The following is a 288,358-nucleotide window of genomic DNA, read 5'->3' as shown; positions in this document are numbered from 1 at the left end:
TGTACCATCACCTGTGCCATGCCTATACCATCACCTGTGCCATGCCTATACCATTACCTGTGCCATGCCTATACCATTACCTGTGCCATGCCTGTACCATTACCTGTGCCATGCCTGTACCATTACCTGTGCCATGCCTGTACCATTACCTGTGCCATGCCTGTACCCTCACCTGTGCCATGCCTGTACCCTCACCTGTGCCATGCCTATACCCTCACCTGTGCCATGCCTATACCCTCACCTGTGCCATGCCTATACCCTCACCTGTGCCATGCCTATACCATCACCTGTGCCATGCCTATACCATCACCTGTGCCATGCCTGTACCATGACCTCAAAGTCACGCAATTTTTTTACCGCGTGTTTTTGCCGCGAAGCAATACCTATTACATTTTTCTTTTTGCGCCCCCCCCAAAAATTTTGATCACCAGCCGCCACTGCTCAGGAGTGATTTTGTCCCACTCCTCTTTGCAGATCCTCTCCTGGTCATTAAGGTTTCGAGGCTGATGTTTAGTAACTTGAACCTTCAGCTCCCTCCAGATATTTTCTATGGGATTAAGGTCTGGAGACTGGCTAGGCCACTCCAGGACCTTAATGTGCTTCTTCTTTAGCCACTCCTTTGTTGCCTTGGCCGTGTGTTTTGGGTCATTGTCATGCTGGAATACCTATCCACAACTTATTTTCAATGCCCTGGCTGAGGGAAGGAAGTTCTCACCCAAGATTTGACGGTACATGGCCCCCTCCATTGCCTCTTTGATGCGGTTTAGTTTTCTTGTCCCCTTAGCAGAAAAACACCCCTAAATATATATAATATTTTTTCAACCTCCATGTTTGACGGTGGGATGGTGTTCTTGGGGTCATAGGCAGCATATTCCTCCTCCTCCTCCAAACACAGCAAGTTGAGTTGATGCCAAAGAGCTTGATTTTGATCTCATATGTCCACAATACTTTCACCCAGTTCTCCTCTGAATCATTCAGATGCTCGTAAGCAAACTTCAGGTGGGCCTGTAAATCTGCTTTCTTGAGCAGGGGGACCTTGCGGGCGCGACAAGATTTCAGACCTTCACGGCATAGTGTTACCAATTGTTTTCTTGGTGACTATGGTCCCAGCTGCCTTGAGATCATTTACAAGATTCTCCCGTGTTGTTCCGGGCTGATTCCTCAATATTCTCATGATCATCCAGGAGCATGGAGCCCCAGACCGAGGGAGATTAACAGCTATTTTGGGTTTCTTCCATTTGCGAATAATCGCACCAACCATTGTCACCCTCTCAGCAAGCAGCTTGGTGATGGTCTTGTAGCCCGTTACAGCCTTGTGTAGGTCTACAATCTTGTCCCTGACATCCTTGGACAGCTCTTTGGTTTTGCCCATGGTGGAGAGATTGAAATCTGATTGATTGCTTCTGTGTACAGGTGTCTTTTAAACAGGTAACAAGCTGAGATTAGGAGCATTCCCTTTAAGAGAGTGCTCCTAATTTTAGCTCATTACCTGTATAGAAGACACCTGAGAGCCAGAAATCTTGCTGATTGATAGGCGATCAAATACTTATTTCACTCATTAAAATGCAAATCAATTTAGAACTTTTTTAAAATGTGTTTTTCTGGATATTTTTGTTATTTTTTCTCTCACTGTTAAAAATAAACCTACCATTAAAGCTATAGACTGATTCTTTCTTTGTCAGTGGGCAAACGTACGAAATTAGCAGGGGATCAAATACTTTTTTCCCCTCACTGTAGTTGTCTATATTATAATTGTGCAGTGAAAGTATGGTTCAGTTCTAATTGTAATTGGTGAGCTGTTGCTATGGTCAGGATTGCAAGTGTGACATGGGCTTAACACTGGCTCTTCAAGTAATTTTAATACTGTCTATCTGTAACTTTCCCATTAATCCATTTTGTAATTCTAGCATTAGCCCTCCCTGTAACCCTCACACTAACACTCCCTGTAACCCTAATACTGATCTTCCCTGTAACCCTTTCACTGACCCTCCCTTCAGAGCTGGTGTACTAGTTGGAAGCAAAGTGGGCAGTGGCCTAAAGCCCTTACATTCTTAAGGTTCCCCAGAAGCTTCCAACCTGTTCTCAAATTCCCCTGCACATGAAGAGCTGAACTAGTACAATAGTAGTAGTATATCATCCAGCCTGACCAAATCCATAGCATAAAAATATGGTATGCAGATACCGCCGCACACTGTATTAAACTCCAATGTAAGGTGAATGAAAAACTCTTTACATTGGAGTTGAATATAGTGTGTGACAGTATCTGCATACCATATTACATTTTGGAGTGAGATGTGCTCTGTATTTAGGTGCTGGGATAAACAGATTGTAAAACTGGAAGACTGACACTGCAGGCTTGGAGTGGCGCCGATCTGTTATGTTGTTTATAAAAATATGGTGCTTTAACTTTTTGGAAAAGTAGGGTAGAAAGATGCATGGGGAGTATGGCATTCTGTGCCTTATAAACTGGCCCTGTTGGATGGCCTGCAGTATTGCAGCCAAGTAAACCCCAGTTTTTTTACTCTTACCCAGAGCGCCAATTTTTTTAAAAAACCACCCTGCCTTCCTGTAATTCTAACATTTTCCATCCCTGTAAAGCCTAGTACACATGGGCCGAATGTTGGGCGACATCGGCCTGTTCAATAGAAATCGACCCGTGTGTATGGTAGTCGATCCAACAGAAGCTGGCTTTTTGGCCGGCTTGTGTCGGACTAGCATGCTGGAAAACCAGTAGCCGACCAGCTCTCGACTATAACTTTCAACCACTATAGTGTTCTGGCGAGGGGCCAGCCCCCTGTCAGAACAAAATAGAACAGCATTGGAGATTGGAGTACTAACATTGGATTGTTAGTACAGCGGCTCCAACTGGAGGTCTCAGGTTTTTTTTTTTTTTTCATTTAACCCGTTGGGTTGAACGAAAAAAAAGCTAGTGGCGCGTACCAGGCTTAACTCTCACACCAGCCCTCTCTTATCCAATTATAGCTCTTTGTTTCCAGATTTACCTCCCAATCCAGTACCCTCTATGATGAAGGCCAGCCAGCCTGCGCCCAAGGATACTAGATAGTCCCATTTATATTATTAGTATTTAAATACGGTCTTCCTCCTGTGTATAATTGTGTAGGCAGAACATTGTAAACTCTCGCTTAATACTTTACCTGCTAATGTATGTGTGTCCCTTGTTTTTTTTGTCCATCACACAATTACTCATACATAAATTGAACACATTGCTATAGCTGTATAAATAACAGAGCTTTTATTGATAACATGGATTTTGTATTTTAAAAGGGTTATGTAAAATAATTTCTTATCAGATATCCCTGGCACAGAGCAACAGCACTTATAAACTTCCTTATCTTGGTTGGAGGCCGGAGGTTTTATATGCAGCAGGCATTTTTTGAAGTGGATAAAAACACAGTGCATTTCTTGGCCACTATAGCTAAATCCCAACGCCCTCTGGCTTATATAAGCCCATAAGGGAGGCTCCCGGCCATAAAGTAGCATCTCCCCCGAGATATAGCCTCTGTTTTTTTGCTCCTTCTATCAGGATCTTGTACAGCAGTAAGGTATCTTATGGGGAAGATGCCCTATGATCCATTCTAGACTCCGTTAAACTGCCCGCTCTTTCTCCAAAACACATAATAAGCTGGATTCCTTTAATACCCCGGAGGACCTACTAACAGTTCTGTCCGGTACAATTAACCACAAAGCAGGGACTTATGGGCTAACGGGAGAAATATATAAAACCTATGGGGACATTCTTTTCCTGGAACTCTTGGCTGTGTTTAATGAGGCTTACGAATTTGGGACTCTCCCCTCTTCTATGAACAAAGCAATCATAGTTATTTTTTTGAAACTTAAAGAAAACCCCCTAAAGCCCTAATCCTATTGCCTGATCTCCCTGTTCACTCCTGAAGTTAAACTTCTGGCAAAAGTACATGGTAACCTTTTATCTAAATTTATCAGTGACATCATTCATCCTGGTCAAACGGGCTTCATACCAGCTAGATCTGCGGTTTAAAATATTAGAAAACTGTTCCTCAATTTACAAGTTCTAACTAACAATACAGTCAAAAGGGCTGTTCTCAATAGACGCAGCCAAGGACTTTGATAGCATAGAGTGAAACTTTGTGTGGCATACATGACATAAGTTTGACTTTGGTCCACGTTTCATTCAGTGGTTAAAGATCCTCTATTCAGCCCCCAATGCCTGCATACAAGTTAATGAGTGTACTATCAGATCCCTTTCCCATTTTCCAGGGCTCTAGACAGGGGTGCCCGTCACCCTTTCTCTTTGCCTTGGCATCAGAACCACTTGCTGCTGCTATTCGGCAATCTTCTGATATTGTGGACTTTTGTCAATCCACTGGAGAGGACAAGATCAAGATTTATGCAGACAATACTTAACTGTTCCTAAGGGACATGTTAAGACCCCTGCTGTCTGTCATGTCCCTAATCTTCACTCATGTTTTTTTTTACATTCTATTATTTGGGACAAGTCAGTTATTATGCCTCCCAATCCCATTTTGGATCCATTCCCCCATAAAGTTAGCCAGATAGTTTTGGTTTCATCTTTTATGTACCTGGGGGTTTTTGTTACGCCTACAATTTCTACTCTGAATGTCGATCTGCTCTTAACCAGATGGAAGAAGAATTGTACAGCCTGATGTAAACTACCCCTCAATATTGTAGGAAGGATCATTCTTATTAAAATGGTGTGGATTTTATAATTTTTGTATATCCTCCATGACACCCTCATTTGGATATCCCAAAAGGTATTCAGAAAAATAGAATCCTCATTTAGGAATCCTATTTGGAAGGGAAGAAAGCCCAGAATGAGGATGGAGGTACCCCAGCTTTATAAGGACTGAAGAGAACTGGCGGTTCCTAATCCTAAACTGTACTTCCTGGCTTCCCAAATTCAACAGATTACTGAATGGGGGATGTTAAATTTACAAGACATTGTTCAGAGGATATGCTCATTCTAAATGCCCCCAGATCCTCTAATCTCTTCATTGGAGGCTGGGCACTTCCAATCTAAGCAGCTGTATCCCACCTTCTTGTTGATTCACAAAACTTGGAAGGGCATCCAGATGATAGTTAACCAGTCCAGTTATTCTCAATATAGGCCCATTTGGGACAACCCTGGCTATCCGGAACTAGCAAAATCAGAGGGTTTTGATCATTGGAGGAGGGTGGGTGCAGACTATTTCTATCAACTGTTTGACAACAACATTCTGTTACCTTTTCAATCCCTTGTCAATCGATACCAACTCTCACACAAATCATTGTTTTAATACCTACAACTTTGTCACGCCTTTTATAAGCAGTCACGCTTGTCCCAGGTAGTTCATAACCCTCTAAAAATCCCGAGCATGGTGGCCCCTTTGAGTATTACTTAAAGGGGTCTGATAGGGATATATACTCTACTCTCTTGGTGGCCTTGACCTCTAGGGTATTTCTGCGATGTTGGGAGGGATGGAAGTAAGACATCGGTGACCTAAATGAGGACTAATGGACATTCACACTGGACGCAATATCCGCTGTATCTACCTCCCCTTCACAGACACAGACACGGCTATTCATTCTACATGGGGACTATTATCCCCCCCCCCCCCCCGCCATTTTCTATGTTTTATTTTGAATGTTGATTTTTTTTTTTTTTTTTGTTCTGTGAACTATGTTGAAAATTCAATAAATACTACCTGGTTACAAAAAGATATCCCTGGCACAGCAGCTAGGTAGACCAACCTTTTAACGCCTGCCTCTCTGTCTCACCAGCGGCAATGCAGAAAATGCTGGCGGAAAGTTACAAGAACAAGCTCCTGCAAATGGCTTATGAAGCAAGACGTCAGGAGATGGTTTACCAGACATGCTCCAGGTGAGGTGGAAAAACCCCAGATTGCAAGTAGTAAGACTTGTTGCTGTCAATGATTGTGTGCTGCTTTATGACAAGTCACAGAATAACAGGTGAGAGGTTTCTTCTAGCTAATTATTGCATCTGTGCAAGGCCAGAGTTAATCATTAAATGACTTGTCTTTTATTAGTGACATTGTCAGATCTTGGTCAACTTTTCTTTTTAGATATCTTTTATTGTCTGCTGTATTTTAAAGGGTTGATGGGTCAGGAGGAAGTGCTCAAATCAAAAAAGGGATCCCAAGGGCATAGAATAAGCATATATACATTAGCCCAAGCTGGATCAATGCAAATATGCAATAAAATCCATACTTGGAATTCAGCTTCATAAAATGCATTATGCAGGATCAAACATTTTGCATCCTGGATCTCACAAGGCGTATAAACGATAAATGCATGTAAGCGAACTAAATGTGCAAAATGTGAATATTGCTTTGAGAGTTAGGCTATGTTTATACCTCTGCATTTTTTTTACGGTTTGTTGATGACTAAATGTTATCTGGTTAGGTTTTACATGTACGTTAAGCTGTATTTCACTAGAGCTTCTTCTAGATGCGACACATTTAATAGGTTATTGTAATATTAATTTAATACTTTGATCTTTTCATTGACAGCCTGGCAGGAATGGATCGCAAGCTCCAGGAAATCCTGTCATGGCAGCAGGTGGATCAGAGTAAGGCCATCAGCCAGATCCTGCAGGAGGTATGCGTAGAATGTCCTTTAGAGTGTACCGGTCTCCTCTATAGGCCTAAACCTAAACTCAACATGGAAATGTCCTTGGTGCTAGTGAAAACAAACTAAAATATACATTTTGCCTGGGCTTTAGGCTATACTTGTCCATGTATATAATAAAGAGATCCATTTTAGAATGTAGCAATATTTATGAAACTTCTACCTATCAGTTTACTGGTAACATCACCACAGCATGAGGCATTGTGTCTTGATGATTCACTGGCAAACTGTTAGGATGAAACTTTGTAGGTATAAATAAATCCCCCAAGATGGTTCTATTCATTTATTTTGTGGACAAGTGCTGTTTAAAGTGTCTTTCCACTCAAAATTGATGTTTGGGTTATGGGTATATGCTGCCAGGCTTAGTTACCTACTGCATTCTTGTATCCTTTGGAAACTACATCAGTAAAATCTCCCTCACTTATTTTTTGCAGTGTAACCTAAATAAAAATGCAGCAGTGAGCATGGTAGTACATCATAGGTGGGTGGAACTGGTAACTGAGATCTTATTGCCAAACTTTCTGATTGTTTGAAAAAGACAGTGGGTTAACATGCCCCATTTCCCCAATAGCTAAAATATCATATCTTAATTGTACAGTACAGGGCACAGTTAGGGCCCTTTCACATTTTTTTGATGTGCTTATTTATACACCGTGAGTTATGTGTGTGTGTTCCTTCAGGTGATTGGACACTGGCAACACCTTAAAGGACACACCCATTGGGTGCCTTCCCTATAACCATGCCCCACTCTGAGTCCTCAGTTTTGTGCTAGTGTCTGAAGATACTGGATCTTCTTTACAGAGAAAATCACACTTCGCTTACCTAGTATATTATTTTCCCCTATCATTTTATCTTTGAATTTTTCAATCAACCCCTCACTGTCTTCTAATGCCAACCAGAAGCAGTGTATCCAGACTGGCACCACTTCAGTAAAACCTTGGAAGCTGTACCCGGCCCCCTCACTATAGGGATGGCCTATAATATTGCTTTAGACACTGGATCCTGCATGGGCGCATACATATGCATTCGGTGCTGTGCATTGAGTTAGCCGCAGGGTTCTATACAGGTCCAGGGTTGTGGACAGGTACGACAGATGAATGTATTCACCTTGTAGTGTAAACTTTTCAAACTAGGCTCTTAAACTAAACCACCCAGAGCTTAGTCTCAAGCGGATGACCAGGTGTTATATCACGACACTACTAACACATTTTACTGCCGCTTCTGCCTAGAGCCCTTATAATTTACTTAGGTGCTTCCTTCTGCCCTTTCACCACAAGAATCTGTTACAGGATGGTCCACACCTGGGTTAAAGCATACTCCTTATGCACACGTTTACCCTATACTCCCCACATTCAGGAGAATACCCTCACTTATAGCTGTGAAGAAGTCCAGGTGAGTTAGAGTAATTGCAAAATCGAAAGCTAACATTTACTGCCAAAGGTCTGCACAACACTCAACCTCAGAATGACTCTGTGTCTCTTTCCCTGAAGCAAGAGTTGGCTCTTTCACCAATTTCAGAATCCAATTTCAGGTACGCATCTATGTTACATTTCCACTAAGAGATTACAACCTTAATACAGCCATCTTCGTCCAGGGCCAAAAATATCACACCTCTTCTACTCCCATTTGTCAACCTGAGTAAGATCCTAATATGCTTGTCCCAGAGGATGCACACACAGAAAATAATGCAGATGATATTGAGGCAGTATTGGAGGAAGTTGTGGAAGATTTTTTTCCCCTTTAGGTTGTCACTACTTTGAAGAGGGAGCTTCACGCAACATGCTTGCTAACATTGAAAAGCTCATTGCCTCTCTCTGCAAAAGCCTTGGCATTGTGCCTAACTCTCCTCCATCTTGCCATGCCCCTTTGGGTACAAATAGACCTGTAAAATCCTGCACACCATTCCCTGTTCATGAACAGAAAGAATGTGCAGTCTTTGATGACTGGATCACTCCAGTTTTCTCACTCCCCCCCAAATCTTAGCTGAACTTGGCTCCAATGGAATTTTTTTTGCAAGGAATGAGCTCTTCATGTGGTTGATCCTGTCATCTCTGTCCTAAAGAAACATCTCAATGTTTGATATGTCAAACATTGTGAGACAAATTTCCAGAGTTGCCCCAGAAGTTTATCTAGCCTTTCCCAAAGCCCTCTTCACAGTGAAAGGGCACTCTCACTCCTGAGATTTGGTGGGACATCTGTTACAATTTGCCTCTCACTGAGTCCCAGACATCTTAGAACCTGTGGGTTTTATTGGTGGTTTCAAAGGGATTTCAAAATGTAGATAAAATGCTACCCCCTCACTGCTTTATTCTTTCAGATCAACCAAAAACTTCCCAAGGAAGTTAGATTTGCACAATTCTCTAAACCTTCTATTGTCCCAGGGGGTTGTTGTGTCAGTACCACCACAACACCGGTTCATAGGATTCTATTCAAACCGGTTTATGGTATCAATGCCCAACAAAGGAATTCATCCTATTCTGGACTTAAAATCCCTTAACAAATTATTTTAATTTCCAGAACTTTGCATGGAATCTGCATGGTCAATAATTGCCTCTCTGAGGGAGAATGCTTGGCTTTCATGTACATCCAAGATGCCTTTATGCATCTTCCCATTTACCCATCTCATCAGCACTTTCTGCATTTCACAGTGGCAGACAATCACTTCTAGTTTGTCACACTGCCCTTTGGCCTATCCTCTATACCGGGGGTCAGCAACCCGTTGATCGTGACCTAACAGTAGATCGTAAGCAGGTGACTGCTAGAGCGCGCCCTTGGCTTGTTGACCCGCCCTCTGCAGAACCTCAAACACAGTGGAGCCCTTATATGAAGCAGTGGGACTATTTTTTTACTTGGAGCGAGGCCGACTGTAGATAGAGCAGGCAGCTGCATCAGCTGAAACAGCTTCTGTAGTTTCAGCTGCTGTCCCCAGCGAAGTGATATCAACTGCTCTCCGCCTCTCTCTCTGCCTTAGTAGGACTAGAGTAGCACCAGGAGCAACTGCTGCAAGACACATTGAGCTGCAATTTGTGCCAATTGACCGTGTACTCTTCTCCTGTATTATCTTGTTCACGTGTGAAGCCTACAAACCATACTAAACTGGTGTCATCACCGAGCAAGCAACTATTATAGGGGGTTTAGGACAGTAAGGGCTTATTTACACTTGCTGTTTGGAGGGTTGTAAAACCCCACATTTGAGCCACGTTTTTACCCATTCCACCACCTCACCCCCTTTAGCTACAGCACCCAGGGGTGTACATACGCCCTTTCATGTTTGGCAAATGTAGCGTCAAGCATGACCCATTTAACAGAACAGGGCAGCTCTGCAAAGGACCTGCAACTTTGTGCTGTACAGCGACCAAGGAGTTAAAGCAGGCGGTGAGGAGGCTTTGCATTACCTCCACACCACCTGCTCCAACTCCCTGGACCTTGCACTAGCATGCTTGCAGAGTGGACCCATTCACTTAAATAGGCTGCGATCAGCGGGGGGTAGTGCCTGCCCAAATTGACTGGGTATAATTCCTGCTGCTTCCTTGGCTGCTGCCTCTGCAGCTAAAGGGGATAGAGACTTGGGGAGGTAACACCACAGTTCAACCACAGGGTTTTAACACCATCCCAGCCTCACGTGTGAACAAGCCCTAAGGGTGCCACTGCTGAATGCAACTAAGGGCTCATTCACAAGTGCAGCAGGCACTGCTTATGAGCATGTTTGAGGCATTGTTTGAGGTTTGAGGCAATATGTAAAAATGCCGTGCAATGCACGCAATTGTGGCATGGTAGTCCGGCGATTGTAGGTTTAAAACAGGCGATGAGGAGGCGACGTTGAACAACACTATGCCCCGGTGATCTTTTAATCCTTCCATGGTGATCAGGTATAGGGTTGCCACCTCATCCCTTTAAAACAGAACACATATTAATTACACAGGTTCTGTGGCTGATTAAGGTGGTAATTAAACTCACTTGGAGCCTTCTCTGCATTAAATTAGCCTCAGAACCTGTGTAATTAATTTGTGTTCTGTTTTAAAGGGATGAGGTGGCAACTCTAATCAGGTAGCTCTCCACCTCTCTAAGGTTGCCTACCCCTGCTCTATACCCAGAATATTCACAAAGGTTTTAGCACCACCTTTGCTTGCCCTTTCTAAGAACGCAGGGCATCCAAATTACCAGTTATCTACACCCTTCTTCTGAAGTACTCCTCTTCCTTCTAGCTATCAGAAAAGTCAGATGCCTCCAGGGTTTTTGCTGTGTAATCAACTTCTAAAACTCTGCACTTCAGCCAACCCTTCACTTGGAATACTTGGATCTGGTCCTGGACACATCCCAAGCAAAAGTATCTATCCCAGAAAAGAAAGTTCTTTCTCTGCACATGCTCAAGAATTGAGAATCAAGAGACATCCCACAATGAGATTCCTCAGGAGAATTCTAGCCCTAATGGTAGCCTCCTTCAAGGCAGTACCATTCAACCAAGGTCCCCATCAACATCTTGTAGCTCAGAGCAATCCGGGTGACTCTGCAGCACTGGACCTTGCTTCTGAACGAACACTTAATCAGGATGAGGACTCATGGAGTGGGGAAGGTCATAGGGGAGATGCCCAGAGGCTATGTCCTCTAAAGCCTTGCCAGTGTCCAGTTACCTGAAGGCACATGTCTATAACCCATGGTGTATGAATACCTCTGCCTGTGCCCTGTACTGTTCTCTAAGATATGGAATTTAGAGGCAAGTCCTTTTTTTGGGTTAACCACATTTTTTTTTAATCCCTAGCTTACATTTAATGCCTAGGCAACCTTTAATGGTGAATATTGCTCTGACTAACTGCTTTTTTTCCAGTCAGAAATACAGAAAGTTGCGTTTGAGGCCTTGCAGCTGAAGAAAGATTTAATGCATCGGCAGATACGGGAACAGGTGGGTGTGATCTGAGAGGGACTAATCAAGAAGGAATGGAAATTGTTCAGGAGATACTAAGAGAGGAATAAAGTGTACCTGCCTCCTAGCAGTGGGTGCTGCAGCTATTTTGTGTGGCAAACCAGTCAGCACGGATAGGCAGGGTGAGATCCAATGTCATGCACTGAGCGGCTTTAACCTTAGTTCCAAACCCAAAGTAGATCCCCAACATCCCTCCAATTTAATTTTCTGTGTGATGGGTATGCTTTAATCACTTCACTGCTGCTTGTTGCCATATATTATGGCAGAGCAAAGAATGATAACCCATGGCAGCTACATCTCCCCTTTAATCAGATTAGAGTAGCTGGAAAATCATGGCTCATTGGTTGCTACAAGACATCACCCATTACCTTTTTAACAAGCTTGATAATGGGGCTTCTGCATAAAAGTGGATTTATCTTTTTGAAGAAAACCAGCATTAAGAGAAACATAGAGTATGCCATTGAGGGTCACCTACTGAAAATGCTAGTTCCCTCTGGTCTTCATACTATCTTATTTGCTGACCTGGAATAAGCATGCATCAAGTGAAGTCAGTATTACTGTTCCAGATTAGTAAGTTAGACCGTACTGAAGGTAATGTCTCAGCATAATAGAACTAGTATGTTCACAAGTAGAGGTCAGTGATTGAAGTTTCCATACTTCCTTACTTTGGATTTCCTTATCGAGTATTGTTTTTGCTTGGTGCAATTTAAACTCTGCTGTAATATGCATTGTTTCTAAATAGGAAGCTCTTCCATGCTCACCTTTGCCAACATCTCAGCATGTTATTCAGCCTCTTCCTTGCCCTGCCTGGCTGTTGCTTTTTAATTTTCTTTATCATTGCTCTTTGCTTCCACATTTCTCTAGAAGACACTTCATATGTAGCATAGAGAACATCAAGAGTGAAAAACAGTTGTGTAGGCATTTAGCCAATTTAAAGTGTTACTAAACCCAGGACCCTGCATTCACTATATCTGATCTCCCACAGTACACAGAACATGGAAATGCAATTATTTTAGTAAATATAAACTGCTAAATATTACCTTTTCTCATCAGAAGTATATAGCAGTCTTGTGACTTCTATCAAGTAGAAGGCCAAGCACTGGTAAAGCTTGTAGGAGGAGTTTTCATTCTGCTATGACTGTCCTATGATGCTGCATGACCCCTGACTTTCTGTCTGGATAGTGCTAATCGCATGCACCCCCCCCCAAAAAAAAAACTCTCTAGTAATAAACCTCAAACTGAGCATGTGCAGAGTGCCTTCAAGGCTCTGTTTTATCAGCAGATGGATTGGGGACAGTAAAAGTAGGAGAGGATCAAACAGCTTTTTTACATAATGCAGAGGATTATTCCCTTAGATTCCACAGTAAGTATAACAAGCATGCTTTATTGCTAGTGATGCACCGAAATTTTCGGCCGAAAATGGGCTTATTCCATTTCGGCCGAAAATGGGTTAAATATGCCGATACTAAAGATGGCCGCTGCGGGCGCAGCGCAGGTTTTAAAAAACCCGCTTCTGGCCGGCGGCCCGCCTCCCGGTGATGTCACTACTACTACTGCGATCTGTGCATGAATGAATTAACACGGCGGGCGGGCGAGCGGCTGCTTATAGCTGTAACTATGTGAGCGCTTCACTTCCCTGTCAGGCATGTATCTCTGCTGACAGGGAAGTGAAGCGCTCACATAGTTATAGCTATTAGCGGCCGCTCGCTCGCCCGCCCGGTGTGTTAGTTCATTCGTGCACAGATCGTGCCGCCGGCCAGAGGTGGGTCTTTTGAAAGGAAGGACACAGGAGGAGCCGAGTGAAAGTAAGGAGATTGCATTGGGATGGTGAGGGACGCTGAGGCAGGGGGGGCGGACGCTGAGGCGGGGGGGGGGGCGCTGAGATGAGCTTACCAATGGTATTTGTATTATGCAGCATGAGGGGGTTAATGTATTGCCACTGCTGGTCACTGATGAATTAGTGACTGACCAGTGGCAGTTAATTAACCCCTTTGTGCTGCATTAATGCAACCAGTAGCAGTGCAACCAGTGTTAATTAAAAGGGGTTAATTAACTGCCACTGGTCGGTCACTAATTCATCAGTGACCAGCAGTGGCAATACATTAACCCCCTCATGCTGCATAATACAAATACCATTGGTAATTAAATTAACCACTATACTGGTGCAGGGTGGCAGCTACAAGTGTACGCCTGCCTGTTTTTGGTGTATGCCCCTGTTCTATCTATTTTAAAATTATTTGGGGGAAAAAAAGTCATTTTCGGTTTCTGTTTTCGGCCAAGGGCATCCTGCATTTTCGGTTTCCGCTCAGAATTTTCATTTCGGTGCATCCCTATTTCTTGCATATAGAGATATTACTGTTGTTGGTTTAGTAACACTTTAAGTCATAGCCTCTCCTCCGGGCTTGATTTATCCAGTACTTTTAGCAACTCCTCGATCCAGAACATTACAATTTTTGTAGTTATCTTCCTCCAATAAAGCGGCCTCTTCACAATAAAAATTATTTACTGAAAGTTTTTTTAGACCTTGAACACACCTCATTGGAAAATATTCTTGTTTTAAAAAAAAAAAAAAAGCATATAAAAGCTATTCAAAATTCTACCTCCATCAATAACCTCAGTCTTGGTATGATTTAAATGTTGGTAAACAAAAGGAGAGACAAAGTTGTGTTATCTTACTGGGATAGTTTAATAAACTTCGATGTAAGGAATGGAATACTTACCTTTTTGGGGAAAATGCTGCTCAAAGTCCACCTTTTGCCCAAAAAATAATTGCACCCACATTTGCAGAAAAAAGTGTGTTTGTTTTTTTTTTTATTTTTTGCAAATGACCCTACAAAGCATTGCAACTGCAATCCCTGGATTGTGTGTGTAATGCCAGGCTCCTACAGACGACTCCTCAAGCTGAAGGAAGTGTCAATCAATTATAAGTGTGGCGAGCACTGTACTTTTGTTATTTGATGACTGCAACTCTGCCTGCTGCGATGCCAGATGTAATTTGTGGTTTATTCATTCACAGATCTCTGTGATTGTACAACATGGCTATGAGCGAGAGCTGCATGATTATTTGGTAAAAAATCACAATCTCGATTCACCCCCCTCACGATCTTAAAACTGCATTTCCTCGATTCATACAGAGCAGAGTTGTTCTCTGCTCACTCACAGCTGTCAAATAAAAAAAAGAGCCTCCAAAATGTTTATCAACATTGTTAAGGCTGCGAGATAACTATAAACACAATGTTTTACAAGGTATCATTTCGCTCTTTGAGCAGATCAAAGAAATGAACTTCTGTCAAGGAGGGCAGTTTAACCTCTTAACCACTTGCCGACCGCCACCCGACTATATACGGCGGCGGTCAGCCCCTCTTGGGCAAAGCGCCCCCGCGAGTGAGACCAACGCGAGTGACCGGCGGCTCGGATGTCCGCCGGTCACTCGCGATCGTCCGCTGCAGAGGGAGAAAGGCAGACGGCTAATGTAAACAAAGCCGCCTGTCATTTTCCCTGGTGTAACTGCAGAGATCATACGATCCTGCTATTTAGGATCGTATGTCTCTGTGGTTACATCAAAAGACATGCCCCTTTACAGTAAGAAACACGCCCCTAGGGACACATTTAACCCCTACCTCTCCAATAAAGTTAACCCCTTCCCTGCCAGTGTCATTTTTACAGTAACCGTGCATATGTATAGCACTGATTACTGTAGTAATGTCACTGGTACCCCCAAAAGTGTCAAAAATGTCAGTCAAGGGTCCGATCTGTCCGACCGCAATGTCGCAATCCCGCAAAAAAATCGCAGATCGCCGCCATTACTCGTTAAAGAAAAAAAAAAACACCAAAACTGACAGAAATCTTTCCCTTAGTAAACGCAATAACTTTTGCGCAAACCAATCAAAATACGCGTTTTGCAATTTTTTTTTTTTTTTTTACCAAACATATGTAGCAGAAAACAAATTGGCCAAAAATGTTAAAAAATTTTGATTTTTACATTTTTTGGGGGGGGGGGGGGGGGATTTCATATAAAATGTTGCTCTTTTTTTGTTCATAGCGCATGATGAAAAAATCGCACAGGTGATCAAATACCTCCAAAAGAAAGCTCTTTTTGTGGGAAAAAAAGGACATCAATTTCATTTGGGTACAGCGTCGCATGACCACGCAATTGTCCGTTAAAGTCACGCGGTGCCGAATCGCAAAATAGGCCCTGGTCAGGAAGGGGTAAAATCTTCCGGGGCTTAAGTGGTTAAAGACTAAGCCTTTTTCTGACACTTGTTGATTACAAGTTAAAAATCAGTATTTTTTGCTAGAAAATTACTTAGAACCCCCAAACATTATATATATATATATATATATATATATATATATATATATATATATATATATATATATATTTTCGGCAGAGACCCTAGAGAATAAAAATGGCAATTGTTACAATATTTTATGTCACACTGTATTTGCGCTGAAGTCTTTCAAATGCAGTTTTTTGAGAAAAATACACTTTAATGAATTAAAAAAAAAAACTAAACAGTTAAGTTAGCCCAATTTTTTTGTATAATGTAAAAGATGATGTTACACCGAGAATCGTGAGTGGATTGTGATCTTTATTTTATCCAGAATCGTGCAGCTCTACTATGAGCCCTGCACAGCACAATAAATTCAGAGAAGAGAAGAACATGCTGACAGTTCAATGCCTAAGACCTCACCGCTCTTCAGTCCTTATTTTAAACAAGTTGCCTGACTCGTATGACACGTGCACCTCTGTGGTTTCATGGAATTTAAATGCATGTTATTTTTTACTGGTGGATTCTTACGTTTTAAGTGCAATCATGTGATTCTATTCCATTCTTAAAGTAGAACTCTACTCCAAACTGCTGCTTTACATATTGAGTAGAGAAGGGTTAGAACCAATGTCATGTTTTTAAAGCTGCGTGTGTGGGAAGATTTATTCTCACTTCCTATCCTGGTAACTCTCAGGGACTTACTGTCAGTTGAACTTACTGTTCTCCCTCTCTGAAATGCGTTGTACTAATATTTCTATTAAAAAATTATTTTGGGGCTGATCAGTACCAGTGGCCTCCCTAGGGAACACTTATTAGAATGCAGTGTGGAGTATGCACTGTAGAGAAGGAGGTGGTAAATTCAACTTGCAGCAGTACGTGTGGTCACCAGGACAAGAAGAACGTGCATTTCTCCCAAATTGGACACAGGCTGTAATAAACACCTGACAGAGAATCAAACCCACCCTCAGTCTTTTCAGAATTTATTTTTTTTTGTTTTGTTTGGGGTTCCTTTTCCACTTCGAACTTATAATTTTGAATCTCTTGTAAATTACAGTAACATAATAACTTCACATTTGGCAGTTTATTGGTAGCCTGCCTTAATAATATATGTGATTTGTTTTCTGCGTACAATGTAGATCCAATGCATGTACTGCACTTCCTTTTAATACAGCAAAAAAACTAACCTTTTGGCTGCCGCAGATGTCTCTCCCTTGATGTCCCCCTGGCTTTGCTACGGCAGCTCAGATAGCTTATAAAAGTGAGATTTTATTTATCCAATCCCTCCTATTTCATCTTCTGTCTAGATATTATTAATAGAAGCTGAGTTAATGCATCTGACTCAGCTGGAGGTAAAGAGGCAAGATCTGGACACAGAGGCACTTCAGGTATGTGGTTACCTCCCCGCGTCCTTCCGAAATGGAAAACCTGCAGGTTTCCTGTTTGTCTTGTTAAGCCATTTGTTGATTGGTAGGTGGGATTTTTTGATGACCCACATATTCCACTTGTCCGTTAACTGGGCCATAATGTCAGCAATTTGTGTGCCCATAACCTTTTGAGCACCGTAAATCTTTGAGCAGACAGTGGGATGATAGGCAGGCTTCCCAAGTGATTATATCTGTAGAGAATGTTATAGGTTTTGAAGATGCATTTTTATCAGAGACTATTTCCAGGAAGTCTCATTAACATCTGCTGGGGAGCTGTTTGAAGTCTGAGCCCTTATCTGACACCAGCCTTGCTAACATGAGCTATTTGTTAAGCAGCCCATACATGAATATTTTTTTTTTTTTTCATTAAACCAGCGGGTTAAACAAAATAAACTGACTCGACTCCCCCATCAATACACTTGATGTGGGAATCCTCCCCAGTGAACTATTTTAGCCTGACAATGACTTCCCCACCATCAGAATACAAAGATTAGCATTACCCGCTATAGTTGGATGCACTGATTGAGAGGCAAAAATCAGACAGGGCGGTTGTATAGAATCTACCGATCGACTTCTGTACAACCACCCTGCCCATACATGGATCAAAATCCGACTGGTCCCTGCCATAGACAGGGCGGTCGTATAGAATCTACCGATCGACTTCTGTACAACCACCCTGCCCATACATGGATCAAAATCCGACTGGTCCCTGCCATAGACAGGGCGGTCGTATAGAATCTACCGATCGACTTCTGTACAACCACCCTGCCTATACATGGATCAAAATCCGACTGGTCCCTGCCATAGTTCAGTTTCGTATCAATAGCAGCATCTCCTCTCTTCTCTCTTAGCATAGTTGGTTTCAGAGTTGGGCATTGACACCATAAAGACATGGGCTCTCCAGTTTAGGTTAATCAGCTAAGAGTTGTAAGTCGAAGAAAAGACCACCTTTAGGAATCAGAAGACCGAAATTGCGGTTGTTCTAGAGAACTACTTTAATCACCAGTCAGTTACGAATGGACTGTTCTTTGGATGTTATTTTTTTTAGTCAAAATTAGGAGAGGTTTTATCAGTGATGTAAACAAGTCATCAAAAGATTTTCAGGGAAGAGGGAAGTCTTCTATTTTGTTTTTGAACCAGTATTTATTTTTGAACCATCATGGAACTGCTGCTACAGTTAGTTCATAGGTAAAGTACTGGTTCAGAGCACAGATTGGCTGCCTTGCCTGTACATGTGACAGTGAAATACTTTTTTGTTTGGATGAATGAGGAACCAGTGGAATCATTGTATACAAGTAACCATCATAGCTCAAATCTCTTATAAATATGCATGTTTGCACAAACCATCTGTTCAGGAATATTCATTTTTCTTGTTTTTCTTCGTCAACAGTCTGTCCACAAGTTTTGTCTTGAGTGTCTGTCTTTATTTGTGTTTTATGTATGCTCCTGTTCTGGAGAGTGATGTGTGAATTCTGTGCTACCTAGGAGCTTTGGGTTCTGTCTGTGATTGTTTTTGGGGATTTGTAACCAAGATTATTTAATTTAGTGGTGTTGGGGTCATTCTTTAATTACAGTTTTTTTTTTTAAATCTGGTGTGAGAATGCAGCCTATCATTTGTTATGGACCAGTGATCTCACTGAGAATGCAGCCTATTTATTCCCTATAGGCATCACTGAGAAAGCATATTATACATTCAATAGAGACTGATGACATTCAGTCATTTTCTTTTCTAAGAAGGCAGCCTATCGATTCAATATAGACTAATGACATCACTGAGAATGTAGCCTACACATTTGCTAAGGCCCGTTGATATCCCTGAGAATGCAGCCTATCCATTCACTAGAGATTGTTGATATTGCTTAGAAGTAACCTCTGCATTTAATAGAGACTGGCAACATCACTGAAAATGCACCCTATTCATTCACTAGAGACTGGTGACATCACAGATAATGCAATCTATCTATTGATTAGAGACCAATGACATCACTGAGAACACAACCTATCCATTCATTAGAAACCATTGACATCACTGATACTACAACCTATTCATTCATTGGAAATCAGTGATATCACTGATAAAATAACCTATCCATTCATTAGAGACCAGTGACATCACTGATAATTCGACTTATCCATTCAGTAGAGACAAGTGACATCACTGATGATACAACATTTCCATTCATTAGAGACCAGTGACATTACTGATAATACAACCTATCTATTCATTGGAGACCAGTGACATCACTGAGAATGCAACCTATCCACTTATTAGAAACCAGTGACATCACTCATATATGACCTATCCATTCATTAGAGACCAGTGACAACACTGAGAATGCAACCTATCCATTCATTAGAGACCAGTAACATCACTAATTATTTAACCTATTCATTCATTCAAGACCAATGACAACACTTAGAATGCAACCTATCCATTCATTATAGATTATTGACATCACAGATAATACAACATATCCATTCATTAGAGACCAGTGACATCACTGACAATACAACCTATTAATTCATTAGAGACCAGTGACATCACTGACAATACAACCTATTAATTCATTAGAGACCAGTGACATCACTGATAATACAACCTATCTGTTCATTAGGGATCAGGGACAACACTGATAATACAACCTTTCCATTCATTGGAGACCATTGATATCATTAATAAAAATAATACAACCTATCCATTCATTAGAGACCAGTGACATCATTGATCATACAATCTATCCATTCATTAGAGACCAGTGACATCATTGATGATACAACTTTTCCATTCATTAGAGACCAGTGACATCACTGAGAATGCAACCTATAAATAATGTTATGTGTTTTCCCCTAAAATGTTGGTTTTCTTCTATCTAGCAAATTTGTTTTGCTGAATTTTTATGTCTTGATCTTTAAACCCTAGAAATGTCTCGTGTCTGTGTTTAATGTTCTGTCTCTCTGGATTTAGTAGTTCTGGCATGTTTTGTTAAAATTCTCCTTCTAAAGCCGTAACAGAAGGTTTGTGAAATGTATTAAAATTCTGCATCCTCTGGTGGTCTCATCCATTCCCATGGCCTATGTTCAATTATGTTTAAAACAAATCTCAAATACTTATAAGGAGTATTTGATTTAAGGGATGTTCCATTTAAGATTACAATATAAAATAAGATTAGTATTTTTTTATTTTTTTTTGTGAAGGAACACAGAGGGGTTGATTTACTAAAGGCAAACAGACTGCGCACTTGGGGAAGCTCTGGGGAAATTAGTTCAACTGCAGTCTATTTGCCTTTAGTAAATGAACCCCAGAGCGTTTTTTTAATCCTCACACCTTTATCTGTACCTAAAATACAGACTGTTATTTTTTAAATTATGGGCTGTAGTATGAGGATTTACCCACAGGTGGCACTCTAGGTAAAATCAGAATTCATCTTCTATTCACTGGGGGGAAAAAAGCCTTTAATGAAGACCTCTGGTTGACTGCAAAGTTTCTGAAGGGTATTTTTAAGCCCAATCTCATTTCTTCCTTTTTATACTATAAAGAGTTTAATCATTTTATATGTCTTTATGCCTGTTATAAGCCACAAAAACCAAGGATAGCCTCTTGTATCCACCTTTAGACCAGCTCTGTTCATATTCCACACATACAATAATATACATTGTTAGGGTTGAAGAAAAGTAAAGGATTATTTCATTGCTATTTTGTTTATTTTTTGCACCATTTTTTCCAGTCCAGCAAGAAATATCCAGGCTTTGCTTATCCCTTTCCATAGATCATACTCTTCCATCACCACCCTTGTATTTGTTGTTGGCAGGTTAGAAGCATTTTGAAATTGGAGCTTTTGTATATAAGGTTTAGTAAAGGAAAGTGTTCTGGCTATCTCAGTTGCTAGAGGAAACATGAACACTTGCTTATTTAAAACTCTTTTCATACACAAGGGTCGTTATCTGTGTAGTAATTGCTGTGTCTGGAGCCCATTTGTCATATACCCCTTAAAGAAACCAATTCACCCCCTTTAGATTACCCTCACCTTGGACATCTATCATTATTGTTTTCTATCAGCTGACAATATTCTCATTAACTCAGGAGGTCATCTCGGAGCAGCGGAGAGCCTTAAGTGAACTCCTGCAGCAGTTGCTGAAGGACAAGAAACAGAGGGAAGAAGAATTGTTGTCCGTGCTGGTGAGTGCAAAGAGTATCTACTTCACAATTCAGATTGGGGATTTTTGGGAATTACAGGTGCATCACATAAAATTTGAATATCATCAAAATGTAAATTTATTTCAGTAATTCAATTCAAAAAGTTAAACTCCTATTATTTACATAGATGCGTTACACACAGAGTGATATATTTCAAGCATTTATTTCTTTTAATTTTAAAGATTATGGTTTACAGCTAGTGAAAACCCAAAATTCAGTATCTCCGAAAACTAGAATATTACATAAGACCGAAAAAAAATAAAAAAAAGTTTTCAATACAGAAATGTTGGCTTACTGAAAAGTATGTTCATGTACAGTATAGTATGCATCAATACTTGGTCAGGGCTTCTTTTGCATAAATTACTGCATCAATGCTGCGTGGCATGGAGGTGATCAGCCTGTGGCTCTGCTGAGGTGTTATGGAAGCCCAGGTTCTAAAGTGGCTTTCAGCTCGACTGCATTGTTGGGTCTGGTGTCTCTCATCTTCCTCTTGGCAATACCCCACAGATTCTCTATGGGGTTTAGGTCAAACAGGTTTTCTGGCCAATCAAGCACAGTGATACCATGATCATTAAACCAGGTATTGGTACTTTTGCAGTGTGGGCAGGTGCCAGGTCCTGCTGAAAAATGAAATCAGCATCTCCATAAAGCTGGTCAGCAGAGGGAAGCATGAAGTGTTTAAGAATTTCTTGGTAGAGGGCTGCGCTGACTTTGGACTTGATAAAACTCAGTGGACCAACACCAGTAGGTGACATGGCTCCCCAAATCATCACTGACTGTGGAAACTTCACACTGGATCTCATGCATCTTGGAGTCCGTGCCTCTCCACTCTTCCTCCAGACTCTGGGACCTTGATTTCCAAATGAAATGCAAAATATTCCACAGTCCGTGATGATTTGGGGATCAATGTCATCTGCTGGTGTTGGTCCACTGTGTTTTATTTGGTCCAAAATGATCGCAGCCCTCTACCAGGAAATTCTAGAGCACCTTATGCTTCACTCTGCTGACCAGCTTTATGGAGATGCTGAACTTGTTTTCCAGTAGGACTTGGCACCTGCCCACACTGATCAACTTCTGTACAGTCACCCTGTCAGGTTTTAACTGATCGATCAGTGCTGCTGGCTGTAGCCAGCAGTCAGAAAACAATACGTCAACAGGAAGGATTCCCCTATCTACCTGTGTGGATGGAGGAATCGCGTCATTTTGTTTCATTCAACCAGGGGGTTGACTAATGAATAGGCTGCTTAACTTTAGCTCCCTCTCAGGGATGCAACAGATGGTCTGAATAAGGCAGATTTTACTACAACTATGTCTGATTTCTTTGGGAAACTCTCTGCCCTTCTAGAGCCTTTGCTCTCCTTGGCCCAAAAGCCCTCTTCTGCCTCTACACCACTTTATGCAGGGCTATGACCCTAGTCCTCCTAACCTCTTCGAGGAAGATATTGAAGAAGTTGAGATGGATGCAGAAGAAGATCCTGCAGAGGAGAGGATCCTGCAGAGGCTATTTCACCTTCTGCATGTTATGAAGCACAAGCTAAAGCTTCAGGTCATGTTATGTAAGCTCACTTATTAATGCGGTGCATACTTGCCTTTGTCTAAAGCACTGTAATCTCCTCAGCTAAAACATACTCCTATGGGTACTAAACCACTAGCAAAGTCTAGAAAGACTTTTCCTCTGCACACACAGGTCATTTCCAGGGGATACAAAATAGAATTTCTATCCCTATATCTCCTCAGTTCCTGCTCTCCAATCTGCCAGCTTTACCCCAAATGCAGGCAGACCTGGAATGTTGGATTTCCTGTTCAGTCCTAGAATCTAAGAAATTGTTCCTCCCTTTTTCATTGTAAGGTGGTAACAACAGACTCTAGCCTGTTTGGCTGGGGCGAGATCTACAATTCCCTACCTGTTCAGGGTACCTGGTCCCCACAGGAGCCCATGCTTCCCATCAGTATTCTAGACCTGGGAGTGAAAAGACTGACTCTCCTACACTGGATACCTCTCCTACATGTCATCCAGTAATGGTGAAGTTGGACAACGCTAAGGCTATGGCCTACATAAACTATCACGAGGAAACCAAAAGTCAGGCTTAAATCTTTCCTATGCGGACGAGCAATGTTCCAACTTTTTAAGCCATCTACATACTGGGAGTGGAAATTATCAAGTAGACTTCCTGAGTTGCCAACACCTGGACTCAAGGGAATGGTTCGCCACCCCCAAGATTGTCTTAATGCTCTGTCAAAGGTGGGGAACACCGGATGTGGTGTACGGTACCGGACACAGGCTTCTCCTCTCCGTCTTGATTTCTCCTTATTGTTTGTTAAAAAAAAAAAAACGGAATTCTTTCAGAGTGGGTGGAGTTTTTGTGTGCACTAGGGACAGCCCTAGTAGGTTTTTTTGTCCACTCACCTAAAGGTAGCCTGCATATAATCCATGGTCTATGAATACAAGTCCTGTGTCCTGTTCTGTACTCCAAGATATGGAATTTAAAGGGAAGTCAAAATTCCTAATTTGACTCTATTTAACCCTATTTTCCAGCATCCAATTTTTTTTATTTTTCTAAGACTTTATTAGGATCCACCTAGCTTTTATTTTATGGTGTGTCATGGGCCATGGTGCACGTGCCTTTTTTTTTTACTCTGGAAAAAATTCCCATTTGCTTCAAGTCTGTAACTACCCAAAGTGCATGGGCCCAGTGACCGGTCAAGAAGCAATGCTTTACTTGAGAAGGGATAGATGGGTAATAAAGGTGTGGTGGTCACATGGTTTACACACCCCAGAGGAATAAACATTACTGAAAAACCTACTTGTGGGTTATTTACAAAATATAAAGCCTTCCTACAAAAAATAAATGTAAATAAAAGGCAGAAGGGGAACGTGGGGAAAATCTATCACTTAGAAAAGAAAAGTATGTATAGATTGCAGATCTACATAGTATACATTTTTAATATAATTTAAAGGGAGGCTGTCAGGATAGTAATGTGGAGGATGCTTTTGTGGATTTGTGGCACACAGACGCTACTGCCTTGTATAAAAAGATCACAGAGTTGAATGACTCTTTACACCTTCATTTTTTGTTGAGCATAGCGCCACGTAGACCACAGCATCTCCTAAGGTGCCCTGTCATTTGACTGTATGCATGATTTTTCTAGGTCCGTGAATAGGGAGTAAATAATGGATAAAGATGACAACTCAAAAGCTTGCACCTCAAAAACTCCACAATACTAACATTTCTTGCTCTGTTCCTACTTGGTTGTGTTTAATGTAAAGCAGTATTAAACCCTAAAGCAATTGATGCAGAAAAAAAAATGCTTTGCTAATTCTTAGATGAAGTGGCTAAGGTTTCTTTTTTAGGCTTTCTTTCCAAAAAAAAACAAACAAACATGATACTGCAGATGTAGCAGTTATATGGATTAGACAAACCATTTGAAACTGACAGGGCCGCAAAAAAAAGATAAGCTTTTATTTATGTAAAACTTTTATCACCCCCCCCCCAAAAAAAAACACTGCAGTAACTGCTTATGAAGTATTAGCTGGAGTTTGGCTTCAGTTTATTAGTGTATTTAAATCTGTTAATCACGTAAGAACCAGGCCTATTTCTGGCATGTTGGTTACAAGTTAAAATCAGTATTTTTTGCTAGAAAATCACTTAGAACCCACAAACATTATATATAATTTTTTTTTTTTTTTAAGCAAAGACTCTGGAGAATAAAATGGCGGTCGTTGCAGTATTTTTTGTCACCCGGTATTTACGCAGCGGCCTTTCAAACGCAATTTTTTGGAAAAAATACATTTCACCGAATATCAAAAAAAAAAACTAAACCGTAAAGTTTGCCCAATTTTTTTTTTGTATATTGTGAAAAATGTCGTCACGCCGAGTAAATAGATACTAACAAGTTATGTTTTAAAATTGCGCAAACTCATGGAATGGCAACAAACTACGGTACTTAAAAATCTCCATAGGCAACGCTTTAAAACCTTTTAACGATTACCAGTTTAGAGTTACAGAACGCGACTTGCGTATGCATTTGCTTTCGTGCACGAGGACAGGGGGCGCTTTAAAAATAATTTTTTACTATTTTTTTTATTTTATTTTTTATTTTTAACACTGTTTTTTTAAAAAAATAAATCTGAACACTTTTATTGCTGTCACAAGGAATGTAAACATAACTCGTGGCAGTAATAGGCAGTGACAGGTCCTCTTTATGGAGGGATCTGGGGTCTAAAAGACCCCAGACCCCTTCACTGCAATTCAAAGTATTCAAAACGCCGAAATCTGCATTTTTAAATACTTGCACTTTTTTGAAATTGGCGCCATAAACATCTGTTTGCGCGAAGTGGTTCATACACTCCCTTCAGATTGGCTTCAATTTGTTAGTGTATTTAAATCTGTTAATAAATTGTACACTCCCTTCGGACTGACAGTGCTGCTGTCCAGTGTTGCCGAGTGTGTCCCTTTCATCCAGAGTGGAGGCACACTAATACAGGAGGTGTGTTACTTGCTAGATCAGCAGGAGAAAACTGAGGGAAAAAACGCACCTAAAAAACTAAAGGAAACTAATGCAGCCACCACATCTGATTGTTAAGCTGCAATATATTACATTTTTGATTTAGGGTTTAATACCAATTTAAAGAGGTCCCATAAAATGTACTGACCTTTTTGTATAGGTGAGACTGTATCTCAATCTATAATCCTACACATGAGTGTCTTGAAATTTTCTCCAGCATTATTATTAGTGTTGAACTTGTGCAAGTTTGAATAATCCCCAGCACATTATAATTCATTGTGAAAATGTGATGTTTCCTAGAATCTTTTTCTGTTTATGTATTTTTTGTATTCTGATCATAGCGTTTTTTGTATAACTGCATAACTGCAGCCCTTTATAGTATTATTATGCTATATCATGCAGCCCAGCTTGTTGAAGTGGTTCTAAAGGTAAAAGTTTTTTTTTTTTTTTTACCTTAATGCATTCTCTGCATTAGGGTAAAATACCTTTTAATAGTGCCCCCCAGCCCAGCTAAATTCACACCTGAATGTGATCTCGGTCCAGCGCTGTGAACATCTGCAGCAGCTCCTCTCCCCTCTCCCAACTCTGACAGGTTTGGCTGAGAGCAGTGGGAGCCATTGACCATCAAAAACCTGTCAGCAGGGTCAAGGCCGAGCAGGGCTGTCTGTCTGAATAGATGCAAACAGCGTAATTGGGGATCAAGAATGCACAAGTGGCAGCTTCCGAAAGGGGCACTGGGTTGGGGGGGGGGGGGAGCCAGAACTACCAGCAGGGGACAGGAGAAGAGGAGGATCCAAACTGCTCTGTGGTGCAAAACACAGAGCAGGTAATTATGACATGTTTGCTGTTTTTCTAAATTCAAGCTTTACAAACACTTTAAGTTGTGAACTACAGTTAAAAAGAAATAAACAAATAATTTGCCAATTAAAAAAAAATAAAGAAAAGAAAAAAAGCTTTTGCTGCAATATGTACATTCTATCTGGAGCTGATCTCTGCAGCACTTCTTTTCCACCACTCAATTTCCTCAGCCTTCCAGGTTGAATGAATGGCCAGCGTCATGCAACCTACTTCTTCTCAGCCCATGCTATCCTGTACCCACCCTATGGGGTGGTATTAGAAAAGCAACATGGGGTGAACTGTACTACATAAATGGCTCTTACACGTTATTACTTAAGCACATTTCAATGCAGCAGTAAGGATTTCCACTGCAGTATACGAGGAATGACCTGTAATGCCATCAGACTGGCCAGAGGACCCTTGGAAACCACTTTTTTTTTAAGTGGAGGAGGGAGGGCTGGGGTAGGAGGACATAGGAAAGCTAGACTTTTGCTTTTTAATGTTTCATGTGACTTTCCAATTTTGAAATCTGTTTATGCCTTCACTTAGTTGGAGTTGGATGCAAAGAGTGAAGCCAAGCAAGAGAACTACTGGTTGATTCAATATCAACGGTTATTGAACCAGAAGCCTCTGTCCCTCCGGCTCCAGGTAGGTTGTCTTTTTATACTGATTGCATATTTTTCAGTAAGCTTTGAAACTAAAGCTGAGTATACATGTACAGAAAATCGTCCAGTTTAGAGTGAACCAGACGACGTTTGATATGTGTGTACCCTGGTCTGTTCAGCAGAAGCCAGTTTAACCACTTGCCGTCCGCCGCACGACTATATACTGCGGCGGTCAGCCCCTCACAGGCAGAGTGACGTATCGGTACGTCACTAGCCCGGGAGGGTCTGGGGAGCGAGCGCGCGCCCCCCCCCCCACGCGTGTGACCAGCGGACCCGATGTCCGCCGGTCACTCTGCGATCGTCGGGGGAGAGGGAGAAAGGCAGGCAGCTTGTGTAAACAAGCTGCCTGTCATTCTCCCCTGTGTATGAGAGATGATCATACGGTTCTACTATGTAGAACCGTTGATCACCGTTCATACAGCTGAAGCCACAGCCAATCACAGTTAGAATCACGCCCCTAGGGACACACACAGCCCCTCCCTCTCAAATAAAGTTAACCCCTTCACTGCCAGTGTATTTTTACAGTAACAGTGCATATATATATAGCACTGATTACTGTAGAAATGTCACTGGTAACCCCAAAAGTGTCAAAAATATCAGTCAAGGGTCCGATCTGTCCGCCGCAATGTCGCAGTACCGCAAAAAAAATCGCAGATCGCCGCCATTACGCGTTAAAAAAAAAAAACAACAAAAATGACAAAAATCTTTCCCTTTGTTAGTAAACGCGATAACTTTTGCGCAAACCAATCAAAATACGCTTTTTGCGAATTATTTTTTTTTTTACCAAACATATGTAGCATAAAACAAATTGGCCGAAAATGTTAAAAAATTTTGATTTTTACTTTTTTTTTTTTTTTTGGGAATTTCATATAAAAAATGTGAAAAATATTGTTATTTTTGCAAAATTGACGCTCTTTTTTTGTTTATAGCGCGTGATCAAAAAATCGCACAGGTGATCAAATACCACCAAAAGAAAGCTCTGTTTGTGGGAAAAAAAGGACGTCAAATTCGTTTAGGTACAGCGTCGCACGACCGCGCAATTGTCCGTTAAAGTCACGCAGTGCCGAATCGCAAAATACCCCCTGGTCAGGAAGGGGGTAAAATCTTCCGGGGCTTAAGTGGTTAATGACCGGTCATGCTGGAAAACTTGCATTCGATCAGTGCATGCAGCCAATGGTTGCAGTGTTTATCTGTATATTATGGTTGAAGGGGGGGGGGGGTCCCCACTGTCAGAAATGCATCCCTGCATCAATATGGCTTGGGTTGACGTAGGGATATCTGAGGGTATTTTTTTTTTTGTTCAACCCAATGGTTGAACAGAAAAAAAACAAACAAGAAAAACACTGCTCTAGATGCTTGTGGTTGTTTTACAGGAGGAAGGACTTGAAGAGGAACTGGTGAATCTTCTGAGAGACCTTTCTGCAGAGAAGTATCTTCCTATATTTGCTCATCATCGTTTCTCCTTGGAAATGTTGGAGAAGATGGTTCCTTCTGACCTTAAGAAGGTAAAGGACATTTAAGAGCACAGATTCTATCTGACATCTCTATTGATAATGAAGTTAAACTCTAGCTAGACTTTTTTTTCCTTTTTTTGGATTGATGTTGAGCAGTGGTCTCCAAACTGTGAGGCTGCCTCGGGCCCAGGGGCCAGAGGCAGCCCTTTACCTGTATTTATCCAGCCCCTGGGACAGTTTCCCTCCACCTGACATCAATGATGGGGCACCATTCCTCCCACTCATACCAACAATAAGCTACTATTCCTCCAACTAAAACTAATGATTGGGCATTGTTTACTCCCACTGACACCAATGATGGGTAGTATTTCTTCCACTGACGCCAATGATGGGGCTTTTTTTCTCCCACTTCTATCAACAATGAACCACTATTTCTCCCACTGACACAATACCATTTTCTACTCCTACTGGCCGGCTCCCCTAAAGTCTGAAGGACAGTAAACTGACCCTTTGTTTAGAAGGTTTGGAGAGCCCTGGTGTAGAGTATAGAAAGTTTAGAACCTCCATCTTTTTTTATTGCTGTGACTTAATGTTCTATTCTGGTGACCAATCTCTTCAGGACAGAAAGCGAAGGGAAATCTTCCCAAAGAAGTTCTGGCCACAGTACCTCTGTTCTTGCCACTTAAAAGATCTCTTTGTACTTGAATTGGATTGGGTGGTTAAATCGAAATTTGATGTAAAAATTAACACTGGAGCACAGGGAGCAGATTTGGACAGCAACATTGTCAGTCTGGGTGGAGGGGAGCGTTAAGTGTACTAACAGATTTAACCACTTCCAGCCTAAGCCAATTCTGGCACTCCTCTCCTATATGTAAAAATCATAACTTTTTTTTTCTAGAAAATTACTCAGAACCCCTAAACATTATATATGTTTTTTTTAGCAGAGACCCTAGGGAATAAAATGGAGATTGTTGCAACTTTTTATGTCACATGGTATTTGCGCAGCAATTTTTGAAACGTGATTTTGTAAAAAAAAAAAAAAAAACTTTCATGAATTAAAAAAAAAAAATAAACAAAGTTAGCACAATTGTTTTGTATATTGTGAAAGATAATGTTACGCCAAGTAAATAGATACCTAACATGTCACGCTTTAAAATTGCGCACACTCGTGGAATGGCGCCAAACTTCAGTGCTTAAAAATCCCCTTAGTCTATGCTTTACAAATCTTTACAGGCTACTTTTTTAGAGTTAGAGGCGGTCTTATGCTAGAATTATTGCTCTTGCTCTAACGATTGCAGCGATAACTCACATGTGTGGTTTGAACGCTGTTTACATATACAGACAAGATGTACGTATGTGTTTGCTTCTGCGAGCGAGCACGCGGGGGTGGGGCAGCTTTAAATTTTGTTTTTCTTCAGTGTTTGTTTTATTTTTATTTTTTACACTTTATCTTTAAATTTTTTACTTGATCACTTTTATTCCTATTACAAGGAATGTAAACATCTCTTGTAATAGGAATAGGGCATGACAGGTCCTCTTTACAGAGAGGTCTGGGGTCTATCAGACCCCACATCTCACTTCTAGGCTGGAAAGCCTGAAATAAAAAAATAAAAAAAGGACCTCAGGCTTTCCAGCCGAACACACGGCAGTGTTTACATCTGACGGTGCCGGAAATGATGCCCTAACGTCGCGCCTGGCCTCCGAGAGTCATAGAGCTGGTTGGGGTTCATCTGGTTCTCGGTCAGCTCTATGGTAAACTCCCGGTGGCGGCGGATTCATTCTTTGGCTCACCGATCACACGGGCGAGCTGATAGAAGCACTTGCCCCCCTCCCCTCAACTGTGTAAACAATCAAGTGGCTGAACAGCCGCTATGATTGTTTTTACTGTACAGGGAAGCAGAGAAGCTATCACCACTCAAAGTCCAGGATGTCCAATGGGCGGTGAGTGGTTAATGCACTAACAAATTGAAGTCAAACTCCAGATAATAATGCTTTAAAATTTACATGTGATTAATTTTAGTAGTTTAGCAGCCTCATAAAGGAAAGAAATGCTAAAAGTCTGAAAAGCTTACAGTATGTGGAGGAAATGGGGATCTAGGATTCTGTCAGTGGGAGAATGCCTCCTGTGTCTGCTGAAACTGTATAGGTTTTTAGGGTTCTCTAAATGCCTTAATTATGTGTTTTGCCAACATCCCTGGTAGGTTAATAAAGAGAGTTTCTGGTGCCTCAAGCCAGGAAGGAGTTTGGGATTTTTTATGCAAAGATTTGAAGTAGTTTTATATTGAATAAAACAATTTATTGTACATTTAAAACAGTACACATCTGTGTGTAGGGCTATAGGCCCTGTAGTGTGAAGAGGTGGTAAAGAGTTGAATTTTACAGTGAAAATAGTGACTTTGGTGATTTGTATGAATGTATTTCTCTGTTCACCGGACTTGATTACAAGTTATTGGGACAGAGAGAACATCCGCAATATCCGACGCATTTCGGCTTGGCAGCCTTTGTCAAGGATATCACCGTATCTGTAGTTGTAACAAAGAAGAATTATTTTAATACACCTACTCTTCCAAGGAAAGCAATATTTCCGTTGGGGTGGTGTTTACATAGAAAAACTTACATTTTCTTATTTGCCTTTCCGCGCATGGAGACCTTTTTCCTCCTATCCTGTTTCCTGCGACAGGAACTAGAGTGGCTGCTTCTAAGAGTAATATAGTGGTTAAAAATTGAGGTTCAAAATGGTATCTATTTTTCTTTGTATTTATATAGTTTTTACAAACTGAAAGGAAGCAGTTTGGAGTGCTTCTATGAGTTTTCGTATTTCTGGTCAAAAGTTTTTTTCAAACACTGTCATTGATACCATAAAGTGTATACTATAGAGAGAAAAAATATTTTATATATGTGGAAACCATTCAATCAGAAGTAAATGTTCCTTTAAAAGTGTATTAAGGAATTCTGTTTGTGGTGTTCAAATCAAAGGGAGAAAGACTTACATAGACAGCTTGGTTTGGTTACTGGTTACAGCAGCGCATCTGCAGGTCTGCACGTCTCCTTCTCCTGGAAGGGACTGGCGTACTGCTTCGTTTCCCGGCATTATATACCCTCCGCGCATGCGCAGTACTGCGCATCGGGATCTTTGTTGTTGCGGCCGTCACGTATCTCTTACCTCACTACGCATGCGCGATGTGTGTTGCGCGCGCATCTAGGCAGAGATTGACGGCCGTGAGTGTATGTAGCGCCGCCGACACAGTTTAAGGAGCTGGATGCCTAAAAGGGACCCAGGGGGAGGAAAAAAGATGGAGAGTGTCCTCCTTTACTCCAAAATGCCCCAGTTTGGTTGCTGCTGGGGCTTTGTGTTCCGGGTGCAGGAATACAAGGATATGTCTGAGGGAGGCTTATTTTCCATGCAGAGGGATTGGCATTTGTACAGAGATATAAGATATATAAACACAAACAAACTTTCTTGAAAAAACAAAATAAATGTTTTTGCATTTAAAATAAGTTTTTACAGCAGTAATATTTGCAAAGTCAGAAATGACAAAGAGACACAAAATCTGTCATGGGAGCATGCAGACAGGGGTAGAGTGGGGTTACATCACATTGTGGTATATTGATGTTTTTAGTTCTTTGGGGGGGACTTGGTTTGTGCGATGGACATTTATTGGAATTGGGTTAGCATCTCATTATAGAATATTGCTACCCAAATGGGGTTTTTTTATTTGTGCAGAGGAATTGGAGGTTTTTCAAATTTGTAGGGGTGTTGGATTAAAGGGGGTGGGTGCCATGATTTCTAGAAAGGTATATTCTCTTTTTTCGGTGAGGATAGTAGTTTGGATCTTGAAGTCCCATGAGTTTTTTATATAGTAATGGGGTAGATAATTGGTGTTTTCGTCTAATCCGTTTTCCCGGAAGTGAATCCTTGCAGAAAGGGATGAAAACTTTCTGTTTCGTTTAAACCTGGAAAAGTGGTGGCTTTTAAATGTTTTATCCATCTCATTTCAAGTTGGAGCAGCATCTTGTTCTAATCGCCACCTCTTTTTGGGACATGAATCCTGTCTAGGGCCATGAAAGTAACTCTTGGCATTTTGTATTTGTGAATGGATGCTACATGTCTTCCCAAGGGGAGGTAGTAGTTGCCAATTTCCATGCTGTTCATATGTTTATTGATTCTTGTTCCAAACTCTTGTTTTAGTTTTTCCTACATAGAAGGATCCACACTCACACTGCATGAGATAAACTACACCCCTCGTCTTGCAATTTGCAAAATGTTTCGGTTTAAAGAGTTCACCGTTAGGTAGTATTTTTGAAGTGCATCTTACGATTACCCGACATTGTGCACAGCTTCCACAAGGGAAGGTTCCCTTGTCCTTGCACGGGTCCTTTCTTGCACCTTCTTTATACTTGCTATGTACGAGTTTTTTTCTTTTATAGAGCCTGACTTCCTGAATGTTATTGGAGGGTTTTCTGGAACTAGGTTTTTTAGATTTGGATCTTCGGTTAAGATGGACCAGTGTTTCTTCAAGATGTTTTGTATCCTGTGATGTTCATTGGTATATCGCATTATGATTCTGGTTGTTGGCTGTTTTTGTTCTTTTTGGGTTTTTGTATTTTTGTTCTTTTTTTAAAAAGGACTTCATGCCTATTTTTTGTTCAAATGTTTTTGTTTTGTTTTGTTCAAATGTTTTGGCTCAAATGTTGGTCTGCGGACAAGATCTCTAAAAAAAAAAAAAAAAAAAAAAAAAAAAGCCTTAACTGATCTTCCTTTTCAAGGAGATTGCCTGTTTGGAGCTACCCCGGATGACATCATTAAGAGTCTCACGGGGGAAGAGCACCTTTCTAGGAAGGCTAGTAAGGGTAAGGAACCTCGTCGCACATGTGGCCCGTCCTTCTTGGCTCACAGGAAGTTTTTTCCATCCCTCAGGGTCGGCTGAACTCGGTCTGGCAAGTCAAAAGCGGGTTTCTCCAAACACGCAGACAAGGTTCCCTTTGCATGAAAGTGTGCCCTTACTTTTGCCTGGGGTGGGGGACGTCTTCGCTGGTTTCCAGACCCGTGGACCTCCTTGGTGCAAGACAAGTACGGTCCGGCTACAAGATCGAGTTACGTTCTTGCCCTCCGGAGAGGTGCTTTCCTTCCAATGTGCGTCTGTCCCTGGGCCGACTGCAAGCCCTCTTCGGGGTGGTGCAAGATCTCAAGGCCCTGAACTGCTTTGTGTGGGTACAGAAGTTCAGAATGGAGTCTGTTTGCATGGTGGTGGCATCCTTGCATCAGGGGGATTTCCTTGCCTTTATCGAAATCAAGGACGCTTACTTACACATTCCAATATGTGTCTGTCACCAACGCTTCCTCCTCTTTGCCATGGGAGAGGAGCATTATCAGTTTGTGGCGTTCCCCTTTGGTCTCACCTCTGCGAATCGGGTCTTCACAAAGGTGTTGGTTCTGGTGCTGCCATTATGTCAGTGAGGAATCACAGTGCTGGTCTACCTGGATGACCTTCTTTTACGAGCAGAGTCTCCTACTGCTCTGATGGACAATGTGGAAATCACTATACGGACTCTGAGGGAGTTTGGCTGGCTTCTGGATTTTCAGAAGTCTGCTCTGGTTCCTTCCACAAAACTGGACTATCTGGGTCTGACTCTTGACTCTGCTTTAGCCTCTGGACAAACTCCAGAAGTTGCATGCTGCGATTCCTCTCTTGCTGTCCAGCAGGTGGTTGTCCCTCCGGACTTGCATGAGCGTGCTGGGCCTGATGATTTCTACCTTTGTGGCAGTTGCATTTGCACAGTTCCATACGAGGTCCCTGCAAAGGGAGATCTTGGCCAAATGGGACAAGTGTCTGAAGTCTCTGGACAATCAAATCCGGCTGAGCCGAAAAACAAAAGGGTCTCTGATCTGGTGGCTTGGCTCTCCAGTTCTTCGCCAGGGAAAATCTTTTCTCCCCCTGTATTGGACAGTGGTCACCAAGGATGCCAGTCTGTCCGGGTGGGGAGGTGTCCTGGGTCGGAACTCTGCCCAGAGAGTTTAGACACTGGAAGAGTCCAGACTCCCAATCAGTGTCCTAGAACTCCCAGCAATCAGGCTGTGTCTGAATCACTGGACGGATCACCTTCAGGGGTATACGGTGCGAATCCAATCAGACAGTGCCACGGCCGTGGCTTATGTCAATCACCAGGATGGAACAAGGAGTGTATTGACAGCTCTGGAGGTAGCCAGCATTCTTCGGTGGGCAGAACGTTTAGTTCTGACCCTCTCCGCCATACACATCCCAGGAGTGGAAAAATTGGCAGGCAGATTATCTCAGTCAGCAGGCGTTGGACCAAGGGAAGTGGTCCCTTTATCCTGAGGTGTTTCATCAGCTGTGCCTCAGGTGGGGCACCCCGAGGTGAATCTGTTGGCGTCTCAGCTCAACAGGAAGGTGCACAAGTTTGTGGGCCGGTCACAGGATCCGCTAGCGGATACCAAAGACATGCTGGTGGCCCCCTGGGACCAGTATCGTCTGATTTATGCCTTCCCTCCTTTCAAACTTCTGCCGAGACTCTTGTGCAGGATCGAGGCAGAAAGAATTCCGGTCATTCTAGTGGCCCTGGATTGGCCTCGCTGGTCTTGGTACGCCGACCTGGTGCGGCTGGTCGCTGACGCCCCTTGGAGAGTACCTCTCAGGGAGGATCTGCTGTCCCATCCTACTTTATAGTCCCTGGCTTTGATGGCTTGGCTGTTGAAAGCCAGGTGCTGAGTCGGTGATTTCCACATTACTGAAGGCTAGGAAGATCTACCATTGTAGAAAGCGGTACATTTCGTGGTGTGAGTCGCTTGGTGTTCACCCTCACTCTTTTTCGGTGGCTCGGGTCTTGACCTTCCTTCAATGGGGGGGGGGGGGGTTGAGCCGAAATTGGCCTTGAGTACAATTAAGGGTCAGGTGTCGCCTTGGTTGTCTTCTTTCAACGACCCTTGGCCACGCACCCCCTGGTGCGTACTTTCATTGAGGGTTTTGACATTTGACTCCACCAGTGTGGTCCCTACTACTGCCTTGGGATCTCAGCTTGGTGCTTTCAGCTCTACAGAAGACTCCCTTTGAAAATATTCGGGAGATTCCCCTGCTTACGCTATCCCAGAAGGTGGCTTTTTTGGTGGCTTTCACCTCTGCATGCAGGGTGTCGGAGTTGGCGGTGTTGTCTTGTCACTCTTCTTATTTGGTGTTCCACAAAGATAAGGTGGTTCTGCGCCCCTGTTCGTTGTTTCTTCCAAAGGTGGTCTCTGATTTCCATCTAAAAGAGGACATTGTGTTTCCTTCCCTGTGTCCCATGCCAAAACATCCTAAGGAAATTGCGTTGCATTCCCTGGATTTGGTTCGGGCTATTCGGGTGTACCTGGCAGCTACAGAGTCTTTTTGAAAGTCAAACTCACTATTTGTGCTAACAGATGAGCCTCAAAAAGGACAATCTGCTTCTTCTGCGACCATATTTAGATGGATCACACAAACGGTGACTCAGGCCTATTCGATTAAGGGTCAGGTTCCTCCTTTCCCTGTGAAGGCGCACTGTACGCGGGCGCTCAGTGCTTTTTTGGCCTTTCGTAATTGGGTGTCAATAACGCAGGTGTGCAAGGTGGCTACTTGGTTGTTGGTGCACACTTTCACAAAATTTTATAAAGTAGATCTGTTGGCATCTACGGATGTCTCTTTTGGCCGCAAGGTTTTACAGGCTGCTGTTTAGGGGGCTTGTTCCCTCTTTGGGGGTGTATTGTTTTTCAGGTGTGCTCCAATTGTTTTAGTTGAGCTCCTGTTACCTGGTTGGCTACAGTTTGGCCTTGGAATTTTTTTCTTTCTGTTCCCACCCCTCACGTTTGAAACTGCTTTGGGACGTCCCAATGACCAAGAAGATCAGAAGCTGTGTCCGTCAATGAACGAAAGAGAAAATGGGATTTTTGAATTTCCCTAAAATCAATTTTCTCTGATGTTCATTGACAGACACAGCACCCACCCCTCTGTGGGGTTGTATTACTTCTGACACTGCTTGTAACAAAACTGAGTACCCATAGCAGAGAGAGGGAGTATACCTCCTGGCATAGGCGTAGTCAAATTTTTTTCTCTGCCTACAGTCCTACTCCTGTAGGGGGCAGTATAATCCAATGGTCAAAAAGACCAGGAGCTGTGTCCGTTAATGAACATCAGAGAAATTGATTTTACGGTAAGTCAAAAATCCCACTTTTTCCTACCGCTGTATATAAATATAAATCTTTCAAATATTAAAGATAACATGTAAATAAATACACCATACTTTCTCTGTTATTGTAGATCGGAGTGGAGGAAGTTGGCCTGCAGATATCCATCATTGAACGAGCCAAGGAGATTCACAGACACAGAAAGGGTAATGCCTTTTTTCCAGTAAACATAAAACAATGTAATTATGGGGCAAAACTGAGCCTGTATTGCAAGTCTTTGCTGAATATGGTTAAAGCAGTTTACCAGAGACAATTTATATACAGTATATAAAATATAGCTGTCATCTGGCAGGCTCACATCATAGATTTGTCTCTTATTTAGTCGATCACTTTTATAGCTGATCGTTGTTCAGACCATTGTATATTCTCCAGTGGATCACTTTTATAGCTGGTCGTTGTTCAGATCTTTGTGTGTTCTCAGGTGGATCGCTTTTATAGCTGAAAAAGATGTGAAAGGGAGGGTTTGAGTCACCTGCTTACTCATAGTAATATATGCTGGGAATTTCACTTCTGGCAGCTGAATGGAGTGGCAGGGGACCAAAGGAAAGCTACGTGTGTGCTAAAGGAACCTTTTACTTTGCACTGCAAAGGTTCTCTTCAAAGTAAATCCACATTTTATGTTTAACTGTCTGACTTTGTTCTGATATACCCATATTTGTGGTTACTTTCTTTAGACAAACTGACACCTAGTCAGCCAGAGCCCAGCAGTCCAGCTGCTAGCGATCTGAGCCCAACAGCGCCCCCTGACCTCTTACCTGATGTGGCAAACAGCAACTCGGAGTGTGTGGTCTGCATGGAGCGAGAGGTAGGTCCTGAATATACAGAACAGCATTTAGAAATGATATTACTGCAGCAGAAGAACCATAAAGTTTTTGTTTGTGAAAACGTCCCTGTGATAGGTCCTCTTGAAACCTGCCTCCCACTCACTGATACTGACCTTACTGATACTGCAGATAATGCAGTGATGGCAAACTTTGGCACTCCAGTTGTTTTGGAACTACGTTTCCTATGATGCTCATACACTCTGCAGTGTAGTTGAGCATCATGGGAAATGTAGTTCCAACACATCTGGGGTGCCAAGGTTCGCCATCACTGCGATAGTGCATGTCAATGTAAAGTACAAGCCACATACAACAATTGTATCAGTACATAAGTGGGAAAAAAAAGAATACAGGTAAGTCTGTCTGAGCCCTTCTGTGAAACAATCTCACCGTCTACTGTTCTCACTCTCCTCCTGTACAGCAATTTGTTTGTTAGAGTACATGTGCTTTCTAGGAAGACCCCCACTGTTTACTATTTGTATCTGGGACATGACATGCCTCTAACTCTCTACAGAGAGCAAACTTCAACCATGGAGAAAAAACCCTTTACAATATTCCCATGGCTCTAGTTTCTAGGTACATGTACACAAATTTGAAACCCCAAAAACTTAGCTCCCAGAATAAATTGTCTGCCCTCTCTGCTCTGCTTTTCATGAGCCATTCTGCAAGCTATAGAGCAGAGGTATTGAATTAAATTTTCGTGGAGGTCCGATTAGTAAAATGTTTTACCAGTTGAATCTCGGGTTTGTGCTGTGACTCATAATCCTGTGAAGGGACAGACACAGGCAGCATTTAAAATGTGACTAAGGTTTAACCTTTCTCTAGCTTATGCACAATATTAAAAAAATGCTTTAAATAGAATTGGGTTTTAAATAAGCCTAAAAGAATCAATAAACTGTACAAGGACCACATCCACAAAATTTTTCCCTAAAGTGTTACTAAACCCACCTGTAAAATTTGTCTGTATATGCAGTAAAGCATGCTTGTTGTACTCACTGTGGAACCTAAGTGGTTAATCCTCTGCATTGTGTAAAAAGGCTGTTTGATCCTGTATGCACAGATTCACCCCCCCCCCCCCCCCTTCGTGCAAAGTCCCCAAAACATCTCTGGATAAGGCAGAGTTAGTGGAGCCACTCTGCACATGCTCAGCTTGGTGTGTGTTGCTAGAGTATTTTTTTTTTTTTCTTGGGAGGGTGCATGTGATCAGCACAGGGCCAATCAGCACTGTCCAAACAGAGGGTTGGGGGACACTGATAGAAGTCACAAGACTGCTATAAAAAGTATGAGAAAAAGTATTTAGCAGTTTATATTTACTGAAATTATTGCATTTCCATGTTCTGTGTACTGTGGGAGACCAGATATAGTAAATGCAGGCTCCTGGGTTTAGTAAAACTTTAAATGCTAATGCATCTGTTGTAACCATGAGTGATGTTCCTGTTTCAGGCCCAGTCAATATTCATTCCCTGCGGTCATGTTTGTTGCTGCACCAACTGTGGAGATGCCCTCCATGCCTGCCCACTGTGCCGAAGCGATATTGCCCAGCGCATCAGGATCTACCACAGCACCTAAAAGAAGCCTTGGAAGGGTGAGGAAGCCACGGCTGCTGGATATGAAAGCCATGAAGGAGCAAGACTTGGAAAAATTAAAGCTGCTGAGTATTTGTCTGTGATATTTCCTGCTTACTCTGTGAATTATATACGCTATAGACCAGTACTGCGTACAACCATCAGTCCATTCATAATATGTCCGTTAATTTTTACTCTATGCTTACCCCCGTGGAGGTCTGCTGTATCACAACACTGTGTGTGTCCACTTTGATTGCACTTATGCTGTGCTGAGTCTCTTGTGTGTCAAGACTCGTGAATGTGATATTTTCGTTTCTGGTGGAGCTTGATGGACTGAGTTAGATCCCTGGCTTTTTTTTATGGTCTTGGACACTCCATCAGTGAGATCCCCCCAGCAAAATTCCCAACTCTCTTCCTGTCTACCTGGGAGTTTTGTGTATTCTTGCCCATCATTGTGCTCCAGAGCCTCCTGTTACATTCTCCTTAATTTAATATAAATAAAAACCCAGCAGGGATGGTGGGAGCCCCTTAGAATGGGTATATAATCTGTGGACCTGGGAACTCAGCATGGCCATCTCACTAATAGCAGCAGATGCCAGAAATTGTCAGGCGGTTTAACACCCCAGCTAGCTCCTAAATTGTTAAAGGAAACCTTATGTATTTATGTCTTTGGTAAAGGAATCCGTAGGTATTTATGTCTATTTTCATTTTGTGTGGATGGAACCTTTAACGATATTCCCCCTAAGGGTTCTATGTTCCATTGTCAAAATCAAATGGAAGCTGTTTAAGAGCAATATGAATAATCTGGTTGCTGGCCAATAGCAAAGTTACCCAGTGCAGTAATTTACCTATATCCCTGTTTATTTGTATGCAGGAATATTTAGTGGGATGTGAGAAAGTTATTTTGCTTGATAATGTTATTTTTATGTTGGTGTACATAAATGTAGTTTTATTTATTCAGTGTATGATGATGCAGAGTGACCCACAGCTGCTGCAGGCTGTCATTCTAGGCCTCTGCCTGTGTATGTAGTAGAGCTTCCAGAGCAGCCATTTTGTCCACTGAGCCAATTTTCCCGAACAAGTCACCCACCACACCACACCACAAGGAAGCAGCAGCAAGTCCATTCCAGTTAACATTTTTCCAGTGCTGGTTTGAAAATGAAAAGTTTTTCCCTGGTTTTGTAAAATTGCAGCCTGGGAGGTGACAGGTATAGGATTTACAGTTTTTTGGGAACGCCCTTTAACAGATTTTCTCCACTTCTCTCCTTGAAAACTCTTTTTATTTAGAATGGGGTAGGACCAAGAAAAGGTCTCTTCCCACTGCCAGCACAGCTGTAATAGGCTGAGATTGAATTTTTCCAAGGTTTGGGAAAGTAATTCTATAGAGCACCCGCTCCAGGGGGTGAGACACAAATGCTGCATTACATACAGTATGGTGGACAGTCTATAGGAATTTATGGGGGTTTACAAGGGGGTGAATGACCTTACACAATCTGCCTCTGGAAGTGTCTGGATGGTGGAAGGTTGCCCTGCCAGTAGCGTTATGGATACCCAGTGGGGGAGCAGCAGGTTTGCCTGTTTTCGCCCCAGCTGGTCCCTGAGCTGTGTTTTTCCTATGATCTATTTCAGCTTTTTTTTTAACAAGGCAGAAAAGTGCAGTTCAGCATTGCTCTGTCTCTTCCCGGACTCCAGGAAAATTATTGACAGGCTGGTTATTTGTACAGGAATGGATGATGGGAACAGTTACATGCTAAAAGTTGAAAGTTAACAAGAGAATCTCTGTGGGAGGCCTCCACTACGTGCTTGTGGTATGTAAAATGGATATAATCCTGTTGCCATGAAATCAACCTTTCATGGCGTCTACAAAGTTGATTACATTTGGAAAATGCTGACTGTTAGCCAGGGACGCCGATAGGGGGGATCAGTGCGGTGGGACAAGGGGACAATTACAGAATGATGCACTGTGTTTGTGTCTCTCCCTTCAGCAGCTGAAAGCAAGTTTCTTCCCCTCTCCCTCCCGCCGGCTTTCAGAGGAAGGAGAGATACAAACACAGTGCCTCATTCTGTAATTATCCTCTTGTCCCACCCCACAGATCCCACTCCTTGTGCTGTTCATATCGAAATCCCCCCCTCACAGCGCTGCCGGCTTTCCTCTCCCGTGGATGGAGAGTGGGGGAAAGGGCCAGTAAATATGTAATTTACAGACCTCTTCCTTCTCTGAATTGGACACCCTGAGTGATTAATATGGATCACCCCTGTGTCTATTGATAACTGAGCATAGTAAATGGTTTATACTATGGGGTTTATTTACTAAAGCTGGAGCGTGCAAAATCGGGCTCACTTCTGCAGATAAACCAATCAACTTCCAGGTTATATTGCCAAAACTTAATTGACCAAGCTGAGGTTAGTAGCTGATTGGTTTCTATACAGAAATGAGACTAATTTTGCACTCTCTATCTTTAGTAAAAAAAAACCTTATAAGATATAGATCGTTTAGTCCCCTGAATTTTCATCCAAGACCCCCCCACCCAACATTATTGTAAATAAAAATGTAAAAAAGAATTTTAAAAAGTTTTTAAATCTGTAAAATGAAAAGTGTTTTTAAAAATTGGAAAAATACCGTAATAAGGTGGGGGGGCGTCCCTGTCAGGTAGGCTATACGGAGCCTTGTGATTTCCAACAGCAGTCCTGCTGTTAGCCTCCAGATGTCAAAGCTGAGCTGTCTGAACCAAGAATAAAAAATGGTTGGTTATCCTTGCCTATCATACATCAGTAGTCACAAAATAAGTAGAAGTTCCTCTTGTGGATGGACCCAAAGCCCCACCAATCAAATGCTATGGGGCTGTCAATAGTGCCTATCCAGTCTTGGAGCTGCACGTTTGTCTTAGAATTGTACGGGTTTAGGAAACCTGTGATGAGAGACATTTTTTTTGGGGCAACCACTGCTGAACTTCTGAAAATGCTGATCCTCTGGCTGCCATGGTGACCCTCTGTTCAGCACGAAGAGTCACTGACCTGGAGCAGGGATGCAGGACAGGAGTTCCAGTCTCAATCTTATTTCAAATCAGAGAGTAGAAAGTTTTGCAGAGAGATGTCAGCATTGTCAATCACAGTAACCCTTTTACTGCCAAATCCTTTATTATACCAGTGGGGGGGCAGTAAGGAGTTTGTAAAGAAGCTCACACCTGCAGAATTTCCAGATGACTTTTCATGTTTTAGTCCAAGTTCTTTAGAAAGGCTTTACAGAGACCCAGTCACTGCCACATGCTGGCATAACTCCCCATGCAGTTTTGAGGCTACAGATATTTTGTTATTTAACAGTCTCATCTTTTACAGATTTTATTGTATTTGAACATTCTCACCATATTTATTTTAGAGGCTCTGATGATTTGTTTTCCTTCTACAATTCAAAGATATTTCAGTAGGTTTATTGGTAACCTACTCCAGTTGGAGGGACTGATGTGGGCTGCAAAGTGCTCCCTAAAATGTTGCCTTTAATCCTGGACTTTGATAAAATAATGATATATTGCAACAAATGTAAAAATGAACAACCCACATGCAGCACCCAGTTTAACTTCAGCCTTAATATAGACCCATCCTGCCTTAGGCTGCTTTCACACCCAGGGCCATCTTACCGAATGGACACGCTGGGCAGTTGTCCAGGGACCCCACCTGCCCAGCCCCCAGCCAGGCATTAGTCCCGATTTCTGTGTGCATCCCACCACTGAACTTAGCAGGTGGCAAGCGCCTGTCGATCCTGCGCTGCTGTCAGGCCACTTGGGCCGTGGAGGGGGAGTTCACATCTGCAGGATTGCCTGTCCACCTCCATGGGAACAGGCACACACAGGACAGTCGAGCCTGACTCCCGTTCGTGTGTGTGTTCACCGGACCCAGCCGCCCAACTTGGAAGCTGTCATTAGCCTGGCACTGCTGTACCAATAAATATCACCTTATCGATAATTTGCATTTTTATCGTCATGGGTAATTGTGTAGGCAGGGCCCCAGTGCACTTCCATTGCCCGAGGGCCTATAATGCTCTTAAGATGCCACTATTCACACCGAGGAGTTTTTGAAGCGATTTTGCGTTGAAAAAATCTAGTGATATCCTCACTTCTTGTCCAGGTGATATTCTCACTTCCTGTCACCCTCACTTCCTGTCCAGGTGAGATCCTCACTTCCTGTCACCCTCACTTCCTGTCACCCTCACTTCCTGTCCAAGTGATAAATGTCAGACAAAAGAGGAAGTGTGGGGAAATTAGGAACAGGTGCACAGACAGCATTTAAAATCTCAACAGGACCCAGGAAGCATGACCTGGCCCAGGGTTTAACCCTTCCCTATTGGACAGAGATTTACCTTCTGCATTTGTCCTGGGGTCCATTGTCAGAGCAAGAGAAAGTGATTAAAAATCCCCAAATTTTGAGCTGTCATTAGAGCAAGTTAGGAAAAATCCTTTAGGCTAGATTCACATCTGTACGGGTGGCTCCCACAGCCACCCACACAGAAAAACGCACCCACACTGGGAACCACACTACACTTGCAGTTCCTAAGCAGCCTGCGATTTCTAAAATGCTGCAGGGACCTGTTCCCTGCATTTCAGGAGGCATGACATCCCCAATTCAAATGAATGGGCTGCTACGGCCACGCAAAACTTAGCTCGCAGAGCTGCACGTGTGAACCTAGCCTTATTGGGAAGTTTCCACTGGTTTCCTTTTGCCACTCAGGACTGAAAGTGAAGGGAAATCTCCCCAGTGGGACACAGACAACAAAAATAAATTTACAGTGGACTTAACCTTCTCTAGGTATTAAGGGGGAACTGGTCATGACTGATGATGTTTGTGACATCCCAGGCTGTCATCCAGGATAAGGAGCCCCCATTGGCATATTTTGGTGTTAGATTCAGGGAAGATCACACATGGCCCTGGTACTGCTTCCTTGAGCAGGACAACAGAAGCCACAGCACTGGACAGGAGTCTTTACTGTTGGAGGTTTCTCAAACATGTTGTAATGATGAACAAGAGGGTGAATTGCATTATGGGTGACTTACCATAACTACACTGCTGTTCCAAGAACAAAATTAGTTGAGAAATACCTTTTTGGGCAAAACTGCTTTTAATGTGTCCATTTCAAATGCACTTATTTTTTTAACTCTTACATTGTGTCTGTGACCCACAGGTTTTGAGTGCAGCACGGTGCTGTATACTTCATGCAGCTTCCTGAAATTTGTATATTGTGTGTGCTGTACCACTGATCCATTGCATGGGGACACTCCCTCCCTACTTCATCCTGTTCTTGTAATAAAATAAAGTGCCTTTGCATGGATGACTGAAGTTCTTTGAATTGTTTTTGTGCAGAGTTAATGTCGTGTCCTGTTGGACAATTGTAGTTGAGCACTAGGCAGGAGTCTTCATGCTTCCCCGGTCTCAGTGCTACAGTTATTATCTCCAAGGAGGAGTGAAAGTGCAATCTGCTAGTGTCCAGATAAGTGATTGTGAACTTAGGCAGGTGTTCTGCTGAGATCTCCAACGACGTTATTTCCGGTGAGTGTACACCAGGAATAATTGGAGATTTTGACCACTTGGTGTTTTTACAGAACAGGGGCAACCTTTACACTCTGGTAGATGCTATAATTAGTGGAGATTGTTAGTAAGCAAAAACATGGCTGACGTCTAGCGGGCGGACTAACAATCTCCACTAATTATAGCATCTACCAGAGTGTAAAGGTTGCCCCTGTTCTGCGAAAACACCAAATGGTCAAAATTTCCATTTTTCATTGTGTACACTCACCAGAAATAAAGTTGTTGGAGTTTTCGGCAGAACACCAGCTATACACAGAGCAAATTTCTTTACTGCAACCACGGATTGCAGGAAAGAAATTTGCTAGATTCCCCCATTAACACACAGTCTTGATATGGGAATCCCTCATGCCGGGCCATTGTCTGCCTCTGGGAGCATACAGTGATTATCGCTAGTGGCTATAGTAGCCGCTAGCCATAATTGCTAGAGAATCCAGCCGGCTGGTTGTACCTAAGTTGATCAATCGATCAACTTGGTACATTCAGCCTGCCCATTAACTGTTTGAATCTTGGCCGGTTCCTGTTGAACCAGCCCAGATTTGAAACTTTGTATGGCCAGGCTTAGGCAGGCCATACACTGAGTGAATTTCTTTCACAGAACCAGACAGTGTTGACAGGGGAACCCCTCCACCAAGCCACTGACTGTAATTATTGCTAGCGGCTATACCAGACACTAGCGATAATTGTTAGTAAAATCCGGCAGGCTGGTTGTACCCAAGTTGATTGATCGATCAACTTGGTACAGTCAGCCTGCCCATACATGGTTTGAAAAGTCTATGGCTGGCCTTACTAAATAAAAGGGGGTGTCCATTTACATTCACCTGCCCATAAGCTCACTTGAAGCTTTCGATCAGGTCAGTCTGAAAAACTGACAGGTGGAGCCGATTACCACCCATGTAAAAGGGGCCTAAAAGATGTATGTCCACCCAAGTCCAGAAAGAAAAAGGTCTGTATCCTTTTCCATTTTTCTGGACCTAAACATGATGCATCTGAGGTAGTCGAATGTAAAAAGACCCAAGTCTGTTTTTATCTGGCTGCCCATATATCTAACATGGGTCTGAAAAGCTTGGTATGTAAAGGCTAGAAAAAAATTAAAAAAAAAACAAACAGGCACATATGTCATAATAAAAAAAAAAAAGTGCATCCATCCCATTCTGCTCCAATACAGCAGGGGAATTGGTTTATGGATTCTCTGCTGATCGAACTGGACAGCCCCTGAATAAAAAGAGGCTTTAAGAAAATACTCTTTATTTTGTGTCTTATGCTAAGCTCCTTCTGTTGTCAGAAATGTTTCAATCAGACATGAAGTACCGCTGTGTATATATATGTATATATATATATAATATGTATATGTGTGTGTGTAAATCCAGGAAGTGAACAGTCAACAGCTTCAGCCGCCCACAGTTAAAATGGCTGCAGCCAGACTTAGTGGAGGGAGATTGCTGCAGCATATTTGGCATGTACAGAATCACAGTGTGTGTAAATATAAAATAATATGCAATGTGGTTGGAGGGAAGCTTCAGAATGGCAAAGATGTTTTTAATACAAATTATGTGAGCAGACTGCAGTTCCTTTTTCAAATAAATATGCAAATGATCAAAAGTAAAATAGAAAAAAAAAAAAACAGAAAGTTATACACAGCATTTATCAAATGAGCTGTACAATGCATAGTTACAAAAGTGTCTCTTCTTCTGCAGTGAGGTTTCTTCAGTTTTCTGGAATAAGGCATGAAACAGCACTGTCCCTTTCACAGCTGGATTCCAATCTATTCTCAGTGCCTAGCCTATACAGGGAAGAGCCCCCATATTTTCCCTGACTCTGCCTACTTTCAGAAGGGTTGGTTGCTTACACCAAAGCGAAGAAAGCCTAAAAGCGGGGTCTGCACCAGTTTGGCCATTCTTCATTATAAACTAGCTCAGTACAGTCATCTCCCATATTCTGTAGTGACACACATACCTCCTTTTAAATGTATATAAAGCTGGAAATAAAAAGTATTATAAATGGGCACTTACACACAGAAGCAGAAGTTGCACTTTAAATGAGTCTGAAGGTGGAAGACCCCTTTAGGGCAAAGGATTTCTCTGCTCCATAGAGTATAAACAATATTAACCTAACAGGCTTGAACTTGTGCTCCCAGCTAACTCCAGGACAACATCAGGCGACAGGAGTTTGAACAAAGTCCGACATCAGGCACCACTCCCTTTAACATTGCTATGGCCCTAAAGCATAAACATGTTAGTTAGTGATAAATCCACTGACCATGTTCTAACCATGGACTCGAAGTCCACAATACGCTGGACATAAGGATCCCTGCAATGCTGTCAAGCTTCCTTTCAGCTGAACCCCTTGCAGCCTGATGGTCAGAGGTGCTGACGGTATTGCCAGGTCTTCTGTGTGTGTTACTCCATAGCAGTTGACTCTTCTAAAGAAAGAACTACTCAGAGCTGCAACACATCAAGAAGAAACTGCAGATAACAGAAAGAGATCCAACATTTGAAAATCTGTACCCTTCTCCAAATTTCTTGCATGGAGTTCTGGACATTGATCATTTGGCGTGGAGAAAAGTTTTGTTAATGCTTTGTATCCGCCTGCAGATTCCACAGACTGTGTAATAATTAATTTCCTACGCATTTCTAGGAAAAGTGCTGAAAAAAGTGGATGTGCAAAATGTCCAGAGGTTGACTTTCAGCCTGAAATTTTTTTGAGACTCAGCCTGTATCAACAATTTAAGAACTTGTGCTGTCCTGTCCCTTTTTGGTTTGGGACAAAGTTATTCTCTACGTCAACTAGTCAATATTAACATACCAAGCTTAAAATAATTGCTGCACTTTGCCAGGATTTGCTAAATAATAGGAAAAAGGGACCAAGGTTTTTGGGACAGCCAGATAACCAATACATTCAGTACTGTTGTTCCCCCCCATAAGCAAATCTTACAAGTGATGGTAGTGGATGCACAGGGGTCAACAAGTACAAGCAACAATTGGGACGTCCATTAAATGTACTGGCATCTATATTCTGGTCAATAAGATTTCTGAGGGCTCCCTGGCATCATGGACATGCCATCTGTAGAAGCCGAGATTGGAGTCAGCCCGGGAGAATGTCCTATATGTTATGAAGCTTATAAGACCACTTTACAGTCACGAGCACCCAAAACTTTGCAGTGTGGCCACACGCTGTGTCTGCACTGTCTAATGAAGCTGGTTTGCCACAGCTTGCTGATGACCTTCATAGTGTGCCCATTCTGCCGCAGTGCCACCATGATAACTGAAGAAGGGGTCCAAGGCTTAAAGACTGATGAGGAGACCTCACGCAGATCCCCTGTGGCCACTATATTCAGTACCACCTCTGAAGATGCCTTATCAGAAAATTCTGCATTTTCCAGCCCAAGTGTGTCTGAAGGCAATACTTCATCCCCTCGACTGTCAATCTTTACAGTCAGTGACCTCCTGGTCCCTGACCAGGGCCAGATATGGGGAGGAAGGTACATGCATGAAATTCGGAGCACTTATCTCCTAGGGATAAGCCGTCGAATAGCATTGTCTGAAGCCCATCCATCTCCAACATCAAATTCCTTCTCTGCACACAGCTTGAGACTTTGCTTAGCTTTGGGACTGATCATAGGTCTTGGTTGTATCTTCTTCATTCTCATATTTTTCAAATAAGCAGAAAGTCTACACAAACAAGACCTCACAGAGGAAGTCTTGCCTTCTTGTCAAGCAAGTACCAATGATAAAAACTGTGAAAAGCTTTTTAAACTTCTCTGAACTAAAGACTGTTCTAACCATGCCACATCAGGTAACACGAGCACACGCCACTAGCCAAAGAGCTGCTGTTTGTCCCAATTCAGTTTTAGTTCTTCATTCTTTTAATAGGTTGTTTAAACCTGCTTGAATTACACATTTCATTCAAAGCTGTTGTGTATGGGGGTCTGTTTGCTGTGCTATGGAGGCACCTTCATGACAATGATGGCTGCAAATCTAACTTTCACACCAGGATACATGGTCGGATACACCAAACAAGGTCTATGACTGGCAAGGACTTGTTTGATGTATTTACACCATGCAGACTTGATATATACAGCTCTGTGCAATTATTTACACTCCCCAATTTGCACAGGAGTGCGCATCTTTTATGTTGAACACTCCACGTTTTTTTTTTTTTTTGTCACCTCAAAGTTCATTGAGTTTGGATGAGACAAACTGCATTAATTTAAGAGTAAAAAAAATCCCTCTTTATTATTTACCTATTGTATTGTTTTATTCTCCCCCTTCTCCGCCCGAGTGGTTACTTGGCATTTCAAATTCTATGTTTGTTATTCTTCCACAATTTTTCTTGAGAGCTTGCCAAGTAATCTTGCTGTAAAGCATGTGCACTAGACTTCGAGACAGTCACTTCTAAAAGCTCAACTCTAGCCAGTGTTTTTTTTTTATTTGCATTGTGGGTGGAAAGGTGTCGCTGTCCATGTTTCTGGATGAAAATCTGGAGAGGAAAAAAAACCTTGAAGGTTCTGTACCTTCAAAATGCTTTGAATAAATTACAGTACATAAACCACCATGATAGGCAGAAGCATACTATTTTCTTATCCAACCTGAGTTCTAACATTTCTGACAGGCCCAGACCTGGGTGCAAAGTATGCAGTATCTTCCAGATTCCAAAATGAAACTTGGAAAAGAGATAGCATATTCCTCAGTGACTGGCTGAGAGACTGAGGCTGGTCATACATTACACAATTTTTCTTTAGCTATACCCAAACCATATAAATATGAGGTCAAACCTAAACACTTTCAATTTGTATGCAGTCAGGCAGGTCCTTGCACTACATAAAGTCAATCCAAAGGCAATTCGATAAGAATATTGTAAAATGTATGACCAGCTTTAAGCCAGCCATAGATGGTTCGATTAAACCCATATATAGGCAGGCTGAATGTAACCAAGTTGATCAATCAATTTAGGTACACCAGCCTGCTGGGTTTTACATGCAGTTATTGCAAGTGGCTGATATAGCCACTTGCAATAATAAATGTCTTCTCCCGGTGTGAATGGCTCCCCTGGCCTGTAGAACAGAATTGCTCGGTGGGAGGGTTCCGATAACACTTACTGTGGTTGCAGGAAGGAAATTCTCTCTTGTGTATGGGCAGCCTTGCACCTTGAAAGGGAAAAGGGCATTCCTGTTTTGAAAAGGGTCAAAGTTAATCGTTACATACTGTGTGCACACCAGCCTTTGGGGCTCTCAGACAATACTAGAGCCACATTTACCAAAACATTACCATACTGTATTTCATTCAGACTGATTTAAAAAAAAAAAAAATGGGTATGACCTAATACAGTAGCCTCCATTTACAAAGCTTTAACACAAGGATAAAGCTCTCTGATTTAGCCATATGACTCACTGGAGGAATCTGAAAATCACTGTCCCCATTTTAGAAATAAGTCTCGTTATCCTGGTGTGTTAGTTTTGTGAACTGAGCTATATGTATGTTTATTGGTGGCTGTAATCTTTAGCAGACTTCTAGTCTAAATAGATGTATGCTGAGCCAAGCCACCAATTCAATTCCAGCTTGGCTTTTTCATATGCAGGCTAAATAATTAAAAGTATGTGATTGCTATAGACGACGCATATGCTTTTCTTTCAGACATTCTAGATCCATGTGCTATTCACGGTCTGTCGTGTAACTATGATAGCCTGTTGGGCTAAAATAATAATCAGGTACCATTTCCTGTTTTGCGGTGTCACTGCCTAAATTGTGATATTACACTCTCTACTGATATAATTCATTTAGCAAATGATCTATCCTTATTTAAAAAGCAGAGAAGTCAGAAAAACTAAATAAAAAAAGTCATGTTTCATTGTTCTGACTTGATAAATCCTATTCATACTGTATTTTAATTGTACTGTTCCCCTATATATTGTAAAGAGCTTTGCAAACTCTTGGCGCTAAATAAATCCTGTATAATAATAAATGTTTGGCTGCTGTAGCTTAATTCACATCATATTTATTAGAACAGAACAATGGCATAGGTGTGGCTGCTCTTCTTATAAGTATTATGAGATTAGTTCCTATGGCTTGAAAGAAGTTATGGTACTGTGCATTGCTAGGGATTATATAAAATTTCTAAGATTACTAAAAAAAATGTATATAAACTGATGAATCACTCACACCTTCCGCACGCGTATATTTATGTGATCCAACCTATAAATAAAATATTAGTGCAACGCTTCACCTTAAAACTCACAGTGTATACACCGTGTTCAAAAATATATAGGTGTAGATCCCTGCCACTGTATTGCCTAAACACCCTATAACAGTTCTCTATGAGTGTATATATCACAAATTAAATTTCCACCAAAATAAAGTCCATGAATAAGGCGTGTCCATAAGTGTTGCCTTATACTTATAGGTCATACACTGTGATACATGTTTATGATCAGTGCTCTTCAGGTGACAAATTCACTGTATGACCCAAGTATAAGGCAACGCATATGGACACACCTTTTTAGTGGACGTTATTTTGGTGGAAATTTAATTTGTGATATATACACACTCAGAGAACTGCTATAGGGTGTTTAAACAATACCGTGGCAGGATCTGCATCTACATATTTTTGGACACGGTATATATATACACAGTGTGTTTGGTTTTTAAAGGTGAAGTGCGGCACTAATATTTCTTTTCATACATCACGGAACACAGAGCCATAAATCATAACATATGGGTTATATAGCCACCTATAGGTGAAGGACACTGGCAAACAATCAGAATTGATGGCCCCCTATATAACCCCTCCCACACAGGAAGTACCTCAGTTTTTTCGCCAGTGTCTAAAAGGTGAAGGTCGCTGTGGAGAGGTGCTAACATACCTCAAACAAAGATCACTGGATCTAAGGGGTTAGCTATCAGATCAATATCAGATCCATTTAAAACAGTCAATGGACTAAAAGGATGGTACCAGAGTCTCGGTAAGCAGATACGAGGTTTTGCCTGTAACGCTGTCCTTTTTAGGTGCTTGACCCAGGGATCCGGACCCTTGGAAAACCAAACCCCAAAGGCGCCTCGAACAGGGTGCTCTACAGGTCCAAGGCCGTGGCCCCTCTTATATAGGGGACCCAGTCCTTAAAGGTCTTCAAGACAATGCTCACCACAATGTTTCCTGCAGCGGGACTGGTGAGTCCATTTTATATATTTACACAGCAAACAAACCTTAAAGGGTTAAAATTGCAAAATTGTAAATATTTTATGCACTGTTCCTTTTAATAAGATTACAGAGAATAGTGCCAAGTGTATTTCTGCTTGTAATTACTTGGTAGCAGGTTTATGCAAAGTATGTTTAAAGCATATTGTTACACGGTTTCTTACCCTGAGCTGGTCACCTGAAAGGTATCAGCTGTGACAAACAAGATTCAGCCTAAACTGCTTTCTCCCCCATTTGTCTGTTGTGTTCGCCCTAGCGCATAAGCATTTGCATGCCTCTGCTGGATCACGTGTCTATGGCGTAGGCCTATTTGCGTGTGGGAATCTTCGCATTTAAGTACAGGCGTACGCCGCGTGGTGGGCGTGTTCTAACGCTATTTAGCGTGTATGTGGATACCACGTACTACACCGCACATGCATAAAAGGGCACGTTCTGCTAGGAACTGTTTCCAACACACTAGCCTCTGTCACAGGCTGAAAGGGACACAGAGCAGCAGCAGCTGGGTTGCGTGAGTCACTGTGGGTGTATGTTACTGGCACTAATAGGTCCTGTATCTTAGGTAATCAGTGTTGTGTGTATTAGGCTGTATAAGCTTGGCACAGACCTTGAGTATACTTTAAAGGTAGTACCTCAAGTTTGTCTTACTATAAAGCAATGTTGGCCCGAAAAAGGGCTGGAGGGAGCACAGTTGGAAAGGGCAGTGTGATGCCACCATCAGGCCTTGAAGGTCCTAGTAATGCTTCCACTGTGTCTACTCCTCCGGGTAAGCCAGAGGCATCTAGCCAATCTGAGCCATTACGGTTGTCAGGCATAGTAGCTACTCCGTGTACTTCTACCACAGCCTATGTTACCAAGGACGATTTGGCATTAGGCAGCCTAGAGAGTAGGATTGCTGACATGATTGCAGCACCACATGGAGGAAAGAAGTAGGTTAGATCCCCCTCTCCTGAGCAGCCCCCTGAATCAGTTCAGGATTGGGCAGAGCATGTGGAAGATGTAGCTGAAGGTGACCCAATAGGTCAAGTTGAAATTTCCACTTCTGGGGAGTCAGAGAAATCTTTATCAGCCTCTCAATCCCAGAGATTGTTTATCCAGTCTCTTGCTGAGATGGTCCAGGCTGAGTATAAACTTCTGCCCCTAGAGACAACTGAAACCTCTTGTTCCTCCCTGTGATCATTGCACCCTCCTCAGAGTCCTCGGTCATTTCCCTAAATCCACTCTTTGAGCAAGAAGTGTATAATGATTGGGGTCATGCTGATAGGATGTTTGTTCCACCTAAAAGGTTGTCATCGTTATATCCTATGGAGGATACGTTTTCTAAGAAATGGAAAATTCCCACTGTGGATGCAGCCATTTCTTCAGTTAACAGAATTTAGAAAAAGGATAACACTAGGAGTGAATGGTATCCCCCCGCGCCTAGGTGAGATATATGTGCTCAAAACTTAAAAAAATGCAGCAGCAGCTATGGGACAAGATATATGTAAAAAAAATAGTCGATATTGAGACTAACTACAGCGCTTGCCAATTTCCTTAGTGCAATATATAAATAAATAGGTGTGATAAATTAATACATATAAAATTTATATTAATAAAATTCTTGTGCAATCAATGAGATGAGTAAATCATTAAATTAGTATAATATAAACTGTATAAATTATATAATGCAAGTGAATAACTTATATTGGTTACAGATCAAAATTATGCAATAGTGCAGATTAATGTGCAAAAAAGTCCATATGAGTGACAATAGAAAAAGTCCAAAAAATCTTCAGGATCTAAATCAGGCATGTCCAACCTGCGGCCCAGAACCGCAGGCAATGCGGCCCACTGCCCCCTGACAATTTTTTTTCTTAGCTGGGGAGGAAGGAAGTCAAGTCGGGGGCACAGCCAGAGCGGCTTCCAACTAACTGTAGGCAGAGGCTGCCTCGGAGAGGATCATCCACTAGTTGTGTTAAATTAGTGCTGGTGGGGGAGCGCAGCAGCGCGGGAAGGGCGCGGCGGCGTTTTATTACTTATATACCTTAACTATAGTATATATTTTATATGCGGCCCGAGAACATTTCTCTACACTCAATGTGGCCCAAAGAAGCCAAAAGGTTGGACACCCATGATCTAAATCAAGGTGCAGGTGCTTTTGTGCTCAATTATCTATTAAGTTCATGACTTTTGGTGGCATGGGTTCCTTTTCCAGTAAGTTTGGTAAAAATGGATCACTTGCCAGAGGTAGTGGGTCTTATGTGCTGTATAGCACTAAGACCAATCACGCTTGTAGGCCTTCCAGGCCAGAAACTGGGTTCCCCTGTGCAGCTCCTAATGTGGGGTGAAGGCTTAGTTCCTCCTCACCTTGTTCCACTCCTCAGGGTTATGGGCCAGGGTATGTAAGAAAGGAAATGCTCCGATAGTGTAGCAGGTTTAAAAAAGGTTTATTTCCCACATAGGGGTAAAATCACATCACAATGGCTCAAAATGACAGGCAACCGCTGACATGCAGAGTGGTGAGCGGAGTGTTCCGGCTTGCGTTCCAAGTGCACGGTTGCATCACGCCGTGCGCTCCAGAACTGACGCGTTTCGTCACTTCCTGTGACGTTATCAAAAGGTATGGGTGGAGTTGATTCAAGACAACTGGGTTGTCTCCACTTTTACAGGGATACAAGCTGGAAGTTCGGGTGTTTCCGCATCCTCGGTTTGTGAGGTCAAGTATACCAACAGATCCCCTAAAAGAAAGATCTCTCTTTCAGGCATTGGACTAGCTGAGAGCTCAGAAGGTAATAACTGAGGTTCCAGTAAACAAAAGGTTCAAGGTTTTGTGGATGTTAGACCAATTTTGGATCTCAAGGAGCTGAATCAGTTTCTGAACGTTCGTTCTTTCAGCATGGAATCAATTCGTTCAGTCATAGCCTCCCTGCAGGGAGAGGAATTTCTAGCATCCATAGACATCAAGGATGCATATCTGCATGTGCCTATATTTCAAACCCATCAAAGGTTCCTTCATTTTGCGATTGGAAACCATCATTTGTTGCCCTGCCCTTTGGGTTGGCCAGAGCACCAAGAGTGTTCACAAAGATCCTAGCTCCAGTATTGGCTGTTCTAAGGTCCCGAGGGATATCGATAATAGGATATTTGGACAATCTAGCAAATCAGCAAGAAGGGCCTCAGACCTGAAGGGTCAGGTTCGGTCTACAGTAAGGCTGAGATATCTGTCTATAATAGTCTTTGCATGATGTTACTGGGGAAGATGGTGTCCACATTCAAGGCAATTCCCTATGCTCAATTCCATCCCAGACCCTTGCAGAACAACATTCTGTCTGTGTGGAACGGAAACATTTTGTCCTTCAACTGATCCTTATCTCAACTACCAAGAGTACAAGAGTCTGAATTGGTGGTCGTTGACCAAAAATCTGGAGAAGGGGAAATCCTTTCTTCCAGTGACCTGGAAGATAGTGACTACAGATGCCAGTCTCTCGGGCTGGGGAGCAGTTCTGGGGGAAGCTACTGTCCAGTGGAAATGGTCTTGGGTAGAGAATCTTCTCCCCATCAACATTTTGGAAATTTGTGCAGTCAGTCGGGCTTGGAAATTCTGGACGCCCAGACTTCGGGGGTCACCCTGTCAGGTGCAATCAGACAATGCCACAGCCGTGGCTTATGTCAACCATGAAGGAGGCACAAGGAGTCGATCAGCCCAGAAAGGTGGATATTATCCTGTCCTGGGCAGAGAAGTTTGTGCCATGCCTGACAGCAGTGTTCATTCCAGGAATAGGAGGACTGGCAGGCATGTTTCCTGGGGAATGGTCATTACATCCCGAAATCTTTCAATTGTTCTCCCTATGCTGGGGGGTCCCAGACGTAGATCTGTTGGCATCCAGGTTCAACAACAAGTCGGAGAGATTTGTGTCCAGGACCAGGGGTCTACTCGCAGTCGGAGTGGATGCTTTGGTGACTCCTTGGGAGGAGTATTCCTGATCTATGCCTTTCCTCCGGTACAGCTGATATCGCGTTTGTTGCACAGGATCCAGCTGGAGGGGAAACCAGTAATTCTGGAAGCTCCGGCTTGGAGGCCTTGGGTTCTTACACTGCCTCCGGACTTGCTCTCTCAAGGTCTGATATTCCACCCTGCTGTACAGTCTCTAAATTTGACGGCTTGGCTATTGAAGCCTCAATCTTGGAAGAGCAGGGTGTATCTGGCCCCGCACTGATAAACGTTAGGAAGCCAGCCTCTAGAAATATTTTATTACAGGGTCTGGAAATCCTACATTGCCTGCTGTGAAGCCAGGAAATGGCATCCCCGCACATATATTATCGGGAGAGTTCTATCATTCCTGCAAGCAGGGGTAGATATGAAATTAGCCCTAGGCACGATTTAAAGGGCAGATTTCAGCTATCGTTTTTTTTTTCCAGGAACCAATCAAATCTTGGTCAAGGGAACATTGCATTTGTTTCCACCAATGAAGCCACCATTGTGTCCTTGGGACCTAAATGTGGTGTTGGCCTTTTGAACCTCTGGGGCAGGTTCCCCTGGTTCTTTTGAGCAGAAAGCTGGTCTTTTTGATTGGGATCACTTTGGCTAGAAGGGTATTGGAACTAGCAGCTCTTTCTTGTAAAGAGCCATTCTAGATATTTTATCAAGATAGGGTGATTTTTCCATCCTCACCCAGATTTTTTGCCCAAGGTAGTGTCCACCTTTCAATTGAATCAGGACATTATACTACCTTCTTTTTTTCCAGATCCTCAATCAGAGGAGGAAAAGCTATTGCATTCTCTTGATGTAATGCGTGCACTTAAATTTTATTTACAGGAAACAGCTCAGATTCGTAAGACCGAGAGCTTGTTTGTGCTGCCAGAAGGGCCCAGGAAGGGTTGGCAGCATCTAAATCTACAATTTCTTGTTGGATTTGCCAGGTTATTACCCAGGCGTATGGTTCAGTGGGAAAGGTTCCACCTTTTCCGGTAAAGGCACATTCTACCTAGTAGTTGCCTCTTGGGCACAATCGCCATCAAGCGTCTATGGCTCAGATTTGCAAGGCCGCAACCTGGTTGTCGAGGCATACATTCACTCGTTTCTATAGAGTGGATGTTGGCACCCAGGAGGAGTCTGCTTTTGGCTGCAGTGTCTGGCAGGCGGCGGTTTAATCCCTATGTTAAGGGTCAAATGGCGGTATTTTTTGGTGTCTCCCTCCCCTCAGATGCATTGCTTTGGGACGTCCCATATGTTACGATTTATGGCTCCCATGATGTACGAAAAGAAAAATTGATTTTTAATTCATACTTGCCTGTAAAAATACATTTCTTGAAGTACATCAGGGGACACACAAGTCCTTCCCCCTCTTCTGTGGGGTCTTTTATTGCTCCCGTGATGTATTTCAAGACATGAATTTTACAGGTAAGTATGAATTAAAAATCAATTTTTTATAGTTCCTATGGCTTACTGAGCAGCACTTGCATTGTGGCATACTCGGGGGAGAGAAAAAAAAAAAACCCAGCATGTTCGCTTAGGAACTTTTGATTGCACACTACTGATGCAAAAAACAAAATGATTAGCTGACTGACACAAATTTTGTTCGTTTTTCAACTCGACTATGGCTGGGTTTACTCTGTTTTCCCCAATAATCTTCCAGGATAGCACACGTGACGACAAGCAAGAAATAACCTTTTGGGGTGGGGACTGCTGCATACAGGACCTATTCCACAAGGCTTAGTCCTGACAGGAGGAGTAGGGCAAATCCAGATGTGTCGCTGGACTCCTTTTGCCAATAACCCAGGGAGGAAGAGCATGGACCTACTTAAGCTGTGCACCCCTCCCCCAAACTGGCAGTATACATCAGGGGCTCAGCTGGCTCTCCGCTACCCCAAACCTACTGTGGCAACACAAGGGAAGACTCAGAGCCTGAGCACCTGTGAATAAGAAGGTGATGGGGATAAACACAAGAGTTATGCCCCATACACACGTGCAGATTATCTGCAGACTTTTGTCTGCAGACTTACCAAAACCATATAATATGAGGTCAAACCTAAACACTTTCAATTTGTATGCAATCCGGCAGGCCCTTGCACTACATAGAAAAGGAAAGTCTGCAGATAATCTGCACGTGTGTACGGGGCATTAGTCCTAACCAAGAAAAGCCTAGATACGCATACCCTCCAAGTGCACAGTCCCTGACATCATGGGGCAGCATATAGCAGAAGGTCCCTGGAACTAGCAAGAGGGGCGGGGAGGTGACAAAACCATTTAGATGTTCCTGTTAGGGCAGAGGAATCAAATTGTGGAGGAGACTAGATGACTATGCTCTTCTCATGGATTCTGCATGATGCTTTTCCTGCTTTAGGCCTCTCTCATGTGCTGTCCTGGAAGAGGATTAGGGAAAGCGGTGTTCTAGGAATAAACTTTATGGGGAATTATAAAGCAGAGAATCTGACGTTCACTACAAGTGAAACCTCCTGGTACATGTGTTTTAAATGAGCCACTAATCTACCACCAATGAATGTATGGTGTAAGGGCTATTTATTTGGTTCCACAATAGAATATAGAAATGTTTCATTATCTCTTTTTTTTTTTTTCTCCTCATGCATTGATTTCTCCATACCTCATGTCAAAACTGAAAAATAGTAAAAGTTTTGTCTGAAGTAATTTACCACTTTCAGTGCAGCAAGTCAAAACCATTAGAAGGGGGCCTCCACCATTCTTGGTTGAGTTTTCTTGTATTTCTTTATAAAATTGAGAATGTTAATAGGAGAAGTTGGAAAACATAAAAGTGGGTGGGAACACATACAACTCCCAAGAGGACAGGAACAGAATCAGGAATTATGGCAGGAAGAACTCACAATTGGCGTATCTAAGACAGCAGCGGCACCCTGGAGCAAGTTCGCACGTGTGCCCCCATGGAAAGCGGCTTTCCGTAGGAACACCCCATAAGGAGGAGGAGCCTGGAGCGCCAGATGGGGACCTCCAGAAGAGGAGGATTGGGGCTGCTCTGTACAAAACCATTGGTAAACAGGACAAATAGGGTGGACTCTAAGGGGAACACAGTAATAAAAACCTAACAGGTGTTCTAATCCTTCTGCACTCTATCCAAATGAAAAGAAAGTTTTGCCTTTCGGTATACCTTAGGCTTTGGGGTGCAGGAACTGAAACCACTTGCAAAAAAAAAACTGGATTTTTGTCTTACCGTAAAATCCTTTTCTCTGATGTTCATTGACGGTCACGGCTCCATATCTTCTTTGACTCTTGGTTATGCTGCCCCCCTACAAGAGTAGGACAGTAGGCCGAAAAAAAATTGGCTACACCTATAGGGCAGTCCTAGGGGGTATACTTCCACTTCCTGCTATAGGACTTTAGTTTTGTAACAAGCAGTGTCAGAAGAATACATAACCCAACTCAACAGAGGGGTTGGTGCTGTGACTCAGAGAAAAGGATTTTACGCTAAGACAAAAATCCAGTTTTCTCTTTCGTTCATTGATGAACACAGCTCCATATCTTCTTTGACTCTTGGGACGTCCCAAAGCAGTGTCAACATGAGGGGTGGGAAAAACACAGCAATAAACATATTTCCCAAAAAAAAGGTAAACGTAGCCAACCAGGAACAATTGGAGCTCACCTACCAAAAAAAAAATACACCCTCAAGAGACTCAAGCCTCTGCAACAGGAAAACTTTGTGGCCAAAAGCAGCATCTGCAGATGCGAATACATCCAACTTGTAAAATTTTGTGAAGGTGTGCACAGACGACCAGGTGGCCACCTTGCAAACCTGAACCACCAACACCTGATGACGGCAGGCCCAGGAGGCATTAAGCGCCCTCATAGAATGTGCCCCAACAGGGAAAAAGGAACCTGACCCTTAATGCAAAAGGCCTGCCCAACCTTCTGCGTGATCGATGTGTAAATGGTCGCAGCAGATGCGGCCTGCCCCTTACAAGATCCATCCATAAGGATAAACAAGGAATCCGACTTCCGAATCGAAGTCGCCGCCAGGTACACCCTGATTGCCCGGACCACATCCAGGGAATGTAAGGCAAGCGCTCTAGGATGCTTAAGCTTAGGACACAAGGAATACAACACAATGTCTTCTTTTAAATGAAAACCAGAGACGACCTTAGGGAGGAACGACTGGCAAGGACATATCACCAGTTGGTCACCTTACCTGGTGGTTCACAGGGACAGACAGGACAACGCAGCCAACTCTGCAGTAGTAATAGCCACCAGGAAGGCCACCTTCTGTGACAACGTAAGCAAAGGAAGTTTGCGAATATTTGCAAACAGTGGTTTTTGAAGAACCGACAGTACCAGATTGAGGTCTCACGGAGGCACCGGAGACCGTACAGGAGGAGCCAGGTGGCGTACCCCCTGAACGAAAGTGTGAACCAAGTAATTGGTGGCCAACGTGCATTGAAAAAAAATTGCCAAAGCCTAAATCTGGCCCATGATGGTGCCCAGGGCCAAACGCTGATCTACACCTTTTTGAAGAAACTCCAAAAGACGAGACACCAGAAAGGAAGGGGGGGAAGAAACCCCTGGAGACTCACACCAAGTAATGTACGTCTCCAAAGTCGATGGTAAATCTTCCTAGAAGTAGATTTTCTAGCTTTCATTAGTGTAGGAATTACCAAAATCAGACAACCCTATGTCCTTCAGTACCTGGCTTTCAACAGCCAGGCTGTTAAAGCCAGCGACCGTAAAGCAAGATGGAAGATCAGTCCTTGAGCGAAAAGATCCTCTCTGGAGGGGGAGTTTCCAAGGCAAGTTGTCTACTGGTCTTACCAGGTCTGCATACCAAGATCGGCCAGGCCAGTCTGGGGCCACAAAAATGACTTGAATCCCTTCTTCCTCGATTCTGCGCAGAAGTCTTGGCAAAAGTTTTAGTGGAGGAAAAGCATACATTAGACGATACTGGCCTCAAGGGGCCACCAGAGTGTCTGTGGCATTGGCCAGAGGATCCAGAGACTGTGCCACAAACCTCTGAACCTTCTTGGTTGAGATGAGAGGCCAACAGGTCCACATCGGGAGTCCCCCACCAGAGACACAGTTGTTGAAACACGTCTGGGTGAAGAGACCATTCTCCCTGATCCAACGCCTTCTGAATGAGGTAGTGAGCCTGCCAATTTTCCAGCCCTGGAATGTGCACCGCAGAGAGGGCTGGAACAAAACATTTTGCCCACCTTAGAATGCCAGCCACTTCTCTGGCCGCTAAGGCCCTTTTGGTGCCCCCTAGATGATTGACATATGCCAAAAAACCTTACTGGGCGCCCTTGCAGATGGTCTGTCCACAAGGACAGGCAAAGCCCGATTGCCGGAATCTCCAGGACATTGATGGGCAGACTGGACTCCTCCCGAGTCCAAACTCCCTGAGCCAGATCTGTGCCCAAGACACCTTCCCACCCGGAGAGGCTGGCATCCGTAGCCACCATCATCCAGTACAGGGAGAGAGAGGATTTTACATGTTGAAGCGGAGCCACAATATCAAGGACCCCTTCGTACCCCAGCTTAACAGGATCAGATTGTCTAGGGACCATGGATTCTTGTCCCATTTGGCAAGAATCTCCTTTTGCAGAGGTCTGGTATGGAATTGAGCAAACTGAACCGCCTCGAAAGTGGAGACCATCAATGCCAGCACTTGCATGCAAGTTCTGAGAGACGACCGCCATTTGGATAACAGGAGCCGAATTGCATGCTGCAACTCCAGGAGTTTTGTCTCCAGGAGAAACACTCAGGCTGAGGCTGAATCCAGAGTCAGGCCCAGTTAGTTGGACGGCATCAGAGCAGATTTTTGAAAATTCAATTTCCAGCCAAACTCTTGCAAGGGTTGCACAGTGATTTTCAAATCTTTTAAGACAGTCCGAGAGTCTGCTCGCAGAAGAAGGTTGTTGAGGTACCCCAGTACCACCATCTCCCCTCTGCCTGAGCAAGGCTAACACCAGGGCCAAAACTTTTGTGAACATCCAGGAAGCTGAGGCGAGACCAAAAGGGAACGACACAAATTGATAGCGCTCCTCGACTGCGACAAAGCAAGGAAAACGCTGATGCCCAACATATATTGGGATATGAAGGCAAGCGTCCTTGATATCAATCGAGGCCAGAAAATCCCCTGATGAAAGGATGCCACTACCGTGCGAATGGACCCCATCCGAAATTTCTGAACCCACACAAAGCGGTTCAAGGCCTTGAGATCCAGGATTGGACAGACCTTGCCTTCCTTCCTGGGAACAGTAAATAGGTTTGAATAAAATCCCTGAAAATGTTCAGACTCTGGAACTGGTACAATGACTCCTTGGGAGAGCAGATCCTGTACCGCCCCGAAAAGGCCTCGCAGACGATCCGGGGACAGACGCAAGTTGGAAGGGAAGAACTTTGCCAGAGGCAAGGACCGGAACTCGATCTTGTAACCGGACCGAATCAACATTTGTCGTGAACCAAGATTCACGGGTCTGGAAAAAAGCAAAGACGTCCCCCCACTCCAAGTACCGGTCAGGGCGCCCCTTCAGGCAGAAGTGGATTTGTCCACGGGACTGACAGAACCCGCTTTTGACTTTCCAGGCCAGGGTCTCTTGGAACCTCTCGCAAAGTTACGGGTGGATTTTGATCCCTTATCGTGCGATCCTGTGGGACGAAAGTGTCGTTTATGGACCGAGAAGAAAAGACCACGCTTGCGACACAGCTCTTTGCTTTTGGAAACCTGTGGAAGCAGAGTACTCTTACCTCCCGTAAGACCTTTAATGATCTCTTCCATGGAGGATCCAAACAGGCGATCTCCTACAAAGGGGAGATCAGTCAATACCCTTTTGGAAGCCTAGTCCGCAGACCAGCATTTCAGCCAAATCATTCAGCTGTCACAGAACCCTGCAGGCTAAAGGGGCCGCGTCCAGAAAGGCATCACAGATATACTGTAATCCCTGCACTAACTGATCCGCCAGCTCCGTCAGCTCGGGAGGGTGCTGACTCCCTTCCAAAACTTGGCGCAGCAGCTTTGCCCATTCTGTTAAGGTTTGGGAGACCAAGGGTATGGCAAATACCGGCCTCAAAATTGAACCAGTCACGGTAAAAAGGTATCGGACCAGAGACTCAACTCTCTTGTCAACTGGGTCCTTAAAGAACGGATAGTCCTCCACCGGTAACAATGTGGCTTTATTTAACCTGGAAACCTGAGAATCCACCACCGGCGGAGCTGTCGGCTTCTTTAAAGTGGAGTTCCACCCTAATTTTATACTTACCTCCATCTTCTCGCTCCGGGTCACCTGAAAAAGAAATGGATAATCGCATATTTTTTTTTTTTTTTACTTACCTCGTAGCGAAGAAAATATACTTACCTTACTTCCTTCTTCCTCCTTCCTCGGCCGCGGCCCGTCGTCACTTCCTGGCTCTGCAATGATTCCTGGGAGCTGGACGTCATAGCTCCCAGGAATCATTGCGCCTGCACCGGCCCCGACGTCAGTTCCGGGTCGCGCGCGTCATCCCCTTCTAAACAGCTTCTGGGCATGCCCAGAAGCTGTGGAGGGGTGACGCGCGCGACCCGGAAGTGACGTCGGGGCCGGCGCAGAGCATCGTGGGACCACAGAAGGCGGAAGAAGACGCCGAAGAGGACGCGCTGGCTTCAAGCTGCCCACATCTGAGATGGCAGCGCTGGACAAGACGTTTGCAAGGTAAGTATTTCGTCTTGCAGGTAAGTGCAACCCGGGACAGATCAGAGGCTAGCCATTGTGGAATGCACTAGCCCTGACTGTCCCGGGGGTATTAAAAAAACAAAAAACAAAGCCAGGGTGGAACTCCGCTTTAAAAGAGACTCCTCTAAAGGATACCTTCTAGGGAAACGCTTAGGTATCTCGACCATGCGTTTGGGGAACCCCACGGACTTGCGACAATATTGTTAAAACAGGCAGGAAAGGGGAATACCTTAGTCGCCTTGGATGGTCTGCGGGTACAAAACTGTACTGGCTCAACCGAGGCAGCATTAGTTGAGTCCTCTAATTTTAAAGTTTCCCGCACTGATACAATCAGTGCCTCCACAAGTGCCTTTTCATGCGCGGCTGTAGTGGAAGAGGATTCATCCTCACTGTCAGAGCACTCCGGGTGCGTGGACGCAGACCCAGTGGGGTGACTCGCGTCCGCAGTGGCCAAATGAACCTTAGAATCTGAGCAGGCAGAGGATGCAGGTTAGGGCGGGGAACGCTTTTTGCTAGGCCTATTTTGAAGGACCATATCAACTTTGGACACCAGTGACTGCAGGACCACTGTCATTGCAGCCAGGGAAGACTGAGACCCAGAGAGTCCCGCAGCTTCTGAGAGTGAGTCAGGTGGTGACATGTGCTCCAGGTATTCCATGGTTAACCCGGAGACCGCCAGCAAAATCTGGAAAAAAATCACTGTGAAAATCCCCCAACCGCTGTACCAGTGGTACCACAGGTCCCAGCACATCAAACAATGCTGCTATAGCAGACTCACCACCACCGACTCAGGAGGGACACAGAACGCCAAGCTGCATGCCATGCGGCAATCAGAGAGGAAGAGGAAATGCATGCACTGCCACTAGAGGCCCACTGCTGAATCACCGCTCCACAAGCTACAAGAAAATGGCCACCACATTGAAATCAATGGGAAAAACTACCAAAACATGGCCACCGATACCAATAGAAGCCATCCACGGCAAAATGTGACTCACGGGACCCCCAGGTACATGCAGCCAGCAAGGGGAACCTGGCAGGGACCCCCACCAGAACCATTTTGCCCAGAATTCTCTAAACTAAGCAGCCGGCAGCACGCCCCCTCCCCATCACTGCATACCACCCCAACATATGTAGAGAGCATGGCCACCCCGGGGAGGGGGCTGAGAGGGGGGAGCTAGATGAGTATGTGCAGCAGGGGGACCCTATTAGTGAGGGGGGAGCACCACTTGGGAAGGAAGGACACATGAGTTGCCTACCAACCCGGGGAGGGGTCCGCGTCCACCCATAGAATTCACCAGAGGGAGGGGGGGGGCACTACTCACCACACCTTGGAACCGGGCGGGCACCACTTCAGACAGACCACCACACTATCTTGGAATGGGGGTGCTGTGGGCCAAAGGTACGCTGTGACTCAGGTTGTGACCAGGGCTATGCATCCTCGCGAGATGTTTAACTCACCGGCATGCCCCTGTCCAGTAGGGCTAGGTCGCAGCCGACCTAGCGCAGAGCTGCGATTGGGTCACGCTCGCTGGCCGAACTGGGAGGACAATAAGGATCTAGGATATCCATTGTGCCACACAGTCCGGCAGTTGATTGTAGTTCTCACTGGAACAGACTTGATTGTAGTTCAGAAAATAATAACAGAAAAACATTACGTTTAAATAGGAAACAATGCTAGGACCAGAGTACCAGACCAAATCTTATAGCAGGAAGTGAGAGTATACCCCCTAGGACTGCCCTATAGGCATAGCCACATCTTTTCTGCCTAGTGTCCAACTCCTGTAGGAGGCAGCTTAACCAAGGGTCAAAGAAGATATAGAGCTGTGTCCGTCAAACAATAGACACAGCTCTCGATATTTAGAACCATAGAGTTATATTGCCCCCTACAGCAGTAGGACACTAAGCAGAAAAAAAGACTTGGCTAAGCCTATGGGCAGCCCAGGGTGGTATACATTCCCCCCTCTGCTATAGGCCTTCAGTTCAGTAACAAGCAGTGTCAGAAGTATCAAAACTCCATAGAGGGGTGGGTGCTGTAAATGGATTTTACAGTAAGTACAAGAATTATATTTTCTCTTTCGTGCATTGACAGACACAGCTCTTCATATTTAGAATCACAGAGACGGTCCCAAGCCAAACATGAGGAGTGGGACAACAAAAAAACCCAAGGCTAAACACAATGGCCAAACAGGAGCTCAACAAAAAAAACAACTGGAGCCATACCTTAACAATACACCCCCAAAGAGGGAACAGACCCTTTAAACTGCAGCCAGCAAAACTTTGCGGACAAAGGAAGCATCCGCAGATGCCAACACATTCACTTTGTAGAATTTAGTGAATGTGTGCACATGCGATCAAGTGGACGCCTTGCAAACCTGCGCCACTGACGCCTAAATGCCCAAGAAGCACTAAGCGCCTGAGTAGAGTGCGCTGTTACAGGGAAAGGAGGAACCTGATCCCTGATAGAATAGGCCTGAGTCACCGTCCATCTGATCCATCTGGAAATGGTTGCAGAAGAAGCAGACAGCCTTTTATGTGGCCGTGCACGATCACAAACAGCGAGTCTGACCTCGGAAAAGACTTTGTGGCTGCCAGATACACCCAAATTGACCGAACAACATCAAGGGCATGCAGTGCAAATTACTTAGGATGTTTGGGCCTGGGACATAGGGACGACAACACAATTTCTTAATTCAAATGGAAGTCGGAGACCACCTTAGGAAGGAATGACGGATGTGGGCGAAGAACCACCTTATCTTTGTGGACCACCAGATAGGGGGTACGACAAGATCACACCGTCAGCTCCGACATCCTGTGAGAAAAGGTGATAGCCACCAAAAAACCCACCTTTTGGGACAGTGTAAGCAGGGGAATTTCCCGAATATTTTCAAAGCGAGGCTTTTGGAGAACTGAAAGCACCAAGTTCAAATCCCACGATGGTAGAGGAGACCGCACCAGTGCAGTCAGATGTTGAACTCCTTGAATAAAAGTACGCACCAAGGAGTGCGTGGCCAGGAGTAGCTGAAAAAAGACTGCCAAGGCCAACACCTGGCCCTTGATGGTACTCAAGGCCAATTTCTGCTCAACACTTTGTTGAAGAAAAAATCCGAGCCATCAAAAAAGAACGAACGAACGAACGAACGAACGAAGGTGAACAACTATCGACATACAGCACAAAATGTATGTTTTCTACGTACAATGGTCAATCTTCCCAGGGGGTAGACTTCCTAGGCTTCAGCAGTGTCGGAATCACCAACCCAGGCAAACCTCTATCCTTCAGCAACGTCAAAGCCAGTGACTAAAGTAGGATTGAAAATCAGCCCTTGGGACAGCAGATCCTCCCTAAGAGGCAGTCTCCAAGGGACGTCAGCGAGAAATCGCACCAGGTCGGCGTACCAAGACTGGCGAGGCCAGTACAGAGCCACTAGAATGACTGGAATTTCTCTCGGCCTTGATCCTGCGCAAAAGCTGCGTCAAAAGCTTGAGAGGAGGGAAGGTGCAGATCAGGCAATAACATGGGGCCACCAGCGGGCCGTTTGTGGCGTCTGCCAGATGGACCGTGACCTTGCCACAAACCTCTGTACCTTTCTGTTGAGCCGAGACGCCAACAGATTCACCTCGGGGGTGCCCCACCGGAGACCTATCTGATGAAACACCGTCCCCTTGGTCCAACACCTGCAGGCTGAGAAAGCCAGCCACAGGCCCGCAGCCAGCAAGCCACAGCCTACTAGCCAGCAAGCCTGCCAGTGCCAGCCACAGGCCCACAGCCAGCAAGCCACAGTCTGCCAGCCACAGGCCCACAGCCAGCAAGCCACAGCCTGCCAGCTACAGGCCCACAGTCAGCAAGCCACAGGCCCACAGCCTGCCAGCCAGCAAGCCACAGCCTGCCAGCGCCCAGCCAGCAAGCCACAGCCTGCCAGCCACAGGCCCACAGCAAGCAAGCCATAGGCCCACAGCCAGCCAGAAAGCCTGCCAGTGCCAGCCACAGGCCCACAGCCAGCAAGCCACAGCCTCCCAGCCAGCCACAGCCTGCCAGTGCCAGCCACAGACCCACAGCCAGCAAGCCACAGCCTGCCAGCCAGCAAGCCACAGCCAGTCAACCTGTCAGTGCCAGCCAAAGGCCCACAGCCAGCAAGCCAAAGGCCCACAGCCTGCCAGCGCCCAGCCAGCAAGCCACAGCCTGCCAGTGCCAGCCACAGGCCCACAACCTGCCAGCAGTATCCGGCAAGACCACAGCCTGCCAGCGGTATCCAGCAAGACCACAGCCTGCCAGCGGTAGCCATCAAGACCACAGCCTGCCAGCAAGACCACAGCCTGCCAGCCAGCAACTGTAATTAAGGTAAGAGGAGCCAACTTGGGCTAGATATCAGAGAGCTATGTTGTGTTGTTTTATTGTGGGTGTGGCTGGAGGCGGGGTGTGGATGGAGGCGTGGCAAGGGTGTGGCTGGAGGCGGAACTTGGGTGGGGCCTGGAAGGGGCCCATGATTTATTTTGCCCGGGGGCCCTGAGGGTTCTCAGTCCGCCCCTGCCAGGAGGAGAGTGGGAACAGCTACTCACCATACCAGGAACCACTCCAGATAGAACCTCCTCACCAGCGAAATAGGGGGCTCTCGGTCAGGAGGAACGCTGTGACCTGGACCAAGACCCGGTCGTATGCGACCTCGCAAGGCATTTAACTCGCAGGCCAGCCCTATCCAGTGGGGCTATATCGCGGCCAACCCAGCACGGAGCTTTGGTCTGCGCGCGCTCACTGGCCAGACTGGAGGGACCACTGGATCTAGATATCCAGCCCGTTGCCCAGTCTGACAGTTGATTGTAGATAGATATCACAGGAAAAAAAATGCCATGCAATAGAAAAATGCCAGGACCGGAGATCCCGGCAGGGAATTAGGCCCTTACTGCTGACTAGGCAGAAAAATAAAACTGAAGGCCTACAACAGAGGGGGGGGGGGTGAGATGTATACCACCTAGGAATGCTTACAGGCATAGCCAAGTTTTTTTTTGCCTAGTGTCCTAGGGTGTCTCCTGTAGGGGGCAATATAACCCTGTGGTTCTAAATATGGAGAGCTATGTCCGTCAATGAAAGAGAAAATAAAATTAATTTAAAAAAAAGACATATACAAAACCGGACGTTACATACACTGTCTAGTGACATTTAGCCATAATGGAAATAACACAGTCATGTTAAGTTTTTTATTTCAGCAGAATATGCTTCTGGCTATTAAAAAGAGTAATTAGTAGATAATTGTAATACAGATATGATCAGAAACAGTAATTGCCAATATTGAATGATGCTGTGATCAGATGGCACCAAACGGGACACAGAAAGAGGAACCAATTTTCCTTACTGAGTTATGGTCAGGGCCTGCTTTAAGCCACACGTAGCACTTTAGAAGAACCTTCGGCAGTGCATTATAAGGCCCCACCTAATTACTGCAGTGCATTTTCAGTTACATCTGCTGCGAGCCATCTTTTTCAGAGAATTTTAGCAGAGCGTTATTGGCCACATTGTCCTTCCCACAATATGCGGAGCGTTCTTGTAGCTTGGCATTGCAATACTGGTCTGGCTTGTTTTCCTGCAAAGCATTGTGGGTCTTCACATTGACCTTTGCAAATATCCAGTAGTTTGATCCAGTATCCAAGATGGCCGAGCTGTCCACTACAAAAAGCACATAAGACAGAAATCGGCTTTGTATTCTTGGCTCTAGCACTGTCAAGCAACATAGAGATGGCTTTGTAGGTTCCAGAGTGCAGAGGTCACATTGGGACCCACTCTGTCCATACTACCGTTTGCTGCAAACTTGTGTGCTTAGGTATTGAGGCTCAGTCTATAAAGGTCGTCTCCGAGATGGACACCTATGTCATTCTTATCCTAACCAATCCAAATCATCTTCTTCGTCATCATCGTCGCCAAAGAGAGGAGCTGGAGGCGGACGACCTTTCATGCTCTGGAAAAACAAAGAACATGCAAAATGATAAACAAAGGATCTAAAAAATACAAAACTAAAAGAGAAGTTTGGGTTCAAAAAAACAAAAAACATGCATTCTCACCTAGGTGGATGCAGCATTGATCCGATGCTGCATCGGTCCCCTGCTGCCTCTACACTGAGAACTGAGAGATCAAACACTGCTGATTGCTCCGCTCTCCCCCTTCACTCTGAGCAGAGAGCTGTGACTGTCAGTCAGCAGCTTTAGACTCTTCCCCCTCCAGCAATCACTGGAGCATTGGGCTGTGTAGGGGGCGGCTCAGTCTCCAAGTGAATTGCTGAGAGGCTGAGCCAGCTGCCGGTCCAGGATTCTAGGTGGATGTCCACTGTAAAGTCGAGTTCGATCCAGCACCTGGACCAGCTGTGTGACCTCAGCCGACAGTTGACTTTAGCCCGCTGTCGCCTGGAAATGGGTCACAGTAGTGCAGAACAAATTGCACTCCTGTGATCCATGGAAGAAGTAGGGCCAAAAAAGCTTTGACCATACTTCTCCTTTAAGACAAACTGCTTAGCAAGAAACAGCAGACAGACATGCAGCGGTTGATTGTACTCTCCAGTTTTAGTAAAACTCTGGTGCAGCTGTGCACGGTAGCCAATCAGCTTCTAACAATCAGCTTGTTCAATTAAGCTTTGATAATATAAGCTGGAAGCTGATTGGTTTCTATGCAGAGCTGCACCAAATTTTCCACTCTCCAGTTTTAGTAAATCAACCCAACTTTATCTCCCTATTTTTATTTGTGTATAATGCATATGTTGATTTCCGGGGACTAGCCTTGCATAAGCTGGCTGTAAAGTTGTGGTTGACTTTTTGCCAATTTCTTGAAGCTGGATGAATGGTGAGAGTAGTATAAAAAGATACCTTACATACACTATATTACCAAAAGTATTGGGACACCTGTCTTTACACGCACATGAATTTTAATGGCATCCCAGTCTTAGTCCGTAGGGTTTAAGGGTGGGCAACTCAACAGCTTCAACTCTTGAGAAGGTTGTCCACAAGGTTTAGGAGTGTGTATGGGAATGTTTGACCATTCTTCCAGAAGTGCATTTCTGAGGTCAAGCTTTCATGTGGACGAGAAGGCCCGGCTCGCAGTCTCTGCTCCAATTCCTCTCAAAGGTGTTCTATGGGGTTGAAGGCAGGACTCTGTGCAGGCCAGTCAAGTTCCTCCACCCCAAACTCGCTTATCCATGTCTTTATGGACCTTGCTTTTTGCACTGGTGCGCAGTCATGTTGGAACAGGAAAAGGGCCATCCCCAAACTGTTCCCACAAAGTTGGGAGCATGAAATTGTACAAAATGTCTTGGTATGCTGATGCCTTAAGAGTTCCCTTCACTGGAACTAAAGGGCCAAACCCAATCCCAGAAAAGCAACCCCACACCACAATCCCCCCTCCACCAAATGATTTGGACCAGTGCACAAACCAAGGTCCACAAAGACATGGATGAGAGAGTTTGGGGAGGAGGAACTTGACTGGCCTGCAGAGTCCTGAACTCAACCCGATAGAATCCCTTTGGGATGAATTAGAGCAGAGGCTGCAAGCCAGGCTTTCTCGTCCACATCTAAGCTTGACCTCACAAATGCACTTCTGGAAGAATGGTCAAACATTCCCATAGACACACTCCTAAACCTTGTGTACAGCCTTCCCAGAAGAGTTGAAGCGGTTAGAGCTGCAAAGGGTGGGCCAACTCAGTATTGAACCTTATGGACTAAGACTGGAATGCTATTAAAGTTTGTGTAAAGGCAGGCGTCCCAATACTTTTGGTAATGTATTGTATGGAAATGTGATCAGTGAATGCAATTATTATTTAAAATCTTGCTTCTATAAAGTGTATATGTGTACAAAACATGCTCTCTAATTAGCTTGGGCAGACTAGGACTGTTAGAGTAAAAAGGTGTTACAGAATTTTTAGATCCACCATATTTGTGCAAACCTGTATCAAAACCTCACTAAAAAACCTTAAAAGCACTATTAGCAGACACAAACATAACATAGCATACAAAATAACTTGTTCAACCTGATACTGGTATCTAGTAATTTTCCTGATCCAGCAATTAGCTTTCCTACACCGATTCCAACAGGAAAGCTTTATATGGAGTTCATTCAAGGTTATCATCTTAAAGTGGTTGTAAACCCTAAAGCCTGGTACACACAGGCCGAAAATCGGCCGGTTCAACAGAAATCAGCCGACATTTGGCCATTGTGTACATCAGCCTGTCAGACAGAAGCCAGCTGGAAGCAGTAAGACTGTGTTCTGGGGGGAGGGCAGTCTCTCTGTCAGAACACAATAGCTCAGTGGGGAGATCGCTGTACTAGCATCTCATAGTTAGTACAGCGAGCTCCTTCGTTTTTTTTTTTTTTTTTTTTTTCAGCCCACTGGGTTCAATGAAACAAAAAAACGAATAGTGTGTGCCAGGCTTCTAGATATACCCAGTGAAGTGACTGGCCTCAGGTGATGCACGGAGATGAAACAAATCTTACATAACGTGTAGGTTTAGCTGCAGTCTTCTCTTCTCTACATCTGTTCAAAGTCCAGAATTTATACACTTCTGTAAACTTTCAGAAAGCAGGGAATGGGGAGCTGAAGTTACACTCTGCAGAGCTCAGTGAGGAGAACCGATTGAAGGGAATAGACACCCCCTCCTTCACACAGCAAACAGGAACAGAGCTGAGGCTGTGAATCACATGCTGTGTGCTGGAGCTCCCTCCTCTCTTGGTGTAAGGAAAACTTGCCAGAAGTGACTCATGCAGATAACAGAGGAACAAGGCAGCAGAGAGAATTACACTTAGTGCTCTGCAATGAGACAAGTACACACTATAGATCAGGTGTGTACAACCTGCGACCCAAGATGGCTATAAATGTGGCCAAACACAAAATTATAAGCCAACTTAAAAAAAAATGTTTTTTTTTTTTTGTTTTTTTGTAAAAATGTTTACACTTAGTGAATACATACAGCCCAAAAATATTTTATACAGTGTACCTTTACTGGACTTTTAGAGCCAGTTCACACTATTACGACTTGCCAGGCAACTTGGTCAGCCTGGCAAGTCGCGCACCGTCGGGTCCATTGAGTAGTACAGGACCGGTTCTAATAGGAGCGACACAAGTTGTCCTGTACTACTTCGAGGCGACTTGCATAGACATTCATTTTATGAAGTCCGAGCAAGTCGCGCCGAAGTTGCGGTGCACGCGACTTCACAGGTCGCCCTGAAGTCGGAGCGACCTAATGTGAACGGGGGCTTAGACATTTTATCTTCCTAAAGAAAAATCTCCCACTCTTCACAATCACCCCTTATTTAGGTCATAAGTTTTTGGCAGCACCTATATTTGTGAGCAACAATTTTCCAGGATGAAGCACACAAAGGGCAAAATTGGAGAAAAAAAAAAAAATCTGATGAACACCTTAAGAATTCATTGAGAATTGCTACTCCATCCAACCAGATATTGATGTGTTCGTGTATCAAAAACAGTGTCAAATATTGCACCAGTTTTATGTTGACCTCTTTTACTTTAATAAAAAAAAAAAAAGAAAAATAGGTTTTATTACTCAGGTATATTTTCTGTATCCGTGATTGTTCATTTGTGATCTGCCCTACTTCTTCTGCTCATCAGCTCTTATTATTGTTAGTGTATTTTATGTGCGTCCCAAGTCAGTTCCTCTTCTTCCAATGTGGCCCAGGAAGGTCAAACGGTTGGACACCCCTGCTATAGAGGGATATGCTCTGTTCAAATTTCATGCCTGAGGTTTACAACCACTTTAAAACTGAACTCAAACTTTTTCACTAGAACTGAATGGCATGATCAGTCCCAGCATGGATCATACCTCTGTACCATGTTGCCCTGATTTCTGCAGATCCTCGAATATTCTGGGTTTAGTTGAGGCTTTGTACCATGTGATACTTTGTATAATCTGGATGTAGACTAAAGCCCCGTGCACACGAGTAGAAATTCGGCCGGGAATTTTTGTCCGACGACCGATCTGCCGATTTTCGGCTTGTTAGTATGGTGCTTCCGACAACCGACTCCGACTTTTTGGCCGAAAAAATCCTGGTGTGCAGGCTATAAAATTTTTGTCGACCATCAAAACACGTCCGATTTTCGTCTCATTAGTACAGATTTCGATGGGGAAAAATCTTATGAGCAAGACTAGGCATGCTCAGAGATGAAAGAACACATACAAAGCAATCCAACACATGACATCACTTCTGAAGTAGAATTCTGTCGTGCGGGAAAATTCGTGTGCAGTCTAGAGCACATTCCAACCAACAGACACCACTCTGGACAAAAGACGGACGACCGGTCGTCAGAAATTCGTTGCGTGTGTACGAGGCTTGAGGGCCTTACAGCCACTTCCTGCTCAATCTCTAGCCTAGAACACACCCCTCTGTAGTCTTCCAGAGTCTGCAAATGATGTAACTTCCTTCAAAGCTCTGATGGTGGGTGGGTGGGATGGAATAGATCCTAATTAGCATTCAATCCTGTCCAGTCACACATACAGGAAGAGTCCAAATCTTTCAAGTCCTTCTTCACAGATCCCAGAATTATTCAAATATGCCGACCAGTGTGAAGAGGTAGAGTCCCCCATCCTCAGATCCCGCCCTCCTAGAGCCCTGCTCTTTGTGATCCGATTCATTAACATATGAAGAAAACCCCTTCATAATATCCTCCCATAGCCCTTCCTCTGTAGACAGGAATGACACATTTACACCAGCTTTTAAGACTAATCTGCATTCAGACTCATCCATATCAACTCCCAGAACTGCTACAAGTGACTCCCATAGCCCGCCCTGAAACTACAGAGGCTCAAAGCATGATGGGACATGTAGTATTAGGACTAGTAAAAGGTAGGAAACAGGAAGTCAGAGAACTTTGAAATTCAGCCAGGAGGAGAAGTGACATCACAGACACACAAACTTGCTTTTTACAGCTAAATAAGGTAAGATACAAATAAAATGACAGTTGGGTTGTGATTCATCTACATGTATCTGTTGTTTTTGGGAGGCAAAGCTGGAGTTCTGCTTCAAAGCCTAGTACACACGATGAGATTATAGGATGAACGATCGTCTGTTTTTTTTATTGCATGCTAGTCTCCATATTGAAATTGAAGAGGTTACGAAATCACAAAAATTCGTACAAGAAAAATATTCGTGTTTGACCTGTCGGATAATTTTTGACGAATTATCATATGATTGCTTCAAAATTGGTATTTTTTGTACAATATTCTGATCGTGTGTACAGGGCTTTACTGAAGCCTTGATAAAGGGGGATTTTTTTATAACCCCTGAAACGTGTTGGCTGTTTTTTAGTATGTACTAGTAAATTAATTTGGACTCTTATTCTTTAGTCTAGTGCTTCCTACATTAGTGCATGTTGTTTTCTGGTAACCACGGTTATTACCTTTTATACCACTTGTCCCACCCTATTAGTATGTAAGCTTTTATGAGCAGGGCCCTCTTAACCCGCTTGCATTGTATTTTAACTGTATTGTCTCCCTTTATATTGTAAAGTGCTGCGCAAACTGTTGGCACTATATAAATCCTTTATAATATAAATAATAGTAATAATAATAATAATCTGCTGGGGGTACCCACTGAAGAATAGCCTTGTCTATTGTGAGTAGCCTGGCCTGAGCCAGTGAGCTCTCTGAATGTTTTTATCCTCTCACGACTGTACGAACACACATCAAAGTCCCAGTGCCTCTTGGATATTTTTTCTTCATTAAAGCGGTATTAAACCGCAGTTGGTGGGAAAAAAAAATTTCCCTGCAAGACAAGTCATAATGTGCTAGTATGCATCACATACTAGCACATTATGAGAGACTTACCTTAAAATGAAGCCCTCCAGCACCACGCTGTCACCACTGACATTTTCCCTGCCGTCTTTTGGGTTCGCAAGCTCCGACTACATGAGCGGCCGGGGTGTTATGACGTCACTCCTGCACACGCGTGCGGGAGCCGCAGTTTAGAGCATGGGCTTTGAAGGTACTGTATGCTGGACCTTCAGAGCGCATGCCCTAAAGACGTAACCCACTACATGCACTCTAAATATCTCCTAAACAGTGCAAGTTTAGGATATATTCACAGCACCTACAGGTAGGCCTTATTATAGGCTTACCTATAGATAAAAGTGGTGTAACAGTGTTTACTACCACTTTAAAGTCATATGACCTGCTCTCTTCCAATCATGGAGCATCCACTGCTTGAACTTTCCAAGATACTGCACGATTCATATTGCATCCTGAATTTTATGAATGGGTAAAGAAATGCAGGCTGTGGTATGAAGGAACCCCCTCCTCGCTTCCCACTATAAAATTATCCTCTTGGAAAGGGGAAAGCTGCCCAACAACCCCCCCCCCCCCCAATTGTTAAAATAATAATACCAGATCTCTATTCAACCAACATAAAATTACTTCACAAGAAACCAATGAGGATATGAGGACAATGCCTCCGCTGTGTTCCTAATACATGTAAAGACTATCGTGAATGTAAATTCTGGCCTCATAGAAGCCAATTACAGAGGTGGTTACATTATTTCCCCCTGCAGGATAAGATGGGAAGTGCAGGGGAATTTAAAGCTTACCACTTCCTCCTCCTCTTCCTCTTCTTGCTTTGTCTTCTGTTTAGGAGAGGAAGCTTTAAACAAATCTTCATCATCAGACTCTTCCAGACTGAAAAGAAACAGAAAATATGGTGCCTAACTTACTAAAAAAATAAACTTCCATATTGGCTTTTACTAATATCAGCTTTGCATTTCTTAATCAGCTAAGATTTATTTATTTTCTTACTTCATTTTCAACAAACTTTAGTTCCTTGCAGTCTTTTGAACTGCTCATTAAAAAAGCTACTAGATTTGTAGAAACCAATAGAATGATGAAATCCATTTTAAGATTAATAACTGCCAATTGGTTGCTGAAAAACCTGAATAGACCTTAGGTTGCTAAAGCAGACCTGTCAGGATTTTTACTTTTTAATCACTTCCCGCCCATAGGACATCCTATGTCATCCTTGATTGGTTATATCAGGGTGATTCCTGCAGCTACAGGCATCATCCCAGTATCAAAATTTTCAGCCAGAAACTCTCTGTAATCTAGAAGTGATTTGAATGGCTATACAGCCACTCGCATCACTTCTACAGGCGGTGGAAGGGGTTCCCCCCCACCTCTACCAATCTTGCGTATACCAATCATGGAGCCCAGTAAAAATGAGATCACTTAGTTTCACATTCCTTCCATAGGAAGGAACGTCCCCTCTTCGGGCTGTTTGTTGACAAGCCGTTATCAGCTCATACAGCATTTGATCAAAACCGATCTCAATTTGATCAGATGCTTTGGAGGCTGTAGGAGAGATCTAGTGTCTAAAATCTCTCCATAAAGAGGACCTGTCACAGCCCCTGTTTTTCACCCCTTGTAATGATAAAACATGAAAAAAAAAAAATAAAAAAAAGGTAAATTGTTAAAAAATGCTTAAAAAAAATAAAAATAATATATATATATATATATATATATATATATATATATATATATACATATATATATATACATACATATATATATATATATATATATATATATATATATATATATATATATATATATATACACATACATATACACATACAGGTCCCTCTCAAAAAATTAGCATATTGTGATAAAGTTCATTATTTTCTGTAATGTACTGATAAACATTAGACTTTCATATATTTTAGATTCATTACACACAACTGAAGTAGTGCAAGCCTTTTATTGTTTTAATATTGATGATTTTGGCATACAGCTCATGAAAAACCAAAATTCCTATCTCAAAAAATTAGCATATTTCATCCAACCAATAAAAGAAAAGTGTTTTTAATACAAAAAAAGTCAACCTTCAAATAATTATGTTCAGTTATGCACTCAATACTTGGTCGGGAATCCTTTTGCAGAAATGACTGCTTCAATGCGGCGTGGCATGGAGGCAATCAGCCTGTGGCACTGCTGAGGTGTTATGGAGGCCCAGGATGCTTCGATAGCGGTCTTGAGCTCATCCAGAGTGTTGGGTCTTGCGTCTCTCAACTTTCTCTTCACAACATCCCACAGATTCTCAATGGGGTTCAGGTCAGGAGAGTTGGCAGGCCAATTGAGCACAGTAATACCATGGTCAGTAAACCATTTACCAGTGGTTTTGGCACTGTGAGCAGGTGCCAGGTCGTGCTGAAAAATGAAATCTTCATCTCCATAAAGCTTTTCAGCAGATGGAAGCATGAAGTGCTCCAAAATCTCCTGATAGCTAGCTTCATTGACCCTGCCCTGGATAAAACACAGTGGACCAACACCAGCAGCTGACATGGCACCCCAGACCATCACTGACTTTGGGTACTTGACACTGGACTTCAGGCATTTTGGCATTTCCCTCTCCCCAGTCTTCCTCCAGACTCTGGCACCTTGATTTCCGAATGGCATGCAAAATTTGCTTTCATCTGAAAAAAGTACTTTGGACCACTGAGCAACAGTCCAGTGCTGCTTCTCTGTAGCCCAGGTCAGGTGCATCTGCCGCTGTTTCTGGTTCAAAAGTGGCTTGACCTGGGGAATGCGGCACCTGTAGCCCATTTCCTGCACACGCCTGTACACGGTGGCTCTAGATGTTTCTACTCCAGACTCAGTCCACTGCTTCCGCAGGTCCCCCAAGGTCTGGAATCGGTCCTTCTCCACAATCTTCCTCAGGGTCCGGTCACCTCTTCTCGTTGTGCAGCGTTTTCTGCCACACTTTTTCCTTCCCACAGACTTCCCACTGAGGTGCCTTGATACAGCACTCTGGGAACAGCCTATTCGTTCAGAATTTTCTTTCTGTGTCTTACCCTCTTTGCTTGAGGTGTCAATGATGGCCTTCTGGACAGCAGTCAGGTCGGCAGTCTTACCCATGATTGTGGTTTTGAGTAATGAACCAGGCTGGGAGTTTTTTTAAAAGCCCCAGGAATCTTTTGCAGGTGTTTAGAGTTAATTAGTTGATTCAGATGATTAGGTTAATAGCTCGTTTAGAGAACCTTTTCATGATATGCTAATTTTTTGAGATAGGAATTTTGGTTTTTCATGAGCTGTATGCCAAAATCATCAATATTAAAACAATAAAAGGCTTGCACTACTTCAGTTGTGTGTAATGAATCTAAAATATATGAAAGTCTAATGTTTATCAGTACATTACAGAAAATAATGAACTTATCACAATATGCTAATTTTTTGAGAGGGACCTGTATATATATATTTTTTTTTAAGTGCCCCTTACCCCGCGTGCTCACAGGTCCCCCACACATATGTAAACGGTGATCGCACCACACATGTAAGGTATCGCTGCAAATGTCAGTGAGGAAAAAAATTCTAGCACCAGACCTCCTGCTTTAACTCCAAACTGGAAACCTGTAAAGGATTTTAATAAATAGCATCTACCTAAACACTCAAGGGAAGCAAACACAATTTTGCTTTTTCTCTAAGCATTCTTTGTGTGACAGCGGAGACACATGTGGTATATCAGGCAGCGCTTGCTATACCATATAAATATGCTGATACGTGCTAAAATTGATAAACTGTAAACATCAATAGTGAGTATGCACAATACTGACAAGAAATCAGGAATAAAGTGCAGTAAAAGTGAAAAAAAAGTCTTTAGTGCAATCTTGAATGCTTCGTGCCTAATCCCAGGGATCTCCCTGTATATTCCACCACGTGCTGTAATGGCTACACACCGCACTCACCAGATGTCGGTGACTTCCTTGCCAAACAGGGAGGAGAATCCACAAGGATTTTAGGTCTCTATGGTTCCACAGTTCCTGATGTCTGTGGCTCTCAGGGATCCTTGCTTCTCCCCTTTATGGTCTGGTATATTTTCCCCAGTGTTAGACAGGTGCAGGTACCTGCCTAACCATGCTCACTATTGAGGTGTACAGTTTATCAATTGTAGCATGTATCAGCATATTTATATGGTAAAGCAAGCACTGCCTGAGCTTTATATTGATTAACCCTTTGCTGGACATAATAGACAGCAGCTGCACACATTAGTACCATAGCTTGTGCATCCAGGTGCGGGTGTTTTTTTTCTTCTTTTTGTCAATATGTGGTATAAACCCTGTCCTTAGGAGAAGGGACACTGAACAAAAGCAGATGGGTAGGTTGCCCCACATAGAAAGTGAGTGCTGAGTTTTAGCTCAGCCCCTAAGAGGTTGGACAGTTTCTGTTTCACCTTTGTTACGAGCTGAATATTTACTCTTTCTGGTTTTCACTGAACTTTTTGCCATAACTCCTACAAGTGCTAATGGTGGGCATACATGAAGCGTTTCCCAAATCTTTGGTGTGAAATTTTGTATTTTAGGGTATAGGAATCTAACCTTAGGTCTGTCCTCTCCTCTGGCTTAGCATGACTATGAGTTACATGGATTCCAGTTGATGCAAGAGCAGAGGTCTCCACTTTAGGCGGGACTGGGCTGCTGCCATCTTCATCATTTCTTAAAGGTGGAGGAACCTCTTGCTTTCCCTCTGTAGCTGTGAAGTCATTTGATTGCTGCGACTCCTCATTCTCAATATTATTGTTATTGGAAAATGTGCACGATTGAGCACTGGAGCTTAGGGGAGGTTGCTCTTGAAGAACATCTTTTTCAGCTGATGTTATGTAGTCCTCCATCATAGCTGATTCAGGCATATCACTGGAAATCATGTGAACAAGAGCAGATGGAGCGTCCAGATCTTCCTGGATGACCTTGACAGGTAAGTTTTCACCTGCTTCCTGTAGCTCTGTAGACTGAGAACCTGTTTCCTGATTGCCTACTGTTTCTGTAGGCTCTTTGACCTCTTCATGATTCTCCTCTATAGCACCAGGAACTTGCTCCGAAGTGACCTCTTCATGATTCTCCTCTATAGCACCAGGAACTTGCTCCGAAGTGACCTCTTCATGATTCTCCTCTAGAGCACCAGGAACTTGCTCCGAAGTGGAAGTTTTGTTGTCCTCAACATCTGCATGCACCTCACCTCGATTTAACATTTGCTCTCTCTGTAGTGCAGGCTGTTCTACAACTTCAGTTTCTGCATTTTCATCTTCTTCCTCCTCCTCTTCTTCACCACTGCTGCTTGCTGCCACTGTCTCCTCATTCTTTGGCTTAGTTAATAGCTGTAGTGTTGTTACCTGGCAGAAAATGAATTTACTAAATTAGTACAAATAAAAAAACAAAAAACCACACATCATATCTATGTTTTGTTACACTTATGTATTTAAAAATGGTCATACATTTTTAAGTAAAATTTTATTGTTAACCACTTAAGGTCCACCCTATAGCAGTCTTACTTTGGGTGTAATTACCACTTGTTGTACCTACTAACCATATGATGTGGTCATTTTAGGGCTAGCCACCCATGTCTGTTTCATATGTATGTATTATGTCTTTTTTTAATAAAATGATATTTGTTACATAAAAAACCCTTTTTTCATTGCTTAACGGGAGTACATTATTTTAGAAGACCTTTAAAGTCCCATTGGGGGGTACTCTTCTCTTTTTCTTACTGTTACAGGGCAGCACCTCTGCTCTGGATCACTCTTCCGGGCAGTGGGCATGAATGCGTGCCACCAAGGGTTTGCTCCTGCTGTGATTATACACAGCGGGAGCTGATAGGCGGATACCACGGACTCGATGTCCACTGGCCCATGCCAATTGTTCGATACAGCAGCAGAATGGCAATCTGCCCATGTAAACAATCAGGAGGGAAGGCATGGATGCTTGGTCTATGCAAAGCAGGGACATAGATCCATGCGTTCGCCTAGTAAAAGCACCTCCCCACGGTACATAGAAACACAGGCTAGGCACACAGTTAACCCTTTGATCGCCCCCGATGTTAACCCCCATCCCAGCCAGTGTCATTAATACAGTGACAGTGCATATTTTTTAGCACTGATCGCTGTATTAGTGTCACTGGTCTCCAAAAAGTGTCAGAAATGCTGTTAAGTGTCAGAATGCCCACCGCAATATCTGCTTTAAGTCACTGATCACTGCCATTACTAGTTAAAAAATAAATAAAAATGTTCCCATAGTTTGTACACACTATAACTTTTACGCAAACCAGTCAATATACACTTATTGGGATTTTATTTTTTTTACCAAAAATATGTAGCAGAATACATATCGGCCTAAATTTATGAAGAAATTCTATTTTTTACTTTTTTTTTTAATTTGAAAGGTTTTATAGCAGAAAGCAAAAAAAAAAATATTTTTGTTTCAAAATTGCCGGTCTTTTTGTTGATAGCGCAAAAAATTACATAAATGCTTTAAATTTCATGTCTCAATGGTTTCATTCTGTTTCTTTAAGCCTTTCCTCATCAGGGCTTGCAATCGACTTTAAAGCCAGACCCTTTTTACAATTATTCCATGTTTTCTTTGTTTTGTTTTTTTACTTACAGCTTTCAGAGTTTCTAAAAGTCCCGCAAACCATACATTTCCAGGAAGCATAGAACCAGAACAATAATAAGAAGGTGTTACTGATTTATCAGGTCTCACAAGAATTGTGCAAATGTGCATCAAAATGTCACTAAAAATACCTTAAAATCATAAAATTGTATTGATAAAAATTCATTGAATAAATACATTTGTAAATTTTAGATGCCAATTTTAGTGCCATTTTGCAAAGCAGTGAAAATTGAAGGTCTGCAAAATTGTAAAAATCTGGAGGCTGGCTTCACATTAATGTGCTGTGGTCCACAGTGCCGTATGTGCACTGTCTTGGTGTCATTGCGATAAAATGATCCAGGAATACATTTTATTATAATATATAACATGATATTGCTGCGCTAAAATATATGTACTGTCATAAAAATCAAAAAATGCGAAAAGCAGCCAACACAAATCTTTTAGAAATGGAAAGATCAATGGCAATGGATACAAAATGTGGCGCTAATCTTGTTTTGTCTGCACAAAACGTCTTTCACAATTGTGGATAGCATGCAACAGTTCTTAAGTCTTCCGCATGGATATATAATGAAAACTTCAGAAGGAGAGAAGTGAAGATCCTCAGCGAGGGAAACCACCACCAGGCACCCGCACACACTGATCCTTACCAGATCCCAATGACCCTCATCACAAAGGTCAAAAAGCGCTAGATACACAAGCCCTGGGAAGCCTTCACTCCTTCTCACTCGATCATGTCAATGAAGCTGGCAGTCATCAAATCCTTACGGGGTCCACCTAGGAAGAAACAAAACATCCGTTCCTGTCAGTAGCCAGATCCCAATGACCCTCATCACAAAGGTCAAAAAGCGCTAGATACACAAACCCTGGGAAGCCGGGATCCTTCACTCCTTCTCACTCGATCATGTCAATGAAGCTGGCAGTCATCAAATCCTTACGGGGTCCCTTTCTGAGCCCTTTGTGGCAGTTGCTGCAGATCAGGAAGTCCCTGCTGTTGCTCCCTACCTGATCTGCAGCAACTGCCACAAAGTGCTCAGAAAGGGACCCCGTAAGGATTTGATGACTGCCAGCTTCATTGACATGATCGAGTGAGAAGGAGTGAAGGATCCCGGCTTCCCAGGGTTTGTGTATCTAGCGCTTTTTGACCTTTGTGATGAGGGTCATTGGGATCTGGCTACTGACAGGAACGGATGTTTTGTTTCTTCCTATGGGGACCCCGTAAGGATTTGATGACTGCCAGCTTCATTGACATGATCGAGTGAGAAGGAGTGAAGGATCCCGGCTTCCCAGGGCTTGTGTATCTAGCGCTTTTTGACCTTTGTGATGAGGGTCATTGGGATCTGGTAAGGATCAGTGTGTGCGGGTGCCTGGTGGTGGTTTCCCTCGCTGAGGATCTTCACTTCTCTCCTTCTGAAGTTTTCATTTTATATCCATGCGGAAGACTCCTTCTGAAGTTTTCATTTTATATCCATGCGGAAGACTTAAGAACAATTTTATTATAATACATTTTGTGTGCAGCAATACGCTGAAGGGTGCTGTTGCTGATAGTGTTAAATTAATGTGTGTGCACCGATTTGCATTTTCATGTGCAATAGCATGTGACGCAATAGGGAAGCTCATATATAAATTGCGCACATATTTATATATTATTTTTTTTAAAAGCAGTGAACCAGAATGCATTGTAATATGGTACCATGCTTCCTGGTTCACTCCAAAGCATGTGTTGGTAATGTGCGTTGGGGTGCCATTAACAATTAATGACACCACAACACAAACAAGAATACCACCTCTTTTTGTGTGTTGCGGCAATGTGCGCCATGGCATGCTTATTCCTGCATCACACTGATGTGCAAAGGAAATGGTTCTTTTTATACATTTTTATTTTATTACTTTACTACTTTGATATTTCACTTTTGAGATACAGGAAGAGATTTTAGGACACAGGAGTTCTCCGTTTTTCATTATTGCAGCTGTACTCACACATTGTACAGGACATGCTCTGTATAGAGCACCACCTGTTCATTCATGTTTACCATCTCAGTATTTGTGAATGAACATCAGGTGATGAACACTGATCACCTGCTGTTCATTCAAGTCTGGTAAAGGATCAGTAAATAGGACATGTCTTATTTACCAATCCTCCGCTCTGCCATCTTGAAGGTGGATACTCTCTGTGGCAAACACAGCCACTGTATATTGTCCTTCGTGTATGCATTATGTGTATTGCATGTGTATACCTTTAAGAACCAAGTGTTTGTAGTGTGGGTTGTGTGGAGAGAGTGAGAACTCTTTCACTTGGGACTATCATATGTCTGAGCAGTGTCCCTCAGGAGATGGGTGGGGGTTTGTTATTGTTAAATACCTGCCTGCTATTGTTTCTGTCTGGCAGAGTAAGGTATTATGGGATGTTCAGCTTTGTGTGTGGAATGTCTCGAAGAGGGAGGGGTTTTGGCTGAGTGTAGATCCCTGTGTTTTTCAATAAACAAAGCAGTCTAGTTTTGACCTCCAAGCTGTGTCGTCTGGTTATTGGAGGGTTGGGAATATTATACGCTACCAGGATTATTGTATGCTGTGCCTGACTACCAGTGGAGATATCGTGGATCATACTGCTACTCCGCTACACTCTCCTTTGGCGCGGACACAATTCTCCCTTGCACAGCTCACTGTCTCCGCATTTACAAGTTAGAGGGGGGGGGGGGGTTGGAGGGGGAGCAGCAGGCACAGTGGAGACAGCGGGATGTGTATGAGAAGTTATTTGCTGGCACCCTCTTGTCACTGGATCATCCTCGTTGGGCGCAGGCCATTTCTCCCCTGCCACGGTCTTCCCTGCTGCAGACCAGGAGAGAAGAGGAAGGCATAGGAGTACACAGGCGGTATATGGGCTCTGCCGGGGACAAAGTTTGTTATTTTTTTACACTAATTGATGAATTTTGAATGAATTATTTGCTATGATCCATGATCAATGGTTTATTAGCCACTGATCATAGCTGTTTAATTATTCAGTGGAGTAAGGAGAAATACTGATATAAGTTCATGGCACTGAAGCAACCATGAGCTCAAAGCGGAGTGGAAAATGCAGCTGATGTATGGCATACTGACCTGGTCCTTATACCTTACGTCCACTGCAGTAAAATGGTTAAAATTCTGTGCACATACAACCCCCATAAAATATGTTAGAATTTTCTTTATGCCTGTGTCTACAATTAATGTTGCCCTCTCAATGTCTCACTTTGTAGCAACCCATTCAGATGTACTGACAGCAGAGACTGTAAGTGATGACAAGTAATGAAGCTGGGTGAAAGAACACATCCTTGGCATCTCTATAGACCAGCATAATTCTCCCTGCTGGCCACTGGATGGTGCAACCTTTAGCGATGCTTTGTTAATATCAGTTGCTTAGTTACTGTTCTAGAAGCAGGTCTGATAGAATGTAGTCAAGCAACTGATGGGCACAGACTGCGAGGCTAAAATTGACACCATTCTTTGAGGATTTGGGGGGGGGGGGAATAAAGAACGTGGATGTTTTTACTATTGCTTAAAGCAATGCATACTTTATCTATGTATTTCCTAGTCAGTTGTTAACAAGAAGATCATTCATAAAAGCCTATGATTCCATAGGCACGCACCTATTTTCCAGACCTCTGGAAAGTGATGATACAAATTAATTAATAATAACTATATATGTACGGCTTCTTAAAGTCAATACATAAAGCGGCACCTTCACTGTGTATGTATTGCTTTCTAAAGCATTTACCTTTATAGTACTCATAATTGTGCCCAACACAATTCGCCCACTGTACATCTCCTCCAGATCAAACTCCTTTCTGAGAGACTGAAAGACTCCATTCATAATCTTCTTCACCTGATAGAGAAATCCAACACACACATCTAAAGATCTACATGTGGATAAGAGGTGTAGAGAACACAGACATTAAGTGACTTAATAAACTTATGGAGTCCCTCTGTAGTGGGATTGACAACTGCTCCTTGCCCCAGGTCACCAATGGCAGTCACTAAAATATCACAACACCAGAGCGCAAGGAGAGAGACACAGAGACACCCGCATAATATATGAGACAGAGACACACACACACACACACACACACACGACACAGAGATAAGAAAATAAATAAATAGCTGTCCACACATTTCTGTGCTATTTACTGGTGTCAGTCCCTTGCTCCTTAACCTAGCTGTTAAAAACGTAGCTACAGAGTTACCATAGCTAATCAAACTAATTTTGCACGGCATGAACCCGGCTGGCCTAGAAAAAGCACTATTTTCAGTGTTTGCTAAACCTCACACATGAAGTCCACTGATGAGTTTCCAAGGCTGGGCTGCACTGTGCCTAAGAAAGCAAAACAGCTATGAGCACCAGCAACATCAGAACGGTTCACAATCAGGGTGTTAAAAGCACTAAATTGTGAGGTTTCCAATTAAATATAACAGAAATACACCAGAAAAAAAATGTATATGTTTACTATATATCCATCAAAAAGTTTTCCTTTAAAAACTGTAGAACTGGCTTATACTTCCATGTATAAGCCAGATCTACAGTTTTTAAAAGAAAACTTTACAGATATAAACATATGAATTTTATGATAGAACTTTGTATTAATTATACTGGTACCTGAAAAAAGTCCCATGTCGGCGTATTTTCTGTTGTATTTAATTGGGATGGTAGTGCTCACCTCTCAGGGTTAGATACCCTCTGGAGCTCTATATAATTGAAAGACTGGTTTTCCAATTAAATCAGCAACAGAAATAAATCGGCAGCAGAAAAGAACAAAGTTAAATATGCAAGTTTTTCACGCATAGTCCTAAAAAAAAAAACAACCAAACTTGGCGTTTTGAATGCTTTTAAGTGCAGAGGAGGGGTTTGGGGTCTTTTGGATCAGTGGTCCTCAACCCTGGTCCTCAGGGCCCACTAACAGGCCAGGTTTGCAAGATAACTGAAATACATCCCAGGTGATATAATTTGCTGCTCAGTGATTGCAGTATTCTAGTCTGCATCTCCCCAATGTAATACTTAAAATCTGGCCTGTTAGTGGGCCCTGAGGACCGGAGTTGAGGATCACTGTTTTAGATCACCAGATCCCTCCATAAGAGTACCTGTCAAGTGATAAAAATAAAAAATTAAAATTTTTTTGAATGTACCAAAATATCGGCCAATACCGATATGCAATGGCCAAAATATCGTTATTGGCAACGAAAAACTGATATTGGTCGATCACTAATATATATATATATTTTAGTTATACTGCAATTATGAACTAGGCCGCTGACATGCTTGTTGGGTGGAAGTTACAAAAAACTCACCTCTTCTGTGGGGTCCTTGGCCAGATTTCTGTCACCATCCCTCATCTGGATGTCTCCAAGTTGCTCTGTTAGGGTAATGACCTGAGCCTGGAGCTGGGCGTACTGACAGGAGACACAAAATTGGCATGAAAGTAGATAAGATTTTTGATTCTAACATTGCAAGATGAATATCCCTGAAACATTCAAGTGGATCACACTTATCAAATCAAGTACTGTAGTACAATGTATCATGAGCTGTAAAGAAATCCGTGTGTATGCAGTCATGAGGTCAACCACAATTTATTCCACTTATCTTTTATATTAAAGCACACTCCAGCTAAAATTGTTTGTATAAAGTGGAGGCGTTTTTATTGCAATCTGTGTCCCTGTTTGGGAGATTTCCCTCACTTCCTGTCACAAGAGAATGTGGAGGGAAATCTTCCCCAACTTCCAGTCTTGCGACAACCATTTCCCCCCATTTCTTGTATGGATGTCACAGGAAGTAGGGCAAAATCTCCCCAATGGGGGTCACACACAGAAACATAAACATGGCACATTGTAACTATTCCCTGTTCTAGACATTACAAATAATTTTAACTGGAGTTGGGTTTTAATACGGACTGTTACACATGTAAAGTAACTGTACAGTTGTAAGCAATTTTCTGTTGCATGACTGAGTAACAGAGAAAGACTCACCTGCTGTCTCAGAGGCTGGAGCTGAACTACTTTCACCTGGAGCTGAGACACCATCTAATAATATATCAAATGACAATTATTTTTTTTTATAAGTGTAAAAAAATACATTAAAATAAAGTATCCTCTGGGAAGTGGAGTCACATGAACAAATCACTTGGGAGTGCTTACCAGGACTCTGTAGATTCACTCCGTGGATCACAGCCCACACTTAAGAATTGCATAAAAAGATTTTACTCACCTCTTCTGCTTGTTGTTTTGCCAGATCAGTGTCATTTTCTCTTGCCCGAGATTCTCTAAGCTTCTCATTGAGAGAGGTGATCTGGCTCTGAAGTTGTGCACACTGAAGGGGACAAAGAAAGACCAATATGAAGAAATTACAAGCGGACTAGTGTCAAATGAGCTTTAAAGACCCTCTTTGAGCAAATCAAATATCCTTAACCCTCTACAGCCCCCACTCCTTATTTATTTCGTCATCTTTTGAGGTTCAAGTAATACTACCTAGCTTCAGGATCAACTTCTTCCCATGGCACATGAAGGAGTCTGTGGGGCTACATCACATAGAATGACCTGCAGAATTAGGTAAGGGGCATTGAGGAGAGCAGTGCTGTCGCTGGAACACTTAGTAGGCAGCACTTCCTTATTAATTAGGAGTGAAGGGAGCCAGTGTATAATCAATTATATGTTTACATATATACACACACATACACATACAATCATGTAAAAAAGTAAGTACACCCCATGGAAAAAGCCTTCGCTGTCCAAAAAGAACATCACAGCAAGAATAAAATTCGCTATTGATTATAAAAGCAAAGAACAGGCTTTCTGAAACAATGTGCTGAAGCTTAATCAAAGAAAAATGTTGTTTGGTCAAAATAACAGTAGACATGTTTGCCACAATACAAAGAAAGTGTTTCAGAAGAAAATCCTCATAACAGCTGTGAAGCATGGCGATGGAAAGGTTATAGTTTGGGGTTGCTTTGCTACTTCAGAGCCTTGGCAGCTTGCAGTCATGAAAAGTGTTCTTAACCACTTGACCTCTGGAAGATTTTACCCCCTTCATGACCAGGCCATTTTTTGCGATTCAGTACTGCGCTATTTTAACTGATTATTGCGTGGTCACGCAACACTGTACTCAAACTAAATTTGTATCAGTTTTCCCCAACAAACAGAGCTTTCTTTTGGTGGTATTTGATCACCGCTGGGTTTTCTATTTTTTATTATATAAAATACCATAAAAAAAAAAAATTATATTATATATACACACACACACACACACACACAGTATATATATATATTTTTTTTTTTTTTTACTTTCTGCTATAAAACCTGTCCAATGAATTTTAAAAATCAAATTTCTTCATAAATTTAGGTCAAAATGCTACATATTTCTGGTAAAAAAAAATCCCAATAAGTGTAAAAATTAATTGGTTCTCGTAAAAGTTATGGCGCCTACAAACTATGGGATTTATACGGCAATTTTTATTTTTTTTTATATACTAGCAATGGAAGTGATCAGCGACTTATAGCAGGACTGCAAAAGCACGGCAAGCAATCTGACACAGACATCTCCAGTGACACTACAGTGTTCAGCACTAATAATATACACTGACACTGTACTAATGACACTGACTGGGAAGGGGTTAACATCTGGGGCAATCAAAGGGATAACTGTAAGCCTAACAAGTGTAAAGTGTTTACTGTGTGGTGCTAAGGGGATGTGCCAGTTTTTATACTCTGCTTTGCAGGGAAACAAAAACCAGCACATACCCCGTTAGTAGAGAGCTCCGTGTTTACCTACGGCAGGTCCCGGCCTCCTGCTGGAGCCAGTGACATCACATCCAGGTGGGCATGCGCCGCCTCCCAGGAAATGCAAAATCCTGTATATATATGCACGATTCTGTGCAGCCGGCCGCACTGTAGTTTTACAGTAGTTTTTACTTGCAGTCTGCAAGTGGTAAATGAGAATGTTAGGTCATTTGTCTGAAAGTAGATGAGCTGGAAATTAGTCTTTTATCACAATATTGATCTGAAGCACACTAATTGAACCACCAAGGTATAGTTTAGAAAGAATAAATAGAAGGTTATGACCTGCATTAGTCAAAAATCCAGTTTAATTCCAACTGTAATGTTGTAGGGGAATTTTAAAACAGGTGATCATGCAAGGAAACCCACAAACATCTTGCAGATGAAGGAATTTTGCATGCAGTGGTGGTTAAGAATTTCGCTGAAGCCGATATTAGAGGCTGGTGGGTGGGTTAACACAATGTCTACAAGAAGTATATTCTGTTACAGGGGGCAATAGCAACTGATATTTTTTGCTGGATAAATCATTGAAAATGTATTTTTTTCCTCCTGTACATCACCGTTATCTGTAGGAACGGTTTGAATACAGATCAAACGTTTGCCTGTTCAGATATGTTGAAAAAAAGTCCACAATTTCCATGGGTTGTACTCAAATTTTCACATAACTGTAAACACACACACACAATACTATTTAGCTTCCACAAAAGCTGGCCAATTCTTTTTAACCTTGCTGTCAGCACAACATCCAAAATTTGTAACAGTTAACAGAACTGATAAACGTGGTAGGGGACATTTACTGCAAATAACTAAATTATTTTCCAGTAATCCCATAAACATAGCAGAAGAAATTCATGTGTATGCAGTCATGAGGTCCAACACAATTTATTCCATTTATCTATTCTACTTTATTCATCTACAGGTAGCAAAGAGAGGAAGAACCAAGTTCTGAGTTGCAACTAGGAGCTTGTACAGAGTTGGGAACTTCCTCCATGTCCCTATGTAAAGGTGCTTTTCCACTGCATGGTACGGCTCGATTTTGCGCTTTTTCACTGCATGGTACATGTTAGAACGGTTTGGTACGGTTTGGTACAGCAGCGCTTTTCCACTACATGGTACGGCTCGCTTAAACAGTACCACCTCGGTTGGGGTTCCAAGCGGGCCATACCTATACAATATCGCACAATCCTTTGCATGCAGCCTTGATTGTCACTACTAGCCACTGATTGGTCAGAGAATCGTTGTAATCCCACCCACTTACTACTTTAGTGGAAAAGCAAACCGAGCCGAGTAGCGCCTATACGGTGCTGAAACGTGCCGACTCGTACCACGCAGTGGAAAAGCAAACTGGGCCAAGCTGTGCCGAGTGGAGCAGAGCCGGTACTTGCAGTGGAAAAGTGCCATAACAGCACTGGAAATCTTACCAGATAATCACAAAGTCACTTTGAAGGGGAGTGGCATGCTCTCCATACCTGGGGACTAGGACTGTCATTAAAGTGTAAATAATTTGCAGCCATTGCACAGGTTTGCTTTAAGTAAAAAAAAATAGGCTCCAAATCCTTCATCCTAGTATATGGATCACCTTCTCTTTCAGTGGCTGTAGTTGTGTGGCCTGTTCCTGGAGCTCCAAGAATCTTTGCTCATCATGATCGCAGGAAGAGGAAGAGGATAGCTAATAAAGAAGAAAACAACAAATCTGATGCATAAAATGGGTTTTCAGGGGACAAAAAACAATTCACACAATCAAAACCAATAACTTTTTTAGGTTTCCAATTTCATGCTAGGCAATCACCAATTTAGAAGAAATAACCAGTCATCTTGACAAGCAATAGGGAAAGTTTATACCGTGACACATATTTACATGAAATAGAATGGCTTAACTGCAATCTGCTTTGATACCAGAGCTTGGATGTCAGCTGTTTCACAGCGATCTGTGACACCACTTGAGACTTCCTGACTTTATGGACACCAGGACATGAAATTAGTAGCATAAGAGTCACTAGGAAAAAAAAATTTGCTGAAATTAAGATTTAAAAAACAGTATTGACCTGCTTTGCAGTTGCCTGTTCTCGAGCTTTTTTCAGCAGCTGCCTTAAGTTTTCAGTTTCTTCTTGGAAACTTTTCCGCAACTCTTCCTGCTCTTCTTCTGCTTGCTGCCGCTCCTGCTGAGACTTCTTCTTCCTCTCGGCCAGGCTCTGTGTCACAAAACTGGAGGTTATTGTAGATACAAACATACACAGCTTATACTCTGAACAATTTTCTAAAATGGTAAAATGGACGCTGTCCTGATCTTTGCAAAAAAAAAAAAAAAAAAGATAAAGATGCAGAACTAAATAATAGTGTAGATTATTTGAAACATTCATAAACACTACACAAAAGGTGGACAAGTCAAGTCGAGCATATGGCAGGATGGTAAAAAAGCAGGAGGTTACCTTCAGTGAAAACTGTATATCAATACAAATCAGTAGTTCCAGTGATATAGGCAAATAACATTTAACCCCAAATCTTATTTTTTGTAAAAGCCAATTTAGGCAAAAAAAAGCCCTGAAAGTAGTTCTAACCTTTCCCCACCATATCCAAAACTAAAAATAAAGTTTTGGTCGGCGTTGGGCCTAAAAACTGGCCTGGGATGCAGGCAGCTAATATATCATCCACATGAAGTATTAATAAATTGTGTATGACATAACTAAGGTCTGATACAAACAAGGTCACCTTTTCTAAGTTTTGCTTCTCCACCTTTAAGTCAGAGATTTCATCTTCCAGAGCCGAGAGTTGCAGCGCCAGGTTCCGCCGGCTCTCCTTTTCATTTTTGGCTTGGTTCTTGGTCTGCTCCGACGTTTCTTTTACCTCTGAAAGAGAGGTTGATATGTAAGGTTAGTTAACATATACCCAGGGATGAAAGGCTAAGACTACTACTTTCATTGAGTGTGGAGAGGTCACTCACCTATGAGCTGTGCCCGTAGAGAGGAGAGCTCAGCCTGACACTTCTCTGCCTCCTGCTGGGCTGCCACCAGCAGGGTCCGCTGCTCCATCTCTCTCTTCTGATAAGCTGTGACCTCCAGCTGCAGACGGGATACTTGGCCAGTCGCAGCTGACAACTCTTCTGCCACCTTGGCCTGTGATACAAAAGGGGTTTAAACCATCAAAATAGAACAGCGTAGTTGCCTATAGCAATCAGACGTAAAGGGTCCGTCTATTAAAGCTAATATTTAGCCCTGAATGGACACTGGTGGACTAAATCACTCACTGAAGTTTTATTTATTTTTTTATCTCCAGCACCAAGGCAATGAAGTCACAAACTGTTATTCCCATTTCTGTCCTTGGAGAAGACTCACTTTTGATGCTGTTCTCAGAATTTAAAGTAAACATACCATGGAAGAAATACAGGGGGCTGCAATAATAACCATTTTTAAATGTTAGATGCCTAGTGGGTATGCTGTAGCTTCAATGCAAAGTCTCCTAACTGGAACAAATATGCAGATCCGGAAACTATATGTATAATTGTCCAGGATTACCATGACGGCAAAACAGCTGAGAAGACTCATTAATGACAGCCCTTCGTTTTTCTGCAGACAGGTTACTTATCTAGCAGTCAGGAAGATACCACCTGGTTATGGTGGGGTTACAGAGGCAGATGGTAGGCAGTTGAGGAGTGGTTGGGAGCTGCACCCAGAAGGTTTTTTACCTTATTGCATTGAATTCATTAAGGTGAAAAATCTGCCTTTAACACCCCGGTTCACACTTGTGCGTGTGCAGGGTTCGCATGTAATATCGGAGCGCACTGCTCCGACATTACATACGATCGGCTGTGCGGTGCGAGTTTAGCCATACAGTTTGTATGGCTAAATTCGCACCGCAGGCGCTCCAAACACGCACAAGACCCTTTTTTCTAGCCGCATCAGGATCGGATCGCACAGCGGTTCACACTTGTGCGATCCCATCCTGTGCGAACTGCACGATCGCACTGCGATATGCGATCAAACTGGGGGTGTCGTCAACATTACATTGACACCCCCAGCGTATCGCATATGGCAGTGTGAACTGCCGGGGGTGCGTGTGCGATGCGGGAAAAGGCTGCGGATTCGCAGCCTTCCCGCATCGCATAAATGTGAACCGAGCCTTAGAACCACTTTAACCACTTTACCACCGGAGGATTTTCCTGCTGTACGTCCAGGCCACTTTTTGCGATTCAGCACTTTGCGAATTTAACAAAAATTGTATGCCCCAGTTAAATGTAAAGGTGGAAGTGAGTTGCCAACATCCCTAAAGACTGAACAAAAATGGACAAGGGGTCCCCCTGGGTTGCGGGATTTTAGCGGCAAATACACTTCCACACAAAAGTAAAATTTAAATCATTTTATTAACAAAAACATATTAAAATTGATCTGTAAAAGATCTAGAATATAGACATATTACAATATATACAGAGAGTGTGTATGGATGGAAAACCAGGACAATGTGCGAATTTAACTGACAATTGCACGGTCATGCAACGCCCTACCCAAACGAAATTTACATCCTTTTTTCCCCACAAACAGAGCTTTCTTTTGGTCGTATTTGATCACCTCTGCGCTTTTAATTTTTTGCGATATTAATAAAAAAATGCGACATTATTGAAAAAATAACAATATTTTTCTACTTTGACGGTTAAAAAATATCCAATATATTCAATTTTAGTCATATATTTAGGCCAAGATGTATTTAGCTACATGTCTTTGACAAAAAAATTCTCAATGAGTGTATTTTTAACCGCTTTAAGACCGGAAGATTTTACCCCATTCCTGACCAGGCCATATTTTGCGATTTGGCACTGCATTACTTTAACGGACAATTGCATGGTCGTGCGATGCTGTACCCAAATTAAATTTATGTCCTTTTTTTCACACAAATAGAGCTTATCTTTGGTGGTATTTGATCACCTGTGCACTTTTTACGCTATATACAAAAAAAGAGCGACAATTTTGAAAACATAACAATATTTTTCAAATTTTTTTATATGAAATTCCCCCCAAAAAAATGTAAAAATCTAAATTTGGCCAATTTGTTTTCTGCTACATATTTTTGGTAAAAAAAAAAAAAAAAATCGCAATAAGCGTATTTTGATTGGTTTGCGCAAAAGTTATCGCAGCTACTAACTATGGGAAATTTATGTCTTTTTTTTTAAAACTAGTAATGGCGACGATTTGCGATTTTTTTTGCGGCGGACAGATCGGACCCTTGACTTACATTTTTGACACTTTTGGGGGTACCAGTGACATTACTACAGTAATCAGTGCTATAAATATGCACTGTTACTGTAAAAATGACACTGGCAGGGAAGGGGTTAAATTTTTTTGGTGATCAAGGGGTTAATGTATGCCTGGTGCTTACTAACGTGTGTGGGGGGAGGGGACTGTGTGACACAGGCACAGATCGCAGGATCAGCTATGCTGAATCCTGCAATCTGTCACTGTTTGTCACTTAGGAGATCAGCCCGCTTTGTTTACACAAGCGGGCGGATCTCCACACTCGATCCCCGACGATCAGAGAAGAGCGGCGGTGATCACCGCCACTCCTTCCCTGGCCCGACTCCCGCTGTGACTGAATACAGTGGGAGCGAGCCTCCGGCGGCGCGCACACGCTGCCCACAAGGGGAGGAGTCCAGTGACGTAGGTCTACGTCGCTGGACGGAATCGAACCACTTTGCCGCAGTGGTTAACCGCTTGCCGACCGCCCACAGTAATATTACTGCGGCAGAGCGGCTCCCCTGCGTCCAGTCACGTAGGTACTATGTGACTGGAGTGCATGTGGTTCCAGTGGCGCGCGCTCCTGCTGTGTTTGAGGCAGGCCGCGGGAGGAGAGGTGGCGATTGCCACCTTCCTCCTGCGATCATCCGGGAAACGGAGAGAAGACCCGCCTGCTTATGTAAACAAAGCAGGCGTATCTTCTGTGAGACAGGCAGGGACAGATCAGCAGTTTCAGCAAAGCTAAAACTGCGATCTGTCTGTGCCTGTAATAGAACCCCCCACAGTTAGTAAGCATATAGGCATACATTAACCCCTTTGATCACCCACAGGGTTAACCCCTTCCCTGCCAATGGCATTATTACAGTAACAGTGCATATTTTTAGCACTGATTACTGTAGTAATGTCACTGGTACCCCCAAAAGTGTCAAAAATGTCAGTTAGGGTTCCGATCTGTCGGCCGCAATTCCACTAAAAATTGCAGATCGCCGCCATTACTAGTAAAAAAAAAAAAAAAAAAACAATTAAAATGACAAATATCTTTCCCGTAGTTAGTAGATGCAAAAACTTTTGCGCAAAACAATCAATACGCTTTATTGCGATTTTTATTTACCAAAAATATGTAGCAGAAAACAAATTGGCCTAAAATGTTAAAAAATTTTGATTTTTAAAAAATTTTTTTGGGGAATGTGAAAAATATTTTCACAATTGTCACTCTTTTTTTGTTTATAGCGCAAAAAATAAAAATTGCACAGGTGATCAAATACAACTGAAAGAAAGCTCTATTTGTGGGAAAAACGGATGCAAATTTAGTTTGGGTACAGCGACGCATTACTGCACAATTGTCCGTTAAAGTAACGCAGTGCCGAATCGCAAAATAGGGCCTGGTCAGGAAGGGGGTAAAACCTTCCGGGGCTGAAGTGGTTAAGGACTACTTTCTTAAAAGCAGTCAGTGAGTCAACCATTTCAACTTCCACCTGAAACTAAAAAAAATCACCTAAAGAACTAGTCATTTAAAATAAAAAAAAAAAGTATAAGAATAAAAAAAAAAGGACTCCGATCCTTCAGGGTAACAGACAATGATAAAATAAGCCTGTTCATAACTACTCCGCCTTCCAGTTGTTTGCCTTTTAGTTTGGTTCATATAACTAATAATGTTTTATTAAGGTCAAACACATTAGCTGGTTGTGTATTAGCTAGCAAAGACAAGTATATATTATAAAAATAGTGGTGTGACTATTTTGCAGAAGTAAGTTTTGAAGTGCTCGGCCTAGCTGCAGTGGCGTAGCGTGGGTTGTCAGCACCCGGGGCTCGGCAAGTAATTTCCGCCCCCCCCCCCCAACCTGCGGACATTTAGCACTCCCCGAGTCCCTTACTACAATATTACTGACCAGCCTGATTCCTACACTGACCACTACACTAACCTACCTGATTCCTACACTGACCTACCGGATTCCTACACTGACCTACCGGATTCCTACACTGACCACTACACTGACCTACTTTGTCCACTACACTACACAGTCCATTACACTACGATGACCACTACACTACACTGACCAGCCTGAACAGTGTAGTGGGCAGTGTAGTGTAGTGGGCAGTGTAGTGGGCAGTGTAGTGATCAGCGTAGTGTAGTGGTCAGCGTAGTGTAGTGGTCAGCGTAGTGTAGTGGTCAGCGTAGTGTAGTGGTCAGCGTAGTGTAACGGACAGTGTAGTGGTCAGTATAGTAGTGTAGTGTCAGTGTAGTATTACACGACACTGTCCACTACACTACACTGCCCACTACCAACTACACTACACTGCCCACTACATTACACTGCCCACTACATTACACTGCCCACTACACTAACCATTACAGTACACTGTCCAACCTACAGTATTCCTATACTGAACTACACAGCGTGACCCTAACTGCTCTCTCCTAACTCACTCTGTCTGGCTGTGTGGCTGCTGACTTACCTGAGATCCAGGCATGAGGAGAGGAGGAGGAGAAGACCTTTGTGGTTCACATTCAGAGGCGGAGGCAGAGGTGTAGGCGGAGGTGGAACTCCAGGAGCATCCCGTGCGCATGTGCCACCCGGGATCTGAGACAGGCCAGGTCCCCTGCTGCCGAAAATGACCCCATTCGCCCAATAACAGGGAGCAGCCTGACAGGGGACATGGTGGCCTGGAGTGCGGGGACACCATATCGGCTCGGGAGTGACACGGCGGTGCGTGATTTCGCCCCCCCTAAATTTTGCGCCCGGTGCCACCGGCCCCCTCCGCACCCCCCACGCTATGCCACTGCCTAGCTGCAATGCAGAAACGTTTACATTCTACAGCTTGTTAATCAGCACTGGCACCTGGTCTTTGGCTGAGTTTTAGGGATGCAGTATCTTTTCTGGGCTGGCGATTGTAAATAATGGGTCCCTCACCTTAGCTGGGAATTAGTGGTAGGACATGAGCTGTGGCTTTTGGAGACATAGCAAAAATGTAATTTCTGGGAAACTGATCAATATACAGTTCAAATACATGTTTTGTTGTTTTGCCTGCAAAAAGATTTGTCATTTTGTGATGCATACACCTCTGCCAGTCAGGCTGAAAACTTTGCTACTTCCTGGGTTTGCGCTTCTGCTTTCTGGGTTAGGTTCCTACTTATTGGACAGAAATTAGGAGGCCAATTCATCATCCAATGAAAAAGCTGGACTGACATTTCCTGGCATTATTATGTGGCAGAGGTGAGTACATACAATTAAATTGCCTGGCTAAACTTGCAGCCCCTTTGGCATGTAAAACAGTAAACCTAGATTTTCATTAATGTATATAGCTTCCTGTAATTTAGCTTTACACCCTATAGTGGAATGTACATTTACCATCAGTAAGAGGAAAAAAAAAAAAAAAAAACACAATAAAAATTTTGATTTGCGTGAGGAGAAAAGGACAGAGGTTCTGAAATATTACATAAAAGAAGCAAAGCTAAATGCAGAGAAAAAAAAAGAAGCTCCCCAAAATCCTCACCTGGTATGTGCCCTCATCTATGTGCAAAGCATGCTGGGAAAGAGAAAGCAGCATTGGTGAGAAGAAGCCAGCCAATCAAGTTAAAGAAAGACAAGAGCAGCTTTTTCTAGAAAAAGGAGGGACGTACCAGGACCAGACAAAGTTCATGAGTTTTGAAACCACTATTAATAATTTAATACAAGCAGATTATTATTGCCAATATATTCACATAGATTATAAATAGCAGAAATAGTTAGTTTGCATCTAGCCACGGAACATTGAGAGATTGTTTTTAAAAAAGAAATCCAAAGCCAAAAAAAATAAAAAAACCTTTACAAAGATGGCCATGCACTAAACAATCTAAATGCACAAACTCTTAAGCTAGCCATACATTCAGGGTAGTGATCGACCGATATTGGTTTTTCGTTGCCGATACCGATATTTTGGCCAATGCATATCGCTATTGGCCGATATGCGCCAATATTTTTGTACATTTAAAAAAATGTGTTTTTTTTTTTTTTTTTTCTTCTTCACTGGTACTCTTGTGGAGGGATCTGGGAGTCCAAAAGACCCCAAACCCCTCCTCTGCACTTAAAAGCATTTAAAACGCCAAGTTTGGCTGTTTTGAATGCTGTCATTTTTTTTAATCTGGCGCCAGTACCCAGAAGTGATGTCATGACATCACTTCCGGGTTTTTGCATGGAGACCCAATCAGAGCCGAATGTAGCTCTGAGCGGGGCTTCGACGGCCGTGCAGGGTGGGCGAGCCGCAGAAGGCGGCGGGAGGTGGGGGGCTTCTAAGCTGCATCGGTTGTCATTACAAGACAGCCGACCGTCGGCTATGGACGCCGGTACCGGGGTGATGCGTCTAGCTGCAGGCATCACTCTGGTACAAGCACTTTCCCGAAATATCAGCAATATCGGTAACCTCCGGGGCCGATTGCGATATATCGGGGAAAGTGAATACGATCACTAATTCAGGGTGCAAGAAAATCAATTGTCTCCCTTATCCACGCTAAACACTGTGGATGGAGGAATCTCCACTGGTTATTTTGCCTAAAAACAGTGGTGGCTGTATCTAATAGGATGCAGACACTGTTCGACTGATAAAAAATCAGCTGAAACGGGTGGAAAAGTCTACTTTTGTCAAGGCGGGTGGTGCTTACAAAGCCTCTATGACTTTGACTTACCAACAACCACACAATATAGACCTGCCTGTTTGGAGCATGAATGAATTGCTTAAAGAGGCTCTTGCACTGCATAGTTGTTGGTGGGTTTAGATAAACTGCATAGAGATTGTATAAGCAAATTATGTATAGCCAGGTTTTAACACACAGACACCAAAAAAGAACAAAAAATGTAAACAATGCAAACTATACCGTTTTTAAATAGAAAAAAAAAATAGAAAAAAAAAAACCCATTGCATTACTTGTACAATCTCTGTCTCTCTTTTTTTTTTTTTTGAGTAAACAGTTCTTTTATTGAAAATTATACATAATTAGGAATACGAAAGAATGTACTTTGACTGACTGACAATAAAGTAACAAAACTTTACGGGAGTCTTTCATCTCATAAGTACATGATTTTGCAATACATAGTGAAGAACAGTAGTTTAAGCTTTTGGGTAGTATAGCAGAACAACATGTACCCAGAGAACATTAAGGACTCTTATACCAGCTCTGTATAGACGGGGAAGTTAGAACCTGATATCACTGGTTTAGCTGCAGGTTTCTGGAGTCATTTATCCAATATCTTGTTGTATTTTGAAGGACAGCCCCTGTGCCTATATATAAACCTTTTGTATGGTAAGGTATTGTTTATCTCCAACAACCAGGCAGAGGAATATGAATCTACCGGAAGGGTCTAATAGAGAGCTCTGGAGCACGAAGTGTACAGATTTGGCTATAAGAATAGTGACCCCTCTTGAATGAGTGGGGTCTGTAGAATGGTAAGCCCACCCTATCAAGGGGCGTTTAAGTGCCATTTGTAGTCGGCCTTACGCATGTGTCTCCACCAGTACAAAAAATCTGCACGTTGTTTTAAGAAAAGGTAAAGATGGCAGTTCTTTTCATTTTGTCCCTCAGGCCGCAGACGTTCCATGTTATTTATTTTTAATGTGGCCATGGTTTGAGTAGATAATATAGGAAATGAAATGCTCCAGAGATCTTGTTCGCCCAGTTGTACCGCATACCATGCCATTCCAAGCACATATTGTGAAAAACTGTGATATCATACAGCGTCATATTAAAGAACATACAATAGGTGTTAGGCAATTCGTCTGTTCCTTGTGTATCGCCAGATCTTGCATTTAACAGAAAAAAAATCCCTCCCTACCCGCTCTGAATGTCTTCCAACTTACAAAAAAAAAAAAAAAAGAGTTGCATATAACTGAAATTCCAAGGATTATACGTAGCATGTGTAGTGTAGTGCTCTAAATACAGATGTTGCAAGTATCCCATGTATGATTCCCCAGCATATGGGGAATCATACAGTGTGTTCTTCGCTGAATTAGAGAACACACCATAGAACCCTACCCACAATCTAAGGTGGGCTTCAAGTGAACAATTCCACCAGTAGGGGTAGTGTGAACATATATTTGCCCAATATAGTGTGGGGCCAGAACTGGTCTCTCTCCACTGCTATCCGATTTGTACTAGATATAAAACGTTGCCCAGCAAGTTCGTACATCACAGGTGCAAAGGACAGGGTCTTTCCAAGGTAAGCAGTAGGTAATTGAGAGTAATTCCCTGGTGACTTAGGGCAGCTTGGAGGGTTCCTGCAGAGTATGCAGAAAGGGGTGATGGCCCGTGTCCAGGAAACGTAGCTTAATATTATCAGGGTGTTGGGGGAGGCCATCCCATCAAGGCAAGAAGAGAATGAGTCTTTGTTAAGTACTCCATGAAAGGCCAGAATTAAAGCGAGAGAAGGAAAAGGACCAATAAATCGACTTATCTGTTCGCTTCTTGGTGCTCGAGCCAGATAATGACAGCTTCAGGGTCTTCAAAGAAGGGCATGCGGTCTTCTCCCTCCACTCTGAGGCGAGCTGGAAACAGCATGGTGTATTTTATAGGTTTGATTCTAAGCTGTCATTTAGCCTTGCTAAAATTCTTGCGTCTTTGAACCTCGGCCGAGAAGTCAGGGAAAACTGTGATTTTAAAATTTCCGAATGGGATGTTACCTCTTTCCCTTACCAGCCGGAGGACCACGTCTCTGTCCTTATAGTTTAGGAGTTTGGCTATAAACGTGGATGGTGGTGCCCCCTGAGGCGGGGGTCTGTCAGACATTCGATGTGCCCTCTCCACCACAAAAGTAGGAGAGAAGGCCTCTTTGCCATAGGTTTTGATAAATAATTGCTCGAGGAAGGTAGAAGGATCAAGTCCCTCTGCTCCCTCAAGCAGCCGATAAATCGGAGGTTTCTGCAGCGGAGTCTGTTCTCAGTGTTGCCATGCTTCTGCAATAGCTGACTCACTTGGAGTTGCAGACCATCGGATTTGTCTTGCAGCGGGAGAAGAGAATCCTCCATGCTGCTCAATCCGTTCTCAGCGTCAGTCATTCTCTCACGAAGATTCTGCAAATTTTGTCTTACCTGGGAAATGTCTATTTTCACCTCCTGGATCTTCGTGGCGAGAGTCGTTTGGCATGTTGATATGGCTTCCAGGAATTTTGCGGTGTCAGCTCCCTTTGAGCTCACCTCTGCGGCCATCTTGTGTAGGGAGTACTTTGTCCTGTCTGCGAAATGTGTCCAGCTTGGCCGTGGAATCTGCTTTTTTTTTTTTTTTTTTTTTTTAGGTGGTGACATGACCAGGTGGTATATGGAGCCCCCAGGTGCAGATGTGAGCTGTTTTAAGGATCGTGGCCTCACAGAATTAGTTATAACAGAGTTTGTGCTTGTGGAGCTCCTGTCACTCAGGTCCTACTGCATGCTGCTCCAGGCCACACACCCTACAATCTCTGTTTTAAAGGCTAAATTCACCTTTAGGAGCAGGTTACATGCTACACACATATTTAGGGATTATGGCCTCATGTACACTGCTACTGATAAATGGACATTTAGAAGCAGTTGGGCGATTTTTTTTTAGCAGCCCCTGAACTCTCCTCTATGTTATCTTATCTGTCTATGTACACTGAGACGTTTAAAGTCGTTTAGAGGCAGTTGAGTTTAGTGGCATTTTTTTTTTTAAAGCAAAAAAATGCATTCAGATGCAAGTTTATTGGCATTTGAAATGCCAAATGCTTGTAACAGCTTGTAAATGCATCTAAACGTGGTAACTCACGTTTAGAAGCATTTTTTTTATAGGTGCTTTTAATGGGGACACATTTCTGACCATTTTATAATGTAAAAATGCTTCTAAAACGCATACGCCGGTAAAAGAGCATAAACACGGCGTGTAGACATGGCACAACGGACGTTTTTAACCGTCGGTTACTAGCTGTCAAGTTCCAGTGTTCAGGAGAGGTTTTCAAATATCCTGTGTACATGAAGTCTTACATGCAACATGCTCCAATTCAGCAACCGCCTGACACCAGTGCTCCCGACTTTGTGGCAGCGGGGGCGGGGTATCTTAGCAATGCACCTTCTTTCAAAATTTGAGAACATCATGGCCGTGCGGGGCTACGCCCACACGGCCGCATCATTCATTCACAGGAAACTGTGAATTAATTAGGCTACAAGTACAGTCAGCCTCAGCTGCTGACCGCTTGTAACTCTCAATGAACTGCGAGGGAGCTGGTGAGCTCTCTCTTAGCTCAATGATCCTCCTGCCATTCAGTAACTGCCTGCTTGTATCAGCGGTATGAGCAGAAAATTTACTGAGAGTCTGCAGGACTTACAGATTGCACCAGCAATCACTGATCATGGGTGCAATGCTTTAAATGCTGAAAAGTACAAAAACAAAAAGGTGAACTTATCCTTTAAACATTTTACTGCAGCAATACTCCAACTAGTTGATATGGCTCCACAATGCTTTGGCTTTCACATTTCAATGGACAACAGAAAAGGAATGGTATGCCACTCATAGGCAACAGTTAAATAAACAGATGAAATAGATGCATAAAAGATGTTCAACCAGCCAAAGGATTTTTAGTATTTCTGTATATTTGCATGGACATTCACTTTTCTGTACCGCAGTTAGGCAATACCAATCTGTTATTTCCTCCTATAAGCATGTTCCTTGTTAACATGCACCTGATTGGCTCCTAGTGCTGCTTTCTCTCTCCCAGTTTGAGCCCCGTACAGGAGATTGTAATAGGCTAATACCAAAGTCAGTTATCAGGCAGTTACATTAGTCACTTAAAAAAAAAAAAATTGCTGCTGCCCTCAACTATTTAGATACTGGTCTAGCATTTTTCAAACAGCTCAAGATTTACATTCAGTTTCTCTACCCCCAGATTCTAAGGTAGGGATTTTACCTGAGGACTCTGTTCCATCGAAAACCATGTTATTGTTGACCTGCTTATTTTTCCTTGCTCATAACCTTATAGCCCAGAAGTGGTTGTCTTCTTGCTCCCACCCCACATATGCTCACTGGTAAAATGCTTTTAACGCTATATTAGAAAGAGAAAAACAGACATACCATAGGGGCTGCCCTAAAAAATTTCAAAAGTGTGGTCTCTTTGGCTATCATCCTCCCTATCAGACTCCTTTCTCACCCCTTGGACATGGGAGGACAATTCATATTGTTTACGCATACTCGTCTCCTCACTTGCCCTCTAGGGATTATACCATATCATTGTTTAAAATTTATAGAGAGATGTTGGACATATTGTATAATGTGCTCTTGCTAAGAATATTTTTGCTACCTGGGTGTAATAAACTGGATACCCATATAGTTGTTATGCACAGGATTCAGTATCTGTATTGATGCTATTTTGGACTTTTTATTTTCAGGATGTCCTTTCAATTTTTATTTTTGTTATTTTGTATACTCTGATAAAAAAAAAAATATAAAAACTACCTTATTAAAAAAAAAAAAAAAAAAAAAATTACCCAATGATTTGTTTTTGTTTTGTTTTTATGAACAAATAATTGAATGAGTCGGTGTCTTTTTGTCTGTCTAAAGTTCAGCTTTAAAGGCTATTGTATGTTCTGAGTTACAAGAAAACAGGAGTTTTGACCTAACACTGGCTTTTTCTATTTGAATGCATGTTCCACATCAGTATTTCCAAGTACTGCAGCCAGTGACAACTATCATTTTCAGAAGAATTTCAGTGACACCCACAGTGCTAACTTACCTTTTCCTGCATAGCGTTCAGTAGTTTGACTTGTGTGTTCTCGGTTGAGGTTTTTAAAGAGTCATTTCTCTGCTCCATTAACATGTTGCTTTGCTCTACATACCTGCAAGAGAAAGGAGTCATTAATAAGCACAGAGCTCTTTCAGTTTCCATCCTATCTGCATTGAGTTTATATTCCGCGTGTGTGTTCGGGGTATCTCCAGGCTCCCTTAAAGACATTTGAATAGTCTTCCTCTGGTGCAAGAATGGATATAAAGTGTTTAAAAGTGGTTTGTAAGCCTTTAAATTAGTGTGGTGTTTTTGAGAAAAAAACATCTGCAAACATGCTGGAAAGTGCTGATAGCTGGCTGTGGAGGTAATTGAAAATTAGTGGAGTTCCATGTTCAGCAAAGTCAGCTAGCACAAACAATACAGAAAAGATGCCATTTTACCTTTGATTACGATTTAGAAGTTCGCCAATCTTTACATTTTGCTCCTCTATGCGACTGCTTTTGTCCAGAACCTCCTGCTTGAGCCGCTCATTTTCCTGAAACACACAGAAGAACAAAAAAATCTCCATTATTTTTCCTCACTTTCTATTATCCAAAAGCTCTGTCCTCCCAAAATTCTGAATTTAGATTTGATATGCATATAAATTACAGTTTAACCTCATTTTGACTTCTAAAGCAACTCTGACAGTGAGACATCTGAATATGTTTTACATGCTGGGCCCAATGACTGGAGACTTGAAAAAGACATACCATAAATTGACCACACCCAAAGTAAATGAAATAACATTTTCTAAAACACTTATATTTGTGTGTACAAAACAGGAAAAAAGGGGAGTTACCACATGCGTGGCTGGCGGAAAAGATAGATGTGTACTTTGGAAAATGTATAAAAGATTTACAGCATAAAGGATGTTTTATGGTATACATACTATTTTTTCCGTACTTAGTCTTGACCTATCAATGATTGTAGTTTTGGGCAGGTTAGAAATTAACCCACTGAGTTTAGAGCACCCCATTACTAAGATATTATTAATTAGTCTTAGAATGGCTAAACAGCCTTGAGAACTTAGAGACTTTGGGGTTGATTTACTAAAACGAGAGAGTGCAAAATTGGGTGCAGCTCTGCACAGAAACCAATCAGCTTCCAGGTTTTATTGTCAAAGATGAATTGAACAAGCTGAAATTAGAAGCCGATTGGCCACCATGCACAGTGACAGCTGCACCAGATTTTGCACTCTCCTTTTTTAGTAAAACAACCTCTTTATCGCGCTATAACTACTAGTCTGTTTAGCCTGGCTGTATAGTCTTCAGCGACCGACATACGTTTATGAGCGTCAAATGCCTGGTGCCTCACTGCACACCCTCGTTCCATCTGCCGGTAGGTCATACTGGGGTAGATTTACTAAAATCCGTGCACTCAATCTGGTGCAGCTGTGCATGGTAGCCAATCAGCTTCTAACTTCAGCTTGTTCAATTAAACTTTGACAAAAAAAAAAAAAACTTGGAAGCTGACTGGTTACAACGCAAAGTTGCACCAGACTTTGAATTCTTCAGTTTTAATAAATAACCCCCACTGTGTCCTGTAGTGCCATAATGTTCCAGTGAAAAAGAACCACAGCGCACAATGGGAGATCAGGTATCCAACACACCTGAAAATGTTAGCTGCTTTAGATTTTTTTTTAAAGCGTTGCTTTGAAACTAAGCTTGAGCTAATAGTATCAGCGCAAGCAGCGGGACAGGTAAGTAAACATGAACCCTTATGTTTGCAGGCTGGGCTTTTTTAAAGCTTTTTTAGTTACAGAGTTGATTTAATCAGCTGAGATGCATAAATGAGTACACAGCCCTGCTCCATGTGCAAGAAAAAATATATAATTATTTTCTATAGAACTCATATAAGGGCTTACATTGGTGGTACCAGAAGATTCTAGCTTGGTTACCTGAATGATGCGTTGAATGTTGTTCATGATCATGGCGCTCTCCATAGTGATGGATGAAATTCCTGGGAGGAGATGTGATGCTCCAGCCGAGCTCTCCCTTTGCAGACTGTCCACCTGCACAGATGGACAAAGACATGAGAAGATGGCAGGGGCTCAGAGGAAAAAAGCACAAAACAACAATTAGGAAATACTCCATACTTTAGAGGCCAAGTTGTCAATCTTGTCGACAACTTTGCTGATGGCCATGCGGATCTCTGTGTTATGCTGTCGGGCTTCTGTCATCAAGAAGGAGGTGACGTCACCTGAGGCTGGATAAGGAAGATTTGTTGAGGACAAGGTCAGATTGGTAACACAAGACTTTCTCTACAAGTCTAAATGAGAAACACTCTTTTCAACCAAAGAGGAGGTAGGAGAACAATCTGCTCCCAAAAATTCTAAATGTAGTATTCCTGAGGGTCAACTCCTCTGTCTTGTGTAATATGGGCAGAGCGCAATGAAGATACTGTCAGGTTCCAGCACAAAAGCAAAAGCCAGGTTAAAAAGCCAACTTTGCAACACGCCACCCAAATGAACAGAATGGTTTCAGTTGAAGCTGTTTCTTAAAGATTTTTCTTTATCCCAAAAGCCTAAATGTTAAGAACAGTCCTTTGTACCTTGATATGGAGCTGGCTGCTGCACAGGGGCAGGGTAGACATGTCCAACTGGCTGCAGCTGGGTTCCGGTGGTGGGGTTCTGTGTGTATGCATACTGGATTCCAGAGTATGGCTGAAAAAGAACATTTCACTGAATTCATGTAAAAGGGCATTAGGACTGGGTTGAAGAAGCATCCCCATGGCTATATAGTTGGGTTGAAAAAAAGACAAAAAATGCATCTAGCTTAACCAATAGCAAAAATACATGGGAAATAGAAAACCTACATATACAGAATCTAAGGCTGCAACTAACGATTATTTTCATAATCGATTAGTTGGTCGATTATTGCTTCGATTAATCGACTAATCGGATAGAAACCTAAAAAAAAAAAAAAAAAAAAAAAAAAAAGTGTATAATTTAGTTAATATTCTTGAATATCTATATGCAGAGGTAAATATAAATATCCAGCTATATAGTTGGATATTTAATCCACTCTGAAACAGATATATGTATTATTGGAGGTTTAAATGTGGTATATATCAGACTCCGAGATCAATATTTTTAAAAGACCTAAAACATTGTTTTGCAAATTTTCAGACCGGATTGGTATATAATCATGATAGACTCCCTTATTAATAGGCGGGTAGTTTGATACAAGCTCCCTGTGCCTGCTGTCACTTATGCTGGCCATACACAAACTACATTTTTTAAAAAACATTCATCCGATTTTTTTTCTAACCATTAGTGTATTCGGTGTTCGTTGTCAACCACACAGTGACAGGAAAATTTGAAGGAACAGAATAGAAAACTTCTCGATCAAACAAATCTTCAAATAGTGTATGTGGTTTTTGCTCAGAAGTTTTATTCATTTTAAAATTTATTGTTCAAAGCAAGTGGAATTTTCAAACAACACTCGTCCATTAAACGAATATACAAATCATTTTTGAACAAATATAGATGCAAATATTTTTGTCCAAAAATCCAATACATGTATGGGCAGCAGAAGACCTTTAGTAGCAGCAGCATGCTTTTTTTTTTTTCATGTGTATGTATATAAAAAAAATATGCCCAGAAGTCGGATATGCAGGATATTTTAACTGGGAGTCAGACATGAAGCTCTATGAAGGGTGGAGGGGGGAAAATAACATTTATATATTAAAGTAGTACTAAAAGCTGAGACTTTTTTTTTTTTTTTCATGGATATAATCATTTTAAATATAATGCACAATACTAGTAAACTTTTACTTTAAATGTAATTGTAATGCCTTATATCACCTCTAGTCTATCGGCCTCCACCTTCTCTGGGTTCAGATGCTCATCTTCCCAGCACAGAGCCCTTAAAGTGATTTTAAACATTGGATTTTTTACTTTTTAACAGCAATCTTATCATACTTATCCTCTCTGTGTAATGATTTTTCACAGAGCAGCACTGATTCTCCTCTTCTGCGCCCCCCCCCCCCCCCCGGGACTTCTGGACCCTCCTGCCTTCAAAGTGCCCCTATAGGAAGCAGCAAAGTATAGTACTGTACAGAGTGTCCCTATAGCAAGGTTAAAAAAACTCAGCCTTTAGAATCCCTTGGTTCCTTCTCTTGCCCAGGACTACATTTCCCATGAGGCATTGCTCCTCACACATTCACAAGTTCTCTGTCATCTACTGACATGTATGGGTGGTTTACTGAGCTGTATGTGTGTTGCACTGTATTTTCTGATATGTAAACAAATAATGCATTCTGTATGCAGGACAACTAATAAGCTGACCGATTAATCGATTACAAAAATAGTTGACAACTATTTTCATAATCGATTAGTTGACGATTATAATCGATTAATCGATTAGTTGTTTCAGCTCTAAGTCAGAATCCTATACATAGAGTATGGATTCCAGTTCTGACTAACACATTGTAAATGGGCATTTGGAGAAGACTAATGCTGGCCAAACACTAGCTGAAAAACAGTTCAAAAATCTGTCATCTGGTCCGATCGTTCGTCTTTCGTTCGATTAATGGGAACAAATAGAAAATCCTTTTTAACTTTTCAGAGACGAAAAATCGAAGGAACAGTTTGGAAAATTCTACCGAAAGAACGAACGATAAATTGAAAGGTTAGTGTGTTTCTCGGTCGAACTGTTTGCAGTAGGCATATATGACAAACTGAACGAAAAACATCCATTGAATAATTTATCGTTCGAAATTAGGTCATTACATGATGGCACAATCGTCTGCTCTCACGGCCAATTTTTCGTTTTTTGAAAATGAGTTTGAACGATTTTTCGGCTAGTGTATGGCCAGCTTAAGAGTCAGGCAAATAAATCAAAAGATGGAAAATCTTAAATACAGTGAAAGATTAGAAACCATTCAAAGATGCTCAATTTGAAGACAAAATATAAAAATGCACTGCTTTCCTTAATTAGGATTATAGTGTACAAAAATGTCCTTTATCCTTTAAAGGAAGACACTCTGTCCTTAACTGAGAGAATGGGAATAGAAATCCCGAGTAGAACCATAACCTCCACCAGCTACACACACTGCCTCTAACCAGAAGCTATTGACCACCCTATTACAGAGGGTCAAAACATGCATTGGTAATAAAAAAAAAAAAAAAAAAAAAACGGCTCCAAACACGATCCCCTTCCCCAGTCAGGAATAGCTCCTTCCAGATTCCAATAATCATGCGGAGGAATATGGACACGCATATCGCAGATCGTCAGGGGGTATACCTCAATAAAGCAAATACAACCTCTTCATAATACAATAAGTTACATAAAATTTTATTTAATTTAAAAAGAAAAAAAAACACATAGTTTTTGCAAACAAACCGCATTGCTTATCGACACAGAGAGGTTTCCAACCCAGAAGATAGCAGCACTCCGCTCTGTTCCAGATCCAGGAATCTTTTTTGGTTTCTTTCCTATTTTTGGCAAAGGGATGGGTACCGAATACTTCCGGTTTTAAATTTGACCACATTTGGAACACAATTGTATCTCCACCTCAGACTATTTAAAGTGCGCATGCAATCGGGTAGCCCCTGACAATGTCTTTCTTATGACAAAATGCAAAGGGTGGAGCCTGGCGTGTGAAGTCATTGCGACACTGGAACGGAGCGAAGTGTGACCATCTTCTGGGTTGGAAACCTCTCCATGTGGATTACCAATGTTGTTTATTTGCTACAACCAGGTGAGTGGCTTTTTTATATTCAATAAACTTTTAAGTAACTTATTGCACTGCAGAGGCTGTATTTTCTTCATTGAGATATGCCCCCTGGCGATCTACGATAGAGTGTCAATATTCCTCTGCATGATTGTTGGACTCTGGAAGCAGCTTTTTCTAACTGGGTGACTGAGGAAAGGGATCGTGTTTGGAGCCATTTTGGTTATTACCAATGCGTGTTTTGACCCTCTGTAATAGGGTGGTTAACAGCTTCTGGTAAGAGGCCTTGTGTGTAAATGGTGGAGGTGGCAGTTTCTACTCGGGATTGCTTTTCCCATTCTCCCTACTATGGACTGAGTGTTTTCCTTCAAAGGATAAAAGGACATTTTTGTGCACTATATACTTAAATAGGAAAGCACTGCATTTTTATATTTTGTGTATTGTGTTTGTGATAAACAAATGTGTTAGCAGCTTTAGATATTTAGCAGGTCTAAGAGCAAATATTATTTGTAAAAATAATTATTTTATCCCCTGCAGATTTTGTAAGTTTGCCCACTTACAAAGAAATTATTTTTTTTTATCATAGATGTGTTTTAAATGATAGAGACAGAATATCAACCAAAAATCGAGAAAAAACACATGATACAAATGTTATAAATTGAGTGGTAGTTCAGTGAGTAAAATGGGATTTTTTGCATACCGTAAAATCCATTTCTCTGATGTTCATTGACGAACACAGCTTCTGATCTCCATAACTGTTGGGTATTACTGCCCCCTACCGGAGTAGGACACTAGGCAGAAAAAAGAAAGTCTGGCTACGCCCATGGACAGTCCCAGGGGGTATACTCCCCGTCTCTGCTTTAGGCACTCAGTTTAGTTACAAGCAGTGTCAGAAGAATTACAACTTCACAGAGGGGTTGGTGCTGTCTCCATCAATGAACATCAGAGAAATAGATTTTACGGTAAGTCAAAAATCCCATTTTCTCTTTCGTTCATTGAGGGACACCGCTTCTGATCTCCATAACCATTGGGACATCCCAAAGCAGTGTCAAACAAAGGGGTGGGAACAACAAAAAAATTCCCAAGGCTAAACAGTAGCCAACCAGGCAAAAGGAGCTCAACCAAAACAACCAGGCAACAGGAGCTCAACCAAAACAACTGGAGCCCACCTGAAAAAAACAATACACCCTCAAAGAGGATCAGGTCCTCTCAACAGCAGCTGGCAAAGAAGCACCTGCAGATGCCAACACATCCACTTTATACAACTTTGTGAATGTGTGCACAGGCGACCAGGTGGCCGCCTTGCAAACCTGCGTCACTGATGCCCGATGACGGAAGGCCCATGAGACACTAAGCCCCCTAGTAGAGTGCGCTTTGACAGGGTAAAGAGGAACCTGACCCTTGATAAAAAAAAGCCTGCATCACTGTCTGTCTGATCCATCTGGAAATAGTCGCAAACAACCCTTTACAAGGCCCATTATTGAGTACAAATAGTGAGTCTGACTTCCTAAAAGACTCCGTAGCTGCCAGGTACACCATAATTGCCCGAACCACATCGAAGGCATGCAAGGCAATTTCCTTAGGATGTTTAGGCCTGGGACACAGGGAAGGCAACACAAGGCACAAGGTCTTCATTCAAATTAAAATCAGAGACAACCTTTGGATGGAACAACAGACAGGGGCCAAGAACCACCTTATCTCTGAATCACCAGGTAAGGTAAATGACAGGATAACGCTGCCAGTTGCGACACCCTGCGTGCAGAGGTGATAGCCAGCAAAAAGGCCCCCTTCTGGGACAGTATAAGCAGGGGAATCTCCTGAAGAGAGATCCAGAAGCTCTCCAGGGAGGCTTCTGGAGGGCTGAAAGCAACAAATTGAGGTCCCAAGGCGGCAACGGAGACTGAACCAAAATGTCAGACACCCTGAAGAAAGGTACGCACCAGGGAGTGTGTGGCCAAAAGTCGTTGGAAGAAGACCACCAAAGCCGACACCTGGCCATTGATGGTACTCAAAGCAAATTTCTGTTCAACCCCCCCATTAAAAGTCAAGATCTGAGCCACCGAGGAGGAGCAAGGATGAACCCCAAGAGACTTACACCGCGCACTGTACGTCTTTCACATACGATGGTAGATCTTTCTAGAAGTAGATTTCCTAGTTTTTAACAGTGTAGGAATTCCCGATTTAGATAAACCTCTATCCTTCAGCACCTGGCGTTTAACAGCCAAGCCGTCAAAGCCAACGACTGTAAAGCAGGATGGAAGATCGGTTCTTGGGACAGTAGATCCTACCTGAGTGTAAGCTTCCAAGGAACGTCTGCAAACAGCTGCACCAGATTGGTGTACCAAGCATGGCAAGGCCAGTCCAGAGCCACGAAGATGACCTGGAATTCCTTCTGCCTCTATCCTATGTACAAGTCTTGACAGAATCTGGAGAGGAGGGAAGGCGTAAATCAGACAATACTAACCTCACGGGGCCACCAGTGCATCTGTGGTGTCTGCCAGAGGATGCCTTGATCGAGCCACAAACCTCTGCACCTTTCTGTTGAGCCAAGACACCAACAGATCCACCTCGGGGATGCACCACTGGAGACACAACTGAACAAACCAAGCACTGGTGACTGGCATACATTGGCATGTGAAGGTAGGCATGCTCGATGTCGATAGAGGCAAGAAAATCTCTCTGACGCAAGGATGCACCCACTGTGCGAATGGACTCAATTCTGAACTTCTGCATCCGCACAAAGCAGTTCAGAGCCTTGAGGTCCAGAATTGGACACACTTTGCCTTCCTTCCTGGGAGCTGTGAACAGGTTTGAGTAAAAACCCTGAAAACATTCTGAAGACGAAACAGGGACAAATCACCCCTTGAAGCAACGGGTCTTGTACTGCCCCAAACAGACCATGTAAGCGGTCCGGGGACAGGTGCAAATTGGAAGGAAAGAACCTCGCTGGGGGAACAAGAGCAAAACTTGATCTTGTAGCTGGACCGAATTACTTTGTGAACCCCCTTGTCTTGTACCAGGAAAATCCACGGGGCTGGAAACCAGTATAAACATCCCCCCACCCCCGATACAGGTGAGGGTGCACATTCATGCTGATGGAGCCTTGTCCGCAAGTTTGGAGAAGCCCGCTCTCAGTTTGCCAGACCAGGTTCGTTTGGATACTCCAGAGGAGGCCCTGAAAGGCTTTGAGCCCTTGTAAACATCTTAGGAGCTGAGAAGGAAGGCTTACGTCTACAATGAGGTTCCTTGCCCTTAGTAGCCTGTGGAAGAAAGGTACTCTTCCCCGTGAGACCTTTTATTATGTCATCCAGAGTAGCTCCAAAACAGGCGATCTCCTTGAAAGAGAAGTTCAGTCAAGGCCTTTTTAGAAGTCTAGTCCGCAGACCAGCATTTGAGCCAAATGACACGCCGAAGGGCCACTGCAGAAACAGAAAGCTGCGCCACTAGGGCAGCCGCATCCACAGAGGCGTCACAGATAAACTGCAGCACCTAGCAACTGGTCCGCCAGCTCAGCAAAGGCAGGGGGGGAGCTGTTCTTCCTCCAGGTCACCGCGTAAAAGCTTAGCCCACTTGGTCAGATTTTGCGAAACCAGGGCAATGGTGAATACCGGCCTCAGTGTCGAACCAGCCAGAGTGTACATATTGCGGTCCACAGCCTCCGCCTTCCTGTCAGCCGGATCCTTAAAGGCCGGGGACTCTTCAACCGGAATCATGGTTGCATTGCTCAATCTGCAAACTGGAGGGTCCACCACCGGTGGAACAGTCCAATTCTTAATAAGGGACTCCTCATAGGGGTAACGCCTAGTAAAGCACTTAGGGACCCCAAGCGGACGCTTTGGTCGTCCCCACTCTTTAGCGAAAATTCTGTCAAAATAGGCGGGGAAAGGAAACACCTTTGCAGCTTTGGATGGCTTGTGAGTGCCAAAGTGAACCTGCGTCTCCGTTGCAGCTACGTCCTCCATCTTCAAGGTCTCATGCACAGATACAATCAGTGCTTCCACCAGTACCTTTTCGTGTGCGGTTGCAGACCTGGAGGAATCCGGGCGCGTGGTTGCAGACCCAGCAGGGTGACTCACATGCGCGGGGGGCTGAATCAGATTCAGGATCTGATGAGACAGATGAAGCTTTTTGCTAGCCCGTTTCCCGCAAACCACCTCCACCCGGGACATAAAGGACTCCAGGACCGCCGTCAGTGCATCAATGGATGGTTGGGGCCCGGAGGGCCCTGCATCCTCAGAGAGGGGATCGGGTGGGGAGATGTGTTCCGAAGACTCAGATTTACCAGGGGGACCATACAAAGTGTAAAACACTGCAAAGGACAACCCCCCATCACACTGGCAGTGCCACCCGGTCGCTAGGCACAAGTACCAAGCGATCCTCAGCAGAGAGAGAGAGCGAGAGAACCCCTCCAGACTCACCACCCAGCAAAAACAGGCACCTAAATTGACACACAGAGCTACAGCTCTGCTTGGGTGCCCCATAGCAAGCTGCTTGATGTGGGGGCACTTGACAGGAGGGAGGGGCCTAGGAGCAGCAACGAGAGACCCAAGAAGAGAAGGATCCAGACTGGCCTGTGCAAAACAAAGTGCACAGAGGAGACAAGTAGAACATGTTTGTTATCCACTTAAGCCCCGGAGGATTTGGCTGCTAAAAGACAAGTGGGTTTTTTGCGATTTTTTACTGCGTGAATTTAACGGACAATTGCGTGGTCGTGCGACGCTGTACCAAACGAATTTGACGTTCTTTTTTTCCCACAAACAGAGCTTTCTTTTGGTGGTATTTGATCACCTGTGCGATTTTTTGATCATGCGCTATAAACAAAAAAAGAGCGTAAATTTTGCAAAAATAACAATATTTTTCACATTTTTTTATATGAAATTCCCCATAAAAAAATCAAAATTTAACATTTTTGGCCAATTTGTTTTATGCTACATATGTTTGGTAAAAAAAAAAAAAAAAAAAAAAAAAAAAAAAAAAAAAAAAAAAAAAAAATCGCAAAAAGCGTATTTTGATTGGTTTGCGCAAAAGTTATCGCGTTTACTAACAAAGGGAAAGATTTTTGTCATTTTTGGTGTTTTTTTTTTTTTTTAACACGTAATGGCGGCGATCTGCGATTTTTTTTCGGTACTGCGACATTGCGGCGGACAGATCGGACCCTTGACTGACATTTTTGACACTTTTGGAGGTACCAGTGACATTACTGCAGTAATCAGTGCTATACATATGCACTGTTACTGCAAAAATGACACTGGCAGGGAAGGGGTTAACTGTATTGGACAGGGAGGGGTTAAGTGTGTCCTAGGGGCGTGATTCTAACTGTAAAGGGACATGGCTATTGGTGTAAAAACAAAGATCAACGGTCCTACATAGTAGAACCGTCTGATCTTCATTTTTACACCAGGGAGAATGACGGGCGGCTTGTTTACATAAGCCGCTCCGCCTTTCTCCCTTCACTGGAACGATCGTAGTGTGACCGGCGGACATCGGGTCCGCCGGTCACACGCACTGACTTGTCAGTGAACGAGCCGTGGCGGGCGCGCGCCCGCCCGCAATTGTCTCTCAAGTCAGTGACAGGCGAGTGACGTATCCATACGTCACTCTGCCTGGCCGGGGCTGACCGCCGCAGTATATAGTCGTGCGGCGGTCGGCAACCGGTTATTTACCCACTTCAATACAGGGCACTTTCACTCCCTTCCTGCACAAGCCAATTTTCAGCTTTTAGCGCTGTTGCATTTTGAATGACAATTGCGCTGTCATGCAACACTGTACCTAAATCAAATTTATGTCAATATTTTCTACAAATAGAGCTTTCTTTTGGTGGTATTTGACTCCTGCAAGGTCTTTTCTTTTTTGCTACCCAAATAAAAAAAGACCGAATAGTTTGAAAAAAAAAAAAAAAAAAAAACTTTGTAAAATAGATCCATTTTTTTCCTGCACTGATGAGCACTGATGAGGCCGCACTGACAGGCACTGATGAGGAGGCACTGATGGGGTGGCATTAATATGCAGAACTGATGGGCACTGATAGGCAGCACTGGTGGCTCTAGTGGCAACCCTCCAGGGGTCTGCACTGGTGATCAATGCTCCGATTACCAGCACAGACCCCCCCCCCCACCTCAGGAGAGCCACCGATTAGCTCTCCTCTACTGGTGCCTTTCAGGTACAAACTGAGGAAAGCCGATCAACGGCACTTCCTATTTATAATGTGACCAGGTGTGATTGGACACAGCTGATCACATGGTAAAGAGCCTATGTCATTAGTCTCTTTACCAGGATCGGAGATGCAGTGTGTCAGAGTGAGGGGGCGCGCAGAGCAGTCTATCCTGCTGGACGTCATATGACAGCCAGTAAGGGTAGAGCAACCACTTCCCGGCCGTCATTTTGCTATATGGCGGGCGGGAAGTGGTAAAAAAAAAAAAAACAAAAAAAAAAAAACACAAGACTTAATCACTTTAATCTCCCTCATCTGACCCATAAAGCTCCCATATATTTGGTCCTTCAAATAGAGCCTTTTTGAATGTAACTGGTTTAGAACAAAATTAAAGAAAGAGGACAGTGAGAAGAGAGGATCATCTGTTCTGCAATACCTGAAAGCCATGTGCCTGGCCAGGAGGAAGGGTCTGAGAGGCGATGGGTCCTACAGGTAACAGAGCAGCTGATGAGGATGGTAGACCGGATACTGTTTGTTGCTGAGGGACTGTCGATTAAAAAAAAGACAACAAAACACAGACGACAATACTGTTAGTCACATTCAAATGAACTTGTTTTGCAATGTTGAAGACGGGAATGTATTATGTAGAGAATTACTACCTACCTAGAGCAGGGATGTGAGTTGTAGGAGGAGTTTGGCTGATCTGTGGGGTGGGCCGGACAAGCAGAGGGGCAGCAGGATGTGGAGAAATCCTCTGACTGTTTGGATCCTACAACAGGAATGTCAGCATTAATATCCACTTGCCCTCCAGAAGATTTACCCCCCATCGTGACCAGGCCATGTTTTGTTATGTGGCACTGCGCTACTTTAACTAACAATTGCGCAGTCATGCAACGCTGTACCCAAAACAAAAAAAAATGTATATATATATTTTTTTTTTCTTACACAAATTAGAGCTTTCGTTTGGTGGCATTTATTCATCACTGGGTTATTAAAAAAAAAAAAAAAAAAAAAAAAACACTATTTATTTTACTTTCTGCTATAAAACATATCCCATTAAAAAAAAAAAAAAATCTAATAACTTTTGGCCAAACTTTTGTGCTGAAAACGTCCCCCTCGGCTTATACTCCAGTCAAGGAAAAAAAAAAAAATCCCTGTCCGCTCCGACGGGCTTAAGCTTTAAATGTCACCGCGCACGCGCCGCTGCTCGTACCCTGCATTCTCCTGCACCATGCCAGTCACCCTGCATTCTCCTGCACCATGCCAGTCACCCTGCATTCTCCTGCACCATGCCAGTCACCCTGCATTCTCCTGCACCATGCCAATCACCCTGCATTCTCCTGCACCATGCCAATCACCCTGCATTCTCCTGCACCATGCCAGTACCCTGCATTCTCCTGCACCATGCCAGTACCCTGCATTCTCCTGCACCATGCCCGCCGCCCTGCATTCTCACCCTAGGCTTATACTCGAGTCAATGATTTTTCCCATCTTTTTGTGGTAAAAGTAGGGGCCTCGGCTTATACGCGGGTCGGCTTATACTCGAGTATATACGGTACTAGTAATTCAGAAAAGGTATTCAATTTCATTAACCACCTCAATACAGATCACTTCCTCCCCTTACTTCCCAGGCCAATTTTTAGCTTTCAGCGCAATTTGAATGACATTTACGCCGTCAAACAGCACTATACCCAAATTAAATTTTTATCGTTTTTTTTTAACACAAAAAGCTTTCTTTTCAGTGCAGACCCTTGGGGGATGCATTCTGTATATGCGGGACACATCCACCTCATTAGTAGCAGCAATGCAAATAATTAATGGATTTGGCACCTATTCAGGCCTCAAATTTATTGATTGAAATCGGCTTTGATGCCTTTTGCATCTCCGGCCCTGCCCTCTGGTAACATGCCAAGCCCCCTTCGGGTAGTGTCCTCGTTCAAATACTTGGGGATTGTTATTACATTATCTTCCTTGGACGCTTTAAAGGAAAATTTTGACCCCTTAATCCAGATGATTAAAATTAAACTCAATGTCTGGGCCAGGCTCCCCATGTCGGTAGCAGGCAGAATTAACCTCATAAAGATGATTCTTTTACCTAAATGTTTATACGTGACATCTCATATACCTATCTCAGTGCCTAAATCATTTTTTAAAAGCCCGTATACATTATTTGTTTCTTTTATTTGGGCTAATAACAGACGAAAACTCAAACTTTCTATTTTACAACGCCCTAAGGTTGAGGCGGGAATGTCGCTGCCTAATTTATATTATTACTACCTGGCTGGGCAGCTGCACCATTGACCGACTGGCTGGTACCGGCCACGCCGGCGGTGGTCGAGTCATATCTCGCTTATGTACTTAAACATCTGTTGGTAGCGCTGGAGGCACCTACAACTGTGCTAGGTAAGTGACATATCCCATTACTGACCCTAGCCTGCACAGTGTGGAGGGAAGCTAAAAGAATTGCAGATTTTGGAGACATTAATGCAGCTCTTCCGCTCTGGCATAACCCGATATTCCCCCATCTACGGCTATGTATATATGATGGGAATGTTTTGATCTCTTTTGATGTATTGCAGAGAAAATGTGAACTTCCCCAAACCGCTTTCTTTGGATATCTCCAGCTTCGCTATGTGATTCAGACTCCATTCGGTGCCCGACAGCTTTTCTGATTACCCATTAATAGGTGTATTATGGTCACAAGGACCTAAGGGACTTATTTAAAGACTTTTTACTCACATTTATTGTCTAATACAACTAACAAAACCCCATTGGTAGTACACATTAAATAGCAACAACTCATCCCTGATTTGTCCAATGAAGATTGGAAGGGGGCTTGCTCCTCTCATCTATCTGTATCTCCGGCTGTTATTAAACAAATTCACCTATATATGTTGCATCAATCATATCTGACCCCAGTTAGACTGCATGCAATGAATCGCTTACCTACCTCTACATGCTCTCAGTATACTTGTCTGCGGGCAGACTTTGCACATGTTATGTGGCTGTGTCCTGTCATAGCAACCTATTGGCAGCAGATAACTGATGTACTGTCTGCAGACTTATCTGTCCCGGTTGCATGCACCCCACTGATATGTTTGTTGGGGGTCTTAGAGGAAGAACAGTGGATGAGACATACTCAAACTATGTTAATGGAAACATTATTCTTAGCTCGTAAGGCTGTAGTGCTTAAATGGATCCAACTCACCCCTCCCTCTATACGTATGTGGCTACAAATGGTAGATCAAATGTTGTCTTATGAAAAACTAATTTTTGAACATAGAGGTTGCCCAACTAAGTACAATAAGGTTTGGGATGCATGGGGTTCCTCCTCTGCTCTTACCGTAACTAACACCTGAAAAAAAAACCACCAAGGGTATTGGGTACCATGCCACAAATCTGTTCATGCTCAATTGACTATATGTAGGATGTATATCCGGTCTGTAATGATGTAAAACGCTGCCTATTTGCTGACTTGGAATTTTACTTTTGTACTGTACCTCACTGTTTCATACGCTCAAGTTGAGCGTTTTGTTTACGATGTCAAAGTTTTATATCTTTTTAAAAAAAAAGGAGTTTTAAAAAAATAAATAAATAATAGAATTTCACTTCTAGAAGGACACTCAGACATTTGGGGATCACATTTTATGTGTTTGAACTGTTAAAGTTTTACCTCAATTTCGGAGTCGCTGGAATCCGGCTGAGGGGTAGAGCTGCCAGTAATGAAAGGTAACATTGGCTGACCCATCTTTGCCATCCTGGAGATAAGTTTTGCTTTCGCCATGTCAGGGTTCTATAGGATAGGAAGACCCAGCTGACCGTTATTCATTACAAGGTTCACAGAATCATAAAAACAGTAAGGACATACATGTGCCCCAAGACAAGAAAACCAGTGGGTCAGGATGCAGAGCCTGCGCATGTAAACAGCCAATAGAGTTATATTGAAGAAAACAAGGCTATTCTACATTGACACACACACAGAAGTGTGGACACTAAACCAATCTCTTTCACAAATTTATCTAGAAAGTCTCTCTAGTAGAGACACAAACCGTTACAAAACATTTTGCTGTGAAATTGAGAAGGCTTAGCACCTCTCTCATGTAATTGTTACCGTCAGCCTCCATGTCTCCCCTTGTTCCCCATCTTGCTTTAACCACTTCAATACAGGGCACTTTCACCCCCTTCCTGCCCAGGCCAATTGTCAGCTTTTAGCGCTGTTGCAATTTGAATGACAATTGCGTGGTCATGCAACACTGTACCTAAACCAAATTTATGTCATTATTTCCCCACAAATAGAGCTTTCTTTTGGTGGTATTTGATCACCGCAAGGTTTTTTCTTTTTTGCTAAACAAATTAAAAAAGACCGAAAAGTTAAAAAAAAAAAAAAGTATTTTTGTTTAGGTTATAAAATTTTGTAAATAAATACATTTTTTTCCTGCACTGATGAGGCCGAACTGACAGGCACTGATGAGGAGGAACTGATGGGGTGGCACTGATGAGGCACGAATATGCAGCACTGATAGGCGGCACTGATGATATGTGGCACTGATAGGTAGCACTGATATGCAGCACTGACGGGCACTTGTGGGCGGCACTGATAGATAGCAATGATGGGCAGCACTGATGAGGAGGGCACTGACAGGTTCTCTGAGCACTGATTGGCATCCCTGGTGGCATGGTGGGCATCCCTGGTGGCCATGGGTGGGAAATCCCTGGTGGCCATGGGTGGGCAATCCCTGGTGGCCATGGGTGGGCAATCCCTGGTGGTTCTAGTTGCATCCCCCAAGGGTCTGCACTGGTAAACAATGCTCTGATTACCAGCACAGACCCCCCCGTCAGGAGAGCCGCCACTCGGCTCTCCTTTACTCCCACCTGTCAGGCGCGAACTGAAGAAAGCCGATCAACAGCACTTCCTATTCACTATGTGACCAGCTGTGATTGCATCATAGGCTCTTTACCTGGATCAGAGATGCGGTGTGTCAGAATGACGCCCAGTCAGGATGGGGCAACCACTTTGCAGCCCTCATTTTGCTATAGGACGGGCGGGAAGTGGTTAATGAAGAGCAACCTTCACAGAAGTATTTATGCCTCCCAAGACTTCTTTAATTTCTAACTATAGATTAAAAGTACATTGCACTGACTTTTTAATATATAGACCATAAATGTTATGCCTCATACATACACCAAGAGAACTTACAGCTAGCTGTTCGCTGATGGAGTTGGACTTGGCTCGAACTGCTGGTTCCCTAAAGAAGAGAGAAAAGAAAAATTAAAAAAAAAAAAAAAAAAATTGGACCTTTTCTCCTTAGTAACTAACTGTGCACTAAAATTACTCATTTCTAGACTAAAAATTCAACCTCGAATATTGACCCATTTTTACTCAAACATGCCTAAAGGCCCGTACAAATGATAAGAAAATCTGAAGGGAAATTTCGTCCGATGACCGATCTGCCGATTTTTGGATTGTTAGTATGGTGCTTTTGACAGCCGACTCCGACTTTTCGGCCGACAAAATCCTGATGTGCAGGCTATATAATTTGTGTCTGTCAAAACAACGTCCGATTTTCATCTCATTAGTACAGATTTTGACGGAAAAAAATCTTGAGAGCAAGACTAGGCATGCTCAGAGACGAAAGAACACATATAAAGCAATCCAACACATGACATCACTTCTGAAGTAGAATTCTGTCGTACGGGAAAATTCGTATGAAAATAACCTCTTCACTTTCCACATCAGACTAGCATGCCACAAAAAACGGACGACAGATCGTTCGATAATCTGATCGTGTGTACGGGGCTTAAGACTCTTGCCGGTTTGGCATTTCCTATCACAGAATTAGAAGGACTCCATGAATGCTGTACAAACCATGGTGTCCGTGTCCATGTTTGCACTGCTTGAAACCAATCTATAATCACTGAAGTTCTACACAGGACTACACATTAATCTTTAAAGAACCAGTCAAGCCTAAAATCGAGCAAAAATTAGAATTTTCAATCTTTTTTTTTTTTTTTTTTTTTTAAGGGTTAATTTATTGTACACATGAGCGGAAACAAGGAAAACAGAGCCAACAGTGCTCAAATATCACTATATAGGTTATACAGCATGTCCACTCATTATACACGGCACGGATTAGCATTGAAGTAACATCCATGCATCTCAAACTCGGCTACAAATAGAAATGATAGATTGGCAAAACATCAGTATACAGAAATACAATAGTCAAGTAAAAAAAATGATTAAAGGATCCACAATGGATCCTTATCCCTAGCCAGTAGCTCAGGTAGTAGGTGGTATAGTGCAGTCTGAACTCACCCACTTGTCTCAGATTTTAATGGGATTTACAAGGGCAAACTCTAGCTTCAAATGTCAATTTGTAGAATAGAAGTGCCTGGGTAATGAGGGTAAGCCAAAAAGTTATGGTGGGGGGGGAAGTCGAGGATGTCCACTGCATAGTTATAGTTTTTTTTAGCATAGAACAAAATTAGACGTAGGAAAAAAGTCGAGGGTTTTCAGAAAGGGATTCATGATTAATATAACCGAAGAGGCACCTTAAGGGGTTACAGATATTGGGTATTTGAGTAATTTAACTAACCAAAGCGGTGACCTCTGACCAAAATGCTCTAACTGGTGGACACTTCCACGTCATATGATAAAATGTACCATCAGCTGAGGAGCATCTGGAGCAGACAGCAGAGGGCAATCTATAGAATTTTCAATCTGGAGGTATTTTGTTACCTTACTTAAAGAGGTTGTAAACCCGTACAAAGTTTTTTTTTTTTGGTAACCTGTAAGAGAAACACATAATGAGCTAGTACTAGCTCATTATGCAATACTTAGCTTCGAACGAGCCCCCGCCGTGCTGTCCGCTTACCTGTATGACGGGCGACATGTCCAGTCGCCCGTCTTCCGGGTACGCGGCATCCGGCCATCTGATTGGCCGGAGCCGCGGTGACGTCACTCCCGCGCAGGCGCGCGGGAGCCGACAGTCACGGCACGGGACTCTGAAGAAACAGCACTAGCGGCCGTTCCTTCAGAGCGCATGCGCCAGTGAAGTCACTGGATGCATGTAAGGTAAATATCTCCTAAACGGTACATGTTTAGGAGATATTTACAGTACCTATAGGTAAGCCTTATCATAGGCTTACCTATAGGTAAAAGTGTCCGAGGAGGGTTTACTTCCTCTTTAAAGCGGTAGTATACTCCACTTTTTAACTTTTACCTACAGGTAAGTCTATAATAAGGCTTACCTGTAGGTAGAATTAATATCTCCTAAACCTGCACGGTTTAGGAGATATTCACCCTGCATGCAGCCGCTGACACCAGCGGCGCATGCGTTCTGAAGGGCCGGCGTACCTTGCCGGGCCTTCAGAGCTCCTTGCCGGCCCGTTGCCAGAAAGTGAACTCCCACGCGCATGCGCAGGAGTGACGTCTTTGCGGCTCTGGCCACTCACAGTGCCGGAGCCCCTGAACCCGGAAGAGACGCAGAGGGAAGATGTCAGCTGCCTCAGCGGTGTCCGGGCGACCGTGTTGGGGCTTCGTTCTAAGGTAAGTATTTCATAATGCATACTAGCACATTATCCTGCACATTGTCCTGCAGGGTTTGTTTTTTTTGGGGGATACAACCGCTTTTAAGATTTATCATTTCCTCCAATCTACTAGCCTTGAAGTTAGATGTAAACAACTAAAGGATTAGGTTAGCAGACACAGTTATGCTTGCTCAAGAGATAGGGGATAGTGTGAGGTCAGCAAGTCAACAAACCAAGAACTCAGAGTGTACACAAATAAACATGGGCGCTAAACCACAAAAGTAAAGAGTCCAAAGTGCATTTAATGGTTCGTAAAAGCATCACCTAAAAAAAGCAAACGGGTTTTGAGGGCAACAAAACTCCCCCTTCATCGCGGCTTAGAATAATAGAATCAGAACTTGAATAGAGTCAAAGGATGTTATAATTAAATGGATAGATCTAGGATTTGGAAAAAAAAAACCTTCCTTAAATGGAATTTGAACAATCTAATCAGTAGCAAGGCAAGAACTATCAGATTTTAGGTTACCTCTAACCTTACATATCCAAGCTGCGGAATCGGGCTTAACCACTTAAGGACCAAGCCTAATTCTTACACATGTTGTTTACAAGTTAAAATCAGCATTTTTTGCTAGAAAATTACTTAGAACCCTCAAACATATTTATATATATATATATATATATATATATATATATATATATATATATATATATATAATTTTTTTTTTTTTTTTTTTTTTTTTTAGCAAAGACTCTGAATAAAATGGTGGTGGCAGTATTTTTTTTGTCACGCAGTATTTGCGCAGCGGTCTTTCATACGCAATTTTTTTGGGGAAAAAATAAAGGTCACTGAATTAATAAAAAAATACTAAATATACTAAAAATACTAAAATTACTAAATAATAATAAAAAAAACTAAACAATAACGTTAGCCAAATTTTTTTATATTGTTAAAGATGATGTCACACCGAGTAAATAGATACTGAACATGTTACAGTTTAAAATTGCGCACACTCGTGGAATATATATATCTTCATAGGCGAAACGTTAAGAATTTTTACGGTTAACATTTTATAGTTACAGAGGAGGTCTTTTTCTAGAATTATTGCTCTCGCTCGGACAATCGCAGCAATATCTCACATGTGTGATTTGAACACAGTTTTCATTTGCGGGTACGACTCACGCATGCATTTTCTTTCGTGCGCAAGCTCACGGGGACACTTTAAAATATTTTTTTTTTTCCTATTTGTTTTATTTTTAACCACTTTAACACTGGAAGATTTTGCTGCTCAATGACCAGGCCCTATTTTGCGATTCGGCACTGCGTGACTTTAATGGACAATTGCGTAGTCTTGCGACGCTGTACCCAATCAAAATTTACGTCCTTTTTTCCCCTCACAAATAGATGTTTCTTTTGGTGGTATTTGATCACCTATGCGATTTTTATTTTTTGCGCTATAAACAAAAAAAGCGACAATTTTGAAAAAAAAACAATATTTTTCACATTTTGCTATATAACATTCTACAGAACATAATATAACATATAACACAAAAATTTAAATATCTAATTTTTTTTAACATTTTAGGCCAATTTGTTTTCTACTACATATTTTTGGTAAGAAAAAAAAAAAAAAAAAAAAAAAAAAATCGCAATAAGCGTATTTTGATTGGTTTGCGCAAAAGTTATTGGGTTTAATAACTACGAGAAAGATTTATGTAATGTATAATAGCGACGATCTGCGATTTTTTTTGCGGGACTGCGACATTGCTGCGGACAGATCGGACCCCTAACTGACATTTTTGACACTTTTGGGGGTACCAGTGACATTACTACAGTAATCAGTGCTAAAAATATGCACTGTTAAACAGAAGAGAAGGATGGCGCTCAGGTGTGCACTTATGATAAGAAAAGTACAAATATTGACCTCAGAGAGTGGTCTTTGTTATGAACCTCAAAAGTTTAATAAGCACATACAATAAAAAGTAATAAATCAATGAAAGTGCTTTCAAACCGGACCCTGGAGCCTCTGGATCTCCATAGGGAGCTGTGGGAATCCCTGGTGGTAATCGTGGGACTCACAATGACATCAAGTAACACAGATGGAAAAAAGGTGCTCCCTGGTAGCAGGCTGGAACTTCCGATGGTAGTGGCTCACACGGTCCTGTGTGCGGCCGCTACACTGAACCAGGGCCAATGCGTAGTTGGAAACCGAGTCCTACGTGCGGACCGGAAGTGGCGCGTGAATGACGTCACCGGAAGTGATGCCGCGGGGATACACAGAGGCCAGGCGGGACGGATGAAGTGTCGCAAGAGCTTCTGGTTTCCACAACTACATGTTTCGCTATGTATATAGCTTTATCAAGTTACAACATGGAAATTGCATTTAGAACTGGCACTTGAACTTTGTTTGTGGAATAAAAATATGCACTGTTACTGTAATAATGCCATTGGCAGGGAAGGGGTTAATACTATGGGTGATCAAGGGGTTAAATGTAAGCCTAGGGGAGTGATTCTAACTTTTGGGGGGGGTTTTGGGCTTGTGAGATGAACATAAAGACATGCGATCCTACATAGCAGGATCGCATGGTCTCTGTGATCATCTCAGGGAGAATGACGGACGGCTGTGTTTACATCAGCTATCCGTCCTTCTCTGTCACCCGGGGGGAGATTGCGAGTGGCCGGCGGCCATTGGAGCCGCCTGTCACACGCACTGGCTCCTCAGCTGCCGGCGGTGCACGCTCGCTCCCTAGATCCTCCCAGGCCAGCGCCGTACATGTAAGGGGCTTTGCCTGGGAGAGCCAGCCTGCCGCAGTACATCTGCGGCGGCTGGACGTAAAGTGGTTAAACACTTTGAAAAAAAAAAATCTGATCACTTTTATTTAGTGAGTAAACCACAAGTGATGTTGCTTCCGGGTTACATGATCGGAGACCCGATTGAAGCCAAATCCGGCTTTGTTCGGGACTCCAACCAGCCAACAGGAAAAAAAGTGTACCGGGTCGATGCCTCCAGCTGGGTAGCGGGTACAGGTACGTCAGTTTGCGGGAAGTGGTTAATTAAGAAAATACAGTAAAAAAAATAAAAAAAATTAGGGGTAAATTTGAAATCTTGCATAAGTAGAACTGAACAATTACAATATTTGTATGCTAAATATTTAGATTTTTGCAATAGCTGAATCATTGACAGCTCTTTTTAGAAGAGTAAACCTATTAGTTTGTGGATTTGTGATGAAAGTAATAATTTTGTGCTCTGCAGTATTTTACCGGTGCACTCGGTTTGTTTCACTTGATGGAACTGGTCTTCGATCTCTCAGGTATCCATCATATTATGGGGGAGGGAGAGAGTCCCTAGCCCTGCTTAGACTTAAAGATGTAACTTGAGGCTTCTTTTAACTCCAGGCAGCAAAATTATGGTTTGAATGGTTGGAAGCATGGGCACCTGGTGGGGCCACTATTAAAAGAGAAATATGAGAGGTTTTTTTTTTCCCCTACTTACCTAGGTGAATGGGATGCTGCATCTGTCCCCTGGCCGTCTTGTAGGCTGAGAACTGAGTGATCAAACACCATTGATCACTGTCAGTAACTGCTGTCTACTCTTCCCCCTACAGCGCTAACTGGAACGCTGGACTGTGGAGGGGGCAGGAGCAGCTGGCTCAGAGGTCTCAGCGGATCGCTAAAAGGCTGAGTCAGGTGCCAGTCTAGGCTATCTGTATTAGTGTCACTGGTTCCCAAAAAGTGTCAAGAGTGTCAGATGTCTGTTCTGTCTGCTGCAATGTCGCAGCCCTGCTAAAAAAAACGCTGATCGCCACCATTACTAGTAAAACTAGTAAAAAAAAAAAAAAACTTCCAAAAAAAATATTGCATCGTGTGTAGATGCTATAAACGTTTGCGCAAACCAATCAATATACACTTATTGGAATTTTTTTTTACCAAAAATATGTAGCAGAATACATATTGGTCTAAATTGATGAAAAAATTTGATTTTTAAAAAAAAATTTATTGGCTGTGTTTTATAGCAGAAAGTAAAAACAATTGTGTTTTTTTCAAAATTGTTGCTCTTTTTTTGTTTATAGAGCAAAAAAAAAAAAACCCAAGAGGTGATTAAATACCACCAAAAGAAAGCTCTATTTCTGGAAAAAAAAGCATAAAATTTGGGTACAGTGTCACACGACCGCGCAATTGTCAGTTAAAGTAACGCAGTGCCGTATAGCAAAAAATGGGACATTAAGGGGGGTAAAACCTTCTGGTCCAGAAGTGAATACATCATATATTAGCTTACTCATAAAAAAGACTGATTCTTTATAGCCCTCCTCACCACAGCCCTAATGTTTATCCACATGAGCAGAGTACTGGCCAACCAAAGAAGCATTCATTTCTGCTTTCTCTTTCATTCACTGGAAATGTAGCAGCTTGACATTTCATTTACTGCAGTTTGTTAAAGGGTCTCCTAGTCTGCAAGCACATAGGAAACAGAACTTACCCAGGTTTGGGTGGCACGGAGGTTGGTGGCTGAGAAAGGGTCTCCACGGGAATACTTTCTGTAATCGATACAGGGGAGTCACGGGAGCCAACGCTCTGTCGATCAGTTCCCACATCCTTCTGCTTCATCTGAAGCAAGGGAGAAAAAAAACCCCACAGATGTAAAATTATCTGAATACACCATAAGCCATTGAGGGCATGTTTTCAAGCTCAAGCAGTGTAGGGACTACACACTCCGCAACAAAAAATATATTAAAATGCCTTTACATTTTTGCTTATTTCCATATTTTCATGACAAAATTTGAAACAGGCTTATGAAGTTCACCCTCTAAGAACTAGACTTTGCTTACCAGGCAGTAAGGGCTTTGTTCTCCGAAAAGTGATCTGTGTTCAAATTGCTCTTCATCGAGCATTTGGTAAGCGGTGAGGATGCGCTGTATTGCTTCATCACCACCTGCTTTACCCTTCTGAAGCCAACACTAGCGTGTAGAAACGGCATGCACTGCACACCATTGTGAGGTGTGTGCAGAAAGCGATAGGTGGTATAATCCCTGCCACGGCTGTGGCATGTATAAACCCCCAGCCGCTGCCTCTGCAAATAAGAGGGTAGGGGTGGAGAGGCAGTAAAAGCGCAGCTCAACTTGGGGTTTTACCACACGAGAAATCATTTAGCCACATACTAAATCTATTGTTTTTAGTTAGAAAAAAAATCAAAATCAAAAACTTTTGGTGCCTAAGACTGAACATGGAGGCAAGGTTTACATATGTGCAAATAGGATGCGGGTTTCCCTGGATCAAATTCACATGACAGGGGAGTGTGACCGACTCTCAATGGAGTGGCTGCAGAGCAGTTTGTAAAAGGGTTCTTTGCGTGTTTGGGTCCGGTCCAGATGCAAATTCAGGCAAAAATTTGGATCTGAATCACACCGCAACCGGTGAACAGACACGCACCGGACCCATGCACAAACCTGCCTTGAGGCCTAAAGCTCAACCTTAGCCTTTTATTTTCTAGTCACAGATAGGTGTGAATTAGCATTAAAAGTTTGGTAAGGTTATTTTTTTTTTTCCTATCTTGGCAATTTCTCCTAACTTCCTGTACCTGTTGCACCATAACCACAAACAGACCACAAGGAAAAAAGGCACAAACAGCAATGGCAATTTGAAAAGGAGTCTGAACCTCGCCTTTGTTGAATTGGAGAACACATGGTGGGGAAATAAAGACAAAAATACACAGGAAAAAAAACTTTTTTTTGTAAGCAAGCTTTTTCTTTTCTCTTTTTTAGAAGGACTTGTGTCTTTTTTCAATCTGACTATGTAGAAGCTGGAAATTTATAACCATTTACTTTTTTTTTTTTTCTTTACATTAATTTAGGAGCAACCGAGAGATCACATGACAAGCAACAGGTGAAGTATCACATGACCTTTTCCACGCCTTGCTTCTTCACATCTTCCAACTGCTGCAAAATGATTGTCAAAGAAAGGATCTCTTGGATATCAAAGCACCAATATGACAGCAAATTGCAGTCTCATTCTCTGCTGTGAAACACCGGTAAAAAGGTATGGCGTAAAACACAGAATGTTTGGAAGTGTACTTACTCTTTTTACTTCCACCTCAAAGAGCAGGGTGGCATTGGGAGGAATTCGGCCCGACAATCCTTGAGAGCCATAGGCAAGTGTTGGTGGAATCACCAGAAACCTCCTCCCTCCTTTCTTCATTCCCAGCATCCCCTCTTCCCAGCCCTAACCAAACATAAAAGAGAAATGCCACATATATAAAAGCTTCCGTAGCAAACAAGCAATCACATGCTGGCATTCAGTTTTCCAACTTGCAGTACAAAAGAGATAGCATAGATCAAAATGGCTGCTGTACACAAGAATGGCAGACATCATCATTCATTATAAGCACAGAAACTTTTGTTACTTTGATCACTTTTCCAGATCCGAGTTTGAGGCGCAGTAGTTTGTCCTTCTGTAAGTTGGAGTCAAACATCTGAAAATAAAAACACAAAAAAAATAAATAAAAAATTACCGAAAATCGAAATGCAGTAAAATAAATCTTTGAATTTTTTATGCGGTTCATGAACACAGCGAAAGTGATATGTTAGCCTGATGTCACACTGGCGATTTGTGAATCATCAAATTAGAACTTTCCTAATGGAAATCACTCCTTTGCTCTACTACAGAATTTCAAATGCTAATAATAGAGAAGCAACAGAGTGACGCTTTGTCAGTTCAAACAGCAAGAGAGCAAAGCCATGGGAGAAAGTGAGTGATCTGTGATCGATATCGTCTCTGGTGATCTGCTTCCAGTGACAGATTTGATAAAATTAAAATGAGCCTTTAGAAGTCCACACAGTATAGCTTACATTTATTATTTTCACTGTGGCCAAATTCCAACCGCTGTTAATTTTGACGTCAAATTTCGATTTGGTTTGAAGTCAGTCTTTTGACTAAAATGCCATTTCAGTATTAGTCGTATTTTAGTCAGCTGAACTGATTTCGTTTTAGCCCCGGCCCTCTGACTCTATCAGGAAGTTCTATTGGCAAAGAGACGCAAGCTCCCTACGTCTGCTGCCTGGAAGTTCTTGAACAATGCCTTGCAAACCACAGAAGAGGAACTCCGTCAGATTTGTGTCTGTCTGGACGTGATTTTTTCCCCTCCCAGCAAGGTAGCCGTGCTTAGCATTGTGTAAAATAACAGCCTCCCCAGACTGTCCAGTTCTCTGCCATATGCACACCCTCACTCCAATATACTTCCCCATCCCAAAAGTATAATGCACCCTCCCCTGTGCACTCCCTCACTCACATTTACTTCCCTATCCACACTTGCAGGATACCTCCCCATCCCCAAAGTATAATGCACCCTCCCCTGTGCACTCCCTCACTCACATTTACTTCCCCATCCACACTTGCAGCCTAAAATTACAGCTAATAAAGTTCACCGTTTTTTTTGTTTTTTTTTATATCTTAGGCTTGGTTCACACTCCTGTGACTTAGTATCCGACTTGTGAGACCCAAAGTCGCAGGACATATGAAATGCCATGTACCTCTATGAGAGCCGTTCCAATTGACACTATTAAAGTCGCTGCGACTTCAAAAAAGGTTCCTGCACTACTTTGATCTGACTTTGACACGGCTTCAATGCCAGAGAAGGCAAAAGTCTTATCAAAGTCACTTCCAAGTTGGACTCCAAAGTTGCACTGAAAATTACGCAACTTTGAAGTCAGCTAGTGTGAACCGAGCCATAAAGTTACACTTCTGTTTGTCAAAAAGCAATATTTTTTTTTTTATGAAACTTGGACGTTATATATTACAATGGCTAAATCTGTGTCTGTAGTGTATGGTAAAATCTTTAAAGTGATTATAAAGCTTGAATTCATTTTTCATTTAAATAATAAACATGTTATACTTACCTGCACTGTGCACTGGTTTTGCACAGAGTGGCCCGGATCCTCTTCTTCTCGGGTCCCACGACGACACTTTTAAAAATACTCCCTCCTGTTGGGTGCCTCCACAGCAAGCAGCTTGCTATGGGGACACCCAAGCTAAGCTCCTGCTCTGTGTCTCCATTCACACACGGAGCCGCGGTTCGGCCCCGCCCCCACCATCACCTGATTGCCTCACTAAAGCTGGCCATACATTAAGTATGAAAAGGGTTAAATACCAGCGCTATGGAGTTTAAGTACTTTATTGGACTAAAATAGTGGTGTAAGCTGCCCCCAACCTACCACTGAGGTAGTAGATTAGAAAAAAGTGCAAGTGATGTTGGGACCGGCGCTACCACTTTAAATATTATGTCTGTGCAATTCCATAAACTGTATAATTCATACGTTTATTCCAAAAGTGCATATAGTGCTTATAGTGCAAAGATAAAAACCAAAGTGCTGCATGCTAGCAAACCTTCAATAAATTAGCATGGGCTGTGCTCAGTGTACCATATCATAAATCACATATGCCTATACAAAGTGCTGAGTGCTACTGATACCAATAACCACGTGTGTGATTGCGTGCTGTAACAATGTATGGTGCCAGTGGATACCCCACCGATTGCACCGCTGCTTACCGCACTCTTAGAAAGGTGGCTCGGCACTCCTTGGTCACTAGAACAAAAGATAAGCCTCCATTGCGTAGTATATGTTGTTAAGGATAAAGCAACGTAGCATCCACTCACATACATTAAGTATGGCCAGCCTAACTGTGATTGCCTGCCAATAGCTAATCAAGAGTGCGAGTCCCTGGAGAGACAAGGCTCTTGTGGACATCGCTGGATCGAGAGGGGGCTCGGTTCAGTATGGGGGGGGGGCTGCTGCACATAGAAGGTTTTTACCTTCATGCATTCATAGAATGCATGAAGGCAAAAATCTTGTGCTTTTACAACCACTTTAATATCATAAATAATAAACTCTTGTTGGATTTTCTTACTCCAGGAGAATATAATGAGTTTGGGAATTCTTAAAATACATTACAATTTAAATGAACCCATTCGACTTTTGTCGACTAAAATGTACTAGAGATTTTAGTCGACTAAAAAAAAAAAATTGGAATTGATTTTTGTCATGGTTTTCATCAATTTACTTAATTTTAAATTTTATTTTTGTTTAGTTTTTATCACAGAAAACATGCAGCTGATGAAAACTATGACAAAATAAATTTTGTCAACAAAATTGCATTCTCTTTTTATCATCATCTCACACACTACAAATTTACAGTCTGTACTACTCAAATCGATCATACACAAAATTACATTGGAGTATACAAAGCATTAGTTTAATTGCTTTCACTTCACCTTTCTCAACTTGACAGTACCTGAATGTTTTTGTTGATGAACCAAACTATCTAATGTACCTGGCCAATACCATGGTTCTGAAACAGCCACCCTGTGTAGGCAACTTCCAGTAGATCGCCCGTATCAGCTGCTTGCCCTTCACCAGGTGTCAGATCTTGGGATATCACAGCATCCAGAGAGGGGGTACTGCTACACTTAGCAATGCAAACCTGGTAGGAAAATAAATTCAAAATAAAAAGAAAAGGGGACATAAGAGGACATACTTAAAAGATACCCTTTTCATCCCCATACAGACACTCTGCCAATATTTTCTGACTCTGTCAGTGATGTTACTGGGGAATTGCAGGCCACTCCTCACAATCCTCACACATGCTGGCTCACCAGGTACTGGCTTTCTTTTTCAAACTTGTAGTACGAAATAGACAGCATTATTATTATAAATAATAATTTATTGTTATTTATAATAAAAAAGCAACAGTAGTAGTAGGAAGGGTGGTGTAGTTTGCCTCTGACCTCTCCTGCATTAGGACATGGTGCTACCACCTGCACCCTCATCAGGCTTTGCTGGGAGGCTTAGCATGGCTAGCTAATGCAGTGGTCCTCAACTCCGGTCCTCAGGGCCCACTAACAGGCCAGATTTCAAGTATTACCTTGGGGAGATGCAGACTAGAGTACTGCAATCACTGAGCAGCAAATTATATCACCTGGGATGCATTTCAGTTCTCTTGCAAACCTGGCCTGTTAGTGGGCCCTGAGGACCAGGGTTGGGGACCAGGGCCCTAATGTACTGGCATGAAGTGGGACAGGGGAGCTAAAGGCAACCATAAAACACACTCCCAGAAAAGCAGAATTCCCATGAGATTTATAGCTGCTCCAGCAATATGAATATTTAACATAATTACATAAAATACATGCATGTAAATAGTTAATAAATGTAAATACTACATATAACAGGAAAGTGTTGTTGTGGTGATAGGGTCTCTTTAATGTGAACCTTCGACCAGGCTATGGACATTCAAAAAATGTCATATTCTTAGCAGGCATTATATTCGCTTTTAAACAAGTCCTAAATGGCTCCATCTCTGCATCCCTGCCCAGAGCACCTGCTCAATGTTACCATTACAGATTAGAAGCATGTCAAGTTACTAGTGAGAGAGGGGAGCATTTAAATAAGTAAATATATAAAATGTCCATAGACTGGCATAAATTACACTTAAAGTAGTTGTAAACCCCATCCATAAAATTTGAACTAAGCACATATATCTGTAGTGTTTACTTGTCTCTCCCCAAAGCTCTAAGGGTTATTTCTCTCTGGTGCTTCGTTCCTCTGTTATCATGAGTCACTTCTAAAAAGTTTTCCCAACACATCAGATAACATGAGCTAAATTTTGTGTCGGGGAGGGAGATAAGCAGGGAGCTTGTGTATTCAGAATAAAGCTCTGCATGTTCCTTCATTCCTCTGCCTATGTGGAGTGGGAGTGTGTCCTCTTTCGGCAATCAGAGCTCACACAGTGCAACTGCAGCCTCTTCTCTGCTGCGGACAGATAAAGAAAGTTTTTTAAACACAATCTGCACTTTTGAAAGGGTGTAGAGAAGGGAAGACTGCAGATAAATAAGTAACACCCATGTAGGAGGATTTGTTTCATCTCTGTGTATCATCTGAGGCTATTCACTTCACTGGGCATATGCGAGGGTTTACAACCGCTTTAAGCAAAATACATATTTTCAAAATGTGCACACAGAGAAGTAATGCATTCTTATCAGATGCCTCTTAAGTTAAAGGTTTCATTCAGGCAGGCCAAGTCCCAAGGCAGACAGCTCTCTCCTTAGCTCACCCATAGTGCTCTGGAAATCCTTTATGCATTTATAAAACAAAGGTAGTGTAAATAGCGATTTAACATATAAAATGTATATATATATATATATATATATATATATATATATATATATATTTTTTTTTTTTTTTTGATGCGCAAGAGATCAGTGAAAACAAGAAGGGAGAGGCTGGCAGCAACCATGGACCAGAATGACGCGGCTTAAAAAACAGCCCAATAACAGCAAACAACGTCCTGCCATCAATAATGCAGTTTTTGCAGACCTCATTGGGGCAGCTTTGAGGGAGTTTTATAGCTATCAGACATTTTTAAAACTGAAAATATATGTCTGCTAGCTGACCTGGCCCTTTTTTATTCTATGGAGAAATGGACTGAGCATGTACTATTGTCACAGTCCGTTTGCAAACTACGGCAGATTGCGAAGCTCTGACAATTGGCTCAAGGGTGGCCAGGATATCCCCCTGCCTATGTTCTCAGGGCAATAACATCCCATCTATTGTTACATTTCAAGATTAAATGTACATTAAAAAAAAAACACAAACACACACCACAACATTTCTTCTCCCCCTCCTGTTGCCTAGCTTGTCAAAAAATGATCTTAAAGACTTCGGATGAAAATTGTGCTGTTGTCCTCCACTACATATTGTTATCTAACAGACATGTTCTAGCACAACATAAAAATTAGCCAGATCTTCTCTGAAATCACACACCAGGGAAATCATACCTGTCTGCTGAAATCCACTGCTGACGCTTCAGATTCAAACATAACAGACCAACTCTGTCTCTGATCATCATAAAAGGCAGCATAGTTATTGAGCTGGACCTGGAATAGAAGAAGTCACACTTCCTGTTACTGATAAAAACTAGAACACAAAATACCAACTTGGCATTGCAGCCTACTGCTCTGAACTTTCTGCCATTGCAGCCTAAAGAAGGCTCTTTTACTGCAATACTTTGCACTGGAACACTTAGAGCCAATTCACACTAGCACGACTTGTGAGGCGACTTGTGTAGCCCCAGGTCGCTTGACATAACAAAAGCAATGTTAATCAGTGCCATCTTAATTGGCACTACTGAAGTCGCTCCGACTTCAGAAAAGGGTCCTGTACTACTTTGAGGCGACCTGTGATGCGACTGTCCCATATACTTCAATGGGAGTCGCCTCCTTATCTTAATTGAAGCGACTTGTTATCAGACTTTCCAGGAAGAAGAAAGAGATTAGCCAGGCATTCCCCACAGACAAGGTCACCTGTCTCTTCAAAGTAGTGCACAAGTCTCTAAACAAGTCTCTAAACAAGTCTCTAAACAAGTCTCTAAACAAGTCTCTAAACAAGTCTCTAAACAAGTCTCTAAACAAGTCTCTAAACAAGTCTCTAAACAAGTCTCTAAACAAGTCACGGGGCGACTTTCTGGTCGCGGTAGTGTGAACCGGCTCTAAAGGGTCCTTTCACACGGATAGCTAGACAGCTTGGTCTAATAAAGGAAGTGGAAAAACAAGTGGATCACCAGGTTAAAAAATAAAAATAAAAAAGGCCAAACAAAAAAACAAAAACTAATGCCGCCACCACCACCCCCAAAAATTGGTAAGCTGCAACAAAAGACATTTTTCAACCCTGGAGCCCCTTACTGTGAGAAACCTAGGTGACTCATATACTGTACACTGTTCATAAACCTAAATTTTGTCTACTTTCACTACTTGTTGAAATTACTCACTAGATCAGGGATTCTCAACCAGTTTTCCGTGGACCTTAGGGTTCCTCCAGAGGTTACTAGGGGTTCCGTGAGCAATGAGCAATTTCTGCCTCTCAGATAAGTTCCCCTGACACCATTAATCTTTTTAGCTATCCGGAAGAAGGTAATTCTTCCCTATGTCCACATATGTAAGGAGCATTCATAAAAACGGACCAGCACACTAATGTATCATGAGTTGTAAATATAGTCATTTTTAGCAGAGGTTCCCTGAGACCTGAAAATTATTTCAAGGGTTCCTCTGTGTTGAAAAGGTTGAGAAAGACAGCACCACAGAATTATCATGGTAAAAAGGAGAATGAATTTCAGGCAAATGGCTAAGCATACAAGTGTTACCAGCCTGATAAGCCAAAAAAAGGTTGAAAGTGGAAGGGTGACAAAGGAATCAGTGAGAATGGAGGTGATGGCGCTGCTTATATTATAAAGTGTAATTAGGTAGATATACTTATGTAAACATATATCATCGGATGAATTGTATATAGAAAAGAAAATGGCCACAAAGGTGGCGAAGTGCAATGTGCAAAAATGTGCTGAGATAAATAAATGTGTGTATATATACACAATATGCAATAGTGATGAAAATAAATAATCAGCAAAATGAATATATAAACAGCTATAAATAGATCAATCAATGAATAATATAAAATGACTCAAAAATCGCGATGATAAAAATTATTAAAATAGTGCGGGAAAACATTGACCAAACCGGGTAGATGTGCAAATATACAGGGGAGTATTATATAAAGTGCACCAAAAAGTGATAGTACTAATTAATATATAAAATAAGTTCGTGGACAGAAAATTGTGCAAAAGCAATGAATGTGCGGGAAACTTCTTTCCAAAGTGTGACAATAAGTGATGATCAGTCAATTCATATACTAGAATAAATCCATAAATAGGTGAGTATACCCAGAGAGATAGGTGGGCAGTGACTTACGGTGACCCCCAAGGTGGGTGACTGGTGAGCTGCAAAGTGGCTACTGATGAAAAACGGTGGTTCATAATTTATTTGTGGCACGGGATATATACACATTTTTTAATCATTATATTTATTCCATTACTACTTCTATCAATATGAACCCATTCGGTTTTTCACTGTATGGCATAGGCTTTGCTTTATATAGGAATGCATGAGCCGCGGCATGGCTTATATGCAACACTCGTTATGCTTCATAACGAGTCCCATAGCCTTGGTAACCACCGTATACAAAAGGGCCGGCTTGGAAATGATGCGACGCTGCAGAAGACGTCACATGACGAAACGCGTACAGCGCCGTCAAGTCATTTCCGGTTCCGGTTTTCAGTTGGAACGCATTGCGTTCCGGGACGCCAATACCACGCTGTTTACCATATGATCGAGTGTGAGTATCCATCTATTGTATACTGCTGAATAAAATATCCCCTACGATATCACACTATCGAGTCTTTCCACTTCCTATGACCCTCCCATCCATATACTTGTGAGTGGCCATACTAGATCCCTCCACGGAGCATCGGATACATTGGAACAGGACCCTATTACTGGACCCCACGTTAGGATACCTGCGATACCCCGCGGACCCCACATTCTCCCCCAGGAAGGGAACCACTACACAGAGTAAAGACCAGCGAGGCATATCTCCAGGACCCGCTCTATACCCCTGTGTGGGGTGGGTACATCTGGTGAGTAGGTTTTTCATCAGTAGCCACTTTGCAGCTCACCAGTCACCCACCTTGGGGGTCACCGTAAGTCACTGCCCACCTATCTCTCTGGGTATACTCACCTATTTATGGATTTATTCTAGTATATGAATTGACTGATCATCACTTATTGTCACACTTTGGAAAGAAGTTTCCCGCACATTCATTGCTTTTGCACAATTTTCTGTCCACGAACTTATTTTATATATTAATTAGTACTATCACTTTTTGGTGCACTTTATATAATACTCCCCTGTATATTTGCACATCTACCCGGTTTGGTCAATGTTTTCCCGCACTATTTTAATAATTTTTATCATCGCGATTTTTGAGTCATTTTATATTATTCATTGATTGATCTATTTATAGCTGTTTATATATTCATTTTGCTGATTATTTATTTTCATCACTATTGCATATTGTATATATACACACACACACATTTATTTATCTCAGCACATTTTTGCACATTGCACTTCGCCACCTTTGTGGCCATTTTCTTTTCTATATACAATTCATCCGATGATATATGTTTACATAAGTATATCTACCCAATTACACTTTAGAATATAAGCAGCGCCATCACCTCCATTCTCATCTATTTATATAGTCTTTTTGGCTATAGTTTAAGTGAGGCTGCAGCTTATTAGTACACATCTATATCCTTTGATTCCTTAGCGCGGATTCTATTATCTTTTGACAAAGGAATCAGCAACACCGAAAAGAAAATGCAGTGTAGCCAAGATGTGTTAATTAGACTGACTAAGCAGAATTTAAAAATAAATCTTTCTGTAGGTAAACCAGTAATCATGTATGTAATTCCACTCTGTATCTAGCAGACTTCTTGAAGTTCCAACATTTAGCTGTAACTAATAAAATCATACATACTGTGAACAGAAATCCTGGATGGACCCTCACAGAGGTAACCGGCTGCTGTTGGCTGATGTAGAGAAGGATTCTGTACTGGATTGAAAAAAAAAGAAAAAAAAGAAGAGTCAGAGAAAGACGATGCCTCCATGAACATCACAAAGAGGATAAAAATTATAAAGTGGCAAATTGTTAGGTCAGCACTAGCTAAAACTGCGTAAAACGCACAATGCTCCACTCAAAAAAAAAAAAAAAAAAAAGTTCTGGAGCTTCTCTAGGGCGATTGTCACACGTAGAGCAGCCCATTCACGTGAATGGGATGCCCTATGTGTGATGAGTGAAAACACTCCAAAACAAATTCATGTGGGAATGTGAGTTTTCGCTACGTGGAGATGAGAATGAGGCCTGACAACTGAATGTCTCCGTCCATTCCCTCCTATTTACTTGTTTAAAGATGGCTATACGGGGCGTGGCCGAGCAGCGGATGTAGCCGGACGTGTGAAGCTCTCGCTCCGCCGAACATCCTGTGCTATCATCCTTTTGGACACCCGATCGATCCGATCTTTTTCGTGGGACTCGTCCCTCTGTGATCCCCGGAGCTCCTGGTCTGTCAGGTGGGTCCCTCGAGCCGCTGCAACATGTCATCTCGGCAGACGACCGGCCGCCATGCTCCTGACCGCCAAGCCCAAGATGGCGCCCAGCTGCAGCGAGGCACACAGAAGCCTTCACATAAGGAGGCTGCCCAGAAGCTCTTCTCGAAGCCTGCCACAAAATCGGCCCCTAGTGTGACGACCGCTCCTGCTATCTCTCCTCCTCCGCAGTCAGATGCCGACGACACAGCCCCGCTGGGTGACATCTCTGCGCACCTTTCTGCCTGGGACACTGCAGGTAACTTCCAGTCCTCCTCCCCTGTGCCTGATGCTGAGCCCACCCTGAGGGACATAATGGCCGCAGTCACCACCAGTAACACCTCCCTTGCTGCTCTTACTGTAGAGCTGAGGGGTGTTAAGGCTGAAATCACTTTCATAAGGCATGATATGCAGAAGCTCAGGGAACGCACTGCGGCTGTGGAGGGCAGGGTCAGCTCCATCGAGGATGATTTACCCCCCCTTCAGAGGGAGGTTAAAAATACTGCACTTCTGGCTGCCCAACAGGCGGCCAGGCTGGAGGACCTTGAGAATCGGATGAGACGCAATAATGTGCGAGCTATTGGCATCCCAGAGAGGGCTGAGGGGAAGAACCCTGTTGCATTTATTGAGAATTGGCTGCTGGAAACTTTTGGCCGGGATTCTTTCACTCCCATGTTCTCCGTGGAAAGAGCGCACCGAGTCCCCATGCGCCCCCTCCCTCCTGGAGCGCCTCCCCGCACTTTCATTTTTAAATTGCTTAATTTTAAGGACAGAGATGTTATCCTAACCAAGGCCCGGAGCCTACAGGACAAGTTGGCGATGGACAACTCCAAGATCTCTCTTTTCCCGGACTACTCCGCAGAGGTGCAGAGGCAGAGAGCGAGGTTTGGAGAGGTGAAGAGGAGGTTGAGAGAGATGAATTTGCAATACGCTATGCTTTATCCTGCTAAGCTGCGAGTGGTGGCGCGGGATGGCGTGAAATTCTTTGAAAGCCCGTCGGCTGCGGCACAGTGGGTGGAGGTGGAGGGGCGGGCGCAGCGCCCCGACCGGTCTCCACGGCCAGGGGATCCTTGAGGCCTAACCTGTGGCCTAGCTGTGACCTGCATCTACTGTTGCTGATCGGGTGGTCCCCGTGATACCCCTATATGGGCGGAGGCTGCCCTATCTACCCGGACTACAGTTACCACCTTTGGTGGTCTTGAACGCTGTTCTAGTGGAGACTGCTATGCCAGCTGCGTCTCCCACCATTTTCCCCCCTATGGGTCCTGGTTGGACGGACTTTGCCGATGACCGACGCTCACTGAACCATGTTGGCGGTGGGCGCTCTAAGGATCCCGAACCTTCTGTTGACTGTTACCCCTCCCCGCACCTGTTTGTCCTGTTTTGCACCCTCTTCCTCACCACTGGAGATGACTATTGCAACCCTGCTGCCCCTGTTTGGGCCTCCTGCCCGGATGCCTGGAGCCTTATCTGTGCCTGCTGGAGACTTGGTCTACCCCTTGCTGTTCGCAGTGCCTGGCTGATGCCCCCCTCTGTTCCACGTCCCTCCTTGCCCCTTTTTGTTGTCCTGAGATGTAGTGACTTCCGCTGCTTCAACATCCTTTCGTGTCCATCATACCTCTTGAATGACCATGGCTGATACTTTATGCTGCGTTTCCTGGAATGTGCGTGGCCTGAACAATCCGCTGAAGAGAACTGCTGTCCTCCGCAATCTGAAAAGACTAAAAGCGGACGTTGTTTGCTTGCAGGAGACCCACTTAGCTGCTGACCCCCCTCCCAGTTTGGCCCCTGGCTTGTACCCACATCAATACCATTCTAGTTACTCTACATATTCCAGGGGTGTGAGTCTGCTGATAAGGCGGGGGGTTAATTTTGCCTGCTCATCATCCTATGCTGACCCCGAGGGTAGATTTGTTATGCTAGTGTGTACTGTTGGGGGTCTGTCCTGCGCAATAATTGCTGTGTATGTGCCTCCGCCGTTTTCGGCTGGGATCATTGGTCTGCTGGCGGAGAGGATTGCTGGCCTTCCTGCGGTCCCTCTGCTGGTTGTTGGTGACTTTAATGCCACCCTGGACCCCTATTGGGACAGATTTACCCCTCGCTCCGGGCCCCCTCAGTCGATCGGCAATGGGTCTCCCTTTGCTCGGTTGATGGGGGAGTTGGGACTGACGGATGTTTGGCGGATGGGGCATCCGGGTGACCGGGTGTACTCTTGCTACTCGGCTGCACGGTCTGGCCTCTCCCGCATTGATATGGGGTTCGGCAATCCGGCCCTCTTGCCGCTGGTGGTTGGGGCTGAGTATGGCCCGAGATTGGTTTCGGATCATGCTCCGCTCCGGATCAGCCTGTCTCTGCCGTCTAGGTCGGGGAGACCCCTTTGGAAACTGAACCCTTTCTGGCTCACGCTATTTCCTAGTCCTGACCCCATACCCCCGTTACTAACTTCCTTTCTGACGATTAATTTGGATACGGCTGCATTGGGGGTGGTGTGGGACTCTGCTAAGGCCTTCCTGAGGGGGCAGTTTAGTTATCTGATAAATAACATTAAATCTTCTACTAAGGAATGGGAGAACACCGTACTGGAAGAGGTGACCAGGGCGGAGGCGGCTTATGTTAATGACCCTTCGGAGGAGTCTCAACGCTCCTGGTTGGCAGCCCAGTCCCTCTCCAAGACGGTGGTTTTGCAAAGGGCTGAAAATAAGCGTTTTTTCCTACAGCAGAGGCATTTTGAGGAGGGGGAGAGTACTGGTCATGTGTTGGCTATGCTGGTTCGCTCCCAACAGCCAGCGGCATTTATTACCGCTCTGCGGGACCCTTCGGGGGCCCTGCTGAGCTCCACTCCTGAGATATCTAGGGTCCTACGTGAGTTCTACTCGGATCTCTACTCCTCTAAGGTGTCGGCCCCGCAGCGGGTGGTGGAGGATTTTCTGGACACCTGCGACCTGCCGGCGCTCTCTGCCCGGGAGGCGGAGGGCCTGGATGCTCCTTTAACTGCGGACGAGATTCTAATGGCACTAAAGGCCGCCCCACGGGGCAAGTCCCCGGGTGCGGACGGCCTGCCATCTGAGGTGTATGGCCGATACTCTGAGCAGCTGGTCCCGGTGCTCTTGAGGGTGTTCAATGACGCTTTCCGGAGAGGGACCCTGCCTGACTCTATGTGCGAAGCCATTGTGGTACTGATCCCCAAGCCTGGAAAGGACCCTATGCTAGCCGACTCTTATAGACCTATCTCCTTGTTGACCTCGGACGTTAAACTATTAGCTAAAATACTGGCCACTAGACTGTCCGCAGTAGTGCAGAGCATTATCCACAGGGACCAATCGGGCTTTATCCCCACGAGAGCTACGGCTCTGAACCTGCGACGCCTGTTTCTTAACCTTCAGCTCCCTGTGGATAATCCTGGTAATAGAGCAATCTTTTCGTTAGACGCAGCTAAGGCCTTCGACAGCGTCGAGTGGCCTTACCTGTGGGCGGTGCTGAGGCGTTTTGGAGTGGGGGACACCTTTATTAGTTGGGTTAAATTGTTGTATGCCAATCCTAGAGCCAGACTTAGGGTCAACGGGGACCTGTCGGAACCCTTCTGTTTGTTCCGGGGCACTCGGCAGGGGTGCCCACTTTCGCCTTTGTTGTTTGCCATGGCCTTAGAGCCGCTCGCGGCTCGTCTCCGGACTCATCCGGAGATTGTTGGCTTCCGACGGGGCCCTCATGAGGACGTGGTTTCCCTATATGCCGACGATACCCTCCTTTATCTGGGGGACACGGGGAGGTCGCTGAGCGAGGTCATGGATTTGATTGACTTTTTCGGCTCCTTTTCCGGGTTCTCAATAAACTGGGATAAGTCGGTCCTTATGCCTTTGGACCCCATCTTGGCCCCCCTGCCGGAAAGGGCTAGGGATGTCCGAGTGGTTGACCAGTTCCACTACCTGGGTGTTCAGGTGACCCCGGATGTCGGCCGTTATTTGGAACTTAACCTAGTGCCCCTGCTTCATAAATTTAGACTTAAATGTACCGCTTGGTGTAAACTCCCTCTGTCGGTGGCGGGACGGGTCAATCTGGTAAAGATGATTTGGGCCCCTCAGCTCCTCTATGTACTCCACAACGCCCCTCTCTGGATCCCGAGACGCTGGTTCCTGCGTGTGGAATCCTTGTTTCGCGATCTAATCTGGAGGAAACGGGTGGCCCGTATTAGACTGACTACACTTCAGATGAGTAAGGACAGTGGGGGTCTGGCAGTCCCTAATCCTAGGGTGTACTTCCTTGCCTCTCAGGTTCAGCATCTGGGAGGTTGGGATTTGCCTGATCCTGCGGATCCCATCCGGGCTCTCCTGGTTCCCCCTGGCTCCCCGTACACTGCATTTGCGCATTTGGACGCTGGTTTCACGCATTTGCAGGTCTCGCTCCCGACTGTCAGGCTTCTCCTTACTTTATGGCACTCTGTGCGGAAAATGCTGCGAATACAGGGGTTCTTTCATAGTACCTTACTGTGGAGGAACTCCAATTATCGGGAGTTGTCTGGGTTGGAGGGAGTGGGGTGCTGGGAGTCCCGGGGACTGGCTTTCTTTGCACAGATTTACCGCGGAGATGGGGTTTTGAGGTCTTTTCGGGAACTCCAGAGTGAGTTTCAGGTCCCTAGGCAGTTGTTCTTTAGATACCTTCAGCTGCGGCATGCTTTAGATGTCCAGTCACGGACGGTCCCCCTTCGATTGGTGGAACATTCACTGACGATAGATGTTTTTAGGTCTATTGACAAACGAGGTATGATCTCTCGGGTCTACGTCACTTTGCTGGCTGCCATGCAGAACCCGGCCTCTCTTCCGGCCCGAGCTGGGTGGGAGAGGGACCTGGGACCTATTGATGGTGAGACATGGGAGCTGTGTCTCTCCTCGATCCCACTGGTCTCGGTGTCAGCGTCGCAGAAGGTGTCTCACTTATTTTTGTTTCACAGGGCATATCGCACTCCGGTCCAGTTGTTCAGATGGGGGCGTAGGGACAGTGACACCTGTCCCAAATGTAACAGGGACCAGGGAACGCTGATCCATATGCTTTGGAGGTGTCCCAAACTGTTTAGATATTGGGGCGAGGTCATTGACTCCATATCCGGAGTCTATCGTTTTACATTGCCTAGAGATCCGATTGTGTGTCTACTTGGGGCACTGGAGGATGAAACATTAACCCCGCATGCCCATACGGCGGTACTTAGACTGCTCTATGTGGCGCGCAAGCTAATTGCGAGATATTGGATTTCCTCCAGGGTCCCAACGACGGCGCAGTGGATTGACCAGGTTAACAAACTGTTGATTAGAGAAAAAGTTACCTACCTACATCGTAGGGCGCATAAGAAGTTTTCCGCCTTGTGGCAACCATGGTTGGATGATCCGACCCGGGCCCCGCCCCAGCTGGTGATGGACAGACTCTTGATGGGATAAGCAGGGTATTTCTAATGCTGGTGCTATGTTCTGATCTATGTTGCTCTTCAGTGGTGCTCTTTCCCCTTTCCCTTTCCCACCATTAGTTCCTTGGTTTGTTAGTTTACTACTCCTGACCCTACACATTGTGCTTACTTTCCTGTATGTGTCAAAGTTGTCTCAACAGTTATGATGTGATTGAGCTAAGATGTTTGCAATGTGCTCACTCTACTATTTTTGCATTTTTTGGTACCTGAGCTTTTATGCGTTGATCGAAGTTCTGAACCCTTCTGTATATTCTGTATGCCACTTGCGTTTTGTACCTTCTTCTGTTACTGTTTGCACCTTGGATCATTTATGTGCTCAATAAAAGTTTATTTTCTTGAAAAAAAAAAAAGATGGCTATACACTATGCACTCTGTACAATTTCCTTTAGATTTACCAGAACTTTGGAATAGGAGGAAAAACCTGAACAATCCATTCAATTTGTACTACATAGCTGATGGAAGATCTAAGGGTAGGTTGTACAGAAAGGTGGTATTGTAATGTGGGAGGTGTGGTCCAGAGTGGTGAACACCCCCCTATCACACCCTCTTCTGTGATGCAACAAGGAAGTGAAGGCTTCTGGGAGATGGACTACAGGAAGTAAATGCAAAGAGACGATTTACAGGAAGTGATGGAATCTTAAAATCATTTTAAAAATTCAAATAAACGGTCAAGATTTTAAACCTTCTGTGGGGTGAGGTAAGTGAGAGAAAAGCACATTGGGATAGCTGGGCCAGAAATGACATTGGAAAAAGCTTCTAATTATTATGAAAACTGAAATTCAGTCCGAAAAGGTGAACTTATCCTTTAAGGGGATGAGAGGTTTACTTTTGGCACGTGAAAAACACTTACCCCAATGTGCAGAGGTAATGGTATAGTCCATGAGAATTTACTCACCTCTTTAGCAGTGTGGTTTCCCAAAACAGCAGCTCCAAACTTGCCTTGTTTGACATATTGGCCATTCACACTGCAAATACAAAACAAAGCACATATAAATTGTGCTGTCAGTCTCTAATCTTCGGGGGTTACTAGCAGTTGAAAAATAAATACTAATGCACACTATCGCCTTTCTGCTAGTTAATTCAAGAAATCATGGGCTCGGAGGATTGCCTTGACGTGGAGGATTGCAGCTTGTAGGGTGTCATTTAAATCAGTAAAAAGGAGTGAAAACCAATCCTGTAAGGAGTAGAGAAAGTGTGCTACAGACAGCTCCTGCACCCTTCTCTGAGTTACCACAGGATTCCAGGCTATCCAGTGGCCAATTCTCCTGTCAAACTGCAGCCAGTGGTGTCTGTGGGTGCCCCATGGATGTTAAATCCTTACCAGATCCAGCCATTAATAGCCAAACCTCGAATCTTTCATCCAAAAGGTGACATGGAACTTTGTCATGGCAAAAATGGGAGGCCGATAGCTTTAGAAAATGCTGCAAGGTTCCTCACCTGTCCTGTCCTGCTCAAAGAGATATCTTCTATCCAAAAGTAGAACCTTCCTAAACGTCTAGCATGGTCATAATGCATTCATGATCATCAGAGATCGCATGTTTGCTTGCTGCCTAATATATCCCACAACTTTCATATACCATTGTAATGATAATAATCAATGTTATTCACCTAACCTGTCAGTGGTCATAAGGTTATGGCTGATTGGTGTATGTCAGATAGTCTATGGGAAGACAGTCTAACTATCAAAAAATGTAAGACATCCTCATAAGATAGGCATTGATACCAAATTAAAACCTGGGGTTTAAATCTTTCATGACAGGCAAAGAGACCAGATCCTCAAGGATGGATTGTCGCCAAGACAAACCAAAAAAAAAAAAGAAACAACTTACTATTTATAAGCATGCACTGCTGTGGCAAAAAGGACAGAGGGTACCGGGCCTGCAGAAGGTGCTCCGGAAGGTTTGGAAGGCTTTGCACCTGACAAAAGAAAAAATAGAACTTAGAACATTCCGGATATCGCTTTGGGAAACCAGTGTTGTCGCCTCCCTTCCTGTCACCCCCCCCCCCTTTCCCTGCTGTTCCCCACAATTACTTCAGGAACTTGTTAAATTTCAGGTTGGGGACCCCTCCCAAATCCAAAAGCATTGCTGCTCACCTGCTGACCCAGGCTTCTTAGGCTGCTTAGGTGCTGTGTACTGAAAGGATTCATTTCCTTGGGCAGATCCAGTCTGATCCATTCCAAACAGAGAGGCCAGTTTTGCCCTGAAAAAAAAAAAACAAAAACAAACCATACACTTTAAAGGCCAGATTCACATCAGTTGCATTTAAATTGTTGTGCACAGATATCAGTTTCTTTAACCACTCCTGGACTGTTGTCGTGCGATGCTATACCCAAATAAAAATGTATTCCCACAAATAGAGCTTTCTTTTGGTGGTATTTGATCACCTCTGCAATTTTATTTTTTCCGCTATAAAACAAAAAAGACCAACAACTCTAAAAAACAAAAACAAATATTTTTTTACTTTTGCTATATTATATTCCTAATAAAAAAAAAAATTAAAAATCAAATTTTTTTTCATCATTTTAGGCCAATATGTATTCGGTTACATATTTTTGGTAACAAAAATCCCAATAACTGTATATTGATTGGTTTGCGCAAATGTTATCGCGTCTACAAACTAGGGGAAAGATTTATGTAATTTTTATATATATATTTTTCTTTTTACTAGCTATGGTGGCAATCAGTGATTTTTAGCGGGACTGCGACATTGCAGTGGACAGATCGGACACCTAAAATTTTTTGGGGGGGACCAGTGACATTACTACAGTAATCAGTGCTAAAAATAGGCATATATGTACTGCTGGCGGTCGGCAAGTGGTTAAACACCTTGTGTTGCAACAACGTGCAATTTATTTATTCATTTTTTTTTTTTTACATAACGGTGTTGACATATTTTTTTTTTTTTTTTCAACAGGAACTAAAAAGTATTTTTCTTAACATATAAAAGTTACAGCGGAAGAAAAAAAAAAAAAAAAAAAGACCAAGTGGTCCATCGAGCCTGACAGATCTTTAAAATTAATTTTTCCCATTTTGTCCGAGTATATAGTAGATTTGTCCCACGCACTTACTGTTGACTGACTCATTACCTCTGCTTGAAGTCTATTCCCTGCATCCACTACTCTTTTGGTAAAATTATACTTTAAGGTTAGTTTGGAACTTTCCTCCTTCCACTTAGTCCCCGTGTTCCTAATCTTAGCTTTTGTATTGGAAAATAAAAGGTTTCATTTATATCTCCCCCATCCCCTTCTTTCCTCAAGACCATGCGGTGCATCCGGAAAGTATTCACAGAGCTTCTCTTTTTCCACAATTTGTTAGGTTACAGCCTTATTCCAAAATTGGGCAGTTTCTCCCATTCTTTGCAGGACTTCTCAAGCTCCATCGGGCTGGATGGGGAACGTTGGTGCACAGCCATTTTCAGATCTCTCCAGAGATGTTCAATCGGGTTCAAGTCTGGTTTCTGGCTGGGCCACTCAAGGACATTCACAGAGTTGTCCCATAGCCACTCTACTGTTATCTTGGCTATGTGTTTAGGGTCATTGACCTGTTGGAAGATGAACCTTCACCCCAGCCTGAAGTCCAGAGCACTCAGGAGCAGGTTTTCACCAAGGATGTCTCTGTACATTGCTGCATTTATCTTTCCCTCAATCCTGACTAGTCTCCCAGTTCCTGCCACTGAAAAACATCCCCACACCATAATCCTGCAAACACCATTCTTCACTGTGAGGATGGTATTGGCCAGGTGATGAGTGGTGCCCGGTTTCCTCCAGACATGATGCTTGCCATTCAGACCAAAGAGTTCAAACTTTGTTTCATCAGAACAGAGAATTTTGTTTCTCATGGTCTGAGAGTCTTTTAGGTGCCTTTTGCCAAACTCCAGGCGGGCGGTTATGTTCTTTTTACTGAGGAGTGGTTTCCGTCTGGCCACTCTACCGTACAGGCCTGATTGGGGAAGTGCTGCAGAGATGGTTGTTCTTCTGGAACGTTCTTCTCTCTGCACAGAGAAACACTGGAGCTCTGTCAGAGAGACCATTGGGTCACCTCCTTGGCTAAGGCCCTTTTTCCCCCAGATCGCTCAGTTTGGCCGGGTGGTCCGCTCTATGAAGAGTCCTAGTAGTTCCAAACTTCTTCCATTTATGGATGATGGAAGACACTGTGCTCATTGGGACCTTCCATGCTGCAGAAATGTTTCTGTACTCTTCCCCAGATCTCTGCCTGAATACAATCCTGACTTCAGAAATTTCCTTGGACTTCATGGTTTGGTTTGTGCTCTGACATGCAACTGTGCGGCCTTATATAGATGATAGGTGTGTGCCTTTCCAAATCATGTTCAATCAACTGAATTTACCAGAGGTGAACTCCAATCAAGTTGTAGAAACATCTCAAGGATGATCAGTGGAAACAGGATGGACCTGAGCTCAATTTTGAGTGTCATGGCAAAGGCTGTGAATACTTATGTACTTGTGATTTTTTTTAGTTTTTTATTTTAATAAATTTGCAAAAAGATTTCAAACAAACTTATTTTATATTGTCATTATGGGGTATTGTTTGTATTATTTTGAGGAAAATAGTTGAATCCATTTTGGAATAAGGCTGTAACTTAAAATGTGGAAAAAGTGAAGTGCTGTAAATACTTTCCGGATGCACTGTATATCAAGCGCCTGAAGTTTCCCTGGATATGTTTTATCCCCAGACCATCACAATCACCATTTTTGTTTCCAATCTCTGGTTTCATTGTATCATAAAGTGTGTTGTAGCAATCTGTAATGTGTTTGCAATGCATTTAAATGCAGCATGTACAGTTTTCACAATGTGCACACCAATGCAACCCACTGGTGTGAAGTGGGCCTATTGGAAACAAACAATGGATTTCCGCTTGTCATTGCACTGAGCAACCCAGCCTAATAGATGTAGTGTTAATGGGCACTAAATCTTGCACAATTCAAATCAAATTAAACATTCAGACGAATTCAGTAGACTAAATAAATCTTCAAGGGGCCACGTCTACTCAGGGCACACCTGCCTAATTCCATAAAAAGATTATAACACTTTGGTAATTAACAATATAGAAATAAGCTAAATTTTATTCCAGAAAGAGACTTAACCACTTCAGCTCCGGAAGGTTTACCCCCCTTATGACCAGGCCATTTTTTGCGATAGGGCACTGCATTACTTTAACTGACAATTGCACAGTCATGCAAAACTGTACTGTAACGGATCAACCACGCAATTGTTCGTTAAAGTAACTGTGACAGGAGTCACTTTTGGCATGGGGGTTGTGGGCCCCAAATTCCTTTAAAGAGGTTGGGAGGCACCATGTCCAGCCTTGTGTGGCTTTCTTATGTTTAAGTCACCCTGCATCTTTTATGGATGTAGGGTGAACGGGAGGGTGGTGTACACTATGGCTGAACGATAGTCGATATGACATCGACTATCGTTCTGCGGCCGTAGGCGATATTCATATCGCCGAGGTCACGATATTTTGCATAGGCAGGGGGAAGGGACTCGGAGGACGACTCACAGATTTCCGTTAGGCAGGGACTCAGAGGAGAACTCACACATCCATCCCACTGCAGCCCGCCCCACACGTTCAGTGAGTCTCACTCTCCGCCCACTGAACGTGTGGGGCGGGAGTCAGTGTATGCGGCTGTGCTGTGATCCTTTCCCGGCTCCTAGTCCACCGCTTCAGCCTCCTACCACCACTGTGAGAAAGACTGTCACTGAATAATCCGATAGATTCCACACTGTCACCGAGACTGAGTAATTGATTTGAGAGTACCATTATTAACCCTGACCTGCCCAGTGCCCTGTATCTGCAATTAAAATTTAGAAGGCTGCCTGCATGCTTCATGATTTCCATTCCCAGCATCCTTCCCAATCCCTTGTTGACTTTAGCCTGGATTGACGGGTCCCTCAATATCGCAATATATATTGTTGAAAAAAAAATATTGCAATATATTTTTTTTCCAATATTGTGCAGGCCTAGTGTACACTGAGAACATGGTTTGGACTACTTCAAATGGGACAGTAATATGCATTACCAATATTTCTCAGGAAATATGGAGATCTATCTTATTCCTATACACTGTAAGGCACAGGAAGTGCAACTCCTAATTTGGGCATCCAGGAACTATGAGAGACACCATGTCTGCTAATCAATGTGTATTAGCTGCAGTGAGGGGGGGGGGGGATTGTTTCCGGCAGCCCCTCCTAAAGAATGTCTACTGATTAAGTGCTTTTGTCTAAAATAGAACAGTATGTTAATTCGGGTCAGAGACTTTTGATAAGTATGTTAACGATAACGAGCTCACCTGGCTGTCTACTGAGGGATGTAATTACACAGTCATTGTTCATGTTGTATTCTCAAGGTGTATATAAATGCTGTGTTTCTTTCAATAAAAGAGTAGAAGAGAGTTATTCTCACTTGACCTCAATACGGAGCCTTGTCTCGTACTTGGGGGGGGGGGGGGGGGATTATTTGTATGGGCTTCATGTATGGCGGATTGGAGTGGTCGATAGCTGTCCTAGTGTTCGGGAGCGGATTATCCTAGACGACTGTAACCCCTTTCGTACTTGGGGTGTTACAGTAACGCAGTGCCGAATCGCAAAATAGGGCCTGGTCAGGAAGGGGGCAAATCCTTTCGGTCTTTAAAGTGGTTAATTTGTACTGATTTCCTCTCACTTCCTGTTTGGCTATGGGACAGGAAGTGAAGGTAAAACCCTGCAATGGGACACAGATGGCAAAAAAAAAAAAAAACTGACGGGTTATAGTCCTCCCTTACGCCATTTAAAATGAAAAAAAAAAAAAAAATGTGCCCATAGTTCTACTTTAAAGCATTTCCCATAGTTTTTCTGCTGCAAAATGGCATAACAGTTGGGGCCTCAATTTAAAATTCTAGGCCATTAAGGGCAAAATGAGCTTGAAGGCAATAGATCTTTATACATTTAGTGTAACCATAGTCTCCCAGAGAGCAGAACTGGGGAGCTCCCTGAAATATGGAGAGAGCAGGTACAATCCTAAATACAATGCCTTGTGCTTAAATGACCCATCACCAAACCTAACGACTTGCAATGGGGAGGTGTACCCAAGTCTATGCAAATAGCGACTTTCACAAAGGTCTGTTAGCAGGATTATTGTTAAGGCCCTCACCAGTTTTGAGCTGGATCAGGTGACAACCTCAGGCCTAAAATGCTCCCAATTCTGGTTTCTGGCAAATTTGAAAAAACATACACACATACATATAAACATCACATATACACATATGTAGCAATTGGGTTTACCAACTTTTAAATTGCAAGTCTATCATTCTGCTCAGACTGGCTTGCTAGAGGACTAAGGCCCTGTTCACACCTGAGCATTTTTCAGCTCATAAAACACTCATCTGTGAAAATCCAAAACGCCCAATTCATTTCAAAGGCCCGTTCACATCTGAGCGTTATGTCCCCTGAAGCAAAATGCCTGTAGCTGAAAAAGTACAGGAGCTTCTTTTTGGGCTGATTTCCAGCGTTTTTGTTAGATGTCAATGCCTGCCTCCCGAAAAAAATACGCTCAGGTGTGAATGGAGCTTTATTGATCTTATCTCAGAAATCATATAGCCAGGTTGCTACAACTGCTTGATTGGATTATCAGCCAATCCAAAAAAAAAAAAAAAATCTACACATTTGTACATGAAATATAGAATACTGAATATAAATAAGTGCAATCAGATAAGAAATACACATACTGTATCTTATATATAAATGTGATGCAGCTGTGCATGGTAGCCAATCAGCTTCTAATTTCAGCTTGTTCAATTCCGCTTTAACAAAAAAAACCTGGAAGCCGATTGGTTTCTATGCAGAGCTGCACCAGATTTTACACTCTCCAGTTTTAGTAAATCAACCCCATTCTGTTAAATAAGACCTGCATCTAGAAGCAAAGTCTAAGACAGCTAATTTGTACAATTCAGAACAAATTAAGGGGGCACCAACCACCTCTTCAGTGACTCCTTACTGCTACAGCCTGTAATTATTCAGCAAACTGACCCGTGGACCTCCTGCCAGAGGTAATCGCTCCTCCACATCCAGGACATCTTATTTGGAAGTCTGCTACCTCCTCTCCAGTGTTCTGCTGACACAAAGTACTCATGGAGCTTGACACACGTATGTGATATCTATCACTTCTCTGCCCTGAGAGCTGCACACTGAAAACGCACCCAACAGCAAACAGGCATCTCCTCATCCGGTCAGTGCAACAGCGGTTTATAAAGTGGGCAGAATGTCTGGCCTTCCATCAGCATGTTAACTGCATTATTACAAATCATCTGATACTTGTTAGTCCACCATAAGAGAGGTCAGCTACCCATTCCCAGATCCCTGTCCTGCGTCTCCACACTGGAGGCATTCAAACAGCAAAAATGACCCTCGAGTCAAAAGAATATTTCAAGATGGGACTCCTCACCGTGCAAATAAAATGCAGAAATAATTGAAGGCTTTCTGCCCTGTTAGGAGCTGAACAAAGACGCTCTTTTTTTAAAGCAGGAAATCTATTTTAACAGATTTAATTAATGCAATGCAAGTGTATATGTCTCCATTCATGCACAGAAATACTCTTACTAAGCCTGATATCAGTAGCTGATGGGGGTGCATTCTTAGTGACGTCACTGATGGGCTCTCTTAGTGACATCACTAGCCTCTAGTCTAAGGTAGACTGATTTCTTAGTGATGTCACCTATCTCAAGAAAATAAATCGGCTGCATTCTAAGTGATGCCACTGGTATACAAATAAACAAAAGCTGCTTTCACAGATGCATTTTTTTTAAACCACTTCCCGCCCGTCATATAGCAAAATGACGGCCGCAAAGTGGTTGCTCTATCCTGACTGGGGGCGCACAGAGCGGCGATCGATGGTGCAGCGTGTCACTCTGACACACCACATCTCTGATCCCGGTAAAGAGCCCATGATGTAGGCTCTTTATCATGTGATCAGCTGTGTCCAATCACAGCTATTCACAAAGTAAATAGGAAGTGCCGTTGATCGGCTTTCCTCAGTTCGCGCCTGACAGGCACGAGTAGAGGAGAGCCAATTGGCAGCTCTCTTGACAGGGGGGGGGGGGGGGTCTGTGCTGGTAATCAGAGCACTGATTACCAGTGCAGACCCTTGGGGGATGCCACTTGAGCCACCAGGGATGTCCCACCCATGGCCACCAGGGATGCACACCCATGGCCACCAGGGATGCCAATCAGTGCTCAGGGAGCCTGAGAGGGTCCTCCTCATCAGTGCCACCCACCAGTGCCCATCAGTGCCTCCTCATCAGTGCTTGTCAGTGCAGGAAAAAAAAACGTATTCATTTACAAAATTTTGGAACATAAACAAAAATACTTATTTTATTTTTTTTATTTGTTTAGCAAAAAAAAGAAAAAAACCTTGCGGTGATCAAATACCACAAAAAGAAAGCTCTATTTGTGGGAAGAAAAATGACATACATTTGGTTTACGTATAGTCTTGCATGACCGCACAATTGTCATTCAAAATGCAACAGCGCTAAAAGCTGAAAAGTGGCCTGGGCAGCAAGGGGGTTTCTGAAAGTGCCCTGTATTAAAGTGGTTAAATTGCTAAAAACACAAGAAAAAAACATTTCCTTTGAATACTATAGGACTCAACACCACTGCGCTGCAGGTGTGGCTTGTTTTTAAACGTGCTGCATCTTTGGTGCGCTTTTCAAAATCGCATCAAAACTGCAGCTCCCAACTGAAACAATGTGAAACGCATAAAAAAAAAACGTCAACGTCAAAAAACACACCACAATTGCATTTTGGGTGCGTTTTTGAGTCGCCTCTCACAACTGCACTAGTGATGTATTATAAATGCATATGTATTTTTAATGTATTCTTTTTCAATGGAGCAGTGTAAAAGCACCTTAAAATACTGCATTTTTGGCGATGTCACTTTAAAGTAGAAAGTTGGCATTTTAGTTTAAAAAAAAAAAAAAAAAAAAAAAGAAGACCAAAACATGGGCAATGTTTATCTTTGCTTATCAATGCTAGTTTAAGCAGCATACTTAAAGGCCTGTACACACGGGCCAAATATCGGCCGAAATCAGCCAGTACAGTAGATACCGCCTGACATTTGGCCCGATTGTACAGGTTTTTGTTCAAACAGCAAAAATTACCCTCTAATCAAAATATTATTTCAAGATGGGACTCATCATTGGAGCACCGTGCAAATAAAATGCAGAAATAATTAAGGATCTGTCATTTTAGGAGCTGAACAAAGACGCTCTTTTTAAAGCAGGAAATCTATTTTAACAGATTTAATCAGCGCAATGCAAGTGTATACATCTCCATTCATGCAAATACTCTTACAAAGCCTGATATCAGTAGTCGCTCGGCTGCATTCTTAGTGACGTCACTGCTGGGCTGCATGCTTAGTGACGTCACTGCTGGGCTGCATGCTTAGTGACGTCACTGCTGGGCTGCATGCTTAGTGACGTCACTGCTGGGCTGCATGCTTAGTGACGTCACTATTCTAAGGATAGGCTGATTTCTTAGTGATGTCACTGGTCTCTAGTCAAAGGATGGATTGATTTGTTAGTGATGTCACTGGTCTCTGGTCAAAGGATAGACTGATTTCGCTCTGTGATGTCACTGGTCTCTGGTCTAAGGATAGACTGATGTCTTAGTATTGTCACTGGTATCTAGTCTAAGGATAGACTGATGTCTTAGGATTGTCACTGGTATCTAGTCTAAGGATAGACTGATGTCTTAGGATTGTCACTGGTATCTAGTCTAAGGATAGACTGATGTCTTAGGATTGTCACTGGTATCTGGTCTAAGGATAGACTGATTTCTTAGTGATGTCACCTATCTCTAGTAAATGAAATGGGCTGCATCCGAAGTAATGTCACTGGTATCTGGTCTAAGGATAGACTGATGTCTTAGTATTGTCACTGGAATCTGGTCTAAGGATAGACTGATGTCTTAGTATTGTCACTGGAATCTGGTCTAAGGATAGACTGATGTCTTAGCGATGTCTCTGGTCTAGCGATGTCTCTGTCTTAGTATCGTCACTGGTCTCTGATCAAAGGATAGACTGATTTCTTAATGATGTCACCTATCTCTAGTAAATGAAATGGGCTGCATCCGAAGTAATGTCACTGGTCTCCAATTACACAAGTCTGCTTTCACTCTGATGCATTGTTTTTAACTTGGTAAAAACACAATAAAAATATTTCCTTTGAATACTATGGGACTTTTCATACCACTTATAAAACAAAAGCCATCAGCGCAAACCATACAGTGATTCTAGTAAATCAAACAAATAATTCCAGTGTCAAATAATACAGTGCAAAATTAGCAGTGTAAAAATATGTGCACAAATAATAATATAGACTGGCAGCATACACTAAATCGTGTTCACACCTCACAATCAAATAATCAATATAAAGAAAGTGATGCGCCAGATAATCAAAAAATTGTGTCCATGTAATAATAGTGCTCGGTGTCCAAAGTGTTAGCAGGAAACCAACAATCCCATAAGGTATGACATACACCTCTTATGTGCAAATTCCTTCACCAGATAAAAATTGGCCTCTCACCTCAGCACAAGACCCAAACGGGTCAGCATCAGCATATATACAGGACCAAAGGGATCTCTCTCCAGCCTCTGACTCTCCGGAAATGAGGACCTCAGCACAAGACCCAGACGGGTCAGCTACAGCTTGTATATAGATATACAGAACCAAAGGGATCTCCCTCAAGCCTCTCAATCTCCGGAAATGAGGACCTCAGCACAAGACCCAGACGGGTCAGCTACAGCTTGTATATAGATATACAGAACCAAAGGGATCTCCCTCAAGCCTCTCACTCTCCGGAAATGAGGACCTCAGCACAAGACCCAGACGGGTCAGCTACAGCTTGTATATAGATATACAGAACCAAAGGGATCCCTTTCCAGCCTCTCAATCTCCGGAAATGAGGACCTCAGCACAAGACCCAGACGGGTCAGCTACAGCTTGTATACAGATATACAGAACCAAAAGGGATCTCTCTCTCCAGCCTCTCAATCTCCGGAAACGAGGACATAAATATGGGGATAAAGAACAGAATCTAGTGCTCTCTGTATGCAGAGTAATGACCTTTATTCAAGTAAAACAAGGTACTCACATTATACAGGCACTCAGCCGTGCCTGCTTGTATGGCATTGAGACATGTAGCGATACCCGGAAGACTGTCAGCGTCAGGCGCACAGGCTCCGCCCCCTATACGCATTACGTCAAAGCGTTCAGTCTCTCCTTGACTTCTTCGGTAGGGGTGAAGAAGTCAAGAAGAGACTGAACGCTCTGACGTAACGCGTATAGGGGGCGGAGCCTGCTCACCTGACGCTGACAGTCTTCCGGGTATCGCTACATGTCTCACTGCCATACAAGCAGGCACGGCTGAGTGCCTGTATAATGTGAGTACCTTGTTTTACTTGAATAAAAGGTCATTACACGGCATACAGAGAGCACTAGATTCTGTTCTTTATCCCCATATTTATGTCCTCGTTTCCGGAGATTGAGAGGCTGGAAAAAGATCCCTTTGGTTCTGTATACAAGCTGTAGCTGACCCGTCTGGGTCTTGTGCTGAGGTGAGAGGCCAATTTATCTGGTGAAGGGATTTGCACATAAGAGGTGTATGTCATACCTTATGGGATTGTTGGTTTCCTGCTAACACTTTGGACACCGAGCACTATTATTACATGAACTGTTTGATGGATACAATTTTTTGATTATCTGGCGCATCACTTTTATATTGATTTTTTCACACCACTTCACTGCAGGCAATGTTCGTGCATGCTGCATCTTTGGTGAGTTTTTATAACAATTGCATCAAAATTGCTGCTCCCAACTAAAACGAATGGAAATGCATAAAAATGCGTCAAAAAACACACCACAGTTGCATTTTGGGTGCGTTTTGAGTCACGTCTCACAGCTGCATGCTGGGAGTTAGGCACCCAGAAAACACACTGGAAATGCATATGCGTTTTTAATGTATTTATTATCAATGGAGCAGTATAAAAGCACCCTAAAATACTGCATTTTTGGTGATGTCACTTTTAAGTAGAAAGTTGGCATTTTGGTTTAGCCATAGGCACACTTTAAAAATACAGAAAGACCAAAAACAAGGGCAATATTTGATCTCTGCCTATCAATGCTAGTTTAAGCAGCATAAGTAAAGGCCTGTACACAGGGGCCAAATATCGGTTGAAATCAGCCAGTACAGTAGTTACTGCCTGAAATTTGGCCTGATTGTACGATTGTACAGGTTCCTGTTTGATAGAAGCAAATGTCGCAGCCGGCTTCTGTCGAATGAGCATGCTGGGCAACCAGCAGCCAAATCGGCATCCGATCAGCTCTCTCAGCCAGCAACGTGGTCCCCCTGTCAGAACACAATAGCTCAGCAGGGAGATCGCTGTACTAAGATCACATCATTAGTATAGAGACCTCCCCGCAAGTGCCTCCGTTTTTTTAATCCGTTCAGCTCGCTGAGCTGAAAAAAAACGGACCGTGTGTAAAAGGCTTAAGGCAGAACATACATTATTCAATTTTCTTTCCTTCAACCTGTGGTGGAAAATTGCTAAGATTTCCCCCATCAACACAGTAAATCTTGATTGGGGAAACCCTCCCGCAGTGCTATTGTGTTCGGCTGGAAGGGAACCTTCCCCACCAGCAGAATGCAGTGATCAGGCGAAAAAACAACAAAAAAAAAAGACAGGCTCGTTGTACTGAAGTCGATTGATGGATCTACTTCAGTACAACTAGCCTGCATATGGATGGATTGAATTTGGCTGGTTTCTGCTGAACTGGTGGAATTTTAATCCGTCTATGGCCAGTTTTTAGACTTCAAAAGCAACTGCTAAGTAATGAACAGGTTTCTTGAACTTTTTAAAAACAACTCCTAACTTTATTCTAGCTTGAGTGAATATAAATTTAATTGAAAGTGCCAACTATCCATTTAAACAAGCTTTTGGCAGGCTTTAGTGGACTTTATCAAGTTTCAAGCTTAATAAGAAAAAAAAAAGCCACAGCTGGCACTCCCATCAAAAGCTGTATTCACTGCACCAGACCTAGAACTTAAAGCGCAACTCAACTTTTGTTGAGAAAAAATTATCTGGTAACTCTCTAAGAAGTTTTCCAGGGCAGCATCTGAGAGATAAGCTCCTCTCACCCAAAACAGGAAACACAATAGTCCACCATTATAAAAATGTCAGCCATACCTGCGTGCCTCAGTATTAGTGAAGCATTGAAGGAATCCTCAGTAAAACTATGAATCCGCAAAAATCCTTTGTACTATTAAGAGCGGGAATGAGTGCTGCCCTGGAAGACTTCTTAGAAAGAGAGTTACCAGGTACCCAACTCTGTTTTCCCTAATCGTCTTCCAGGGCAGTATCTGAGAGGATGATGTATCAAGCAATACTTACTAGAGAGGGGGCAAGGTCTGGAGCACCTTGCGACCAAATGTCTGGTCCTGCCTGGATAGCTGGTCGATGCGGTAATGCCTTGCGAAGGTATTTAGGCTTGACCATGTCACTGCCCTGCAGATCTGTTCTGGTGTTGCCCCGGCCCTTTCTGCGCTTGAAGATGCCCAAGCTCTGGTCAACTGGGCTTTGACTCTGCTCGGTGAGGCAAGGTTTTGTGCTTGGTAGGCTGCCTGTATAGCACGTTTTATCCATCTAGCCATCATACTTTGAGGCCTGTTCTCCCTTGTTGACTCCTGCATAGAGGACGAATAATGTTGTCATTTTGTGCCAGTCCTTAGTTCTCTCAAGATAAGCTATAAGAGTTTCTTACATCTAGCTTGTTGTACGTGTCTTTTCTTGCTATCCATTGAACCTGGAAGAGAGGGGATAACCACATTCTGTGTTCTGTGGAAAGTGAAGCGACTTTTGGTAGGAAAGCCGGGTGTGGGATGAGGATTATCTGATCCGTTTGAATCAGACAGTACCGTTTGAATCAGACAGTAGGGTTCCATCATAGATAGAGCCTGTATTCGGCTTACTCTCCTGGACGACAGAAGAGCCACTAGGAGTACTGTTTTTAGCGTAAGGTACTTATCTGAGCATTCCTCCGGTGGTTTAAATGGGTAGCGAGAGGAATCCTTTAAGTCCTGTGGTCTCATTTCGGGATTCTGCTGAGCTTCGTGGGTCTAGCGCTTTTTAACGAGACAAGGAACCTCTGAGTGGATTTTCTGCCAACCTGATGTCTAGGCAGGAAGATAGAGCCACCACTTGGACCTGGAAAGTGTTATGGGAAATGTTTTTGTCAGAAACTTCCTGTAAGAAATCTAAAATTGCTGGAATAGTCCCTGTAACGGAACCGCAAACCAAAATGTGCTTGTGTGCTTCCATCAGAATACCGCTTCCTTCAGTATTGAACATAGATATCAGATAGTCTAGCCGCCCCCCTTACAAAACTAGCTGAGAATAGCTTGTATAAGATCTGTAACATTTATTGAACAAACTGACACCGACTATATACCCCACCAGGTCCAGTGTCTGATTTCATTATCATATGCAGATGAAATGGTGTACAGAAAAATAACATATCTAAGGAACAACCAACACAAACAGTATTCTACTTTCCCACTAGCAACTAATAGATGACAGTGATTTAATTAACTTGAACTAACTAGCAAGCTTGCCTGAAGAACAATATTATAAAAGTGTAAACACATCACATCTTAATACACAGACAATAGCAGGAGACCACCAGTAACAGACTATCCATCTCCTACATTGAAGAACATGGAACAGAGGTCAATGTGACCAGCTCTTTCAATGAACATGTTCAGAATCAAACAAACCAGAAATATTCTTCATATATTTCTTGAGAGATATTGTTGATAAGTATTATTGTCCCATTTGAAGTAATCCCTGCTTGCTAAAATGGTGTCTATCACCCTGTTCGACAGACCCTTCCTCTGTAACCTCATCCTTTCAGGATCGAGGCAGAGAGCTTCATGACCTTGTTGTTGGAGTGGTTGATGGCCCCTGCCATAGGAGATATGTCTGGTAGTGTTAGATGTGGTCAAAAACTGAGGTTTTTCAAGTGACAACCATAGATTCTGGGGCCAAAAATGATCACTATTGACCTTTCTTCTTGATCTTTTTACTACCTTGGAAAATAGGGCAGTTGGCAGAAATGCATAACACACCTGGTATGTCCAGCTTTGGTTGAATGGGTCTACACCAATGTTGCCATCTGTGGGGTCCAAGGAGAAGAATTTTGGGAGTTTCATATTTATCTTGGACACAAACAGATCCACCTCAGGTACCCCCCAGGCTTGGGTGATCCAAGAGAAGGTAGCTTGATTTAAAAAAGGACCATTCCGTCGATTTAAGAAGTCTGCCAGCGTGTGGTCTGTTCCCTTCAGATGGATGGCAGAGATGGATCTGATGAGGTTTCTTTTGGCCTATAACAGCACCGTTTCTGTCAGGCCCATTAAACGAGTAGTCTTTGTCTCCCTTATCTGTACAGGTATGCCATGGTGGTAGCGTTGTCTGACTGAATCCAGACATCTCTGCCCTGAATAGCTGGTTGGAATGCTTTCAGCGCTACTTCTATGGCTTTTAACTCCCTCATTTTTGAGGGGGCTTGGAATCAAAGGGGGTCCCATTCTCCTTATGTGCTGCGATACGCCATATGCGCTCCCCATCCCAGAGTGCTGGTGTCCGTAGTGATCTGCACCAGGTCCGGCTGCGTCTATCTGCATCCCTCAAGGTAAAGAAGCAGGCTGAGCAACCACTGAAGTGTGCTTTTGACCGAATGAGGGACCGGGATAGTAGTCTCTAGGGATGATGGGTTGCCATCCCACCAGGCCAGAATGTGATTTTGTAGAGGCCTCATATGGAGCTGCGCCCGGGTGATGGCCGGAATCGAGGACATCATTAGTCCCAATACCAACATGCCTCGTCTGATGGTCATGAAACTGGCCCCTATTAGATAGAGATACTATTGCCTTTTCTTCCATTAGAAAAATCTTGGTTATTTTGGCATCTAATACATAGTCCAAGTATGTAACCCTCTGGCTTTGAGTTAGTTGTGATTTATCTGTGCTCTCTATCCATCCTAAGCTTTGCAAGTAAGAGAAGCTCGTGCTCAGATTGGCTTCCGGGGTTTCTTCTGATTTGGCGAAGAACAGCAATTCCTCTAGGTATGGCAACACACCTATGCCTTGCTGTCTCAGGATTTTTAGGGCTTCTGACATTATTTTTGAGAATATCCTGGGTGCAGAAGAGATGCCGAAAAGGCAGAGCTGTGTATACTGCAAGTGTAGAGTGGTTGCCAGATTTGGACCGCAAATCTTAAGTATCTTTGATGATTCTTCTTTCTTGGTACGTGTAAATATGCGTCTTGAAGATCTACTGTAGCCATCAATACTCCCGCTGGAAGGCTATTCCTGACCAAGTAGATAGGCTCCATCCTGAATCTCTTGCACCTTCTCTTTTCGTTGAGTGGTTTGAGGTTCAGTTTGAGCCTTAGCTTTCCTTAAGGCTTCTTCCTCGCAAATGTGTGCGAGTAAATTCCTGTTTTTTCCTCTTCCGGCGGGACGTGACAAATCACTTCTTGTTTTTTCAGTAAGATTTCTAGTGCGGATAGAAAAGCCTTCATGTGGTCTGTGTCTTTTGGGAGTGTCGTCACCAGCTACTTGGTTGGGGGACGAGAGGAAAACCCCATTGGGTAACCTTCCACTGACGTGCGAAGGACAAATCCGTTTTTTGTGATCTTCCTCCATTGATGAGCAAAGACCACCAATCTGAGCCCCCCCCCCCCTCCCTCCCTCCCTCCGGAGACAGTCAATGCTTTTTTGTTTCTTGGGATGGAAGGCTTGAGGATAAAATCTCCCTTGCCTTTTTTGTTTTGTTGTGTCCAGCGCTTCTTTGGTCCCGTTTTATTACATCCCCTGGATTGACGAAAGGCCGCTTTCCCCAGCTTCTTTTTGGTTTGAGGAAACCCTTTGCTTTTGGCTGCAGTTCTGTCCAAAACCGCTTCCAAGTCTGGTCCGAACAGTAAATCGCCTGTGAAGGGGATTCCGCATAATCTATTTTTGGAAGCAATGTCCCCTCATAACTTCAGCCATAGGGCCCTCCTGCCTGAATTGATTAGGGCCGTGGTCCTCTGATACCCTCACTGCTTCAGCCGAAGCATCTGCGATGAAGGCTGTCACTCTGGAAAGCGTGGGAATGGTCCTTACTAATTCTTCTCTTGGGGGCGTCTCCCTCTAGCAGCTCTTGTAGCCGAGTCAGCCAGACTAATAAGGTCCTAGGTATGGAGGTGAAAGCTATGGGCAGATTCAGATTCATTGCCCCTGCTTCCCAAGCTCTCCTTAGCAGCGCCTCTATCTTCTTGTCTATGGGATCACTAAGGGCCCCGGAGTCATCAAAGGCTAAGTCAAACTTATTTGCGACTCTGGGAAGGGAGGCATCAACTTTAGGGCACTTTGCCCAAGATTTTGTATCCTCCTGTCACTCCTTGGCCTGGAGTCGATCTGGTGATCAGGTGTGTTCTGGGTTGTCTCCCTGCTGCCTGGGCTAATGGGTGATTCCAATTCTGGGCAAGCTTCTCATTATCAGCTACCTTTTGGTATGAGACTCTTGCTCCACCCAGTGGCCAGCTGTTGTCAGTTACCTGATCCTAAAATCCATAAATACCCTTTTCTGCTTCCTGTTGGCGCCTTAGTAAAGGTTTTACTTCCTGTTTATGTTCTGTTCTTGTTGCCGACTTTGGCTTACCCTGACAAGTCTTCGGATCACCCCTTTAGATTGTAACGACTCTTCGGCTCGCTCTTGACCTCCCTTCGGATCACCCCCTTGGGATTGTACCAACTCTGGTTAACAAACTGCTCGCTCTGGACCACTCTTCTGGACTTGGCTCCCTTAGGGTCTGGCTCCTGACCTACTCCTAACTCCTGACCTACTCCTAACAGGGAGTCATTTTTTTGTTGTTGTTCCCTGAGTTTGCTGGATGCTCTTTCATTTGAGGTCCCGATATTTTGGGTGCAGGACTCTATACGCTCCTTCACCTGATACCAGGATAACAAGACTACTGATCAGGAAACCGAAGGAGTGGTTGGCGTCTCTGGCAGGCCTAGCACCTCCTCTGTGAAGGGGGTATCTGCGCTTAATCACGGGTGGCGTAAAAAGCTTATTTTGGGGCTCTTACCATTCCTTCTTGACTATGATTTTCAGAGAGTCTGATGTACCGGGAATGTTCTCTGTTTTTTTGGTTGTAAGCCTTTATACATCTTCGTGTAAGGAAATCTACCACATTTTCTGCTCCTTGATGCCCAGCGTGTTTGCTGTGGCTTCCAGTAGACAATCCATGTCTGACGTAGGAAAAAAAAAAAAAAAAAAAAAGTGAAAAAATATAAGTGCGCTAACTTAAAAATCATACAAAATCTTGCATGTGATAAATAATATAAAGGATGATATCCGAAAGCTCTATAACAATAACTCAGGAAAAACAAAGTGCATCATTGTTATGTATAAAAATACAATGTGAAACAAAGTAACCTTTGTGAAGTAAAAAAACAAAAATTGAGCAATTAAAAACAGATCCAGTCCATTTCTGTCACTTTTTCACTTATGGGACTGGATCTGTTTTAATTGCTCAATTTTTTGTTTGTTTTTTACTTCACAAAGGTTACTTTGTTTTACATTGTATTTTTATACATTTATACACAGTGATACAGTGATATAGTGATACACAGACTTGACCTGTTTCAATTGCTCAACTCTTGTTTGTTTTTTATTTCACAAATGTTATTTTAATTCACATTGTATTTTATACACAGTGATACACTGGTTTTCCAGAATTATTGTTATATAGGATTTTGGATATCATCCTTTATATTATTTATCACAAGATTTTAAGAGTGCACTTTACCTATATTTTTTCCACACGTACTTTTCCGATATTCAGGAATATTAAGTGCAGCAATCTATTTGTTTCCAGTCAGCACATCCTCATTCCCTTTTTGATGAAGGAAAAAAGAGTCCCTTCTGATGCTGGGTCTTCATCTGAATCTGAGCATAGGCAGTCTTCAGATTCTGAATCATCCGACTCAGCTTCCTGCTCTGCTTGGTCCATCTCTTCCCCGCTACACGAGGGGATGGATGGACTGCTGGTAGACGGGGTACTGGTCTGGCAGGAACCTGCTGAAACTTCCAACTTTTCTATAGCCGAGCGTAGTGGCCAAATCATGCTCTTCATTTTCTTTTTGAAGGAGTTGAGCATGTCTTTAAAGGAAAGCCTGTGATTCCTTGGCCACCATTTGTTGATGCATTTCTGGCATAATGGATTTTTCCATTCTGGGGGAAACCGGTGACCGCAAGAGGCGTATGCGTATCCCTTTTCTCCTTTTGGGGTCTTTGTGAGATAGGAGGTTGCCATGCACAAAGAACCATTTGTAGTGAGGTAAAGACAGAGGAAACTCCAGAGTGCTCTGGCTTACCTTGGAACTGTCCTGACATGCAGGATCTGCAGGGCAGAGTGGGGGAAGCATAAGACATGGTCAGCTTTAGAGGCTTTTTAACAGATTCCTGCTCCAGCCCCACCCCAAGCTGACCCTGTGCAGGTTGGTGGACATGCTCTCCTGGTCTTGTCCTCCACCTGTTTCACTGAGAAGGGAGTTCATCTGCCTTTTTTGCTTTTCTTCTTTTTCTCCTATTTTTTGAAAATCGAAATACAGCCGCCTGGAAATGACGTTACAGGAAGTGCCCCGCTCGATCGTCTAGCTACGGGCCTTCAGCCTACACCAACATGGCTGTGAACCGGAAATATGTCACCGGAAGCACCACAAATTTCCAGAAATGACACACCTGCCACCATCTTGCTCCTCCAGGCAGCGTGGCCTCCGGTTTTCCAGGAGGACAGGGCTGTCAGCGGGAGGCTGCTTCGTGGGGCTCGGGCAGATGGCAAGTGCCAGGTGCAGATGGCGGCATTTCTGTGTGGGAAAAATCACCGGCATCCAATACAGCTGGGGGAATGGTCGCATGCCCCTCAATAGAGGTGAAACCTCAGGCAGAGGCCAACTGGCCCAACTTGCTGCCCCTGGTCTGCAATACCCAAAGCCCGTGCGCTGGATGGGAAGCTGGCCAGGGAGTCCCCTGCAGTTAGCACAGAGACTGAAAAAAACAAACTGCTGCAGCTCCTGTGGGTCTGGAAGATACAAAATCAACTGAGGCAGGCAAGTATGGTTGACATTTTTATAATGGTGGACTATTGTGTTTCCTGTTTTAGGTGGGAGGAGCCTCTCCAATGCTGCCCTGGAATATGTTTAGAGAAAACATTCCCCTCTGGGTGATCTCTGTACATTTCAAGGATTTTAACAAACTTTGTTGCAGATTCATATCTTTTAGTATTCTGAAGAAATCACTACTTGTTCCTCCGTGCTAAGTGAGTCTATTTCTTACTAGGAGTATCTTACCAAAAATGACATTTTTGTATCAGGGCATACCACAAATCTGACTTGTATCTTAGTGCAGACTTCTGGAAAAATCAGTGAACCAATCACATGCAGAAACTGTTTCTGGGAGGAGTTCTGTACCTCCAGGTAGCCATATTGCATTGCACTTTACAGAAAATTACAGCGCTGCAGATTTAAAAGGAAAGGTCATTTTTAATAACATTCAATTAAAATATGACTTGCGTCACATTTGTATACACTATATTTATTTATTTTATTTGCTATTTTATTTTCCATGAAAGTTGAGTTACCCTTTAAAGTGGAGTTCCACCCTAAAATGTGACTTGGGTCCATCTTCATGGCCGGGGTCACCTGAAAAATAAATGAATAGCAATTTTTTTTTTTTTTTAACTTACCTTGTTTAGAAGATAATATACTTACCTTACTTCCTCTTCCTCCCCTCGGCGACCATGGCCCGCCGTCACTTCCTGGCTTGCAATGATTCCTGGGAGCTGAACGTCATCGCTCCCAGGAATCAATGTGCCTGCACCGGCCCCGACGTCAGTTCCGGTGCAGGCGCCGTCATACCTTGCTAAACAGCTTCTGGGCATGCCCAGAAGCTGTGCAGGGATGACGCTGAGGCACCGGAAGTGACGGCGGGGCCGGTGCAGTGCATCGTGGGACCGAAGAAGACGGAAGAGGACGCAGAAGAGGATCGCGCTGGCTTCAAGCTGCCCACACCTGAGATGGCAGCGCTGGACAATACATTTTCAAGGTGAGTATTTCTTCTTGCAGGTAAGTGCAACCCGAGACAGTTCTGAGGCTATCCATTGTGGAATGCACTAGCCCTGACTGTCCCGGGGGTATTTTTATGTATTTTTTTTTTTTCTAGGTGGAACTCCGCTTTAAGGTTTTTTTTTTTTTGGGTTAGTTCACCTTTTTTAGAACCATTGAACACCCTACAACCTCCCCACCCACTGAGTCCCTGCTGCACCCACCCCAGTGGGTGATGAGCCCGGGTATAACAGTTTGGGGTTTTTAAATCCCAGCTTTTCTTCCTCTTCTTTCCCTAGGGATGCCAGGACATTTTAGAGCAATTCTGATTTTGGTTAATCACTGACACGTGACCGCTTTGACTAAAAGCAATTGCTCTAATCCGTCCTGGAAGCCCTACAGAGAGATGAGGGAACACGAGTGGGGATTTCAGATCCCAGACCGCTACTACGTCGGCGTGGGCACTGACAGCTCATCGCCCATGGAGGGGGGAGTGTGTGGGGTGTTAGTTCATCTTTTCATTTTTTTACCCTTTAAAGCAGTGGTCTCCAAAACGCAACCCGGGGGGGGGGGGGCAATTGTGGCCCTTTTGCTTGCCTTTATCTGGCCCTTGAAGCACTATTCCTCCCACTGACACCAAAGACGGGCGCTAATAATTCCCTATATACCCAAAGATAGGACATTGTTTACTCCCACTCTTAATGGTCCGTTCACCCTAAAGACTGAAGGATAGTAAACTGGCCCTTTGTTTAGAAAGTTTGGAGATCCCTGCTTTTAAAGGAAAAGTAAAAAATAATAATAAAAGGCACAAAATTTTGAAGGTAAAAAAAAAAAAAAAAAAAAACTGCATTTATTATTTTTTTTAAAAATTAGAACAGCCAAAGCATTATACCCGCGATCAGTGGATCAATGTTCCAAAGTCAGGGTCCTGCTAACCCTGCCAATAGCTCTCTGTACAGGCAATTAGTGAGCTTTAGGATGTGTAAATGAACTATGAGTCCCACACAGCCACGCCGTTTAAAAAAAAAAATGTGACAGTGGGTGGAGAGGAGAGGATCCCCTGTCCGATGTCACAGGGAAGGGGGGCTGAACATATTACACCCTAAATATAGGTGCAACTTGTTCAAAAGGTGAACTTATCCTTTAAGAGCTTTGAGAAAGGGCAAAATTGCCAAAATGCTTTGTAAAGGTTTACTGAAGGGAATGCTTTTTCAAATTTTATGAAAACCCAAACAAAAGGAACATCTCTTATTTGCTCACTTTCTGTCTGGTAAATATACCATTGGAAACATTTCATTATATCTGTTCGATAAGCTCAAAAAACGGGGTTTTGTTTGCACACAATTGGATGACTGTAGTCAGCACAGCTTTGTGTCCTTCACCAAGATAAGTAAAAAAAAAAAAAAATCACTTTGTTAAATTGTATCCATCTCGAAGCAAAACTATTTTTGTTAGTTTTGGATACATCAGGGAAAGATTAGACCTCCAGTCAGGTTTTAGTGCACTCAGTGGCTCCACTGTGAAGATTCCTCCACTTCCTGTCTAGTAAAAAAGTGTTGTGCCCAAGGACAGGAAGTGGGGGGGAAATCTGTTAAAAGTTCTCTAGCAAACAGGCATCTGAGTATTATTGGATATAGATTTCCCCCAACCAGAAAGCCAGGGTGATGTGGGAGGGAAGTTTAGCCATACACTGTGTGACAGCTGATTGGAGAAAAGGCACACATCCCCTCTCCAAATAGGCAGGAACTGGAAGAGCTGTGCTATGAATAGACCAGCTCTCTCTTATAATCATTTTATAGTATCCACCCCGCCACAAAATTCCACCTGGTATTATCTCAGTTACAGCCACCACTAGAAATAATGGCCCTGCACTACTGTACTCCGGTATATGCAGAAAAGATCAATTTTGTGCATGCACCCCTACAGTGTATATATGTAAACACCACCATATATCAGAGAACTGCCATTTGGGTCTTTGGTGGCTGTACGTAGCACATGGGCTTTCCAGGCAGGGTAAAGCCCCATACACACGTCCCGAATGTCGGCCGAACGATCGGCTGTCTTTTGTCCGGTGCTGTCCTGTCGGCTGAAAGCTGCAAAAGACTGCACATGAATTTTGTCGGCCAACAAGAACCGACTGCAGAATTGATGTCATGTGATGGTTAACTTTCCGTGTGTTTTTTCTTTTCTGAGCATGCCCAGTCTTGCTAATCGGCTGTTTGTCGGCCAAATTCTGTACTGACTGGCGAACAATCGGCCGTTCTGGTGTTTGCCAACAAAAATTTTAAAGTCTGCACGACAGATTCTGTTTGGCCGAAAATGCGCTGTCGGCTGTCGGAAGCATCATACTAACAAGCCGACAATCGGCCGATCGGTCGTCAGCCGAATATTTACGGCCGACAATCGCTACATGTGTACGGGGCTTAAGCTTATCAAACAGCAATGTTTAAGAGGTGTGAAAGGGACACGGAGAAGTAAAAAATGAACTAGGCACAAAAACGTAAATACATTCCTCAATAGCCACAAATTGTACCAATCCACTTTGTATGCAACAAAATCCACTTTATACATTGTAAAAGTAGAAGTGACATCATTGCAAATGACATAGCCTGTGCAGAGAGTGGAGCTGTGGGAGGGGCCTAGCAGGTCCACACACTACAGGCTGTCTGCAGAAACTACAGGAGAGGGCGGAGACTAGACCAGTCACCATGCACAAGAAGAGAGAGCAGCAGTGACTGGACTTTATTACAGGATGCTCCTGAACAGAGGGATTAAAAAAGGGAGTTGTGGTTATAAATTTTTTGTTAGTTTTGGATAAAGCTGAAGTTTAAAGTGGATGTACACCCTTACATATACCCAGTGAAGTGAACAGTCTTAGATGATACAGAGATACATAAATTGTACTTGTATATGTGCGGTCTTTAGCTTTCTAGACTGTCTATAAAGTGCACCACCTGTTAGAATTTTCTCTAATTCACCTGTGGAAGGGAAGTTTAGCCATACACTGTGTGACAGCTGATTGGAGGAAAGGCACACATCCCCTCTCCAAATAGGCAGGAACTGGAAGAGCTGTGCTATGAATAGACCAGCTCTCTTATAATCTTTTTATAGTATCCACCCTGCCACAAAATTCCGCCTGGTTTTATCTCAGTTAGTGGAAAACTTGTCAGAAGTTATCATGCTGAATAACAGAAGGAGCAGGAGAAAGCCATGGGACTTAGGGCTTTGAAGAGAGATAGGTAAACACTACAGATGTATGTGCCCAGGTCAAATTTCATTAATCAGGTTTACATCCACTGTAATGGGCTTATAGTTTGCCTTCCCAGTTTCCTCTCTCCCCAATAATCAGCAGGCGAATACCTTTAAATACAACCTTTCCATTTTCATTGCATATCAGGGGCTGCAAAAGGCTTCCTGGAAACAGAAGACAGCCATATGTAATGTCCACATGTCATGTTGACCCTCCATGATCAAAAGAATTGAAATCCAAATTGATGGAAGGGGCAGCCATGTTGGGGAGGAAAGAGCCACTAGATCAAGGGTCTCAAAACGTTCTAGAGAAAGGGCCAGTTTACGGTCCTTCAGACTTTGGGGGGGGGGGGGGCTGGTCTATGCCCAATCTTTGGTGTTCTAGGGAGAAACTGTGCAACAGTGGGAGAAGTAGGCCCCCATCAATGGTGTCAGAGGAAGAAATGGGGCCCATTGTTGGGGTCAGTAGCAGGAAATATGCCTCAGGGGCTGGATAAAGGCAAGCAAAGGGCCGCATCTGGCCCCAGGGCCACAGTTTGCAGTCCAATATGCTAGATGTCTCCACCAAGAAAAGAGGCATGCTCCAACTGCATTCGGACTTGCTGGCAATAGATGGATCTTTCCACATTTGAGGAAGATGAAAAAGTTTATAGGTCCCAATAAAAAGGTAAATAGTTCTTAAATTATTTATCTTTGTCTCATTTTTTTAACATCACAGAAACCTGATATTTTAACAGGGGTGAGTAGACTTTATATTCACTGTACACATGTCCCCAAAAAACAAAGAAACCTGCACTACCGCTGCATGCTTCTCCCCTGATTCAGTCATGTACATATGAAGCACCAGTGTGGTGAAGAGTCTTTACATAGCGTCCCTACAGCAGAAGAAAATACAATCTGCTGATTAGTGGTAGGTGACAAAGCGGACGCACACAGCATTATTCATCCACAGACAGATTTAGGAGGAACAATCAGCAACTTCTGCTTCCCCAGCCTGTTCATACCACTTCCTCCTGACTACTATAGGATGATCCTTTCACATGTAAGGATTTAAAGTGAGAAACCTGGTTATATGCCAAAAGGGTTTTCCCTGTGACACCAGGGACACATAAGAAATGAATAGCAGATTGGAGTGTGCAGACTGGTCCTAAATCTGCAGTGTGGATAACCCAGATCTGCAGGGGACTGACAGATTACATGTATTTCTATGGGAATATGCAAAGCTTGATGATGTCTGCTTTGTAGTTTCAATGTGGCAGTGCAGATCACAGACACTGGACACACATGCCAGGACTCGGAGTACCACAGACACCGGACACACGTCGGGGCTTGCAACATTACAGATGCTAAATAGATATGCTGGCACATGTGGCACCCCAGGCCACCAGACAGCCATGCTGGCACGTGGGGCACCCCAGGCCACCAGACAGCAATGCTGAGACAGTTTATCTGTATATCCAATAATACAATTTTGTATTAAAATCGGTAGCCTTTGTAGGTGAATTTTTAACATGAAGTACCCCGGCCAGCAGACAGCAATGCTGGGACATGTAATACCCCGGCCAGCAGACAGCAATGCTGGGACATGTAATACCCCGGCCAGCAGACAGCAATGCTGGGACATGTAATACCCTGGCCAGCAGACAGCAATGCTGGGACATGTAATACCCCGGCCAGCAGACAGCAATGCTGGGACATGTAGTACCCCGGCCAGCAGACAGCAATGCTGGGACATGTAGTACCCCGGCCACCAGACAGCAATGCTGGGACATGCAGTACCCCGGCCACCAGACAGCAATGCTGGGACATGTAGTACCCAGGCCAGCAGACAGCAATGCTGGGACATGTAATACCCAGGCCAGCAGACAGCAATGCTGGGACATGTAGTACCCCGGCCAGCAGACAGCAATACTGGGACATGTAGTACTCCAGTGACTGGGGGGCAATGCTGGGACTTTTAGTACTCCAGTGACTGGGGGGCAATGCTAAGGCTTGTAGTACTCCAGTGACTGGAGGGCAATGCTGGGACTTGTAGTACTCCAGTGACTGGAGGGCAATGCTGGGACTTGTAGTACTCCAGTGACTGGAGGGCAATGCTGGGACTTGTAGTACTCCAGTGACTGGAGGGCAATGCTGGGACTTGTAGTACTCCAGTGACTGGAGGGCAATGCTGGGACTTGTAGTACTCCAGTGACTGGAGGGCAATGCTAAGGCTTGTAGTACTCCAGTGACTGGAGGGCAATGCTAAGGCTTGTAGTACTCCAGTGACTGGAGGGCAATGCTGGGACTTTTAGTACTCCAGTGACTTGAGGGTAATGCTGGGACTTTTAGTACTCCAGTGACTGAAGGGCAATGCTAAGGCTTTTAGTACTCCAGTGACTGGAGGGCAATGCTGGGACTTGTAGTACTCCAGTGACTGGAGGGCAATGCTAAGGCTTGTAGTACTCCAGTGACTGGAGGGCAATGCTGGGACTTTTAGTACTCCAGTGACTGAAGGGCAATGCTAAGGCTTTTAGTACTCCAGTGACTGGAGGGCAATGCTGGGACTTGTAGTACTCCAGTGACTGGAGGGCAATGCTAAGGCTTGTAATACTCCAGTGACTGGAGGGCAATGCTGGGACTTTTAGTACTCCAGTGACTGAAGGGCAATGCTAAGGCTTTTAGTACTCCAGTGACTGGAGGGCAATGCTGGGACTTGTAGTACTCCAGTGACTGGAGGGCAATGCTGGGACTTGTAGTACTCCAGTGGGACTGCACACACAATTCTCCCAATTGACAGCTGTCAGTCAGGTCAGCCCCCTCCCCTCAGACACACACTCACCCCCCTGTGGGTGACAGGAAGTCAGCATCGTCCTCGTCTGGCCCGAACATTTTAGCCCAGAACCGTAGTTTCACCCTACACACTTCCCCGGCGCTCTCTTCTTCCGGGCTGACTCTCAGTCACGGGGCTGTCAGCTGACCTCCTTCCCCGCCGTAAACCAGCTACTGCTGCAAACATGTGACCAGGGCAAGCAACGTGGCGCCTGACTTGTCCTTGTGGACCGCAAAAGACCGCTTCCGTGTGTTTCACGCCTCGCTGCCGTGACCAATGACTGTAAGCACTGGAGTGTGTAAAGCTTGTGTGGGCGTGGCCGGTCACCAAGGCTTCATTGAGTAGAATGGTTCTCCCCGCCTCGTGGGTAGGCGAAGGGGCGGTGCCTGTCCCGGCGGATGTGTCAGCAGGAGTCGGTGTGTGTGTGCAGACTAGAGCTCCGAGGTGACAGCGGGCAGAGAGCGGGCATAGAGCGGGCGGAAGAGGGTAGGTGAGTGTTGATGGCTGTGTGCGGTGCTGGGGATCCGATCACTAGCTGGGGAGAGATTGTCCATGTCATCAGCTGTGTGCAGGGGGGGGGGGGCTGTCCTTTAAATGATGCAATGCATAGTGTGAGGGTAGTACCCTGTATTTCCAGCGTGGACTCTCTTCCCCTCTTATAGTAATGATGGATTCTTTAAATCTTTAAATGTTTGAAATCACTAACATGTGTTTGGATCACTGACAAGTATGCAGCCAGTGAAGTCCACACTCCAGATCTGCCTTCTGTTATTTATCAGGGTCTCAGGAAAGCACTGAAGGATCAGGATGACAGCCAGGCACTTGGCATATTCAGAAGTAGATCAGCAATGGCAGCCTGTCTATTCCCCCAAGCTCAGGTGTCCTTCACACCGTTGATTTGTATACACCGATCCGCCATAACATTATGACCCCTGACAGGCGCAGTGAATGACTTTGATTATCACTTATAATGGCATCAACAAGTCGGTAGGATATGTTAGGCAGCAAGTGAACATGTTGTCCCTGAAGTTGATGCTTTGAAAGCAGAAAAATTGGTCATTGCAGTTTATAGGGTGTGAGGCTGCGTAGTCGCAGACAGATCAGGGTGCCCTTGCTGACCCATATACACAGCCAAAAGCACCCTATGATGGCCACATGAGCATCAGAACTGAACCACAAAGCAATGCAAGAAGGGGGGTCTGCTCTGTTGAGTTCAAGAATGGTTTGAGGAACGCAAAAATATAAAGTGTTGACTTGGCCTCCAAATTCTCCAGATCTCCATCCAACCAAGCATCTGTGGGATGTGCTGGAAAAACAAGTCAGATCCACGGAGGCCTCACATCCCATCTTAAACCGTGACTCACACCGGTGTGATTTCACAGCTACAGATCAGTGCAATTTGGACCTCCAGTTTCATTGCGGCTCGTGACATAATTAAATGGAAGTCTATGCAAGTCGCAAAAAAAAAGTAGCGCAGGAACCTTTTTCAAAGTTGCAATGATTTAAGCGGTTCCATTGCCGGCAATGGGGTGCGACTTGACATGCGATTTTCAACTGTCAACCAGTACTAATGGATCTGCTATTGACAGCTTAGTGCCAGATACCATAACATACCTTCAGAGGTGTCGTGGTGTCCATGCCGTGACAGATCAGGGCTGTTTTGGCAACAAAAGGGGGACCGTCTCAATATTCAGTGAGTGATCATAATGTTATGGCTGACTGGTGTATATAGAAGCTGTATAGGGATTTGCATTTCTGTCCAACCAACTCTGACATTCACACAGCTCTGCCAGCAGAAGAGGAGACCTGACTTTTCTCTGCTGCAATTCAATAAAACGGGTCTCCTCCCCACACCCACCCTTTGATTGGAAAATGAAAGGAGAAGCAGAAGACTGTTCAGCATCTCTCTCACTCTGCTCTCTCCTCCTATCAGAAAAAAGTGAACCCTGTGTCAGAGGACAGGGAAGGAAAATGGCTATCTTTATGAAAAGAATTGTAGCATATTGAGTAAAAGGATATAATTCTATTTTAATTTCTTAGGTATCAAAACATTATCAATCAATTAAGAATTGAAGGGCATCAAAATTCCCTCCTGGTAGGGCAAACACTCAGAACCACATAAACAATGCATGCAACTTAAAGCAGATCTTTCCTGCATCTGAGCACCACAAACCAAAAACACTATTTCATTCCTTTTTTAATATTCAAAGCAAACTGCCCCATCCATTTACGTCTCTTTGCTTTCTTTTGTTGAGAAATGACTTTGAAAAACAATCCGCTAGCATTTCTGGCCATGGCCATCTTGAGTAAGGGCAAATGATTTATGTAGAATTTTCTTCCTGGAATCCATCTGTCCTTAGCTTAAGAGTGCATGCTGGAGAGTGTGCTTAGCTGAGAAAACCCTCCTGAAGACTTCTGAGTGACTTAAAAGGTAACCCAGTTGTTGACCCTCCTTGAAGACTCCTGCGTTGTATGACATCATTTGCCTAGGCAAGTAACCAGGAAGTAACTGAAGAAATGTAAAATTAAAAGCTTAAAACAAGTAAACATTGTGACGGGAGTCACTTTGCTTGGGGGGGGGGGGGGGCCCATGGAACACAGCTTACCTACCTAAGGGCGGTTGGGGAATCCCTCTCTCAGCCCCCTAGGTCCCTCTTATGTGTAATGCCCCATACACATGTACCGATCGTCGGCCGAACGATCGGCCGTCTTTTGTCCAGGGCTGTCGTGTCTGTTGAAAACTGCAAAAGACTGCACACGAATTTTGTCGGCCAACAACAGACGACTGCAGAAGTGATGTCATGTGATGGTTAACTTTCCTTGTCTTTTTTCTTTTCTGAGCATGCCCAGTCTTGCTAATCTGCTGTCTGTCGGCCGAAATCTGTACTCACTGGCGAACAATCGGCCGTTCTGGTGTTGACCAACAAAAATTTTAATGCCTGCACGACAGATACTGTTCGGCCGAAAATGCGCTGTCGGCAGCATCATACTAACAAGCCTACAATCGGCCGATCGGTCGTCGGCCGAATATTTACGGCCGACAATCGGTATGTGTGTACGGGGCTTAAGTCATCCTGTGTCTATTAGGGTCACAGGGTGACTAAGGAAATGATGGGCAGCTACTTAATGGACACTGAGAATATGGTTTGGATTACTTCAAAGTGACTAATATTTATTAACTATATAGCTCAATAAATATATGAAGATTATTCCTGGCCTGTTTGATTCTGAACATGTTCATTGAAAGAGCTAATCACATTGGCCTCTGTTCCATGTTCTTCAATGTAGGAGACGGACAGTCTGTTACTGGTGGTCTCCTGCTATTGTCTGTGTATTAAGGTGTGATGTGTTTTCTGTTAAGCATGTCTGTCCCATTGTTAATTAACTCGCCTATTGTTTCTGTCCAGATGGCTAGGTAAATAGCTCAGGTTAATTATATTTCTGTACACAATTTCATCTGCATAGGATAATGTAATCAGGCACCTGGTGGGGTAATCTAATCAGGAGGGGGATGTCCTCCTGTGTGGTATATATTGTGTGTGAGTTTGTTCAATAAATGTTCCAGAACTTATACAAGCTATTCTCGGCTAGTTTTTTGTGGGGGCGGCTAGAATATCTGATATCTATGTTCATGACTGGAGGAAGCAGTATTCTGACAGAAGCCCACAAGCGCAGTGTCTGGTCGCCGTTCCGTTACAAATATGATCTACTTTCCTATCTATTTACTTATGCTAGCAGTATGAGGATTCATTAATTAATGTTGATTGGGAGAGTGAAGTTCCACTTTAGGCTTCCTTAGAAGGACATCTACGGTGTGTCATAGAGAATACCCAGTGCATTTATGTGTTACATGGTTATAGGGATTGCCAATGTGGTCACAATCCCCATACCTGGTGCTTTATAATCCTTTTTAATAAATTGCAATCTATTGTGCACGGCCCTCTCCATCCTCTCTATCTTACTCCTTCATGTACGGTAACATCCACATGGACTTTTGAGACTCCGTATTGGTGGAATTGGACCATCAGGCGTTCTGCTCTAAGAGCAGCAGGTCATTGTTGTAGATACCCAACTCAAAGCATCTAGGGGGGGATTGCTTTCACTAGCGATACCAGAAACTTACCTTCACCTACAGGATTGCTGGACCCATCAATTAGCCATAATCAGGCTATAGACTGGGATATACTTCCCTGTACGGGGATCTTACTATCCTAATAATGGGAATCAATGATCAGTTACTTAGATCCTGCCGGTTACACAAGTTTACCCATCTCCCCAGCTCAAGCTCCCAAGGGGTTCACCCACATGAGAACTCTTCTCGACAGATACAATTGGTCATTTCTATACGGCGAATTGCCATCAAAGAACTCTGTGTGGTGGAAAACTTGGTGTTCGGACGTGTTTTGTACTGTTTGTTTTATGTTGACCTTGTTTTTGTTATTTGTAGGTATGCATTGTCTATGTGGTTCTGAGTTAGGGCTGGGCGATATGGCTGAAAACTGTATCACGATATCAGTGTTTCATATCGGTCGATATAGATAATTATTGATATTTTTTATTACCCATTTAAAATAAGGACCCTAGGGTGAGAATGCAGGGCGGCGGGCATGGTACAGGAGAATGCAGGGTGACTGGCATGGTGCAGGAGAATGCAGGGCACTGGCATGATGCAGGAGAATGCAGGGTACTGGCATGGTGCAGGAGAATGCAGGGTACTGGCATGGTGCAGGAGAATGCAGGGTACTGGCATGGTGCAGGAGAATGCAGGGTACTGGCATGGTGCAGGAGAATGCAGGGTACTGGCATGGTGCAGGAGAATGCAGGGTACTGGCATGGTGCAGGAGAATGCAGGGTACTGGCATGGTGCAGGAGAATGCAGGGTACTGGCATGGTACAGGAGAATGCAGGGTACTGGCATGGTGCAGCAGAATGCAGGGTGACTGGCATGGTGCAGGAGAATGCAGGGTGACTGGCATGGTGCAGGAGAATGCAGGGTGACTGGCATGGTGCAGGAGAATGCAGGGTGACTGGCATGGTACAGGAGAATGCAGGGTGACTGGCATGGTGCAGGAGAATGCAGGGCGGCGGGCATGGTGCAGGAGAATGCAGGGTGACTGCCATGGTGCAGGAGAATGCAGGGTACGGGCATGGTGCAGGAGAATGCAGGGTACTGGCATTGTGCAGGAGAATGCAGGGTACTGGCATGGTGCAGGAGGATCCGGGGTTGTGGGCATACTACAGGAGATGCAGTGCTGTGGGCATGGTACAGGTGGACCATGCCTGCAGCACTGCATCCCTTGTAGTGTGCCCGCAGCCCTGCATAATGGCAGGTAGTGAAGCTGTTTCACTTACCTGTTCCAGAGGCGCCTTCATTTTAAAAATGGCACCGCCCGGCGCCGACACGTCATTGCACACGTGCCGCCACCGCTCATGTAATTTCGGCTATTCCCGGCCTCTCCCGAGCGGCGGCGGCGCGTGCGCGGTGACATGTATGCGACGGGCGGCGCCATTTTTAAAGCTTAAACCCGTTGGAGCGGACTTTTCGTTTTATCGTTCGAAGCCTTTTATTGCTATCGAGCACGGGACTATCGCGATACCTATCGGTATTGTTTTATCGCCCAGCCCTATTCTGAGTGTTCCCCTCCAAGGGGATTTTGATGCCCTTCAATTTTGAATTGATTGATAATGTTTTGATACCGAAGGAATCAAATACAATTATTTCTTTTTACCCAATATGTCACAATTATTGTCCTAGAGATAGGCACTTTTCCTTCCCTGTCCTCTGACACAGGGTTCACTTTTTTTTTTCTGATAGGAGGAGAGAGCAGAGTGAGAGAATGCTCAACAGAAATACTCAAAACCATATAGACAATGCATGCCTACAAATAACAAAAACAAGGTAAAAAAAAAAACATACAAAAAACGTCCGGACGCCAATTTTTTTGCCACGCAATTCGCCGTATAGAAATGACCAATTGTATCTGTCAACGATAGTTCTCAGGTGTGAACCCCTTGGGGGCTTGAGCTGGGGGAATGGGTAAACTTGTATATCCAGCAGGATCGAAGTAACTGATCATTGATTCCTATTATTAGGAGAGTAAGATCCCCGTACAGGGAAGTATATCCCAGTCTATAGCCTGATTATGGCTAATTGATGGGTCCAGCAATATTGTAGGTGAAGCTAAGTTTTTGGTATCGCTAATGAAAGCAACCCCCCGCCTAGATGCTTTGAGGGGGGTATCTACAACAGTGACCTGCTGCTCTTAGAGCGCAACACCTGATGGTCCAATCCCACCGATACGAAGTCTCAAAAGTCCATGTGGATGTTACCGTCTATGACAGTGTAAGATAGGGAGGATGGAGAGGGCCATGCACAATAGATTGTAGGGTAATAAAAAGGAATATAGGGCACCAGGTATAGTGATTGTGACCACATTGGCGATCCCTATACCCACGCAACACATAAATACACTGGGTATTGTCTATGACTGTGTTTCTCAACCTTTTTTCAGTCAAGGCACCCTTTAAAATTGTGGACAATCTCAACGCACCCTCCAAAATTATAGATAGTCTTGAGGTGCCCCATTCTATAATGTAAAAACTATTCTGATAGTTTTACATAATGAAGAAACATCAATAAACGTAGTACAACCAACATGATTTATTCTTCTAAAGAGAATACACTTTTGCAAACTGGTACTGACTAGTATTCCAATGTTTCTCTTCTCCCTCTGTTTTTCTCCATTACTCAGCTAATAAGACCCCAAAGCTGATGACAAGAGGCAAGGGAGGGATAAACAAGGGTGATATGCAGGCAACTGATATCCTCCTTATCAACTGATGTCGTTGGTTGGTTGGTAGCTAGAAGGTTGTAATAGTGTACAATTAAAACCTGTGGCTTTGTGTAAGTAAAAGGCAGGTTTCATCTACCCGCTGGCTTGTATACAATTTTAGGGCAAATTGTAGGCATTTTGCCAAGGTACCCCTGAAGAAACCTCAAGGCACCCTGGTTGAAAAAGGCTGGTCTATGACACACTGCAGATGTCCTTCGCAGGAAGCTTAAGTTGCATGCATTGTCTATGTGGTTCTGAGTATTTCCCCTACTGGGAAGGAATTTTTTGATCGCTTTCAATTTTTAATTGATTGATAATTTTTTGATAGCTAAGAAATTAAATAAAATGTTATCTTTTTACCCAATATGTCACAATTATTGTCATAGGGATAGTGATTTTCCTTCCCTGTCCTCTGACGCAGGGTTCACTTTTTTCTGTATGCTTCATGCATAATGACAACACCGTATCGGTAAGGTAATCTTGGCCACACAGTTTTTGAAATTGGCCTTTAACTCCCCTTTTTTGCTTTTTGTGTCTCTCCTCCTATCAGCCTGCTCCTTGCTTGGTTCCTATTACTGCCCCTTCCTTCAAGTGTCCAGGGACTATAAGAGGCTGATGCAAGGCTAAATTCAGGTGTATACGGCTAAATTCAGGTGTATACGGCTAAATTCAGGTGTATACGGCTAAATTCAGGTTTATAAACTGCTGTTTCTTCAAAAAAAGAACGTTTAGACTCCATTCACACTATGTCAGATCTGACTTCGGGGCGACCTGTGAAGTCGCGTGCACCGCGACTTGCACGGACTTCATAAAATGAATGTCTATGCAAGTCGCTCCAGGTCGCCCCGACGTAGTACAGGAACCTTTTTCTAAGTCGGAGCGACTTGTGTCGCTCCTATTAGAACCGTTCCTGTACTACACTATGAGACGCGACAGACCGCGACTTGTCAGGCTGACCAAGTCGCTGTCCAAGTCGGATCAGTGTGAATGGGCTGTTAAGGTTGTTTTACTGAATACGGAGCTGCATTATTTGTGTACTTTATGTTTGCCTGGAGTTTGTGAGAGCATTCATATGTAGAAACCTAATACAGAGGACCACAAGGTAGCCAGATCAGTGTGCTCCATGATCCATCCGTGGTTGGTGTCCCTTGTCTCCGGGACAAGACATGACAGCAAATCCAGAATGTTGGAAACAGGAGGTGGGGGAAAATCTTGCAATGGAGACAGCTGTTCTGGAAATCAATGTCGGAGGTGGAATTTCTTGAACTTTGGAATGATCTCCACTCGCCTCCAGTTGTGTCTCTGGAATTTGGACTGAAAATTTCTCCAGCAGGGACGGCGTTCTAAAGCTGGCCATACACTAGTAGATTTTCCTGCGAACATTTATATGACAATTCTTATCATTACATTCGATGAATGACGAAGGTCATTCCAAAGTGCTTCAAAAACGCTTGCTTTTGGAGTGAACAGACATTCCCAAAGAAATACCACATTCACTGTTAGAATGAGTGTTCGAGAAATGTTTTCTGTCCTACTCGAACTACTGTCCTACTGAAAACGAACGCTGAAATTACCCCACTAATGATTACAGAAGCGAATGAATGTTCTTAAATCTAAAATTTGTGCACTAAATTCTACTAGCGTATGGCCAACTTTGGGCTTCATGTACACTTGAGTTTAGGAACCGTTCTTTTGCCAAAGTTCCTAAACTCCACTCCATAAAAGCCTAGGTGTCCATGTACACATAGGCTTTTAGGATCATTTGGGAGCTGCCGCAATTTTACTAGGATTTTTGCTGCGTTTTGCATTTTTTGGCGGTCATGTGTACATGAAGCCATTGGCTTTTACCAGAGTTTGGAAGCTGCTGCGGTTAGGTGAGCTTCAACCTCCCTCTTCTGAACGCTGAATAATTTTTTTTGGGATAGAAACATTTTGACTGCCGGAAAAAGCAAACCGCGGGAAAACCGAGGCACGTTTCCTGGCGGTCAAAGTAGACTGTGTGTGCGCACATGAAGCCTTAAGCTGGATACACACTATACAACTATTGTTGTCAGATTTCCTTTAGATTTACCTTTTCTATGTAGTGCAAGGGCCTGCCTGATTGCATACAAATTGAAAGTGTTTAGGTTTGACCTCCTATTATATGGTTTTGGTAAGTCTGAAGGAAAAAATCTAAAGAAAATTGTATAGTGTGTATGGCCCATTACTCTTATCTGCTGTATACCATACTAATAGCCTGTACACACGATCGGAAAATCGGACCAGTCACAAAATATCGAAAATGGAGAGGTTACTAAAGTTACGGAAATTCTCGTACGACAGGATAAAAATTCTGAAGTGATGTAATGTGTTGTACAGGCATACCCCACTTTTAAGTACACAATTGGCGCTTTTCCACTGCATGGAACCGTACCGGTTTGGCACCCTTTTGTGCTTTTCCACTGCTGGTACCGCATGGTATAGGGTCGGAACGGTTCGGTACGGTACGGTATAGGTTTGCTTTTCCACTGCATGGAACCGAACGGTACGGTACGGTACGGCCCTGAAAAAACAGTACCTACTCGATTGTGGTTCCAACAGGTACCAAACTGGTACCATATCCCACAATCCTTTGCATGCAGTCACTACTAGCCACTGATTGGTCAGAGAATCCCACCCACCCCGTTGTTATCCCACCCACTTAACTTTAGTACTGCTTTAGTGGAAAAGCAAACCTATACCGTACCGTACCGAACCGTTCCGACCCTATACCATGCGGTACCAGCAGTGGAAAAGCAAACCAGGCCAAGCAGGGCCGAGTAGAGCCGAGCCGGTACTAGCCGGTACTTGCAGTGGAAAAGTGCCATATGGGACCAGAACATGTATGTAAAACGAAAATGTACTTAAAGTGAAGCAATACATTTTTTCATTTCTCAATGCATGTAAATACACTAGCTCCATAGGAAATCTTGGTCTGCTTGACATGGCACTGCTGACACCGTGTACAGGATAGACCCCCAGTCCCTGCTACAGAGAAACACCCCCATAACACAATATTACCACCTCCATGGTTTACTGTATGAAGGGTGTTATTTGGATGGTGAGCTGCATTGGATTTCGGCCAGACAAATTGCTTGATGTTGAGGCCGAACAATTAAATTTTGGTCTCATCTCCTGTGTATATATATAAAAAAATATAAATGTGTTCTCTTGTTTTAACCTGCTATTCCTTTGGTCTGAAGCTAGGTAAGGATTAAAATACCGCTTTTGCTTTTGTTTGATTTCTAATTGGCTCTTTCAGGATAATCGTGAAAACCACAGCTGTGGATTTAGAAAAATCACATCAAAGACTTTCAGACTGAAATAAAAGTGTGTTTTTTCTGCTCACAAACATTTGGGTGTATAGTATAAATGATTACACCTTGAAAAGTAAGAATTTAATCATTATCTCAATGAACACAGGAAAAATTTCCAAAATTTTGCCAAAATTTAGTTTTATAGAACATTTGTTTAGCTCATTACATGATATAACTTCAATTACACAATCTTCAGTTTTACTCAAATTAGTTGATGCAAAAAAGAATAGACCCCACAACAAAAACCACTACATCTAGTATTTTGTATGACCTCCATGATTTGTAAGTACAGCACCAAGTCTTGGCATAAAATGAACAAGTTGGCAACATATTGCAACATCTATCTTTTTCCATTCCTCGAACGATCTCTTTTATGGCGCTTTTCCACTGCATGGAACCGAACGGTTCGGCTCGCTTTTGTGCTTTTTCACTGCTGGTACCACATGGTATAGTGTAGGAACGGTACGGTACGGTCGGGCGGCGCTTTTCCACTGCATGGAACCGAACGGTACGGCTCTCAAAAACAGTACCTACTCGATTGTGGTTCCAAGAGGTACCATACCCGGTACCATATCCCACAATCCTTTTCATGCAGTCACTACTAGCCACTGATTGGTCAGAGAATCCCACCCACCCCGTTGTTATCCCACCCACTTAACTTTAGTACTACTTTAGTGGAAAAGCAAACCATACCGTACCAAACCATTCCAACACCGTACCATGCGGTACCAGCAGTGGAAAAGCAAGCAGGGCCGAGTAGAGCCGAGTCGGTACTTGCAGTGGAAAAGTGCCATTAGAGCCTAGATGCTGGATGGAGAGTGATGCTCAACTTGTTCCTTCAGTATTCCCCATCAGGGCTGCTGATAGGGGGGGACCACCAGCCCTCTTGTAGGGGGCCCAACAACACAGGGGGGCCCACACAGAGAGGGGGATTAGTGATGGACAACCAATACAGAAATCTTCATCCAGCACCTGAATCTGATCTGTCCCTCTCCCTGCTATCAGTTTTTATCTGTTGAGAAAGAGACAGTCGTCCCTCACTAATCCCCTCCCTTGTGTGGGCCCCCTCCCAGCACTTATCTCTGCTCAGGAGTTTATTTGTAAATTGTAACTTTGTTTCTCTCTCTCTGTCTCTCTGGTCACTGAGCTCCAACTGCCCAGCCTGTATATTTTTCTCATCTCATCTTCTTTTTTATTTAACATAGTTTTTTTTTTTTTAGATTTAGCAGGAATTATGCGAGTTATGTTATATTTGTGTCTGCTAATAGTGATTTTGTTGTAATTTTAGCTAAATATATCTTTAATATTTTCTTGTGGGGGCCCTGCCAGGTAGTCTGTATGGGGCCCCGCAATTTTTAACGGCAGCCTTGTTCCCCATATTGTTTGATTGGGTTCAGATCAGGAGACTTTCTTGGCCACTGAATCACTTTTACCCTGTACGTCTTCAGAAATGCAACAGTGGCCTTAGATGTGTGTTTTGGATCATTGTCATTGGAAAAGTGCACGACGACCAAGGGCACGGAGCGATAGTAGCATCTTCTCTTTTAATATAAAGCAGAACATCTGTGAATTTATGATACCATCAATGAAATGCAGCTCCCTGACCCTTGCAGCACTCATGAATTGAAAAAACTACAGGAGGATTGATCAAACTGTGCGGCCTACATCCCAGATAATAAAGATTTGGAAAGAAAAAGACCCCCTTATAGGGGGGTCTTTTCCCTTCCAAATCCAGCAGCATTCATGTAGCCCCACAGAAGGACACTGCCACCACCACCACCATGTTTCACTGTAGGCACCATGCATTTTTCTTTGTACTCCTCAAACCATCCATTACAAAAACATTTATCTTGGTCTCATCACTCCAGAGTATTCTAGGCTGGATTTTTTTGGTGCATGGGCTTTAGGAGAGGCTTTCTTTGTGGATGAAACCCATGCATGCCATTCCTCTGCAGTGTACGCTGTATTGTCACGGGAAACAATCACCCCAGTTTGGCTTTCTACTTCTTTAGCTAACTGCAGTGAACTTGCATGGCAATTTTCTTCATCGCTTCTCATCAGAAGACGCTCCTGTCGAGGTGTTAACTTCCCTGGACGTCTCTGTGAGATTGTTGCCATTCCATCTTTGTTACATTTTTGTATCACTTTTGCTACAGTAATCTGACTGATAAGTAAAGCCTTGCTTATCTTCTAGTAGCCTTCACCTTTCTTGTGTAAAGAAATGATTTTCTTTCTCAGACCCTGTGACATTTCTTTTCCATGTGGTGCCATTGCTCTCTGTCCAGTGACCGGAGACAGACCCGTCTCCTGCGTTCTCATCAGGGATCACTAGACCACCCGTGGGAAAGGACCCTATGACTTTCATTGCGGTGTATTCATTTTTGCAGCATGGTCTTGAATGAATTTGTTAGGAAAAATACTTTTTGTGTGTGCAAATTAACAAATCTTGGTTGCAATCAATGGCCCATAGTTGTGGAAGAATTTTGTAGTATAGTGTCTCATAGAAATATATGTGTGTGTGTGTGTGTGTGTGTGTGTGTGTGTGTATATATATATATATATATATATATATATATATATATATATATATATATATATATATATATTCATTCATTCATTTGCTTGTTTTCAACTGCAATTTTCTGGCCTGTAGCTGTGTAATTACAAAGCAAGGATTAAAATCCCTTGTATGTGTGGTTTCTAATGAGCTCTTTAATGATGATACTAAAAATCATAGCTGTGGATTTAGACAAATCCCATCAAAGACTTTCAGAATGACATATAATAAAAGTTGTATTTATTTATTTTTTTCCAGAATAAGGGCTCTTTCACGCGGGCCATCCGATCAGATCCGCCTGTCAGTTTTTTAGGTGGATCTGATCGGATCCTCCATGCAGCTCTATGGGGCAGCGGATGTCAGCGGAGACACCTCCGCTGACACCCGCTGTCATCCGTATCCGATCCTGTCCGTGAAATCTGGACGGATGGAAACCATATTTTTCCATCCGTTCAGGGATCGGATCGGATGAGAGCGGACAGGCGGTCCGCTCTCATCCGATCCCCCATAGAGAGCAGCGGGAGCTGTGACACCTCCCTCTCTGCACTGCAAGCGGAGACGGAGCTGTCATCCGCCGGCTCAGCGGGGATCGGCGGATCGATCCCCGCTGAGCAGCACGGATCCGCCTACGGAGGCGGACCGTGTGAAAGAGCCCTATCACAGGTCTCTGTTTGATGTAAATCCGTTAACGAAATAAAAAGTAAATGAACAGAAGAGAAATCCAAATCAAATCAATATTTTATGTGACCACCCTTTGCCTTCAAACCAGCATCAATTCTTCAAGGTACACTTGCACACAGTTTTTGAAGGAACTCCGCAGGTATATGGTTCCAAACATCTTGGAGAACCAACCACAGATCTTCTGTGTATGTAGGCTGCCTCAGATCCTTCTGTCTCTTCATGTAATCCCAGATTGACTCGATGTTGAGATCAGGGCTCTGTGTGGGCCAAACTATCACTTGCAGGACTCCTTGTTCTTCTTTAGACAGAGGATAGTTCTTAATGACATTGGCTGCATGTTTGGGGTCGTTGAAATTTAATGGCACATGAAGAGATATAGAAAAGATTTTTGGAACAACCTACCTGCCGAGTTCCTTCAAAAACTGTGTGCAAGTGTACCTAGAAGAAATTATCCTGGTTTAAAGGCAAAGCGTGGTCACACCAAATATTGATTTGATTTAGATTTTTCTTCTACTTGCTCACTTTGTTTTTTGTAATTTGTGATCCTAAATTGTGATACCAATATTCAAAAAAGGGCAGAGGCATTTCCTGGGAAATTATAGGCCGGTCAGCCTGACGTCAATAGTATGTCAACTTCTTGTGGGGATGATAAAGGAATATATCCAAGAGTTTGCTAAGGAGAACAACATCATCAGTAGTAATCAGCACAGGTTTACAAAAGGGCGTTCTTGTCAAACCAATCTGTTAACATTCTACGAGGAGGTGAGCTGTGAGCTAGATAGGGGGAGACCAGTGGATGTGGTGTACCTGGATTTTGCTAAGGCGTTTGATACAGTTCCCCACAAACGCTTAATTTATAAAATAAGGTCTGCAGGCATCGACCACAACGTTTGCTCTTGGATAGAAAACTGGTTAAAGGGGCGTGTCCAAAGGGTGGTAATAAATAACGCATACTCAGACTGGTCTGGGGTGGTAAGTGGGGTCCCCCAAGGTTCAGTCCTGGGACCAATTTTGTTCAACTTATTCATAAATACCATTGAGGATGGTATCAATAGCTCGATATCAGTTTTTGCAGATGACACAAAATTTTATTATATATTTTCATGTGACAACACTGAAGAAATTACACTTTGCTGCAATGTAAAGTAGTGAGTGTACAGCTTGTATAAGTGTGTAAATTTGCTGTCCCCTCAAAATAACTCAACACACAGTCATTAATGTCTAAACTGCTGGCAACAAAAGTAAGTACACCCCTAAGTTCAAATGTCCAAATTGGGCAGAAAGTGTCAATGTTTTCCAGCACTGCCTTTAACCCTCTTGGGGATAGAATTCACCAGAGCTTCACAGGTTGCCACTGGAGTCCTCTTCCACTCCTCCATGATGACATCACAGAGCTGGTGGATGTTAGAGACCTTGTGCTCCTCCACCTTCTGTTTGAGGATGCCCCACAGATGCTCAATAGGGTTTAGGTCTGGAGACATGCTTGGCCAGTACAACACCTTTACCCTCAGCTTCTTTAGCAAGGCAGTGGTCATCTTGGAGGTGTGTTTGGGATCGTTATCATGTTGGAATATGCCCTGCGGCCCGAGGGGATCATGCTCTGCTTCAGTATGTCACAGACATGTTGGCATTCATGGTTCCCTCAATGAACTGTAGCTCCTCATTGCCGGCAGCACTCATGCAGACCCAGACACTCCCACCACCATGCTTGACTGTAGGCAAGACACACTTGTCTTTGTACTCCTCACCTGGTTGCTGCCACATACGCTTAACACCATCTAAACCAAATAAGTTTATCTTGGTCTCATCAGACCACAGCCATGCAGACCAATTTGATGCAGTGTTCGGCGTATGGTCTGAGCACTGACAGGCTGACCCCCCACCCCCACCCCTTCAACCTCTGCAGCCATTCCAGGGTAGCACTCATATGTCTATTTCCCAAAGACAACCTCTCAATATGATGCTGAGCACCTGCACTCAACTTCTTTGGTCGACCATGGCAAGGCCTGTTCTGAGTGGAACCTGTCCTTTTAAACTGCTGTATGGTGTTGGCCATGGTGCTGCAGCTCAGTTTCAGGGTCTTGGCAATCTTCATATAGCCTAGGCCATTTCTATGTAGAACAACTAGGGATGCACCGATCCGACTTTTTTGGATCCGATACCGATATCTGGCGTTGTGAAATCGCCGATACCGGAACCGATCCGGAGCTACACACAAAGCAAGCGGCTGCAGTACAGAGCAAAGCCGCTGCTTCATGTGTGTGGCTCCTCCATTCACAGGCGGAGTGCATCTGATATCACTCCGCCTGTGAGCCGGACCTATACAAGAAGTAGCGGCTCCCATCCCATACTACTACTGCACCTAATAAGGGATGGCTGAGCCGTTACTCAGCAAAAACCGGATCGGCCAGTGGATCGGTCAATGTTACCGATCCCCCGATCCATCACAAATGGCCATATTGGCGCCGATATCTGATCCGAATATCGGATCGGTGCATCCCTAAGAACAATTCTTTTTTTTCAGCTCCTCAGGGAGTTCTTTGCCATGAGGTGTCATGTTGAACTTCCAGTGACCAGTATGAGAGAGTGAGAGCGATCACACCAAATTTAACACATCTGCTCCCTATTCACACCTGAGACCATGTAACACTAACGAGTCACATGACATCGGGGAGGGAAAAATGGGCCCAATTTGAACATTTTCACTTAGCGGTGTACTCACTTTTGATGCCAACGGCTTAGACATTAATAGACATTAAAAAAGATATAATAAAATGTGACGGGTGTACTTAAGTTTGTGAGATACTGTGTGTGTGTATGTATGTGTTTATTTTAGAATATTCATTTTATTTTTTTATTTCTTTGTAATTTGTTTGCGTGTTTTAACCTGCAATTTCCTGGCCTGCAGCCGTGTCATTACAAGGCAAGGATTAAAACCGCGCTTTTGCTTTTGTGGGATTTCTAATGAGCTCTTTCATGATAATACTGAAAACCGCAGCTGTGGATTTAGACAAATCACATCAAAGACTTTTAGACTGAAATAAAAATAAAAGGAGAGCGGAGATGTTTTATAGGGGAAGGCTTTGTACGGATTGTAACATTTTTTAGCGGAGATTCATGAAGTGTTGGTCTGCCACTGGCGGGAGAAGAAGTCACCTGAGTAGTGTACATTTCCTCTGTGGATTAATTACACACAGTACAAGTAATTAAGCATTCTAGGAAGCAAGCTTCACACTTGTTTTCTGGAAACAGTGACAGCTAATCTTTTGTCAGGAGAGGAAGTGATGGCAAATCTCTCCATCAGGGATTTGGAACTTTTGTTTTTATTGTGGTCGTTGTCAATGTGTCCTCAGCTTCCCACATTCCTTGTATGGGTGTCACACAAACCGGAAGCGAGGGAAGATCTCCAAAAGAGATGTATGAGTTTTGTTTTGTATAATCATACTTAACTAGTTGGATGCAGCATCTGTCCCTCGCTGGCTCGGACACTGAGAACGGAGCGATCAAACACCACTGATCGCTCGGTTCTCACAGCTCTATGAGCAGAGAGCTGGTGACTGTCAATCACCGGCTCTCTGCTCTGCTCCCCCCCCCCTCCCTCGCTCATGCTGGGCTGTGGTTGGGGCAGGAGCGGCTGGCTCAGGCTCACTGAGAGGCTGAACAGGTGGTGGTCCATATTGTCGCGATCTTTCCTGAGCCTGGACTGGCTCTCTGATGACAGCAGATTTGAGCCTGCTGTCTGCTGAAAATGGGTCACAGGAGTGCAGAAGCTCTGCTGACTTCCATCATCCAGAACAAAGGGGGTGAGTATATCATGGGTTAATTGCTGCTCCATCCCTGATTAATTGAAAACTAAATGCATCTCCCATGGGACTTTGTTGCAGCAAATAGGACTCAAACAAAATAGATTTAAAAAAAAAAGTAGAAAACATTTATTTTACAGCAGGATAAAATAAATCGAGTCTATACAATCAAAATCCTGGTCTAGTATTAGATATTCTCTTATAGTCTCCTGACAGGAAGCAGAGATGGCCTCTACATAATCTAATAGTTATATAACCACCAAAATGTCCCAACGCGTTTCAGCTGCATTCAGTCTTCCTCAGGGGATAATGAGGTAGGGATGTTCATAGATGAATAGACCAGATAAAAACAAAAAATAGTTGCAGGGTGTCTTGTGGGACCCCAGTAAGGATACTAAAGTCAGCAACCCACAGGGGATCAGGGATGGCCAAACAGGGGCAAACAATGCAACTCCAACCATACACTTGTGAATCTAGCCAGCAGTAGGTGGGCGTGTGGAGGACAAAGGGGGATATGCCAGCCCAGGGTAGGTAAACGTAAACATGTGCGGGTAGATAGAATGCATTTAAGGTTGAGGTAGCCCCACATGGACCTCAAGAGAGACTGTCACGCACTGTTGTGGCTGCGCTAATGGGCACTGATAGGCGTCGCAGATGGGCAGCACTGATGAGGCTGTGCTGATAAGCACTTCTAGGCTGCACTGATGGGCACTGATAGGAAGCATTGATGGGCTGTCTATTTGCCTTTAGTAAATCAACCCCATTGTATTGGTCTATTGCTGTAACTTAGATGAAGCTCGGATTACATTTTATGTCAAATAATGCCAGTTAATTTTAGGGGGTTCATATACTTTTTCTTGCAACTGTACATTGTTGCTTTTGCTGTGTGGTGTGGCTTTGAAAATGTACATGTGATTCAGGCCCAATCTGGATGACGGTGGCACAAAGCATTACAGTGCCCGGGGACAATGGATTAATGTATACACTATATAGAGAACAATCTCCGTCCGCACACAGCTTCCTCTCAATAGATGTACAGTCACTGGCACACTAATCAGTACACATATCTCTGAGTTGGCACAAAATGAGGCCTCATGGCTGGAAATTACTGGAAAGCGAGGTCATGGCAATAATCGATGTCCCGTTTTTGTGTTTTCAGAACAGAGAGGCTGAATCCACTCAAAACTGAATTTTTTATCTGTTTGTAGTTACTGGCACACTGTGGACCACAGCATAAAATTTGGGAGGGTTAATATATCGGCACTGTAATTCCTAGTTCTGTTTACTTGATGCAACCAACTCAAATCTGACCATTTACAAATATCTAGATATTGCCTAAATTATTTGGTTTGAAACTTCTGACCCCCCCCCCCCCCCCAAAAGGCAGGGGGGTGGGATCTGATGTCACACAGCACAGCATAGAGCTGGGAGTGTAATTTGAGACCTGAGTGGAGGGAAAGGACCACACACACACAAGGAAACCTGCACAGCTGAGGCTGTCAATCGCAAGCTGTGTACTGGAGGCCCCCTCAATTATTAAAAGTCTGTACAACCTTTTAAATGTGACTTGTGTAGATAGCAGAGGAACAAGATAACAGGCAGAAATCACACTCGGTGCTTTTGCTTGAGATAAGGAAAACATTTATAGAAGGATATGCTAAAGTTATACCAAACAGAGCCATGTAAATTGCCATAATTCATTCATATGCATTATATATAATATATCAAGGCACTGTATTTTGTTTTTAATCCTCTAAGTACTTTATTCCTGCAGCACTGTTGTGTGTTCACATAATCTTTCTATGTTCTTTGGCAGCTCCAAGGAAAGAGCCTTGGGTGGGGCTTCTATTACTCTGATGTATGCTCCCTACAGTGTGAGTCTGTGTCTGGCTAGTCCTGATTGGTGCTGTGCTGGTCACATGACCTAAAAAAAAAAAAAAAAACTTAGATTATACTTATCAACTGTTTTACAGCTCCCTATAAGTCTTTTCTGAACATCAGCTGTGTATTTGTTGTGCATTAAAGTGGTAGTAAAGCTGACATCTTCCCCCAGTCTTTCTTCTGGGATTGGCCAGAGCCGGGATGACATCATGCTTGCATGTAGGAGCTCCCGGTTCCAATGCGAAGCTCTGAAGGTCCGGCAAGGTTTGCTGGCCCTTCAGAGCACATGCGCTGGTGACGTCACCGGCTGAATCCAGGGTGAATATCTCCTAAACGGTGCAGGCTTACTTGTAGGTGAAAATCACAAAGCGGGCTTTACTTCTGTTTTAGAGCCCATTCACACTAGCGCGACTTGTGAGGCGACTTGTGTGCCCTCAAGTCGCCCCAAGTCGTTTGACGTAACAAAAGCAATGTTAATCAATCAGTGCCGTCTTAATTGGCACTACTGAAGTCTCTCCGACTTCAGAAAAGGGTCCTGTAGTCCTGTACTACTTTTGAAGGGACCTGTGATCCGACTTGTCCCATATAATTCAATGGGAGTCGCCTCCTTATCTTAATTGAAGCGACTTATCAGACTTTCCAGGAAGAAGAAAGAGATTAGCCAGTCATTCCCCACATTGCAGCCATGCCTATATGGTGTGTGTGTGTGTATATATATATATATATATATATATATATATATATATATATATATATATATATATATATATATATATACAATGTATGTGTGTGTGTGTGTGTGTGTAATGGTATATATATTCCATTATCTCTGCTTGGTCTATGTGAGTGGCACTGGTGGACACAGATACGTGGCACTGGTGGACACTAATTCGTGGCAGTGATATGTGGCACTGATACGTGGCACTGGTGGACACTGATACGTGGCACTGATACGTGGCACTGGTGGACACTGATTCGTGGCACTGGTGGGCAATAAAGAAATTAGTAAAAAAAAAAAAAAACAGAAAAGGGGAATTAGGTCACAACACATCATATTCTGATTGGCCAAATACAAAGTCGTCTGTCATATAAGTCGCGCAAAATAATTCACAAGTCGCGCTGAAGTCGCGGTAAAATCTCGGTTAAAAAGTCGCTCCGACATGGGGTGACGTATGGTCGCGGCAGTGTGAACCGGCTCTTAATGTGGTGTAGTCAGAGATGATTGACAAATAGCTATCACTTCGTTTGGACTACATCTGTATCCAAGGCTCTTTTTACGTTACATTTTACTTTTTGAGCAATAACATTCAATATATTCAATTTTGATTTATAATAAAACAAATCTCTTTGTGAGTTTCTTAGTGAATGTAATCAATCAGCATACTATACCCCTCCCCCATAGTGTTTAGCAATAGAAGGGCATGGAGGAAGGAGGAAGGGGATGTTAATAACCACTGTGTATATGCCCACATGTGTAAATCTATAGTCACATGGGCTGCACAGATAAGAAAAAGGAGGAAATTAAGAGCTTAGATGGAACTGAAATTGAGCGTGCTCAATAGAGGACACCAGCTGATCCACAAAATCTCAACCTGCAATGGGGACACAGAGAAGATGGGAGGGACAGCTCAAGGCAGGGCCATCTAGGTATATTTCACTCTACACAAAACAAATGCTTGTGATTATGAACACTCTGTTATATAGCATATAATGAGTGTTTTTCATAGTCTGGATTTAATTAAACTTTAGGCCAGGGGTCTTCAAACTATGGCCCTCCAGTTGTTCAGGAACTACAATTCCCATCATGTCTAGTCATGTCTGTGAATGTCAGAGTTTTACAATGCCTCATGGGATGTGTAGTTCCTCAACAGCTGGAGGGCCGTAGTTTGAGGATCCCTACTTTAAGGCATGTAACAGTTCCTGATATTTCTCAGGGAGACTGGTGGTAACATTTCTGCGCTCGAGATCTTGGACTGCACCCATTTCATGGGTCTACCATGCTTCCTGTTTGAATGTAACAGAAAGATGGGAATACCCCAAGATGAGGGGAAGGGAGCCCACAACTCTAAAATGGGCATGGAACTTTATATAGAGACCCAGCTGTTGGGTTCCCTAAGGAATATTCTAAGGAGAGCAATACCTTTAAGTGGAGTGACCCTGTTAATGTATATTATTCCGGAGTAGATTTAATATTTCCAATGGAGAAGATGGGGATAACTGGAAACGTTGTGGTGTAGCTTATGTATTTTAGTTGCACATAACTTTGGGGACCTGTAGATGTGCAATGGGGTTTATTTACTAAAGATAAGAGTGGGCAAAATTAGTTACAATTCTGCAGAGAAACCAATCCGCTTCTATCCTCAGCTTATTTAATTAAGCTTTAGCAATAAAACCTGGTAGCTGATTGGTTTCTCTGAAGAATTGTGACAAATTTTGCCCTCTCTAGCTTTAGTAAATAAACCCCAATATAACAGCTGCCCAATCTGGATGTTTGATCATGTTGGCCGCCTCTAAGCCACTCTACTTCTTCCTGTTTAGTCGGTGGCACCTTCGTCCTCTCCTCTCCACCATAACTACTTGTAAGCAGTGGGGATGAATTTACATGTTGTTAGAATGCACCAACATGATTTGCCCTGAGGACGGTCGAAAGCTATGTTTGCTTGACCTCTAAAGACCATCAGCACCCTTTCACACGGGCTTTCCAATCAGGTCCACCTGTCAGTTTTCAGGCGAACCTGATGGCATGCTCCTCTATGGAGCAGCGGATGTCAACGGTGACATGTCCGCTGACACCCACTGCTATCCAATTCGATCCTGTCCGTGAAATCTATTTTCCATCCATCTGCAGGATTGGATCAGATGAAAACGGACAGGCGGCCATTTTGATCCAATCTCCCATAGAGGAGAGCAGGGATCTGACAGCTCCATCTCTGCAAAGTAAACAGAGACAGAGCTGTCATCCACCTGCTCAGCGGGGATCGGTGGATCGATCCCCGCTGAGCAAAACAGAGTCTGCCAGGCGGAATGCCCGTGTGAAAGGACCCTTAGGCCCCTTTCACACATGCTGTCCGTTTGTCTGTTTTTCATCCATCCGTTGACGGATGAAAAACGGACATCAATGTATCTCTATGTAAAAAAGGATGGCAACGGATGATATCATCAGTAAACATCCGTTTTCATCCGCTTCCGTCAATGTCCGTTTTTTTTTTTTTTTGAACGGATGAATGCCCTATTTTTCATCCATCAAAAAAACGTATCGGATGACAAACGGATGACAAACGGATAACAACTGACGAAAAACCGACGAAAAACGGATGACAACTGACGAAAAACGGATGACAACTGACGAAAAACGGATGGAAAACTGATACATTGTGACGTGACTGAACTGATGAACTGAACGGAACGTACGTGTGAAAGGGGCCTTAGAGAGTTTTTCCTAGATTATGCAAATTTGCAAAGTGTTCCTGTCCTTTAAGGATGTACTCAGTTTGGTAAATATTTCCTGGCAGTGATGGAATATTTGTGCATCGGGCCCTCTGCCAGCTTAATGGGCTCTTGCCAACAACTCAATCAGTGTTTTGCATTTTTAGCAACGTTTCTGCACGATTTGTAAGTTCATGTTTGAATTCTGCGACGGTATGATCTTAGCAAATCGTATCTGATTGTAGCCTGAAATTTGCCCTTACAAACAAGATACAATGACTACCACTGCTAATCCTTTTGTGATCAAAGTCTAAAGACTATGAAAGCTAAAATAAGTATAAAAAGTTTTGAAGTGCAGAACCTTTTTATTTTTTTAATTTTTTTTTAGTTTACTTTTCCCTTGGGCCCCTCTGGAGTCAGGGGCTCCAGGTTGCTGCCTGTTCTGCTCTTATAATCTGAAATGGTTTCCCAATGTTAGTTCCTACTAACATGAAGGTATTACACTTGGAATGGCTGCTTTCTCAAAGCTGTCAGGAATTACTTCAAGGCCAAGAAGGGATGGATTAAGTTCAGCTTAGTTTCAGGAAAAAATATCGAGAGAATTTGGCTCTGCAAGGATTCCCTGTGGTTTCTGTCTGGGATTACGGCATTGTGCTGGGGGGCTTCTTTCACGTGCTCGGATGCGATGAAGCTAAACAAGTAAGACGATGATCGATCGTTGTGGGTCCGTTTTTGGTTCAAACATTTACTCCATACACTTTCAGAATTAAAAAAAAAAGAAGTCTAGATAGTTCTGTTGGTTTTACTGGAAGATAGAGCTTGAAATAATCTCTGGAGTTTTTTAAGTGTGTTTTGTGGTTGGGGGGATGGAGTGTCTGTGCCTGTATTTGCACATGCTTATGACGGACATTGTGCCCTGGATATTTTTCTTGGCTCCGATATGGTGAAATGCTGAGTTTGATTTGGCTCCTGTCTCTGGCAGTTTGCTTGTCGTAGGCTTCCTTCATTGTTTTACAGTGGCTGATGTGGCAGAGGTTGGAGGATTAGCGTGCGTGAACTTTGGAAGCAAAAATAATCTTTTTTCAGGTGCGTTACCAGTAAAAAAGTTTGTTTGAGATGCTGCCGAGTTGTTTCTTCTTATATGCCTTTCAATTGCTTTTGCTTGCACTTGCATTTGTGGCTAAACACAGAAGGCTGAATTTACTAGAGTTCATGCCCATGCAGGGCAAAGTAACGGGTACATTTTAACCACTTCTGGACCGGAAGGTTTTCCTTCTTAATGACCAGGGCATTTTTTTTTCAATAGGGCACTGCGTTACTTTAACTGACAATTGCCCAGTCGTGCGACCCTGTACCCTAATAAAATAGATGTGTTTTTTTTTTTTTTTTTTTTTTTTACATAAATAGAGCTTTCTTTTGGTGGTATTTGATCACCTCTGTGATTTTTTTTTATTTTTTTCTCTTTTATTATTTTTTGCGCTCTAAACAGAAAAAGAGCGTCAACTCTGGAAAAAAAAAAAAAAACATTTTTTTTCTTTCTGCTATAATATTTCCAATTAAAAAAAAATGAAAAATCTTAATTTTTTTTTATCATTTTATGCCAATTTGTTTTCTGCTACATATTTTTGGTAAAAGAAAATCCCAATAAGTGTTTTTTAGATTGTAAGCTCTTCTGAGCAGGGCCCGCTTAATCCTCTTGTTGTTTTATTGTATTGTAAATGTACTGTCTCCCTCTAATATTGTAAAGCGCTGCGTAAACTGCTGGCTCTATAGAAATCCTTAATAATAATAATATTGATTGGTTTGCGCAAAAGTTATTGCGTCTACAAACTAGGGGGAAAGATTTGTCATTTTTATTTTTTACTAGTAATGGTGGCAAGCAGCGTTTTTTTTTTTTTTTGTTTGGGACTGCGACATTGCGGCGGACAGTTTAGGAATATTCCTTTATCCCATTGTTTTGCAAATCTATGTACACTACAAACTGTATGATTGAATCTGATTTCGATATCGCTGTTTTACTAAACTGACAGCTTATTTTAAATGGGAAACCTTCATTTGGTTTACAAATACTAACTATCAGCAAGAATAAGTCCTTAAATTTAAAGAGCACCTGTCATTTCAGATCCATCATGGCAGCGCCTGTTATCGGGCACCCACTCATCCGCAGTTGTGTCACTGCTGTATCACCAGCCGTCCCATTAAAGTGAATGGGATTGTCGGTGGGTCAACAGCAGGTCAGAGGAGGAGCCGCTGCAGCAGTGGTGTATTTAGGTTTTGTGCTGCCCTAGGCCTGACTAAACTTGTGCACCCCCTAATTTAAATATGACCCACCCTTTCCTGTAAAGACCACACCCCTTCCTGTTTATGACCCACCCTGTCATCTGTAAACCACAGACCATAACCACAGTCTATCAGTGCCCATCAGCATAGCTTCATCAGTTCCCACACGTTCAGCCTCATCAGTGCAGCACTATCAGTGCCGCCTCTTTACTGCATCTCAGTGCAGAATATCAGTGTGGCCTCATCAGTGGTCACCAGTGCAGCCCCATCAGTGGCCACCAGTGCAGCCTTATCAGTGCCCATTAGTACATCCTCATGTCATTGGTTAAGTAACATTACTCTTTTAAGATATTTGGACTTGTGTTTGCTGCCACTAATTGTAATTATAGGATTATTTCACTTGTTTGTATAATAAATAGGAAGTCCATAGTCATTATACAAATAATTAAATATTTTTTTGCTGCCCCCCTGCAAAGTGCCGCCCTAGGCCTGGGCCTTGTTGGCCTAGGCCAGGATACAGCACTGCGCTGCAGGACAGAGATGACAGTTGCTCTTTAAAAATGATTATTTAAATTAAGCTGATTTAAATCAAGCCTTTTTACTAGTGATTTAAATCGTGATATAAATCAACTTAATTTAAATCAAATCCACCCTTCTTGTTCACAACAGCTTTGATCTCTTTAGAGCAATCTGCGTTCGGATTGTTCTTCAGAGAGCATTTTACACGTGATAGGGAGGTTTTGTATTGATTCCTTACCATTTTGCTTTAACCCCTTGATCTCAAACAGTTGTGGAGAGCTTGCAGAGGGGCCCTATTTACTTGAATAAGTCGCCAAAAACAAAGGGGGTATAATTCCTGCTGGCTGCTAAACAGGTAGCTGTTGGAGGGGGGCAAAAATAGTATGGCACCACAGCTAGTGTGAACGAGCCCTAAAGCATGAGCACTGTATAATGCTGCAAAGCGGAAAGCAGAGCGTGCAAATTTGGTTTCCCCGTGTCTATATATATATATATATATATATATATATATATATATATATATATATATATATATATATATATTACAAACTACAGTGCCTTGAGAAAGTATTCATACCCCTTCAAATTTTCCACATTTTGTCATGTTACAACCAAAAACTTAAATGTATTTTATTGGGTTTTTATGTGATAGACCAACACAAAGAGGCACATCATTGTGAAGTGGAAGGAAAATTATAAATGGTTTTCAAAATGTTTTACAAATGAATATCTGAAAAGTGTGGCGTGCATTTGTATCCAGCCCCCTTATGATACCCCTAACTAAAATATAGTGGAATTAATTGCCTTCAGAAGTCACTTAATTAGCAAATAGAGTCTACCTGTGTGTAATTTAATCTCAGTATGAATACAGCTGTTCTGTGAAGCCCTCAGAGGTTTGTTAGAGAACCTTAGTGTACAAACAGCATTATGAAGGCCAAGGAACACACCAGACAAGTCAGGGATAAAGTTGTGGAGAAGTTTAAAGCAGGGTTAGGTTAGAAAAAGGAAAAAAAAACAAGCTTTGGACATCTCACAGAGTACTGTTCAATCCACCATCTAAAATGGAAAGAGTATGGCACAACTGCAAAACTACCAAGACATGGCCATCCACCTAAACTGACAGGCTGGGCAACGAGAGCATTAATCAGAGAAGCAGCCAAGAGGGCCATGGTAACTCTGGAAGAGCTGCAGAGATCCACAGCTCCAGTGGGAGAATCTGTGCACAGGACAACTATTAGTTGTGCACTCCACAAATCTGCCTTTTATAGAATAGTGGCAAGAAGAAAGCCATTGTTGAAAAAAAGCCATAAGAAGTCCTGTTTGCAGTTTGCGTGAAGCCATGTGGGGGACACAGCAAACGTGGAAGAAGGTGCTCTGGTCAGATGAGACCAAAATTTTACTTTTTGGCCTAAAAGTAATACGCTATATGTGGCGAAAAATGAACACTTCACATTACCCTGAACACACCATCCCCACTGTTAAGCATCATGTTGTGGGGATGCTTTTCTTCAGCAGGGACAGGGAAGCTGGTCAGAGTTGATGGGAAGATGGATGGATCCAAATACAAGGCAATCTTAGAAAAAATCCTGTTCGAGAGGTTAGATCTGCAAAAGATATGAGACTGTGGTGAAGGTTCATCTTCCAGCAGGACAACAACCCTAAACATACAGTCAGAGCTACAATGGAATGGTTTAGATCAAAAAATATTCATGTGTTAGAATGGCCCAGTCAAAGTCCAGACCTAAATCCAATTGAGAATCTGTGTCAAGACTTGAAAATTGCTGTTCACAGACGCGGCTCTCCATCCAATCTCACAGAGTTTGAGCTGTTTTGCAAAGAATGGGCAACAATTTCACTCTCTAGATGTGCAAAGCTGGTGGAGACATCCCCAAAAAGACTTGCAGCTGTAATTGCAGCGAAAGGTGGTTTTACAATGTATTGAATACAAAGTATTTTGAAAACCATTTATCATTTTCCTTCCACTTCAGTTATGTGCCACTTTGTGTTGGTTTATCACATAAAATCCCAATAAAATATATTTACGTTTTTTGGTTGTAACATGACAAAATGTGGAACATTTCAAGGGGTATGAATACTTGTTCAAGCACTGTATACATTGAAGCTTTTTTTTTTTTTTTAACCTTTCCCCATATTGATAGAATTATTTACATAAGGACATTTATGACTATACTTTCCCTTAAAACACTCTTCAAAGCTCTGTTACATAAGCCTGCTTGTATTTCGTCTCTCCTAGCTCACGCTTGAATTCTGCGACTTTTGAGTCTTTTTCTGACTTGGAACTGGGACAAAGTCCAGAGTTGGAGGACAGACTCCGTGAATGGTGGCGTCTCTGTATGTATCTCTACTGTCCAATGTATCAGCTACAGCCAATCTGCACTCTAGAACTGGGAGCCTCATAACCTAGATACACCGGCTGGAGTGAAGAATGAATAATTGCCATTATGTGTGGTCCCTGCTTTCATTTACATAACAATTGCGCTGCCTTGCGAGATGGCCTTGTGTCCCACATACACTGCCTGCTAAAGTTTAGCTGAGCACGCTGGGATTCCCGGTTCTCCAGCAGCCCGGAAAGAAGGAATTCCAGGCAGTGGGTAAAATGGCTGAGGCCACTCAAGTCGCAGAGTTGCTCCTGTTGGGAAGGGGGAGCTGCATGCCAGCAGGCCCAGCTCCAGGGAAAACTACTAATTGGACACGCTTTTCTAATGGCCTGTACACACGATCCAAAAATCGTACCGCAGATCGTCTGACTTTTTTTTTTTTTGCTTTTTTTTTAGGGATTGAATAGGTTACTAAAGTTACGAATTTTCTTGTACGACTGAATTAAAATTCGGAAGTGATGTAGTGTGTTTTGTATTGCATTTTCGGACGACCTCTGTACTGATTAAACGAAAATTGTATGATTTGGTATTGTACTAGGAAAATTTTCGTGCTTGCATCATTGGATAATATTGGATGAACTGTCGAGATTGGCTATCGAAAGTGGTGTACTAACGATCAGATTATCGTATGATTGCTTCGAAAGTGGTATTTTTCGTACGATTTTTGGATCATGTGTAGAAGTCATAATCGGTCCTATGGTTTAGTTCCCTGAGATCACTCATGTGCGCGGTGTGCTTTGCCACAGACTGGGAATCGGCATCTGAAAAATTTTCCATTTGAACCCAAATCATAATAAACTACTTTATCAATAAATGGTGTTCTACATGCTGTTATACTTAGCCACTATCAGATTTGTTTTCTGTATTCTGCAAAAAAAACTGGTTGATCCTGCTGCTCTCTGTCTCCACCTTCTGTTTTTCCTCAATTCAGCTAGGCATTTTGCAGCTGTGGTGACAACTCTGCACATGCTCAGTTTTTTAGCTGAGCATTTCCTCCCTGTCACATTTGAGTAGCCCATGTGACTATAGAGTCACATGTGTTGGCATATATACAGTGGTGAATGACAGCCCACGCCCTCTCTCCTTCTCCATGCCCACTAACCAGCTAAACACAATGGGGGGAAGATATTACATGTAGTTTAATGGAGGCTTCACCTCCCCTTTATTTTAAGACACAGGCTGAAGGGGAGTGACACAGCCTGTATATGGCAGAAATCCACGCACACCATCTTATTGCCAAAGAAATCATAAAGATTTGGTTTCAAATATATATTTGTTTGACAATTTTTGAAAAAGTTTGATATTAATTATTTTTACTCCTGTATTCCCAGGGCTGCTTTTTTTTTTTTTAGTTCTTTTTTAGTTTGAACGTGTGACCAGCCAGCAGAGGACTAGGTGCTCCTCCTGTTTGTTTCCCTGCAGACTGGCTGGGACAGTGTTTGGGGGGGGGGGGGGGGAGACTGTTATTGTCCTAATACAGAAGATGCATTTACAACCACTTAAAAGTTTTGCTTTTCATTATACTTTAGCTTCCTGATTTTTTCTAACACCCGTCACCTGGGAAGGAAGTGATGGAGAATCTCCTCAATGGGGACACGCACATCCGTAAAAACCTGATAGGTCTCTTTGCCTTCCTCGCTCTTCTAATGTTTATTGCCCCCTGTGTCCCCTTTGTGGGGATTGCTTTGGAATCCGCCTGTTCTCTTCTGCAGAGCGGCACTCAGACTGGGAGAGGGAGGGGTAGCACTAGGTCAGACTCCATTGCAGTGCACATGGGCTAAGAGTAAAGTGTGAAAAGTTGATGCATTAGGCCGCTTTCACACGATCGGACCGACCAGGTCTGCCTGTACATTTTTCTGGCGGACACGATTGGGCCACCCATTCTTCTTTATGGGGAGGTGGATGTCAGTGGACCACTGTCCACCTGCCTGGCATCTGATCAGACCAGATCGGCTGAAAACAAACTGATGGTGTTACGTGCGAGCAGGTAAGTATAAAATGTAAAAAATACGAGACTATAGTATCACTTTAGGCTGGGAACACATGTATCGAAATTCAACCTGTTCAGCCGGAACTGCCAGAATTTCAGTGTGTGTACCCCTCACTGTTCAACTGAGGTTGGTCCTTAGACCAGCTTCTGTCAGTTGGTCCTGCTGCCATAGGGCTTCATTAGTGTATTATGACAGGGGTCCTGTATCCAGGGGAGGACTAGACCAGGGGGCAGGGGGGCAATTACCCCCTGGGCCACTCTGATGCCCCGTAAAAAGGCTGCACCGCTTCTGCCACAGACATGCCTAAAGAATTCCTGGTGAAGAGAAGTAAGTCCCCGCCGCTGACCTACTGAGTGCGGGATAAAGACAAGAAGGATGGTGTAAACTGTGTCTGAGCAGAGGCCGGTTCCATACCCCACTGGAGACTCTTCTGCCCCGTTCAGCCCCAACTGAGCTGTCCCAGCTCCCCCCCCCCCCAAACTCCCCCTGCTGGCCAAGTCGGGAACTCGGATTCAGCTGGTAAGTAGAGAGTATCTGGAGCAGGACTTCAGCTTATAATGGGGGTCAGCAGGAGGATTGGGAGGGGGGGCATGAGGGAAAGTGGGAGCGGGGCCGAGTCACTGCACCATGGGCCTCTGGATTGTACTTACCCCTGGGCCGAAAATTGCCAGTCTGCCCCTGTCTGTATCCCCGCTGTCATAATACAATAGTGAAGTGGAGGACATTCCTGTGTGGATGTGGGAATCTGTCCTTTTTATTTTTTATTTTTTCCAACCTTCTAGTTGGAAAAAAAAAAGCAAAAATTGGCAGTTTATACCTAGCTTTAGCTCTAGCAAAGAAAGAAGTGGCTTCCTCCTGGCTGTGCTACCTGGAAGAGGTGTATGAATCACAGCAGTGGCTGGAAGGAATTACAGATCTTTTGGCAGAAAAATCTGTTCACACGTGTATTTTACCCACGTATTACCTGTTTATCTATGTTGACACCTTAACTGCTGTTTAACTGGAATATATTGCAACATCGTGTCATGTTTTTAAAGGAGCAAAACACTTCTGATATCTTTTTTTTTATAATCCACCATGGGACTGTTTAGAAATTCTCTAAGCAATGTGAAATCTATTCTATCTACAGGGAGGGAAAAAAGTATTTGATCCCCCCAATGGCAAAGAAATGATCAGTCTATAATTTTAATGGTAGGTTTATTATAACAGTGAGAGACAGCACAACAACAAAGATGTCCAGAAAAAAGCATTCAAAAAAAGTTACAAATTGATTTGCTTTTTAATGAGTGAAATAATTATTTGATCTCCTATCAAACAGCAAGATTCTTCTATACAGGTAACAAGCTGAGATTAGGAGCATTCTCTTAAAGGGAGTGCTCCTAATCTCAGCTTAACCACTTAAGCCCCGGAAGATTTTACCCCCTTCCTGACTAGGGGGTATTTTGCAATTCGGCACTGCGTGACTTTAACGGACAATTGCGCGGTCGTGCGACACTGTACCTAAACGAATTTGACGTCCTTTTTTTTTTCCCACAAACAGAGCTTTCTTTTGGTGGTATTTGATCACCTGTGCGATTTTTCTTTTTTTTTTGATCATGCGCTATAAACAAAAAAAGCGATAATTTTGCAAAAATATTTTTCACATTTTTTTATATGAAATTCCCCCCCAAAAAATTTAACAATCTAAATTTTTTAACATTTTAGGCCAATTTATTTTCTGCTACATATGTTTGGTAAAAAAAAAAGCGCATTTTGATTGGTTTGAGCAAAAGTTATTACGTTTACTAACTAAGGGAAAGATTTTTGTCATTTTTATTGCTTTTTTTTTTTAACGAGTAATGGCGGCGATCTGCAATTTTTTTTTTTTTTTTTTTGCGGGACTGCGACATTGCGGCGGACAGATTGGACCCTTGACTGACATTTTTTACACTTTTGGGGGTACTAGTGACATTACTACAGTAATCAGTGCTATACATATGCACTGTTACTGTAAAAATGACACTGGCAGGGAAGGGGTTAACTTTATTTGAGAAGGAGGGGTTAAGTGTGTCCCTAGGGGCGTGTTTCTAACTGTGATTGGCTGTGGCTTGAGCTGTAGGAACAATAATCAACGGTCCTACATAGTAGAACCGTATGATCAGTGTTTCTACACAGTGGAGAATGACAGGCGGCTTGTTTACACTAGCCACCTGCCTTTCTCCCTCTCCCCCGACGATCACAGAGTGACCGGCGGACATTGGGTCCGCCGGTCACACGCGCGGGGGTGCCCGTGACCGCGCGGGAGCGTGCCGCCGGCAGCGCCCTCGCTCCCCAGAGCCTCACAGGCTAGTGACATACCGATACGTCACTCTGCCTGTGAGGGGCTGACCGCCGCAGTATATGTACTTGCGGCGGTCGGCAAGCGGTTAAAGGGAATGCTCCTAATCTCAGTTTAATACCTGTATAAAAGAAACCTGTCCACAGAAGCAATCAATCAGATTCCAATCTCTCCACCATGGCCAAGACCAACGAGCTGTCCAAGGAAGAATGTCGGGGACAAGTTGGTAGACCTACACAAGGCTGGAATAGGCTACAAAACCATCGCCAAGCAGCTTGGTGAGAGGGTGACAACAGTTGGTGCAATTATTGGCAAATGAAAGAAACACAAAACTGTCACTCTCCCTCGGTCTGGGGCTCCATGCAAGATCTCACCTTGTGGAGTTTCAATGATCATGAGAATGGTGAGAAATCAGCCCAGAACTACACGAGAGAATCTTGTCAATGATCTCAAGGCAGCTGGGACCATAGTCACCAAGAAAACAATTGCTAACACACTATGCCGTGAAGGACTGAAATCCTTCAGCGCCCGTAAGGTCCCCCTGCTCAAGAAAGCACATATACAGGCCCGTCTGAAGTTTGCTAATGAACATCTGAATGATTCGGGAAAGTACTGGGTGAAAGTGTTGTGATCAGCTGAGACCAAATTCGAGCTCTTTGGCATCAACTCAACCTGCAGTGTTTGAAAGAGGAGGAATACTGCCTATGACCCCAAGAACACCATTCCCACCATCAAACATGGAGGTGGAAACATTATGCTTTGGGGGTGTTTTTCTGCTAAGGGAACAGGACAACTTCACCGCATCAAAGGGACGATGGAAAGGGCCATGTACCGTCAAATTTTGAGTGAGAACATCCTTCCCTCAGCCAAAGCATTGAAAATGGGTCGTGGATGGGTATTCCAGCATGACAATGACCCAAAACACATGGCCAAGGCAACAAAGGAATGGTTCAAGAAGAAGCACATTAAGGTCCTGGAGTGGCCTAGCCAGTCTCCAGACCCTAATCCCATAGAAAATATGTAGAGGGAGCTAAAGGTTGGAGTTACCAAACGTCAGCATCCAAACCTTAATGACTTGGAGAGGATCTGCAAAGAGGCGTGAGACAAAAATCCCTCCTGAGATGTGTGCAAACCTGGTGGCCAGCTACAAGAAACATCTGACCTGACAACAAGGCTTTTGCTTGTAGTACTTATTCCTGTTTTGCGAAGGGGTAAAATACTTAATTCGCTCATTAAAATGCAAATCAATTAATAACTTTTTTTGAAATGCGTTTTCTGGCTTTTTTTGTTAATCTGTTTCTCACTGTTAAAATAAACCTACCATTAAAATTTATAGACTGATCATTTCTTTGTCAGTGGGCAAACGTGCAAAATCAGCAGGGGATCAAATACTTTTTTCCCCTCCCTGTATCCATCTTGCTTTTATACATTTGCAGCCTGCTGATGGATGACACAGAGGTGCAGCACTGTGTCAGCTGTCCATTTTGTAAATGAATGAACAGTGATGTCGGGCTATGTTATACATACTTTCATAAATAATGAAAGCTCATACAGCTTTGTGATCCATCAGCCGGGCTGTGGATGTGGTAAAAGCAACACCGATAGATGCACACTGTTATGAATGAAGGAGCAGAGCGGGTCATTCAATCATTTATAGTAAAAGATCATTTAGAGTTGCGGCTCTGTGTAACAGATCTGTGACTGCTTGTACATATACGCAGGGCAGGTACTGTACACAGAGCTAAAGCTCTGAATACTCTTTTTACTATTATGAATAATATAGCAGCATTAATTGTTCATTTAAAATAGTGACTGATCACTCAACTTAGAGGGTGGCAGGACTCGGTGCTGACTGTACCTCCCCCCAAGGAACACCCATAATTTGGGCATCAAAAGGGGTGCAGCTACAGACAGCACATAGTTATTTTTTGGGTACAATGGTATCACTGATCAGAACTTCAGAACAGGACCAAGTGCTGTATTCCCTTGGTACACTGGGGAGTTCAGTTAATAAATATAAAATAATGATAGTTCTTAAGTCCCATATCCAGTTACTATGTGATGCTCAAGCCTCATAATTTAAACTAAAAAGCTACCTTTCCCTTCCCTGATTGATGAATCCTCCATTTGTATCTCACCCGCTCCCACTCCCAGGCACTGCAGATCACAGTGGGAGGGTTTAGTAACAGAGGCAGTCCTGTCAATCCAGAATGCAGTGGGCAGAACAAGGTGTGGCCAGGTGCTGATTGACAAGTTTCCTGTTTTGTCACCTGGACAGGATAAATGGAAAAATGTTCCCCCATGGAGACTCGGACAGCAATAAAACCCTAAACCCCGGGTCCTCAATAGGCAGACTCCAGGCCGCGTCCAGGCCCAGACGCGCTTAAATCTGGACCGCGGCGGTCTGTGCTGAAGCTGCTTTTTCCTTTTATCATTGGTTGCTAGATCACCGGCTGCCCCGCGTCTAGCAACCAGTGACGTCACACGCCCGCCGCCCAACATTCACAGCGGAGGAGGAACTTATTCCTCCTTGCGCCTAAGCACCCCCGCCGCGCTGCATTCCAGGAGTTGTAGTCCCCCGAAGTAGTCTGTGGACACATGGAGCTGAGGGAAGCCGGGCTTCGGTGGCAGGCGGTGAAGAGACATCTACTCAGGGCACTGTGCAGCCACAATGAGAGACTGCACCTGTCAAATTCAAGCTGTGATGTCGGGAATGGGCGGGACTGCTACCCAGACCCGCCCCCCCCCTGTGTCAAGCAACACGTGCATAGGGAAGAAGGAGAAGGAAGATATGGCAGCCAGCAACAGAAAGGTATTTTAGAAAGGTAATCATGTGGAAGATGGGGGACCTTTGGGGAAGATGAGGGCAGAGGAGAGGTGTGTGTGTTGCAGCAGCTGGGAAGAGGTGCAGTACAGAGGCATTTGCTTACATTCGCTACTATCGACAGCTTGGTATGGCAGTACTCCTGATTTTTAATATTGGCCTCAAGGAGAAATCTTGGTCAGCTTGGTATATCACTACTCCCAGTTTTTAACATTGGCCTCAATGGGAAATCTTGGCCAGCTTAGTATGGCACTGCTCCCTGTCTAACAAAGGTGTCACCTTTCACACTAAAGGTCTACCACCTTTTTTTGTGTATAGTTCAAAATTTTTGGGGAATGCTTTTTTTTTTTGTTGTTGGCATTCTGTATTTGGAATTTGACGGTCACTTTTCCGGACCTCGGACTGAATGGAAAATTGGTAAGTGGACTTTTCAATTTTATATTTGAGTACCCCTGCCCTAAACCCTAGGTTCTGTGCTAAAAGCCTATTATTGATATCTTTGTCCTCACTGGAAAGATTTTCCCCTCACATTTTTATTTTGGACACCCAGCAATATACAGAAAATGGGGGAAATTTCTTAAATACGGACAGAGAAATCAATTAATGCTAGTCATATATTTTAAGGCCCCTTTTTACACACTCTGACTCCGGCAGCGGATCCGCCTGCTCAGCGGCGGATCTGTCTGCTGATACCCACTGAGCAGACGATTAGCAGTTCTATGTCTCCTCTGCTGATGCAGATCGGACACAGATACAGCCTGCTTTCCTCTATGGGCAGTCAGATGTAAACAGACCGCCTGTCCATTTAAATTCGACTGTCTTCTGATCCGCCAGACATATGGGGAACTGATCGCCCATCTGTCTGTTTTTGGCGGATCGGATGTTGGAGGGTATAAACTGACACATGTTTGTTTACAGCCACTGCTGCATAGAGGGCAATAGATGGTCCGATCGGAACTCTATCGGTCCGCTCATGTGAAAGGGGCCTAACGTTTCCTCACTCCATCCAAAGCAAAAAAAATATATTGTTTTTGCTGGAATCTGGCTTCAAATATTCTCACCTATCTGCCATTTATAATTGTGAGGTGACCCCACCTTATTCACCCTATTGACTCCCACTTTCCCAATCCTCTCTCGTCATTACCCCAGAGGTGAGGCTAGGGATCTGGATTGACCAGTAAACCTTGACCAAGAACTTAGCACATATTTTACCACCACTGCAACAACTGACCCAATCGGCTGATTATTAGCTTTGCATCACTCATGATTAGGATCCCAAGGTATCTTTTCTTCAACATTGGGTACGTAGTGGCTTTTTTGGCAGGTGTTATGGCGTATAAGATTATGAAGCTACTTTTTGATAATCTCTGGTCTCTGTGTGCATGCATTAACAGATATGTCTGCATAAATAGTGGAAACTGTCCCAGGGCAACGTTTTGTGAAGGTGGGTTCCTGCCTGCACTCTAACTTGTGATCTTTATGGCCAGACGACCAATGAGAAGCTTTCGAATGAAGGATAAACCTTGGGCTGAAGGGATATCCATTATGTATGAAAACCTGATAGTTATTATATTATTGTTGCTATGGTCAACCTCCACCTGTCGTCCCATCTGTAAGTACAAATTTCTTTACGTTACAAAATATTTTCTGTACACCTAAGGATGGGTGCAAATGGTGACCTGATACTGGCTCCAAGCTTTCATATGATGCAACATGTTTAAAGCTTAAACTTCTTCTGAGTAATCCTCTTCCTTGGCATCTTGGCAGCAGTGCTTTTTACTTCCTTGTTCCTTGCGAAGCTCAAATAAAAAGTCACAGCGTCCTGCCAATATCTCCACACAAAGTAGGGATGGGCTCAGGCGTGTTCAGATCCTAGTCCCAAACCACCTGAGCACAGTCCATATTCCCATCGCACACGTTCCTAGAATGAGCTCTCAAGGTACTGGGTGCTGTAGTGACCGCCAGCTGGATACTGGGGCCTGTATGATATGTATATATTTGCCAGCACACCAAGGATCATCAATTTAGTCAAAATGTTTTTAATAAAGAAAGATCACATCATAAAATTGTATAGTGCAAAGTTTCAGAGCCACACAGGACCCCTTTATCAGGAATGTGATGCCGCATGCCGGACGAAGGGGTCCTGCATGGCTCCTTTAATAAAAACCGTTTGGACAAAAATGATGATCCTTGGTGTGCTGGCGAATATTTACATATAACTCATCTGAGCAATTGCGCCAGGAATCCGTCACTGCACACCACCAGTCATAGGCAGCTGCGCGTCAGGAAATGCCTCACTGCCTATGATTTGGCAGTGTGCAGTAAGGGCTTCCTAGTGTGATTGCTCAGGTAGGTTGGAATCAGGATCCAAACATGCCTAAGCCCATCCCTATATATAAAGCTGTCACTTTCATGCTGGCCATACAGTATATACAATAAACACAAAGGGATTGTTTGAAAAAAATTTAACCAAAAAAGATCATTCAATACAAGAAAAGATCAAATTATATCTGTGTGGTTAGATCTTTCCTTTTGAATAAAACAATCAAAATGATCAATAGGTGCAGTTGACTTCTGAAAGATGCATTGTGGTTGTTTTTAAAGGATTGTATCTTTGGGTATGTTACATAGTTGCATAGTTACATAGTTAGGTTGGAAAAAAAAAAGTCCATCTATTTCAACCAATAAAAAAAAAAATAAAAATCATACAATCCCCTATACACAATCCTTTACCCACAGTTGATCTAGAGGAAGGCAAAAAACCCCAGCAAAGCATGATCCAATTTGCTACAGCAGGGGAAAAAAAATTCCTTCCTGATCCCCCAAGAGGCAATTGGATATTCCCTGGATCAACTTTACTTATAAATGTTAGTACCTAGTAACATTTAGGAAATAATCCAGGCCTTTTTTTTTACGCAATCTAGTGAGCTGGCCAGAACCACCTCTGGAGGGAACCACCTCTGGAGGGAGTCTATTCCACATTTTCACAGCTCTTACTGTGAGAAAACCTTTCCGTATTTAGAGAATAAATCTCCTTTCCTCCAGACGTAAAGAGAGCCCCCTTGTCCTCTGTGATGACCTTAAAGTGAATAACTCAACACCAAGTTCACTAAATGGACCCCTTATGTATTTGTACATGTTGATCATAACCCCCCTTAATCTCTTCATCCTATGTGAACAGCCTTAGATGTTTTTCTCACATTGGCCTCTATGCCACCTAAAAAGTCAGCCACATTTTGTTTTATTGGATAGATTGGGGAGTAAAAATGTCTGTCTGGTGTCTTTTATGACCCCAAAAGATATTTCCCTCACTTCCTGTTCCTTTGACTCCTTTACAAGAAATGGGGAAAAGCAGTCGTCATCAGGACAGGAAGGCACAGACGGCATGTAAAAAACATTGGCAACATTGGCAAATCTTCCTCATTCACTTTCTACTTAATATCTGGTTTTGTACTCAAGTACAGCGTGTGCTCGGCCAGACAAAAAATCCTCCTGTAAACATCCTGACTGCTCTTCAAACACATTCCTTTAGCTGATGTGGATATAAGTGTGGCTTTGCCATGTTATCGATTCACTATTCCCTGTCCTGTTAATTATTAGTGAACGGGTTGTAAGACCGTGAAGGGATTTTGCTGATCCACATGTCCATACCACTTTAAAAGACTTTGGACTTCCATAAAACATCTTTGATTTTAGAGTAGGGTAATATATGTGAGTTAGCACTGCGATAAATTCCTGTAGTCAAACTAAATATACGGATGTCGCTTAAAAGTATCTAAACCTAAAAAGAACGATGTCATATATTGCAGCTTATCAGTCTCAGAATGTGGTGGCTGCATTACGTTTCTTTTTTTAGCCTTGTTTCTTTTTATTTTATTCCGACAATCCTCCCAGTAAAACATTTTCTATCTTAGAATGACAATGCTCACCCCCTGTCTCATCTCCATTACACATGGGAACGGGTTTCTTTTAGTTCCTGGGAAATAGCTGGCAAAGGTGAGAACAGGAAGTCACATGGACTTAAGATTTCTGGCAGGATGAACACGTGTTTTGTGTATTTGCAGAAAATGTTCTTGGCCTTAAAGCCCATGGAATGTGACAAAAACAACCCTTTGAGTGAAGCCAAGTCACCACCCATAGACGTCTTCACCCTTGTGATGACACTAAGGCCCACCCATAGACGTCTTCACCCTTGTGATGACACTAAGGCCCACCCATAGACGTCTTCACCCTTGTGATGACACTAAGGCCCACCCATAGACGTCTTCACCCTTGTGATGACACTAAGGCCCACCCATAGACGTCTTCACCCTTGTGATGACACTAAGGCCCACCCATAGACGTCTTCACCCTTGTGATGACACTAAGGCCCACCCATAGACGTCTTCACCCTTGTGATGACACCAAGGCCCACCCATAGACGTCTTCGCCCTTGTGATGACACTAAGGCCCACCCATAGACGTCTTCACCCTTTTTGATGACACTAAGGCCCACCCATAGACGTCTCTACCCTTTTTGATGATACTAAGGCCCACCCATAGACGTCTTCACCCTTGTGATGACACTAAGGCCCACCCATAGACGTCTTCACCCTTTTTGATGACACTAAGGCCCACCCATAGACGTCTTCACCCTTTTTGATGACACTAAGGCCCACCCATAGACGTCTCTACCCTTGTGATGACACTAAGGCCCACCCATAGACGTCTCTACCCTTGTGATGACACTAAGGCCCACCCATAGACGTCTTCACCCTTGTGATGACATCACGGCCCCACCCATAGACTGGAGCGTTGGTGAGACAAGGACAGCACTGGAATTGGAGGCAGGTAAGTAATAATGTAAGTAATAATCTCCCTTAGATTAAAACTGGCCATACACTATGCAAATGTCTAAGTCCTGATCAACTGGACAAAATTTGCTATGTGAGTGGCTCTGCCAGCCACCTCCTGCCCGACATTCTTTGATTGAAAAATCTAAATGGGATTGGCAGCCAAACAGCAATGCCATCTAATCACATGTAGTTGCTGTACGGGTATTTTGACAGCCATCCCCATAATAGGCAATAGACTCAGTGATTCATTCATCATAAAAATAAAAAATTAGTTTACAAGTCATTTACAGCCAAGCAAAGATGACTTATCTGTGACTGCAGGGTACTTGACATCATTAGTCTGTTATTTTTCAACAGATACTATCAGATAGTATCAGTAACATAAGTCAACAACAACCAGTGCCTGCTGATATAATGTATAATGAGCAGTTGTGACTGTATTAGAAAAAAAGTTTTTATTTTTAACATACAGATTGGAAATACTGGCCTTACAAGCTACTTCCATAGTACAAAAAGCGAGTATCCAAAACTTACAAAAGCCCCAATAAACAAACGTTTAACATAAGTTGTCTCCAGAAAATACAGCATTCAAGACATACTTTTACATAGTATGAGGGTACCATCAGATAGAAGTGTACACCAATAAAACAATATTATACAGTAGTGTCATGCTTAGCATACTATAACATATGCAGACATTTACAAATCTGTTTTTCCCCAGCAGTACAGTGCTTAAAGGGTAACTCCATTGTAAAAAAGTAGAGAAAACGCAACCATACAATCCCATATACACAATCCTATACCTGCAGTTGATTCAGAGGAAGGTGAAAAACCCCATCAAAGCATAATCTAATTTGCTACAGCAGGGGAAAAAAATTCCTTCCTGATCCCCCGAGAGGCAATCAGATATTCCCTGGATCAACTTTACCTATAAATATTAGTACCCACTTATATTATGTACACCTAGGAAAGAATCCAGGCTTTTTTTAAAAGTAATCTAGTGAGCTGGCCAGAACCACATCAGTTTATTCCACATTTTCACAGCTCTAACTGTCAAGAAACCTTTCCATATTTAGAGATTAAATCTCTTTTCCTCTAGATGTAAAGAGTGCCCCCTTGTCCTCTGTAATGACCTTAAAGTGAACAACTCAACACTAAGTTCACTATATGGACCCCTTATGTATTTATACATGTTGATCATATCCCCCCTTAATCTCCTCTCCGATAGAATAAATTCCTATAATCTTTCCTCATAGTTAAGCTCCCCCATGCCTCTTATCAGTTTGGTTGCCCTTCTCTGCACTTTCTCCAGTTTCCTGCTATCCTTTTTTATGAACTGGTGCCTAAAACTGAACTACATATTCCAGATGAGGTCTTACTAATGATTTGTATAGGGGCAAACTAATATCTCGCTCTCTGGAGTCCATGCCTTTGTTAATCTAAGAAATGACTTTGCTTGCTTTGGAAACTGCAGCTTGGCATTGCATGCTATTATTAAGCGTATGATCTAACAGAACACCCAGATCCTTCTCCGCTATGGATTCCCCCAGTTCTACTCCACCTAGTATGTATGATGCATGCATATTCTTAGCCCTAAAGTGCATAACTTTACATTTATCAACATTAAACCTCATTTGCCACATAGTTGCCCAATGAAACCGTGAATTGAGGTCAGCTTGTAAGTTGGAGATATCCTGTAAGGATACTGCATAGCTTGGTGTCATCTGCAAAGACTGAACGGGTACTTTTAATCCGAGACCCGATAATAAAAAGTAAGGGTCCCTAAACTGAACTCTGGGGTACACCACTGATAACCTTAAACCATTCAGAGAAGGAATCATTAACCACTACTCTCTGAATTCTATTTCTTAGCCAGTTTTCTATCCGTTTACAAACTGATCTTTGCAAGCCTGTAGACTTTACCTTACACATTAGCCGTTTGTGGGGAACTGTGTCAAACACTTTTGCAAAATCCAAGTATACTACGTCTACAGCCATCCCTCTGTCCAAGGTTTTACTTACCTCCTCATAAAAAGAAATCAGGTTTGTTTGACAACTTCTGTCTTTCATGAATACATGCTGACAGTTGCTTAAATTATATTTTTTTCCAGTAAGAACTCATCTATGTGGTATTTTATTGAAATCTCCAGTATCTTTCAGACTATAGAAGTTAAACTAACAGGTATAAATATAGGCCCCACATTGGCCCTATGCCAATCCAGTGGTACTATTCCACTCCTTAATGAGTCCTAAAAATTAGAAACAAAGGCTTTGAAATGACAGAGGTCAATTATTTTAGGATGCGTGGGTGGATGCCATCTGGTCCAGGCTTTTTATCCACCTTTATTCTGTCTAAATATTTCTGGACCATATCACTTTTGAGCCATTGTGGATCATTGAGGCTTTGTCAATACCATCCTCATTATGGTCATGAGCTCCCCCATGCTCCTTTGTATACACAGAGCTAAAGAAAGTGTTTAATACATTTGCCTTCTCTTTGTCCCCCGTCACCCACTCGCCACTCCAGATTAATTTGTAAAGGGCCTACATGCTCAGACCTAACTTTTTTACTATTAATATATTTGAAGAATTTTTTGGGGTTTGTCCTACTATCTTTTGCAATCTGTCGTTCATTTTTACTTTTTGCGAATTCTTATATTCTTTGTGACAATTAAACAATGATAGTGTTCCTTCATTTTTTATATTTTTTTAAAAGCTCTTTTCTTTTTATCTATAGCTTTTGTAACTTTGGCAATGAGCCACATAGGTTTTATTTTTAGCCTTTTATACTTGTTGCCCATGGGAATATACTTTGCAGTGAGTTTGCATACAGTCTTTTTGAAGAATTCCCATTTCTGTTCGGTGTTCATCTTTTAAGTTTTAAGTGTTAAAGTTTAAAGGGTTTTTATATTTCCTGTATGCGTATGTTGCTTACGGCTAACATTAAATGAAATCCGATTATAGTCATTGCTATCCAGATGTTCTTTTATATGAACATTGGGAATAAACTCTGCATGGTTTGAGACTACCAGCTCCAACAGAGCATTATTTCTAGTCGGGGCCTCAATAAACTGTACCATAAAATTGTCTTGTAATAGGTTTATAAATGTTTGCCCTTTAACTGTTCCAGCAGGGCTATTAGTCCAGTCTGGGTAGTTAAAATCCCCCAATATTATCACTGTCCCAGCCCTTGTAGCCCTTTCTATCTGTGCAAGGAGCGGAGTCTCCATCTCCTCATTAATACTAGGAGGTCTATAACATACTCCAATGATAATCTTTGTTTTACGCAAACCCATGTACATTTCCTACCATACTGCTTCAGACTCATCACACTCTTCATCAACACTCACTTTGAGATCACCCCAGAAACCTAATTTGCCGCATGTGTGATTGGCTCACCGATTTTTCCCAGAAGTCAGCCTAAAATACAAGTCAGATTTCAGGCATCCTCTGCAACAAAAATGTCATTTTTGGTGAGATACTCGCAATGGGAACATGTCTAAAGGGATGCAGGCCCAGCAGCTTTTCTCATTAGTGCTCCGCAGCTGATTGATAATTATGAAAAATCAATGGCTGTAAGCAGGTATACAGCAGTAGTTACATAAACGTGCATACATATGAACGTACCCCACTGGATGCAAGTACTGGCGGTTAGCCATTGATTGCTATGGGTGGCTGTGCTCTGCACCTGTGGCTTTCAGGGCAGAAAAATGCGCCAAAATTATACGTTGTAGGACCCTGGGCACTCGTGTGCATGAGACCCGATTACAGTAATGAGGAAACCTTTTCCACCACATATGATGGTTATCTTTAGCCAAAAAAAAATGTTTTTTAAGTTTTGGATAGACTGTGAGATAGACTGTGAGAACCTCTCTGTTCTGATCACACCAGGAAGAGTCACTCTCTTGGTTTACCCTGGAGACCATTGTCACTGGGGTAGAAAGTGAAGGAAATCAAACATTTTTCAATCAGGACTCCTATTCCAGTGACGAACTAAAAAAAAAGAATGTTTACTTTTGCCTACTGTACCAGAAACCCCCTACCATACATCAGTACAGACCCCTTCCCTTTCCTTCAGGGCTTCTTCTCCCATCACTAGTACAGACTCCCTTCCCTCAAAAACCCCTCCCCTTTCACCATTACAGACCCCTCCCTTTCCACCAGTACATACTCCCCCCCCCCCCCTTCCTTTAGGACAGACCCCCTTACTTTCCTCCAGTACTCTTTTCCCCATCACCAGTACAAGACCCCCCTTCTCACCAATGCAGAACAACCCCCCATCTTTCACCAGTACAGACCCCTTCCTTCCCACCAGTACAGAGCACCTCACCCCCCCCCCCACCAGTACCTTACCCCCTTACTTTACTCCAGTACTCTTTTCCCCATCACTAGTACAAGACCCCATTCTCAACAATACAGAACACCACCCCCCCATCTTTCACCAGTACAGACCCCCATCCTTCCCACCAGTACAAAACACTTCACTCCCCCTTCACCAGTACAGACCCCCCTTACTTCACTCCAGTACTCTTTTCCCCATCACCAATACAAGACCCTCCTTCTTACCAATACAACCCCCCCCAATCTTTCACCAGTACAGACCCCTATCCTTCCCACCAGTACAAAACAATTCACTCCCCCTTCACCAGTACAGACCCCCCTTACTTCACTCCAGTACTCTTTTCCCCATCACCAGTACAAGACCCCCCTCTCACCAATACAGAACCCCCCCTCCCATATTTCACCAGTACAGACCCCCTTCCTTCAACCAGTGCAGTCCACCTCAACCCCCCCCCCCTTTCACTAGTACAGGCCTCACTTTATTCCAGTACTCTTTTCTCCATCCCCAGTATAAGACCCCCTTCTCATCAATACAGAACCTATTCCTTCCCACCAGTACAGACCCTCTTTCTTCCCACCAATACAGAACCCCTCATCCCCTCCCTTCCTTATCAAGGTTATGGATTCACTCTTACCTGTTCTGTTAATTATTAGTTACTGATTGTAACAAAGTGAGGGGACTTTGCTGATCCACATGTCCATACCACTTTTAAAGACTTTGAACTTCCATAAAACCTCTTTGATTTTAGAGTGGGGCAATATATGTGAATTAGCACTGCGATAAATTCCTGCAATCAACGTAACTTTGCTGATGTAATTTCGATTTAAAAATTGAAAGAACTGCCACAACTGTTATACATACTCCACAACTTCCCAGTGGTTATCCCACTAAAAATGTTTTGTATCATTAACACTATATATTTCGATCTCTTCTGTGGTTATCCAAAAACCCAAGGGTGAAGTTGGAACAATTTCAGGGACCTAAGGATGCAGCAGGTTTGGCTCTTCCAAACCCCTGGCTTTATTACCTGGCCTCCCAAATGCAGCATATCGCACGCTCCAAACACTCCTCCACTAATGAAAGAGGGACCGATCCCTCTGTTAAAGTAATTACCCACACAGTAGGGGTGAAAAAGGTGGCATGTGGTCTGGAGGGACTTAAGTTTTGCAAATCCAACAAACTATACCCCACTTATGCCTTAATGCAAAAAACTTGGATTAAGGATAGGCAGTTGCAACAGATAATGGGTTTTACTAGATTTAGTCCCATCTGGAACAATGAGTACTACCCCAAGCTGGATAGGATGGATGGTGGTACGAGATGGTCCCCCAGTGGGATCACTTGCCTACACCATTATTTCACTAATGGTAGGCTGTGCTCCTTCCTGGAATTATAAGAGAAGTATAAACTCCCTTCCTCGATGTTCTTCTTTTACATGCAGCTATTCCATGCGGTCAAAACGCAAGGTGGGCCCGATTTGTGGGTTCAATCGCCCGCTCTAATATTCAATTACATGTACGAGGTTGATTCATATAGAGGTTTCATTTTCATCTCCCAGTGTTAATGCTTTTAAACAATTTCCTAAAGGCGCACCCCATGCGTGTGGTATCCAAATGGGAGGGGGATGTAGGTTCTTTGGAGGAGGAACAGTGGCAGGAGGCTCTCCTGGCAGTCAAGCAGTGCTCCCTGAATGTCGCACATCGTCTGTCACAGCTATATTTACTCCTATGGGGTCCACTACACCCCAGTGAGGTTATTCAGCATGGGAAAAGGGAATCCCCTACATGCTCCAGATGTAATGGAGACCGGGGAGACTTGATTCACCTTATGTGGCGCTGCCCAAAGCTGCATAGATATTGGAAAGAGGTCACTGCTGCCATTGCCAATGTCTTTTAGGTACATATATCTGAGGATCCAAAAATCTGTGTGCTGGGAATTCTGAGTGACCTACAGATAGAGGATGCACCCAGGCAGGCCACAGCGAGGGCATTTTTTCAAGCCTGGAAGGTAATACTTCACCATTGGATCTCTGCAGACTCCCCTACCTTGAAGGAATAGTTAGTTCGAATGCGGGATACCCTCCGATTAGAAAAATATATTTTTCAGCACAGAGCCTGCTATGATAAATTCAATAACACCCCTCCATGTTAGCCTCTGTGTCCATGCATTTGCACCCAACTCTCAAAAACCTTAGTGGGGGATTTAACATGGACCTACCATTAGAAATCACATTTCTCATAAATCTAAAAAAATCTTATTTTTACCACAAAAAACCCCCCAAAAAACGGAATTTACAAGTCCATTAAAGTCGAAGCAAAGATGCCTTATCTGTGACTGCTGGGTACTTTACGTCATTTGAGTCTGTTTTACTGCGGCAGGTCGGCTCTATTACCCGAAACGACGTACCTGTACGTTGCTTCGTGTAATAGACAGTGGGGACACGCACGCCGATTGGCCAGAGGGGGAGCCAATCAGCAAGTCCAGCAGACGCGATGTCCGCCGGCTTCCCACGATCTCTCCCCATGGAGACAGAACGGCGGTCTTCCGATATAAACAAGGCAGACTGCCGGTCTGTCACAGATGAACACAGGGATCCTACTACTTAGGAACACAGATCTATCTCTTCTTGAAGTCAATCAATCCCCCACAGAGTTAGAAAGCACTCCCTAGGAGCACACTTAACCCTTTGATCGCCCTGGTGTTAACCCCTTCCCTGCCTGTGTCATTAGTACAGTAACAGTGCATGTTTTTAGCACTGATTACTGTAGTAATGTCACTGGTCCCCTCAAAAGTGTCAGGTGTTCGATCTGTCCGCTGCAATGTCGCAGTCCTGCAAAAAATCACTGCTCTCCGCCATTACTAGTTAGAAAATAAATAAATGAAAATGACATAAACATATCCCCTACTTTGGAGACGTGATAACTTTTGCGCAAACCAATCAATATATATTTATTGGCAATTTTTTAACAAAAATATGTGGCAGAATATATATTGGCCTAAATTGATGAAAAAATTAGATTTTTTTTTTTTTATTGGATATGTTTAATAGCAGAAAATAAAAATATTTTTTCTTTTTTCAGAATTCTCGCAGTTTTTTTTGCGTATAGCGCAAAAAATAAAAACCGCAGAGGTGATCAAATACCACCTAAAGAAAGCTCTATTTGTGGGGAAAAAAAGGACATCAATTTTATTTGGGTACAGTGTCACACGACCGCACAATTGTCAGTTAAAGTAACGCAGTGTCGAATCCCTAAAAATGGCCTGGTCATTAAGGGGGTAAAACCTTCCGGTCCTTAAGGTTTTTTTTGCGTATAGCTTAAAGTTAAAGTAACGCAGTGTCGAATCCCTAAAAATGGCCTGGTCATTAAGGGGGTAAAACCTTCCGGTCCTTAGGTTTTTTTTGCGTATAGCGCAAAAAATAAAAACCGCAGAGGTGATCAAATACCACCTAAAGAAAGCTCTATTTGTGGGGAAAAAAAGGACATCAATTTTATTTGGGTACAGTGTCACACGACCGCACAATTGTCAGTTAAAGTAACGCAGTGTCGAATCCCTAAAAATGGCCTGGTCATTAAGGGGGTAAAACCTTCCGGTCCTTAAGTGGTTAATTAAACAATTGATTTTATATGCTGCACTTAGTCTGGCGCCCCCCTTGTTCCTGGAGTTATTGTACAGAATCTGGAGGTTAGGTCATTGGAAAGTAAGGTGCCACATTCTCAGTAGGTGTTCAGCGTCTCAGAGCCTGGTCTGGCACCCCAGCCTTCCATATGGTTATAATCATGTAGATCCGCCTTTGCAAGTGCAGGAAATAGCAGGACTAGAATGTCTCATGACTTCTGAAAGTTCATATAAAGGAGTTGTGTCATGATGATTAGCTCCCTTGGCTGACGTAAAAAAAAACAATGTTTGCACTGCAGTAAAATTGCATTATTACCTAAGTGTATATAATGTATACACTTTATCTGTGGTTTTATGCTGCTGTTTGTATCTGCACTATAGTTCACTTTTTACCCTAGTTAGATAGGTACAGTATCTTATTTATAGTCAGGCTGTAACTTTCTATTGTAGCAAAGTACAGTATGTGCAAAAGGCATAATATACTGTATATAACGCATGATCACACCTGGCACTTGAAGAGTTATGAAAAAAGGGCAGAAACGTATGCAAGAAGGTACTGTTCATTTGTTTAGCTAGATATAACTTTTGATAGAGTTTATAGTACCAAGGAACCGGGTTTAGCAAATCCAGCCATTGGCTCATTGATATGCTCATAATTAATAGGTTTATATTGGTGATTTACATATATTTGAGCTGTAGGCACCGTGTACTGGGCAGAGCCTTTGCAGGACACAGCCTCTGGACACTAGACAGCGGGACAGTCCCGCACAATCCAGGACTGTTGGGAGGTATGCTTTTGTATAAAGTTCTAACTTGCGAGAAATTGAGGATAACAGCATTTTTGGAGACTTCAACCTACACTGCCTGGCCAAAAAAAGTCGCCACCTGGAATTAACTAAGCAACTAACTAAACTAAGCATGCAGTAAGTATCCTATTTGATAGTTACTGCATGTGCCCAAAAAATGAGGTCAGCTGACTACCTGAATATACTGAATGACCAGGTTTTTCCACCAATGGATTTTTTCTTCCCTGATGGCATGGGCATATTCCAAGATGACAATGCCAGGATTCATCGGGCTCAAATTGTGAAAGAGTGGTTCAGGGGGCATGAGACATAATTTTCACACATGGATTGGCCACCACAAAGTCCAGAACGGATGTGCTGGAGAAGGCTTTGCATAGTGGTCCGACTCTCCCATCATTTGGTGAAAAATGAATGCAACACTGGATGTAAAAAAAATCTTGTGACATTGCAGAAGCTTATTGAAACCGTGCCACAGCGAATGCGTGCCGTAATCAAAACTAAAGGCGGTCCAACGTGTGTGACCTTCTTCTTTTTTTTTTTTCTTTTTGGCCAGGCAGTGTATTTGCATACACTTTTTTGTTGGCGAGAGGTCTAATCCATGTTCTTGCTCCAGATTAGTGACTCAGGAAACCTTATAGGCAACTTGCATTTTCAGAAAGTCAGAAATGGCCGCCCCACGTTTTGTTTCAGTACAGGTTTCTTTTAAAAGTTAACTCTACTTTTAGGCTACGTTCACATGTCAGCGTATCGATCGCGGGCAGAATCACCGCGATTCTTGCCCGTGATTTGCAATAGCACCCCAAACGCTGTGCGATGTTGCCGCGATTTGCGCCTGCCGAATCACGGTAACATTGCGCAAAAAAATTGCGGGACGCATGACGCCCCAAAGAAGCTCTTGTACCTTTTTGGACGTCATGCGTCCCGCAATTTTTTTTGCGCGATGTTACAGCGATTCGGTAGGCGCAAATCGCGGCAACATCGCACAGCATTTGGGGGGCTATTGCAAATCACGGGCAATGCACAGGCGTCCCGCGATTTGCAATGATTTCCGGATCGCGGACAGAATTGCGGTGATTCTGCCCGCGATCCATACGCTGACATGTGAATGAAGCCTTATAGGGATAAAAATATAGCAAATAAAAAAAATAATAATAAAATAATATAGCATATACAATTGCTATGTATTGTAATGTTGGTTAAAATTGAATGGGATGGGGCAATCTACATTGCTGTTGTACAGAAGGCCTTCAAAAATGTTATTTTTTGTGTGATTGGCTTACTGATTTTCCTACAAGTTTTCACTAATGTGGCGTACACACTATAACAAAGTCGGGCAAAGAATTGTCTGATTTTCCTTGTTGTTTCAAATCAAAATGAAACCAATGAATGAAAATTCTCATACGACAAAGACTTTTTTTTTTTTCTTGTTTATTTTTTTTGATCATGCGCAGTCTTTCTTTTCTGATTTTTCCTGTACGAAAACAGTATACATTAAACAAAAATCATTCGTTCTGTTCCTATTCGAGAAACATTTTGGAGTTTATACCTTTTTTTTTTTTTTTCAAAATTTTCAGTCTTTTTTTGTTCAGCAAAACATAAAACCCCAGTAGTGTTTAAATACCACCAAAAGAAAGCCCAACTTTTGTGAAAAAATTGATACCAATTTAATTTGGGTACAGTGTTGCATTACCGCGCAATTGTCGTTCAAAGTGCGACAGCGCTGAAAGCTGAGAATTGGCCTGGGCAGGAGGGGGGTTAAAGTGCCCAGTAGGCAAGTGCTTAGCTGCAGTAGAGAAAAATAAGGTCACCAACCTGGCTGTGATGTCTTGTAGAGCTGTGGAAATCTTAGCACTGGATAGAAGGTTGAAATTCTTTGGTATATAAAATGCCACCGTCTATGTATTTTGTCTGTGAATTTATCGGGTTTAGAAATTAGTAAAGATTTGTTATTGTTTTAACGTGCAGTTATCTGCTATAAACATTTACCACAAATGTCCTCCACAGAATTGAACAGCACTGTGGAACTATAAGGTCTATAGCAGGGATCTCCAAACTACAGCCCTCCAGCTGTTGAGGAACTACACATCCCATGAGGCATTGTAAAACTCTGACATTTACAGACATGACTAGGCATGATGGGAATTGTAGTTAATGAACAACTGGAGAGCCATAGTTTGAAGACCCTCTGGTCTAGAGTATATATCACTCCACAAGTGATGACATTTCAAACGCGTGCTATGGAAAACCTTGCTGTGTTTATTTGTATTTCAAAAAAAAAAAAAAATCCCAACCCCCCCCCCCCCCCTTTGGGTAAATATCATCCACTGTTAACAGTCTTCATGTGAACAGTTCACTATTCATTCCTAATCAAGGACAGTCTGTTTTACGAGAAGAAATCCCAGGCATACAAGTTTCATCAGAGCTTGTTCCATACTGTCTGCAGTCTCCCTCTGGAACGCTAATCTGGGGGGGCCTCGGCCTTCCTCAGGCTCTCTACCGATCACGTTTTCCACATGACTTCTCACTGTGAAAACTACTCCTAGATATAATGATGAGTTTAAGGCAGCCCAAACTAGAGGTGCGCTGAATGGAAATTTCGGTGCCGAAACCCAAAACTGACGAGTTTTTTTTACACACACATACATATATATATATATATATTATAATATGTATTATTGTACTTTTTTAATATTGTAAATTTAAATGAATATGAATTTGTCTGCCATTATTGGCACCTTTTTTAGTGCAAAAAAAGTTTAAGAAAAATGCATCCCTTTAAATTTTTGCATATCTTCACACTGGTCTGTTGCTCTTCCATGTTAAAAATCTTTCTTGCTTGCTACATTTTTGGTCAGTTAAAAAAAAAAAAAAACATACCTTCCCGGTGAAATGCGTTGAAAATGCATCAATAACGCACCTGTTATGTTTTTCATGCGTTTTTTGAGTCCCATGACCTATGAAAAACACACCATAAGCACAGTAGAATCGAGGTAAAATCATGGCAAAGTCGCATGCGTTTTTGGTGCCAGTATCGGCACCTTTTTTTTTTTATTGGCAAAATGCAGAAAACACTATTTTCAGCTGCCGAAATTTTGGTGCATCCCTAGCTGAAACATAATAGTGTAAGCTGCGCACTATAAAAGGGGCTATAACTTGTTGCACTTGCAAGGTAAACGTTTTAAAAAGCATATGAACATTTTAATGGACGTGGTCCATTCCCAACCCAGGTTTTAACTTCCCAGCTTCATTAGGGATCAGAGAGCAAACTTCTAGGTAGCAGGCACTCAGCACTCCTTTCTCTTTACTAAGTAGCCAAATGTCTAGCCACTTGCCAACCAGGCCATAGATAAAAGACGTCCTTGATTGTAAGTGGAATACCAGGGTTATGGCTGCAACAATATGCCATAACCGTGGTAGTGTTCTTTCAGCCAGCGATTCTCTAGCCGATAAAAGTGGTCAGAGCGACGGATTTGCTTCTGGATCATTTTTAGAAGCAGCGGGAATAGTCGATGTCTGCCCCCCCCCCCCCCCCCCGCCACTTTCGAGTGGTTTTTTGGCTTACCTGGATGATCGGTAGCCCCGAGAACAAATCCGGCAGCTGTGGTGGCATTCCACGAGCGTGCACAATTACATGTTCTGTATCTTTTTACTCAGCGTAACATCATCTTTCATATTTCCAAAAAAATTGGGTATATATATTGTGCTTTTTTTTGTTTATTGTTTTTTGTTCCCTAAAGAAATTGTGTTTGGAAAAACTGCTGCGCAAATACAGTGTGACATAAAAAATTCCAGTAGGTATTGCTTTCTCTCCAGCAAGGAGTTACATATCTAACCAGTAGGTACTGCTTTCTCTACAGCAAGGAGTTAAATGTCTAACCAGTAGGTACTGCTTTCTCTCCAGCAAGGAGTTGCATGTCTAACCAGTAGGTACTGCTTTCTCTCCAGCAAGGACTTATAAATATCTAACCAGTAGGTACTGCTTTCTCTCCAGCAAGGACTTATAAATATCTAACCAGTAGGTACTGCTTTCTCTCCAGCAAGGACTTAAATATCTAACCAGTAGGTACTGCTTTCTTTCCAGCAAGGAGTTAAATATCTAACCAGTAGGTACTGCTTTCTCTCCAGCAAGGAGTTAAATATCTAACCAGTAGGTACTGCTTTCTCTCCAGCAAGGAGTTAACTATATATCTGAAGGCTAGTTGAACTTTATATAGAGAGATCTCTACAATCTGCAAACTCAAAAGGACTGTTATGTGACACCTTGTTGCTAGGTGACACTATATTTGTGTGAGATGGATGAAGAGGGAGATGTGTGTAGTGTGGGCGTGGCCTCTATGATAAATTGCCCCATCCACTAGACAGACGAGCTTCTTGAAAGGCTTCCTAGCAAGAGGGGGAGGAGCCGCAAAAAGGAGTGTGTGAGGGACTCTGGGAGGTTCTATCTAGGTGAGTGAGTGGAGACCGGGAGAGAGAGAGGACACACCGACTGTGAGCTCTGAGCCTTTGAAAAGAACTGCGCAATCTCCCAACAGTTTTCAGCCCTGGGTTTCGGAGCCTCCGATATTCTGAGAGAAGCCATTGGATATACGGGGAGCCTTGCACACTTCTAGTCAGTCTTCAGAGGCAAGTTGTCAGTCAGAACTGGTAACCAGATACCTCAGGCATACTTTGAGCCGGTTACTATAACCGGGCTTCACCGGCAATTTGACAGCTGGCCAACGCAGACAGGACATCAGCAATTTACCTCAGAGAAACCATTGATTCATCAGGTACCATAGGCAAGGGATCAGCCAGTTATCTCATGCGAGATATCGGTTACCTCAGGAAAGCCCTTCTACTGAGTACTATAGAAAAGTTGTCAGCTGGGTAATTCAGGTGAATTAATAACTGAATACTTCAGACAAGTTCACAGCCGGCTGCTAGACAAGATATCAGTAATCCAATTCTACAGAGGCATCGGCTCTTCATCAGATAAGTTCATAAATTCCCGAAGTAAGATCAGTAGCCATTGTAGCAAATTGCGGCTTTAACCACTTGCCTACTAAGCCTATTTTTGACATTTGGTGTTTATAAGCTAAAATCAGTTGTTTTTGCTAGAAAACTACTTAGAACCCCCAAACATTATATGTTTTTTTTATAGCAGAGACCCTAGAGAATAAAATGGAGATTATTGTAATATTTTTTATCACACCGTATTTGCGCAGCGGTCTTCCAAACGCAATTTTTTTGGAAAAAAATCACTTTTTTGAATTAAAAAATAAGAATCCAGTAAAGTTAGCCCAATTTTTTTCCATAATGTGAAAGATAATGTTACGCCGAGTAAATAGATACCCAACATGTCATGCTTCAAAATTGCGCACGCTCACGGAATGGCGACGAACTGGTACTTAAAAATCCCCATAGGCGACAATTTAAAAATTTCTACAGGTTGCCATCTTAGAGTTACAGAGGAGGTCTAGGGCTCAAATTATTGCTCGCTCTAATGATCGCGGCTATACCTCACATGTGTGGTTTGAACACCGTTTACATATGTGGGCGGGGTTTCCGTGTGCGTTCGCTTTTTACTATTTATTTTATTTATTATTTTTTATTTTTACACAGTTTTAAAAAAAAAAAAAAATTGATCATTTTTATTTCTAATACAAGGAATGTAAACATTCCTTGTATTAGAAATAAGCACGACAGGACCTCTTTTTTGTGAGATCTGGGGTCAAAAAGTCCTCAGATCTCACAAGTACACTAATAAAGTTGGAAAGGAAAAAAAAGACAAAAAAAAAAAAAAAGGGACCTTTAAGCCGGTTGCTCGGCAACGACGTTTGCCGTCGCTCCGGTCCTCCAAGACAATAGAGTCGAGTGAGGGCAAGCTTGCCCTCACTCGACATCCTGTCTGTGAGGATCCGGGACCCGATCGTTTTCCCCGCTGCCGGCGGGTCCGGTAAGCGGGGAAAAGGACCGGGACGCGGCAGGAGGGGGGGGCACCCCTTCCGCCATCCCGGAGGGTGATCTTGCGGCGAATCCGCCGCTGGGACCACCCTTATCGGAAAGCCCATCGCCTGCAGTTTAAAAAAATACCAGGGTTATGGCAGCTATCTGCTGCCATAACACCGGTATTTAGCTTTAAACTCAGGACGTATATGTACTATGGGCCGGTATTGAGGTGGTTAAGGAATTAAATTTGGATAAATCAGAATTTTAAATTGTAACACCATTTAAAAAAGCTAATCTACTGCTGAAGCTTTTGGTCAAAGCTGTAAGGAATTATTGACCATATACTAAATTTCTAATCATTCAGTCTATATTAATCCCTTCCTCATCTTCAGAATTATTTGGATTTGTTCTCTTTTTCGAGATCATTCTTCTGGTTACTTGTAAAAAGCTGAAAGTTTGACATAAGATATAAGGAAATAAATAATATTTCATCATTTAAAAATATCTTCAACAAAAGGGCCCCACCGAAGCTAGCTGATAACTACTTCATTATATATATATATATATATATATATACTTCTATTCAGCGGGATTATAGTATTCTTTAGTGATAAAGCCCTGCAGGGAAATTTAAACATAACTGGACCACCATAGAGTTCTTTATATTTTATTCAGCTGTTGTTTTTTTTACTTAATTATAAAGTTAAAATAAAGTTGTTTTTTTTTATACTCTTGGTGGTTTTGTTATAATTTATTTTATTTTACATTGCATTTCTTGTATATCTGGGCCTATACTTCGGTCTTGTTTTAGTGTATTGTGGGTTGAGAAATATAAACATTGTATACTTTTTCAATTTATTGTCTAAAATATTGTTCAATATATGGAATGACAATTTTTAAATTTGCATGTTATTTTTGGCTTAAAGTAGAACTATAGGCAAAACCCCACTACTTAAAGCGAAAGTAAACCTATTGATTAAACAGTTTTAAAAAAACAATTACATGCATGTAACTGTCACATTGGTTGTGTCCTCAACCAAACTGTCAAACCATCCAGTGGCTGATGTCATAACTGATCACATGTGCATCATCATGGCAGTTGAAGATCAAACGGAGGCCAAGATGGCAGCTTCCTTGGCTGAAAACCATAGGACGGTTTACTTACACTTTAAACATTTTAGTTCCAGAAAAAATATTAAATTAGTGGCCTGTAAGGGAGTGAGCTACAAATGTCTAATCAGTAGGTACTGCTTTCTCTCCAGCAAGGAGCCAAAAGGTCTAATCAGAAGGTACTGCTTTCATTCCAATAAGGAGTCAATTGTCTGGTTAGCAGGTACTGCTTTCATTCCAATAAGGAGTCAATTGTCCAGTTAGCAGGTACTGCTTTCATTCCAATTAGGAGTCAATTGTCTGGTTAGCAGGTACTGCTTTCATTCCAATAAGGAGTCAATTGTCTGGTTAGCAGGTACTGCTTTCTTTACAATAAGGAGTCAATTGTCTGGTTAGCAGGTACTGCTTTCTTTACAATAAGGAGTCTTTCTGCAGGGGTGGGCAATTAATTTTCCCAAGGGGCCATGTGAGAAACTGGGACTGTTGAGGAAGGTCAAACCTAATTATATTCAATATATATATTGGACTTGGGACGGTCTGTAAATATGTAAGCCTATAGAAAACAAACATGTGGAGCATTAAAAAGAGACAGCTGAGGGAGCTGGGCTCAGAGAGGCATGCTGACATTGGAGACATTTAGGGCCAGCTAGGGGCCGCCAAAGGGCCAGATGTGGCCCTGGGGATACAATTTGCCCAGGTATGCGCTGCAGAAAGGAGTCAATGTCTGCTCATCAGGTACTGCTTACTCTCCAGCGAGGACACCAGTGAGCAGCACAGTAGTGACATCACAAAATCTTACTCCAAATCTGGTTAGACTAGTAATGAAAGGCAACAGTGCCTTAAGCCCGGGTATACACGATGAGATTATCAGACAAATGATCGTCTGTGTTTTTTTTTTTTGGTTTTTTTTTTGCACAGCTTTTCTTCTAAGTCATCGAAAATGAAAAGGTGACTAAAGTTGTGAAAATTCTTGTACAACAGAATAAAAATTCAGAACTGATGTAATGCTTTTGTATTGTATTTTCGGGCGTAAACTGTACTGGTTAAATGAAAATTGCACAATCCTGGTATTGTACAAGAAAAATGTTTGCGTTTGTCCCTTCAGATAATTTCCAATGAACTGTCATAATTGGCTCTCGAAAGCTCTGTACCAATGGCCAGATTATCGTACGATCGCTTCGAAAGCAGTATTTTTTTGTACAAATTTCTGATCGTGTGTACAGGCCTTTAGGGCCAGTTCACACCACATGCAGTCCAGTGCGTTTTTGTTCTGCATCAAAAAACACATGGAAAGTAGGTTATATGGTTTCAAATGGCATAGTTCACACCAGTGGTTGCAGTCCCAGTGAGTTCCAGTTCCAGAAAAAAAGTAGAATATGCTGCATTTTTCCTGCACTGGACTGTACTGGAACGCAGTAAAACGCATCAAAAAAGCACTGGAACACACGCGCTTTAAAGTTAAAAAGAAAGGGGGGGATGCGCTGGAACGCATCAAAAACATGCATGCAGAAAAGCATCTGGAACGCATCCAGACTGCGTTTCTATGGTGGGAACTGGCCCTTAATGACAGCTAATTCCTGCTGAATCTACCAAAATACCTGCTGCAGGTAGCCTTGCCTGCACCACCGGGCTTGACAAAAGTCAATTTAAAAGTTATATCTTTGTGATATAATAATAATGTCCAAATTGAGCCCAAAATGTCAATATTTTGTGTGGCCACCATTATTTTCCAGCCCTTCCTTAACCCTCTTGGGCATGGAGTTCACCAGAGCTTCACAGGTTGCCACTGGAGTCCTCTTCCACTCCTCTATGATGACATCACGGAGCTGGTGGATGTTAGAGGACTTGCACTCCTCCACCTTTCCTTTGAGGATGCCCCACAGATGTTCAATTGGGTTTAGGTCTGGATAAATGCTTTGTCAGTCCATCACCTTTACCCTCAGTTTCTTTAGCAAGGCAGTGGTCGTCTTGGAGGTGTGTTTGGGGTCGTTATCATGTTGGAACACTGCCCTGCGGCCCAGTCTCCGAAGGGAGGGGAATCCTACTCTGCTTCAGTAAGTCACAATACATGTTGGCATTCATGGTTCCCTCAATGAACTGTAGTTCCGCAGTGCCAGTAGCACTCATGCAGCCCCAGACCATGACACTCCCACCACCATGCTTGACTGTAGGTAAGACGCACTTGTTTTCATAATCCTCACCTGGTTGCTGCCACACACGCTTGACACCATCTGAACCAAATAGGTTTATCTTGGTCTCATCAGACCATAGGACATGGTTCCAGTAATCCATGTCCTTAGTCTGCTTGTCTTCAGCAAACTGTTTGGGGGCTTTCTTGTGCATCATCTTTAGAAGAGGCTTCCTTGTGAGATGACAGCCATGCAGACCAATTTGATGCAGTGTGCGACGTATGGTCTGAGCACTGATAGGCTGACCCCCCACCCCTTCAACCTCTGCAGCAATGCTGGCAGCACTCATACGTCTATTTCCCAAAGACAACCTCTGGATATGACGCTGAGCACGTGAACTCAACTTCTTTGGTCGACCATGGCGAGGTCTGTTCTGAGTGGAACCTTTTTTTTTTTTTTTTTAAACCGCTGTATGGTCTTGGCCACCGTGCTGCAGCTTAGTTTCAGGGTCTTAGCAATCTTCCTATAGCCTAGGCCATCTTTATGTAGAGCAACAATTCTTTTTTTTTTAGATCCTCAGAGAGTTCTTTGCCATGAGGTGCCATGTTTACCTTCCAGTGACCGGTATAAGAGAGTGAGAGCGATAACACCAAATTTACCCACCTGCTCCCCATTCACACCTGAGACCTTGTAATACTAACGAGTCACATGACACCGGGGAAAATGGCTAATTGGGCCCAATTTGGACATTTTCACTTAGGGGTGTACTCACTTTTGTTACCAGCAGTTTAGACATTAATGGCTGTGTGTTGAGTTATTTTGAGGGGACAGCAAATTTTCACTGTTATACAAGCTGTACACTCACTGCTTTACATTGTAGCAAAGTGTCATTTCTTCAGTGTTGTCACATGAAAAGATGTAATAAAATATTTACAAAAATACGAGGGGTGTACTCACTTTTGTGAGAAACTGTATCTAGATGTTGCATATGTTAGCAAATCTTTCACGTTAAGCATGATTCTCCCAGTTTTAGCATAGGTTCACACTGTTGCAATGCAGACACCGCACGAAAATTTGCACAGGAATTGCATCGCAATCCTGTGCACATCGTATGCAATGTCTGTGCGGTGCGATTTGAGCCATACATTTTGTATGGCTCAAATTGCATCTGCCCCAAAATGGTGCAGGACTTTTTTTCTTTCCCTTCACAGGAGTCGCACCCATGCCATGCAATTCTTGCAATCGCACTGCATTTTGTGATCTGTTTCGGGGTATCGTTATTCTAACATTGACACTCGCAGCAGATTGCATGGACGCCATGTGATTGCAATGCGTTGCGGGAAACGCACAGGATTCGCTGCGTTTCCCGCTTCACATAAGTGTGAACCGGGGCTGAAGCCTAATTTTCTTTAATTGATGCTATTCTGTAAGGGAGACGCAAGTATCTATAATGGTCGAACAGTAAGAATTCCCAGGAAGCAGACCTAATCCTTCACTCTCTGTGGAGAGGAGTAAAGGAGCAAAGTACCCCATGTGCACAACCGTCACCAGCAGCCAAAAGGCACAAGTCCCAGTGCTCTGAACACTCAAGGATTTGCAGATCGCTCTGCACCATACATTAACAGAGATATCTGCTGTCAATGGCCACCAATTACAATTTAAATTGCATTCTGAATGACCAAGATTAAGGACTGATGTGATGAATAAAGCAGGTTTTTTTTTTTATGTTGACATTAAATGCAGCTTGATCGGTGCTAATTGCAATTTGAAAGAAATTATACATAATCTGTGTACTGCCAGAAAATTTGGTATTTGCATACAAAGCATGAAGTGTGTACATTAGGGGAATGTCGGAGCGGACAGTTGTGTGCTCAGCAAATAGCCTGAGGAATTGTTATGATAAAGATAAAATCATTCTGCAGAAATATTTTATTTTAATCCAGAGTCTAAGGGCTCACACACACTGAAGCTCAAACAAGAAGCTGCTTTTACAGGCATTTGAGTTTTTATTTCAGCACTGTGTTACTTTAACGGACAATTGCGCGGTCATGCGAAGCTGTACCCAAATGAAATCTACGTTCTTTTTTTCCCACAAATAGAGCTTTCTTTTGGTGGTATTTGATCACCTGGGTGATTTAAAATTTTTGAAAAAAAGAGCGTCAATTTAAAAAAAAAAAAAAAAACAATACTTTTCACATTCTGATCTATAACATTTCCCCAAAAAAATGTAAAAATCAAAATTTTTTCAACATTTTAGGCCAATTTTTTTTTCTACTACATATTTTTGGTAAAGAAAAAAAATCGCAATAAGCGTAATTTGATTGGTTTGCGCAAAAGTTATCGCGTTTACTAACTATGAGAAAGATTTGTAATTTTTATTGTTTTTTTTTATTTACTTTTTTACTGGTAATGGCGGCGATCTGCAATTTTTTTTTTTTTTCGTGGGACTGACATTGCAGATTGGACCCCTAACTGACATTTTTGACACTTTTGGGGGGACCAGTGACTACAGTAATCAGTGCTAAATATATGCATTGTTACTGTAATAATGGCACTGGCAGGGAAGGGGTTAACACTGTTGGTGATCAAGGGGTTAAATGTATGCCTCATGCTTACTGACGTGGGGGGGGGGAGGGGGTTCCGTGACACAGACCGAGATCGCAGGTTCAGCTATGCTGAATCCTGTGACCTGTCCCTGTCTGTCACAGAGAAGATCCGCCTGCTTTGTTTACACAAGCGGGCGGATCTTCTCACACTTTCCCCGACGATTGGGGAAGAGAGAGGGTGATCGCCGCCTCTCCTCCTCCGGCCCGACTCCTGCTGTGTCTAAACAAAGTGGGAGCGAGCCTCCGGCGGTGCGTGAGTGCCACAAAGACAGGCAGGAGTCCAGTGACGTAGGTCTACGTCACTGGACACAGGGCTGCCACTGTGCCGCAGTGCAGCACAGTGAGCAGTCGGAAAGTGGTTAAAGTTTTTTTTTTTTTTTTTCACAATGCCAGCAGAGTTTAACACTCCTATTACAGGGGATACAGCTACTCCCATGTGAAAGATTATCTTGAGCGTTGAAGGGTTAGAACCTCTATCTGATGTTTATTGTTATCTGTGTCCTCGCTAAGCAGAGTCATCCTGTCCTTGCAGGGCAGCCATCGGGGGGGGACAGCCCATGCACATGTAGGGGGCCTGGGCGTCCGAGGGGCCCGGCCGCCCAGGCCCAATCAACGAGATTGACTTGGTGCTGCTGTAGTAACTAGCAATTGCTAAAGCAGGGCGGACACAGAGTAAGCCAATGCATCCGAAGCAATGTCTCTTTGCTGAATATATGAGGCCATCTCTTTGCTGTATTGGGCTGTCTCTTTGCTGAATGTATGGAAATGTCTCTTTGCTGGATTGGATTCATTTTCATATATTAGGTTGTAAGAATGTTAAAACAAAAGTGGGTGCACTGAAGGACTCAGTGGGATGGCTAGTGGGCCTGGGGAATGTTGGTTGTCAGGCCCGGAGGGGCCCAGGCCTAAAGCTGTGTAAGGGGCCCCAACATTTCTGATGGCTGCCCTATGTCCTGGTGACCATTGCCACCAAAAAAAAGTGATAGGAAATCCAAAACTTTTACAGTTGAGATCAGAACAGGAATAGTTCCAGGCACAGTTGACTACAGCCTGATTTTCTTTCACTCAATGGGTGGAATCCCCACTGTGGGCAATTGTATTCAGACAGCTGCAGTACTCATGGCTGTCTGAAAACAATTGCATGGCTAAATTGAATAATTTTGCACCCAGCTCAGGCAGCCGGATGGTGCTTGCAGGGTCTCCCAATGCTCGTATTTTGTTTGATTCAGCAGAAATTAAAATTTGGCTGTCTATGAACACATTAAAATAGAAGTCTTGCTAATGTGTTATGTTCCCCAAGGGGACAAAGTACTACATGTACTTTGTTCTACCTTCCTTTTTGTTTAGTAGGGTTCTTTGTGAGGTTGGATGGGGCACCCCTCCTTCTTATTCTCTCACAGTCCCCCCCATAGCCCCTACAGATGTCCAAAAATGCAGCTAGGGAGGAGAAGGCTGCTTTGACAGGCACTTTTCTCTGTCTCCAGGCACTTGTTGGGAGACAATTGTCCCATTAGGAATGCAAGGGAGGGGAACTTATCAGCTAAAATGTTCCAGGCAACTGTGTAAGAGAATGGGTTCCTTGCCTAAACTCACAGCTAGTCTTAGAGCGAAATCCGTCCATAGATGATGCGATTTTCTTTCCAGCAACCACGGGAAGAAAATCTCAAAATTGATTCCCTCATCAACACTGACTGGAGCTATTGTGTTCTCCTGACGAGGGGGGAGGGGGGGGAGCACAGGGAGTCGTCCCTTACCAGGAGAACACAGTGAATATTGCTAGTGCCTATAGCCGCTGGCAATACTTGCATGTGAAAATCCGGCATGCTGGTTTTATCCAAGTTGAACAATGGACTGACTTTGCTACACACCTGCCTATACATAATTCAAACCTCGGCCAGTCCCTACTGAACTGACCAAGATTCAAGCCGTCTTTGGACAGCTTTAGACAGCCCATAGCTTATGCAATTTTTTTTTCTTTCCACCACGAGTGTTCGGAAAGAAAATTCCTCGAATGTTGATGTAGGAATCCCTCCTGCAGCGCTATTGTATTTATTCTGCCAGCGGGGAGCGCAGAGAGCCTTCCCTGCCAGCAGAACACAATGATTAGTGTTGACAGCTGTAGCTGACAGCAGTAATTGTTTGGGAAAAACCCGACAGGCTGGTTGTTACAACCAGGGTGCCCATACAATAATCTAAATTTGACTGCTCCCTGCTGAACTGGCCAAATTTCGATCCATGTATGGCTGGCTTTAGTGCCTGTTCACTAAACCTCTGTGTATGCGGTAGCTCGCTATTCTGGCAGCTGTAGTGAGTCGACAGCAGGGGGCAGTGTGATGCACGTTTTCAGCACATCACGCAGTTCTAAAAACACAAAAAGAGGAATGAGTGGTGCTCCCAAGGCACCACTCATTTTTGTGTTTTTATATCTGTATAATCTTTTGGGTTATATTTTAGGTAGGTTGCAGCCTGTGATATACCATAGCGCGGAATCCTTTTCTATACATCACACAGTTCCCCTATTTTTGTGTCATCTTTATTTGAAGCACATAAAGAGAGACTTCATGTCCCTGTACAGCATTGCAGTGCAAAGAACTGGCGTACAGTGACATGCAATCCTTTCACGTGTGCTGTGATAAAGCGCAGCATGTCTGCATTTTATTGCAGCTCACTAAACCGCACCTCCGGGGTGTGTTGGAGTGTGAACAGCTCATGTAGATAACCATTAGTTTCTGTTTATCCTTGTGGTGACCTGCGTTCATCCAGTGCAGGAAAACACATTCCTTTTATCTAAAATAAAAAAAAAATAAAAATGCCTTTACATTTCTGGAACTTTTTTAAAGCAAGAAAAGCTTTAAAGTAGAAGGAAAGGCTGAAATGATCAAAGTTTAACCACCGGGAGATCTACCCTCCTTCATCAACAGGCCATTTTTTGCGATGCAACACTGCATTAAATTAACTGATAATTGCGCGGACGCTGTATCCAAACAATTTTTTTTTTCTGCGCTACAAGCAAAAAGACCAGAAGTTTTGAAAAATAAATAAATAAATATATAATATATATATATATATATATATATATATTTTTTTTTTTTTATAGATATATATTTATATATATATATATATTTATTTATTTATTTTACTTCTATAAAACATCCAATACAAACATTTTAAAAATCTAATTTCTTCATAAATTTAGGCCAATGTGTATTTTGCTACATATTTTTGGTAACCAAATCCCAATAAGCGTATATTTTTTGGTTTGCGCAAAAGCTATAGCGTCTAAAACTATGGGATATATACTGGAATTTTTATTTATTACACGTAATCAGCAACTTATAGGAGGATTGCGGTGGACATTTAGACACTAACTGACACTTTCTGGGAACCAGTGGCAGCAGTTCCAAAGATCACTGCTAAAAATATGCACTGTCACTGTACTAATGACACTGGCTGGGAAGGGGTTAAACACCGAAGGCGGTTAAATGTGTGCCTAACCAGTGTTTGTGTACTGTGGGTGGTGCTTTTACTAGGGGAAGAGATGGATTTTATTCCCTGCTTTGCAGGGAAAGAAAATCTATTACTTTCCTGCTGACAGGACAGGGCTCTGCCTTGTTTTATATAGCCAGGGCTCTGTCCTGTGTAAATTCATGATAATGGCCAGGTGCCAGGGGTAATCCATTGGCCAGCACCCAGTGATCGACATCTGCTGTTTTCATTCACAGCACGGCCAGGTCGGCGATGGCACGCACTCCTACCCAGATGTGTCAAATCACGTACCTAGTACGTGATCTGGCCTATCTGAGCCGCCTTGCCTGCCGTATATCTATGTTATGCGGTTGGCAAGCAGGTAACCCCTGTGCTTATTTACTTGATGCTCACTGTGAAAAAAAAAAAAATCTCAGTGTAAATACCTGTTTTTTAAAAATTGTATTTTAATTTTCGTCGGAGCAGTCACTTGATCGCACAGCTCCGCCACCTTAGTGTCAATGAGCGACGGCTGTGGTGGAACTCTTTTCTTCACCAACAATGGTGGAGCAATGGAAGTCTGCAGGTAATGTTAAGGTTCTGTGCAATTCAGCCCTGTTGTTGAGCCAATGATTGACACAGGGGAGCTGGAGCTGAGTGATCATGTGACCACTCCAAAGAGAAGTGGAAAAAAAGTGATTACCCTGTGATTTCTGTGATTGCATCATGTATATAAGTGGGATTTAGAAAGTGTTTTAAACCTTGGTCACTTTAGCCTTTCCTTCTACTTTCCACCCCCTTTTGGTGGACCTTTAACTGGGTCTTTACCCTGGGGGGGCAGGACTGACTTCCCAATCACATGAATCAGGAGAAGGCCCCCCGATCATGTCTGTGACAGCACGGTCACTGTGCTGGGAGAATGACGTGTGTTTTCAACACAAAAGCCTGTGCAGCACATGGATGCAAATGTGCAGCATGTGGGCAGTGAGACTCGCCTCCTTGCAGCCACACATATGCCTTATTTTGTTGGCTAGAATTCAAACTCACCCTCTCTTAATAAGGCCAGCCCTACTTGGGTCAAATTCCAAAATCATTTTCCTCTGAAAATCTTTTCTATAAATTTTTGTTAGAAGTTTGCACCATTCGTGTGCAACAGACGATTTTTTTATTTTTTTTCCTGGTGTTACAAGGTCTCAGGTGTGAATGGGGAGCAGGTGTGTTAAATTTGATGTTATCGCTCTCACTCTCTTACTGGTCAGTTCAACATGGCACTTCATGGTAAAGAACTCTGAGGATCTGAAAAAATAATTGTTGCTCTACATAAAGATGGCCTAGGCAATAAGAAGATTGCCAAGACCCTGAAACTGAGCTGCAGCATGGTGGTCAAGACCATACGGCGGTTTAACAGGACAGGTTCCTCTCAGAACAGGCCTCGCCATGGTCGACCAAAGAAGTTGAATGCACGTGCTCAGCGTCATTTCCAGACGTTGTCTTTGGGAAATAGACGTATGAATGCTGCCAGCATTGCTGCAGAGGTTGAAGGGGTCAGCCTGTCAGTGCTCAGACCATACGCCGCACACTGCATCAAATTGGTCTGCATGGCTGTCCTCCCAGAAGGAAGCCTCTTCTAAAGATAATGCACAAGAAAGCCCGCAAACAGCTTGCTGAAGACAAGCAGACTAAGGACATAGATTAACCACTTACCGCATATCGACGTACCGGTACGTCGGGTAACTTTGCGGGGTTATACCGGGATGATGCCTCTAGCTAGAGGCATCATCCCGGTACCGTGGTTTAAAGCCGACGGTCGGCTTTCCATCGGTAACGACCGATGCGGCTCGGGAGCCGCTCGATCGTTACCCGGGTGAGCGGGAGGGGACGTCCCGTCCCCCCCCCCCTTTCCGCCACCCTCCGTGGCTTTGCTCGGGGCTCCCGTCCCACCGGGAGCCCCAAGCACCCAGCCGACACGTCCGCCGGCTGCATGGAGTCCCGATGAATGCCGGAAACGTAACCCTGAGGCGGTGTCCATGACGTCACTTCCGGGTTACTGTGCTGCAAAAGGCGGCAGATTTGAAAAACGGCTGTATGCAAAAATGCAGTTTTCGGCGTTTTGCATACAGGGAAGTGTAGTGGAGGGGTCTAGGGTCTTTTAGACCCTCAATCCCTCCATAAAGTGTACCTGTCACTACATATTGGTGTCACAAGGGATGTTTGTGACAGCAATGAAAGTGATCAGATTTTTTTTTTTTTTTTTTAAAAAACCTGTAATAAAGTTAAAAAAAAAGAAAAAATAAATAGGAAAAAAAAAATTTAGCCGCCCCCGTCACCATTAGCTCGCGCACAAAAAAAACGTATACGCAAGTCGAGCCGCGAATGAAATCGCTGTTCAAACCACACATGTGAGGTATCGCCGCGATCGCCAGAGCGTGGGCAATAATTTAAAAAAAAAGACCTACACTCTAACTCTAAACTGGTAACCATTAAATAAATTTAAATCGTCACAGATTGAGTTCTCTATTGACCGTAGTTTGTCGCCATCCCACGGGGGGGGGGGGGGGGGGGCGCAATTTTAAACCGTAACATGTTGGGTATCTATTTACTTGGCGTGACATCATCTTTCACAATATACAAAAAAAATGGGCTAACTTTACTGTTTAGTATTTTTTAAATGCAGTGAAATGTGATTTTTTCAAATTTTTTCCAAAAAAATGGCGTTTTAAAGACCGCTGTGCAAATACCCCGTGACAAAAAATTTTGCAATGACCGACATTTTATTCTCCTGAGTCTTTGCTAAAAAAAATTATATATATATATATATATATATATATATATATATATATATAATGTTTGGGGGTTCTAAGTAGTTTTCTAGGAAAAAATACTGGTTTTAACTTGTAAACAAAAAGTGTCCGAAATAGGGCTGGGGCTTAAGTGGTTAAATGAACCATGTCCTGTGGTCTGATGAGACCAAGATAAACTTATTTGGTTCAGATGGTGTCAATCGTGTGTGGCGGCAACCAGGTGAGGAGTACAAAGACAAGTGACCTCCCTAGACCCTCACAGGCTAGCGACGTAGCCCTATGTCGCTCTGCCTGTGAGGGGCTGACTGCCGACGTAAATAGTCGTGCGGCAGTCGGCAAGTGTTTAACAAGTCTCTTAACAAGTCTCTTAAAGCGGAGTTCCGGGCACAGAAAAAAATTTTCAGTAAACATACCCCCGGGACAGTCAGGGCTAGTACATTCCACAATGGCTAGCCTCTGATCTGTCCCGGTTCGCACTTACCTGCAAGAAGAAATACTCACTTATAAAATTTCTTCCACAGCGTTGCCATCTCTCTTGTGGGCAGCTGAAGCCGGCGCGATCCTCTTCCGCGTCTTCTTCCGCGTCCTCTTCTCCCAGAATGCGCCTGCAGCGGCCCCTCTCGTCACTTCCGGTGCGGCGCCGCATTCCTCCACAGCTTCTGGGCATGCCCAGAAGCTGTTTAGCAGGGAATGCGGCGTCGCCCCGGAAGTGACGAGCGGGGTCGGCGCCGTCGCATTGATTCCTGGGAGCGATGACGTTCAGCTCCCAGGAATCAGTGCAAGCCAGGAAGTGACGGAGGAGCCGCGGCACAGAGGGAGGAAGTGCAGAATAGGTGAGTATATTCGATCTACAATTACAAGGTGAGTACAAAAAAAAAAAACAACCTAACTATCCAATTCTGTTTCAGGTGAAGGAGAACAAGCGGACGGGCACAAAAAAAAAAGATCGATTTTGTGCCCGGAACTCCGCTTTAACATGTCTCTTCAAAGTCACGCTAAAAAGTCGCTGCTTCATGGGGCGACTTTATGGTCGCAGTAGTGTGAACCAGCTCTTATACAAGCTGTACACTCACTAATTTACATTATAGCAAAGTGTAATTTCTTCAGTGTTTTTCACGTGAAAAGATATAATAAAATATTTACAAAAATGTGAGGGGTGTACTCACTTTTGCGAGATTGTGTGTGTGTGTGTGTGTGTGTGTGTGTGTGTGTGTGTGTGTGTGTGTGTATATATATATATATATATATATATATATATATATATATATATATATATATATATATATATATATATATACACACACACACACACACACACACACACACACACACACACATATATACACACACACACACACACGGTGATAGCATGCATCTTGTGATGTTTGCTCATTATCAGGACCTTTAAAACTTTAGCAGATATAGCGAGGTACACTAATTGAACAGAAGATTAATACAGAATGTGCTCCAGCTAGGGCTAGATAGCAGAGGCAGGCTTGAGGAAATAGACGGGTTTCGTGGCAGTGTGATCACACGGCATGGTGTCACATGACTATTGAAAACAGCAGCTCCTGAACAGCAGGCGATCCTTCCTTTGCAGCTTCCAGAGAAACTTCTGTAGGGTGAGCCGAAACTTTGAAAACTTTTTATTTCCTGGCCAAGTCATTGAAGGACTCTGCATGAACACTTCTCAGGGATACTCCTTTCCTCAGTTTTAATTGTTCCATGTAGAGACAATTCTAAATAGATTTAAATGTAGTGGTCAGCATAGTACATCATCTGCTGAGCACCATATCTAATCCAGTTACAGTATTGCTGCACTCCCGTCCTATCTTGGCATGTTGCTAAACTGGATTATAAAACACATTTGTTGCCATTTTTAACTAAAGATTAGAGATGACGTGGGCTTTCATTACTCTCCTCTCCTAAAAACTGATTTGCCTGGCTCTCATTGTAATCCTCACTCTTCAGTGCCCCAAGTCATAAAGTAAATATTAAAGTCCGGGGACAAATTATAACCAAAAGATTTCCAGTGGTAAAGCTGAGGAGCTAGGTTTGTTCCATAGCAAACTGATGGCTGTCAAAGTGATATTTATGCTAGCAATCCGCCAACTTCATTTTTTTATGTTTTTCCACAATAATATTTCAAATAGGCATTTCAAAAAGAAAGACATCCGCAGCAATGCACAATACAGGGGAGCATCTAGCATCAGTCATGACAATCCTTCCACGGGGTAAAAAAGGAAATCTTGAATTGACATAACATAGCACTTGCAGATGCAAATATGTTAGTAGAATAGGATAAGAGAACGGCATGGAACAGGAGTAAGCCAAAGGGTATTTAAAGAAAGAGGGGAAAAAAGGATGAGGGACGATGGAAGGCATGCATAAGGATTAAAGGAATGGGGAGAAGGAGGAAACTCACCTAGCCATGAGCGCTTCCCAACTCAGCAAATGAGCAAACCCACTTTCTTTGTCAAAATATTGGCCCATTAAATGGACATAATGCTTGCTATTTTTTTATATAAAGCATATTTATAGGCAAATCCCTTTAACATTTTCTTGTCTCCTGAACAAGAAAGTCTAGGGAAATCTCCCCATCTAATATACAATAGCTGAAGGTATCTGATGCTGAAGATTCCAGTGGTAGGTGTAACTTTTTAAAGCGGTAGTAAACATCCATTGATGGGGGGGAAAACAAATAATTGTATACTAGCACATTATGAAAGATTTAAGAGTAGAAAGAAGCCCTCCAGTGCCACGCTTTCACCACTGAGAGGGCTAACCTCTTCCCCCGGTCTTCCTTCCGAGTTCGGGTCCTCCGGCTACATGAGTGGCAAGGAGCGTGATGACGTCACTCCCGTGCATGCATGCGGGAGCAGACATTTATGGCACGGGCTCTGAAGGACTGGCACTGTATTCTGGACCTTAAAGCGCACGCTCCGTTAATGTCCTTGTCTGCTTGCACTCTGAATATCTCCTAAACTGTGTAAGTTTAGGAGATATTCACAGTACCTACAGGTACGAATTACTATAGTCTTACCTGTAGGTACAAGTGGTAGAACAGAGTTTACTACCACTTAAAAAGAAAAAAAGATTGGAATCCTGGGCAACGATAATGGTAAGTATTACTAACATGTTTGTACTGTGCCAGGAATTGTCATCCTGATCTCTGCCAATCCCTCCACTGGCTTCCCATTTCCCAATAAATAAAATTCAAAACCGTAACAATAACATACAAAGTAGTGATCGACCAATATCGGTTTTTCGTTTTGCCGATACCAATATTTTGGCCATTAAATATCGGTATTGGCCGTTATTTTCGTACATTTTTAAAAAAATTATTTTTTTATTTTTAGCACTTGACAGGTACTGTTGTGGAGGGATCTGGGGGTCGAAAAGACCCCAAACCCCTCCTCTGCACTTAAAAGCATTAGAAATGCCAAGTTTGGCTGTTTTGAATGCTGTCATTTTTTTTAATCTGGCGCCAAGTACCCGGATGTGATATCATGACATCACTTCCGGGTTTTTATATGGAGGCCTGATCAGAGCCGAATGCGGCTTTGATCGGGTCTTTCGGTGGGACGGGAGACCCCGGCGAGCCACGGGAGGGGGGAGTCACCTCCCGCTCCTTGTAATGACAGCCGAGCGGCTTCTCAGCCACATCGGTTGTCATTACAAGACAGCTGACCTTCGGCTATGAACGCCGGTACCGGGGTGATGCCTCTAGCTGCAGGCATCACTCCGGTACAAGCACTTTCCCTAAATATCGGCAATATCGGTAACCTCAGGGGCCGATTCTGATATATAGGGGAAAGTGCATATTGGCCCCCAATATATCGGCTTTGCCGATAATCGGTCAATCCCTAATACAAAGCCATTTACAACTCTGCCCTGAGCGACATCAACAAACTTGTTTCCAAATATCACCCATACTGTCCTCTTCGCTCCTCTCAAGACCTCCTGCTTTTTAGCTCCCCTGACTTCTCCAGAGCCTCTCCCATCCCCTGAAACTCCCTACCCAAATCTGTCTGGCTATCCCCTACTCTGTCCACTTTTAGATGATCCCTGAAAACTCACCTATCCTGCCTTCCGTTAATAACCAAGTCTTCTATTTCCCCCATCAGCTCATCCCTTACAGTTTAATACTTTTTTATTCCACCAGCCCCTCCCTATTAGATTGTAAACTTGCAGGAGCAGGGCCCTCCTAATCCTCTTGTGTTGAATTGAATTGTCTCTCTTTATAATGTAAAATTCAGCGCAAACTGTTGGCACTATATACAGTATAAATCCTGTATAATAATAATGATCTGGCTTTGCCACTTAGCAAGTCACCAATCCTGGAACAAGCATGCACCCAGTGATGGCAGTAAAATCTGAACACCTGTCTTGCTCAGCGACAGGATATTGAAGTCCAGATCAAGAACACAACCCTGTGGCCCTCTCCTCCTTTTTTAAAGCCAAATTCAGTACAGCATCTCCTATTTGTTCTAGTATTCTTTGGGGTATATTAAATGGACTTTCCAGTGCGGCCAACCTAGGATTCGTCAGATCACCAGTTGTTTTTATCATAATGCTGACGACTGTTGCTGCAAGAAAGGCTGGTACATTTGATTGTTTAATTCATTTAATGCAATTATATTCTTTATCTCCCTGCACCATACAAGCCTCCAAGCACATAGAGACCTTTTCCTGCGTCTGCTTCCTCTTTAATGCCGTTAATGGCACTGGCCACAATCTCGTTACCTGATGTCCTAGGGGGACTGACGTACACAAAGCGCAGGATCTGAGGTGGGCCGAGCACAACATGGTAGATACGATTATCGGTTAACCCTCTGCGCACTGCTACAGATTCAGACATGTTCATCTGTGGCTAAAAAAAAAATGTAAATCCTAAATGCACAAAATAGAACTCGATATTAAAAGATAAGTATGGAGTTTTTTTTTTTTTTCGCCTGATTTTTATTTCCCTGATGCTGCATCTATCCTCTTGCCGGCTCTATCACTGAGAACCAAGCGATCAAACACTGCAGATTGCTCAGTTCTCAGAGATCCCTGAGTAGAGATCTGGTGACTGTCAGTCACGTTCTCTGCTCTGCTCACTGGAGCGCTGGGCTGTGAAGGGGGTGTGAGCGGCTGGCTCATGCTCCCAGTGGCTCGCTGAGAGGCTGACCTGGATGCCGGTCCAGGCGTGTGGGCGGATCCTGACTTTGTCGCGATCTTGCCCAAGCCTGGACCGGCTCTATGACGTCAGTCCGCTGTCTGCTGAAAACAGGTCATAACGAACTGCACTCCTGTGATTCATAGGGGGGGGGGGGGGTACAGTCAAACAAGCTTTTGGCTGTACTACTTCTTTTAACATTTATAAGTAATAACACCAAGGATCCAGGGAATATCCGCCTGCCTTCTGGGGGAAAGGAAGCAATTTCTTTTTCCCTGCTGGAGCAAATTGGATCATGCTTTATAGAGTTTTTTTTTTCTCTTTCATCCAGGGTGGATTTGATTTAAATCCAGTTATTTAAAATCATGATTTCAATCACTAGTAAAAAGGCTTGATTTAAATCATAATTTTTAAAGAGAGACTGTCATCTCTGTCCCGCAGCAGCTTCTCCTCTGACCCGCTGTTGACTCACCGACAGTCCCATTCACTTTAATGGGACGGCTGGTGATGTGGCAGTGACACATCAAGGTGAGGGACGTGGCGGCAGGAGGTGAGTGGGTGCCCATTAACAGGCGCTGTCATGATGGATCTGAAATGACAGGTGCTCTTTAAATGTAAGGACTTATTCTTGCTGGTAGTTATTGTGAAACTGTGTGAATGCATTAATGCAGTGCATTTTATCCCAGCTTGCAGAGCTTGGATTCATTGAATGAGTTTATGAAAAATGTAAATATTGCAGAATATACAGCTTCATGCTACATAACTAATCTCCATTTCATGCTGAATAAACTAAATAATGGATGTATCCTAAATATAAAACTATCTTTAGATAGATTTTTACTCCAAAAGCATTTTATTAAAATAAATTTGATAAAAATCAAATAAATCTGATTTTTTTTTTTTTTTTTTTTTTTCATCGATTTATTTATTTTTTATCCACCATGCTTTCCTCTGGATCAACTGTGAGCATGGGAATCTGTATATGGATGTTTTCTGTTTATGTATTTATTTTTCTGTTGGGTGAACTTGATGGACTTTTTTTTTTTTTTTTTTTAACCTATGTAACATATGAGGTGCCATAAGGTGTAAGAAATGACATTGCTTTTATTTTATGGCACTCCGCTGCACCTACAGACCCCCACCAATTGTCTATGGGAGTTCAGTCTTTCTCAGAGTCGGTAGTCCTTCTCTGTCACATGACCATAGCAATGATCCAATCAGGCATTGAGAACTGCATGGCGGACTGGGCATGTCTGTGCTGCTATATCTTGGAAGTCGATGAATAAATTCAGAGGGCGCAGTGATATGCCTGGCTATACTGTGTCTGTGCACATGAGACGTATTAAAGCTGTAGCAAATATTCTCAACCAGTAAATTGATTTGTAACCTGTCTGTGAGAGTTCACATCAAAGCTGCAGAAAGGGTTTTTTTTGCTCGAAGGATTGTTCTTCATTTGCTAAGGTTGCATACACCTAATAATACTGAGGAGTTGGGATTGCAGTTGCCAGCAGAGGAGAGGAAGAGTCACAAAAGAGACAACATGTGCCCCCCCCCCCATGTTCCTTGTATTTTGGTTTTTGCTCCCCTTAAATATTGTAGAATACCCTAGAACATAAGTTTTGGGATTTTTTCTTTTTTTTGCTTCTAATGTTAGAGAGTTGCTTATAGGTTCGACTGAAAATTAAAGTAGAGCTCCTGCCAAAACGTAATAGATTGTTTTAGGGTTTAGGTTAATACCTCTGTCTGGTTTTAAATATTGTCTGTTCCCAGGAAATCGCCCAAAAATCCAGCAGAATCTCTCCATTAGGGTCACAGCAGCTTTAAAAAATAAGTCTAAGAAAAATGCAAACTGAATGTCTCACAAGTATTCACACAACCATAACAAATTTTCTCCATATTTTGCCTAATCGTTTTATTTGCTGCGATCGTTCGCTCCATCTAGTGGCCATAATGTGGTATTTTCCTGAAAGCCTGTCAGGAAAATAATGCATTATGGCTATTACAGGGAGCTAACAATCACAGGAAATAAACCTGTTAGATAAAATACAGGGAAAATTAGTTACAGCCTTTGTGCAGCAAATGTTTTCCCTCGGACGTTCTAATCCTTCCTCACCCTATCTAGAACTAAAAGGAAAAAAACTGTGTGGAGTTGATTTTTAATAGGCATTATTTCTGCTTGTTAATTAGTGGTTAGCTCTTTGTTAATTAATGTTGTATGGCTTTTTATTGTTACCTCTACACACTGTGTGATCAAGCTGTTTTTTACTGTATTTATTTTAGAGTTTGCTGGGAATAGCTGTCCTGACCCATTCCACAATGGACCACGTTCATCATACGACCACATCTGATCCTCATGCGGGTCACCATCACCCAACCACAGCTGGACATGACCATGGAGGAGGAGGAGGAGGCGGCTCTTCAATGCATATGATGGTGGGTACCAGCTCTCAAGCTTTACTGATCAGAACTAAAATGAAGCCTTGTGAAATGTGTGTAGTGAACACAACCTACCTGCTCCACCTTTCCCCTTTGCCTTTCATCTCTCCTTTCTTCTACATACTGTTGGTCCTTCACCCCGTCCTCTGTGTTGCATCTTCCTGATGTCTTGTTTGGTGCTCTCCCACTTCTTGCCTGTGCTCTCTGGCCTCAGACTTGCAATACTGGGCATCGGCTATGGATGACCTGATTGTTTCTCTTCCCCTTCCTCTCTCCCTATAATTTATTGCTGGGCTAAATCTGTTCTCTCCCGGAGTACCAGTCTGATTCCCTTTTTCCGCTTACATTTTCGCTTCATTCCTTGGTCTGTGTCTCTGCTGTTGTCTTCTGTCAGCTGCCTGTTCCCTTTTACCATTTGATCACCTGTTCCTCAGCCCAGCATGGATCAGTTTGCTGCTAGTTTCCCTGCCCCACTCACTCCTCCCTCTGTCTCTTTCAATCAGCGATCTGCTCCCATTGGCTGCTTTATCATCTATACCTGGGGTCTCCAAAACTTTCCAAACAAAGGGCCAGTTTACTGTCCTTCAGACTTTTGGGGGACTGGATTGTGCCTAGTGGTGGTAGAAAATGTCCCAGGCACAGCATCATTGACAGTAAACAATGCCTCGTGTGGTGTTCACTTGCATAGTGCCTGTGGTCAGTAGTAGGAGGACTTGTCCCCCGCCATTGGTGGTATTACTGGGAGGAATAGTGCCCCATCTTTGCTGTCATTGGGAAGAATATTGCCCCATCATTGGTGTCATTGGGAGGAATAGTGCCCCATCGTTGGTGTCAGTGGGAAGAATAGTGCCCCATCGTTGGTGTCAGTGGGAAGAATAGTGCCCCATTGATGGTGTCAAAGCCTCAAGGGACAAATAAAGGCTAGCAAAGGGATGGAGTTTGGAGACCACTGATCTTTACCATCTTTATCCTTGATTCTGCTCCCCAAGCAATCTGATCCTTCAGTTCCTGCTTTGCAACCCCACTGTCCCCCCATCTCCTTTCACATCCATTTTTGATTCTGCCCTTTGTCCTCTGGTTGCAATCACTTATGCCTTGCTATGTCCCTAAGCTCCGTCCTTCTACACACCCCCAGTGTATCTACTTTGTATCCCTCTACTACTTCCCTTACAACTTGCCCCCCACCACCATCATCACTACCACCACCAGTTGCACTTATCTAGCTGAAGTTATACTTGCACTCTTAAGCCCCATACACACAATCTAAATCAGAAAATCGGACGACCGATCGTCCTTCTTTTTTTTTTTGCATTCTAGTCGCATATCGAACCTGAAGAGTTTACTAAAGTTACGGAAATTGTCGTGCGACAGAATAAAAAATTGGAAGTGATGTCAGGTGTTGTAGTGTATTTGTATTGTGTTTTTTTGAGCGACAACTGTACTGAATAAACGAATCATACGATCTGATGTCATACGGGAAAACGTTTTGTGCTTGTCCGATCAGATCATTTCGGACGAACTGTCGTGATCGGCTCTCGAAAGCGGTGTACTAACGATCCGATTATCGTAGGATCACTTTGAAAACTGTATTTTTCGTCCAATTTTTGGATTGTGTGGGCCCTTACATAAAAGAGCTTCAGCCAATCGGTACACATGTATATTAAAGAGACCCTGTCATTAACTGAAAAAATTGCAAGTAAAATCAAAGAATATTCAGTAATCTCAAATTTTGACTATTTTAAATGCTTCTTTGCAGTGTTTTCCCTTCCAGGCTGGTGTATTCACTTGCAATGTGCCTCTGAACTTGCTAGAAATGTTCACTACGATCTGTATATACTATACTGTATACTATACTGTACTGGCCCAGCACTTCCGCTCCTCCCCCCGCCTCCCTGCATAACCTTTCATGTAGCATCTAGTGAAGAAATGAAGGGAATACAATAGTGTTTGACTGGAGTGACAGCTCTGAGTCTGCTCAGGCTGCTGAAAAAATCACATCCAAGATGGCGCCATCCAGCAGCAGTCTTAAGGGACTTTGGTTCTCTACATAAGGGAATTGCTTTCATGGGGGGAAAAATACAAAATAAATTATGCATAAAATACATTCAATGCACGTATAAATGTCACCAGAACATGTTTCCTATTTGTAATATTTCCTGGCTATTCCTATCGGATGATAACTCAAAATTATATAGTATTTCCCTTCCTTTCCCTCCCAGAGGCAGTGGTCACCAGGACAAAAAGGAAGAGGACAGGAACACAGCAACAAAAAATGTGTTTTGACCCTCCCCGGTCTATCCAAAATGAAAACAGGAAATCAATTTTGGCACAATACATGTGGCTTTTATTGTATTAATTAGCATTGTCCTAAGATATATACTTTATACTTGACTGTGGAGTAATTTCTTTTTTTTTTTCCTCCAGCATATGAGTTTTTACTTTGGATATGAAAACGTAGAAGTTCTGTTCACCGGATTGGTGATTAATTCAGCAGGAGGTAAATACCACTTCAGCTATACGTTGGCCCCAAGTCCAGTATATTGATGATAATAGTAATGTATAGGGAGATCCTTCTGTTTGAAGTGAGCCACAATTCACTGTCTGTTGCTTATATAAGGCCTGCTGGAGCTTACTTAACCAATTCCTGCCTGGCCTATAGCAGGATGACGCCATCGGGAACCTCTCGTTGATCCGGGTGGATGTCATATGACATCCTCCTGAATCAGGACCACTCAGTGGCGTGATCCATCACCGGCTGCGTCCACCAGACACAGCCGATGACTTATCAATTACGGACCCGATGCCGGTACTATGTGCCCGCTGTAACCAATCACAGCAGGTTTCATAACCGTTGTACGCTATGGATGGCTTCCTTTCAAGCCATCAATTGTATACAATTCTGTTGCTAGCTGTGATTTGGTCCGTGTGATCACATGATACACACTGGGCCAAATTCATTGCTCTATGCAAACTAAATGTGTAAAACAAAAAAGAAATACTGATCACTTCCCCAGAGTAATGCATGATTACTATGGTAACATTATATTGCTCTGGTCAAAAAATATATTTCTCTTTCATTAATCGACGGACACAGTGCGCCATAAATCATAACTACTGGGTAATATTGCCTCCTCCAGGAGTAGGTCTAGGCAGAACAAAAAACACCTGGCTATGCCCATGGGCTTTCCTCAGCTTGGTATATAACCCACATCTCTGCTCTAGGTAATCAGTTTTATTCTGTCTAGTCAGGAATAAGGACCTGGGCTCCAGGTTGGGATCTCTGGTCCTAGCAATTTTTTCTCCTTCCTTACATCTTTTTTGTTTTTTCTCTTGGGAGATGTACAATCAACTGCCGGGCTGTGCGATAGGTTGGATAATCTAGATCCAGTGGCCACCCCCAGCCCAGCCAGTGCGGGTGTGCATACCGCAGCTACATGCTAGGTCGGCCACGACATAGCCTCGTGGACAGAGGCTGGTCCTGCGATTTAAATGTATTGCAGGGTGGCATTCGACCGGGATTGGGTCTGAGTTGCAGCGGTCCCTTGGCTGACAGCTCCCCTACTTTGGTGGCGATGATTCTGTCTGGAGCATCACATGCACCATGGAAGGGTAAGTACAGTCCCCTCTCTCCCCTTTTGGTGTTTTTTTTTGGGGTGGGCATGGGTAACCTCCAGGGACGGTCGGATGTTCCTTCAGGTTCCCTCCTCCCATCCATAAATTCCTCAGTGAGCCGGGCTTCCCCCACTCCCTTTCCCCCCTGTCTGGACCTGGAGTCTGGTTGGGGTCCCAGGGCAGAGAATGCAGGGGAGACTCCTGGGGTCTCCCCCGCTATCCCCACTCCTGGGATAGTGTGTGTCCCGCCCTGGTAGTCTGGAGGGGTCCCAGTGTAGGAGACCCCTAGGTGCATGTCCTACTGTTTGCAATGTGGGTAGAGTGCGGGGGGGGGGGGGGGAGTCCCAGTGCAGAGACAGGTAGGGGAAGTCCCAGTGCAGAGACAGGTGCAAAGTGCGCAGCAGAGTCTCCCCTAACGTGTCCTACCATTGGGGGGGGGGGGGGACTGCGGTTGATGTTGATTAGGGGCTTGCTGTGGCTTAAGAATTCGTCCACAGACCAAGCCTCCAAAAAAAGCTCGCCCTTTCAAGGTGATCGCCTATTTGGGGCTACCCTGGATGAAAACATTAAGGGTATCACGTGGGGAAAGAGTACCTTCCTGCCGCAATCCAAAAAAGGGAAGGCGCCTCGTCGCAGACGGGGGCGGTCCGTCTCAGCCCATAGAAAATTATTTTGTGCTTCTGGGACTGAGAATAAGGGAAATAGATCTTTCAAATCTTCCCTGGGTGGTTCCAAGCAACCTTGGTCTGTTAAGCCTAGAGCTAGCTTCTCCAGACCCGCAGACAAGACCCCTTCAGCATGAAGGTCTGCCGTCCCCCATTATTGGGGTGGAGGGACATCTTTGCTGGTTTCTGGCCCCGTGGACTTCTTTTGTGAGAGTCAAGGAGATCCGCGAAATGTTTCTTTTGGGGGTACCCAGAAAGTTTGTTCTCTTTCGCTTTTTTAGGTCCCGAGTCTCCCTGTGCGGATTTAATTCCTGCAAAGGTTCAGGTAATGTCCGAACTACGAACTACCTAAGGTCCCCCCTATCCCTGTCCAGGGAATTGAATTACCTAGGTCTAATTTTAGTTTTGACCAGGGTAGTCCTTCCTCTGGACAAATTTCAGGAACCACAGGCTGTGATTCATGGGCTGCTGTCACACAGATAGTTCTCTCTCCCGATTTGCATACAGGTTCTGAGTCTAGTGGTATCCACCTTCAAGACAGTTCTGTTTTCACAATCCTACATGCAGCTCCTTTAGCAGGTTTGGCTCCACAGGAGGATACCGAAGTTTGTGGCAAGATCACGGGTTCCTCTGGCAGACGCTGCAGGCCACTGTAAGGCCAGTATCATCCTCGACTCAGGCTTCTTGTGCTGTTCCTGTGAGGAATCAAGAGCGAGGATCTTCCAACCATTCTGTAACCATCCCTTGGGGCTTCCTCTAAGAGAAGACCAATTGTCCCAAGGGCTAATTTTCCATCCTGCTTTACAGTCCCAGGTTTTATTGGCTTAGCTTTTGAAAGCCAGGTACTGGGGTATAGAGGTTTGTCTGGATCAGTGATCCCTACTATGGTGAAGGTGAGGAAGGTAATAGACGGCTAGTTCCCTCTCCTGGCTGATACATCTTCGGGCGCTGGACTTGCAAGTTTTGCACATTTTGGTTCAATAAATAATACTGCACTTAGAGGCGCTCTGCTTTTTCCTTTTGTGCATTTCTCACAGAGCTGACTTCCCTGTGCTGTGGTGCTTTTTTGCCTTACTGCAGTTTTTCGCTTCATATTCCGCTTGTACACCTACCTTTCCTCGGGAATCCACATGGACTAATTTATGGACTTGATCACTAACTATATTTTTCCTTCATGTGCATACATGATTGTCCTCAATTTTTTGGTGCCATACTTGTATATTATAAATATAATTACATCCCTTGAGAACAGTTGATTTTAAACCTATTTTAACCATATTGGATACATCTAGCCACCTATAGTGGCCTTTTAGAGCTCTAGCATTTTTTTATTTTCCTGTGACCCGGTTAAGGCTCCTGTGTCCTGGTTAGGGGCACTTATGTTTAGCCTTGGTTTACTTTCCCCACCCCTCATTTTCCTTTTGGCGCTGCTTTTAGATGTCCGAGTAGTTATGATTTATGGAGCGCTGTGTCCGTCGATGAACGAAAGAGAAAATGGGATTTTTGTACTTACCGTAAAATCTATTTCTCTGAGTTCATCAAAGGACACAGCACCCACCCCTCTAGGGAGTTCTGATACTTTTAATACTGCTTGCTACTAAACTGATTACTTAGAGCAGAGAGGGGGCTTGTATACCAAGCTGAGGACTGCCCATGGGCGTAGCCAGATGTTTTTTGTCTTGCCTAGTCCTACTCCTGGACAATATAACCCAGTAGTTATGATTTATGGAGTGCTGTGTCCGTCGATGAACTCGGAGAAATGGATTTTACAGGAAGTACAAAAATCACATTATTTATTAAAAAAAAATAAAATTGAGAGTTTTTTTTTTTTTTTTTTGTACTGTCACCAGCCAGTGTCCCTGATCACCACCACACCCGTTATATGATGATGTACTGCACTGGTAACATTTAATTAACAAATAAATAAACTTCAAAAAACTCCCCATGCCTCTTACTAAATATATTGGACTGTCTTCTTTCCAAAAAGGGGTCATTTGGGGGATAGCTGTACTGTCCTGACATTTTTGGGCCTCAAGAAATGAGAGGCATCAAGGCCGTCAGTACATCAGGATTGATTGATTTTCATATATATACCATAGTTTGTGGACTCTATAACTTTCCTACAGACTAAATAATATACACTGATTTGGGTTATTTTCACCAAAATAAAGGTCCATAAAGACATGAATGAGCAAGTTTTGGGGTGAAGGAACTTGACTGGCCTGCACAAAGTCCTGACCTCAACCCAATAGAACACCTTTGGGATGAATTAGAGTGGAGACTGTGAGCCAGGCCTTCTCATCTAACATCAGTGCCTGACCTCACAAATGCGCGTCTGGAAAAATGGTCAAACATTCCCATAGACACACTCCTAAACCTTGTGGACAGCCTTCCCAGAAGAGTTGAAGCTGTTATAGCTGCAAAGGGTGGGCCAAGTCAATATTGAACCCTACAGATGAAAACTGGGATGCCATTAAAGTTCATGTGCGTGTAAAGGCAGGTGTCCCAAAACTTTTGACAATATAGTGTATGTTAACTACTCTTAACTTTAATTTGGTATTCACTTAAATCTTTTTAAGAAAATACCAAAAGTGACAGAAAAAATCGATAATCTTAGGTTACTCAATGCATGCTGGTCTTGTGTGAAATCTGCAAGTTCATCTAGGATAAAATATGATCAGGAATGTCTGCATTGTTTTTTCATTGAGGACATATTTAAATAATTGTTGCAGCATTTACCTTAAAGTGATTATGATACATTTGTATTTTTAAATGCTTGCTCTTATATTTTGTTGTATACGTTTTTGGGGTTGTGTTCCAAATGTGCAAGGAGAGATCACACAAATACTTAAATGTAATACATTTATTAAAAGTAATTACAGATGCAGATAAAGAAAATATGACAAGAATACTTAACTAAGGATGCTGATGCTGCCATGGATCCCCCCCCCCCCCCCCCCATTATATGGCATGGCCTCTGACCAGGTTTAGACACATGCCACGTGCCAGTTCTGAGTGAGACAAATATAAAAAGCTGTGTGTGAGTGTGTGTTATATAGAACTTGTGTAAGAAAATGGTCAACTCTCACTGCAAACACTATGATCTTTTACGGATTTGGTCAATTGCAGTAGCATTCCTTTAGTATGAGTCAACTTAAAGTGACCATTCTTGTCTTGTACAGCATCTTCACCAGGTTTAGAATTAACTATTAGATATTGTGAGCCAATAATATGAGCCAACAATAATAATAAAGAAATATAATATAATATGATATTTGTGAGCTCTTACCGTAAAATCTTTTTCTCTGATGTCCATCAACAGACGCAGCCTCATCTCCATGAGCTGAATGTGAGGAGCATAAACCCACTCAGCTCATGGAGATGAGGCTGCGTCTGTCAATGGGCGATGGAGAAATACAGTTTCCCCATCAATTCGATCTACAGATTTTTATATTAGCCACTAGACAAAGCTCTGTCTTTGACTTACCCCATTCAACCTACTGGCTAAAAAAGTTGGTGAAATAAGATATAGACCACACAGAAGTATATTGTTTTCTTTGAGTCATTCGATTTTAGGCTTACATCCTGAGAGTGTTAGCAGTTAAGTAAAACCATTGTGTAGCGCTGCCAAGCAGGAAGCGGAGCCTGAGTATGTAATGCAGAAATAAGGTTACTTCCATGTAGGGTAACTATACTATGCAGTATATTTACATATATATATATATATGTGTGTGTGTGTGTATATATATATATATATATATATATATATATATATATAATATACATATCATTTTTTTTTTTTTTGAGAGAAATGTTTTTGTGCAAATAGAACAAATACTGACAGATATCTAATACAAATGAAAGCAAAATGTGAACACGCATCATAGGTATAGCAGGAAATGTACAGGCTGTCTGATTTACTCATGAAAAAAAAATAACAAGGATAATCAACCTTGAAATACAGTGGAGGTTCTACAATGCCAAGTTGAGTTAAAAGAAAAGGTCTCCCGTCCTAAGCTACTGTAGATTCACCTTCAACATGCTAAGCCAATAAAAATAAAAAAAATGGATTTTTGTAAGAACTTACCGTAAAATCCTTTTCTCTTAAGCTCATTGACAGACGTAGTCTTCTTGATTCTCAAGAGCTGGGTTATGTTGTCTCCGCAGGAGTAGGACTAGGCAGAATGACAAAACGTTCTGGCTCCACCCTAGGGGCAGTCCCTGAGGGTATATCCTCCCTCTCTCTGCTACAGGGAATCAGTTCTGTTTAAAGCAGTACAGAGAATTTAACCCAACCCAACTCAATGATAGAGGGGCGGGTACTACGTCTGTCAATGAGCTTAAGAGAAAAGGATTTTACGGTAAGTTCTTACAAAAATCCATTTTTCTCTATCGCTCATTGACAGACGTAGTCTTCTTGATTCTCAAGAGCTGGGACATCCAGAAGCAGTGCCACAAATGAGGGGTGGGATTGACAAAATCAAATCCAATCTAGAAGGCCCAACCGGTGCCAAACTAGAAGTTTTAAAGGCTCATTATAAACAAAGAATGAGGCTAAAGAAAAAATTTTCCAACGGAAAAAAACCCTCGAGGTAGACCACTGGTCTCCTCAAATTGCGGCCTGCAAAACCTTGCGGCCAAATGAGGCATCAGACGATGCCATTACATCAACTTTATAATGTTTAGAGAAGGTATGCACCGACGACCAGGTAGCCGCCTTGCACACCTGGACCACTGACGCCTGATGGCGAAAGGCCCATGACGCACTAAGTGCCCGAGTGGAGTGCGCCTTAACAGGGAACGGGGGCTCCCGACCCTTAATAGAATAAGCCTGCACTACCGTCTGTCTGATCCATCTGGAAATGGTCGCGGCAGATGCAGGTAACCCCTTTTTGGGTCCATCTGGGATCACAAAAAGTGAATCCGTCTTGCGAAACGAGTCTGTCGTTTTCAAGTATACCCTGATCGCCCGGACCACATCCAAGGAGTGCAAAGCAAATTCCCGAGGATGACTGGGCTTAGGACACAGGGAAGGTAATACAATTTCTTCATTCAGATGAAATTCTGAAACCACTTTTGGTAGGAAGGATGGATTCGGACGAAGAACCACCTTATCTCTATGAACCACCAGATATGGTGAACGACAAGATAATGCGGCCAGTTCTGACACCCTGCGTGCAGAAGTAATAGCCACCAAGAAGGCCACCTTCTGGGACAACGTGGGTAGAGGAATCTCCCTAATATCTTCAAAGGGAGGTTTCTGAAGAACCGACAACACTAAATTAAGATCCCAGGGGGGTAACGGCGCGTGCACTGGCGGAGCCAGATGTCGCACCCCCTGGATGAAATTCCGCACCAAGGAATGAGTAGCCAAAGGCTTCTGAAAGAAGATGGCTAACGCTGAGACCTGACCCTTGATAGTACTCAAGGCCAGTTTCTGCTCAACCCCTTGTTGCAGAAAAGCCAATATTCGACTAATCGAATAAGACCGAGGACGGAACCCCAAAGGTTCACACCATGCAATGTAGGACTTCCATGTGCGATGATAAATCTTTCTGGAAGTCGCTTTCCTTGCTTCAACTAGAGTAGGAATAACTGAAGCTGACAAACCTTTGTCCTTCAGCACCTGGGTCTCAATAGCCAGGCCGTTAAAGCCAGCGATCGTAAAGCAGGATGGAAGATCGGTCCCTGAGACAGTAGATCCTCCCTGAGAGGAAGTCTCCATGGGACGTCCGCCACCAGTCTGACCATGTCGGCGTACCAAGCTCGACGAGGCCAGTCCGGAGCTACCAGGATTACTGGGATTCCTTCCTCCTCTACCCTGCGAAGAAGTCTTGGCAGTAACGCGAGAGGAGGGAAGGCATATATTAGCTGGTATTGCCCCCACGGGGCGATCAGTGCGTCTGCGGTTTCTGCTAGAGGATCGCGGGAGCGAGCCACGAATCTCTGAACTTTCCTGTTGAATCGTGATGCCAACAGATCCACATCCGGGGTGCCCCACCGTAGGCACAACTGGTGGAAAACATCTGGATGGAGGGACCATTCCCCCTGATCCAGGGTCTGACGGCTGAGATAATCTGCCTGCCAATTCTCCACCCCCGGAATGAACACCGCAGAGATTGCTGGAACAAATCGTTCCGCCCAGCGAAGAATGCAAGCCACTTCTTTGGCCGCTCGGACACTCTTGGTGCCCCCCTGATGATTGACATAAGCCACGGCCGTGGCATTGTCCGACTGGATCCGAACCGGGCTGCCCTGGAGCTGCTCGGTCCAGTGAATCAGACAAAGTCTGATCGCTCTCAGTTCCAATACATTTATCGGTAACCTGGATTCTTCCGGGGACCAAAGTCCCTGGACAGATAACTGACCAAGAATTCCTCCCCATCCGGATAGACTGGCATCCGTGGTCACTATCGTCCAATATATTGGCAGAAATGACTTTCCCTGGCTGAGCATTGGAGACCGAAGCCACCAAACCAGAGACTCTCTGGTCTGTTTGCTCAATCGTATCTGATTGTCCAGGGATCCCGGATTCCGATTCCATCTGAGAAGAATCTCTTGCTGAAGAATTCGGGTATGGGACTGGGCAAATGGGACTGCTTCGAATGAAGCCACCATCAACCCCAGAACCCTCATGCACGTCCGAAGGGAAGACCAGCTGTTGGACAGTAACAACTGGACTGCTGATTGAATCTTTCGAAGTTTCCCTACCGGAAGGAAAACTCTCGTCCTGACTGTGTCTAGAATTAGACCCAGATATTCGAGCCTCTGGGTGGGAACCAGAAATGACTTTTGCTGGTTCACCAGCCACCCGAATTCCTGTAAAGAAATCATAGTAATTTCTATGTTTTGTAGCAAGGTCTGAGGAGACTCTGCATGAAGCAGAAGATCGTCTAGGTAACCTAGAATCGATATACCTCTTTGGCGCAGAAGTGCCAACATTGGGGCCAACACCTTTGTGAAGACCCGCGGAGCCGTGGCGAGACCGAAAGGTAACGCCACAAACTGATAGTGGTTCTCCTCTACGGAAAAGCGTAGAAAACGCTGATGTCCTGCGAAAATGGGAATGTGAAGATAGGCGTCCTTGATGTCTATGGACGCTAGGACATCCCCTGGATGCAGGAAGGCTGCTACCGTGCGAATGGACTCCATTCTGAATCTTCTTATGTTGACGAAAGAATTGAGTGCTCTTAAGTCCAGAATTGGACGCACTTTGCCCTCTTTCCTGGGTATTGTAAACAGGTTTGAATAAAACCCTTGAAACCGTTCTGTCCAAGGAACGTGGACTACCACTCCTTGTTGTAGTAAATCTGTGACTGCTCTCCGCAGATCTTCTAAACGATCTGCGGATAGACGGATATTGGAAGGGAAGAATCGCGCCGGTGGGAGAGATCGAAACTCGATCTTGTACCCTGACCTTATGACTTCGCAAACCCATTTGTCCGGGATTCTGGAAAGCCATGGATCCGGGAACCGGCGAAGACGTCCCCCCACCCCAGTTATGGGTGGGGGCGCACCTTCAGGCTTTGGATGGTTTATCTTCAGGTCTGGAGGGGGCGGGCTTTTGCTTGCCCGACCAACGACCCCTGACGCCTCCTGCAGGAGCTTTGGAGGACTTAGTTTTTTCACCCGCTGGACGAAAAAACCTCTTGTGAGCAGAAAAAGAAGGCCCTCGTCTTTGACGAGTTCCTCTACCTTTAAAATTTTGCGGTAAAAAGGTGCTTTTTCCACCGGTGAGATCCTTAATGATCTCATCTAAGTTGGCTCCAAATAAACGCTCTCCTGAAAAGGGGATATTAGCCAATGCTTTTTTGGAACCTTGGTCGGCTAACCAACCTTTTAGCCACAGTGTACGCCTGAGAACCACTGCTGAGACTGATGCTCGCGCCATTAATGGAGTGGCGTCTAACGCCGCATCACATACAAACTGTAACCCCTGTATCATTTGTTCCAACAAATCTGATACCGCCTGAGGGACTTCTTCTAAGTCCCGGCGTAACCACTTGGTCCATTCAGTTACAGCCTGCGAAACCAGACCAATAGCAATTATTGGTCTGAAAGCTGATCCAATCAAGGAAAACATGGTGCGAGACATAGCTTCTATCTTGCGATCCACTGGATCTTTAAAAGACGGAGCGTCTTCTAAAGGAATAACCGTGGCTTTATTCAATCTAGCAATAGGTGAATCCACCACAGGTGGTTCTGTCCATTTCTTAATAAGGGTTTCCTCAAACGGATAACGCCTGTCAATGCGTTTAGAAATATTAAAAGTGCGTTTTGGCAGACGCCATTCTTCTTCGATTGGATTGCCAAAACATTTGGGCAATGGAAAAACCTTCGCCACTTTGATGCGCTTTTTAGTCCCCAAAGGGATCTCAGTTTCAGCTATTTCTGATGGAATACCCTGTAACCTTAAAGTCTCTTGAACAGATACAATGAGTGCGTTTACCAACGTTTCCTCTCGGGCTATGGCGGATGCCGAAACATCCTCCTCACTGTCTGAAGAGACAGGACCCGAGACACCAATACCAGATGAAGTACCTGCAACTGCAGAAATAGGATCAGAGTCTGAATCCGAAGTTTCAGATAATAAGGGGTTAGGCGGGGGTCGCTTTCTTGCGCCCTGTCCCTGACAAGCCACTTCCACCCGGGACACAAAAGTTTCCATAATAGCTGACAAAGATTCAATTGTCAATGGGGTGCTGGAGGATCCCGCAGACCCCTCGAGGGGATCCGGAGGAGATACATGAGTGGCAGGGTCCATGTTAATACAGGAGACCTTTGCCAGCAAAAACAAAAAAACTTTTTCTTTTTTTTTTTTTTTTGTGTGTCTCCCCCTAGCGCAATAGCGCCCCTCAGAGTACCTGCTTCTCGATCCCAAAGAGAGAGAGAGAGGAACCCCCAAGGCTCACCAACCGATGCAGTGCAGTTTCCAACAAACTGCAGTCAGCGTCTGTCTTACACAGACTGGAAGGAGCTGTTTGCTTTTTCCCGGGCAGAAGGCTTGGCTCCGCCCCCTGTGTACGCCTTCCGGCGTTCCCAGCCCTCCACGAGGTAGCTGGGCTCACAAAACATGGCCGCCCCCATAGAAGAGACATAAGACTCCAAAAACATGGCGGCCGGCGTGACCTGAGGACATACATGCATTCGGTCTACGGCAAAATGGCGGCGGACCGCCGATATCGTCTTCCCAGCACATCCAGCTGCACTCTGCTAAGAGGTGACATATGGATCTACAGAGATACACTGCACATAAGGTAGGATTATACCTCCTATGTCTGCTGTAATGTTACAGTCTGCTGGGTAGAGTGTTAGCTCTTGAACCAAGTCCACTTCCCACAAACACATGCTGTATTACAAGGGGGACTTGTAAGTATCAGATATATACTGACCATATATGGAGGGGCCCATAATATATACTGCCTCATAATGAGGAAAAAAGGGAACGTTTACTCACCATACCGAACCGACAGGCACCCTCTCTTCACAATACCCTCTCCACCGGGGTGGGGGTTTGTGGACGCCTCGACTCTCTGGTACCTGGCGTCCAAGCGAGCTTTTAACTCGCAAAGTCAGTCCCTTTACTGGGACTCCGTCGCGGCCGACTCAGCGCACTGGTCTGCACGCGCTCTTAGGCAGAAACCGGGGTGACCACTGGATCTCAACATCCAGCCCGTCGCCCGGCCCCGCATACTTACTTGAATATGTCGCGGCCGACCAAGCGCAATGCCATGGTCTGCGCGCGCTCGTAGGCCGGCTGGGGTGACCACAAGTGTCGCCCAGTCCGGCATTTTTGCTTGAAGATCTCACAGGAAAAAAAAAACACTGGAGAAAACTACCTAAAAAATGTCTTTTTCTTAAAGAAAAAAAGTCTTGCCAGGACCAAAAGATCCCAGCAAGGAACTTAGGTCCTTACTCCTGACTAGACAGAAAAAAACTGATTCCCTGTAGCAGAGAGAGGGAGGATATACCCTCAGGGACTGCCCCTAGGGTGGAGCCAGAACGTTTTGTCATTCTGCCTAGTCCTACTCCTGCGGAGACAACATAACCCAGCTCTTGAGAATCAAGAAGACTACGTCTGTCAATGAGCGATAGAGAAAAATTAATTTCCAAAAAGTCATGGAGAGGTAAGCATGGCAGGTTGTGCGACAAACAGTATAAGATTGAGTACTCATTTAGAGTTATTTATGTACTTTTGGACATGACCCTTTTATGTTTTTATATGATTGCTGTTTCATAATTGTATGTAGAAGTGTACATAAAGAAAAAAGTTTTCTTGAACATGCACAGTTATCTAATCTGTGGGCTCTGTTTTTGCTCTCCTTTTTTCTCTCCTCTGTCTCTTTCTTCTCTTTATTTCCTCTCTATGTGTTCTTCCTATCTCTTTCCTTGCTCTCTTTTTCCTCTCAATCTCTTCCTTTTTTTTTTTTTTTTTTCCTGTCTCTTTCCTCTCTTTTCTCCCTATCCGTTCTTTCTCTTTTTCTTCTCTTCTCACTTTTTTTCCTCTCTGTATTTTTCTCTTTTTTTCATTTGTCCCTCTTTCTTCTCCTGCTCCTTTCTTTCTCCATTCTGCAACTAGAAATGGCTGGAGCTTTTGTGGCAGTATTTCTGATGGCCATATTGTATGAGGGGCTTAAAATTGCACGGGAGGCCTTGCTCAGGAGGTCGCAAGTCAGTATCCGTTATAACTCCATGCCAGTGCCAGGACCCAATGGTACCACCCTGATGGAGACTCACAAAACTGTCGGGTAAGGACTAAACGAAGAATTTAAAAGATTTGGATTTATCTCTTCTGCAGGATAGGAAATTGTTAGGAGATATGGGGTTTTCCTGGAGGTAGACAGACTAGAGTGGTGGTTTCATGCCCTTGGAGCAAGTGTTCTAAAAGGCTTTGCTCCGCTAAAAGAGATCTCAACCGCAGTACCCTTTTAAACTGTTGAAAATTATTTTTATAGATTACAGTTCTTTAAAGCTTATCCCCAGGAATAGACAAATAGTGGGGCAGCACAGTGGCTAAGTGGTTAGCACTTCCGCTTAGCAGCACTAGGATCACTGGCTTTAACTCAAATACGAGACTACCTGCCTGGAGTTTGCATGTTATCCCTGTGCCTGCGTGGGTTTTATGTGGGTACTCCGGTTTCCTCCCATACTCCAAAGACATGCTGGTAGGTTAATTGCCTCCTAGCTAAATTGGCCCTAGTATGTGTATTTGTGAATATGAGCTAGACCTTAGATTGTAAGCTCCTTGAGGGAATGGACTGATGTGAATGTACAATACATATGTGCAACGCTGCATAGATAGACAGCACTATATAAGTACCTATAATAAAATAAATAGATGTTGCAATAAATATACCTTGTAAAAAAAACTCCTAGTTTTCCTCTCTAGTTTGTCTCAGCATGCTGCAATTATGCTTGAAATCCAGCCTTCACTTGTGTCATAAATTGCATATGCTAAGGAGGAGACTGGCCACTCCAAGTATGTTCTCTCTGCACTGGGTGAATGTAGTCCTGCAGCAAAACAGCAATGTTATCAGTGATTCTTCCCAACTAAAGTGACAAGAGTTTTCCCACACACTGGGGGAGATTTACTAAAACTGAAGCACCCAGAATCTGATGCAGCTGTGCATGGTAGCCAATCAGCTTCTAACTTTAGCTTGTTCAATTAAGCTTTGAGAAAAAAAAACTGGAAGCTGATTGGTTTCTATGCAGAGCTGCACCAGATTTTGCACTATCCAGTTTTTGTAAATATCCCCCACTGTATGTAGGCAGCACGCTCCTGGGAGATGCACCTACATCCGTAGGAATGTACATAGGGCATCCTGTGAAATCCCTCCATCTGGCACCTGTGGCAGAATTTTTTTGGAGCCCTTCTGATGTCTTAATAGAAAATTCTCTGTACAAGAAGGTTATAGGAAAAACATGTATAACATTAGGTTTGCCACGCTAAACTATCAATGAACCATGCTGTGGTAGTGTATACATATACAATGAAAAATAAATCCTAAAGTGAGTCCCATAAATAACAATAATCAAATGACAAGCCGTCGAAATAAAATTCTAGAAAGTAGAGAACTCCAGTGCTCTGTAAATGCCCAGCAAATGCTTCTAATGTGGATATGGATGACAAACAAAAAGTGGATCCCTCAGGGGCGCCACCACCGTGCACTAAAAGTGGCTTCTTACTAGAAACAGTTGGCTTTCAATAATAAGATTCTCAAGTATGATTCAGGGAGATATCACTTAAAGCGGAGTTCCACCCAAAAGTGGAACTTCCGCTTTAGGTGTTCCTACCCCCCTGACATGCCACATTTGGCATGTCATTTTTTTGGGGGGGGAGCGGGTACCTAGTTTTGACAGGCACCCACTCCCACTTCCGCTCGGAGCGCCGCGGCGCCCTGAGCGGAAGTTCTCCTCTCCCCCTCCCTCCCTGCAATCTTCTGGGACACGTCAGAGGTCCCAGAAGATTGCTGGCCAATCACGGCGCGCAGCGCGACTCGCGCATGCGCAGTGGGTACCCGGCTGTGAAGCCGCAAACTGTAACAGCCGGGTGCCCACACCAGTGATGCCGGCGCCGAGGGAGAGGATCGAGGCTTTGGGCGGCTGCATCGCTGGACCGTTGACCAGGTGAGTCAAATGGCTGGAACTCCGCTTTAAGATGAAAGATCTTCCTTTCAGATAAGAGAGATATCATAAGTAATGGTGGGTAGCTATTTCAGTATTCCATACATAGAAATTAATCAAAAATATCCACATAGTGTAAAAACCTACCTCCGACAATGTCAACTCTGACGAAATGCGTAGAGCGGAGTCCACACTCATGACATCACCACATCTGCCGATTCCACGAGGCTTTCAGTTTGGATCCTGGGACCAGTATTCTTTGCATATATCCTTGTTTTAAACTTTTTTATTGTGAATAATTAGTACTTCCTTTTTTCTAAAAAAACATACCATACAGTTTTACATCTGTATGGTATTTACATATCATCTTAAGTGATATCTCCCCACATTGTACTTATGACTCTTATAATTTAGAGTTCTCTGTTTCTGGTAAGAAGCCACTTTTAGTGCACGATGGAGGCGCTCCTGAGTGATCACTTTGTTTGTCATCCATATCCACATTAGAAGCATATGTGGTGCTTTTACAGAGCACTGGAGCTCACAACTTTCTGGACCTTTCTTTTGAAGTCTTGTTATTGGACTATTGTTATTTATGGGCCTCACTTCATGATTTAATCAGTATTTAGTATTCATTGTATACACTGCCACAGCATGGTTCATTGATTTGTTTAACCCTGCAAACCTAATGTTATACATGTTAATTACAATCACATCCGATTGTTTTTTTTTTTTTTTTTTTGCCAGCAGCCCAATTGATTTAGCAGTGCAATACCTTTTAACATTTTGGTTATAAGAAAAACACTTTTATGAAATCCATTTTAAGTGGAGTGAATATGAAAACACAGGAATAGGATAAGCAGGTGCAACCACAAACAAACAAACTTAGGTGCTGGTTGAAGGAGGAAGAGTGCTGCTGCTCTAGCTTCAGCTCCACACATAGTGTGGTGGGAGCCTCCACTTTAGGAGTGAAGCTAGCCGCATTATACTTTTAGCTGAGTCCAAAGCCTCACCATCTTGGTCCGATTAGTGTCAGCCTTATACACATTGAGAATTGTCTTTGTGTTGTTGGTTTTGGGGCTATTATTGTCAAACATAGGACGCGTGTCAATGGAATTTGATTGACATCAGTTTGAGAGGCTTCTGAGATCATTCATAATTTATTGAAAGGAGCATTTGTCTTGCAGTTGACCTCCTTCTGACTGGCTTTAAGCGGGTTTTGTATTTTTTTAGACTTATGGGAAACGTGGCGCAAACGCAAACAAAAGGCCATATCTTTTATGCTTTTGGTCTTCAAGCCTAACTCTAGGTTTACCTTTAAATCTAGTTTAAATAGTTTTTTCTACTAATTGATTCAGCCTCTGTCAGGGTGCTATATAAACTGTATGTAGCCACAGTCACAGTATGCAGGGCCGTGTTCTGGCAGCGGGATGGTGTCTTCCTGTCTGCTGCTGGATCAAAATCGAGTTGGGCTGAGCACTGAACAGAAAGCCTCGTATTTTATCAATGAATACAAGGCTTCTTCTGATTGGTGGACGTGGGCAATGACATTCTTTGCCCACCTCTACACCTTAACCAATTTTTTTCTTTTTTTTACCTTCCTCCAGATCAACTGGGTATAGGATTGAGTATATGGAGGTTTTCTCTTTTTTTTTCTGTTGGTTGAACTAAATGGACTTGTGTTTTTTTTTTTTTTTTAATCTTAATAACTATGGCTCTATAGGTTATAGGTAATAAATAGGTAAGTGAAGTAAAGATTTTTAATTCTCCTTTTATTTTCTGTTCTTCACAGACAGCAGATGCTAAGCTTGCCTCACCTCTTCCAGACTTTCCTTCACATCATCCAGGTGGTAGTCAGCTACTTCCTCATGTTAATATTCATGACGTACAACGCCTACCTGTGCATCGCTGTGGCTGCCGGAGCCGGAACTGGCTACTTCCTCTTCAGCTGGAAAAAGGCTGTGGTGGTCGACATAACTGAACACTGCCATTAATGACTCCTCCCAGGGTTTATGCAATGGGACATCTAGTGGCGCTGAATAATCTCTTATTACTCCTCTTCTTTTTAGGATAAATATTTTTGTAATAAACTCCCATATTGCCTTTTTTTCCTGCCTTTTAAGTAATGTAGTTTGATGTCTGCAACACTGAGAATGTTGCTTTACTCAATGGTTCATTCCTAATCCAGGTACCCAACTCTTGATTACCTACAGGACTTTTTTAAGGTGGTCCACTGCCACTGTCCCCTAGAATACCAGCTGCCTGACAGGAACTGCATCTGGTTTACATTCCCCACTGGTTGGGGTCTGTATACTGGAGGATATTTACAATCAAATGAATCTAAAAACATAAAAGCAGAACTGGTAGTGTCAATAGTCATCATGAAATCTGTCACGTAAAGGTTCAGACCACCAAAAATTATTAAAGTTTTAGATATATACTGACAATTCTATATCCTGGCTTCCAATATCATTTATTGGCTCTTCCACAAGAATCTCTGCTCTGTGTATTAAATTGGGCTCATTAAAACTCAGGAACTCTGCCGTGTTTGCAGAACCATTAACCTAGTATAGCCAGTATGATGGGCAGTGGCATTAAAGCAGAGAAGGAAATTCCAGCAGAGAGATCAAACTGCTGTTGTATCTCTGTTGTACAGATAATAAAAAAGCCAGTAATTCATTACATTTAAGAGCATCTACCAGTAACTAAAATATTTGCTTTCGGTAGATTGATCCTTCAAAAGATCCGTTGCACCCTGTGATCCTGTTTAATCATAAATTTGTGCAATCTCTTTTTTCGTTTACTTAAAGTGTACATTCCCCCATTCAAGCAAGGTCCTCTCTCTCTTTGGCTAGGTTCACATCTGTGCGGGCTGCGTTGTGTAGGCACGAAATCCCATTCATTTGAATGGACTGCCATGCCTTTCTGAAACACAGGGAAAAGGTCCCTGCAGCATTTAAAAAAATCACAGCCCATACAGGAACCGCAACTGCGTAATTCTGTGCAGGTGGTTGCGGCTGTGGAACCGGCTGCGTTTCTGTAGCCGCACTCACCTGCACAGATGTGAACCTAGTCTTACACATTTGCATCAATCCCAAAATTCCTCACCCTCTTACACACTGGCAGAACTCCCCGACCCTCTTACACACTGGCAGAACTCCCCCTCTCTCTTACACACTGGCAGGACTCCCCCTCCCTCTTACACATTTGCAGAACGCCCCCTCCCTCTTACACATTTGCAGAACGCCCCCTCCCTCTTACACATTTGCAGAACGTCCCCTCCCTCTTACACATTGCCAGAACTCCCCTTCCCTCTAACACTTTTGCAGTACTCCCCCTCCCTCTTACACATTTGCAGAACGCCTCCTCCCTCTTACACATTGGCAGAACGCCTCCTCCCTCTTACACATTGGCAGAACGCCTCCTCCCTCTTACACATTGGCAGAATGCCTCCTCCCTCTTACACATTGGCAGAACGCCTCCTCCTTCTTACACATTGGCAGAACACCCCCTCCCTCTTACACATTGGCAGAGCTCCCCCTCCCTCTTACACATTGGCAGAACGCCTCCTCCCTCTTACACATTGGCAGAACGCCTCCTCCCTCTTACACATTGGCAGAACGCCTCCTCCCTCTTACACATTGGCAAAGCTCCCCCTCCCTCTTACACATTGGCAGAGCTCCCCCTCCCTCTTACACATTGGCAGAGCTCCCCCTCCCTCTTACACATTGGCTGAGCTCCCCCTCCCTCTTACACATTTGCAGAACTCCCCCTCCCTCTTACACATTGGCAGAACGCCTCCCTCTTACACATTGGCAGAACGCCCCCTCCCTCTTACACATTGGCAGAACGCCTCCTCCCTCTTACACATTGGCAGAGCTCCCCCTCCCTCTTACACATTGGCAGAGCTCCCCCTCCCTCTTACACATTGGCAGAACGCCTCCTCCCTCTTACACATTGGCAGAACTCCCCCTCCCTCTTACACATTGGCAGAACTCCCCCTCCCTCTTACACATTGGCAGAACTCCTCCTCCCTCTTACACATTTGTAAAAAAAAATGTAAAAAGTAAAAACTTTTCAATTACATTTTTTTTATTTTTTTTTATTGCTAAATCTTCACCCAAGTGAGGAAGTTGCGGGCCCCCGCACATGTGCAGACAGCATTGGGTCTCAATTTTGAGACAGGGACAAGTATTAAGGATTTTAATTTTCTGGGGGATTAGGTAGGGTAAAGTACCTTCATTTGGATGCAGTTACCCTCTATTGTAGCTTCCCCCAGCCCTATTCTTGAGGAAAAAGAACATAAATGGAATTTGCTAAACTAAGCAACATCTTTGTCAGTTTATTTGATCATAGTTAGATGTAATTGAAAGAAATCATGATCATATAGTTTAAGGTGTAATAAGTGAAATGTACGGCTTTTTCTACACAGTTGCAGACATGACAATTGCAGCAGGCTTGTCTCTGGAAACAGATGGGAGAGGTGGTCTCTTAAGAGCATACATGGTGAAAACTCCCTTTGGCGATCTGTCGGGGGCAGTTAGACATTTACCAGAATTACAGGAAAAGGGGCTCTGGCAGCCGGAAAAGGGAGAACTTGCACTTGTTTCCATAAATTGTTCAGCTTTAGGCAAAAGAAAACTGCAACTGAAGAGACAATCTGTATAAGTTAATTGTGTAGCTGTTAGCAACAAGTGAAGCAAACCGTTTTCAACTTAAGTTTATTCGTGGACTGCTGTAGGATTTGAGATCTACGACCCAAAGAGTGCTTCAGTGCCTCAGAGTCTCAGTCAAGAGGACTGTAATTGACCAGAGACCTAGATGCAGTATTCCAATAATCATCTAAATGACGAATTAATATAGATTGCATACATCTCCATTTTTTTTTTTCACTTTTTTTATTTAAAATCTTTTCTCTATTTTTAGTTAATTAATGTTAAGCTTTTATGAACTGTATGATTTTTTTTTTTTCAATAGTTAAAAATATGAAGGAAAAAAAAAGTCAATCTTTTAAATAAAAAAATTGACTGGGAATTGTTTTGTGTTTCTTACTTGTTAGTCTTGTGGGGCCATCCTGTGGTATGTTCCAGTATAGCATTTTTAAGACAGTCATCCAATATAGTGCACTGATAATATTATATAGGATTTATATAGTGCCAACAGTATACACAGCGCTTTACAACTTGAGAGTAGACAGAACAAATACAATACACTTTAATACAGTAGGAATCAGAGAGCTTACAATCTAAGAATACCCACTGGTTAGATTTGAGGGTATGTTTACCTGTTTTTATTTTAGGGCTTGCTACATCACTAAAACCGCTGCTTACTTTAAGACCATTGTATATATTACATATATACAGTATGTATATATTAAAGTGATTGTGAATGATCACTCGGTAAAACAACGTATTCAGTTTAAAATATAGCTATTTAAAAAAAAAAAAAAATGTAAAATACCTTTCTCTTACGTCCTCCGACAGTCGCCGCCTCTTCATATTCGTCACTAATGGGGTTATTGACCTTTGCTCCGTAGGAGTGCTAGGCAACAGAATATATTAATATCAAAGCTTTTAGCATATCCCACCCCCAGGGGGTGGTCCCCTCAGTCAATACCTCCTTGCTTCCTGCATACCAACCCAGTTTCATATGCCTAGCTCAGGAGTGCAGGCTGTTCCTGTGCTGGGGCTCTTAGTCTCAGCCACTTTTCTCTTTTTTGATTTTATTTGAAGTTTTTTCTCTTTCTTTTACTTAGCTGTTTATTTCCAGCTTTAGTTAGTTCTTCTGATGAAGATGATCGTGCGGAGCTGGGTCTCAGTCTGGCCACCCTGGATCCCAGGGCTCAGGGCCAGGGGCTTCCCAGCCTGCCATCGAGCGTTCAGCTTAGGGTTTGCCCTGGCACATTGAACGACCCATCCCTGTTCGCTGCAGGGATGCTATCGGTGAGGTGGCTACCTCACAGGACACCATTGCGGTTTTGCACCGCAACTCCATTGCGTCATGCTTGCGACACTCCCTGTCCTCAGTACTGCGGTTTGGTCGCTGGAGCAGGCTCCCCACGCCATCCGGACTGGTAAGTGTATCTCTATGTGGGGACCTGTCTTTTTTGGGTGTCAGTCTGGGACAGTGTGACCCTGCATGTCTGTGTGGCTGCTGTGCTCCCTGTCAGCTCCTGTGTGCACTTGCTGCCTGTGTGTGGGCTGTGAGGGGGGGCTCTCCCGCTCTGCTGGGTGTCATATGAAGCAGTAAGATTTTAGACATGCTGTGCGGCGATCCGCCATTTTTCTCGGGCAAAAATGATGGTGGCAGGTCCTGTGAGGTACTGCACACGTTTTTGGCGCCAAATGCCGCCATTTTGAGCGGCGATCGATCCCACATGTCAGCGCCATGTTCTCTTTGCCCAGGGTTTTGTCCTCAGCCGAGCGGCCATGTTTGTGGAGCCTTGCAGAGGCTTCATAGGGGCGGTCAGTCTTGCATCACTTCCTTTTCCTCTGGGACAGCGATCGGTGCAGCAGCCTGTGTGAGCTCTCCAGGTTTTATACCTCCTTTTGTCCTGTATTCCTTGCCCAGTTTCTTATCCCTGTGGGGGTCAGTGTGTTCAGTGGGTGCGGTGGGCAGCGCTCGCCGCGATCTTAAAGGGGCAGTACCCTTTATTATTTATTTTGCTGGGGCATGGATTCTCAGGATTGCAAGTTTCCTCCCACCCTGGTGGGGGCCAAGAGGCTGCTGCTTCCCCCGAGGGGGCTGATCTGGCCACTATTGTGGCAAACTTAGCTGCTCAGGTGCAGATGCTGGTGGCTGATCGATCCACTAAACGGCCCAGGGTGTCTATTTCCTCTGATTCAGAGGGCGATGGGGCTGCTATGGCTAGAGTGCCCTTCTCTGGGTCTCACTCATCCCTAGACCTTGTGGGGTCTGACGGGGAGGCTGAGGTGGAAGGGGTTGATAATTCTCCCCCTGGCTCGTCTGAAGAGCTTGCACTCATGGATGAGTTGGTTGCTTCTATCAAGCAAACGCTGCATTTGCAGGATGAACCATGTCCTCCTGCTTTGATGTCCTCTTATGGGACGCAGAGAAAACGCAAAACATCGCAGGTTTTTCCTTGCTCTACGGAATTTCAGCGCGCGGTTGATGAGCAATGGCGCAATTTAAAAAAGCCATTTTGCTGTGCCGAGTAGGTTCATGCTGCGTTATCCCTTTACACCGGCTACTGATGAGCGTTGGTGTGTACCGCCTCAGGTGGATCACGCGGTGGCGATTTTGAATAAATCAACTGCGATCCCTGCTGAGGATACCCCGGTGTTCCGGGACCCGACGGACAGGAGATTGGAATCTCTGGCCCGTCATGCCTATACGGTTGCTGGCTCTATGCTGAAGCCTATTTTTGCTTCCATTATGGCAGCCCAGGCTATTGCGGATTGGACGCAGGTGCTCAAGCGCACTCTGGTGGCTGACTCTGCCCCGCCAACAACTTTGGCTATGGTGGATCAGATTCATCAGGGTGTCATGTATTTGTGTGATGCGGACTTGGATTTAGTCCCTTTGGCGGCGCGCCTTTCTAGTGTGGCGGTCTTGAACCGTCGCCTGATATGGTTGAAATGTTGGTCGGTTGACCAATCTTCTCGCAAGACTCTGGCTAATTTGCCCTACGCGGGATCCCGCCTTTTTGGTGAATCTTTGGATACTCTAATAAAGGGTATTTCTGGGGGTAAGAGCACTCTCTTGCCCCAATCTCACAAGAATAAGTTTGTTCGTGGTAAGAAGAATGCTTCGTTTAGGCCCTCTCAGGGGTCCTTTCGTGCCTTTCGGTCGCACTATAAGGGCAAGCCCTTCAAAGGCCAAGGCTCCCAGAAGAAGCCGTGGGCGGGTAAGCAGAAGTCCAGCAAGTCCGGATCCGCTGCCCATAACAATGCGGCCTGAAGGGGCACCCTCACCCGTTTCTGGGGTGGGGGGACGTTTGCTCGGTTTTCTTCAACCCTGGCTGGACCGCATTCGGGACAGGTGGGTTCAGGAAATCGTTCGATCTGGATACAAGATCGAGTTTCTCTCTCGGCCGGCGGGCAGATTTTTCCCCTCAAACCTTCAGCTGACTCCGGAGCGCTTGCAGGATCTGCACCTGGCGGTCCGGGACCTGCAGGCCCAGGAAGTGGTGGTTCCGGTGCCTCATCGGGACAGATTTCGGGGGTTCTATTCCAATCTGTTCACTGTGCCCAGAAAGGAGGGCAAAGTACGTCCGATTCTGGACTTGAAAGCTCTGAACCGCTTTGTGCGGGTTCGCAAGTTTCGCATGGAATCCCTGCGATCAGTGGTGGCTGCCCTGGTTCCGGGGGAATTTATGGCCTCCATCGACTTGAAGGATGCGTACCTACACATCCCCATTTTCGAGGGTCACCAGAGGTACCTTCGATTTGCCATTGCGGAGGATCATTATCAATTCGTGGCGTTACCCTTCGGTCTCGCCTCGGCTCCGCGGGTTTTCACCAAGGTGCTCGCGCCGGTTCTGGCTTTACTGAGAGCCCAGGGCATCTCTGTCTTGGGGTATCTGGACGATATCCTGATTCGGTCCGCGACCAATCAGGGTCTGGTGAATGACCTGTCCATCACGATGCAGACTCTGCAGGAATTCGGCTGGACGATAAATTTTCCAAAATCGACGTTGTGTCCGTCGGTTCGTCTTCCCTACCTGGGGATGATTCTGGACTCTGTTCAGGCGAAGGTCTTCCTGCCGGAAGACAAGCTTCGGACACTTCAGTGCGAAGTCAGGTCCCTCAGGGACAATCAGTGCTCGTCCCTCCGGACGTGTATGAGGTGTCTGGGATTGATGGTTTCGGCTTTCGAGGCGATTCCCTTCGCCCAGTTTCACACACGGGAGCTTCAGGCGGAGGTTCTGGCCGTATGGGACGGGCGTCCGCAATCTCTGGATCTGCGGATTTCGTTGGGCCGCCACACCCGAAGGGGTCTTTTGTGGTGGCTCCAGTCCCCGGCAGTGTCGGGGGGCAAGTCCTTTCGTCCCTTGTCATGGACGGTGATCACCACGGATGCCAGCCTGTCGGGCTGGGGTGGTGTTCTGGGCGTTTTGTCCGCCCAGGGAACTTGGTCGGAGGAGGAATCCTCCCTTCCGATCAACATTCTGGAATTGCAAGCGATAAATCTCTGTCTTCTGCGTTGGACGGACAGGCTTCAGGGCCATCCAGTTCAGGTGCAGATGGACAATGCCACAGCGGTGGCCTACATCAACCACCAAGGGGGCACCAGGAGTGCCCGGCGGCTCGGGAAGTAGCCGACATTCTGTCTTGGGCCGAGACGCATGTCCCGGCGATCTCTGCAGTTCACATTCCGGGGGTGGAAAACTGGCAGGCGGATTATCTGAGCCGCCAGACCCTGGACCAGGGGGAATGGTCCCTTCACCCGGATGTCTTCCAGATGTTGTGCGCGAAGTGGGGGTCTCCAGATGTGGACCTGTTCGCGTCTCGTCTAAATCACAAGGTGGAAAGGTTCGTGGCAAGGACGCGCGATCCTCGGGCAGACGCCTCGGACGCGTTAGTGACGCCCTGGCATCAGTATCGTCTGATGTATGCCTTTCCACCGATTCAGCTGCTGTCCAGGTTCCTTGTTCTGTCCGTGTTGCAACATGCTCCTTTTGAAAATATCAGGGAGATCTCGTTGTCTTTGTTGTCCAAGAAGGTTGCCTTCTTAGTGGCGATTACTTCGGCTCGCAGGGTGTCGGAGCTGGCGGCCTTGTCTTGCAAGTCTCCGTATTTGGTGATTCACTTGGATAAGGTGGTCTTGCGACCTAACCCATCTTTTCTTCCGAAGAGAATTTCTGAATTTCACCTCAATGAGGACATTAAAAAGAAAAGAGAAGGCGCCTGGCCCTTTAAATAAAAGATTGTTGAACCTGCTGCCCTTTTAATTGTAATAAAACAATAAATAGGTATATATCATAGGTAAAAAGGCGCTGGTAATCTTAATATATCACGTGTTATAAAAATTAATAGGTGATTTAAAGTGTAATATATGTGATTAAAAATTGCTACAAATATATATATGATCTACTATTGGTGCAATTAGCAAAGAAAAGTGCATACCAGTGCAATTTCAATTCAGAAGTGTTTGTGCTTCTCAAAGTAAATTAATCCACAAAGGTGTGGATCAGTGAACCAATAAATAGATATATAAAGAATTCCATACAAAAATCACATAAGAATATATAAAAATATAAATATATAAATGTGCTCCAAGTAGTGTTTAAAAATCCAGGCAATAGCATGCAATCAAAATTGTGCTTGGTGGATTCTTATTAATCCCTTCACAGTGCTCCAGGTGCTGGGATGTGACAACCGTCAATTAAGAAGTGCTTGTGCTTCTCAAAGTAAATTAATCCACAAAGGTGTGGATCAGTGAACCAATAAATAAATATATAAAGAATTCCATACAAAAATCACATAAGGATATATAAAAAAATCACATAAGAATATATAAAAAAGTATAAATATATAAATGTGCTCCAAGTAGTGTTTAAAAGTCCAAGCAATAGCATGCAATCAAAATTGTGCTTGGTGAATTCTTATTAATCCATTCACAGTGCTCCAGGTGCTGGGATGTGACAACCGTGGCCTCTTACCAGCTAGCAGCAGGTCACAAGGACCCCCAACGCCTGTGATCCCTTTATTGGGTGGATCAGACCTCTCCTCGATTGCTTGGATCTCTGGCTCCTATATTACTCGAGTTGGACCATGTAGTCCCCCCATACACATAAAGATATAGAAGAACAAATAGCCTCCAATAGTGAAATACTGTTTTATTCTCCAAAAAACATACACTATAAGGTGACAATTAGCCTCTTACTATTTGTTGTGCCCTCCTGGCACTGGGCAATTCGGCAGTACAAAATCGTTTTTTTGGGTCTTAGGAAGATATTCTCCGGGGATCTGCAGCACCCTGTATCTCCTTTCCCCCTTTCTTTGTATTGCAGCGGTGGATGTGTATCCCAGCCTCTGTTCCGAATTCGGAACAGAGGCTGGGATACACATCCACCGCTGCAATACAAAGAAAGGGGGAAAGGAGATACAGGGTGCTGCAGATCCCCGGAGAATATCTTCCTAAGACCCAAAAAAACGATTTTGTACTGCCGAATTGCCCAGTGCCAGGAGGGCACAACAAATAGTAAGAGGCTAATTGTCACCTTATAGTGTATGTTTTTTGGAGAATAAAACAGTATTTCACTATTGGAGGCTATTTGTTCTTCTATATCTTTATGTGTATGGGGGGACTACATGGTCCAACTCGAGTAATATAGGAGCCAGAGATCCAAGCAATCGAGGAGAGGTCTGATCCACCCAATAAAGGGATCACAGGCGTTGGGGGTCCTTGTGACCTGCTGCTAGCTGGTAAGAGGCCACGGTTGTCACATCCCAGCACCTGGAGCACTGTGAATGGATTAATAAGAATTCACCAAGCACAATTTTGATTGCATGCTATTGCTTGGACTTTTAAACACTACTTGGAGCACATTTATATATTTATACTTTTTTATATATTCTTATGTGATTTTTTTATATATCCTTATGTGATTTTTGTATGGAATTCTTTATATATTTATTTATTGGTTCACTGATCCACACCTTTGTGGATTAATTTACTTTGAGAAGCACAAGCACTTCTTAATTGACGGTTGTCACATCCCAGCACCTGGAGCACTGTGAAGGGATTAATAAGAATCCACCAAGCACAATTTTGATTGCATGCTATTGCCTGGATTTTTAAACACTACTTGGAGCACATTTATATATTTATATTTTTATATATTCTTATGTGATTTTTGTATGGAATTCTTTATATATCTATTTATTGGTTCACTGATCCACACCTTTGTGGATTAATTTACTTTGAGAAGCACAAACACTTCTGAATTGAAATTGCACTGGTATGCACTTTTCTTTGCTAATTGCACCAATAGTAGATCATATATATATTTGTAGCAATTTTTAATCACATATATTACACTTTAAATCACCTATTAATTTTTATAACACGTGATATATTAAGATTACCAGCGCCTTTTTACCTATGATATATATCAATGAGGACATTGTCTTGCCTTCGCTTTGCGCGAAGCCTAAGCATCCGAAGGAGGTGGCTTTACATTCCTTGGATGTTGTTAGGGCGATCAGGGTTTACCTGTCGTCGACTAAATCCTTTCGCAAGTCGGATTCTCTCTTTGTCCTTCCTGAGGGACCTCGGAAGGGCATGGCGGCGTCGGCTTCTACCATCGCCAAATGGATCAGACAGGCCATTGAGCAGGCCTATGCTTTGAAGGGGAAGGTTCCTCCCGTGCCTGTGAAGGCGCACTCTACCAGATCTCTGAGTACGTCTTGGGCCTGTCATCATCGGGCTTCTGTGGCCCAGGTGTGTAAGGCGGCGACTTGGTCGTCCATTCACACCTTCTCCAAATTTTACAAAGTGGATGTTCAGGCATCGGCAGATGCTTCTTTTGGCCGTAAAGTCCTTAGTGCGGCGGTGCCTTAGGGTCCCTTGTTTGGGCCATTGGTTGTTGGGGTGTTTTTACTTGTTTTTTCCTGGGTTGTTGCTCCTGTTGAGCACGTTTTCCTGTTGCCCAGTTGGTTCTCTTACTTTGGTAAGGTTCCTTTCTCTGATGTGGGTATTGCGTTGCTTTAGGCACGGCTGCTGTTTTCCCACCCCTCATGTCTACACTGCTATGGGACGTCCCCATTAGTGACGAATATGAAGAGGCGGCGACTGTCGGAGGACGTAAGAGAAAACTGAATTTTTGTAAAATCTTACCTGTAAAATTCCTTTCTCTGAGTCCTCCAACAGTCGCCGCCCCCGCCCCTCTTTTGGGGTTTGTTTGTATACTCTACTGCTATTCTACTGAAACTGAGTTGGTATGCAGGAAGCAAGGAGGTATTGACTGAGGGGACCACCCCCTGGGGGTGGGATATGCTAAAAGCTTTGATATTAATATATTCTGTTGCCTAGCACTCCTACGGAGCAAAGGTCAATAACCCCATTAGTGACGAATATGAAGAGGCGGCGACTGTCGGAGGACTCAGAGAAAGGAATTTTACAGGTAAGATTTTACAAAAATTCAGTTTTTTACCTTTTTTGTATAATTGATCACATTCCCTCTGTTCTCAGCTGCATTAGAGCTATAAGGGGGAGGAGAAGCATCAGCAGCACACTGAGCTTCTCAGTCAATTGCTGTGCAGTGGGGGCGTGTCTGGACAAGTCTGATCATTGGAGGAGAGTACACTGAGTTTCCAGCATCGCTAGAGAACTGACCATGGTGTGTTCTTTTTTTTTTAATTAAGAGAAAAGTTTGAGAAATCGAGAGCGGGGTCCTAGTCGTCTTTATGTGTAAATTTAGTATCCGTTATTTTTTTGAAAATAAAGCTTGGTTGTTAGTAAAAAAAAAAAACAAAAAAACTGGCTCCTAACTTTTTTAGCTGGCTCCTAGATTTCAGGCAAATCTGTCAAGCCCTGGGCTATAGCACAGGAAGTTAAAGCAAATTTACCCCCCCCCCCCCCAAAGGGTCACAGAGAGCGTAAAAAAAAAAAAAAACAAGACACCGTTCATAACCCTTCAATTCTCAAAATAAAATAAAAGATAGTTTTCAAAAATATTGAGGATCACTCATGCAAAGAATCAGAGGCGTAACTAGAACCTTCAGGGCCCTGATGCAAGAAACCATGAAGGGCCCCCCAGACCCCTGGCCGGGGCCCTTACCTTCAAGCCCAGGGCTCTTCCCACTAATCCTGGGGCTCTTTCCACTCGTTGCATGGCCTTTTATTACGGTCCCGCAGCAGGTTCTGCAGTGGGCCCCCTTCCTGCAATCTTGTGGGCCCCCTTCCTGCAATCTTGGGGCCTCCCCACAGTGGTGCAATGCCAGGGTCCGGTCGCAAGTGTGACCTTTGCGATCCTGGAAGTTCACCCACTGGTTTGATACCGGGCCCCCTGGAGCATGGGGCCCGGTAGCGATTGCAACCCCTGCAACCCCTGTAGTTACGCCCCTGCAAAGAATACCATGGAATGTTGGTGCTATAGGTATTGCTGAAAGTGATTTTTTTTTTTTTTTCTTATGGTCACTGCTGCTCTTTAAGAGTTAAATACCTCTGCAATGATTAAATTATAATACAAGAGCTGCCCTTACCCTATTCCCTCTCTAATGAAAAAAAAAAGTAAATACATAAAAAATAAACTGTAAATCCACAAATAATAATCCTATCCCACAAATATAAAACAATACACATTTTAATGCAATAATCAACAAGTGCTTAAAGGAAATATTAAAGTGCATATACAGTTCACCCAAAAAGTGCAAATGTCCAATTGTGTCTGTGCTAATGCTACCCAAGTGATAATGGCTTTAAATACAAAGTGCTCTTGTGCATATACATCTCCTCCACAGCAATCTACCCGGTTGTGACCCCACCAGAGGTTATACTTACCCACCGGAGTTGACCCCCCTAAAGCCTTGTACACACTATGGAAAAAACTGTCAGCTCAGGTCGGAGCCACTGTACTAACGATCCAATGTTAGCACAGCAATGAGTTGTCGTGTTCTGACTGGAGGAAAACTCTGGTCAGCGCTCTCAGCCATTGGAGAGCGCTGATCAGGAGCGGGTTGGCTGCTGGTTTTCTAGCATGTGTCTCCTACAGAAGCCGGCTGGCATACACACTGGTCTTCATTGAACCCACCGATGTCTTCCGATATTCGGCCTGTGTGTATGGGGCTTTAGTATACACCAAGATAGGTTGTCAAGGCTTTAAACTGCTGCTTTCACAGATAATGTCACCATCCACAGGCTTTTATTTCCACGCACCAACAGGGACACTCAAAAGAAAAGAACCTGTAGAGATCAGAGGTTGCTCTGTGGCTGTGGTAAGCTGAGATAACACAATCAGATAGACAGCTAGTCTGAAGACTTGGAAGTGAATACAGCAAGAAGGCATTCTTCCTGAAGAAGGAAGTCTAGATTTCTCATATTGCTTTCCCATTATGTGGGATAGATCCATTCCAGGTAATCTTGTTCTCCATTCCTTTTCATGTTCCTACATCGATACTCAAATTGACAAGATGACGCCTTGACATTGGTGTGTGACATTTATATACATACTGTGCAGTAGATGTCACAGTATTGCTGCTCTTATTGAAAATAGAAAGATGACACTTTATAGAGGAGCCTGATGCTGTTTGACTTATGTAGGCATACATGTCCCTTATTCTTGTGTATGACATTCATATATACTACTGTGCTAATATTTTTAGGCAGGTGTTAAAAAATGCTGTAAATTAAGAATGCTTTCAGAAATCGAAGTGTTAATAGGTTATTTTTTTATCAATTAAAGCGGAGTTCCACTGGCTTTTGTGGTTATTAAAAGTCAGAAGCTCCCAAAAATTTAGCTTCTGACTTTTAACCACTTAAGCCCCGGAGGATTAGGCTGCTCAAAGACCAGGCCCTATTTTACGATTCGGCACTGCGTGACTTTAACAGACAATTGCGCGGTCATGCGACGCTGTACCCAAATGAAATTGACGTCCTTTTTTTCCCACAAACAGAGCTTTCTTTTGGTGGTATTTGATCACCTGTGCGATTTTTACTTTTTGCGCTATAAACAAAAAAAGAGCGACAATTTTGAAAAAATAATATTTTCACATTTTTTTATATGAAATTCCCCAAAAAAAATGTAAAAATCAAAATGTTTTAACATTTTAGGCCAATTTGTTTTCTGCTACATATGTTTGGTAAAAAAAAATCGCAATAAGCGTATTTTGATTGGTTTGCACAAAAGTTATTGCGTTTACTAAGGGAAAGATTTTTGTCATTTTTATTGGGTTTTTTTTAACGAGTAATGTCGGCTATCTGCCGACTGACATTTTTGAGACTTTTGGGGGTAACAGTGACATTACTACAGTAATCAGTGCTATACATATGCACTGTTACTGTAAAAATGTCACTGGCAGGGAAGGGGTTAACTTCATTAGAGATGCAGGGGTTAAATGTGTCCCTAGGGGCGTGCTTCTAACTTTAAAGGGGCGTGGCATGTGATGTAACCACAGAGACATACGATCCTACATAGCAGGATCGTATGATCTCTGTTCTTGCATCAGGGAGAATGACAGGTGGCTTTGTTTACATTAGCCACCTGCCTTTCTCCCTCTGCACCGGGAGATCGCGGGTGACCGGCGGACATCGGAACCGATGGTCACTCGCGGGGGCGGGAGCGCGCCTCTGCAGGTGCGCGCTCGCCCCCTAGAAGCTCCTAGGCGAGCGATGTAGTACTACGTCACTTTGCCTGTACGGGGGCTGACCGCCGCAGTAACTAGTCGTGCAGCGGTCGGCAAGTGGTTAATAAACACACACACTCACATGTCCCACGGTCCCGCGATGCAGCCTGGGGAGCCTCGGTTCTCTGTCTTATCCCCGTGGCGCCAGCATCTCTACTGTGGGCACCCGGCTGTAACAGCTTGTGGTTTCACAGCCGGGTGCGCACTGCGCATGCGTGAATCGCGCTGCACGTCCTGAATGGACGCCGATCTTCTGGGAACTCTGACATGTCCCAGAAGATTTCAGGGAGGGTGGGGGAGAGGAGAAATTCTACTCGAGCCGCCTAGGCGGCCTGAGCGGAAGTGGGAGCAGGTACCTGTCAAAACTAAGTACCCGCTCCACCCCCCCCCCCCCAAAAAAAAAAGAAATGACATGCCAAATGTGGCATGTCAGGGGATCAGGACCACTTAAAGTTGAGGTTCCACTTTTGAGTGAAAGTTCACTTTAACAAAATGGTAATTAAATGAACCTTTTGTCTTCAAAACAACATCAATTCTTCTAGGTACAGTTGCACAGTTTTTTTTAGGTCACTCAGCAGGTAGGTTGTTCCAAACATCTTCGAGAACTAACCACAGATCTTTTGTGGATGTAGGCTGCCTCAAATCCTTTTGCCTCTTGTAATGTCATGTAATCCCAGGCAGACTCGATGTTGACATCAGAGCTCTGCCAAACTATCACTTCAGGACTGCGTGTTCTTTTTTATTCTGAAGATAGTTCCTAATGACATTGGCTGTAGGTTTGGGGTCATTGTCCTGCTGCTGTATAAATTTGGGGCCAATCACACTCCTCCTTGATGGTATGGCATGACGGATAAGTATCTGTCTGTGTTTCTTAGCATCGAGGACACCATTGATCCTGTCCAAATCTCTCACTCCATTTGTACATATGCAGCCCCAAACATGCAAGGAACTTCCACCATGCTTCACTGTTGCCTGCAGACACTCTTTATTGTGCCGCTCTCCAGCCCTTCCTGAACAAACTGGCTCCTAATACATCCAAATATTTCACATTTTTACTCATTAGTCCAGAGCACCTGCTGTCATTTCTCTTTGTTCATTGACGGACACAGCTCCTGATCTTCATAACCATTGGGTTATAGTGCCCCCTACAGGAGTAGGACACTAGGCAGAAAAAGAATCTGGCTATGCCTATGGGCAATCCCAGGGGGTATACTCCTTCTCTCTGCTATAGTTACAGGAGTAAGGACCTAGTTCCTTGCTGGGACCTCTGGTCCTGACAATTTTTTTTTTTTTTAGATAGAAATTTTTTCTCCTGGTTTTTTCTTGTGAGATCTACAATCGACTACCGGACTGGGCAACGGGCTGGATAATCTGTATCCAGTGGTCACCCCAGTCTGGCCAGCAAGCAAGCGCAGACCTCTGCGCTTGGTCGACCGTGACATAGCCCCACTGGACAGGGGCTGGCCTGTGAGTTAAACCCCTTGTGAGGTCGCATACAATCGAGTCTCGGCCCAAGTCGCAGCCTTCTTCCTGGCCAACAGCTCCTCCATTTCGATGGTGAGAAGTTCTGTCTGGAGCAGTGCCTGCCTGGTTCCTGGTATGGCGAGTAGCTGCCCCCCCCCTCTCCCCATGGAGGGTTTTGGTGTGGACGTGGGCCCCTCCTTGAGACAGTCGGACCCCCGAGTTCCCCTCCTTCACGTCAGGCACCCCCCTTTCATCTGTCCCCCATCCTACCCCCCTCCACCACTCTGGCAACCGGACGATTGGCTGTGCGGGGGGGGGGGGGTTGTAACTGGTGTGGGCTCCTGCCCGGGCCTGTCCTTAGGGCCTAGAGATCCCTCCTGGGAACCTTGTGGTGCCACCATTTTGCCGTAGCCTGTGTGTTTCCTTACACAGCAGCCATGTTTGTGTAGTCCGGTGGCCATTTTGCAGTGGTTTGCCACTGAAAATTGTGGCGGCCATAACAGTGGAGCCTTGTGGGCAGCGATTTCAGCAGTGGGAGCCCCTCCTCATTCCCTGGTCCGGACTCCTGGATCTTTTAACTTCCTGATCACCGCACGTGGAGTGCAGATTATTCTGGTGGCTGCAGGTGCCGTTTCTGCTGGGTGGTGAGTCTGGTGGGGTCCTCTCCTTCTCTGCTGACGATAGCTTGGTGCTTTGTGCCTGGCGACTGGGTGGTGCTGCTAGCGCGGCTGGGGCTGTCCCTTTTGCAGCGTTTCCCACTTTTTTTGTGGGATCCCCCTGGTGACTCATGGAGTCTTTGGAGCACATCTCACCTGATCCCCTCTTAGGCTGCGGGGCCCTCCAGGTCCCAACCATCCATCGATGCACTGCCAGCGGTCCTGGAGTCCTTTATGCCCGGGGTGGAGGTGGTTTTCGGGTGACGGGCTAGCAAAAGTGCCCTCTGCCTCATCAGATCCTTAATCTGATTTGGCTGCCGCGGACTTGGGTCACCCTGCCGGGTCTGCGACCATGCGCCTGGAATCCTCAGATAGAGAGGATGATTCCTCCACATCTGCAACCACGCACAAAAAGGTGCTGGTGGAAGCACTGACTGTATCTGTGCGTGAGACCTTGAAAATTGGAGGACGCAGCTGCAGTTGGGACAGAGGTACAGGTTCCCTTTGGCACTCGTAAGCCATCTAGAGCGGTAACGGTGTTTCCTTTCCCCACCTTTTTTTACTAAATTGTCGCTAAAGAGTGGGGATGACCAAAGCATCCCCTTAGGGTCCCTAAGTGAATTACTAGGCGTTACTCCTATGAGGAGTTCCTTATTTGGAAGTAGACTGTTCGGTTTCCAGATCAAACAAGGCAACCATGATTCCATTTAAAGAGTCCCCAGCCTTTAAGGATCTGGCTGACAGGAAGGCAGAGGCTGTGGCCTGCAATATGTACATTTTGGCTGGTTCGGCACTGAGGCATTCCCATTGCCCTGGTGTCGCAAACTCTGACAAGTGGGCTTAGCTTTTAGGAGGGAGAACAGCTCTCCCCTGCCTTTGCTGAGCTGGCGGAGCAGCTGGTCCAGGGGCTGCAGTTTATCTGTGATGCCTCTTTGGATGAGGCTCCCCTAGTGGCTCGGCTCTCTGGTTTGGCAGGTGTCCTTCGGGATGTTTTCTGGTTTAAATGCTGGTCTGCAGACCAGACTTCTAAAAAGACCTTGACTGATCTCCCCTTTAAAGGGGATTGCCTGTTTGGGGCAACCCTGGACGACATTATTAAAGATCTCACAGGGGGAAAAAGTACTTTTCTTCCACAGGCTACTAAGGGCAAGGAACCTTGTCTTAGATGTGAACCCTCCTTCTCGGCTCATAAGAAGTTTTTTCCGTCCCTCAGGGTCGACTGACAAGGGCTCGAAGCCTTTCACAGCCTCCGCTGGAGGATCCAAATTAACCTGGTCTGGCAAGCCAAGAGCTCCAAGACTCCTTCAGCAGGAAGGTGCACCCTCACCCGTATCGGGGGTGGGGGGACATCTTCGTTGGTTTCTAGACCCCTAGACTTCCCTGGTACAAGGCAAGTGGGCCCACAAAGTCATTCAGTCTGACTACAAGATTGAGTTGCACTCGTCCCTGGCAAGGTTCTTTCCTTCCAACTTGCGCCAGACTGTTTACAGGGTCTATTTTGGGTGGTACAAGACCTGTTGCTTCAAGGGGTGATTGTCCCGGTCCTGACTTCGGAACAGTTTCAGGGTTTTTACTCAAACCTGTTTACAGTGCCCAGAAAGGAAGGCAAGGTGCATCCAATCCTGGACCTCAAGGCGCTAAACTGCTTTGTACGGGTGCAGAAGTTCAGGATGGAGTCCATTCGCACGGTGGTGGCATCCCTGCATCTAGGGCAATTTCTTGCATCTATCGACATCAAGGATGCTTACCTTCACATTCCAATATGCGCCAGTCACCAGTGCTTCCTCCGCTTTACCATGGGAGAGGAGCATTGTCAGTTTGTGGCATTACCCTTTGGTCTTGCCTCTGCTCCTCGGGTCTTCACAAAAGTGTAGGCCCCGGTGCTGGCATTGTTACGCCAATGGGGGATCGCGGTACTGGGCTCCTTGGGCGACCTCCTTCTGTGGGTGGAGTCTCCTACTGCTCTGGTGGAAAACCTGGAAGTCACCATACCAACTCTGAGGGAGTTTGGCTGGATTCAGAATTTTTAGTAGTCTGCTCTGGTTCGGTCCACAAAGATGGACTATCTGGGTCTGACTCTGGACTGGGCCTTAGCCAGAGTGCTCCTTCCTCTGGACAAACTACAGGCTGCAATTTGTCTCCTGCTGTCCAGCAGATGGTCATCTCTCCAGACTTGCATGCGGGTGCTGGGCCTGATAGTGTCTACCTTCGAGGCGGTTCTCTTTGCACAGTTCCATACGAGGTCCCTGCAAAGGCAGATTCTGACCAAATGGGACAAGACTCCGCAGTCTCTGGACAATCAGATCCGGCTGAGTCAGGAAACGAAAAGTCCCTGACATGGTGGCTTCGCTCCTTGGCACTTTGGCTGGGCAAATCCTTCCTTCCCCTGTATTGGACAGTGGTCACCACGGATGCCAGCCTGTCTGGCGCTGGGGAGGCGTCCTCGGCAGACATTCTGCTCAGGGGATCTGGACTCTAGAAGAGTCCAGCCTACTGATCAATGTCTTGGAACTCCGAGCACTCAGACTGCCTGGACCATTGGACGGATTGTCAATCACTAAGGGGGCACAAAAAGTGTCCTGGCGGCTATGGAGGTAGCCAGCATTCTAAGGTGGGCAGAACAGTTTGGTCCTGCCCTCTCCGCTGTACACATTCCTGGGGTGGAAAACTGGCAGGCGGATTACTTTAGTCGGCAGGCGTTGGACCAAGGGGAGTGGTCCCTTCATCGGGAGGGGTTTCATCAGTTGTGTCTCTGGTAAGGCATCCCTGAGATGGATCTGTTGGTGTCTCGCCTCAACAGAAAGGTGCAGAGATTTGTGGCTCGGTCACGGGATCCCCTGGCAGATGCCACAGATGCACTGGTGGGCCCGTGGGGTCAGTATCGTCTGACTTACGCTTTCCCTCCTCTCAAGCGTCTGCCAAGACTTTAACGCAGGATCAAGGCAGAAGGGATTCCCGTCATCTTAGTGGCTCCCTCGCCGGGCTTGGTACGCCAATCTGGTGTGGCTGGTCACAGACGTTCCTTGGAAGCTTCCTCTTAGGGAGGATCTGCAGTCTCAAGGATCAATCTTCGATCTTGACCTTCCTTCAACGGGGGGGGGGGGGTTGAACAGAAATTGGCCATGAGTACCATCAAGGGCCAGGTGTCGGCTTTGGCGGTCTTCTTCCAACGACCCTTGGCCACACACTCCTTGGTGCGTACCTTTTCTCAGGGCGTCCAACATTTGGTTGCTCCAGTGTGGTCTCAGTTGCTGCCTTGGGACCTCAATTTGGTGCTTTTCGATCCGCCAGAAGCCTCCCTTTGAGAATCTTCGGGAGATTCTCTTGCTTACGCTGTCTCAAAAGGTGGCTTTTTTGGTGGCTATCACCTCTGCGCTCAGAGTGTCGGAACTGGTGGCGTTATCCTGTCGTTCACCTTACTTGGTGATTCACAGAGATAAGGTGGTTCTTCGCCCCTGTCCATCGTTCCTCCCAAAGGTTGTCTCTGATTTTAATTTAAATGAAGATATTGTGTTGCCTTCCCTGTGTTCCAGGCCAAAATATCCAAAGGAAATTGCCCTGCATGCCTTGGATGTGTTCCAGGCAATTAGAGTGTACCTGGCAGCTACAGATTTTATTTTTTAGGAAGTCAGACTCATTATTTGTGCTCACAGATGGGCCTCAGAAAGGATTGTCTTCTTCCTCTGCGACCATTTCCGGATGGATCAGCCGGTTGTTCAGGCCTATTCCATTAGGGGTCAGGTTCCTCCTTTCCCTGTCAAGGGGCACTCTACTCAGGCACTTACTGCTCCTGGGCCTTTCGTCATCAGGTACCAGTGATGCAGATTTGCAAGGCGGCCACCTGTTCGTCGGTGCACACTTTCACAAAGTTCTATAAAGTGGATGTGTTGGCATCTGCGGATGCTTCTTTTGGCTGCAGGTTTTTGCAGGCTGCTGTTTAGAGGACCTGATCCTCTTTGAGGGTGTATTGTTTTTTTCAGGTGGGCTCCAGTTATTTGGTTGAACTCCTGCTGGCTGCTGTTTAATGTTTAACACTGCTTTGGGACATTGTAATAGTTATGGAGATCAGAAGCTGTGTCCGTCAATGAACAAAAGAGAAAATGAGATTTTTGACTTACTGTAAAATCCATTTCTCTGATGTTTATGGCACCCACCCCTCTGTGGAGTTGTAATTCTTCTGACACTGCTTGTAACAAACTAAGTAACTATAGCAGAGAGAGGAAGTATACCCTTGGACTGCCCAGAAGCGCAGCCAGATTCTTTTTCTGCCTAATGTCCTACTCCTGTAGGGGGCAGTATAACCCAGTGGTTATGAAGATCAGGAGCTGTGTCCATCAATCAATGAACATCAGAGAAATGGATTTTATGGTAAGCCAAAAATCCATTTTTTTTTCTGTATCCCAGTTCCTATGTTTTTGGACATAGTTGAGTCTTTTAGCCTTATTTTCACATAGGATGTATGTTTTTTTTTTCTGCAATTCTTTCTCAACATTTGTGCTTCTTCAAAAGAGCTTGAACAGCACATCTTGAAACCCCAAGCCCTGTGACATGAAACGGTCTTCCACAACCTCACCTTAAGCCCCGTACACACGTACCGATGGTCGGCTTACAAATGTTCCTCTTTTCTCCCCGGGATGTCGGTGTCTGCTGAAAAGTGCAAAGACAGCACAAGAATTTTGTCCGCCGACTGCAGAAGTGATGTCATGTAATGGTTAACTTTCCCTGTGTTTTCTATTTTCTGAGCATGCCCAGTCTTGCAAATCTGCGGTCTGTCGGCCGA

At 43.5% G+C, this 288,358-nt stretch overlaps 3 protein-coding genes across 5 annotated transcripts in view; 2 read left to right on the top strand and 1 right to left on the bottom strand.

Moving 5' to 3' along the window:
- The window catches only part of LRSAM1 (leucine rich repeat and sterile alpha motif containing 1), a 116,824-nt gene extending 76,519 nt beyond the window's left edge, over positions 1 to 40,305 (top strand). The window contains exons 16-26 of the mRNA XM_082263002.1: positions 5,779 to 5,878; positions 6,528 to 6,615; positions 11,471 to 11,545; positions 17,142 to 17,222; positions 21,343 to 21,438; positions 27,349 to 27,447; positions 28,838 to 28,969; positions 37,207 to 37,279; positions 37,799 to 37,938; positions 39,398 to 40,176; positions 40,208 to 40,305. Coding sequence (XP_082119128.1) covers positions 5,779 to 5,878; positions 6,528 to 6,615; positions 11,471 to 11,545; positions 17,142 to 17,222; positions 21,343 to 21,438; positions 27,349 to 27,447; positions 28,838 to 28,969; positions 37,207 to 37,279; positions 37,799 to 37,938; positions 39,398 to 39,523 — 1,010 coding nt within the window. The 3' untranslated portion in view covers positions 39,524 to 40,176; positions 40,208 to 40,305. The remainder of the gene's footprint in view (positions 1 to 5,778; positions 5,879 to 6,527; positions 6,616 to 11,470; positions 11,546 to 17,141; positions 17,223 to 21,342; positions 21,439 to 27,348; positions 27,448 to 28,837; positions 28,970 to 37,206; positions 37,280 to 37,798; positions 37,939 to 39,397; positions 40,177 to 40,207) is intronic.
- Positions 40,306 to 69,767: 29,462 nt separating this feature from the next.
- On the bottom strand, positions 69,768 to 174,370 carry FKBP15 (FKBP prolyl isomerase family member 15). The gene is made up of 32 exons (XM_082263169.1): positions 174,177 to 174,370; positions 148,003 to 148,109; positions 147,737 to 147,824; positions 146,803 to 146,872; positions 139,848 to 139,922; positions 136,255 to 136,353; positions 133,755 to 133,904; positions 130,831 to 130,899; positions 130,506 to 130,649; positions 128,911 to 129,038; positions 122,106 to 122,154; positions 120,582 to 120,701; positions 117,572 to 117,677; positions 117,345 to 117,454; positions 107,632 to 107,743; positions 107,177 to 107,286; positions 106,979 to 107,092; positions 105,483 to 105,577; positions 105,052 to 105,154; positions 98,843 to 98,875; positions 93,067 to 93,238; positions 92,835 to 92,971; positions 92,171 to 92,317; positions 91,705 to 91,785; positions 88,561 to 88,662; positions 88,323 to 88,376; positions 87,648 to 87,749; positions 86,083 to 86,190; positions 80,822 to 81,058; positions 80,268 to 80,725; positions 76,494 to 76,581; positions 69,768 to 69,875 (listed from the first exon to the last, which is right to left on the bottom strand). Exons 1-32 carry the CDS (start codon positions 174,224 to 174,226, stop codon positions 69,795 to 69,797), a joined length of 3,699 nt encoding a protein of 1,232 aa, XP_082119295.1. The 5' UTR covers positions 174,227 to 174,370; the 3' UTR covers positions 69,768 to 69,794.
- A 58-nt stretch (positions 174,371 to 174,428) lies between these two features.
- On the top strand, positions 174,429 to 267,270 carry SLC31A1 (solute carrier family 31 member 1). Of its 3 annotated transcripts, none has more exons than XM_082263165.1 (5): positions 174,429 to 174,449; positions 248,095 to 248,247; positions 250,675 to 250,747; positions 263,107 to 263,275; positions 266,941 to 267,270. In XM_082263165.1, the coding sequence occupies exons 1-5, from the start codon at positions 174,444 to 174,446 to the stop codon at positions 267,140 to 267,142; spliced, it is 603 nt and encodes a 200-aa protein (XP_082119291.1). In that variant the 5' UTR covers positions 174,429 to 174,443; the 3' UTR covers positions 267,143 to 267,270. The 3 variants fall into 3 exon arrangements, with proteins under 3 accessions (XP_082119291.1, XP_082119293.1, XP_082119292.1); XM_082263167.1 differs by lacking the exon at positions 174,429 to 174,449 and adding an exon at positions 197,286 to 197,382; XM_082263166.1 differs by lacking the exon at positions 174,429 to 174,449 and adding an exon at positions 197,635 to 197,769.
- The last annotated feature ends 21,088 nt before the right edge of the window (positions 267,271 to 288,358 follow it).

Source organism: Pelophylax lessonae (genome assembly GCF_965119305.1).
Source record: "Pelophylax lessonae genome assembly, chromosome: 7".
Lineage (NCBI taxonomy): Eukaryota > Metazoa > Chordata > Amphibia > Anura > Ranidae > Pelophylax > Pelophylax lessonae.
Note: the sequence above shows the minus strand (reverse complement) of the source record. Positions and strands in the feature narration are given on the sequence as shown.

Bases quoted from the DNA above. Each gene is read 5' to 3' on its own strand.
- SLC31A1 (XM_082263165.1), top strand. The intron at 250,748-263,106 runs GTAAATACCACT...TTCTGCAACTAG, and splicing joins GGTGATTAATTCAGCAGGAG to AAATGGCTGGAGCTTTTGTG. The intron at 263,276-266,940 runs GTAAGGACTAAA...TGTTCTTCACAG, and splicing joins GAGACTCACAAAACTGTCGG to ACAGCAGATGCTAAGCTTGC.
- FKBP15 (XM_082263169.1), bottom strand. From the start codon at position 174,226: ATGTTCGGGCCAGACGAGGACGATGCTGACTTCCTGTCACCCACAGGG. The intron at 120,702-122,105 runs GTAAGTTCTCTT...CCTATCCTATAG, and splicing joins CCATCAGCGAACAGCTAGCT to AACCCTGACATGGCGAAAGC. The intron at 107,093-107,176 runs GTATGGAGTATT...CCATCTGTGCAG, and splicing joins TTGACAACTTGGCCTCTAAA to GTGGACAGTCTGCAAAGGGA.